The sequence below is a fragment of the Pseudonaja textilis genome, chromosome 2 (assembly GCF_049901715.1).
Source record: "Pseudonaja textilis isolate UNSWEBS1 chromosome 2, rPseTex1.2, whole genome shotgun sequence".
NCBI classification, from domain to species: Eukaryota; Metazoa; Chordata; class Lepidosauria; order Squamata; family Elapidae; genus Pseudonaja; species Pseudonaja textilis.
In genome coordinates this window covers 254,278,928-254,501,473 of record NC_141991.1, presented here as the reverse complement: position 1 = coordinate 254,501,473, position 222,546 = coordinate 254,278,928, and the positions used below count along the sequence as shown (strand labels likewise).

The 222,546-nt window shown below is 45.0% G+C and overlaps 5 protein-coding genes and 1 long non-coding RNA gene across 11 annotated transcripts in view; 4 read left to right on the top strand and 2 right to left on the bottom strand.

The window, feature by feature from the left end:
• The first annotated feature begins 25,458 nt into the window (after positions 1-25,458).
• On the top strand, positions 25,459-50,286 carry LOC113444929 (aquaporin-3). 2 transcript variants are annotated; one of them, XR_015742420.1, is made up of 7 exons: positions 25,463-25,826; positions 38,498-38,624; positions 41,454-41,591; positions 43,760-43,878; positions 45,952-46,169; positions 48,108-48,562; positions 48,881-50,286. XR_015742420.1 is itself a non-coding variant. In XM_087927580.1 (6 exons), the coding sequence occupies exons 1-6, from the start codon at positions 25,719-25,721 to the stop codon at positions 48,274-48,276; spliced, it is 879 nt and encodes a 292-aa protein (XP_087783706.1). In that variant the 5' UTR covers positions 25,459-25,718; the 3' UTR covers positions 48,277-50,286. The 2 variants fall into 2 exon arrangements, 1 of the variants encoding a protein (XP_087783706.1); XM_087927580.1 differs by having other exon boundaries at positions 25,459-25,826; positions 48,108-50,286.
• A 9,076-nt stretch (positions 50,287-59,362) lies between these two features.
• Positions 59,363-66,491, top strand: LOC148127458 (uncharacterized). Of its 3 annotated transcripts, none has more exons than XR_015742422.1 (4): positions 59,363-59,452; positions 61,320-61,394; positions 61,795-61,874; positions 63,629-66,491. It is a non-coding gene; the product is annotated as an uncharacterized LOC148127458 (long non-coding RNA). The 3 variants fall into 3 exon arrangements; XR_015742423.1 differs by having other exon boundaries at positions 61,795-61,849; positions 63,629-66,490; XR_015742421.1 differs by lacking the exon at positions 61,795-61,874 and having other exon boundaries at positions 63,629-66,488.
• A 14,263-nt stretch (positions 66,492-80,754) lies between these two features.
• On the bottom strand, positions 80,755-127,729 carry LOC113444953 (maestro heat-like repeat family member 5). The gene is made up of 26 exons (XM_087923227.1): positions 127,309-127,729; positions 126,148-126,284; positions 125,254-125,364; positions 124,948-125,064; positions 124,162-124,296; positions 122,997-123,137; positions 120,770-120,889; positions 118,982-119,061; positions 116,624-116,759; positions 114,114-114,209; positions 112,241-112,345; positions 109,936-110,071; positions 106,105-106,217; positions 105,601-105,750; positions 104,904-105,058; positions 95,243-95,414; positions 94,618-94,799; positions 93,416-93,553; positions 92,077-92,191; positions 89,811-89,954; positions 88,171-88,347; positions 84,855-85,004; positions 83,661-83,786; positions 81,677-81,779; positions 81,050-81,115; positions 80,755-80,930 (listed from the first exon to the last, which is right to left on the bottom strand). Exons 1-26 carry the CDS (start codon positions 127,727-127,729, stop codon positions 80,755-80,757), a joined length of 3,702 nt encoding a protein of 1,233 aa, XP_087779353.1.
• Positions 127,730-149,759: 22,030 nt separating this feature from the next.
• Positions 149,760-165,863, top strand: LOC113444925 (aquaporin-7-like). 2 transcript variants are annotated; one of them, XM_087927579.1, is made up of 7 exons: positions 149,760-149,972; positions 152,978-153,094; positions 155,857-155,983; positions 156,815-156,952; positions 161,926-162,044; positions 164,101-164,318; positions 165,386-165,863. In XM_087927579.1, the coding sequence occupies exons 2-7, from the start codon at positions 153,005-153,007 to the stop codon at positions 165,543-165,545; spliced, it is 852 nt and encodes a 283-aa protein (XP_087783705.1). In that variant the 5' UTR covers positions 149,760-149,972; positions 152,978-153,004; the 3' UTR covers positions 165,546-165,863. The 2 variants fall into 2 exon arrangements, with proteins under 2 accessions (XP_087783705.1, XP_087783704.1); XM_087927578.1 differs by lacking the exon at positions 149,760-149,972 and adding an exon at positions 152,536-152,865.
• A 3,500-nt stretch (positions 165,864-169,363) lies between these two features.
• TPGS2 (tubulin polyglutamylase complex subunit 2) lies at positions 169,364-185,845 on the bottom strand. Of its 2 annotated transcripts, XM_087927576.1 has the most exons (7): positions 185,691-185,845; positions 182,282-182,361; positions 175,797-175,884; positions 174,875-175,006; positions 173,374-173,487; positions 170,981-171,141; positions 169,388-169,762 (listed from the first exon to the last, which is right to left on the bottom strand). In XM_087927576.1, the coding sequence occupies exons 1-7, from the start codon at positions 185,761-185,763 to the stop codon at positions 169,517-169,519; spliced, it is 894 nt and encodes a 297-aa protein (XP_087783702.1). In that variant the 5' UTR covers positions 185,764-185,845; the 3' UTR covers positions 169,388-169,516. The 2 variants fall into 2 exon arrangements, with proteins under 2 accessions (XP_087783703.1, XP_087783702.1); XM_087927577.1 differs by lacking the exon at positions 170,981-171,141 and having other exon boundaries at positions 169,364-169,762.
• A 294-nt stretch (positions 185,846-186,139) lies between these two features.
• KIAA1328 (KIAA1328 ortholog) overlaps positions 186,140-222,546 on the top strand; it is a 178,122-nt gene continuing 141,715 nt past the window's right edge. The window contains exons 1-5 of the mRNA XM_087927555.1: positions 186,140-186,226; positions 192,339-192,374; positions 194,710-194,849; positions 199,887-199,981; positions 202,035-202,150. Coding sequence (XP_087783681.1) covers positions 186,169-186,226; positions 192,339-192,374; positions 194,710-194,849; positions 199,887-199,981; positions 202,035-202,150 — 445 coding nt within the window. The 5' untranslated portion in view covers positions 186,140-186,168. The remainder of the gene's footprint in view (positions 186,227-192,338; positions 192,375-194,709; positions 194,850-199,886; positions 199,982-202,034; positions 202,151-222,546) is intronic.

Below are 222,546 nucleotides of genomic sequence, written 5' to 3'. Positions count from 1 at the left end.
ATTGGTCCACACCGCTTTAATTCTGGATGTTGAAGTCCACACAGCTTCTGGAAGTTCACACAGGTTCAATTCTGGGCGTTAGTCCTCACATCTTCAGTTCAGTGTGTTGAAGTCTACACAGCTTCTGGGAGTTGGTTCACCACAACTCTGGGAGTTGAAATCCACATAGGTTCAATTCTGGGAGTCAGAAGTTCACACAACTTCAGTTCTGTGTGTTGAAGTCCACACAGTTTCTGGGAGTTAAAAGTCCACCACATCTCTGCAAGTTGAAGTCTACACAAATGGAAGTCTGTCCACACAGGTTCATTTCGGGGAGTTGAAGTCCACACAACTTCAGTTCTGTGTATTGAGGTCCACACAACTAAAGTTGAGAAACATTGTGTCAACTCATAAAACATTCTTTATGCCTGTTTTCGAGTTGCCATAAACAATGGGTGGGTGGGTGGAATATGAAGGCGCATTACAGCAGTTTTAAAACCAGAAGTACATTCCACCCTTATCTACAAAGATTGTAGCTAGGCTACCAGATCTTCTGCCCAAGAAAATCCTTCATTGGAGAACGTGATTGATGACACCCAGCCCAAACATGCTTCATTGGAGAATCTGATTTATGACACATTCAGGCTGGAGGGGGAAACGGGGTCCCAGGTAAATTACGTATACCACAGTTGGCTTCATTTAGGTTAATGCCCGCGTGTTGCTCCTAATAAATCTTGCATTTTTTTGAAGCTTGGCTCGAGGCTCATGATTTAACTAGGGCAATCGCCAGAACCCTGACAAATGGCTGTTGTAGACTCTAATCCGACATTCATGTAGACTCTGCGCTGCTATTCATTCCTGCCTCCCTTTTTGGCCCTCAGACCGGGTTCAGCGATCTCCTTCCAGAGCGAGTCTTCCATAAGCTTTACATAATACTCTCCTGCTCCAACAGCGGGCTCTGCCCTGCGCTTTCCATGCATGATTGAACAATCTCAATTATGCAATGACCAGAAAGGCTGTTCTTATGAGTATTTGGTGAACAGCTCTACGGTATTCAAGGGCCAAGATGAGTCACCGGCAGTAAGTAGTCAGGATGTTGAGATCGAGGGAGTCAAAAGAATGCAGCAAGAGGCCACTTTGGCTGGAGGTCCAGGTGAAAGAACAAATCTGGATCTGGGAAACATCTTGATGTTAGGTTAGAAGTTTGGTTCTTCTGGTCCAGGGCATCTAATCCATGTCCAAGGGACATCTTAAGATCCTTTGGGTGGAGAAGCTGGAAATCTTAAGACCAGGAACGTCTGCTTGACTGCTGACTTAACTGTCTGAGGTTGTATTTGCATAAGTGCTTATGCAAATATAATTGTAATAATGATTGCTTCCTGAACCCATTTTCTGAGCTGGTATGACACATCTGCACAATAAGCACGAACGGTGTGCAATTCTCTAGACCAGCGTTTCTCAACCTCAACGACTTGAAGATGCGTGGACATCAACTCCCGGAAAAGTTGGTTGACCCTCCCTTTATTCTTCTTACCTCTTGAGATGGAGACCCATTTCCTTGGCTGAGTTAATACAGAATGCAGAGTGGAAAATAACAAAGGAGGCCTGTACCATTTCAGACCAATGCCTGTCCAATCTCTTGAAAACGTCCATTGATGGAGCACCCACATCTCCTGAAAGCAAGATTTTCCACATTAGCAGAAAAACAAAAGGTTGGAAGGGACCTTGGAGGTCTTCTAGTCCAACCCCTTGCTCAAGCAGGCGGCCCTAGAAACAGTAGTTGCCAACCAGTGGTCCATGAGAAAATTTTGGTGGTCTGCGGAGAAATATCACCCCCGGAGCGCCTCCCAAAGCAATCCAGGCTGTGCGGGAACACAAGGCTGAGCCGGCCACATGGCCCGCGGGAATCCTCCCCGCCCACTCACCTGGCAAATGTGCCTGCTACATTGCTATTTTTCCTTTTTTTTTCTTTTTCCAACCATCAGTTGTTCTGCTGTGCCGGGAGATTTAGATTAGCTAGAACAGTGGTCACCAACCAGTGGATCGGGGGACCACTGGTGGTCTGCGAGAAAATGTTGGTGGTCCGCAGAGAAATGTCACTTCCAAAGCAATTAATCCAGGCTGCGCGGGAACACAAGGCTGCCTCACGCATATGGCCTGCGGGAACACAAGGCTTGCGTCGCTTGCATTGCGAACAACACGAGGTAGTGAGGGGAGGGGGAAAAGGGTGAAGGGGGGAACTTGTCCCACTCGCCCCACGTGCCTGGCTTGGCCACCGGGCTGCTTCTTTCCGCTTCTTTCTTCTTCTGCTTTTGGCAGCACGCAAGGAAAGCAGCCAAAGTCTTTCTTTCTCTCCCCCAAACTCTGCCAGAAGTGAGTCTTTGGGACCCTGCAAGGCCTCCTGCTCCAAGAGGCTGCGCCGGCATGACAGGTCTCAGAAAGACTCGTTTCTGGTGGAGTTTGGGGGAGAGAAAGACTTCTGCTGCTTCTGCTGCTTTCCTTGCATGAAGCCAAAAGTCTCTCTCTCTTTCTCTCTCTCCTCCTAAGAACAGAGCTGGAGACAGTATCCCATGATCCCAAATAAAGAATGATCAGTCGGTTGGAAAATGGAGTGAGGAATTTTCCTGCAGCCTTTTGGGGGGATTTTCCCAGGGTCTCTGGTCCGTGGGATTTAAAATGATGCGTTTGGTGGTCCCTGAGATCCAAAAGGTGGGTGACCCCTGACTAGATGACCTACAAGGTCCCTTCCAGCTCTGTTAATCTGTAATCTGTAAAAGTGGCTGCATTTGGAGTTCCCTGGAGTAGAGAGACAGAAATACCTGTGAAGTTGCATGTCTGTAATTATGGGGAAAATATATATATATCCAGTTCTAACAATCTTCATGGCATAAAGTCTCCCCTGGCTCTCAACCTTGATTCAGCAGTCTGCATTTTGTACATGCTCAGTGGCACTCTTGCCAAAGAGCAGGATTCGATCTGGCGTCGAGTGGCACCCAAACCTTCCCAAGTAAGGGTAGAAATATTTCCTTTGCGCTCCTGCAACGGGTTAATGCTGCCTGGGCCAGGTAAATCATGCCTCCAGGTAAAAGCTGCAGAATTTCATTTCCTGCACACCTGTACTCACCTGCTCCCGGGACGCTGGAGCTTGTAAAACCCACAACCGGGGGCGGGGGGGCAGGGTGGGGGGGGAGAACAGCAGGAGAAACTTGCAAACAGCCTCAGGGTGGGGTGTTCAGAGCGCAAGACTTTTGAATCGCCTTTTAATCCTACATAACTCCTGGGTATTTGCAGGACCGGTCCAAAGGCTGTTAGTTCTCACAGGTACAGCAAAAACCCACAGGGAGGGTTGTAACCTCTCCGTGGTTCACATCAGGACATTTTTCTGGCATATTTTGTAATACTTGGTGCAGGGGTAGCAAGCTGGCTGGATGACTGTACTCCAGCAAAGAATTGGAAACATTTCCTGAGCTCACGCTGCATTGCAAAATTATGTATTATCCATCAATCCCTTTTTTATGATATCGAATAGAATAACAGTTGGAAGGGACCTTGGAAGAGACGTCTTCTAGTCCAGCCTAGGCAGGAAACCCTATACCACTTCAGACAAATGGTTAGCCAATATATTTTTAAAAACTCCCAGTGTTGGAGCGTTTACAACTTCTGGAGGCAAGTTGTTCTACTGATTAATTGTTCTCACTGTTGAGAAATTCCTCCTTAGTTCTAGATTGCTTTCTTTTCTTGATCCGTTTCCACCCATTGTTTCTTGTCCTGCCTTCAGGTGCTTTGGAGAATAGCTTGACTCCCTCTTCTTTGGATCAGTTCCTGAGATATTGGAACACTCCTATCATGTCACCCCTAGTCCTTCTTTTCATCAGACTAGCCAGGCCCAGTTCCAGCAATCGTTCTTCATATGTTGGAGCCTCCAGTCCCCTAATCCTCTTTCTTCCTCTTCTCTGCACTCTTTCTTGAGTCTCAACATCTTGTTTGCATCGTGGCGACCAAAACTGAACGCAATATTCCAAGTGTGGCCTTACTCACTACCTCATGGCAGTCCTTCAATGACGACTGTTCGTTTAGTGACTCTTCGAACTTCCATGGGATTGGAAACAGTGATTTCCAGCTCGTCCTCACCCTTACAACAATTGCTAATATCTAAGCGGCTGCCACAAAGAACAGGTCAACCTCTTCCCCAAAGCACCTGAAGGCAGGAGAAGAAGCGACGGATGGAAACTCAACAAGGGGAGAAGCAACCTAGAACTAAGAAGGAATTTCCTGACAGTGACAACAATTAACCATTGGAACTGCTTGCCTCCAGAAGTTGTGGAAGCTCCATCACTGGAGGTTTTGAAGAAGAGACTGGACAGGCATTTGTCTGGAATGGTATAGGTTCTCCTGCTGGAGCAGGAGGCTGGACTGGAAGACCTCCAGGGTCCCTTCCAATGCTGTTATTCTGTTACTTAATATATGGAAACTCCTCAGAAGGAAATCCAGCCTAAAACTAAGGAGTCATTTCCTGACACTTGGAACAATTAACCAGTGGAACAACTTGCCTCCAGAAATCGTGGGTGCTCCAACGCTGGAGGCTTTCAAGAAGGAGCTGGACAGTCATTTGTCTGGAATGATCTAGGGTTTCCTGCCTGAGGGGGTGGGTGGGAGTTGAACTTACAAGACAGTAGGTATAAGTAAAAACATAGTTATGAATACATGGATACATATAAGAAAAATAAAAAATATATAAAAGAAACAATAGGACAGGGACGGTAAGCACGTTGGTGCGCTTATGCACGCCCCCGGAAAGGGGTGAGGTCAATAGTAGATAGTCTAAGATTAAAGTTTTGGGAGGTTGGAGAAGAAACCACAGAGTCAGGTAGAGGATTCCAGACATTGACCACTCTGTGGCTGAATTCGTATTTCCTGCAATCAAGTTTGGTGCGGTTAACCTTGAGTTTGTATCTATTGTGTGCTCTTGTGTTGTTATGGTTGAAGCTGAAGTATTCATTGACAGGTAAGTCATTGCAATGCATGATTTTATATACCATACTTAGATCGGACCAAAGGCGGCGTAGTTCTAGGTTTTCTTGGTCTAGAATTTCGAGTCTGGTGGCATAAGGTATTCTTCAACGAGTAGAGTGGACAACTCTTCTTGTGAAATATTTCTGCATTTTCTGAACTGTGTTAATATCAGATATGTGATATGGGTTCCAGACTGATGAGCTGTATTCGAGTATTGGTCTAGCAAATGGTTTGTATGCTCTAGTTAGTAGTGTGATATTACCAGAGAAAAAGCTACGTAGGATTAGGTTAACAACTCTTAACACCTTTTTGGCTATGTAGTTACAGTGGGCTCTAGCAATTGGTCATTAGAGATGAGTACTCCAAGGTCCTTTACAGAGCTTGGATTATCAACAAGATCTTGACTATTCAGCCTGTATTTTATTTTCTGATTTTTTTTGCCAATATATAAGACAGAGCATTTATTTGTTGAGATTTGAAGTTGCCATTTGTTTGACCATTCTGATACATAGTCGGTCTTTTTGAAGGGTAGCAGTATTGTCTGTGGTGTTGAATAGCTTTACATAATTGGCGAAGAAAACGCAGTTGCTCTTAATAAGATCACAGAGGTCATTTATGTAGAGTATGAAGAGAGTTGGTCCTAGAACACTGCCTTGGGGGACACCACTGTTGACAGGTACAGAATTTGATAGGACACTCCCAATTTTGACCATTTGTTGTCTGTTTGACAGGAATGCTTCTATCCAGTTATGCAGATATCCAGAGATACCGTAAGATTTTAGTTTTAGGAGTAGTTTGTCGTGTACCACTGAATCAAAGGCTTTAGAGAAGTCTATGTAAATTGCGTCTATTATTTTGTCCTGATCGAGTTGTGTAGTCCACATGTTTTTGCAGTGTAAGAGTTGCAGATTACAGGATAGTTTTTTTCTGAAACCAAATTGTTTATTAGAGAGTAGGTTGTTTGTTTCTAAGTGGAGGATAATGGATTGGTTAATAATTGATTCCGTGACTTTACAAGGTGATGCAGCATAAAGAAATTGGTCTGTAATTTTCAACTAGGCTGGGGTCTCCCTTTTGGAAGATGGGGATGACCGTGGCTTGTGACCATAGGTTAGGCAAGGAGCTGGTCCTGAAAGATTTTTCAAAGATTATGCTTAGAGGTTCGGCTATGGCAGTGGGTAGCTTTTTTATGAAGAAGGCACGTATTCCATCCGGTCCAATAGATAGAGATGGTTTTAGATTGCGTAGTGCTTTTTCAACATTGTCTTCTGTAAAATCGATATGTATTAGATCATTGTAGTTGTCTGTGGTTCGACTAGGAAATCCTGGGTATGATCCATTGCTGTTTACAAATACTGAGCCAAAGAATGAGTTAAAGAGGTTGGCTTTAACAGTGTCATCGTTGCAGTCTTTACCATTAGGTCCTTTCAGGGGTGGGATGGACCTTGAGCCTTTTAGTTTGTTGCTTACAAAATTGTAGAAAGCGCGAGTGGAATTGGTGCGTGGAAGATTTTCGTCTTGTTTAATGTGATCATTGGTGCATTCAGTTTTTATCTGGTGGCACAAATTTTTGTATCGGCTTTTGAAGTTGGCAAGGTGACCAGATTTGTTTTTCCGTCAAAGTGATTTCTTTTTGAATTGAAGCTTCCTTATTGTTATGGGTAATCTGTTTTTTGTTTTTGTTTTGGGAGTTGTTATTGGTACATATAGTTTGATGACTCTTTTGACTTCAAGTAAAAATGTGCTGTAATGGTCTTCTACAGTACTGTATAATGTATAATATATATTATGTATATTATGGATAATATAATATTATACAGTATTATATAATATTATATAATGTATAATAAAGTTCTGTTCTGTTCTGTCCTGTCCTGTCCTGTCCTATCCTATCCTATCCCGTTCCATCCCATTCTTCTCCAGAGCATGGGAAAACACTTCAAAGTAGACCTAAACAATATGTTTACTCATCACTCTGTCTCTCAGTTGCCCGGCACTGGCAAAGCAGGTTAGATCTGGAGCTGCCCCTGTCAATTCAATCATGATTCATGGATTCCCAACTTCCTCCCACCCCATCCGGCATGACCAGGCCTATCTCCAGACAGCCTTTCCGTCCTGTTGCACTGCCCTCCAAAAACCCAGATGGCCATTGGGAAGACAGCCCTTTTCATCCCGTCTGCCTCCACCCCTTGGGTCGAACGGTAAACCAGCTGCCAGAAATTGCAAGGCAGAGGAAAGTCGGAGGGTGTTGAAGGGTTGGGAAGGCGGCCAAGAGAATCCAGCTTCTCCAGTTCTGAAGCTTTGGGGAGAAGGATTGGGAAGAGAGAGAAGGGCAGGGACAAAAGAAAAAAACCTGCAAGGTGTTTCCCCCAGGGAGGGAGGGAGAGAAGCAGGAAGCGCACGCACACAAATTGCGCACCTCCTGCAGACTGATGGAAGAGGAAGTTTGTAGCTCAGGGTTGAACGGTGGGGCTCCTGGCCGCTCTCTGGGCTTGGTGGCTTTCTTGCAGATGTTGGATAACTTCATCAGTGCTTGAAGGGGGGAGGAGGAGGAGGGAGGAGGAGGAGAGAACGGTGGGGTCCTTGGTGCTCTCTGAGCTTGGTGGTTTACTTGCAGGCATTTTATTAGCAAAGCGTGTAACGTTTTCAGTGCTAGGGGGGACTGGGGTTTGCAGAGTGGGGAAGGAGGAGGAGGAGGGGATAGAGAAGAAGAAGAAGAGAGGAGGAGGAGGAGGAGGAGGAGGAGGAGGAGAGAGGAAAGAAGAAGAAGAAGAAGAGAGGAGGAGGAGGAGGAGGAGGAGGTGGTGGTGGTGGTGGAGGTGGTGGTGGTGAAGGAGGGAGAGGAAGAGGAAGAGGAGGAGGAGGAAGAAGAAGAAGAAGAAGAAGAAGAAGAAAGAAGAAGAAGAAGAAGAAGAAGAAGAAGAAGAAGAAGAAGAAGAAGAAGAAGAAGAAGAAGAAGAAGAAGAAGAAGAAGAAGAAGAAGAAGAAGAAGAAGAAGAAGAAGAAGAAGAAGAAGAAGAAGAAGAAGAAGACGACAACCATGGGGTCCTTGGTGCTTTCTGAGCTTGGTAGTTTTCTTGCAGATGTTTCATTACCAAACTAGGGAACATCATCAGTGCTGAAGTTACCTAGTTGGGTAATGAAACATCTGCAAGAAAACAGCCAGACTGAGAAAGCACCAAGGACCCCACAATCCTCCTCCTCCTTAGATCCAGGTTGCTTCTTTCAGTTTCCATCTCTTGCTTCTCGTCCTGCCTTCAGGTGATTTGGAGCATAGCTGGATTCCCTCTTCTTTGTTCCTTTAGGGAAGGAACAGATAGAGATTAATAGACTCAGAAAGGACCTTGTAGGTCATCTAGTCCAACCCCCCACCTAAGCAGGAGGCCCTACACCACTTTTGACAGATGGCAGTCCAGTCTCTTCTTGAAAGCCTCCAGGGATGAAGCTCCCACAACTTCTGAAGGCAACTTCTGTTCCATCGGTTGATTGTTCTCCCTGTCAGAAAGTTTCTCCTTATTTCCAGGTTGAATCTCTCCTTGGTCAGTTTCCATCCATGATTCCTTGTCTGGCCTTCAGGTGCCTTGGAGAATAGCTTGACCCCCTTCCTCCTCCTCTCTGGGGCAGCCCCTCAAATATTGGAAGACCGCTATCCTGTCTCCCCTGGTCCTTCTCTTCACTAGACTAGCCAGGCCCAGTTCCTGCAACCATTCAATGTATGTTTTAGTCTCCAGGCCTTTAATCCTCTTAGTTACTCTTCTCTGCACTTTTTCTAGAGTCTCAACCTCTTTTTTATAGTGTGGTGACCAAAACTGGATGCAGGACTCTAGGTGTGGCCTTAATAAGTCTTTATAGATTGGTATCAGTACTTGAATAACAGCAGCATGGGATTCTGCCAAAGGAAGTCTCCTTAATTTTGAGGAGAGGAAAAAAATGAGCTCTGAATTTGGTTCCTGGTTTGTTTGTTGTCTGAAAAAAAGCAGACAATGCTCAAATGAAAACAAATGAGGCATCTTGGTGGAGACGGGCTGTGGACAACCAGCTAAATAGGAGCCAGCTGTTTGCAGCAGCAGCCAAAAAAGCCAGTGCAATCCTAAATTGCATTAACAGAGGGATACAATCGAGATCAAGTGAGGTACTAACACCACTTAGTAAAGCCTTAGTAAGACCACACCTAGAGTACTGCATCCAGTTTTGGTCACCACATTATAAAAAAGATGTTGAGTCTCTAGAAAAAGTACAGAGAAGAGCAACCAGGATGATGAGGGGACTGGAGGCTAAAACATACAACGAACGGTTGCAAGACCTGGGCCTGGCTAGTCTAGTAAAGAGAAGGACCAGGGGAGACATGATAGTGGTCTTGCAATATTTGAGGGGCTGCCCCAGAGAGGAGGAGGAGGAAGGGGGTCAAGCTATTCTCCAAAGCACCTGAAGGTCAGACAAGGAATAATGGACGGAAACTGAACAAGGAGAGATTCAACCTGGAAATAAGGAGAAACTTTCTGACAGTGAGAACAAATCAACCGATGGAACAGAAGTTGCCTTCAGAAGTTGTAGGAGTGTCACCACTTGAGACTTTCAAGAAGAGATTGGACTCCCATCTGTCAGAAATGGTGTAGGGTCTCCCGCGTGGGTGGCAGGTTGGACTAGATGACCTACAAGGTCCCTTCCAACTCTGATTATCTGTTATCTGTCTTGCTGAGTCAACCTGTGGGCTCCAGAGGAGGTAAACGGAGCCACTCGTTTTGTGCATAAGAAAAATTACAGGTTTTAATTAGCCCTTTTCTGTTGACAGGTAAATTATCCTGGGATCCCTGCCTGGGTAAAGGATGTGGGCCAAAGAGATTGGCTCTGTGCCAGGTGCCATTCTGAGAAGGCAAACACCCCGCAGACATTGCAACGTTGTGCAACTGATGGGAAAACCCGATGACGAAGCTCCCCAAAGAGAGGCAGATCCAGGAAGGCCCAATGGAAGAACTGGGCTGAAATGACAGCTGGTCCCTGATTTACAGCTTAGGTCTTTAGTGATGGTTTGAAGTTACATGGGACAGGAAAAGGGGACTTTAAAATAGACTAGAAAATTCTTTTATTGGCCAAGTGGGATTGGACACACGAGGAATTTGTCTCTGGTGCAAATGCTCTCAGTGTACATAAAAGAAAAGATACATTCGTCAAGAGTCAAGTATCATCACTTAATGATAGTCATAGCAGGACCATGATCTGGATGACTGAGACACTTCACAGAGATTAAGGGATTTTCTCCTTAATTGCAGGTTGGCTCTTTCCTCCCCCCCTTCTCCCTCTCCCCGCTCCTCCTTCTCTGCTCCTCCTCCCCTCTCTCCTCCTATCCCTCCTCTGCCCCTCCCCCTCTTCTCTCCTCCTCTGCTTCTCTCCCTCCCCTTCCCCTCCTCTCTCCTCCTCCCCTTCCTCTCCCCTCTCCTCCTCCCCTTCCATTCCTTCTCCCTTCCTCTGCCTCCTCCCCTCCTCCTCCCCCTCCCCCTCCTCCTTCTTCTCCCCTCCCCCTCCTCTCCCTCCTTCTCCTTCTCCCCTCCTCCTCTCCCTCCTCCTTCTCCTTCTCCCTTCTCCCACTCCTCTTCTCCACAAAGGTCACTCCATTCTAAACCTGATGGTGTTACCTAGTTGGGTCCAGAGGTGGCATTCAGCAGGTTCTGGCCAGTTCTGGAGAACCGGTAGCGGAAATCTTTAGTACTTCAGAGAACCGGCAAATCCCACCTCTGACTGGAGATTCTACAGTATCCTTCCCCTGCCACGACCACAGAACCGGAAGTAGACGTTTTTGAATCTCACCACCGGTTGGGTCATGAAATGTCGGCAAGAATACAACCCAACTCAGGGAGCATCCAGGACCCAACAATCCTCCTCCTCCTCCACTCCACAAATCTTACCTTTGAAAGCTGACTGGATGACTTTGGGGCCAATCCCAAGGAGACTGTGAGTTCTGGCCCCACCTTAGGCATAAAAATTGCCGGGTGAATTTTTGAGCCAACCGCCAGGAGATGATGAGTTCTAGTCCTGTCTTTAGGCACGAAAGCTGGCTGGATCGCTTTGGACCAGTCGTCCTCTCTCAACCCAATCTACCTCACAGAATTGTTGTCGTGGGTAAAATAGGAGGAGGGAGGTGCGTTGTTGGTGTGTTTGCTACCTTGAGTTCCCTGTAAAGCATATCATAAAGGTGGGATAAATATGAGGAAAAAGCAAGAAAAAAGAAAGAAAGAAAAAGAGAGAGAGAGAGAAAGAAAGTGAAAAAAGAAAGAAGGAAGGAATGAAAGAAAGAAGAAAGGAAAGAAAAAAGGAAGGAAGAAGGAAGGGAGAAAGGAAAGAGAAGAAAGAAAGAGAGAGAATGAAATAAAGAGAAAAAAGAAGGAATTAAGGAAGGAAAGAAAGAAGGAAAGAAAGAGAAAGAGAGAAAAGGAAAGAAAGAAAGAAGGAAAGAAAAGAGAGAGAGAAAAGGAAAGAAAGAAAGAAGGAAAGAAAGAAAGAGAGAGAGAGAAAGAGACATGGCACCGCTTAACTTTTTGAAAAATAATTACTCTAATTATTCCAGATGTTGCTGAACATATATCTTAAAAGCCAAGAAAAGTGTGAACTCATTAAACCTGTGAAAAAGGAAAGTTACCATCTCAACTGAATCTTAAACTTTTATCTTTATTATCCCTTGGATCTCTTCAAGCAGCTTGTTTGGCCATTTAAGAACAGACAGAGGGTTGCAAAAAATACTAAGAAGGGAATTGTCCACGGATTCAGCCCTTATCTAGCAGGAGTTGGAAAGACGTCTGCCGAGTGCAGTTGTGACATCAACAACCTTAGTTGTGTGGGATTGTTATCTTTATGGAATGGGCTATCTCTCTGTGTCCTTCGGGGTGTTGACGGAGTAGATCAGTTGAGTACCAAACCCAGCAGCGAAGATGGTTGCCGAGAAGGTTATCTCCTTGTGTCATTGTGCATTGTGTGGATTGACCTTGCAGGGTGCAAAGGTTGCAAGACAACATAGAATAATAGAGTTGGAAAGGACCCTGGAGGTCTTCTAGTCTAACAAACTGGAACACTGGGCCGTATCGAATAAAATGAAATTCAGTGTAGAGAAATGTAAAGTCCTGCACTTAGGCAAGAAAAACCAAAATTACACAAATAGACTGGGTGAAACCAGGTTTAATAGCAGGAACTGTGAGAGGGATCTTGGAGTCTTAGTGGACAACCAGCTAAATAGGAGCCAGCTGTGAGCAGCAGCAGCCAAAAAAGCCAATGCAATCTTCAGTTTCATTAACAGAGGGATACAATCAAGATCAAGGGAGGTACTAATACCACTCTATAAAGCCTTAGTAAGGCCACACCTAGAGTCCTGCATCCAGGTTTGGTTACCACACTTTTAAAAAGATGTTGAGACTCTGGAAAGGGTGCAGAGAAGAGCAACCAGGATGATGAGGGGACTGGAGGCTAAAACATACAACGAACAGTTGCAGGACCTGGGCTTGGCTAGTCTAGTAAAGAGAAGGACCAGGGGAGACATGATAGTAGTCTTGCAATATTTGAGGGGCTGCCCCAGAGAGGAGGAGGAAGGGGTCAAGCTATTCTCCAAAGCACCCTTGAAGGCCAGACAAGAAATAATGGATGGAAACTGAACAAGGAGAGAGATTCAACCTGGAAATAAGGAGAAATTTTCTGACAGTGAGAACAAATCAACCCATGGAACAGAAGTTGCCTTCAAAAGCAAAGCCGCCGAGAGGATTATTAAGGGCTGGAACAAGACTAATATGCTCCCCGCCCCCACCTACACATGGACACCTAAATCAATAATGTCATAATCGTACATTTATTAATTACATCCAATTACATTACTTGCACCAATATATTAAAAAGAGGACAGGTCCTCCTGTAAAAGATAATAAAAAACAATAATATGCATTCGTACATAAACAACAATGAAACACGATATACCTAAGCAATGGATTTAATGCATAGATTGATTGCAACTTCAGAACAAGTAATATTAGAGTTGAGATGTCACGGCATTGATATTCTGCTAAACAAAGATGCTTTCCTAGCCTTTTTTTTTTTGCAGACCACATCATCAAAATCCATCGTTTTTTGCAAGATCAATGCCAAATTTAACAGTCGCTCCTGGTGACAACAGTCGATCTTAGATAATTTTTTTAAAAAATCATCTTTAGTTTGCTGCAGTGACAGGAATTGTTAACCGAATATGGAGGCAGCCACATAGATTTGGAAAGAGGCCTTGGAATTACATAACGCAAAAGAAATGTTGTTTGTTCAACATGGGATGAACCTGGCGTGGAATCAACAACAACAGCAAAGTACTTTGCAGTTTTTGTGTCCTGCATTGCTTTACAAGTGAGGAACATTCAGCAATTAATTCATTTTGGGAATCGTCACTGAAATAATGTACTTTAAGTCGTTTCCCCCTTTTCTTTCCTTCTTTCCTCCCTCCTTCCCTTCTCTCTCTCCCCTTTCTTTTTCTCCCTCTCTCCCTCCTTCCTACCCTCTTTCTTTCTTTCCTTTTTTTCTTCCTTCCTTCTCTCCCTCTTTCTTTCTCTTCTTTCTTCCTTCTTTCCTCCCTCCCTTCTCTCTCTCTCTCTCTCTTTTTTTCTTTCTTTTTCTCCCTCCCTCCCTCCCTCCCTCTTTCTTTCTTTTTCTTCCTTCCTTCTTCCTTCTTTCCTTTCTTCAGGGATGGGATGCTACCAGTTCAGCCCAGTTCTGCAAAACGCACTCTCACCAAACCGGTAGCAACGCTGATTGAATCCAACCCCTGCCTTCTTTCCTTCTCTTCTTTCTTTCTTTCTTTCTTTCTTTCTTTCTTTCTTTCTTTCTTTCTTTCTTTCTTTCTTTCTTTCTTTCTTTCTTTCTTTCCTTCCTTCCTTCCTTCCTTCCTTCCTTCCTTCCTCTTTCTTTCTTTCTTTCTTTCTTTCTTTCTTTCTTTCTTTCTTTCTTTCTTTCTTTCTTTCTTTCTTTCTTTCTTTCTTTCCTCCTTCTTTCCTCCTCGCGTTTTTTCATTTTTTCTTTCCTTCCATCCTCCCTCTTCCCTCTCCCTCTTTCCCTCCCTCCCTCTCTATCTCTGTCTCTCATCTCTCTCACTCCCCCCTCCCACTTTGTGTGTGTTTGTATTTATGCCTGTGTGTGTGTGTGTGTGTGTCTGTGTGTGTGTGTGTGTTCCTGTAATCCTAGGATAGCGTTGTTCTATCTGCACGCAGGCACCACTACGTTCTGCGTCTTTCCTTGAGTGATGCAACAAGTGCTCTGCTATCTATGAATGCCAGTGAGGCTGAATTGAGCAATGGGGTTTCAGTTTGTGAATTGTTTTGGTTTAATTGTGCAACTCACCACACAAACAATTCCACGTTTGCCTTAGAAGAGAAGCCACAAGAGCTGTCAATTTTGCAGGTCTCCCAAGATTGATCTATATCTGTCTTCTATTCTGTTCTATTCTAACCTATTCCTAATTCATATCCTATCCTACCCTATCCTATCCTATCCTATTCCTAATTCATATTCATATTCTAATCTATTCCTAATTCATATCCTATCCTATTCTATTCCTAATTCATATTCATATTCATATTCTATTCTATTCCTAATTCATATTCATATTCTATTCTATTCCTAATTCATATCCCATCCTATCCTATTCCTAATTCATATTCATATTCTATTCTATTCCTAATTCATATTCATATTCTATTCTATTCCTAATTCCTATCCTATCCTATCCTATCCTATCCTATTCTATTCCTAATTCATATTCATATTCTATTCTATTACTAATTCATATCCTATCCTATTCATAAATCATATTTATATTCTATTCTATTACTAATTCATATTCATATTCTATTCTATTACTAATTCATATCCTATCCTATCCTATTCATAATTCATATTCATATTCTATTCCTAATTGATATCCTATCCTATCCCCTCCTATCCTATCCTATTCTTAATTCATATTCATACTCATATTCTATCCTATCCTATTAACTGTCAGGAAATTTCTCCTTAGTTCTAAGTTGCTTCTCTCTTTGATCAGTTTCCACCTATTGCTTCTTGGCCTGCTCTCTGGTGCTTTGCAGAATAGCTTGACCCCTTCCTCCTCCTCTCTGGGGCAGCCCCTCAGATACTGGAAGGCTGCTCTCCTGTCTCCCCTGGTCCTTCTCTTCCCTAGACTAGCCAGGCCCAGTTCCTGCAACCGTCCATCATATGTTTCAGTCTCCAGTCCCCTAATCATCCCGGTTGCTCTTCTCTGCACTCTTTCTACAGTCTCAACATCTTTTACATCGTGGCAACCAAAACTGGATGTATTATTCCAATTTTTATGCTTTCAAACTCATCCCCCCTGAGGTGGTGGCTGTTTCCCTTTGCTTCAGGCTGTCACTCACACATTTGTTGTGACGTTACATTAATAATGGCTGAAGATGCATTCATTATGTGGCTTGGAAAGCTAAAAAATGCTGGGCTTAGGAGAAGTTATGCCCTGGATCTGAGAAATGATGGGTGTGAGATTTATAAACTATACCTTATAATTATCAACAGAAGGAGCCGTATTAAAGACATCTGCTTCCCTATTGCAACAGACAGGAATAACCTACATTCTTAGCTTAATCCCTGTTTAGATCAGAGCAAGGGAAAAAAATGACAGGCAGTCCTTGATTTATGACTCAGCTAGCATGAAAATTTCTATCCTGAGTCAGCCTGATTCTAACATGAGTCATCACACGTGAATGGAGCCAATTTTATGACCATTATTACCATGGTTGTTAAGTGAATCAGACAGTTATTAATTGAATCTGGGGACTTTGCTCATCGGAAGCCGGATGGGAAGTTTCATTTATTGTCATTGCCCCTTGTACAATGAAATAAAACTCCATCTTCAGTGTGTCAGGATTCCAGCAATTGCCCTAATCAAATCATGATTCTCAAACCAAACTTCAAAAAACTTCAAAGGGTTCATTAGAGGCGACCTACTGGCACTGCCCTGTAGGAAGCCAACTCTGGCCTATGTCATTTACAGTCCCCTGTGACCCTGTTTCCCCCCTGGGTGTGTCATAAACCAGATTCTCCAATTGAGCCCATTCACGGGCTGGGTGTCCTCATTCACGTTCTCCAATTAAATATATTTGAGGGCAAAAGCTCTGGTAGTTTAGTTACAATCTTTTGAAGAGAAGAGTTGGAATGTACTTCCACTTTCAAACTGCTGCATCTGCTCTTCCAGATTTCCTTCCTCCTCCTCCCCCTCCTTTTTTAAATGGCAGCTACTAAAACAGGCATAGGAATGGTTCATGAGTTGACATTCGGCTCCTCTCACTTCTTGAAGGTAACCTGTATTAAGCAAAAATGAATTGAGTGCAGATACAGAATTTAGGGTTGCGAACACCCCCACTAGGCTTGGTTGGATTTTCTGCATGGAATCTTGCTATAAGGCGATCGGCCTGGATATTCCTACTCTTTATCCACGATGCCTCTGATAATTGGTAGCCCTTCCACTTGATTTGCCGTCAGGATTCCAGCAATCACTCTAATTAAATCATGATTCTCGAGTCAAACTTCAAGAAACTTCAAAGGATTTATTAGAGGCGATATACTGGCACTGCCCTGTATGCAGCCAACTCTGGCCTACGTCAATTACAGTCCCCTGTGACCCTGTTCCCCCACCCCCGGGCGTGTCATCAATCAGATTCTCCAATTGAGCACATTCACAGGCTGGGTGTCATCATTCACGTTCTCCAAATAAATATATTCTCAGGCAAAAAAACTCTGGTATTTTAGTTACAATCTTTTAAAGATAAGAGTTGGAATGTACATTCGCTTTCAAACTGCTACATCTGCAGATTTTCTTCCCCACCCTTTTTTTTTTAATGGAAACTACTAAATCAAGCATAGGAATGTTTTACGAGTTGACACAGCGTTCATTATAACTATAAAAATAAAACACAAACATGCATCCTTCACATCAGTGGTGCGATTCCATTTTTTTTCTACCAGTTCTGTGGTGGGCATGGCAGGCGAAGGATACTGTAAAACTCTAGTCAGAGGTGGGATTTGCTGGTTCTCCGAACTACTCAGAATTTCCACTACCGATTCTCCAGAACTGGTCAGAACCTGCTGAGTCCCACCTCTGCTTCACCTTCTATACAATTGAATGGAAAACCAGACAGTGCATCAACATTGCACTCTGCAGTAGAATGTCATTCACATTCAGGCAGTGTCTCAGGATCAAATTGAAAAATAATTTTCCATGCAGTTCGGAGTTCAACCGTAGAATCAGCGGATTCAGCCAGTTCGCACGACTTCGGTAGAACCGGTTGTTAACTTTCTGAGCAGTTTGGTGAACTGGTTGTTGGTAGAAACCTTTAGGGCAGAAAACCAGTTGTTAAATTATTTGAATCCCACCATTGCGTGAAATCCATTCTCACTGGAGGCTGACAATGCAATCCAAGGTTGCGTGGACAGAGGGATAGAATCAAGAACATATGAAATGTGAATACCACTTTATAGTGCCTTGGTAAGGCGATACATGGAATATTGCATCCAGTTTGGGTCACTGCAATATAACACAATATAACAAAACAACACAACATAACACCGAATATGTTATATGACTACAGAATATGACTATAACCTTGTTGCTTGTGCCTTTACAATTTATCTTGTTTTATTTCGTTTCCTAGTATGGCTTTGATCGCTGATTTAGTATCCTATGACTATCACTAAGCATTGTATCTTAGGATTCTTGATGAATGTATTTTTTACGTACACTGAGAGCTTATGCGTCGAAGACAAATTCCTTGTGTGTCCGATCACACTTGGCCAATAAAGAATTCTATTCTATAAAAAAAGATGCTGAGACTCTAGAAAGAGTGCAGAGAAGAGCAACAAAGATGATTAAAGGGCTGGAGGCTAAAACCTATTTTAAAAAAAGGTTGCAGAAATTGGGTATGTCTACTTTAATGAACATGGGGTGACATGAGAGCAGTATTCTGGTATTTGAGGGGCTGCCACAAAGAGGAGGATGGGGTCAAGCTATTCTCCAAAGTGCCTAAAGGCAGGACAAGGAGCAATGGATGGAAACTAACCAAGGAGAGAAGCAACCTGGAATTACGGAGACATTTCCTGATTGTGAGAACAGTGGAATCAGTGGAAGGTTTTGCTTCCAACAGTTGGACTAGTCACTAAATGACCTACAAGGTCCCTTCCGACTCTGTTAATTTGCTAAAAGTTGTGTTCCATCACAAGAGGCTTGTAAGAAGAGATTGGACAACCATTTGTCTGGTCTGTGAGAAAATTTTGGTGGTCCGCAGAGAAATTTCACCCCCAAAGCACCCTCAAGCAATTAATGTGGAGTGTGAAGGATGTGTGTTTGTGTTTATTTTCATGGTCATGATGTGCACTGAAGATGGTGTCTGATTTCGTTGTATGAGGTGCAATGACAATAAAGTAAACCAACTAACTAATCCAGGCTATGCGGGCACACGAGGCTGTGCCGCCCACATGGCCTGCAGGAACACAAGGCTTGCGTTGCTTGCATTGTGAACAACACAAGGTAGTGAGGGGAGGGGGGAAAGGGAGGAGAGGGGGGACTCGCCCCACATGCCTGGCCTGCCCACTGGGCTGCTTCTTTCCACTTCTTTCTTCTTCTAGTTTTGGCTGCACGCAAGGAAAGCAGCCAAAGTCTTTCTTTCTCTCCCCCAGACTCCTCCAGAAATGAGTCTTTGGGACCCTGCAAGGCCTCCTGCTCCAAGAGACTGCGCCGGCAAAGACTCATTCCTGGCGGAGTTTGGGGGAGAGAAAGAAAGACTTCTGCAGCTTCTGCTGCTTTCCTTGCATGAAGCCCAAAGTCTCTCTCTCTCTCCCTCTCCCCCTGAGAACAGAGCTGGAGACGGTATCCTACCATCCCAAATAAAGAATGATCGATCGGTAGGATAACAGGGTGCGGAATTTTCTTGCAGGCTCTTTTGGGGATTTTCGCAGGGTCTCTGGTCCTCCAGATTTGAAATGATGAGTTTGGTGGTCCCTGAGGTCCAACAGGTTGGCGACCCTTGTCATAAAGGGTCTCCTGCTTGAGGAGGGGGTTAGACTAGAAGACTTCCAAGTTCCCTTCCAACTCTGTTATTCGGTTACCTGAAAGAAAGCTGAGACTGTCTGGGAAGCTAAGAAATTGATTTTGGAACGAGATGGTGATCAACCACTTTGCAAAACCAGAAGCCGGGGTGAACTTGTAGGACATGAGCTTTTGAGCGTTGGTGATGGGCGTGGGAAACGGCACTCAAAAGAGACCCTCCCCCCCAGCTCTGGGCCACTAATCCCAACAGCTAACTCTGATTAACTTCCAAGAATTGTGAGTTGTCTCTTTTCCCGTAAAGGAATTTTAGCAATGTGCAGGACAGTGCAGTCTCTTGGTGCTGGATTACTTCCGCCATTTTGCTTTGGGTTGATGTCAACATATATCTTCTTATTACCAAGGGCCTGGGTGTATGTAGACCCCCAGCAATGAGAGCCAGTTTGGACTACCTAGTGAGGAAGGCATTAAGCTGGAAGCCAGGAGACAGGGAATTCTACTTAAAACCAGTTGAGTGACTTTGGGCCAATCACTAGGAAAGGGTGAATTCTAGTCCTGCCAAAGGCCCGAAAAATAGATGGGTGACTAACAGGCCCATTTCCGGACTTCCAGAACTTTCGGGAGGGCCATTTTTTGCCTTCCCCAGAGTCTGGAGGTTTCCCTTGGGCCTCTGGGAGGACAAAAACGGCCTCCCACGGGCTCCGGAGGCCCTCCGGAAGCTGGAAACAGGCCTGTTTCCAGACTTCCGGATCTTCCGGTTCAGCCTGTTTTGGGCCCTCCCAGAGCCTCCGCGTGGACTCTGCACTTACCTGCATCCCAAATGGGCCCTGTGGAGATTCCTGGGAGGGGCAGGGTGAGGTGGATGGGGCCGGCTGGTCGGTTCAACTACCGGTTCACACGAACCAGGCCAAACCGGCTGAACCTTCCCCCTGCGTGATTCTCTTAACATCCTGTGTCAAGAAAGGTGGTACAATGTGGGCCAAACTCATTCCACCCCGTGGTCTGGCTTAGCAATAGGACCTTTGGGCTCCATTCTGGTCCTTAGTCGAGGACAACCTGTATTTGCAAAACATTCATGACCTCAAAACTGGACAAGTCTACCCGGACAGCAAAAATATCTCGAGATCATCGATTTCCTTTCTTAGCTTCATGATGAAGAAACATCTCCCGGATGATCCTCTTGGGATCTCGTTCCAGGGATGATGTGAAAGGCAGGAATGACGCTGTGAATAAGCAAGGAAGGTGGAGAAGATAAGAAGGATTCGAGATAAGCTCTTCCAGTACCTTCAAGCTTTTTTTTTTTTTTTTGGTTTTTGTTCAGAATTGGGAAATCTGAAACTCAGAAGCTCCTGGTCCTGGGGAAATGACTTCCTTCCTCCACCTACTGGACTATGATTAAGCATGACACCTTAAAGAGTGATCTTATCTTCTCGGCATAACTCACCTTCTGAAAGTTTTCCAGAAAGTGACGCTTTCCGGAGGAGATCCGGGAAAGAAGGACAACAACGAAGTAGGACACCAAAAATTCCAGTAGAATTCCACTCCCCCCCCCCTCTTATTGGATCAAAGGACAGAATCAGAATCAGAATAGAGCGGGAAGGGACCTTGGAGGTCTTCTAGTCCATCCCCTGCTCAAGCAGGAGACCCTAATATCATTTCAGACAAATGGTTATCCAATCTCTTCTTAAAAACTTCCAGTGTTGGAGCACCCACGACTTCTGGTGGCAAGCAGTTCCTCGGATTAATTTCCAGAATGACAGAGTTGGAAGGGGCCTTGGAGGTCTTCTAGTCCACCCCCTCCCCTTTTCAATCCAGGAGATCCTTTACCTTTCAGACAAGCGGTTCTCCAGTCTCTTCTTAAAAACCTCCAGGGTTGGAGGCCCACAACTTCTGGTGGCAAGCTCTTCCACTGGTTAATTTTTCTCATTGTAAGGAAGTGTCTCCTTAATTCTAGGCTGCTTATCTCCTTAATTAGTTTCCATCCGTTGTTTTTTTGTCTTGCCTTTTGGTGCTTTGGAAAAATAAGTTCACCCCCTCTTCTTTGTGGTAGCCCCTCAAATACTGGGATGCTGCTATCATGTCCCCCCTAGTCCTTCTTTTCCTTGGACTAGCCAAACCCAAATCCCGCAGACGTTCTTCGTATGTTTTAGTCTCCGGACCTTTGATCATCTTAGTTGCTCTTCTCTGCGCTTTATCCAAAGTCTCAACGTTCTTTTTGGGATGTGGTGACCACAACTGGATGCTGTATTTCAGGTGTGGCCTGACTAAGGCTTTATAAAGCAGTACTAACACTTCTTGGGTCCAGCAATTCTGTCGAATCTGGAAATGATTCTACAATACATACAAGTCATCCTCGGCTTCCAACTACAACGGAGCCCATTGCTAAGCGAGACGTTAAGTGAATTTGCCCCCATTTGATGACCTTCCTTGATGCAGCTGCGAAGTGAATCACTGCGATTGGTAAGTCAGTCACACGGTCGTTAAGCAAACCCGGTTTCCCCATTGACTTTGCTTGTCAGAAGGTTTTGAAAAAGGGATCGGCGTGACCTCGGGACACTGCAACCGTCGTAAAGCCAGTTGCCAAGCATCTGAATTTTGATTACATGACTGGGGGAGGGATGTGGCAACTCTCATGTGAAAACTGTCATCGGTCACTTTTGGTAACTTCAGATGGTTACTTAATTAAGGGTTGTAAGTCAAGGACTACTAGTTTCTGGCCTTAATCGTAAATAACAGCCTAGCTCCATTTAAGGTGAGATTCTAGCGTGCTGGAAATCCAAAAGGAACATATTCCTCTTTATAATTTCTTCACTATCATCTAGCACAGTGGTCGCCAACCGGTGGGCTGGGGACCACTGGTGGTCTGCGAGAAAACGTTGCTGGTCCACAGAGAAATGTCCCCCCCAAAGCAATTAATCCAGGCTGCGCGGGAACACAAGGCTGCCCCACCCACATGGCCTGCGGGAACACAAGGCTTGTGCCGCTTGCATTGCGAACAACATGAGGTAGTGAGGGGAGGGAGGAAAGGGTAGAGGGGGAAACTTGCCCCACTCACCCCACGCGCCTGGCCTGGCCACCGGGCTGCATCTTTCCGCTTCTTCCTTCTTCTGCTTTTGGCTGCATGCAAGGAAAGTAGCCAAAGTCTTTCTTTCTCTCCCCCAAACTCTGCCAGAAATGAGTCTTTGGGATCCTGCAAGGCCTCCTGCTCCGAGACGCTGCGCCGGCAAAGACTCCTTTCTGGCGGAGTTTGGGGGAGAGGAAGAAAGACTTCTGCTGCTTCTGCTGTTTTGCTTGCATGAAGCCAAAAGTCTCTCTCTCTCTCTCTCTCTCTCTCTCCCCCTGAGAATGGAGCTGGAGACGGTATCCTGCGATCCCAAATAAAGAACAATTGATCGGTAGGAAAACGGGGTGGGGGATTTTCCTGCAGACATTTTTGGGGATTTTCGCAAGCTCTCTGATCCGCGGGATTTAAAATTATGAGTTTGGTCGTCCCTGAGGTTCAAAAGGTTGGCGACCCCTGATCTAGCATGATTGAGAGCAAAAGAAGAAGGGGACGACAGAGAAAGAGGCGGCTGAATTGAGTCACTGAAGCAGTCGCAGGAGCTCAAATGGACTCTGGGGCTGTGGGATTCAATCGGTGTAAAAACCGATCTGCCGAGCGCGTACGCACAACGTTTCAAAAACCCCTTATTTTCAACTCTAAAACTTGCTTTCTGTAGCAGCCCCAGTGAGTAACATAGCTGAGGCATGCCAGTGCGCTGTGCCGCTCGAATCAGCTAAGCTGCAAAACATGGAAATATAGGACAGACTAGGGCAGGGGTGGGTGAACGGAGCCAACTAATCGCTGGAATTACGAGTTCGTCTGAACCAGTTCAAACCTGCTGAATCCTACTCCTGCTCCGGGGGATGGTAGAAGACAGGAAGGCCTGAAGGAACGTTGCCCATGGGGGTTGCGATGGGTGAGACACAACTTCACAACTAACAGCAGCAACAATCATCTACAAAAATATTCCTCACCTGTAGAAATATTTTCTGTGGCAGATGACCGATGAACCATTATAGCACTGATGGTGAACCTTTTTGTTGTGGTGTGCTGAAAGCGTGAGCGTGCCAGCACCCACAGTGCAATGCGCCTCCCTGCCCCTTACCTGTACTGCGCATGCGCATGCCTCCCAGCTGATTTTCAGCCCGTTTGAGGCGATTTTAATCCTTCCGGGAAGCCTCTGCGGCCTCGGCAGGCTGAAAAATGGGCCTTCTGGAAATACTGGAAGTGTCCGTTTTCAGCCTCTGGAGGACTTTTGGAGCCCAGTGGAAGCTGTGTTCACCCCCCCGCCAAAGGTTCGAGGGAAGCCTCTGCAGCCTCGGGAGGCCGAAAAACAGGCTCGTTTCAGCACTTCCGGTATTTCCAGAAGGCCCATTTTTCGGCTGCCTGAGGCTGCAGAGGCTCCCCTTGAGCCTCCGAGAGGGCGAAAACGGCCTCAAATGGGCCGAAAATCAGCTGAGAGGCGCACACATGCGCAGTGCAGTTAAGTTTGGCTGGGGGTCGTGTGCCGACACAAACGGCTCTGTGTGACCCCTGTGGCACGCGTGCCATAGGTTCGCCATCACGGCGTTGTGGCAAGGATATTTGTCAAAAAAAGGTTTCTCTGGTATGTTGATTGTGATTGTCATAGCCACTATCTGGAATTTTATGGACAGGTTGTGCTAAGGAATCCTTTAAAAAAAAAAAAAGGTGTAATGTAGGACAACCAGAACATTAAAGAAAATTATTTTCTCCTGAGCAAATGGTTGTTATCAACCACAAATTGCCAAGCAGATAAGAGGCACATCTCTTGCTGAGAAACAATGTTCCATTTCTGGGAAGTGTTGTCTTGCTAATTTGCTGGAGTTATTTAAAAGCACCACGAAATCTATCATCAGAGAGAACTTTCCAGGAGAAGGTCTTTAATTTCTAAAAGCTTTTGACTACACCCTTCACCAAAGTCCCTGGATACATTTTACAGTTATGGAAGAAATGAAAAATTCTAGCTGGATGAATGGACCCCAAATGTACTTTTTTTAAAAAATTCTTTAAATATATCTGTGCTTTGGAGAATAAGTTGACACACACCCTCTTCTTTGTAGTAGCCCCTCAAATATTACTATCATGTCGCCCCATGTCCTTCTTTTCATCAAACTAGACCTTCACAATTCCAGCGACCGTTCTTCACGTGTTTTAGCCTCCAGTCCCCTAATCCTCCTGGTTGCTCTTCTCTGCACTCTTTCTAGAGTCTCAACATCTTTTTTTATATTGTGGCCACCAAAACTGGATGCAGTATTCCAAGTATGGTCATACCAAGGCATTATAAAGTGGCCTTAACATTTCATATGATCTTGATTCTATCCCTCTATCCATGCAGCCTAGAATCGCACTGTCAGCCTCCAGTGAGAATGAATTTCACTATTAAACTCTGAATTACGTCCAGAAATATTTGTTGTTTCGATCTGGAGAAATTGCTTGAGTGAGAAAAACTTCACAGGCAGCTATCTCTCCATAGATGGAGCTAGTGTAGTATGCATTAACACTTCATGTGATCTTTAAAAAATATTATTATTATTATTCATTAAAAAATCAATGTCTGAATAAACAGTCTGCTGTCTGGATACAATTAACTTTGAGAAATAGTAATAATGACAAAAACAATACTATTCATAACATTAATAACGAACACATCGTAAGAATAGCGTTTGCTTATCCACTTTCGTAAACCTGCCTTACATAATTAGTCATTCTTTTATGCTTTCAAATTTCTAACTTCTGTTTCTGTTAGCCATTGATAAAACAAATCCCAGGTTAAGAAGTGTTCAGTTTCTTCCTTCTCCTTGATTTCAAGTGTTAATCTACCCATTTCTGCCCATTCTAATATTATTTTTTTAAATTACATTTTCATCTGTAGGGATCTCTTCGTTTTCCCACTGGTGTGCAAACTCAGTTCTAGCTGCCGTTAACCTGTGTAAAATTAAACATGTATTCCCTTTATTGTATTTTTGCCTGATAAAATACCCAACAAAATATATATATATATATTGCTGGTTGATTCTTCATTCTGTCCCTTTGTTAATGTGGGTTGACTTTTATCCTAGGCTATCCTAGGTTATCCTGGGTCCGAGACCAGGTGGAGCTCTCCCTTCACGATCAGGAGGCTGTGGAGTTCGATCCTAGGTAGAAGCAGGGGGTTGGACTAGATGAACTCCAAGGTCCCTTCCAACTCGGTTATTCTGTGACCTTCAACCGGCTTAGGAAGGTTGGGAATTAAATTTGGCAACCGTCCAAACGCCCTGCTTGAACCAGGCAGTGACTTCAGTGTGAGTGTGTGTGTGTGTGTGTGTGTGTGTGTGAGAGAGAGAGAGAGACGTTGCTGACAAGAAGAGGAGAAAAAGGAAGAGAAAACCACACATCACTCCGTACAAGGCTGTGCAGTGGGTGTGTCGGGGCGTGGGTGTGCACCAGCGGCAGCCACAGGGCAAAGGAGCACACGGGGGAGGGTGGATCCAGGACATCTCCACCTGCTTATAAGCTGGGGAAGGTCTGGATTCTGAACATGAGCCTCGGAGAGCTGTGGCTGAGAAGTTCAGAACCAGGCATCTGCGAACTCCAGGAGCCATGGGGAGGCAGAAGGAAGTGCTGTCAGTCATTGGATCGAGGCTGCGAATCAGAAATAAGTTGCTCCGGCAGGCCCTGGCTGAATGCCTGGGCACCCTGATCTTGGTGGTACGTAAATGGACGGGGGCTGGGTGGGGGAGAAAGAGGGGAGAAGGAGGGAGAGAAGCGAGAGGGAGAAAAAGAAGAGAGAAGGAGGAGGAAGGGAACTAGAAGGAGAAAAAGAAGAGAAAGGGAGGAAGAGAACTAGAAGGGAGAAAAACAAGAAGAGAAAAAGAAAGGGAGGAGGAGGAGGAGAAAAAGAAAGAGGAAGGGAGGAAGGGAACAAGAAGGAAGAAAAAGAGAAAGAGAGAAAGGGAGGAGGAGGAGGAGAAAAAGAAGAGAAAAGGGAAGAGGAGGAGGAGAAAAAAAGAGAAAGGGAGGAGGAAGGGAACAAGAAGGAGAAAAAGAAGAGAAAAGGGAGGAGGAGGAGAAAAAGAAGAGAAAGGGAGGAAGAGAACAAGAAGGAGAAAAAGAAGAGAAAAGGGAGGAGGAGGAGAAAAAGAAGAGAAGGGAGGAGGAGAACAAGGGAGAAAAGAAGAGGGAGAACAAGAAGGAGAAAAAGAAGAGAAAAGGGAGGAGGAGGAGAAATTATGATAGTAATGGAGAATGAGGAGGAGGAGGAGGATCAAGAGGAGAGGGGGAGAAAGAGAAGGAGAAGAAAGAAGGAAAGGAGAAGGTGAAGAGAGAAGGAGAAATGAGGGTTCGTGGTGGAGGTGGAAGAGGAGGAGGAAGAGGAGGAGAGGGAAAGGAGAAAGAGGAGAATAATGGGAGGGAAAAGAAGAGGGAGAAAGAGAAATGAGGGCAGCGGTGGCAGATGAGGAGGAGAAGAACCATGAAGAGGAGAAGGGGAAAAAGAGGGGAAGAAGGAGAGGAAAGGGAGAAGGAGGAGAAGAAAGAGAAGGAGAAAAATGAGAGAGAAAGGAGGAGGAGGAGAAAGAGAAGCGGAGAAATAATGGGTGTATTGGAGGTTTTACTCTCTGTGGCACAATGAAATGCCCTGATGGAGTATGGCAGAAACAACCTGGAATAATTCACTAAAGATCTCCTGCTCTGTTCACACAAGGCAAGATTCTTGGTTAGTGTTAATCTTGGTCTGTTTTTACTCTGGCTGAATATCTACCCTACTGACATCCAACCTGTTTGGTTAATTTTGGGTGGAAGGTACTGTTCTAACCTAGGAAATGGGCTTGCTTAAGAAGCAGGCTCGGACTGTTGTGTGAATGCAGCCAGCGACTGAAAATCACCGCTGAGGTTTTCTCACTAGTTGTGCCCATAGTGGATTTGCTTCCAGCAGCGATGAAGAGTTGAAAATCCTTTCAAAAATCGACTCTTTCGAACAGGCTAGCCTTGGGGTTTCACAGAGCTCAGTTAAGCACCGTTGAAAGGTTCTGTCTAATAAGAAAGTTTGCGCATTGGGTGTCAAAAAATTTGAATTTCTTGAAAGGGCTCTTCCAGCTTCTTCCAGAATTCAGATTGCTTCATATAGATCAGCGGTCGCCACCAGAGAGAGAGAGAGAGCGATGGAAAGAAAGAGAGAGAGAAAGGGAAGGAAGGGGAGAGAAAGGAAGGAAAAGGAGGAGAGAGAAAAGGGGAAAAGAGAGAGAGAAAGGGAAGGGAAGGAAGGAGAGAGAGCGCAAGGGAAGGAAGGGGAGAAAAGGGGAAAGAAGGAGAGAAGAGAGAGCAAGAGGGGAAGAAAGAGAGAGAAAGGAAAGGGAAAGAAGGAGAGAGAGAGAGCAAGGGAAGGAAGAGGAGAGAAAGGAAGGGAAATGAGGAGAGAGAGAAAGGGAAGGGAAAGAAAAAGAGAGAGAGAAAGGAAAGGGAAGAGAGGAAAGAGAGAGGAAGGAGAGAGAGAGAGAGGCAGGGAGCGGAAGGAAGGCAAGAGAAAGAAAGAGAAGAAAGGAAAGAAAAAGGGAGGGAAGGGAAGAAAGAGAGAAACACTGCTAACTTCGCAAGCTAATTCCTATGAATAAGTTGGGTCTCCTCCTGTTTAAGTTTTGTTTGAGAGCGATCACCTTAGTACCCCCACACATTCCCCAAACATCCCGTTTGTCACCGGTTGGCAACTTTGCGAGGTTTTGCACCTATTTATCAAGGACTACCTGTGGGCTTTGAGTCTCACTGGCCCAACTCCTTGGCCAAACTCAATCCATTGTCTCTAGCAAAGGATCTGGGAACCTTTGAGTATTTTAATCCCTCCCTGTAACATGAGTGGGGGATGAAATCTGAAGGGGTATAGGGTTTCCTGCCTAGGCAGGGGGGTGGACTAGAAGACCTCCAAGGTCCCTTTCAATTCTGTTATTCTATTCCATTCCATTCCATATTTTCTACTCTACTCTACTCTACTCTACTCTACTCTACTCTACTCTACTCTACCCTACCCTACCCTACCCTACCCTACCCTACCCTACCCTACTCCTACTCCTACTCCTATTCCTATTCCTATTCCTATTCTACTCTAGTCTAGTCTAGTCTAGTCTACTCTATTCCATTCCATTCTAAATTCCTAATTAATTCCTAATTCCTAATTCCTTTTCTATTCTATTCTACTCTATTCCTATTCTATTCTATTCTATTCTATTCTATTCTATTCTATTCTATTCTATTCTACTCTACTCTACTCTACTCTACTCTACCCTACTCTACTCCATTCCATTCTAAATTCCTAATTAATTCCCAATTCCTTTTCTATTCTACTCTACTCTATTCCTACTCCTATTCCTACTCCTACTCCTACTCTACTCTATTCTACTCTACTCCATTCCATTCCATTCCATTCCATTCCAAATTCCTAATTAATTCTTAATTTCTATTCTATTCTATTCTATTCTATTCTATTCTATTCTATTCTATTCTATTCTATTCTATTCTATTCTATTCTATTCTGAAGGAAGGGCGATTCTTTGTTTTCCTATTTTAAGTAAACTTTTCTGAGACCCTCGGAGAGAAGTGAACGATATTTGCAGACCACATTTGAGTCTGGGTTGCTTTTCCCACCCAGGGTTTGGGGTCTGAGCTTCCTCGCTCCATTGGAAGAAGGTGGGGAGGTGGGAGATCTATTCAAGGAATAGCTGAGATGTTTGCAAAAGCTGAAAACCAGCCACGCTGAAGAAATAGCAGGGCGTCGGGGCGTCGCGATCTCAGCCATGCCCCTGTGCACCGATGCACCCCACCGTTAACGCATTGTTTCTTTTCATCCTCCTGCTGCTCCCTTATGCAAAGCCATTCCTGGAAATTAATGGAGCCGAAGCCCATTATCGCAATCCTATTGGGTGCTGCCCAGATTCTGGGATAAGATGGGAATCTGTTTTGAATCTTGTAAATAAATCTACGTGAAGATTTGAATGGGGTGGTTGGCTTGCAGACGTTTCGTGGCCCGGCGGGGGAAAATCATCAGGGATAGAAAGGAGTGGGGTTTGCGAAGAGGAGGAGGAGGAGGAGGAGGACTGTAAGATTCTAGATACTCCATCCTAGGGCACGCAGGGAGGAGAGAGGATCAGGGTAAAACGTGGTCTGCTTGGGAGGAGAGGGCCATGATCGCCTTCGTGGGTTGCAGGTGGGAGATTTGCATAAGAGTGTGGACCTGCGTGCTAACAAACGCTGGAGACAAATTAGTGTTTTATTCCTAAAGAAGGTTTATCTTGGCTGGCGTTCTTCCAACGGACTGTCCCTGGTTATCTTCCTGAAGTTGGCAATTATCTATCCTGGTTTGTCATGGAACTTTTATTCAGTGCGGTTTGTTTTTATTTTTTGCTTCATCATCATCTCTTTGACTGTGAACAGTGTTTCTTTCCTTTGAAATGTTATTTTGAAAATAGTTTGCTCCTCCACTGTGAACAATTCAACAGTGAAGCCAAGTGGAAGGTATTAAAGGACTTTTAGTTACGTTTTGGGTTTTGTTATAATTCTGAGATACTCTGGGTCATTACAGGAACATCATCAGTGCTAGAATAGGTGAGTGGATGCTCTCTGTTTATATACTAGAGTTGGTGTGAATGTTCTTGATAATTTCTTGATTGGTAGCCAACTCAGAACAAAGAGCAAACCCCAATCCCTCTTCTATCACTGAGGGCATTGCTTAGTTAGACTATAAAATAAGAGAGTTGGAAAGGCCCCTCAGATATTGCATAATTATGACATAATAAGTAATCATTAATAAGTATTATTGTATAATAAATATAGTTGTAAAGTACAATATAGTATAGTATAATTGGCCCATAAAACATCTGCAAGGAAATAACTGCACACAGAAAGCACCAAGCCCTCCACAAATAAAGCAATAAATAAATTTGAATCCCACTTATTCCTAAAACCCGAAATGGGAATTGTCAGCATAAAATCTTGTCCCAAAGTAGAAAATGCTACTGCCTATGATTTTCGCAGACAGCTGCATTTTGCTTAGTAGAACTGAAGGCACATACATGCCTGATAACTGCCTTTCTCTAAGTGTGAGCTTCAACAAGGCTAAAAGTATGCATAAACCTGGGTGAAGCATTATTACAAAACGAGCTCCAAAAAACCCGCCACATTTTCCATTTCTGGATTTTTAAATCCAATTTTAAACTGTTTCAAGCAATGTCAGGGGAATTAAAGTTGAAAAGAAAGAAGGAAGGAAGGAAGGAAGGAAGGAAGGAAGGAAGGAAGGAAGGAAGGAAGGAAGGAAGGAAGGAAAGGGGAGGAAGGAAGAAGGAAAAGAAGGAAGGAAGCAAAAGAAAGAAAGAGAAAGGAAGGAAAGAAGGAAGGAAGGAAGGAAGGAAGAAAGGAAAAGAAAGAAAGAGAAAGGAAGGAAGAAGGAGAAAGAAAGAAAGAGAAAGGAAGGGAAAAAAGAAAGAGAAAGGAAGGAAGGAAGGAAGGAAGGAAGGAAGGAAGGAAGGAAGGAAGGAAGGAAGGAAAGAAAGAAGGAAGGAAAAGAAAGAAAGAGGAAGGAAGGAAGAAGGAGAAAGAAAGAAAGAGAAAGGAAGGGAAAAAAGAAAGAAAGAGAAAGGAAGGAAAGAAGAAAGGAAAGGAAGGAAGGAAAAGAGAGAAAGAAAGGAACTAAGAAAGAAAGAAAAAGAAAGAGAAAGGAAGGAAAGAAGGAAAGAAAGTAAGTTCAAAAACCAAAGTGTAAGTTTTAGAGGGTTGTGGGGCTTTTTGGGGCTGTGGGTGTTGTTTGTGGGAGACACTGCTCCGCAGGTTGAGACACTCTGCACATGGCCTGGAAAAATTCTCACCCAGCTCTGAGGAACATACTCTGGGAAAGCTCAGGGGAGAAAGAAGGCCCAGCCCTCTGGATATATGCTTCTGACATCACGCTCCAGTTGATTTGATGGATAACCATAGCTGTCCTCAGCTTTCACCCCGGATAATTAACTGGCAATCTGACAAAGAAAGAAATATTTGGTTAGCAACAGGGCGGCAATAAAATTATCTCCTATCTTTGGTAATAAAATTATCTCCTATCTTCCCCGAAGGCCAAATTCCTAAAGAGCCATAAGGATTGTTCCATGGGCTACAGCCAAACTGCTTAAGTAATTTCTTACGTCTCTGCAAACAGCAGTTTGATACCATGTCCTCTTGCTGAAGCCCTCAGCAAACTTTCTTTGTTTCTGGGTTTGCTCTAAACATTTTTTTAAAAAAAATATTTGATTGATTAAATTATTAAAACATTGGACATGGTGTGATCTTCCTGACATTCCTTTTTGCCATGCGTACTATAATTTATGGTACAGGTCTTACATACATTTCTACATTTTGTACAGTTAACTTATATCCATGATCTTATCAGTCATTTTCCACTCTACTTATTTATGTAGCCTCATTTACCCATTCTACAAATCCTACTCATTTTTTTATCCTGGGTCCTTCCTTTCTGTTCCCACCATTGATAAAAATTTATTCCATATCTTGTAATATTCTGTCTTATTTTTGTTTTTCAATTCCAGAGTCAATCTATCAATCAGTATTTTCTTTATCGTCTCTTTATTGGGATTTCTCTATCTTTCCGTTGAGCAAAACCCATTCTTGCTGCCGTGAAAATATGTACTATTAGAGAGGTCCCCTCTTTGCTATCATAATTCCTAGTAAAAATAGTTCCAGTTTGTATTCTATTTCCTGTCCTAAATATTTTTTTGAACCCCTTTTGGTCCTGAGTTAAGTCAGTTCTGCGGTCTTTACCGACCTCTGTAGATCTTGAAAGGTTAAAATGCCCATTAGGGGACTGGAGGCTAAAACATACGAAGAACGGTTGTTGGAATTGGGAATGTTTAGTAACTCGTTTAACAAAGAAGAGGTCTTGGGATGACATGATAGCATCTTCCAATATCTGAGAGGTTGCCACAAAAAAAAGAGGGGATCAAGCTATTCTCCAAAGCACCAGAAGGCAGGAGAAGAAGCAACGAGTGGAAACTAATCAAGGAGAGAATTAATCTAGAACTAAGAGAAATTTTCTAACAGTGAGGACAATTAACCAGTAGAACAGTTCTCTCCAGACGTTGTGGATGCTCCAACACTGGGAGTTTCAGTTTTATTTTCACAGCAGCACCAAGCAGCTTTAGTCCAGAACAGTTGAGCTAAGCCACGCCCAGGCTCCTTGCTGTCTCCTTGCTCACGCAGCAAATACTCTTTCAGTTTCCAAACAATCCCCAACTCTCTCACACACTGACAGGACATTAGCCAGATGAATGCTGATGGAGGCTGGTAGGCAGAGGCAGAAATTTTCCCCCTTATTTTCCTCCCCCAAAAGCTAAGTCCGATCACATAATTTCGTAGCGAAGCACAGGTATCGAGCTAGTATGAATATATCTGTTTGGAAAAAGAGTTCCAAAAGGATTGCAGTCTAAAAATTGCTTCTGAGTCTACTTAGAAGGCAAACTACACTGAATCCGCTAGGGCATTCTTTCTCAAGCTCTTTTAAGTTGTGTGTACTTCGACTCCCAGAATTCGGGAGTCGAAGTCCACGCAGCTTAAAACTGCTAAAGTTGAGAAATACTCAGTTCGGACTTAACGTTGCTGTAAGTTTGCACAATTATTATTATAATACTTTTGCAAAATCAGATTTCAAGGCCTCATTGTGCTTATTTGACATAAACCAAGCTTCTTTTCAGAGCCTCTAGGCACGGTGTTGTGTTGGAAAACACAACACCATGAAACTCCGGGTGAACGCCTGCTTCCTTGCCCAACCCTGGCACAATTATCCTGTCTCTAGAAAGATTTCCCTGGTGCCAAGTTTAATTAACGAAGATGCATATACGGGAAGATCCCTATCGCGTCCCCAGAAGAACAAAAGGAACTCTTGAAGGCTTGGAGGGGGAAAAGAAAAAAGAAAAAAAAAACCAGATTTTTATTTTTCAGGGTGCGCCTGATGCTAGGCTCAGAAAAGAACCGCTCCACCTCTTGGAGATGAAATCTATTAACAGCTTTTAATGAATTTGGGAGAACTGGAATACGGGAAGATTAATTTTGGAAGGAACCCACCTGGCTTCTTTGGCATTTTACGATCTATCCCAAGGCAGGGTTCCACAAACTGAATTCTGCAGGTGTTTTTGTCTGTGTTCCTCACTGCACCCCCTAGGCTAGGTGGGGCAGCTGTTGAAAGGGGAGATGGGGTGAGGGTGGGGGATAAAGAGGATTTAATGGCGGTGTTGCAAGCAGAGCTCCCAGGGTTCGTGTGGATACATGCTCCCCTCTTTCCTTGCCTCTTATTATTCTTATTTTGGGGAAGGGCGGTGTCACCCAGGATGAGTTCAACCTGGATCGAGACGAGGGGTGGGACCCAACGTTTGCTTTGTGACTGGCTTAGCCAACTCTTGGGTGACTCTTGATTTTGCTTCGTTTGGGCGCTTAACAGAACAACAGCAGCGGGATACCTAATGGGTGGAGAACGTGCTAGAGAATCCGAATTGGGCTGGGCTACAGCAAGGTTGGACAACCTTGGCAACTTTTTAAGACCTCTGGACTTTCAAGTCCACAGGTTGACATCTGGAGTTGAAACCCACCGGTCTTGAAAAGTTGCCCAAGGTTGGACACCCCTGAGCTAAAACCTTGAAGATGTTGGAAGAAATATCCATCTGGTTCAGTTCCAAACAGGGACAAAAGCCCCGGAGACAAAATGGAGGCTGGAAGACAAAATGGAGACAAAATGGAGGCTCTGATTGGAAAGATGGCTTAATGATGAAGCGGAAGCACATGGGTGATTCTGGGCAGCTGACCACGTAGAGTTGAGAGTGGCTGGGTTTTTATACCTTCTCTTGGGCTTTGCGCTTGAGCTTCCTGTTCCTGTGCAAGAACATGTATTCTCTGCGTCTGGCCTCTCGTGACTGTGGGGATGGTGCAATAGTCGTAAGTGTGAAAAATGGTCACAAGTCACTTTTTTCAGTGCCAGAGTAACTTTGAATGGTCACTCCAGACAAGCAAAGTACCAGCAAAGGAGTGGCGGGGGAACGGGACTCCAGAGACGTTTCTGTGAGACAGGAAATCTAGTCCTGCCAAGAATATAATAAGAGTTAACGGAGAGGCAGTTTCTGTAAGCAACACCAGAATGTTTCCTTCCTGCCTTCCTTACAGGATTAGGCCAGTAATTTCTTCTAACAACCGGTTCTCCAAACTGCTTAGAATGTTAACAACCGGTTCTAGCGAATAGGTGCAAATCTGTAGAATCCCACCCCTGGCTGTCTCAGGGATGGATACTATGAAAGTTTGCATCCTGGGAGACAAAGAAATTGGAGTCAAAAAAGGCACGAGCCGCTGAGGAGTGCAGAAATGACATTCTTTCCTAGCCTTTTCCAGGGAGCTGGGTAAATGGATATAGTATAACTTTGTTTGAACCCAGGATCGACTCGTTCTTTTAATTGGTCTCCAAGGACCACCTGAGCATAAAACTAACACGGAGTTGAGACCTGAAGAAGCAGGACTGATTTTTATTTTCCTGCCACAGGCCAACTTTTTTTTAAAAAACAAAAACCCTTTGGCCCAGTGGTGAGATTCAAAAATTTTTACTATCAGGGCGTGGCTTGGTGGGCGTGGTAGGGCAAGGTTACTGCAAAATCCCATTCCTTCCCCACTAACCTGCTTTCCAGCTCCATTCTCCTGTTCAGGGCAACTAAATACCCAGCCAATCAACTGGGACTCGGGAGGTGGAGAATAGATGGGGCGGGGCCAGTCAGAGACGGGATTTGCCGGTTCTCCGAACTACTCAAAATTTCCGCTACCGGTTCTTCAGAACTGGTCAGAACCTGCTGAATACCACCTCTGTTTTGGCCCATTTAACAATGCATAATCGGAGCGTTGAACGTAGCAATGGCTTCCCAAGGAGATTCTCTTTCTTACGTTGTAAAAAGGTCCTGAAAAGATTTCCAAGTGAAGATGGCACAGAAAAAGGGAAGAGACTAACTTCCCAGGCACTTGGGCAAAACCTACTCGCAGTGCGGGACTTGGTGCATTGATGTGCATTTTGTAAAGCAGCAGATCAAGAGGAAGGCAGTGAATTCATTAGGATAGGGAGGAATGAATTATAGGCCAAGATAGAACCTAGATAGAAGATAGATAGTAAGGCCACGCCTGGACAACTGCATCCAGTTTTGGTTACCATATTATAAAAAAAGAAGTTAAGACTTCGGAGGGGGGAAAAAGTGCAGAGAAGAGCAACTGAGATGATTAGAGGGCTGAAGGCTAAAATATATGAAGAACCGTTGCAAGATATGACTAGCCTAACAAAGAGAAAGATTAGGGGTGACATGATAGCAGTTTGCCGACATTTGAGGGCTGCCCCAAAGAAGAGGAAGGGGTCAACCTATTCTCCAAAGCGCCTGAAGGCAGGACAAGAAGACAGTAAATGGAAACTAATCAAGGAGAGAGAAGCAACCTAGAGCTGTGACAGTGAGGACAATCAACCAGTGGAACTGCTTGCCACCAGAAGTTGTGGGTGCTTCAACACCAGAGGTGATATTCAGCTGGTTCGGACTGGTTCTGGCATACTGGTAGAAGAAATTTTGGACCAGTTTGGAGAACCAGCAAAACCCACCTCTGACTGGCCCCACAGCCTCCCTTTCTCATCCTATATTCTATTGATTTTTTAGCTGAGTTGATTTGCCTCAGCGGAGCTAAAAAAACAGCTCCCCTCACGGAAGGCGATCTTTGAGTGCAGAACTGGTAGTGAATCCCACTACTGTTCAACAGTACAGATTTGAAAGAACAGATTGGACAGCCCTTTGTCTGAAATGATATAGGCCAGTGATGGCGAATCTTTTTGTTGCGGCGTGCCGAAAGTGTCTGTGCGCGTGATAGCGTGTGTGCGCATGCCGGCACTCACAATGCAATGTGTCCCGTTCCCCCCTGCGCGTGCACGCGCAATACCCTCTCCACACCCTCTTATCTGCACTGCGCAGGCGCATGCCTCCCAGCTGATCTTGGGCCTGTTCGAGGCCTTTTTTGTCCTCCCGGAGGCTCGAGGGAAGCCTCTGCAGCCTCAGGAGGCCGAAAAACGCCCCTGTTTTGACACTTCCAGTATTTCCAGAAGGCCCGTTTTTCGGCCTCCTGAGGCTGCAGAGGCTTCCCTCGAGCCTCCGGGAGGACAAAAACGGCCTCAAACGGGCCAAAAATTATCTGAGAAGCGCATGCATGTGATGTGCAGTTAAGTTTGGCTGGAGCTCACGTGCCCACACAAATGACTCTGCGTGCCACCTTGGTTCACCCTCACGGGTATAGGGTTTCCTGCCTGAGCATTGGGTTGGACTAGAAGACCTCCAAGGTCCCTTCCAGCTCTCGTTATTCAGCTCTGTACGATTTCAGTCTCGGCCCTTTTCCAGATTTCAAGTTTGCACCCACCTTTGATTTATTGCTCAATTGTGCACGCCATTCTTCTTTAGCCTTTCTCAGATTGCACAACCATTGTTTTTTGACAGCCTGATACACGACAGCTTTGATTAACTAAGCTTCTTTGGCAGTTTTCCGTCCAGCCCAACTGGGCCTTGTTGTCATCGCTGTTGCACCAAAGTCAAACGTATGGAAGGGCGCCCACGGGAAATCTTATCCTGTCCACGCCTTGTACAAGGAAGTCCTTTATCACATTCTTTTTGCTATGTATTATGTCAGACAATAATCTTATTTTCTTTCAAATAAGATTATCGTCTGACATAATAAACGGCAAAAAGAATATGATTCAAAGTCCTTTTTTTTTTTTGTTTAAAGCTCAAGGACAAACAGCTATTTTTTAAAATCCTCTGCTACAAGGAGTGAAATTTAATCTCCTGGTCAGGAGGAGGAGGAAGAAAGTAACCTGAGAGCAAACAAGACTTTGATTGCATAAGAACCTGAAATAAAATGGAAACTCCCCCCCACTTTCTTAGTTACTTAAAAACTCTCCGTAAATCCTTTGTGGGTAGACCTTTTGACTACAATGGAGCACAATAATTCTATGGCTAAGTGAGATGGTGGGTCAGTGAATTTGGCTCCATTGTATGACCCTTCCTGGACACCGTTGTTTAGTGAATCAATGCAGCTGTTCAATGAACCACACAGTTGTTACATGAATCCGGCGTACGCATCGAACTTGGCTCCTCAGACGGTCGTAAAAGGGGGATCCCGTGACCCAGGGGACACCGTCATAAACATGACTCAGTTGCCAAGTATCAGAAATGTTGATCGCGTGACCATGGGTATGCTGGAAATAGCATAAGGGCCAAAAAACCCGGTCATGAGTCACTTTTTCAGTGCCAATGTCAACTCATAAAATATTTCTATGGTTTTTTTTTTTTTTAAGACTTGCCAACAGAAAGGGAGTGGGGAGCAGTGCGGCAGCTTGGAAATCGAAAGTGCATTCCATAAATGTTTTCAAAGCTAGTAACTAGCGAGCAAAGTTTCTGCCGTGCAAAATTCTAACTGGAAAGCATGATTGATGACTCTGGGCTATGGACGTGTCCCATTGGAGAATATGAATTAGGATATACCCAGAGGGGTGGAGGGAAAACCAGGGTCGAGGGTGACAATGCATAATGTGTCTCAGAGTCGGCTACACCCAGGCAGTGCTGGACGTGTTAACTCCCAATAAATCCTTTGGAATTTGGCTCGAGACTCAGGATTTAAATGGGGGTAACTGCTGGAATCCTGGCAGCCATTGTATTTTTGAATGGTCACCGAATTAAGTGTTGTAAGTCAAGGACTATCTACATACATTCTATTGCTTGCTTTAAAATAAATATCAGATTCTAGCTCGATATCCGTGCTTCGCTACGAAACCAAGTGGTCGGACTTAGTTTTGGGGGAGGAAAATAAGGGGGTGCCTCTGCCTACCAGCATCCATTGGTATTTATTTGGCTAGCATCCTCTCAGTGTGTGAGAGAGTTGAGGGCTGTTTGGAAACTGAAAGAGTATTTGCTGTGTGAGCAAGAAGGAGACAGCAAGGAGCCTGGGCGTGGCTTAGCTCAACTGTTCTGGACTAAAGCTGGTTGCTGCTGTGAATTTGAAACTGAACCTCCTCGGTCACATGACCACGGGGAAGGCAGCTGTCATAACTTCGGATCATAAGTACTGTTGGAGGGGAGGTACTGTTGTAAGTTTGAATGGTCGCTGGGGGGAATTGGTCGTAACCCAAGGACCACCTGTAGGAACCTAGGTGTCACATTTTGCAATAAGAACTTGCCCCCAAATTACATTTTTATTTGGGCTAGTTAGGATTGCATAGAGCTGGGACCTTGGAGGTCTTCTAGTCTAGCCCCTGCTTTCCCGAGGCTTCAAATCTGGACATCACCGAGTTTCTTCCTTCTTTTCAGATGTTCGGCTGTGGTTCGGTGGCCCAACTCGTGCTCAGCAGAGGGACTCACGCCCGCTTCCTGACAGTCAACTTGGCCTTCGGGTTTGCCGTGACGCTTGGAATTCTGATTGCTGGACAAATCTCAGGTATGGCGCCCTGATGGATCTCACAGACACCTGTGGTCAGCCACTTTATGCACCACAAGACTGGCAGCAGTCAGACTGACATCCTCAGCAGTGCAGATTCTCCTTTTTCCCTTTCCTTCCCTTCTGTTTCCTTCCCTTCTTCCTTCTATCTTCCTTTCCTTTCCTTTCATTCACTTCCCTTCTCTTCCCCTTCTCTTCTCTCCCCTTCTTCCTTCTATCTTTCTTTCTTTTCTTTCCCTTCCTTTCTCTTCCCTGTCATCCCCTTCTTCCTTCTATCTTCCTTTCCTTCCCATCTCTTCCCTTCCATTTTTCCTTCTATCTTCCTTTCCTTTCCTTTCCTTTCCTTTCTTCCTTCCCTTCTCTTCCCTTCCTTCTCCTCTCCATTCCTTCTTCTCTTCCTTCCCTCCCTTCCCTTCCCTCCTCTCCTTCCCTTCTTCCCTTCTTTCCCTTCCTTTCCCTTCCCTTCCTTTCCTTTCTTCCTTTCCTTCCCTTCCCTCCTTCTTCCCTTCTTTCCTTCCCTTCCTTCCCTTCCCTTCCCTTCCTTTCCTCTCTCTCTCTCTTTCTTTCTTTCTTTCTTTCTTTCTTTCTTTCTTTCTTTCTTTCTTTCTTTCTTTCTTTCTTTTCTTTCTTTCTTCCTTCCCTCCCTTCCCTTCCCTTCCCTTCCCTTCCTTCCCTTCCCTTCCTTTCCTTTCCTTTCCTTACCCTTCTCTTCTCCACCCCTCTCCTCCCCTCTCCATCCTTTCCCTCCCTCTCTTCTTTCCTTCCATCATTTCTTGTTTCCTCTTCTTCCACAGGCAACGCAGAAAGGGCGCCTTGTTTAAAATGCAATGATTAAAAACGAGTGATGTACTAACTGCTCGTCCGTGCCTAATCCTTGTGAACCCCATTCTTAGCCTGGTTCGCAAGGGGAGGGTTCAGACAAACTTCTCCTTTTAGGCAGGCAGAGAAAGCGCGGTGTTGGCAAAGGGGAGGTTCGAGAGCATCCAGACAATGGGTTCATTCACTAACCCAGTTCAAGGAAAAATGAAGTTCCTTGTCGCCTGTTTTCCTTGGACGGCTCAATTGGGCCGTATCTTGGCATTCACGGCAAACCAGCCTGACACCAAAACACGCAGGCAAGGATTATGCAAAGGCCCGCGTTACACCCTTGTATCCCAGAGTCTCACCTGAGTTCAGTAGTCCTCAGATTATGACCTTAACGGAGTCTTTGCCCATTACGGTTGTAAGTCATGACAATTGCAAAGTGGCCTACCACGTGATCGACTTGATTTTATGATCCTTTAATGACCAAAAATTCAGCAAACACGGATGTCATAGAATGCATACTGTACTTGTTCACTGAACTTCACAGTCCGGAGCACTTTTAAAACCAGAAGTCAATGTCGTTTTCGGCAAAAATGTTGTAAATCAGGATTATGTGATTGTGGCACTCCATCAGACGAGGATGTAGTTCGGAAAATATTGGATTGTGCAGAGACGGATAGATTGACATTAAAAACAAAGGACAAAGAAGATACAGAATATTACTTAACACGGAATAGATTTTATGAGTGGTTAGAGATAAGAGGTGAAAATTAGATGAAGAAAGATGATTGCTATGTATGAACTAAATATAAAGAAGGTTTATAATTATAAATTATATATATCTATAAAAGTGAAATACCCCTCACGCATCATCACAAAATCTCCAGAACTGTAAAGCCTACAAACTTGAAATTTGGCACGTTATGTTCCTCTTGGCTTCTAGGTGCTCACTAAGAAAGGATTTTTCAAAATGACCATCAGAGCATTTAGAATATTTCCTATATTATTATTATTATTAACACGCTCTGATGCTAAGGAGTTCTACTCCCCCTCCCCACCTGAAAAGAAATCTCTTCCAAATGCAAAACACAAGCAGAGGAGAGGATTTTCAGTTTCAGTTTTGTTTTTACAGAACAGTTGAGCTAAGCCGTGCCCAGGCTCCTTACTGTCTCCTTCACGCTCACACAGCAAATACTGTTTCACTTTCCAAACAGCCCTCAACTCTCTCACACACTGACAGGACGCTACCCAGGTGAATACCAATGGATGCTGGTAGGCAGAGGCAGAATTTTCTTCCCCTTATTTTCCTCCTGCGAAAACTAAGCCCGACCACATAGTTTCGTGGCAAAGCACGGGTATCGAGCTAGTATGCCAATATAACCAGCAGAACTACAAATAAGCTAAGATAAAGAGAAATCTAGTTAAAACTATTCTGTTACACTATTACTATATGTTAATATTCCTTTTTGTTCTTTCTTTGCTTTGCTGTAAATGAGATGCCCTGACGATACGCTGTGTTAAAAAAAAAAAGGATTATGTGACTGTGGGTGCTGCCCGTGGTTTTACAGGCTACAATGGAGGCCACAATTTCCATTGCTAAGTGGAAGCTAATATTAATATTAATAATGATAAAGATAATAATAGCAATAATGATATACTGTTTACATATATAATAATAGTCAAAAATGTTTTATCTTTTAATTTCTACTTCTATTTTCTAACCACTGATCAAACAAATCCTATGTTGAGAAATATTCTGTGTCTTCCTCGTCCTTTATTTTTAGCATCAACCTATCCATCCCTGCACAGTCTAATTTCTTTTTGATTATGTTCTCATCTGTAGGAGTATCCTCCTTCTTTCAATATTGTGCAAGTACAATTCTCGCCGCTGTCAACACTATTAAATATGTATTCCCGTTGTTATAATTTTCTGGTGCTTATACCTAACAAAAAAACATTTCTGGTTTTAGATCTAAAACCACGTATATTTTACTTTTTGACATAACCGTGGGATATTTTTTATAGGTGGTCATTTGAACCCGGCGGTCACTTTTGCGATGTGCTTCATGGCTCGGGAACCTTGGATCAAACTTCCGATTTACGCCCTCGCGCAAACCATTGGAGCATTTCTCGGAGCGGGCATCGTGTTCGGCTTATATTTTGGTGAGTCAATTCAAGGACTTCTTTCTTTGTCGGTTCATGGGCCGGCCTTCTCCTTTGGCCTCCATCTTCTGCAAGGTGGCCCCAAGTTCCTTTCTTCCAAAGGTCTATAAAGATTCTCAAGTCTTGGTTGTCCCAAAGGTGCTTTTTTTCCCAAGAGGCGACTGGACTTTCTGGTTTTTCTTTGAAGACATTTCACTTCTCATCCCAGAAGCTTCTTCAGCTTCTCTGACTGGATGGTGAGAATGGAAGGATTTTATATTCCTTGCTGGTCATTTGCATCCTTTTTAGAGGGTCATTGAGGCCACTTGGTGGTTTATCTGTGTCCTCAGGGTCACCTGAGTGGTGCAAATGGGCGTGGAGTCTTCTTGGAACTGCTGAAAGGAGCTGCGTTGTGGACTCCACACTCATTTACACCACTCAGGTGACCCTGAGGACACAGATAAATCTCCAAGTGGCCTCAATGATTCTGTAAAAGGACACAAATGACCAGCTGTCTGCAAGGAATATATAGAGTCACCTGAATAGTGAAATGGTTCCTGAAGTCTGCAAATGTTTCCTCTGGAAATCCAGAGTGGATCAAAGAAAGAGACACAAATTATTTTTGTCCCAAAGGTGCTTTATTCCCCAAGAGGAAACTGGACTTTCTGGTTTTTCTCTAAAGACATTTCGCTTCTCATCCCAGAAGCTTCTCATCTTCAGCTCTGACTGGATGGTGGGGAAGGGAAGGATTTTATACTCCTTGCAGACATCTGGTCATTTGCATCCTTTTTAGAGGTTCGTTGAGGCCACTTGGAGGTTTATCTGTGTCCTCAGGGTCACCTGAGTGGTGCAAATGGTTTCTGTAGTCATTTCCAGAACCGATTTCCAGAAAGATTTCAGAGTACAGAAACCATTTGTAGGGTTAGGGTTAGGGTTAGGTAACCCTGAAATCACAGAGGAACCCTGAGGAACTTGCTTCCAAATTCCTGAAAACTATCTAGGTAGTTCATGTCATCACCCAAGGCTAGGAGGTCTATCTTAATGAGATACATCTCCCCATGCATAGAAATGGAGAGCTAGCATTCTGCAGCATGTCTGCAATAATCTTGAATTGATCCCCTGGGTTTCAGTCCCTTTCTCCTACTGGTGGGATCCACTGACAAATGACCATCAGATCCAGATGAGCTGAAAAAATTCAAATAAACAGAGAACAAATTCCACTCCCTTCGAGCACTGATGATGTTACCTAGTTGGGTCATGAAATGTCTGCAAGAAAACAACAAAGATTAGAGCGCACTAAAGACCCCACAATCCTCCTCCTCCTCTTCCTCCTCCTCCTTCTCCTCCTCTTCCTCTTCCACCTCCTCCACCTCCTCTCCATAAACCCCACTCCTTTCTAGCACTGATGATGTTCCCTAGTTGAGTCATAAAATGTCTGCAAGAAAACAACAAAGATTAGAGCGCACTAAAGACCCCACAATCCTCCTCCTCCTCTTCCTCCTCCTCCTCCTCCTCCTCCTCTTCCTCTTCCACCTCCTCCACCTCCTCTCCGTAAACCCCACTCCCTTCTAGCACTGATGATGTTCCCTAGTTGAGTCATAAAATGTCTGCAAGAAAACCACCAACCTCAGGGAGCACCAAGGACTCCACAGTTTAACCCTGAGCTACAAACATTTCTTTCTATTGAAACAAGAACCTTTTTGTTTTTCAAAGTCCCTATCTTATCTGCGTGGCGAAAGAAATGTTGAATTCATATTGGATTGCAAAGCATCTAAGCTGTTTGTGTCAACTCTCGTGGCCCTATCAGTTTTATTGATCCTTGTGGACATGAAAAGACGCCTTTGTTTAGCAGGGCAAGGTTCAAAACTTCTCATTGTGATAGGAAGAGTAAAAAAAAGCTGAATTATCTTCATGGGTATTCTCTGCGCAGGCGTGTCTGATAGTCAAAAAACATGAGGATTACATCTGCACGATCCAAGAGCTGTCTCATTTTTACCTGTGTTGCACACACGTAAAAAGACTTAGAATAACTTGATTGTCACTTTAAAATGTGCGTAAATTAAACTGAAAGTTCATCGCATATATCTCTCAAAAGGTCATAAAAAAGAAGCTTTGGATAAGCTTCTTTTGCAGTGATGGGTGAAGGAATTCTGGGTGGTTCAATTCTCTATTTTGATCCCTTTTTCCAGATGCCATCTGGGCATTCGGTGAAAACCAGCTCTTCGTTGTGGGCCCCAACGGGACAGCGGGCATCTTTGCCACCTATCCTTCAGAACACTTGAACTCCGTCAATGGATTTTTTGACCAGGTAAGGCACAAATGTCATATTTAGGGCCCATTAAGCAAAGCCTAGTTTAATGAAAAGAACAACTAGTGGGGTGACATGATAGGGGTGTTCCAATATCTAGGGGCTGCCCCAAAGAAGAGGGAGTCAAGCTATTCTCCAAAGCCCCTGAAGGCAGGACAAGAAGCAACGGATGGAAACTAACCAAGGAGAGAAGCAACCTAGAACTAAGGAGAAATTTCCTGTCGGTGGGAACAATTAACCCGTCACTGGAGGTCTTTTAAGATGAGGTTGGGCAACCATTTGTCTGGAATGGTAGAGGGTTTCTGGCTTTCCTTCAGAAGTTGTAGGTGCTCCAACACTGGATGGGTCAGGATTTCATGAGTTGACAAGTTGTTTTGACAGATTGGACACCCTTTGTCTAAAAGGTACAAGTGTGCAATGGTGTAGCTCGGGTGTAGGATGAGGGTAAAGGTTTGTTCTCTGAGCTTGTGGGTTGGTTTCCAAACCTTTCATTACCAGGCTAGGCAGGGGTGGGATTCAAATTTTTTAACAACCGGTTCTGTGGGCGTAGCTTAGGTGGTGGGTGTGGCTTAGGTGGTGGACGTGGCTTGGTGGCCATGTTATTGGCTGGGCGTGGCCAACTCAATATCACTCACATCGAGGCACACATCTCCTCGCCTGGCCTCTCATGACTGTGGGGATGCTGCAACAGTCGTAAGTGTGAAAAATGGTCATAAGTTACTTTTTTCAGTGCCGTTGTAACTTTGAATGGCCACTCCACACAAGCAAAGGACCAGCAAAGGAGGGAAAAATAACTCCAGAGAAGTTTCTGAGACAGGAAGTCTAGTCCTGCCAAGAACGTAATAAGGGTTAACGGAGAGACAGTTTCTGTAAGCAACACCAGAATGTTTCCTTCCTGCCTTCCTTACAGGATTAGGCCAGTAATTTCCTCTAACAACCGGTTCTCCGAACTGCTTAGAATGTTAACAACCGGTTCTAGTGAATAGGTGCGATAATCCCATCCCTGAAGCTAGGTAATATCTTCATCAGAGTTTAGGAGAAACTTAAACTCCCCTAAACTTAGCTGAAGATGTTCCCAACTTGGAAATGAAGCATTCAAAAACCAACCCACAAGCTCGGAGAATGAACCATCCTCATGGTATAAGATTTCCTGCCTGAGCAGGGAATTGGACTAGAAGACCTCCAAGGTCTCTTCCAACTCTGTCATTCTGTTAAGCCTCCTGAGATGACCGTAATGTTGGGACACTTAGAAAGTAAGAGTAGAAGACACACAGCATCATGGTGGATAGATGGCGTTAGATGGGACACCTGAAAAGGCAGGTTGGGGGCAGATCCTTCTGGAGAAGGTCTAAGTGTGTGGTTTAAGGTCTTCTGCCTTGGACAGTAGGTTGGACTAGAAAACCTTCAAGGTTCCTTCCAGGGGTGAGATTCAAAAATCCCAGCAACCGGTTCACTGCCTGGTTGTTGGGTGGACGTGGATATGGTGGGTATGGCCTACCAGAACTTCTAGGAAGGCCGTTTTTCACCTTCCTCAGAGTCTGGAGGCTTCCCTCAGGCCTCTGGGAGGGCTCTGGAGGCCCTCCAGAAGTCAGGAAACAGGCGTGTTTCCTGATTTCTGGTACTTCCGGAAGGCCTGTTTTCCCATGCTCCTAGAGCCTCCAGATGGACTCTGACTTATCTGCATTGAAAATAGGCCATGTGGAGACTCCTGGGAGAGGTGGGGTGGGGTGGGCGGGACCAGCCGGTCAGTTCAAATACCGGTTTGGTGAACCAGATGCAAATGTAACAACCAGTTCTCCCAAACCGGTCTGAACCGGTAGAATACCACCCCTGGTCCCTTCCAACCCTGTGATTCCATATCTCATCAGTAGCTTCCTGGGATGTGAAGTGAAACTCGGTCAGGTCTTTTCAGCAAATTTTGAGGGGAAATTCCAGGGCTGCAGGATAGACAGGTATGGGAATGGCAAACTGCTTTGGTGTCATTGTCAAGACACTCACAGGAGTTGTGAAGACACTCTCAGAAGAATTCCTACTTCCTTGAGGCACCCACTTTTTAATCTTCTTTCTTCTCAGTTCATTGGCACTGCGGCGTTGATCGTTTGCGTCCTGGCCATTGTGGACCCGTACAACAACCCTGTGCCTAGAGGTCTGGAGGCCTTCACAGTTGGCTTCGTCATCCTGGTCATTGGGACCTCCATGGGCTTCAACTCCGGTTATGCCGTCAACCCGGCCCGAGACTTTGGCCCCCGTCTCTTCACCGCCATTGCTGGCTGGGGTACCGAAGTTTTCACGTAAGTGCCTTTTGCGGCTGGACTGAACTTTGAGAAGGAGGTTGGACTAGAAGACCTCCAAGGTCCATTTTCAACTCTTCTATCCTTCTGTCCTTTCGTTAAACGATATGAAGAACCGTTGCAGGAGTTGGGCTTGGCGAACCTAATGAGTAGGAGGGACGTAAGAGCAGGGTTCCAGTTTTTGAGGGGCTGCCACAAAGAAGAGGGAGTCAAACTATTCTCCAAAGCACCAGAAGGCAAGAGAAAAAAAAAAAAACAATGGATGGAAACTACTCAAGGAGAGAAGCCATCTAGAACTAAGGAGGAACTTCCTGACAATCAACAATTAATTAGTGGGACAACTTGTCATCCAGAAGTTGTGGGTGCTCCATCACTGGAAGTTTTTCAGAAGAAACTGGACAGCCATTTGTCTGAAATGGTATAGCGCCATGATAGCGAACCTAGGGCACACGTGCCACAGGTGGCATGCCAGAGCCATTTGTGCCAGCACGCGAGCTGCGGGCAAACTTACCTTACTGCGCATGCGCATGCCTCACAACTGATTTTCAGCCAGTTTGAGGCCTTTTTTGGCTTCTCAGAAGCTTGAGGAAGGTTTCTGCAGGCTTCGCAGGCTGAAAACTAGGCCCGTTTCATCACTTCCTGTTTCTCCAAAAATACCAGAAGTGACTAAATGGGCTTAATTTTCGGTCTGCAAAGCCTGCAGAAGCCTGCAGAAGCCTTCCTCAAGCCTCTGGGAAGCTGAAAAGGGCCTCAAACCAGCCGAAAATCAGCTGTGAGGCCCAATGCAGGTAAGGGTGGGTGGGTGCGCACACATGCGTAGGGGGTGTACGGGGGCACGCATTGCCTTCTGGGTGCTGGCACGCAAGCGCGAGTGTGAAAGCGCGCGCACAGGAGACCAAAAAAAAGGTTAGGCCCAAAAAGGTATCAGGTATCCTGCTTGAGCAGGGGGCTGGACTAGAAGACCTCCAAGGTTCCTTCCAGTTCTATTCTGATGGATGGGTGTCAATTGATCAATGTTTGGTGTCAAGGAAAATCTCTAGAAGGCACAGGCGATGGAGACAGGGTGTGGAATCGAGGAACAATTCCATTGTTAATGATTGCCCAATCAATCATAGATGCTATTATTTTGCTGGATCCTGGCCAAAAGTGGATACGCAGGGATCCTAAAATTCACGTTTGGTTGTACAATTTGGTGGAAAGAGGAGATAGTTCAAAGTCTGTGGTGTGGGGGTGGGTGGGTGGGAAGGAAAACTGACCTCCTATGACTTTAAAAAGCACGAAGAGAAATAAGTCATTGAGGGAGGTGCGTAAAGAGGAGCTATAAATGTGAATTCCTTGGTACTCTCTGACCTTCGTGGTTATGGAAGGAGGAGGAGGAGGAAGAGGAGGGAAACTGTGGGGTCCTCGGTGCTCTCTGAGCTTGGTTGTTTGTTGGCAGAGGTTTCATGACCCAACTAGGTCACGTCTTCAGTGCTACTGATAGTAGTGCTGCTGATACTGGTAGCACTGATGATGTGACCTAGTTGGGTCATGAAATGTCTGCAGGAAAACAATCAAGCTCGGAGAGCACCAAGGATCTCACAGTCCTCCTCCTTCTCCCCTCCCTCCCTCCCTCTCCTCCTCCTTCCCACAAACCCCACTCCTTTCTAGCACTGATGATGTTACCTAGTTGGGTCATGAAATGTCTACAAACAAACAACCAAGCTCAGAGAGTACCAAGGACCCCACAATTCCCTCCCTCCTCCTCTCCACAAACTCCACTCCCTTCTAGCCCTGATGATGTTACCTAGTTGGGTAATGAAACATCTACAAAAAGGCCATCCAGCTCAGAGAGTACCCAGGACCTTACAGTTCAGCCCTGAGCTACCAATATTGTCTCCTCTTGACCCAGCCAACTGCATGTCCTCTCACCGTTTCTTCTGCTTGTATCTCTTACAGGACTTCTGGACACTGGTGGTGGATCCCTATAGTTGCTCCCTTCCTGGGTGCCATCGCAGGTGTCTTGGTCTACCAGCTGATGATAGGTTGCCATGATGAGCCCCCTCCCGAATCCAACGATGAGGAGAGCGTCAAGCTGTCCAATGTGAAGCAGAGGGACAACATCTGAAGTTACGCACTTGCTCCCTGGACAATTTTTTTTAAAAAAAAAAGATAAAAAAATTTAAAAAAAATGAAAAGAACCAAAGAAGAAAGTCAAATGTTCACCCAATAGGATTTTGGAGTCTTCTTCATGCTTACTTCTTTGTCTACCCTTGATGTGTGTTTTTTGTTGTTGTTAAGGCAGCTTTCTCCCATCAGGTTACCTTCAGGTGTTTTGGAACTAGAATTCCCAGGTTCCTCTTTCAACATGCTAGCTGGGAAGGATGGGGATTGGAGGCCCATCCAATCTGGAGGTCACCAGGTGGAGGGAGCTTCAGGGGAAAGTCCATGTCTACCTTTGTTAAGGCAGCTTTCTCCCACTCCAGTTCTTTCTGGAACTAGAATTCCCAGGTTCCTTTTTGATCATGTTGGCTGGGGAAAAATGGGAATTGCAGATCTGGAGGTTACCAGGTGAAGGGAGTTTGCCTGTGAATGTTGATGTTCTCTATTAAGGTAGCTTTCTCCCATCAAGTTCCCTTCAGATGTTTCAGAACTAGAATTTTCCAGGTTTCTCTTGGAGTTGACCATGTTGGCTGGGAAGAATGAGAATTGCAATCCCGGCAGACCTGGAGCTCACCGGGTGGAGGAAACTGCCTGTGAATATGCATATATCTTGTTGGGGGATTATGATCTATCTTGGCTTGTTTTGAAGGACCCACCTGACCAATAGTTCTGCTTCCAGGTGGGATATTTTGGCTACTTGGGGGCTCCTCTTTTACTACATCATTCCTAACAAGTTTGCTCTTTTGGTGCTCTCTGTCGCTTCTGCTGCTTTTGGCACGAGATGGGTTTGGAGGGTATGGGTTCATCTTTGTAAATACATTTTGGGCTGCGGTTTGAGAGAAGGATGGGGGGGAAAAGCTATTACAGCTGCTGTGAACAGCTAGATAGTCTCAATCCACTCATTGATAAGGGCTGGATTTTCTGCAAGACATTTTGGGTGAAAGTCAACGATACAGAATAAGACAGTTGGAAGAGACCTTGGGTTGGGTTGGGTTGGATCATTACCGTATGTCTTTCTAGACAACTAGAAATTTGTCTTGATTATTCTAGACAAATGACCTTCATCCCAGTTGTTTAGTCTTTTGCTCTCTGAGAAACCGTGTACATTTAATTCTTGCTTCAGCTTCTTTTTGTTCATTGTTTTAAACGTGCATTTAGGAAAAGATCTTCACATAATTACTGCTACCCTGTGTCGTTCACACCCAAGGGATTGAAGTCATAAGCAGACTATGGTGGGGCAAGATTGAGTGTTGAATTTGGGCCCAGGATATTTTTAATGCCCAATGGATAGCGCAATCAGAGCTGGGAAGAAAACCACGCACAGATTAGTAACATCATGCAATACCTCCAGTTATTTGAGAGCCAGTTTATTCTAGTGGTTAAGGCAACAGGCTAGAAACCAGGAGGTGGTGAATTCTAGTTCTGCCTTAGCTATGAAAGCCAGCTGGGTGACTCTGGGCCAATCACCAGGGGGCTGTGAGTTCTAGTTTCTACTTTAGGCCCAAAAGCTGGTTGAATGACCTTGGGCCAGTCATTCACAGGTTGGTTGTTGTGGGGAAAAGAGGAGGAGGAGGAGGAGATATATTCGCTAACTGGAATTATTTGTTAATATAATACAGGCAGAATACAAATGAAATCAATAAAAATTTATCTGGATCCATCCTTTCAAAAAAAGGCACTTCCACTGAAGCCATGTAAGACACACACACAGACACACGGAGAAAACTTTATATTGCCAGTGGGATACAAGCTTCCTTAAATTATGGATTTCCCAAACAATCTGTAAAGTTTAACATCTGTACTGTATTTCCAGGTATTTGTTTGTTTTTTTTAAAAAAATGAAATTAATACACCTCTTGTATATTGGCTGTCATTGTTTTGCAGTATTTGTAAACAGGGCTGTAATAAATAAGGCTGGCACTGCAAATGCCACTGTTTGATACGAATGAATTAAATGGAATCCTTTGTATTTCTATTTTTGTGGAGTCCTTTGTGCTCTCTGAACCTGGGGGTGTTTCTTGCAAACATTTCAATATCAAGCTAGGCAATATCATCAGTGTTAAAAGGAAGTGGGGTTTGTGGAGAAGAAGGAGAAGGAGAAGGGGAAGAAGAAGAGAAGGGGGAAGGGAGGGGAAGAGAAGGAGGAGGAGCAGGAGGAGGAGGAGAAGATGAGGGGTTATTAGGAAGAGAAGGAGAACTGTGGGTCCTTGTTGCTCTCCAAGGTTGGTGGTTTCCTTGCAAACATTTCATGAAAAAGCTAGGTAATATCATCAATGCTACAAGGAAGTGGGGTTTGTGGAGGAGGAGAAGGGGGAGGGGAAGAGGAGGGAGGAGGAGGAGGAGAAGAGGAAGAGGAGGAGAAGGGGGGAGAAGAAGGAGGAGGAGGAGGAGGAGGAGAAGGAGAAGGAGAAGAAGAAGAAGAAGAAGAAGAAGAAGAGGAGGAGGAGGAGGAGGAGGAGGAGGAGGAGGAGGAGGAAGAAGAAGAAGAAGAAGAAGAAGAAGAAGAAGAAGAAGAAGAAGAAGAAGAAGAAGAAGAAGAAGAAGAAGAAGAAGAAGAAGAAGAAGAAGAAGAAGAAGAAGAAGAAGAAGGGCTAATAATTTATGAGGAGGAGGAGGACTGTGGGGTCCTTGGTGCTTTCCAAGCTTGGGGGATTTCTTGCAAACATTTCATGAACCAGCTAGGTAATATCATCAGTGATAGAAGGGAGGGGCTTGTGAAGAAGATGAAGAAGGAGAAGGGGAAGAAGAAGAGAAGGAGGAGGAGAGACGAGGAAAGTGGAAGGAGGGAGGAGGAAGGGGAGGAGATGGAGGAGCAGGACGACTATGGGGCCCTTCGTGTTTTTTTCCTGCAGACATTTCATTACCCCACCAGGTAACTTTATCAGTGCACTAATCCAGCTATCCAGTTTAATAAGAAAAGGTCTGCAGGAAAACCACCAAGCTCAGTGAGCAACGAGGAGCCCATTTATTAAGCACAACTTTGCAACTCAACAGATGGGTGGCTGGCTTTGCTTTTCCCAAATTCTGAGTCAACAACGCTGGGCTGTTTTTCCACAGTATACTTGACCTGCTAAGGGAATTGACCTTTTCTCTGGGTGGAAACAAAACACCCACCCAGGAACATCAGCTAGCAGCCAGAAGCCATGATGAAACCTCTTCAATTTCACAACACAAGGACAGGGAACTGGGAAACTGTGAGCATCCTAGACCCAGCCAAGCCCAAACATGCCAGAGGATTCCTGGAAGCCTGGCACTCTGACAGATTGGCTATTGACAGGCAAATTGAGATATGCAACATCTACATGCCATTCGAAAAAGTCCATCCAAAAAGCTAAAAGATCTAAACACGTCCTCACCATCAAATAACAGCCAGATAAGCACCGATGAACACCACGATTCATTCTAGAGACAAACAATCCAGAAATAAATAAATAACAGCCCATTCAAAGAACTACCAAGACCATTCTCACCAACAATGAGAGGGCTATTTCTATATAAGCAGATGCAAACCTCACTTCCTTCCAGCACTGATAGCATTACATGGTTGGGTCATGAAACATCTGCAAGAAAATGACCACGTTTGGAGAGCACTAAGGATCCCACAGTCTTCTTCTTCTTCCTCCTCCTCCTCCTCCTCCTCCTCCTCCTCCTCCTCCTCCTCCCTCCCCTCCTCTTTTTCCTCCTCCATCCCAGAAACCCCTCTTCTTTCTAGCATTGATGAAGTTGCCTAGTTGGGTAACGAAACGTCTGCAAGAAAATAAGCTCTTCAAATCCTACTTCCTTCTTGTACTGAAGATGTTATCCGATTGGGTCATGAAATGTCTACACAAGGATTACACAGTCCTCCTCCTCTTTCCTCCTCCTCTTCCTCCTCCCATCTTCTCCACTCTGGAAACCTCACTCCTTTCTACCATTGAAGATGTTACCTACTTGGGTCACGAAATGTCTGCAAGAGAACAGCCCAGCTCAGAGAGCACCAAGGACTCCATAGTTCCTTCGTTCAGTCATACCGAAAGCAACCTTGAAGGTAACAATTCTTATTTCCCAACATGCATTTTAGTGCTGTCATTCCTAACTGTATCTACATCTCTACCTCCCTGCAGGCATTCATGAGCTCTGCTCCACGAGATCAGGCCACCCCATTTAATGATTTATTACATTCTTTTACACCTGTCACTCCTTTCCTTTTTTTCTTATCTACTTTTCTTTGTTTTTCCTTCCATGCCTTCCTTCACACCCTTCACCCTTTACACCTCTTAAATTCCAAGTTGCAGTTTTTAATTTGCTATGAAATATCACCAAATGAGGTCATTGGTACTGATCTCCACCCTGCCCATTCCGAATTTAATCAAGCAAAGCTTTCACACATACAGGTAGTTCTCAACTTATGACGCCCCATGGAGTTCAAAATTCCCATTGCTAAGTGAAACAATTCTTATGTGACTTTCACCCCATCCTACAATGAGGAGAGCACCTTTTAATCCTTCTGTCTTGGCCACTTTTTACAGAGGCACGATCAAGACCATTTTAACAAACAGCATCACTTTTTGGTGGCGGCAGTGCCTCAGATATAAAGTCCCTACAGAGAGTGGTGAGGACAGTGGAGAAGATTATAGGAAGCTTGCTTCCTGCTATTCAGGCCGCTTATAAGTGCTATGTGCTTAGAGCTCTAAGCCTTGTTAGAGGCTACACATACCCATTTCACGGTGCATTTCTGTTCCTTCCCCCTGGAGGAGGATTCGAAGCAGTGGTGGGTTTCAATTTTTTTTTACCACTGGTTCTGTGGGCATGCATGCGCAGAGGGCTTGCTACTCGCCTTCTCCCACAATCCTGCACTCTTTTCTCTCCTGGTCTATGGAGCGGAGAGTTGGTCTCTGACAGAAAGCCACTTGAAGAGCCTATAGAAGCATTTGAATGGTGGATTTACAGACAGCTGTTACGTAGAAGTTGGGTTGATATAATCAGAAACAAGGAGGTGATAAGCTGCCTGGGAAAGCCGAGGGAAATCATCAAAACCATTCAGAGGCGGATGTTAGAATATTTCAGACATGCGACACTCAGAAAAATACGGCATCCTTCACTGAATCCTCCAGGGAAAGATTGAAGGCAAGTGAGGTCCAGGCAGAAGAAGAACATACTTGCTCAAAAGATCATGGGTTGCCCTCTCCCGTCTTTGGAAGAGCTTCATAGCTCCGCTGCCTTAAGAAAGTTCAAAACATTCTCAAAAGATCCATCTCCTCCTGGGAACCCTTTTTTTTTTTAACTATTACCATCTGACAGACGGTACAGGATAATAAAAACAAGGACAAATAGGCTGAAAAACAGCTTCTATCCCAGGGCAGGAGCTCTTTTGAATTCTGCTGTAGAGTGCAATATTCATGCAATATCAGGGGTTTTCCATTCAGTTGTACAGAACGTGAAGGACGTGGGTTTGAGTTTTATTTTTATAGTTAGAATGTACACTGAAGATGGCATTTAATTTCATTGCACAAGTTGCAATGACAATAAACTAAACTAAACTAAAATAAACATCATGGCTTCAAAATCTAAGGGTTGGACTGGTTTGGACAAAACTCAGCAATCCTTTTTCGTGTGGCTGTCGATCAAAATAGCATCGCCAACATGATGCTAGGATCATCGTCTGATGACGGATATGGCACAAAAAGAAGAAGTTGTATAAGCAGAGGAATAGGATAGAGTTGGAAGGGACCTTGGAGGTCTTCTAGACTAATCCCCTTCTTAGGCAGGAAACCCTACACCACTTCAAGCAAATGGTTATCCAATATATACCCTGTGACTATCATTAAGTGTTGTACCTTTTGATTCCTGACTCTTGACGTATGTATCTTTTCTTTTATGTACACCGAGAGCATATGGACCAAAGACAAATTCCTTGTGTGTCCAATAATACGTGGCCAATAAAGAATTCTATTCTATTTTTAAAAACTTCCAGTGTTGGGGCATTCACAACTTTTGGAGGCAAGTTGTTCTGCTGATTAATTGTCCTCACTGTCAGGAAATTTCTCCTTAGTTTTAAGTTGTTCTTCTCCTTGGTTAGTTTTCATCTGTTGCTTCTTGTCCTTCTCTCAGGTGCTTTGGAGAATAGCTTAACTGTCTCTTCTGTTGTGGCAGCCCGTGAGAGGCATGGAATCAAAATCGCATCAAGTATTAGTACCGCTGGATAAAGCCTTAGTAAGGCCTCATCTGGAATACCGCACCAACTTTTGGTCACTGTGTTACAAAAAAAAGAGGTTGAGACTTTGGAAAATGTACTTTTCAATACCTTCATTAATGGCATAGCTGCAGGAATAGCTAATACCCAAGAAGATAGGTTCAAGATCCACATGGATCTTGACAGACTAGAACACGGGGCCGTGTCTAACAAAATGAAATTCAATGTAGAGAAAAGTAAAGTCCTACACTTAGGCAAGAAAAACCCAAAATACACATATAGACTGGGTGAAACCAGGCTCAATAGCAGTAAGTGGGAGAGGGATCTTGGAGTCTTAGTGGACAACCAGCTAAATAGCAGCCGGCACTGTGCAGCAGCAGTCAAAAAAAGCTAATGCAATCCTAAATTGCATTAATAGAGGGATACAATCAAGATCAAGGGAGCTACTAATACCTCTCTATAAAGCTTTAGTACCACCACACCTAGAGTACTGCATTCAGTTTTGGTCACCACAAGTAGTGGGATTCAAATTTTTTTACTACCAGTTCTGTGGGCATGGTTTGGTGGGCATGGCAGGGGGAGGATACTATAAAATCTCCAGTCAGAGGTGGTATTTGCCTGTTCTCCGAACGACTTAAAATTTCCACTACCGCTTCTCCAGAACTGGTCAGAAGCTGTTGGATACCACCTTTGGTCACCACACTATAAAAAAGATGTTGAGACTCTAGAAAATGTACAGAGAAGAGCAACCAAGAGGATTAGGGGACTGGAGACTAAAACATATGAAGAATGATTGCAGAACTGGGCATGGCTAGTCTAGGGAAGAGAAGGACCAGGGGAGACAGGATAACAGTCTTCCAATATTTGAGGGGCTGCCACAGAGAGGAGGAGGAAGGGGTCAAGCTATTCTCCAAGGCACCCGAAGGCCAGACAAGGAATAATGGTTGGAAACTGAACAAGGAGAGATTCAACCTGGAAATAAGGAGAAACTTTCTGACAGTGAGAACAGTCAACCCCTGGAACAGAAGTTGCCTTCGGAAGTTGTGGGAGCTTCATCCCTGGAGTCTTTCAAGAAGAGATTGGACTGCCATTTGTCAAAAATGGTGTAGGGTCTCCTGCTTGGGCAGGGGTGGTTGGACTAGATGACCTAGAAGGTCACTTCCAACTCTGATGATCTGTTATCTATTAAAAAGTCAATTGTTCAATTGCCCTGCAGCAAGTTGACCAGTGGTGAGTTGACGATGGCAAGAGCTGACCTGTTCTGACCCCGGACTAACCCAGTTCTTCCACTGTAGAGGTCTTGCCCTTGTGGGAAAATGCTGGAGAAGGAGTGTGTTGTAAACAACTCCCTGAGTTCCTATAATGATATAAATCAAAAGGCAGAAAAGAAACCAGCCACCTGGAACGTGCTCACCCTTCCATAGTTTTCGTAGCCAGCGGGGATGAACTGAACCTCTTTGGGTCAGGACAAGTTTATTTTTGCCAGCAGAGGTCAATTCTGCAGCTTCCTTTGATCCTGGACTCTCATGGGAAGGGAATGTCCAGCTATTGTGCTCCTGTGTGGTGGAGATCAGATGTCCTCAACCATGAGCAAAGAAATGGGCGAGGGGCCTTCAAGCTCAACGTGTCTCTCTCTCTCTCTCTCTCTCTCTCTGGCTCCCACTTGCCTCACACCTTCAGCCACGGGCTGGAGGGAAGGAGTGACCGGAACAGGAGGGGGCAAGAAGGAAGGAGGAAAGGAAGTAGAAACCACACCACAAAGAGATCCTAGACTGGGTGGTTTCCCTGTGTCGTATAATATATGTGGGTATATATATTTCTTTCTTTCTTCTTTCTTTCTTCTTTCTTTCTTTCTTTCTTTCTTTCTTTCTTTCTTTCTTTCTTTCTCATATTCATGTAGTGTATTGAGTGGTCTATTCATTCTATTCTTTCTTTCTTTCTTTCTTTCTTTCTTTCTTTCTTTCTTTCTTTCTTTCTTTCTTTCTTTCTTTCTTTCTTTCTTTCTTTCTTCCCTCCCCTCCTCTCCTCCTCCTCCTCCTTCCCTCTCTCCCCCTTTCTCCTTCCTTCTTCTCTTCTCCTTCCTTCCTGTCTTCCTTCCTGTCTTCCTTCCTGTCTTCCTTCCTTCCTTCCTTCCTTCCTTCCTTCCTTCCTTCCTTCCTTCCTTCCTTCCTTCCTTCCTTCTTATCTATCTATCTATCTATCTATCTATCTATCTATCTATCTATCTATCTATCTATCTATCTTTCATCATATTATTCATGTAGTGTATATTGGAGGTGGTCTATTCCTATTCTATTTTATTCTATCTCCCTCCTCCTTCCCTCCCTCCTTCCTTCCTCCTCTCCTCCCTCCCTCTTATCTTTCTCCCTCCTTTCCCTCCTCCCTCCCTCTCATCTTCCTCCCTTCTTCTATCCTTTCCTTCCTTCCTTCCTTCCTTCCTTCCTTCCTTCCTTCCTTCCTTCCTTCCTTCCTTCCTTCCTTCCTTCCTTCCTCCCTTCCTCCCTCCCCCCCTTTCTCCCTCTTGAGTGTTCCTGAACTGGAAACTTCCTACTAACAATGTTGAATTACAATTTTCAGGGTCCATTACTGGCAGTGATGGCCCCGGATGGAGAAAATTTATCCATCTGGAGGAAGACACCAACTTGTGGGGGCTGGATCCATACTTAGGCAACAGTTGTTAATATGAAAAATGGTCATAAGTCATTTTTTTTTCAAATCCATTGTAAATTTGAATGGTCATTAAATGAATGATTGTAAGATGAGGACTACCTGTATTAATATCTCGGCCCACAGGAGATAACGGCCTGTTCATATAGCCCAAGAAGTCAGCTTAATGATGGCTATCTAAGATGTACTACTGTTACCAGTAGTTAGTATCTGAACATCTTTTGCGTTAGACCAACAGAATTCTTCCAAAGCTGGGAAAGTGAATAACAGAATAACAGAGTTGGGAGGGACCTTGTAGGTCATCTAGTCCAACCCCCCGCCCAAGCAGGAGACCCTACATCATTTCTGACAGATGGCAGTCCAATCTGTTCTTGAAAGGCTCCAGGGATGAAGCTCCCACAACTTCCAAAGGCAACTTCTGTTCCATGGGTGGATTATTCTCAATTGTCAGAAAATTCCTCCTTATTTCCAGGTTGAATCTCTCCTTGTTCAGTTTCCATCTATTATTCCTTGTCTGGCCTTTGGGTGCTTTGGAGAATAGCTTGACCCCTTCCTCCTCCTCCTCTCTGTGGCAGCCCCTCAAATACGGGAAGGCTGCTCCCCTGTCTCCCCTGGTCCTTCCCTTCCCTAGACTATCCAAGTGCCTCCTTCTGCTCCTCCCTTGTCCAGTTGGCCTGACCTCGAGAGCAACCCGACAGCATGAACAATCATGTGGTGGAACAGCTCGTTCGTGGTCATCTCTCACACTCCCAGGAGGCGTTTTGCAAGATCCGGCTTGCTTGGAATCGGTTTGGAAATAGGGCAATCTGAACGTGATGGATGCTTTGAGGCCGGTAATCGCTGGACACTGCCCAGAGGCATGTACTGTGAGCTGGACGGCTCTATCCATTTGATTAATATGTAAAATAAATATATATATAGGCTGTCAAGAGGGGCGGAGGGCTAGGAGAGGAGATGTTGACCCCTTTTAAGATACCAACGTCAGCCTAATTATGGTCTTGGACCAGAACAGACTGTAGAAGGGTTGATTTATGTTTGAGGTACTAGAGCATTGTTTCTCAGCCTTATGTGTGTGGACCTGTGGACTTCAGCTCCCAGAATTCCCAGCCAGCATCCATGGACTTTGACTCCAGATTTCCCTAGCCAGTTTCCATGGACTCCCAGAAGTCCCCAGCCAACATCTATAGACCAACTCCCAGAATTCCCAAGCCAGCATCCATGAACTTTGACTCCCAGAATTCCCAGCCAGCATCCATGCACTTTGACTCCAGATTTCCATAGCCAGCATCCAAGGACTCCCAGAAGTCCCCAGCCAACATCTGTGGAATTCAGCTCCCAGAATTCCCCAGCCAGTATCTATGGACTAACTCCCAGAATTTCCAGCCAGCATCCATGAACTTTGACTCCCAGAATTCCCAGCCAGCATCCATGGACTTTGACTTCCAGAATTCCCAGCCAGCATCCATGGACTTTGACTCCCAGAATTCCCAGCCAGCATCCATGAATTCCCAGCCAGCATCCATAGACTTTGACTCCCAGAATTCCCAGCCAGCATCCATGGACTTTGACATCTGTGGAGTTCAGCTCCCAGAATTCCCCAGCCAGCATCTATGGACCAACTCCCAGAATTCCCCAGCCAGCATCCGTGGACTTCGACTCCCTAAATTCCCAAATTTGGGGACTCCCCAAATTTTGGGGAATTGAAGACCAGAGGACTTCAACTGCCCAAGGTTGAGGAAAACCGTACATTTAGGCAGAGCTATTGATAAATTAATTTCTACACCAGAGTCGAGATTGTAGCAGTAACCTCATTATCACAACTCTCACCCTTTTGCAGGGGTGACAGGACCACATCGGTAGTTGCCATCTTGACTTTTTTGACAGTTCTTTGTCCTGTAGGCAATTTCCTCAACCCCTCGCTCCTCGTTGCATCTCCGAACCTCTATCCCATGTAACTTTGCAAAATATCCATTTCATTCACCAACAACAGTTTTGTGTTTTCAGAATTTCAGCAGATTGAAAAAACAAGTGATGTGTTTGCTATACTGTTACACCAGCCTGCAAAAGGAACTCTCTCTCTCTGTGCGTTGTGCAATCCAGTAAACATATATTCTAGGTAGGACATGAAACCGTATAAAAGTAATTCAGATGAACTTGTTCAACTTGATTCTCCTGGAAGTCTTCCATGGATTCTTGGCAGTGTTACAACACGGTTTTCTTCCTTCTTCCTGAATAGCTTTATGCGTCCCTGCTAGGACAACGAGCCTGGGAGGTCCTGGTTATCTCCCAACCCAAGTTCCAGGTAGTTTCAATCCTGCTTAGCTTTATCCAAAATCTTTGGGGAGGGAGGGAGGGAGAGAGTGGGAGAGAGAGAGAGAGAGAGAGAGAGAGAGAGAGAGAGAGAGAGAGAGAGAGAGAATAGATAGATAGATAGATAGATAGATAGATAGATAGATAGATAGATAGATAGATAGATAGATAGATAGATAGATGAGGTATGCTTTCAGATTTGTGGGCTCCTTGGTGCTCTCTGATCTTGATTATTTGCTTGCAGACATTTCATGACCCAACTAGGTAACATCATCAGTGTTGGAAGGGAGTGGGATGTGTTGAATGGAGGAGGAGGAGGAGGAGGTGATAGTGAAGGACTGTGGGATCCTTGGTGCTCTCTGAGTTTGAAGATTGGTCAATACCCAAAAGGAAACATCAGCAGCGCTACAAGGGAGTAGGATTTGCAGAGGAGGAGGAGGAGAAAGAAGAGGAGGAGGAAAAGGAGGAGGAGGAGGACAGTGGGGTCCTGGGTGCTATCTGAGCTTGGTTGCTTCCTTGCAGACATTTCATGACCCAACTAGGTAACACCATCAGCACTACAAGGGCGTGGGGTTTGCACTCAATTTACATTGTAGTGCCTTGCCCTGTTAGTATTGGTGGGAGTGTGGCTTACTTCTTAGTAGTTCCTTGATTCAGCTGTTGCTGACCGTTTGTTTGTCTGTCTGAGTTGGTAGTTCTTTGACTGATTGTTAGGGATACACCCTAGCAGAATCTGCACGGCAGGTCAGGCAGGCAGGCAGGCAAAATATGTGAGATAAACGTTTTCGTAGCTTACACTCAGTAAAACAGATACACCGTGCTAGTTAAATAGTTTATTCCAGTAAGAGTTTTTAGCATAGTCAAACAGTCCATGTATCATTCACTAGTTCAGTCCGTCCAGGGATTATTCAGTTGCAAATTCCAGTGTCGAAAAAGAGAGGTCAGTAAACTTACAAATATCAGTCCAGGAATATATCTCCTCGCAGTAGAGATATGAAGAAGTCAAAACTCCTCTCTTCCTCCAGCAACTCAGCAGTAGGGGAAACACGCAGTTAACAAACCATCCATCCATCAAACCAGTCAGGAATCGTCAGCAATCAATCAGGTTCTCTTGCTCCCTCTTATGGTGGTTCACAACCGCACCCAAAATTACATGCTTTGCAGTTTAAAGTGACACACCCTTAAACTTACTGTCATAGTTTATATATATTATTTTACCCAAACTACGTTAGGTAACCTATGTTATTCCTAACACTGATCCCTCCATCAATCCCTCCCTCCATTAAACTCTGAATCCTAGGGATGGTTACTGGACAGGAGTTGTGCAATTGAGTTTCGCACCGCAGAAAAGAAAGAATTATTTACTTCTCGACGGTTGATCCAGTATTAAACTTGGTGTTTTATCTCTGCAAATCAGGGTTTATTTCAGTGATGGGGTTCAAATTTTTTTTTTTTTACTACCATTTCTGTGGGCGTGGCTTGGTGGGTGTGGGAGGGGAAGGTTACTGCAAAATCCCATTCCCTCCCACCCCACTAACCTGCTTTCCAGCTCCATTCTCCCATGCAGGGCAACCAAAGAAGACCCAGCCGATCAGCTGGGACTTGGGAGGTGGAGAAGAGATGGGGTTGGTGGGGCCAGTCAGAGGTGCGATTTGCCAGTTCTCGGAACTACTCTAAATTTCCGCTACCGGTTCTCCAGAACCAGTCAGAACCTGCTGAACACCACCTCTGGTTTATTTATTTATTTATTGGGCTGCTCATCTGCTCATTTGCTGCTGGCAAGGAGCTGTTTGGGTCTTTTTTTTTAAAAAAAAAATTCCCTTTTGCCTTTTTGATTATCTCTTTTGAATGGCATGTAGATGTTCTTTATCTCTCTATGCCTGTTGATGTTGGGACAAGACAGCCCCTGGGCTCAGCCCGATGGTCGAAGGAAGGTAGGGTTTTTTGTTTTTTGGTTTGCCTTGGGACAGCCAGGTGAGGTTTGGGTGCTTCCGTGAGTCAAGATACTTTTTGTAGATAAACAGAAAAATGTAACATAATAAAACGAAGGATTCGCTACATGCAAATGCACAACGGGATGGTTATTTGTCAGAAAGGGTGTAGGGTCTCCTGCTTGGATGGGTTGGTGGTGGGGTTAGATTAGATGACCTACAAGGTCCTTTCCAACTCTGTTAACTTGTTAAACGATCTCCCTGTGGATTTGGAAGGCTACTGACCAAATGTCCTCAATTAGAAGCAGAAGGTAGAACCGTTAAAGAGAGACCCAGTATAGAACTAAGGAAAAGTGTTCTGAAAGGGAAAACCATTAATCAGAGGAATGACTTGTCTCTATAGGTTGTGGGTGCTCCGTCACTAGAGGTTTTCAAGAAGAGACCACCTGTCCAAAATGGTGTATATAGATTCTCCTGCTTGAGGTTAGACTAGTTAATTAATCCGTGGATCACTTTGCCTCCAAGTTTGGACAACCGTTTGTTTGGGATGGGACGGACCAGAGGTCTCCAAACTTGGCAATTTTAAGACTTGTGGACTTCGACTGGAAGTCGAAGTCCACAAGTCTTAAAGTTGCCAAGTTTGGGGGCCCTTAGTATGGAGTTTCCTGCTTGGGCAAGGGGTTGGACTAGAAGACCTCCAAAGTCCCTTCCAGCTCTAGGACTCTCTGATTCTAAGAGATTTTCTGTGGTTGCAGTGAAATGGGAAATGCCTGTGCAAAGAATTAGAATCAGAATAGAATAAGCTGGAAGGGACCTTGGAGGTCTTCTAGTCCAGCCCCCTGCTCAATAACAGGAGACCCGATGCCCGTGATGGTGAACCTATGGCACGTGTGCCACAAGTGGCATGCAGGGCCATCTGTGCCGGCACACGAGCCACAGGTAAACTTACCTCACTGCACATGTGCGTGCCTCATAGCTGATTTTTCGGCTGGTTTGAGGCCTTTTTTGGCCTCCTAGAGGCTTGAAAAAAGCCTCTGCAAGGCTTTTCAGGGTGAATAATAGGCCTGTTTCATCACTTCCTATAATACTGGGGAAATGGGCCTATTATTCGCCCTGAAAAGCCTTGCAGAGTGCATGTGCGTGCATGCGTGCACAATTTTTGGCACAGGAGCCCAAAAAGGCTAGCCACCACTGCCCTATGTTATTTCAGACAAGAGACTGTCTAGTCCCATGATGGCGAACCTATGGCATGCGTGCCGGAAGTGGCACGCAGACTCATCTCTCCGGGCCTGCCAGCCATCGCCTGTTGTTCTTCCAGGAGCTTGTTAATACTGAACTTCCAGTTTCCGGTGTGCACATGTGTGCCAGCCAGCTGGTCTTTGTGCATGCACACCAGTAAGTGGAAAACCAGGTGACTGGTGTGCCTGTGTGCATGTGGGAACGCCAGAAACCAGCGTTGGTCACCTGGTTTTCTGGTTTCTGGCAGCCCATCTTCACACATGCGGGAGCACCAAAAATTGGAAGAACAGCTACCCCCGGTGTGCAAGCGCGTACCAGGAAGCTGAGCCAGAAACTGGAAGACCAGGTGGCTAGAGCGCATGCCGGAAACCGGAAGCTCGGCTTCCCAGCGCATGCATGTGGCCAGCCCCCCGCCGCTCTTCCAGTTTCTGGTGCTGCCATGTGCTGGGGAGCTACTTTTCCGGTTTCTAGTGCTGCCCCCCGCCCGCTCACCCTCTCCTGTTTTGGCACTCAGTGGCGAAAAGCTTTGCCAACACAGAGTTCCCCAGCCAGCATCCATGGACTCCCAGAATTCTCCAGCCAACATCTGTGGAGTTCAGCTCCCAAAATTCCCCAGCCAGCATCTATGGACCAACTCCCAGAATTCCCAGCCAGCATCCATAGACTTTGACTCCCAGAATTCTCCAGCCAACATCTGTGGAGTTCAACTCCCAGAATTCCCAGCCAGCATCCATAGACTTTGACTCCCAGAATTCTCCAGCCAACATCTGTGGAGTTCAACTCCTAGAATTCCCCAGCCAGCATCCGTGGACTTCGACTCCCCAAATTCCCAAATTTGGGGACTCCCCAAATTTTGGGGAATTGAAGACCAGAGGACTTCAACTGCCCAAGGTTGAAGAAAACTGTACATTTAGGCAGAGCTATTGATAAATTAATTTCTACACCAGAGTCGAGATTGTAGCAGTAACCTCATTATCACAACTCTCACCCTTTTGCAGGGGTGACAGGACCACATCGGTAGTTGCCATCTTGACTTTTTTTGACAGCTCTCTACCCTGTAGGCAATTTCCTCAACCCCTCGCTCCTCGTTGCATCTCCGAACCTCTATCCCGTGTAACTTTGCAAAAAAAAATCCATGTCATTCGCCAACAACAGATTTGTGTTTTAAGAATTTCAGCAGATTGAAAACGCAAGTGATGTGTTTGCTATACTTTTACGCCAGCCTGCAAAAGGAACTCTCTCTGTGTGCGTTGTGCAATCCAGTAAACATCTATTCTAGATAGGACATGAAACCGTATAAAAGTAATTCAAATGAACTTGTTTAACTTGACTCTCCGGGAAACCTTCCATGGATTCTTGGCCGTGTCTCATCCTTTCTTAAAGATACACAACTTTTTTCCACAGAACAGTTGTGTCAGAGAGTAGAGCTATAACAAGCACCAGCCCCTGGAAGGCAAAAGCATGTCAAGTTGTCCTCAGTGCACCCCTGGCCAGATGTTCACTCAACCTCTGCCTGTGTTTTCCTTCTGGACATAAACAGAGATGTTCTCTGTCTTACACCATCGCAAGCCCTCCAGTCCAGCCTATGCGTGGCGTGTCCATTCCTTCCAAGAACACAAGTTGTCAGTCACCACAACACGCTGTTACTCCCTCCGCCCTCCCAAGTCTGGGCCTAGGATTGCCACACCATCCACTGAACACAGGGAGTCCCCAACGTACGACGCTAAGGTACAGCGGCACTGACAAAAGGGACGGATGACCGTTTTTCACACTTATGACCGTCGCAGAATCCCCAGGGTTGCCTGATTTATGTTCAGATGCTTGACAAGTGGTTCCTGTTTATGACAGTTGAAGTGACCGTGTTACTGACGTGACAATTGCAGGGATTCACTTAGCAAATGTGAAAAGAAAGGTTGTAAAATATCATAAAAAGGTCATTTCCATCTCCTTCCTTTTCCCTCCCTCCCTCCCTATCTCCTTCCTCCCTTCTGTCATGCCCATTCCTTCCTCTTTTCCTTTTTCTTCCTCCCTCCCTTCCTCCCCACCTCCTTCTTCCTTCTCTCATTCCCATATCCTCCCTCCCTCCCTTCTCTCATCCTCATCTCTTTTCTTCCTTTTCTCATTCTCATATCTTTCCTTCCTCCTTCCCTCCCTCCCTTTCCTCCTTCTCTCATCCTCATCTCTTTCCTTCCTTCTCTCATTCCCATCTCCTCCCTCCTCCCTCCCTCCCTCCCTCCCTCCTGTCATCCTCATCTCTTTCCTTCCTTCTCTCATTCCCATCTCCTCTCTCCCTCCCTCCTGTCATCCTCATCTCTTTCCTTTCTTTTCTCATTCTCATATCTTTCCTCCCTCCCTCCCTTTCTTCCTTCTCTCATTCCCATCTCCTCTCTCCTCCCTCCCTCCTCCCTCCCTCCCTCCCTCCAATAAACCCCCAATCCTAGCTGCGAAGGGAAGGTTCCTGGACAGGAGTCGTGCAACTGGGTTTCCCGCTGCAGAAAAGGCAGAAAGTTGGGCTAGATTTCTCCTCAACCAACCGGTTTCCCAAGGGCAAGGAATTCTTAAAAAGCAACACTCGCCCTGACAGACCCCTTGAAGCCCTAAGGGAGCGGGGGAGGGGGGTTATACAGGAGTCTCCTCCCTCCCCAGTAGAAATGCCCCTCCTGCCTCTCCTCCTTGGCCTCCCCCCCCCTCCCTCGCCCTCTGGCCCACCGCCTGGCTACTTAAGGCCACCGGGCAAACTCATAAATGGGCAGGCGTGCCCATGTTGCCAGGGAGCTGCCCTTCTGGGAAAACACATTAAAATCCCGCAGCAAACAAAACCCGACATGGTTGCCCCAGCAACCTTCTCTGAGGACTATACTGGCTGAGGATGATGGGCCTAGAAGCTCAGCCCAGGAGGAGGAGCGTTCCTGGCTCTGAAAGTCTTCCAAGATGGAGGAAGTCAAATCTTCTCTCGTCTTTGCCTCCTTCCATCCCAGGGACTGGCCCCTCAGCCTCGTTTTGGCAGCATTTCTCACACTTTCCCCCGCGCCCCGCATCTGTTCTGCCTCTGACTTATGACGGACATTGTAACGGATTACACTCGTAAGCCGAGGATTATCTATCGAGTTCGTTTAGTGTCCATTCAAAGTTACAACAGCACTGAAAAGAGTGGCTTCTGACTGTTTTTCGCTCTTACGGCTGTTGCCTCCTCCCCATGGTCACATGATCAAAATTCGGACACCTGGCCACTGACTCATACTTATGACGGTCGCAGTGTCCTGGGGTTACGTGATCCCCTTTAGCAACCTTCCGACAAGCAAACTCAACGGGGAAAACAGATTCACTTAATGTCATGCCCCTGGTGGAGAGGAAGAGGAGGAACAGCCGACAAGGAGTAGAAGTGTGGCTCTGGAGGTGGTGGAGGAGGCTGGGGAAGGGCAGAGGCTGGCTGGGCAGTCAGAGGAGGACCCAGGCCCATCCCCTCTCCATCCTAGGGCACACAGGGAGGAGAGGATAAGGGAGAGACTGGTCTACGGTGGGAGGAGAGGGCCTTGATCCTCTTCATGGGCTGCAGCTGTGACAACTGGATAAGAGGACGGACATGCATACGGGCGAACGCTGGAAACAAAGCATGGAAATATCTTTAGTTTATGGTTCCTCTCTGAGTTTGGCGTCCTTCCCAGTGTGTTAACTGTGGACATCCACCAGCCCTTATCTTGCCTGATTTGTGTTGTTTTTTACTCTTTATAATTTAAATGGCATTTCCTCCTTCTTGTAACTGTTTGTGGGGGAGTTTTTTGTCTCCAGTCAAGGATATTTGGAGCTTGGAAGCAAAGTGAAGGAATAAAAGGGGCTTCAGCTGCTTTTTTGTGTTTATTTTGTATCCCACCCTGGGTCATCACACTTAACAATGGTGTGATCAACTTAACATCTGCAGTGATTGACTTACCTGTAGTAAGAAACGTCGTCAAATAGGACAAACCCCACTGTCAGCTTTGGAAGCCATATTCCACGCTGCCACTTAGCCTGGGAGAGTGGAAGGGGGGCGATTTCAATTGAGTAGCTCTAAGTAGACTAAATAAAATTCTTTTCTCAGTTCAAGGTCATGGAGTGTGGCGCAGGATGAAATAAGGATCTTACTTTTGGACGGATGGTGATTGGGCCATGCGATGCGATGACGGCCAAGGCCGGATGGATTTGTAGTTTGGGAAATTGTAGGAAGCCCGGAATCTTTCAGATTCTACCATAATAAAGGTACTTTTGAGATATGTTTGTCTCAGAGTTACTGATTGGTAACTCTGACACCCACTTAACAACTGTCTTGCTGAGTAACAGAAATGTTGGGCAAGTCCACTTGCCTTCAGAACAAGCACCTTTGGGACAACCATGACCTGGAGGACAGAGAATCTCTACCGCAGGGGTGTCAAACTCCAGGCCTGGGGACAGCAAAAATGGAACTCAATTTTCATTGGCAGAGGGCTGCAGGAAGACATCGCAGCAGAAAATGGCGCTCAGGAAGGCCGCGGGCAGCCCTGCCAAGCTCTGTTTCCGCTGATAGACGGTTTCAGGAAGCTGTCGGAGCTGAAAACAAAGCCCCGGAGCCTATTGTCACCGGCAGAGCACTAGGGCTGCCACAAGCACCGCCCACATGAATGATGTCGAGCTGGTCCTGCCCACCTTGGTCCCCAAGGTCAAACGCAACCCTGATGCGGCCCACAATTAAATCAAGTTTGACCAGGGATGGGATGCAAATTTTTTAACTACCGGTTGTCAACTCCTAAAATATTTCTCCGGTCTTTTTGGAGTTGCCAACAGAAAGAGAGTGGGGAAGCAGTGCGGCAGCTTGGAAATCGAAAGTGCATTCCATAAATAGTTTTTCAAAGATAGTAACTAGGAGACTGAAGTTTCTGCCCCACAAAGATCTAACTGGAGAGCCTGACTGATGGCTCTGGGCTATGGATGTGTCCCATTGGAGAATATGAATTACGATACTCCCAGGGGGTGGAGGAAAACTCGGGTCAAGGGTGACAATGGATGATGTGCCTCAGAGTCGGCTGCACCCAGGCAGTGCTGGCATGTTAACTCCCAATAAATCCTTTTGAAGTTTTGGAAGTCTGGCTCGAGATTCAGGATTTAAATGGAGGGAACTGCCGGAATCCTGACAACCCATTCTGTGGGTGTGGCTAGGTGGGCCTGGCCAGGTGGGCATGTGACTGGGTGGGTGTGGTTTTTTTGTTTTTTGTTTGCCTCAGGGAAGCCTCCTGGGTGCAAAAATGGGGCGTTGGGGGGCGTCACACATCAACCTCCCCCCTACCCCATTTTTTTAGACCACACCTAGAGGACTACATCCAGCTTTGGTCACCACATTATAAAAAAGATGTTGAGACTAGAAAAAGTACAGAGAAGATCAACCAGGACGATGAGGGGACTGGAGGCTAAAACATACAACGAACGGTTGCAGGAACTGGGCCTGGATGGTCTAGGGAAGAGAAGGACCAGGGGAGACATGATAGAGGTCTTCCAATATTTGAGGGGCTGCCACAGAGAGGGGGTGGTCTCAGGAGAAACTTTCTGACAGTAAGAACAGTCAAACGATGGAACAGAAGTTGCCTTCAGAAGTTGTGGGAGCTACATCACTTTCAAGAAGAGATTGGACTGCCATTTGTCAGAAATAGTGTAGGGTCTCCCACTTTGGGTGGGGGGTTGGACTAGATGACCTACAAGGTCCCTTCCAACTCTGATTATCTTTACCTGTATCTGTATCTTTCTTCTGTCTCCTGGGCCTCAGGGAAGCCTCCTGGGCAAAGCAGTACAACAGTGAAGGAGGGAGGGATCAGCTGTGCCGTGCGATTTAGATTAGTTAGAAAGCAAGAAATCCGACAATGTCCTGTTTTCTAGCTAATCTAAATCGTGCAGCACAGCTTATCTTCGGAAACAGCCGATCGGTGGGGGGGAAAAAGGAAATACCTTGATCTTCAGAGCGAACTGGTTCACTCCCAGCCGATCTTCGGAGCTACCGGTTCCCTCAAAACGGGCTGAATTGGTAGAATCCCATCCCTGAGTTTGACCCCCGGCTCTACAGACTTAAAGCATCCGATATGTCAGCTTTGAAAGCCATATTGAGATCAGATGCTTCCACGCTGCCACATTTGAGCCTGGGAAAATGGGAGGGGGCAATTTTTTGGAGTATAGCTACTTAGACACAATAACATTCTTTTTCTGATTCAAGGTCAGGTTGTTTTGCACCTAAGTGAGAGGAAGTCTTAACTTGGGATAGATGTGACATGATGATGGGTGTAGGGGATGGATTTTTGTAGTTTTTACTTATTGTAAGGAAGCCCAGGACTTTTCTATTCAGGATTCCCTCGTTGTGCCAGTTACTATCCAAATAAAAAGGAACCTTTGAGAAGATGTCTGTCTCGGAGTTATTGGGTGGAATGGAGGGTTGCTGGAACGCTGACATGATGACAATTCCAAAAATGACTTCAAACCCTTAAGGACGGTGGTGTGTGTCCATCTTTCCATTCTAAATCACACACCCCTGTCCTACTACTGTAGTATTTCTTCAATTGTGATTGCATTAACCTCCTTCAAGTCACAGAAACGTTGTCACTGTTGGGTGGCCCAAGGACTTGAGTGTCTTCCTGTTGACCAATGGCCAACTCCAGATTGGTTGTGAGGGATCTTTCCTGGAAAACCCCTTGCAGAAAAAGTTCACAGAATTTCTCAAAGAAAACCTTAGCTCCTTAGCTCATACTTAGGACGTGTGTTGCATATCATAGCACACATTATGCAAGGGCCACGTCTGGCTCACAAGATGATTTGGGTGCTATTTTTCTTTTCAGAGCAGAGCAGACACTCCACATGACTGGAGAATGAAACATACACACCGCCACATCAATGGTTGGATCCAATTTTTTTTTTTTACTACCGGTTCCGTGTCCGTGGCTTGGTGGGCGTGGCAGGGGAAGGTTACTGCAAAATCCCCCTTCCCTCTCCGCCCCACTAACCTGCTTTCCAGCTCCGTTCTCCTGGGCAGGGCAACCAAAGAAGACCCAGGTGATCAGCTGGGACTCAATGGGAGGCAGAGAATAGATGGGGACAGGGACAGTCAGAGATGGGATTTGCCGGTTCTCCGAACTAGTCAAAATTACCGCTACCGGTTCTCCAGAACTGGTCAGAACGTGCTGAATGCCACCTCTGAAACACACAGAAATGCACACTAGTCCTCAAGAACTATTTCTTAGGAGCCTGGAGGCTAAAACATATGAAGTATGGCTTCAGGAATTGGGTATGTCTAGTCCAATGGAAAGAAGGACCAGGGGTGATATGATGGCAGTCTTCCAATATTTGAAGGACTGCTACAAAGAAGAAGGGGGACAAGCGATTCTCCAAAGCTCCAGAAGGACAAGAAGCAATGGATGGAAACTAATCAAGGAGAGAAGCAACCTGGAACGAAGCTTCCTAAGAGTGAGGACAATTAACCAGTGGAACAGCTTGCCACCAGAAGTTGTGGGTGCTTCATCACTGGAGGTTCTCAAGAAAAAATTGGGCAACATTTGTTTGAAATAGTACAGGTTTTCCTGCCTCAGGAGGGAGTGGACTAGAAGACCTCCAAGGTTCCTTCCAACTCTGTTGTTCTATTAAGTGACTGGTGGTGACCCAGCTTGACCATGTTGGGGCACCTGGAATTTCCTTCTGTCAATCCTCCCCACCCAACTTCCTGGTCCTTCAGCAGCCTCTCATCTCAACTTGTTTCCGGCCATTTCCTACTTGGGACAGGGCAGGAAGAGGTCCAAGCAATGTCTCTTGGATTGCCAAATGATACTCAGCTTGGAAAGGTCAACTAGATTTTTGGCGCTGTCTCCATCGGGAGAGAATTGACTCATCAAAAGGTCTTAGCCTTTAACAGATTAACAGAGTTGGAAGGGATTTTCTAGGTCATCTAGTCCAACCCCAAGCCCAAGCAGGAGACCATAATCCATTGCTGACAGAGAGCAGTCCAGTTTCTTCTGGAAAGCCTTCAGTGATGCAGCAACTTCCAAGGACAACTTCTGTTCCATGGGTGGATAGCTCTCCCTGTCAGGAAATTCCTCCTTATTTTTAAATCGAATCTCTCCTTGATCAGTTTCCATCCATTATTCCTTGTCTGGCCTTCAGATGCCTTGGAAAATAGCTTCCTTTCTGTGACAACCCCTTCTCTCCATTGAAGTGTGAAGACAATAACTTGGTCCTCAACACCAATAAGACCAAGAAGCTGATAGTGGACTATAGAAGGATCAGATCAGACATCCAACCCTTGCTTATCAAGGGAGACCAAATGGAGCAAGCGGCCAATTTTAAGTTTCTGGGTGTTACCCTAAAAGAGGACCTGACCTGGGGGGCTCACATTGCAGCCCTGGTCAGAAGGGCCCAGCAGAGATTACACTACCTGAGGCTTCTCAGAAAACAACAACTACATGAAAAACTACTGGTGACCTTCTACCACTGCACCTTAGAGAGTATTTTAACTTTCTGCACCTCTGTAGGGTTTGCCAATTGCACAGTGGCAGATAGGACAGCACTCCAGAGGGTTAATGTCATTGCCCAGAAGATCATGGGTTGCCCTCTCCCCTCTTTGGAAGAGCTTCATAGCTCCCGCTGCCTTAAGAAAGTTCAAAACATCCTTTAAAGATCCATTTCATCCTGGGAACCCTTTTTTTTGAACTATTACCATCTGGCAGACCGATACAGGATAATAAAAACAAGGACGTATAGGCTGAAAAACAGCTTCTATCCCAGGACAGTAACTATATTGAATTCTACTTTGTAGTGCAATCTTAATGTAATATCGGATTTTCCGTTCAGTTGTACAGAATGTGAAGAATGTGTGCTTGTGTTTTATTTTCATGGTCAGGGTCATGATGTGCACTGAAGATGGTGTTTGATTTCATTGTACGAGGTGCAATGACAGTAAACTAAACTAAACTAAACTCAACCAAAGGGTAGAAGCCAACAGCACCCAACATAGGCGTGTTTCAGATGAGGCACTGGAAATGGGATTTTTGATTTTCATGACGTGGGGAGAGGAACTTCCAACGAGTCCCCTCCAGCAAAAAAATAAAAAAATAAAAAAATTGCAGGGAAGAAGGCAAGTGCAAAAAAAAAAAAAGCAAAAAAAGAAGTTTTGGATCCATCTGGTTGTTTCCCTAGAGGAACCCATAAATAACTCATCAACCAGTGAATTCTGGAATGCGCCCTGCAGCTGTTACTGGACGAGTTGCATCTTGCAGAGATGCTGTGACAAAACAGCACAACTTCTTTGGAAAAAGGGTGCAGCCGTTGCATCGGGACGATCGCACACACAGCGGGGGGAATGGGACAGAACACGAGGACTTGTGGCTGCATTCACACACATTCACATGGCTATGTTCACAGCCAGCAGTGTGCAGCGGCAGCCAAAAAAGCCAATGCAATCCTAAGCTGCATTCACAGAGATGCAATCTGCATTCACTAACCTGCAATCAAGACCAAGGGAGCTACTAATACCACTCTATAAAGCCTTAGTAAGGCCACACCTAGAGTCCTGCATCCAGTTTCGGTCACCACACTATAAAAAAGATGTTGAGACTCTAGAAAGAGTGCAGAGAAGAGCAACCAGGATGATGAGGGGACTGGAGACTAAAATATACAATGAACGGTTGCAGGACCTGGGCCTGGCTAGTCTACGGAAGAGAAGGACCAGGGGAGACATGATAGTGGTCTTCCAATATTTGAGGGGCTGCCCCAGAGAGGAGGAAGAGGGTCAAGCTATTTTCCAAAGCACTTGAAGGCCAGACAAGGAATAATGGATGGAAACTGAACAAGGAGAGATTTAACCTGGAAATAAGGAGAAACTTTCTGACAATAGATAGCTGGATGGATGGAAAGAAATAGATAGATTAGATAGATAGATAGATAGATAGATAGATAGATAGATAGATAGATAGATAGATAGATAGATAGATTAGCTAGATAGCTGGATGGATGGATAAATGATAGATAGGTAGGTAGATAGGTAGGTGGATAGATCATATGTATAGATAGCTAGATTAGTTAGATAGCTGGATGAATAGATAGAAGATAGATATAGCTAAGATAGATAGAGATAGATGCTGTATGTAAAGAGAAAGAGAGAGAGAGAGGACTAGAGAGATAGATGATGTGTATAGATTTAACAGATAACAGATAATCAGAATTGGAAAGGACCTTGTAGGTCATCTAGTCCAACCCCCTCACCCAAGCGGAAGACCCTACACCATTTCTGACAGATGGCAGTCCAATCTCTTCTTGAAAGTCTCAAGTGATGGCGCTCCCACAACTTCTGAGGACAAGATGTTTCATTGGTTGATTGTTCTCACTGTCAGAAAGTGATTTAAAATAGAATAGAATACTTTATTGGCCAAGTGTGATTGGACACACAAGGAATTTGTCTTGGTGTAAAGACTCAGTATACATAAAGAAAAGATACATTCATTAAGAATCAAGAATCATAACATACAACACTTAATGATAGTCTTAGGGCACAATCAACAATCAAATCATACTAGGAAACAATCAATATAAATCGTAAGGATACAAGCAACAAATTTACAGTCGTACAATCACAAGTGGGAGGGGATGGGTGATAAGGAGTGATGAGAAGATTAACAGTAATAGTAGTGTACACTTTGTAAATAGTTGAACAGTGTTGAGGGAATTGTTTGTTTAGTAGAGTGATGGTGTTTGGGAAAAAATTATCCTTGTGTTTAGTTGTTATGGTGTGCTGTGCTCTATAGCGTTGTTTTGAGGGAAGGAGTTGAAACAGTTTATGTCTGGGATGTGAAGGGTCTATAAATATTTTCACAGCCCTCTTTTTGACTCGTGCAGTTTACAGGTCCTCGATGGAAGGCAGGTTGGTAGTAATTGTTTTTTCTGCAGTCCTAATTATCCTCTGAAGCCTGTGTCTGTCCTGTTGGGTTGCAGAACCAAACCAGACCGTCATAGAGGTGCAGATGGCAGACTCAAAAATTCCTCTGTAGAACTGGATCAGCAGCTCTTTGGGCAGTTTGAGCTTTCTGAGTTGGCGCAGAAAGAACATTCTTTGTTGTTGTTCTATGGTTTTGAGTGTGTTCAGTTCCAGATTGTTCTGGTTATACCACGAGGCAAGTTGTATAACCTCCTGTCTATATGCGGATTCGTCGTTGTCTCGAATGAGACCAATCACTGTTGTGTCATCAGCAAACTTCAGTATTTTAACAAATGGATCGTTTGAGATGCAGTCATTGGTGTATAGGGAGAAGAGAAGTGGAGATAGCACACAGCCTTGGGGGCCCCCTGTGCTGATTGTACAGGTATCGCAGGTGATTCCGCCTAGCTTCACCTGCTGCTTCCTGTCTGTTAGGAAGCTTATGGTCCACTTACAAGGGTGTTCAGGTACCGCTAGTTTTATAGTCAGCCTCTTGCTCCCAACAATCTGGGTCCTCATTTTACCCACCTCGGAAGGAATACCGTATGCATCTGGAAATTCCACAATTGCAAAATCAAATTCTGATATATATATATATATATATATATATATATATATATATATATATATATATATACACTCACAAACAAAAAAATCTCCAAACCACAAGCCAACCTGGGCACAAACAGACTCCCCTGATACCTCCAACTCAAACACACCCCAACCAGGCACCCAGGTGAAACCTAGCTTCCTAACAAATGATAGCCATCCATTTACTCAGAGCCAAGCTGCACTAAAAGTCTCCAATACAGGAACACAATGTTGCCAGCCAATCAAGACACAAAAAAAGCCACAAAACAGACAGAAGATATTAGAAACACCAATCAAGCAGAACACAGCAAACTCCAAGACCAATAAACACAGACCAAGACTCCCAACCAATCAGGATGAAGAAAAAACCATTCTGGCACAGCGTAGGCTTGCCCCAAATTTAAAACAGAAATGGCTGTGAAAGTCTGACGAACACAATACAGAAGCCTGATGATGGCAGATGAGATTCTGCCGAAACATTGCTACAACTTTAAAAGCACAACTATAATGATGTGAGAAAATACCCAAATAAAGCTGAATACCATACATATGTACGTACATACGTACATACATCCATTCATACATACATATATATTTACAGAACTTTGTCTGAAGGAAAACTCGTAAGATTGGGTGCTGCTACCATCTGCTGGAAGAATTTGGAAAGACTTGACAGAAAGCGAAGAACGAAAAGAAAAGAAAACTCAGGCCAGCATGTAATAAGGTAGTCATTGACTTACACCATTTCATTGAGTGACCATTCAGACTTACAATGGCACTGAAAAAAGGGACTTAGGACCGATTTTCACAGCGTTCTCAGGGTCATGTGATCAAAATTCAAAGATTCGGCCACAGATTCACATTTACGACGATTGTAGTGTCTCCAGGTCCTACAATCAACTTTTGTGACTTTCTGACAAGCCAAGTCAATGGGGCAGCTGGATTTGCTTAATGACTGTGTGACTAATTTAACAACCGACTTATATAACTGTTTTTCACATTTACAACCGTTGCAGCATTCCCATAGTCACATAATCAAAATTTGGATGCTTGGTAACTGATTCATATTTATAATGGTTGCAGTGTCCCAATTCACTTAACGACTATGGCTGGAAAGGTCGTAAAATGAGGCAAAATTCACTTAACAAATGTGTCACTTAGTTGCAGAAATGCTGGGCTCCATTATGGTCGTAAGTGGGGGACTACCTGGATTAAATATCAGGTAGTCGTTGACTTACAACCATTCATTTAGTGATGCTTTGAAGTTAAAACAGTGAAAACAGTACCTTAAGACCTTTTTTCACACTTATGAAATATTCCCATGGTCAGGTGATCAAAACTCAGAGGCTTGGAAACTGGCATATTGTTGTGGTTTGCCGGCAGCAGAATCGGTCAGTGGGGAAGAAAGGGGACCGGTCCAGGAGTCTGGAGAGGACTCGGACGAGGGTCCTGCAACAGTTCCCCAATATACGTCCAAGGAATCTCTTGTCTCCCATTCTCATCCAATTCTCGATGTCGAGCTGTCACAAATGGGTCCTGCTGCTGCTCCTCCTGAATCCTCACTCAAAGGTCCACAGGTTCCTCAGTGGCCGCAAACCGCTCCAACGGAATCACCGTCCAGGGCAAGATTTTATCCTCCCTTTGGGTATACTCAGGCTTCTGAGATAGGGCGTCGGCATATTGATTCCCTCCACTCGGAAAATAGGTCACCCGAAAATCAAATCGAGCAAAGAATAAGGACCATCTCACCTGATGCTGGTTCAATCTTCGAGCTGTACGTAGGTGTTCCAAATTGCGATGATCCATCCGAACCTCGATTTGGTGACGAGCTCCCTCCAGGTGGTGCCGCCATGTCTCAAAGGCGACCTTAACCGCCAATAGCTCCTTGTCCCAAATCGTATAGTTGCGCTCTGGAGCCGGCAACTTCTGGGAATAATAAGCGCACAGGAACATGGTGCCTGCGGGAGCATACTCCTGGAGGAGCACTGCACCAACAGCCACATCGGAAGCATCTGTTTCCACCACAAATGGCTGGCTTGGATCAGGGTGTTTGAGGATAGGCTCACAAGCAAAGGCGGCTTTCAATGCCTCGAAAGCTGCCTGCTCCTCAGCACCCCAATGGAACTTCTCTTTCTTGAGCAGATTAGAAAGGGGAGCGGTCAAGACAGCAAAATGCGGAATAAATGTGCAGTAGTAGTTCGCAACCTCCAACAGTCGTTGCACATGCTTAACCCGCTGTGGAGGTTCCCACGCCTGCAATGATCGAATTTTTTCCAGATCCATTTCCACCCCGGCAGGTGAAATACGATGTCCCAAGAAGTCAATCGTGGTTTGTGCAAACTGACATTTCTCATGTTTAGCAAGTAGGTGGTTATCACGCAAACGTTGCAACACTAGCCGCACATGCTGCCAATGTTCCTGCAGGGAGTCTGAGTAAATCAAAATGTCATCTAAATAAATGACCACGAATTGATCCAACAAATCATGGAAAACATCGTGCATGAAATGCATGAACACAGCTGGGGCATTGGTTAATCCAAAAGGCATCACGGGATACTCAAAATGCCCGTACCTCGTCCAGAAAGCTGTTTTCCACTCGTCCCCTGCACGAATGTGAACCAGATTGTAGGCCCCATGCAAATCTAACTTCGTAAAGATCTTAGCTTGACAAAGCCACTCAATCAGTTCAGGGATGAGGGGAAGCGGGTCCCAATTCCTCACTGTGATTGCATTCAACTTGCGGTAATCACAACACAAATGTAGATCTCCGATTTCTTTTTCACAAAAAGCACCGGTGCAGCCAATGGGGAGGTAGAAGACCGGATAAACCCTTTCTGGAGGTTCTTGTTAATAAAATCCCGCAACGCGGCCAACTCCGGTTCTGACAGGGAATATATCTGACCCACTGGCAATTTTGCATCGGGCAACAAGTCGATTGGACAGTCATACGCCCAATGCGGAGGCAACTGATCTGCCTCCTTCTCCCCAAACACATCAGTAAAGTCCACCAAATCTGCAGGTAGATCCAGGTCCATGTGCGTAGCCACACTCCCTGCACAGGAGCGCAAGCAATGGTTGGCATACTTCTTATCAAGGAACTGCACAGCTCCAGATGACCAGACAATCTGTGGATCATGGGCCTGTAGCCACTCCAAACCCAGCACCACCGGAAAATGAGGCACTGCGGCAACGAAAAACACGATTTCCTCCACATGCTGCCCAATACGCATGCAAGGGGGGTTGGTTGCAGCAATCACAGGTCCCGAACGAAGGTGCTGACCATCAATCGTCTCCACCATTACTGGTGGGGATACCTGTTGCTGAGGAATGAACCACTGCTTGACAAAATGAGCATCCATGAAGCTGGCTGTGGCCCCTGAGTCGACCAAAGCTGGGATCTCCACCGCTCCCACACCAGGCATGAACACACTTGCTGGCAGCACAAGACGCTTCACCAATAGCGACTGCGGTGGAGATGTCAAAGATGTCAAAGGTGGTGAGGGTGGCAAGGCTGGTGAAGATGGCGGGCCTATGGACTTTACACCCCGACCTGCAGACCCCCGTAGGCCAAGCGATGCTCGTTTCCCGCCACCACAGGGATCGCTGCTGTGGATGTCTTAACAGGACACTTGGCCGCAAAATGGCCTTGATTGCCACAATAGAGGCATAAACCATCACGACAACGTCTATCCTTTTCTACTTGAGTCAGGCAGTGTTGAGGGCAGCCAGCCCCCAACCGCATGGGTTCCTCCAAAGGCACTTCCACCAAGGGCGCCATCTTGCTGGAAACAGATACGGTCTCTGTCCGTCATCGCACCCGTCACTGCTGAAGTCTAGCATCGATACGAAGACACAGATGCATGAGCTCCTGAAGGGTGCGAGGGCATTCAGTGCGCGCCAACTCATTCAGAAGCTCCGACGACAAACCCTCCTGGAACTGGTCTAATAGTGCTGCCTCATTCCATTGGTACATCCTGAGCAACCACCCAAAAACTAGCAATATAATCCATGAGTGAGCCACGTCCCTGCTTCAACTCTCTCAAATGTCTGTTTGCTGTTTGGCTTCGAACAGGGTCCTCAAACATGGCCCGAAACTGATGGCAAAACTCGGTGTAATTGTCCAACACCTGGTTGGGCTGGGTCAGCAGAGGCGTCGCCCAACGTGCTGCAGAGCCTGACAACAAACTAATCAAAAACCCACCTTATCCCGGTCAGTGGGAAAGTCCTCAGGCCGAAGGCTCATGTAAAGCTGGCACTGCCCAAAAAATGCTGGAAATTGGATCAGCGAACCATCAAATTTATCAGGCACTGCCACTGGGCATTTTCAACGTGGCCAGGCAGCTTGCATTTGTGCCACCTGTGCAGTCAAAAGAGCCACTTGCTGAGTTAACTGGGCAATCTCTGCTCTGAGCTGATCCATGGCTACCCCACAAAAAGCAAAAATAAGTAGAAGGGGTGGCTGGAGTCAAAATGTGATGGCCCGTAGTCTCTCAAAATAACCCCAAACCCAAAACATATATTAAAGTCCGGTAAAGCCTTCAACTTAACTTCACTGTTTTATTAGGCACAGTTTAAAGCCACAAAAGTAAATAATGAGGCAAACAGGAAACCAAAACAAACTGCATTGATGAGAGTTCCGAAGCAAGTCGAGATAACTAACTATAAACTCTAGGAAAATAACCGAGAAAAGTCCATGGGAAGAACGCCAGCAAAGATAAGCCTCTTTCAAGATGAACACTAATTGACTCCAGCAATTCTAACTGCGCAGTTGCAAACTTATATACATAGCTCCCACCTGCAAGCCACGAGGAGGATCATGGTAATCTCCTCCTGAGTAGACCTCGCTTTTCCCTGATCATCTCCTCCCTGCATGACCTAGGATGGATAGGGGATGGGCCTGGATCCTCCTCTGACTGCTCAGCTGGCCTCTGCCCTTCCCCAGCCTCCTCCACCACCTCCGGAGCCACACTCCCACTCCCTGTTGGCTGTTCCTCCTCTTCCTCAGAGTCAGTCTCCACCAGGGGCATGACACATACATATAAATATCCCGCGAAAAGAAAAAAAAAACACACACACGCGCACACACAGAGAGATGGACAGACAGAGATAGAGATAGAGATAGATAGAGATAGAGATAGTTATAGATAGAGATAGATATAGTTATAGATAGAGATAGATAGATATAGTTATAGATAGAGATAGAGATAGTTATAGATAGAGATAGAGATAGAGATAGAGATAGAGATAGATATAGTTATAGATAGAGATAGATATAGTTATAGATAGAGATAGAGATAGTTATAGATAGAGATAGAGATAGAGATAGAGATAGTTATAGATAGAGATAGATAGATATAGTTATAGATAGAGATAGAGATATAGTTATAGATAGAGATAGAGATAGAGATAGTTATAGATAGAGATAGATAGAGATAGTTATAGATAGAGATAGAGATAGTTATAGATAGAGATAGATAGATATAGTTATAGATAGAGATAGAGATAGTTATAGTTATAGATAGAGATAGAGATAGAGATAGAGATAGAGATAGTTATAGTTATAGATAGAGATAGTTATAGATAGAGATAGAGGATATAGTTATAGATAGAGATAGAGATATAGTTATAGATAGAGATAGAGATATAGTTATAGATAGAGATAGAGGATATAGTTATAGATAGAGATAGAGATAGTTATAGATAGAGATAGAGGATATAGTTATAGATAGAGATAGAGATAGTTATAGATAGAGATAGATAGATATAGTTATAGATAGAGATAGAGATATAGTTATAGATAGAGATAGAGATAGTTATAGATAGAGATAGATAGAGATAGTTATAGATAGAGATAGAGATAGTTATAGATAGAGATAGATAGATATAGTTATAGATAGAGATAGAGATAGAGATAGTTATAGTTATAGATAGAGATAGAGATAGAGATAGTTATAGTTATAGATAGAGATAGTTATAGATAGAGATAGAGGATATAGTTATAGATAGAGATAGAGATATAGTTATAGATAGAGATAGAGATATAGTTATAGATAGAGATAGAGGATATAGTTATAGATAGAGATAGAGATAGTTATAGATAGAGATAGAGGATATAGTTATAGATAGAGATAGTTATAGATAGAGATAGAGATATAGTTATAGATAGAGATAGATATAGTTATAGATAGAGAGAGATAGTTATAGATAGAGATAGATAGATATAGTTATAGTTATAGATAGAGATAGTTATAGATAGAGATAGAGATAGTTATAGTTATAGATAGAGATAGAGATAGTTATAGATAGAGATAGAGGATATAGTTATAGATAGAGATAGAGATAGCGATAGAGAGAGATAGAGAGATATAGAGATAGAGATAGAGATAGAGATAGAGATAGATATAGTTATAGATAGAGATAGATAGATAGAGATAGAGATAGAGATAGAGATAGAGATATAGAGATAGAGATAGAGATATGGATATAGATATAGATAGATATAGATATACACACTGAAGATGGCATTTAATTTCGTCGTATGAGGTGCAATGACAATAAAGTAAACCATTAAATTCTTTAAATGATTTATTGCGGGGTCTCAGAGGGCTGTATGGAGATGCTTCCAATGACTTTGGCTAGGAGTTGGCTACTAACTAGATCGGGGTTTACTCGGTGGCCACATTGTCGAAACAGTTCTTCTAATGATGCAGCTGCCACCTGAGCCACTGAGGGTTCACAATCGCCTTCCAGATTCCGGAGAGCTGAAACGAATCCAAAAAGAAAATTATTTCCCGGAACGACCTGGAGGACCAACCCTTATCAGCGACAGGGCTTCTGGAGAAAAAGTCACTGCTTCAAGCTAGGGTACTTTTAAACTCACCGAGGTAAACTGCTTCTAGTTGGCTGGAAGGAACCACATCCTGTGTTAAATACGGTGCGCAGCAGGCTAGACACATAAATAGAAAGCGTTGATGGAGTTAGCAGAGATGGCTAAATCGACTGCTTTGATTCTAGTGGTTTTTGAGGGCTGCATGCAATGAAATTTCATTTTAATGTATGCTGATTAGTCTACATTTAAAGGGACAATAAAGTCATTCCAAGTCTCTCTAGGTCTAACTTTTGGGTGTTCCTCAGTGGAGGCTTTTAAGAAGAGATCGGCCAGCCACTTGTCTGGAGTGGTATAGGGGCTCGTGCTTGAAGAGGAGGCTGGACTAGAAGACCTCTTAACAATTTATCCCTTTTTGATTAAATTGGGCCAATGGGGGCTGGGAAGGAGACAGGGAGTGGAAATCATAGCGAGGAAGAAGGCTGCTGAAACTCAAAAAAATTGTAGCGGTTACGGAGAAGCCGCACGGTGTAACAGCAACTTCCAGCCTGGTGCAATAGTCCTTAATTCTGCAGGGTGTGTTTGTGTGTGTGTGTGATAGTGATCAGCGTGCATGGATTTAAGCTGCCTGTCTCTCTTGCTTTTCTATCCCCTTCTTCCAGGTTTTGCATTTGTGCTTACCAATTAGTTGGGCAGCTGCCTCTCGATAAAGAGGCTTTCTGTTCCGCAGGAAATCCAGCATTTGGTCCAACATTTGGGAGATGTTTTGCTTGCATTTATTCATCTGGGGAAAAGAAGGCAAGAAAGAAGCCAATGAACTCTATATAGCTTCCTTTTTTCCACAAAGGGGTCTCTTTCTTGGTCAGGTTTCTAGTCCTCATGCCCTCAATAACAAAGTCTTCAATGACATATTATATTTCATTATATTGTATTGTCTCATACCGTACGCTACTAAACTATAATATTATTATACTATGCTATATTTTATTATACTAAATGGTATTATTTTACTATAATGGAATGTACTATCCTATTCTACAGTACAATGCAATGCAATACAATATAACATTATTACATTATATAGTATATATACAAACACATTTATGTTATTAAAGACAATAATAAATAGGTTGTAGGCCAATCTCTTTCCTCTTCTCATTGGAGAGACCAGGAGGGCCCGCAGGCTGGATCTGAGCATCTCCTGGGTCTCATTTGGTCCTTGGTCCTTATATTTCACACCCCTGGATCAGGGCAGCCTACCTTCCAGCCCGATCTACCCAAGGATAACAGGCAAGAGGGCCAGCCAGACATTGACGGTCTACCCAACGCAAAGATGAAACATGCACGCAGTTTGGGGAGTGGAGTTGAGCCGGCCACGCCCACCCAGTCGGCCATTCCTGAGGTCAACCCCAGCCCTGATGCAGCCTGCAATGGAATTGAGTTTGACACCCCTGCACTAGGAAAGGGAGAGTTCTGGTCTTGCCTCAGTCTTCATAGCCAGCTGGGTGATTTGGGAGTTCTAGTCCCCCCCCTTAGGCATGAAAGCTGGGTGGGTGATTTGGGGCCAATCACCAGGAGATGAAGAGTTCTAGTCCCTCCTTAGTCATCAGAGCCAGCTGGGTGACTTTGGTTGCGGTCCCTCTCTTTCAGTGCAACCCACCTCACAGGGTTGTTGTGAAGGAAATCGGAGGAGAAGAAGTTAAGATAAGATAAATTTATTGTCATTGTACTCAGAACCCTGAGAACAACGAAATAAGGTGCTCTTTCACAACATACAACTGAACAACACCAAAAGACATCTACAAATAACAATGTAAAACAAATTAAAACAAATAACAGTTAAAAAACTGTACAACCAGGATATACCGTATTTCCCCATGTATAAGCCACCCCTTTTTTCCAAAATTTTCAAGCCCAAAAAGTAGGGGGGTGGCATATACAAAGCAGGTACACTTTTTATACGTGAAAAATGCATAAAATAATAAAGTAGGAATAAACTGGTTTTCCAGCAGTATGCTATACTTTTTTGTAAAAATTGTACGTGATGATACGATTACGAGTGCGAGTACGCGATAGAAATGCATACGCTAGGCATCGGCCTGAATGCTTCGTTCCTACTCTCGTTCCGATGCGTAGATTGCTAGCGTCGCCCGCACCGCTTTTGGCGTCATGACCAAAGTTGTAGATCTAGACGTCGAATTTTGTTTCTTTGTAAATTTTCTTTCTTCATAACTTGTTTCTCTAATAAAATATTTTTTTCAAAACTTCACAGTCCAAAAATTGGGGGGGGTGGCTTATACAAAGGGGGTGCTTATACATGGGGAAATACGGTGTATCTGTTAAGACCACCAGATTCATAACTCTGCATTTAACCTGATCACAGCACTTGGGTAAAAGCTATGTTTAAATCGACTTGTCCTGGCTTTCAGCACTCTATATATCGTCTTCCTGATGGTAGGATCTCAAAAAAACGAGTGGCCTGGATGCGAAGGGTCTCTCAAGATCTTTCGTATCTTCCTTCTACATCCCATGTTATACAAAAGTATTAGGGATGTCCACCATCTTGACTTATTTATAAATAAGGGTGGGACAAAAATAAAATTAAATTAAGCGGTTAGCATACAGCCGTCTGGAACAAAACAAGCCAGCTTTGGCTCAAACTTACGATGATGGCGCAGATGTCCTTGTACATGCTATGGGGGCTGCTGTACATCTCATAGTTGAACAAGTCGCTGGGAACCTCCTTCCAGTCCATGAACGTGACGCAGGCACTGAGAGCGTTCCTGGAGACCTGGGCCAAGGGAGGGAAATGGCGTCAGGTAACCCGCTTCTGACTTTGTCCGCGTTCTGCAGAGAAAAAACCCAGCCTTCTCCTTCCTCGGGTGACGGGAAAGCGGAGAAGTTTTCCCGGGATTCAGAGATGGCCGGGCAAAAGGGGCAGGGATGACCACAGCGACTCCGTCCTGAAAGGAGACCCCTCCCAACATCTCCAACGGGGTGATGGACAAGCTAACCAGGTGCCCCACCTCTCTACAGGTAGTCCTCAACTTACACTTACAGCGGAGCTCCAAATGTCTATTATTAAGCGAGACAGTCGTTAAGTGAGTTTTGCCCCATTTTGCTATCTTTCTTCCCGCCATTGTTGAGGGAATCTCCGCAGGGGTTAAGCTAGTGGCAGGGTTGGTAGGGGAATCTGGCTCCCCTGGGATTTTGCTTGTCCGAAGGTCGCAAACGGGGCTCACTGTTTATACATAAGCGCCTACTCAGGGGAATAACTAACAGGCAGAAAACAACACTCCCACCAACACCGAAATGGCCAGCCACTTCTGCATAAACAGAGACCCCCCTCTTTCTTCTAGGACTGCTGATGTTATCTAGTTGGGTCATAAAATGTCTGCAGGAAAATAACCAAGCTCAGAGAGCACCAAGGATCCCACAGTCCTCCTCTTCTCCCTCCTCCTCCTCCTCCTCCTCCTCCTCCTCCTCCTCCTCCTCCTCCTCCTCCTCCTCCTCCTCCTCCTCCTCCTCCTCCTCCTCCTCCTCCTCCTCCACAAACCCCACTCCATGCTACCATTGATAATGTTTCCTAGTTGGGTAAGGAAAGGTCTACAAGAAAAATAACCAAGCTTAGAGAGCACCAAGGTTCCCACAGTCCTCCTCCTCCTCCTCCTCCTCCTCCTCCTCCTCCTCCTCCTCCTCCTCCTCCTCCTCCTCCTCCTCTTCTTCCTCCTCCTCCTCCTCCTCAAACCCCACTCCATGCTACCATTGATGATGTTTCCTAGTTGGGTAAAGAAAGGTCTATAAGAAAAATAACCAAGCTTAGAGACCCTGCACGGTTCTACCCAGCTTTTCAACCCACTTCTTTGGTCCGACTGTCTGAAAGTTGGATCAATAATGGTACGAGGCTCTGCATAATATTTTCTGCCACATTTCTGTCCTGGATCTCCTTCACCCCTTTCAAGAGCATGCCGAAAATAGAGATGGAATTAACCCGCAGCTCGGTGTCTTCCTGCGAAGGAAAAGAAACAGGGTGAGTCCCTCCAATAGCTGAAAACCGATGTAGCTCAGTGCTCAACTGTCGGGTTCTTGGTGTAGTTGGTGGCGGCCATTTTGCAGAAGGACATTTAAGTTTGCAGGAGGAGAACACACAAGTTCAGAGCACACCAAGGACCCAAGAGGTTTTGACTTTCTCCCTCTTGGTATCCTGGCAGTCCCTCAAATCCTGGAACGCTGCTATCATGTCTCCCCCTGGTCCTTCTTTTCTCTAGACAAGCCAAGCCCAAATCCTGCAACCATTTTTATTAGGATTGAGTCTCCAGGCCTTTAATCGTCTTAGTTGCTCTTCTTTGCATTTTTTCCAAAGCCCTAATCGCTTTTTTGTAATGTGGGGACCAAAACTGGATTCAGTATTCCAGGTGTGGCAGTGCTTAAGGTTTTACAAAGTGGTACTAATACCAACGCTGACGCTAACGCTAATATTAATATGTGATTTTGATTTGTTGCCTGTTTATACAATCAAGGAATATATTGGCTTTTTTGGCTGCTGCCACACTGGGCTGGCTCACGTTTGAGGGATCGTCCACTAGGATTCCAGGGTCCCTCTCCCAGTTACTGGTTTTGAGCCCTACCTAGGTTAAAACTTTGCCCTTCTCCACGTGAAATTTCATGATGTTGGAGAGGGCCCATTGTCCAAGTCTGTCAAGATCTCTTTGGATCCTGAGCTCGTCTTCTGGGGTTATTCCTGCCAGTTTAATGTCATTTATCAGTTGTCATTTGTCACAACTACTAAGTCATGGAATCAATTATTAACCAATCTATCATCCTCCACTTAGAGAAAAACAACCTACTCTCCAACAAACAATTTGGTTTCAGGAAAAAGCTATCCTGCAATCTGCAACTCTTACACTGTAAAAACATATGGACTGCACAACTCGATCAGGGCAAAGCAATAGAGGCAATCTACATAGACTTCTATAAAGCCTTTGATTCAGTGGTACACGACAAACTACTCCTAAAACTAAAATCTTATGGTATCTCTGGACACCTGCATAACTGGATAGAAGCATTCCTGTCAAACAGACAATAAATGGTCAAAATTGGGAGTGTCCCATCAAATTCTGTACCTGTCAATAGTGGTGTCCCCCAAGGCAGTGTTCTAGGACCAACTCTCTTCATACTCTACAGAAATGACCTCTGTGATCACATTAAGAGCAAGTGCATTCTCTTCGCTGATGATGTAAAGCTATTCAACACCACAGACAATACTGCTACCCTTCAAAAAGACCTCGACTATGTATCAGAATGGTCAAACAAATGGCAACTTCAAATCTCAACAAATAAATCCTCTGTCTTACATATTGGCAGAAAAAAAATCAGAAAATAAAATACAAGCTGAATAGTCAAGACCTTGTTGATGATCCAAACTCTGTCAAGCATCTTGAAGTACTCATTTCTAATGATCTAAGTGCAAGAGCCCACTATAACTACATAGCCAAAAAGGCATTAAGACTTGTTATCCTACGTAGGATAATGTGAAACCTACATAGCTTTTTCTCTGGTAATATCACACTACTAACTAGAGCATACAAAACATTTGCTAGACCAATACTCGAAGTACACATCTAGACTGGGTGAAACCAGGCTCAATAGCAGTAACTGTGAGAGGGATCTTGGAGTCTTAGTGGACAACCAGCTAAATAGGAGCCAGCAGTGAGCGTGCAGCAGCAGCCAAAAAAGCTAATGCAATCCTAAGTTGCATTACCAGAGGGATACAGTCAAGATCAAGGAAAGTACTAATACCACTCTACAAAGCCTTAGTAAGACCACACCTAGAGTACTGCATCTAGTTTTGGTCACCACATTATAAAAAAGATGCTGGGACTCTAGAAAAAAGTACAGAGAAGAGCAACCAGGATGATTAGGGGACTGGAGGCTAAAACGTACGAGGAACGGTGGCAGGAACTGGGCCTGGCTAGTCTAGGGAAGAGAAGGACCATGGGAGATAGGATAGCAGTCTTCCAATATTTGAGGGGCTGCCACAGAGAGGAGGAGGGGGTCAAGCTATTTTCTAAAGCGCCTGTAGGCCAGACAAGGAATAATGGAATGGAAACTGAACAAGGAGAGATTTAACCTGGAAACAAGGAGAAACTTTCTGACAGTGAGAACAATCAACCAATGGAACAGAAGTTGCCTTCAGAAGTTGTGGGAGCGCCATCAGTTGAGACTTTCAAGAAGAGATGGGACTGCCATTTGTCAGAAATGGTGTAGGGTCTCCCATTTGGGCAGAGGGGTTGGACTAGATGACCTACAAGGTCTGTTCTGTATCTGAATACAGCTCATCAGTCTGGAACCCACATTACGTATCTGATATTAACACAGTTGAGAAAGTCCAGAAATATTTCACAAGAAGAGTTCTCCACTCCTCTACTCGTTGCAGAATACCTTATGCCACCAGACTCGAAATTCTAGACCTAGAAAAACTAGAACTACGCCGCCTTCAGTCTGATCTAAGTACAGTATATAAAATCATACATTGCAATGTCCTACCTGTCAATGAACAACTTCAGCTTCAACCATAACAATATAAGAGCAAACAATAGATACAAGCTCAAGGTTAACCGCACCAAACTTGATTGCAGGAAATACGACTTCAGCAACAGAGTGGTCAATGTCTGGAATCCTCTATCTGACTCGGTGGTTTCTTCCCCAAACCCCCAAAACTTTAACCTTAGACTGTCTACTGTTGACCTCACCCCTTTCCTAAGAGGTCTGTAGGGGGCGTGCATAAGCGCACCAACGTGCCTACCATCCCTGTCCTATTGTTTCTTTTATTTTTCTTATAGGTATCCATGTATTCATAACTATGTTTTTACTTATACCTATTATCTTGTAAACAATTGTCAAAAATGAATAAATATATATATACATATACATATACACACACACACACACACACACACACACACACACATATATATATACCTCTCCAGCTGTCTCTAGAAGGGCTCAAGGATCACCTGCAAGCCTACACACTGTTTTATATCACCATAACACCGCTCTGGCTGAACTATTTCTAAGCATTTTCGATCAAGTTAGACTTCTGCAGGTGGTCCCCAGGCCATCTTGATGGGAGAACAAGAGCGAAAGAGAGAGGATAGTTGATTTGTCTGACTTACATTAGAAAAATACTTCACTAGGTGTGGGATCAGAGAGATGGCCTGGTATCCATATGTTTCCACATCCAGGTGTCGGAAGACAAATTGAAGCGTCCTCAGAGCTTCATTGGCTAAGCTCTTATCCGGATGGCTGGCACAGTTGACGAGAGGTGGTAGAAGCGGCTGCAAAATCCTGTTCTGGATGAAGCAGGGAGAGAAACGAGCATTTAAACAGGGTCCCTGGAATTTTCTAAGGCTAGCAGAGGTCATGACAAACACAAAGAAGCAGAGGTGGTCTTCAGCAGGTTCTGACCATTTCCGGAGAACCGGAAGCGGAAATTTTGAGTAGCTCAGAGAACTGGAAAATACCACCTCTGATTGGCCTTGCTGTCATCTCTCCTCTGACTCCCGAGTCCCAGCTGATCGGCTGGTTCTTCTTTGGTTGCCCTGAACAGGAGAATGGAGCTGGAAAGCAGGTTAGTGGGGTGGGGAGGGAAGGGGGATTTTGCAATATCCTTCCCCTGCCACGTCCACCGAGCCACACCCACAGAACTGGTAGTAAAAAAATTTGAATCCCACCACTACATAGAAGCCCACAGAACATAGAATCACAGGGTTTGGAGGAACTAGATGATGTTCTAGTCCAACCTGCTGCTGGTCAAGCAGGAGATCCTATATTACTCTGGACAAACGGCTGTCTAGTCTCTTCTTGAAAATCTCCCACGTTGTATCACCCACAACTTCTGGAGGAAGTCGTTCCAATGATTAATCATTCCCAGTGTCAGGAAATTTCTCCTTAGATCGGGGTCGTATTATGCCCCTGGTGGAGACTGACTCCGAGGGAGAGGAGGAACAGCCGACAGGGTAGTAGGAGTGTGGCTCCGGAGGTTGTGGAGGAGGCTGGGGAAGGGCAGAGGCCGACTGGGCAGTCAGAGGAGGACCCAGGCCCATCCCCTATCCATCCTAGGGCACACAGGGAGGAGAGAATAAGGGAGAAACGTGAATGGCTGGTCTACGGGGGAGGAAAGGGCCCTGATCCCCTTCATGGGCTGCAGGTGTGACAACTGAATAAGAGTTTGGACCTGCATACTGGCAAAAGCTGTTTTATTTTGGTCTGAAGTTATGTTGGTTGGCGTCTTTCCAACAGACTGTGCCTTGTTATCTCCTTGAATTTGGTAAATACTTCTCCTGTTCCGTTGTGGAAATGTCATCGCTGTAGTTTGTTTGGGTTTTTTTTTTTTATTTCACCTCTATCTGCTCATTAAGTTCGGGCCGTTTTGCTTTCTTTTGAAGACTATTTTTGAGTACGTTTTATCTCTAACTGAATATTATTGAACAGTGGGGCCAAGTTGGAGGCGTTAAAGGACATTTATTTACGTTTTGGATTTTGTGACCTTTGTGTTAACACTCCGGGTCATCACAGGTTGGTTCTCTCCTTGGTTCGTTCTCATCCCTTGCTTCTCGTCCTGCTTTCTGACGTTCTCCAAGAGGATCCGTCCTCAAGTGGATCCTTCAGATCTTGCAGGGTTGTCCCTTCCTTTTTCTGGCGGTTGTCTCCTTCTCCTTCTTCTATCCCTCCCAGCCTTGTGGACTTCCCAGAGAGTGAGGTCACACCTGCTACTCCCTGGAAAATCAGTCGCTTCCCGCGCCTCCTCTCTTACCTCCAAGGGGTGCTGAAGTAGGTACCCCAGTCCACGAACACTAAATATTTGTAGGAGAAGATACGATTGGCTCATCCATTTGTGAAGAACATCCAGAATGTCCTGCATCATAAAATGGTGTCCGATCTCCTGGTGGTACAGCAGCTGAGGAAGAAGAGCCGAGATACTGAGCATCAGCAAAGCAAAGGAAGGGACATTTCTTGAAAGCCTCTACTAGGAGATGACACCGTCAGCCATTAAGAGGAAGGAAGTAGAAAATGGTTCTCGTTTAGTGACCATTGAAAGTTGCAGCAGCACTGACAAAAGGGACACGCCCATTTTTCAGACTTATGAGCATTGTACCATCCACACCGTCATGCGACCAAAATTTGGGTACTTGCAGGTTAATATTTATGACAGTCACAAGGTCCCAGTGTCACAGGATCCCCTTTTGTGGTTTTCTGATGAGCAACGTGTCTCTCCCTCCCTTCCTCCCTCCCTCCCGCTCCTTCCTTCCTCCCTCTCTCTTCCTTCCCTCTGATCCTCCTTCTCCTTCCTTCCTTCCTTCTTTCCTTCCTTCCTTCCTTCTTTCTTTCCTTCCTCCCACTCTTCCTTCCCTCTGAACCTTCCCTCTCCTTCCTTCCTTCCTTCCTTCCTTCCTTCCTTCCTTCCTTCCTTCCTTCCTTTCCTCCCTCCCTCTCTTCCTTCCCTCGGACCCTTTCCTCTCCCTCCTTCCTTCCTTCCTTCCTTCCTTCCTTCCTTCCTTCCTTCCTTCCTTCCTTCCTTCCTTTCCTCCTCCTCTCTTCCTTCCCTCTGACCCTTTCCTCTCCTTCCTTCCTTCCTTCCTTCCTTCCTTCCTTCCTTCCTTCCTTCCTCCCTCCCTCCCTCCCTTCCTTGCATCCTTTCCTCTCCTTCCTTCCTCCCTCTCTCTTCCTTCCCTCTGATCCTTCCTTCCTTCCTTCCTTCCTTCCTTCCTTCCTTCCTTCCTTCCTTCCTTCCTTCCTTCCTTCCTTCCTTCCTTCCTTTCCTCCCTCCCTCTCTTCCTTCCCTGATTCTTTCCTCTCCTTCCTTCCTCCCTCCCTCCCTCTCTTCCTTCCCTCTGATCCTTCCCTCTCCCTCCTTCCTTCCTCCCTCTCTCTTCCTTCCCTCTAATCCTTCCCTCTCCTTCCTTCCTTCCTCCCTCTCTCCCCCTTTGTTCCCTTCCTTCCCCCTTCCTCCCCCTCCCCTGCTTTCATCTCTCCTTCCTTTCCTCCCTCCCTCCCTCCCTCCCTCCCACAACGTCTGGAGGCAAGCCATTCCACCAATTAACAGAATAACAGGAGACCTTGGAGGTCTTCTAGCCCAACCCCCGGCTCAAGCAAGAGACCCGCTACCCGGGGGTGGGATTCAGCCGGTTTCGGACCAGTTTGAGAGAACCGGATGTTAAATTGACCTCTAATTCGCCAAACCAGTACTTGAACCGATTGGCTGGCCCCGCCTTGCCCCTGCCCTCCCTTTTGGATGCGGGTAAGTGCAGGGTCCACGTGGAGGCTCGGGGACGGGGGAAAATGGACCAAACCAGAAGTTCTGGAAACGGGCCTGTTTCCGGCTTCCGGAGGGCCTCCGGACTCTGGGGGAGGCTGTTTTCGCCCTCCCCGAGGCGCAAGGGAAGCCTCCGGACTCTGGGGGAGGCTGTTTCGCCCTCCCCGAGGCGCAAGGGAAGCCTCCGGACTCTGGGGGAGGCTGTTTTCGCCCTCCCCGAGGCGCAAGGGAAGCCTCCGGACTCTGGGGGAGGCTGTTTTCGCCCTCCCCGAGGCGCAGGGAAGCCTCCGGACTCTGGGGAGGCTGTTTTCGCCCTCCCGAGCGCAAGGGAAGCCTCCGGACTCTGGGGAGGCTGTTTTCGCCTCCCGGCGCAAGGAAGCCTCCGGACTCTGGGGAGGCTGTTTCGCCCTCCCGAGGTGCAAGGAAGCCTCCGGACTCTGCGGGAGGCTGTTTTCGCCCTCCCCGAGGTGCAAGGGAAGCCTCTGGACTCTGGGGAAGGCAAAAGAAGCCCCTCCCAGGAGTTCTAGTCGGCCACGCCCACCATGGCCACACCCACCCAGCAACCAGGAAGTCAACCGGTTCCCGGGATTTTGGACTCCCACCCCTGCCTCTCCTATTCCAGACAAGCGGCTGCCCGGCTTCTCCTTCGAGGCCTCCACGGATGGAGCCCCCACAACTTCTAGTTTCTAGCCAGAAAGTTCTTGTGGACCCAGGGCAGCTTTCCTCGACCTCCAGGATGTTGGGGTGCATCCCGATGTCTTCTCACCTCTGAGAAGAAAACCATCCCGATGGTCTTCTCCCTTATGTCGGGGTGGCGCAGGTATATGTTGGCCTGTCTAAACATCGCCTTGAGTTCCACTTTAGAGAATGAGAACAAGTTCCTGAAAGATCAGAGGTGGGAAGGTCAGAACAGCCAAGCTACGGATACCGTGATCTGAACAAAGAGATGGAATGAAATACTCCGTCTACAGAATTCCTCCCCCTGCCTCTCTTTCTCTCTCTCCCCTTCCCTCCCTCTCCTCCCCTCTATCTCACCTTCCCTCCCTCACGCTTTTACCCTCTCTCCCTTTATCTCTCCCTCTCCGTCTTCTTTTCCTCTCCCTCCCTCTCTCTCTATCTCTCTACCCTTCCCTCCCTGTCCTCCCCTCTATCTCACCTTCCCTTTCTCTCTTTCCCACTCTGTTTCCCTCCCTCCCTGGGTTTCTCTCCCTCCCTCCCTCCCCCCCTCTCTTTTTCTCTCTTTCTGTCCCTCCCTCTCCCCCCTTCTGTTCCTCTCCTTCCCTCTCTCACCCACCCTCTTTCTTTCTATCCCTCTCCTCCCTCTCCTCCTCACTATCTCACCTTACCTCTCTCTTTCTGTCCCCCTCTGTTTCCCTCCCTGCCTTTCTTACTCTCTCCCCCTTTATCTTTCCCCTTCCTTTCCTCTTCCTCCCTCCCTCCCTCCCTGTTCCCATTTCTCTCTCCCTCTCCCCTTCCCTCCTCTCTTCTCTCTCTCACCCCCGTCCCTTTCTTTCTCTCTCCCTTTCTGCCTCTCCTCTTCCCTCCCTCTTCCCTCCCTCTCCCTTTCACCCTCCCTCTGCCTCTCTTTCTCTCTCTGCCTCTTCTTCCTCTACCTCTTCTTCTTCCTCTCCCTTCTTCCTCTCCCTTCTTCTTCCTCTCCCTCTTCTCCCTCTCCCCCTCCCTCTCCCCTCTCTCTCTGCCTCTCCCCCTCCTTCCCTCTTCCTCCCTCTCCCTCTCTTTCTCTCTCTCTCTTTCTCTCTGCCTCTCCCCTTCCCTCACTCTTCCTCCTCTCCCTTTCACCCTCCCTCTGCCTCTCTTTCTCTGCCTCTTCTTCCTCTCCCTCTTCTTCTTCTTCCTCTCCCTTCCTCTCCCTCTCCCTCTTCTCCCTCTCCCCCCCCTCTCCCCTTCCCTCCCTCTCCCTCTCCCCTTCCCTCCCTCTTCCTCTCTCTCTCTCTCTCTCTGCCTCTCCCCTTCCCTCACTCTTACTCCTCTCCCTTTCATTCTCCCTCCGCCTCTCTTTCCCTCTCTCTTTGTCCTCTTCCCTCCCCGCTCTCTCTCAACCACGGCAACTTGTAGCCGAGCTCTTTTGACTTTTAACTTCTTACCGGACCAGGTGGAAAATAGCTTCAAAAACACTGTCTGGGGTAAGTAGCATTTCCCAGCATCCCAGCGTCCCCAAAGTGTTGTACTCCTCCGTGTATCCAGCACGCATAATCAAGTTCTGGATCGCTTGCACGGCAGTGCTAAACAAACGAAGGAACAAGAGTCAGTGCCAATCATTCAGACAATCTCTTCGCCCCCAGCAAAGCCCAGGCTTCCCCCGGATGCCAATCTGTCCCCTGATAGCCACGATTGAACCAAGCCATGATGGTTGGCAGTGTCTATGGACCAACCAGGGGTGGATTGTGCCTGAACTTGATTACTATGACTTACAGCAGTTGGTTTAGTGACCATACAAAGTCACAACACCCCAGAAAAATGTGACCTATGACCGTTTTTCACCCCTTACGACCGTTGTAGCATCCCTATGGCCATGTGATCGGAATTCAGACAATCGACAACTGGCTCATATTTATGACGGTTCGTGAGTCACGCTTTATGAGTCACACCGTCCCCTTTTGCAACCTTCTGACAAGCCAAGTCGCTGGGGAAGCCAGATTCATTTAACAACCATGGGACTAGCTTAACCAGCACAATTGTGGCGAAAGATCAAGGGAGGTACGAATACCACTCTGTAAAGCCTTAGTAAGACCACACCTAGAGTCCTGCATCCAGTTTTGTTCACCACATTATAAAAAAGATGTTGAGACTCTAGAAAAAATACAGAGAAGAGCAACCAGGATGATGAGGGGATTGGAGGCTCAAACATACAACACACAGTTGCAGGAACTGGGCCTGGCTAGTCTAGGGAAGAGAAGGACCAGGGGAGACAAGATAGCAGACTTCTAATATTTGAGGGCTGCCACAGGGAGGAGGAAGGGGGTCAAGCTATTCTCTATAGCACCCGAAGGCCAGACAAGGAATAATGGATGGAAACTGAACAAGGAGAGATTCAACCTGGAAATAAGGAGGAATTTTCTGACAGGGAGGACAATCCACCCATGGAACAGAAGTTGCCTTCAGAAGTTGTGGGAACTTCATCCCTGGAAGCTTTCAAGAAGAGATTGGACTGCCATCTGTCAGAAATGGTGTAGGGTCTCCTGCTTGGGCAGGGGGTTGGACTAAATGACCTACAAGGTCCCTTCCAACTTTGATGAACTGTTATCTGTTATTCAAGTATCCCAATTGGGCCGTGGAGATTCCTTACCCCAAGAAGTTGATTGGTTGGGAATTATCCATTATTTGGCTTGATCGTCTTGACCCTCGTTTGCCGGCACCAAGGAGAAAATATATCTGCGTCACCAGCGCAATGAGCAGCTGAGGGAATTTGTTCTGGATAGCATCCGTTGCATCAGGTAACGAGAGGATGAAGGACAGGGCATTGGTGGCCTAGAAACGGGATGAAAGGAGAGTCACCTGGGGCTCACCAGGTAATTTAGATTCATCATCCCTTGAGGGGTGGAGTCTGAGCAACTGAAAGGAGTTGGATGTTTCCTGGCCAGATGCCCTTCCTGTCACCAATGCAGAGTCTTGTTCAGCAGATACATTACCGCGGTGCCCAGAGAGAAAAGTATCTGCCTCTCTTTAGGATCCAACACACAGCCTCCTGACTGTGGGGGGAACCGGATTACTTAGCTTACGGAGTCCAAAAGCGGAATTCCTTTGATGTGGGCCCACCAGGAGAAAACTTTGCTCCAATTTCAGCCCCCACCTCTTTGCCCACTCCCTCCCTCCAACCTGATCTTAATAGGGAGGCCCCTGAGGGGTGACTCTTTTCTTCAGCCCCTTCCCCTTTCCCTCAGGACTGCTCCACAGCTAGATAAAATGAAAACAGAGCCGCTGGTCGATGGCTTACCGCGAATGGGCATGATGGATTTGCTATTTCTCCTTCCGGTCATTTCTGTGGTGGGTTCTTCATCCTGGAGCCTTTTGAGGAGGGGTTTCATGACCCTCAGGTTGGCGTATGGATCTGCCACCAGAGCCCTCCATAGCTCTCTTGCGGGCCTGTGGAGGCGGAAAAATAGATTGGGGGAAAAATCAGCCTCTTTCCCCATTTTGGAAAAGTCTAGATATATTAACTGCCCCCACAATGGAAGAAAGAATTAGAAAACCGATGGTATGTATGTATGTATGTATATATATATATATATATATATATATATATATATATATATATATATATATATATATTTCATATTCTGAGGTTCTCATGGATTTTGTATGTGGATCTTTGGTTGTTGGGTTTTCTCACAGTAAGATTGAGTATCTAGGCAGCGTTTGATGAAGTCTCATTCATCATCTTCAGGCTTCTGTCTCCGGCTCTGTGCTTCTCAGAGTGATGTGCTGAGTGATGTGCTCTGAGAAGCACAGAGCCGGAGACAGAAGCCTGAAGATGATGAATGAGACTTCATCGAACGCTGCCTGATACTCGAATCTTACGCGAGAAACTAACAACCAAAGATCCATATATATATATATATATATACACACATTTTCTTAAGTTTTCATGGTACTTACATGTATGGCATTCGGCTTTGTTCGGGTATTTTCCCACGTCATTGTAGTTGTGCTTTTAAAGTTGTAGCAATGTTTGGCAGAATCTCATCTGCCATCATCAGGCTTCTGTATATACTGTGGTGGTATATACTTACAGAAGCCTGATGATGGCAGATGAGATTCTGCTGAAACGTCGCTACTACTTTAAAAGCACAACTACAATGGCGTGGAAAATACCCGAACAACTGAATGCCATATGTAAGTACCACAAAAAAAAATAAATAAATATATATATATATATATATATATATATATATATATATATATATATATATATATATGGCATTCAGCTTCGTTCGGGTATTTTCCCACGTCATTGTAGTTGCTACTGCCATCAGAGACAAGAAGCGTATTCTTAAGATAGTCAAGAATGCCAGCAAGGACCGTGATGTTGATGCTATTATACATCTTGGTACAAATGATCTGTCCCAGAAGGATGTACTTTCTGTTCAGAAAGACTTCCAGAGCTTGGGGTATGAACTTAGTAATATGGGCTGCAGGCTTATCTTTTCAGAGGTTCTACCAGTACACAAGGAACAAAAAGGGAAAGGACAGCGTGTAGCAGAGTTTAATTTGTGGCTAAAGGAGTGGTGTAAAAGGGAAGGCTTTGGTTTTATTAGTCATGATGTCTGCAGCTGGTCCAATGAAAATCTGTACAAAAGAGATGGTTTGCATCCATGAAAGAAAGGGACTGAGTTACTTGGCATTAAATTCACAGATTTCCTGGATAAACGTTTAAACTGAACAGCGGGGACAGAGAATTAATGGATTCAGAACATCTCTGTCCCCAGCAACCTAAAACTAATAAGTGCATGCCAGTGCATGCAAAATAGATGTTTGTGCAGGTAAGATTATCATCCTTGATGCCAACCAAAACCAAGCATTTAATAGTGAGTGCCATACCATGTGCACTAATCAAACAGGTGGCAAGAAAGTAGGGGCAGGCAGGCACAACACAGGTTATGTAGACAGTAAACACAGTGTCAGACGTATAGATCTCAAGTGCCTATATACAAATGCACAAAGTCTGGGGAGCAAACAGGGTGAACTCAAACTACGAATACATGAAGGTAAATATGATATAGTTAGAATAACAGAAATTTGGTGGGATGAAACCCATGACTGGAACATACTGGTAGAAGGATACAAACTATTCAAAAAAAAAAAAGAACTAGACCCCATAAAAGAGGAGGTGGAGTTGCACTGTATGTAAAGGACCACTATATTGCTACAGAAATGCATGAAACCAAAGATGAATTCAATTTAATTGAACAGTGTGATTAATGATTAGTGTAATTAATTGATTAGCGATTAGTGTAATTAATTGATTAGGCTGATTGTTGCTTAGGAAAATTATTTGACTAGAGAGATTACTGCAATTGATTGATTGGTGTGATATTGGCTATATTGATTACCCAAAATTGTTCCATTAATTAATTTAATCAACGTACCATTACATTAACAAACCTACCATGCCAAGAAAAAAAATCCAATGCCAAACCACAACCTAAAGAGAAATTAATCCCCATCAATGAACCACAAGACTCCTGCACATGCCTTAAATGCTACAAAACTCTAAAGGATAATGAAAACTCCATCAAATATTCTCTATGTAACAAATACGCTCATCATGACTGCTTGGGATTACCCGAGCAAATGATTCAATGCCTAGAATCATCCAATGAGTTTCCATATCTCTGCAAATCATGCAGACCCAAACTGGATCTGTTGGAAAGAGTTGATACCATAGAAACACAAATAACATCCCTTGACACCGTAGTAGCATCCCTGGATGCCTTAAAAGAAAGATTATCCAACCTTGAAAAAAAAAGACACAACGCAAAAACCTGAACATCCAATAGCTACAAACCACATCTCTACCCAACAACCACAACCCAATCCACAACCCAATCCACAACAAAACATAAGCCAGACAAATAATGATATCCCAATCCTCGTCAGAGAAGCTGTTGAGCGTGAACGGAAACGTCCAAACGCCATCTTATTTGTGTCTAGAGGACATCAATGATAATGATGACATCACAACTGTCTGAAACATCATCAGTGATTATCAAGTATCAGCCATCTCCCCGGATGAAATACTTGACATTTCCCGCATTGGCCGAGAGCTCAAAAACAGAGACGGCTCTGTGGCCCCACGCTTCTGCAGGGTCATTTGCAAAAATGAATCAAGCAAACGTAAATTCATTTACACTATAAATTCACTCGCCAAAACCAACACCAACCATAAGAACCTCCGTTGTCGCCCTGACCTAACCGTACAGCAACGTGCCCGCTCCCGTGTACTCCGCGCTGAACTCAAAAAATGTCTAGACAATGGAGAGAAGGACGTGTACTGTCAGCCTTCAAGATTTTCTCCCTTTGCTTTGCATCTTTCGACTGTCATAAGTAACGGGGGAGGAGGGGGCAATGGTTATGGGAAGTGAGCTGGAGGTGTTACAAACCAGAACTGTATAAGCTGGGGGGGGGGGTACATTCTTGGTTAGGTTTCTATCCTATGCTATGTGCAGCTACAACCCTTTATCAACCTACGTCAAGGTCAACGGACAGAAGCCTCATCAGCACCTGGAGATGCCCACATGATGATATACACAACTTTTAATTGGATGAGCCAATTGAACTATTGGGGCTGGGAACGTTGCCATCACTTTGTATATGTGATTTTACGCGCCCATTTTCTCAGATTCAGAATTCTTTTGTTGCTACCACTTGATTTCCAGTAAACGATATCTTTTCTCTGATTAAAAGGGTCTAAGTATTTCTTTCTTGGATTTTGAATGGAGCACCAGCTGACATGTACATTGACTACCATGCTGACTGTATCAAAAGGAAGTCACACAACCCACAACTCAGCTTTAACCTTCAACCACAACCATCCCTCAACCAATCCACCATCACCCAAGGCTAGGCACGCACGCCCCTAACTACTTCAATTCCAACTACTGCTGGCCTTAAATGCAAGCTACTCAATGCAAGAAGCCTTGCGAATAATTTCTGAATTTCTCCTCTTACTAAATATGGCTAAATTCGACATCATATTTGTGTGTGAAACATGGCTCAACGCATCTCTCCCTGACTCCATGACCTCAGTAAGAGACTATCATGTCTACTGATCTGATCATGAAATCCATAGAGGACGTGGTGTTGCTATCGTCTATAAAAAGTCCTTACATCTAAAAAACATCCAAGTTACCCAGGAGCTTGCTCTTCCTGAGACCATCATCTGTGAACTATCCTTAAATATCACATTTTGATTCTTACTATGTTACAGAGCACCTGATTATGACATCGAACATGTAAACAAGCTAAATACACTACTAACATGGGCAGCATCCTGCCCACACACTTTTATCTTTCTTGGTGACTTCAATCTACCTCATATTGATTGGACCCTGAATGAAGGTACAACTGAACCCATACATGCAACCTTCTACAATGCTGTTACAAATCTGGGACTGGAACAACTAGTAACAAACAACACTAGACTAAACAACTGCCTCGATCTCATCTTCTGGGGGATTCTTGGGGATTACCCAATTATAACTTCAAAAAAGGCAACTATGATCTTATAATCAACGATCTCTCATCCCTTGATTGGCAATCTCTATTCACTGGATGCAATACTGTTGAAGACCATTACAACATATTTTTACTTGAAGTCAAAAGAGTCATCAAACTATATGTACCAATAACAACTCCCCTCCCGCCAAAAAAAAAAGATTACCCATAACAATAAGGAAACTTCAATCCAAAAAGAGATCACTTTGGCGGAAAAACAAATCTGGTTACGTTGCCAATTTCAAAAGCCGATACAAAAATTTATGCCACCAGATAAAGACTGAATGCACCAATTATCACATTAAACAAGAGGAAAACCTTCTATGCACCAATTCCACCTGCGCTTTTTACAATTTTGTAAACAACAAACTAAAAGACTCAAGGTCCATCCCACCCCTGATAGGACCTAATGGTAAAGACTGCAACAACGACACCATTAAAGCCAACATCTTTAACACATTCTTTGGCTCAGTATTTGTAAACAGCAATGGATCATGCCCAGGATTTCCTAGCCGAACCACAGACAACTACAATGATCTAATACATATCGATTTTACAGAAGACAATGTTGAAAAAGCACTACACAATCTAAAACCATCTCTATCTATTGGACCGGACGGAATATGTGCCTACTTCTTTAAAAAACTATCCACTGCCATAGCCGAACCTCTAAGCATAATCTTTGAAAAATCTTTCAGGACCAGCTCCTTGCCAAAACTATGGTCACAAGCCACGGTCATCCCCATCTTCAAAAAGGGAGACCCCAGCCTAGTTGAAAATTACAGACCAATCTCCTTATGCTGCGTCACCTGTAAAGTCATGGAATTAATTATTAACCAATCCATTATCCTCGACTTAGAGACAAACAACCTACTCTCCAATAAACAATTTGGTTTCAGGAAAAAACTATCCTGTAAACTGCAACTCTTAAACTGCAAAAACATATGGACTGCACAACTCGATCAGGGCAAAGCAATAGACGCAATCTACATAGACTTCTGTAAAGCCTTTGATTCAGTGGTACATGACAAACTACTCCTAAAACTAAAATCTTCCGGTATCTCTGGACAACTACATAACTGGATAGAAGCATTCCTGTCAAACAGACAACAAATGGTCAAAATTGGGAGCGTCCTATCAAATTCGGTACCTGTCAATAGTGGTGTCCCCCAAGGCAGTGTTCTAGGACCAACTCTCTTCATACTCTACATAAATGACCTCTGTGATCATATTAAGAGCAACTGCGTTCTTTTCGCTGATGATGTAAAGCTGTTCAATGCCACAGACAATACTGCTACCTTTCAAAAAGATCTTGACTATGTATCAGAATGGTCAAACAAATGGCAACTTCAAATCTCAACAAATGAATGCTCTGTCTTACATATTGGCAATAAAATACAGGTTGAATAGTCAAGACCTTGTTGATGATCCAAACTCTGTAAAGGACCTTGGAGTACTCATCTCTAAAGACCTAAGTGCTAGAGCCCACTGTAACTACATAGCCAAAAAGGCATTAAGAGTTGTTATCCGACGTAGGATAACGTGAAACCTACATAGCTTTTTCTCTGGTAATATCACACTACTAACTAGAGCATACAAAACATTTGCTAGACCAATACTCGAATACAGCTCATCAGTCTGGAATCTACATTACGTATCTGATATTAACACAGTTGAGAATGTCCAGAAATATTTCACAAGAAGAGTTCTCCACTCCTCTACTCGTTGAAGAATATCTTATGCCACCAGACTTGAAATTCTAGACCTAGAAAACCTACAACTATGCCATCTTCAGTCTGATCTAAGTATGGTATATAAAATCATAGATTGCAATGTCCTACCTGTCAATGAATACTTCAGCTTCAACCATAACAACACAAGAGCACACAATAGATACAAACTCAAGGTTAATCACACCAAACTTGATTGCAGGAAATACGACTTCAGCAACAGAGTGGTCAGTGTCTGGAATCCTCTACCTGACTCTGTGGTTTCTTCCCCAAACCCCCAAAACTTTAACCTTAGACTGTCTACTATTGACCTCACCCCTTTCCTAAGAGGTCTGTAGGGGGAGTGCATAAGTGCACCAATGTGCTGACCGTCCCTGTCCTATTGTTTTATTTTTCTCATATGTACCCATTTCATGTACTTATAACTATGTATATACTTATACCTATTATTTTGTAAGCAATTGACAAATCAAATAAATAAATAAATAAATAAAATGAAAACCTCCTAGAATGCATATGGGTCAATATAAAAGAAAAAAAGAATGACATGGCCATAGGTGTATTTTATAGGCCACCCAATCAATTACTTGCCAGCCAAGTAACAAACATATGCAGGAAACACACAACAATAGTATTGGGAGACTTCAATTATCCTGATATTAATTGGAAAACTAATTCTGCACCACGTGAGAAATCAAATAAGTTCTTAACCAACCTAGCTGACAACTTTGTTGTCCAAAAGGTAGAGGGTGAAACTAGAGGGACAGCCATACTGGACTTAATTCTTACAAACAGAGAAGAAGTGGTAGAGGGAGTTGACACTGCACGAACCTTGGGTGAGAGTGACCATGTCATTCACATAACACAAACACACAATTCAACATAACACAAACACAAGCAACAGAACATAATGACACCAGAGTCTTGGATTTTAAAAGAGCTGATTTCAATAAACTCAGAGAGAACTTGGGAAAGATTCCATGGATGAAAATCCTAAAGGGGAAAACAACTCAAGAATCTTGGAAAACTCTAAAAGGTATGATCATAGAAGCCCAGATCAGACAATACCACTGAGAAAGAAAAACAAGAAATCCAAGAAGAAACCAGCATGGCTGCACAAAGATCTCTCTGGCAAATTGAAAGAAAAAAAGGACAAGTACAAAAAATGGAAAGAAGGATATACAACTAAGGCAGAATATCAGCAGATAGCCAGAATCTGCAAAGACAAAGTCAGGATAGCAAAGGCTCAGAACGAACAAAGACTTGCAACAAAAGTCAAAGATAAGAAAAAAAAGTTTCTTCCAACATAGAAATAACAAGAAAAAAATCAAAGAAACAGTCAGTCCACTAAAGAGAGAAGATGGCAAGGAAGCAACAGGCAACAGAGAGAAAACAGAACTGCTTAACTCATTCTTTGCATCTGTCTTCACGCAAAAAGAAACTATAGCTCAACCCACCAAAAACATAACTGTAAAAGACGGACCAGAAATAAAAGTTAAAATAAGCAAAAAACTAGTAAGAGAACACCTGTCTGATCTTGATGAAAACAAATCACTGGGGCCTGATGGATTTCATCCCAGAGTTTTAAAGGAGCTGGCAGAGGTCATCTCAGAACCACTGCACCATATCTTTCAAAAATCCTGGAGCACCGGAGAACTACCAGAGGACTGGAAAAGAGCGGCGGCAGCGGCGGGGGCAGAAGCGGCGGCAGCAGCGGGGGCAGAAGTGGCAGCAGCGGTGGGGGCAGAAGCAGCAGTGGCAGCGGGGGCAGAAGTGGCGGCCGCGGCAGGGGCAGAAGCAGCAGCGGTGGTGGGGGCAGAAGTAGCAATGGCGGCGGGGGCAGAAGTGGCGGCCGCGGCAGGGGCAGAAGCAGCAGCGGCGGTGGGGGAAGAGTAGCAGTGGTGGCGGCGGCAGCGGCGGTGGGGGCAGAAGCAACAGCGGGGGCAGTAGTAGCAGCGGCGGCAGCAGAAGCAGCAGTGGCGGCGGGGACAGAAGTAGCAGCGGCGGCAGGGGCAGAAGCAGGGGCGGCAGCGGCGGCAACAGCAGGAGGCGCCCGCCTTTTCTGTTGCTGCTTGGCGTGGCGCTCGCCCCGCCCCGCCTCGCGCCTGCCTCTCCTCCTCCTCCTCGCTGGCTCTGGCACGAAGGTTGGGGTGGGCACTGGGCGGCATTACAAGGTGACCTGGGCCGCATGCAGCCCGCGGGCCGCGGGTTGGACAAGCCTGCTATAGACCAATCAGCCTAACATCGATACCCGGGAAGATACTGGAAAAGATAATAAAAAAACAGATCGGCCAACATCTAGAAACAAATAAAGTAATAACGAGCAGTCAGCACAGGCTTGGTAAGAACAGATCGTGCCAAACCAATCTTATTTCATGCTTCAACAAAGTGACTAAATTAGTAGACCAGCAAAATACTGTGGACATAATATATTTAGATTTCAGCAAGGCATTCGACAAAGTAGACCGCAACCTACTTCTTAGTAAGCTAGAAAAAAGTGGAATAGATAGCACCACCACTAGATGGACTCGCAACTGGCCTAAGCTTCCGTCTTAGGCCCAGGACTCTTCAGTATCTTCATTAACAACTTAGATGAGGGAATAGAAGGGGAACTTAGCAAATTTGCAGATGATACTAAACTGGCAGGAATAGCTAACACCCAAGAAGATAGGCTCAGGATCCGGATGGATCTCGACAGACTAGAACACTGGGCCGTATCTAACAAAATGAAATTCAGTGTAGAGAAAAGTAAAGTCCTACACTTAGGCAAGAGAAACCAAAAGGACACATCTAGACTGGGTGAAACCAGGCTCAATAGCAGGAACTGTGAGAGGGATCTTGGAGTCTTAGTGGACAACCAGCTAAATAGGAGCCAGCAGTGAGCATGCAGCAGCAGCCAAAAAAGCTAATGCAATCCTAAATTGTATTAACAGAGGGATACAATCAAGATCAAGGGAAGTACTAATACCACTCTATAAAGCCTTAGTAAGACCACACCTAGAGTACTACATCCAGTTTTATTCACCACATTATAAAAAAGATGCTGAGACTCTAGAAAAAGTACAGAGAAGAGCAACCAGGATGATGAGGGGACTGGAGACTAAAACATACAGAATGGTTACAGGAACTGGGCCTGGCTAGTCTAAGTGAAGAGAAGGACTAGGAGAGACAGGATAGCAGTCTTCCAATATTTAAAGAGCTGTCATAGGGAGGAAGGGGTTAAGCTATTTTCTAAAGGGCCTATAAGCCAGACAAGGAATAATGGATGGAAACTGAACAAGGAGAGATTTAACCTGGAAATAAGGAGAAACTTTCTGACAAAGAGAACAATCAACCGATGGAACAGAAGTTGTCCTCGGAAGTTGTGGGAGCTTCATCACTTGAGACTTTCAAGAAGAGACTGGACTGCCATTTGTCAGAAACGGTATAGGGTCTCCTGCTTGGGCGGAGGGTTGGACTAGATGTCCTACAAGGTCCCTTCCAACTCTGATTATCCGTTAAATCTGTTAACCAACCTCCACCCTCATCCTCCACTCGAGCTACAGGTATTTTCCCCAATCACAAAGGATTCAGAATCTCCGTAGAGTACAGGAGAACAGGAGGCGCCTCTCCTTGAGGTTCTTCTCACCCATCACACTCCACCGAGACCTCCAGGATGGTATCCACCACTCGGTTTGGCCTTTTCGAAGCCAGGTGGCACACTGCTTTTATGACCTCTTCCTTGGTGGCAGAGTCCAAAATATTTGGGAGACACATGTACATTTCCCTTAGGATCATCGGTAGCTGCGGCAAAAACAGAGATTAGAAGGATGAGATCCACCATTGGTCTCCACTGGAGTTGCAGTAGAGGTGATAATTCCCACCCATTGGGGAAAAATTGGCTCCCACAATGTCAAAGTTTGCCTGACATTTTTTGAAAAACACCTGGTTTGTCCAGCCTTGTGTGATATGGACAGCACTGAACCGAATTTGCACTGGCCATGATAGATGGGCAGATACTCTCTATACATGGGGCCAAATATCCTCACCAAATTGTGACTGCCGGCCCCCAAAACACACTATCCAACCTATATAGGTAGTCCTCAACTTATGACCACCACTGAACCCAAAATGCCTCTTGCTAACCTCCTTTTGGAAGGCTTACCCGACTTTATGGACAGCCCTGAGGTCACTTGGTGGTCTGCCCTCTACCCCTAGCCTTCTTAAAACCCGTCAAAGTTGTGTCACCAAGTGGGACTCGAAACACGAGGTCTTGCCCATTCTCCTCCTTGTTTGCCACAAAATCTCCTACATCCCTTTCAGTCCAAACCCGGCGATGTTCTTACTTCCTCCATCTCCATTCCACATTCCTCCATCAAGGAATTCAAGAGCATCCCGGCAGCCTGCGAAAGGTTCTTGTTGACACTTTTGACAGCCTCGAGGGCTTTCAGGATCACGTCCGTTAACTGGGAGGGGGTGAGATGCTCACCAAAGGCCTGTCGGAAAGAAGAAAAGAAGACCATGCGGAGATGCATCGGGGTTTTGACTCCTTTCTCTCGACAAGCCAGAGGCTTTGACCCAGGTTTGGGGATAGCCCACCCTGTAGAGAGATAAGGCAGGGCCTTATTTCATGTCCTCCATCAGGTGAAATGAGGAGGTGGGTCAAAGAAGCCAACATGGCAGCTGCACTTGCCTGCTCCTGGAGATTGTGGGGGACGGGCATCCAAACTGCAGCCTTTGGACCATGCTGTCCTCACTGTTACGTTGACTTTTTTGAGTGTCTCCCCGTCATGAGGAGGACCGAAAGGAAGGTCAACAAGAAGCAAGGCAAAAGGCTGAACTAAACATACCTTCGCCATTTTGGAGATGTCATAAAATATTGCTGGGCCCGAAATGAAGTCCTCCCTCAGCCACTTCACGATGTTTCCCTTCTTGTTTTTTCTCTTCATGTCCATTTCTTTAGCTTGGTAGAGGAGGAAAAAGAACACAAGGTCAGATGTTGGCATTCTGAACTTCTGAACATCTTTCCTCCACCTGCTGGTTTAGTTAGTTCCAATAGAATAGAAGATTTGGGTTGACCGGAGGGGGTCTTTGGTGGTGTCTGAGCTTGGTGGTTTTCGTGCAAATGTTTCATTGCCCAACTAGGTAACATCATCAGTGATAATGACCACCAATAGGGCAAAAAACTTTGTATAGAAAGAGAGAAAAAAGCTCCCTCCCTTCTGGTGCTGATGATGTTATCTAGTTGGGTCATGAAAAGTCCTCAAGAAAACAACAAAGCTCAGAGAGCAACAAGGACTCCACATTCGTCTTCCTCCTCCTCCTCCTCCTCCTCCTCCTCCTCCACCTCCTCCTCCTCCTCCTCTCCCTCTTTCTCTCTCCCCCTCTCTATCCTCCTACTCCTTCTGATCCTCCTATCTATAAACCCCATGCCCTTCTAGCACTGATGTTACCTATTTATTTTATTTATTTTTTATTTATTTATTTGATTTGTCAATTGCTTACAAGATAATAGGTATAAGTATATACATAGCTATGAATACATGAAATGGGTACATATAAGAAAAATAAAAGAAACAATAGGACAGGGATGGTAGGCACATTGGTGCGCTTATGCATGCCCCCTACAGACCTCTTAGGAAAGGGGTGCAGTCAATAGTAGACAGTCTAAGGTTAAAGTTTTTGGGGTTTGGGGAAGAAACCACAGAGTCAGGTAGAGTATTCCAGACATTGACGACTCTGTTGCTGAAGTCATATTTTCTGCAATCAAGTTTGGTGCAATTAACTTTGAGTTTGTATCTATTGTTTGCTCTTGTCTTGTTATGGTTGAAGCTGAAGTATTCATTGACAGGTAGGACATTGCAATGTATGATTTTATATACTATACTTAGATCGGACCGAAGACGGTGTAGTTGTAGGTTTTCTAGGTCTAGAATTTCAAGTCTGGTGGCATAAGGTATTCTACAATGAGTAGAGGAGTGGAGAACTCTTCTTGTGAAATATTTCTGGACTTTCTCAACTGTGCTAATATCAGATACGTAATGTAGATTCCAGACTGATGAGCTGTATTCGAGTACTGGTCTAGCAAATGTTTTGAATGCTCTAGTTAGTAGTGTGATATTACCAGAGAAAAAGCTACATAGGATTAGCTTAACAGCTCTTAATGCCTTTTTGGCTATGTAGTTACAGTGGGCATTAGCACTTAGATCATTAGAGATGAGTATTCCAAGGTCCTTTGCAGAGTTTGGATCATCAACAAGGTCTTGACTATTCAGCTTGTATTTTATTTTCTGATTTTTTTTTGCCAATATGTAAGACAGAGCATTCACTTGTTGAGATTTGAAGTTGCCATCTGTTTGACCATTCTGATACACAGTCGAGGTCTTTTTGAAGGGTAGCAGTATTGTCTGTGGTGTTGAATAGCTTTACATCATCAGCAAAGAGAACGCAGTTGCTCTTAATATGATCACAGAGGTCATTTATGTAGAGTATTAAGAGAGTTGGTCCTAAAACACTGCCTTGGGGGACACCACTATTGGCAGGTACAGATACCTAGCTGGGTAATGAAACATCTGCAAGCAATCAACCAAGCTCAGAGAGCACTAAGAACCTCACCCAACTCCCATTACCTGGCACCATCTTAAGACCCAGTGGTGTGTGTGTGTGCACGCGCATGGTTCATGGGCATACCATGTTGATCTGATGGCTTTGCTAAAGGAACATTTGCAAAGGAAAAAATGGCAGGCTAAACTCAGCCTTGCTGTGAAGAGTGGCAAAAATGCTAAACCTGGCATGGTTTCTTTCTCTCCTTCCCTCTGCCTCTCTCTCTTTCTTTTTTCTCTTTCTTTCTCTCTCTTTCCCTCTTTCCCCTCTCTCTCTTTCTCTCCCTCCCTCTCTCTCTCTCTCTCTCTCTCCCCTTCACTCTCCCCTGTCTCTTTCTCATTATCTCTCTCTTTCTCTCTCTCCCTCCCCCTCTCTCTTTCTTTCTCTCTCTCTTCACTCCCTCTCTCTCTCTCTCACACACACACACAACACTTTACAAGGCATCAGGGCACTTACATTTAGGTAGGCCCACAAAGTATGCTTCTGTTTGGTGGCTACCACAGTGTGATGAATATCAAAAAAAATCAGGCAGAGCTCCAATGGCTCCATCACTACCGCCAACATAATTATTTTTATCATCCACTGCTATTCCTTTCCTTTCTCTAACTGATCAGGAATGAAACAGCAGCAATGACTACTTTAGTGGCCCAATTACTGGTAGTCCTCGAATTACGACCACAATCAAGCCCAAAATTCATGTTGCTAAGTGAGACACTTGTTAAGTGACTTTAGCCCCACGTCGCAATTTTTTTAATTGCCTCTGTGGTTAAGTAATTCATCGTAGTTGTTAAGTTAGCAACACGGTTGTTAATTGCGACTTTCATAAATATGAGTCAGTTGCTAAACACCCAAATGGTGATCACATGACCATGGGGATGCTGCAATGCTTGTAAGTGTGTAAAACAATCTTAAGTCACTTTTTTCCATGCTGTTGTAACATAGAACAGTCACTAAATGAATTGTTGTAAACCAAAGATTATCATAATCCCTTTTCTTGATTAACTCAATAGGTTGGACTTTAAATAGAAGAAAAAAATAGGGTTACATAAGAAACAAATTACATGAATGAATGAATGAATGAATGAATGAATGGATGGATGGATGAATGAATGAATGAATGAATCTAACCAGATTTAAACCAGACTACATTTGCCTGATGTGCAAATGAAGCACTGGGTTCGGAATTGATTCCATGCTGCCTGGGGAATACTGGGAGTTGAAATCCACGTGTCTTAAAGTTGCCACTGGGTAAAGCTTTCAACTAGCCGTATTTATCCTATCCTTGACTTTATGTGAAGCATTTATATAACTGCCCATCTTTCAACTGATTGTAGACGGCTCCCAATTAAAAATTAGAGGACACATAAAATGGGGTTGAAACTATGTCAGAATATTCATGAACTGGCAGAGACATGGTTAACAAGGTCAGCCAATGGGAGCTGAATTAGAAACTGAAACTTAAAGAGAGTGTCTGGCCGTGGCTTATCTCTACTCTCTGCTCTGAACTCGGAAGCTGCTCCTTGTGTTTTGCTTGTGTTACGTTGGAAGAATCTACTATTGGTATTGTAAACTTTACTTCAAATGTTATTATGTATATAAAGAAGTTAATGGATCCTGCCGAATCAGTCATTTGTGTGTGCTTTCTGGATTTGAATATCTGCTGCAAAATCTAACAAACTATAAAACGAACATATAATTTATGATAAGCACTCTTTAGCTCTTCCCTTAATACTGCCCAGACCACCAGTAACTATGTTAAGCCATTTTCTCACTTCCCGCAATACACCCAGCCATCCAATGACTACAATGTGGCTTTGCAAAACACGCTAAGAAACAATCAATGTCCCAAGACTGGATGATTGCAGATGCTTAGCCCTAACTGACCCACTTAACATGAGAAGTGACCCATGGCCCTGAAAGGTGCCAATATCAAACTGCAAATTCCAGGCATCTCTGCCCAGCTCAATGACCAGTGTCTTGGCCACACCACACAGGCTGTGCCACCAAATGCTCTCCTGGGCAGTGCACATCCCTGGGCTCCTTGCAGCATGTCTTCCCTTGGAGTCCCAATTTCTCACCCATTTTGCTCATGATGAGGTGGTGGAGGTGGTAGGCGGCCTCTGCAGACATCTGGCCAACTTCTTTGCTGCTGTCGCCAATGTGCAGGGCCAACAAAGCCACCAGCTGTCCCAGCAAAACAAAGTCAGCTGTGGTCTAATGAAAGGAGGAAAAAAGGAGGAGAAAGATTTTTTAAAAAGGATAATAAAAGGAGAAAGATAAGTGCTAGAGCCCACTGTAACTACATAGCCAAAAAGGCATTAAGAGCTGTTAACCTAATCCTACGTAGCTTTTTCTCTGGTAATATCACACTACTAACTAGAGCATTCAAAACATTTGCTAGACCAATACTCGAATACAGCTCATCAGTCTGGAATCTACATTATGTATCTGATATATTTCACAAGAAGAGTTCTCCACTCCTCTACTCGTTGCAGAATACCTTATGCCACCAGACTTGAAATTCTAGACCTAGAAAACCTTGAATTACGCCGTCTTTGGTCTGATCTAAGTATGATATATAAAATCATCCATTGCAATGACTTACCTGTCAATGAATACTTCAGCTTCAACCATAACAACACAAGAGCACACAACAGATACAAACTCAAGGTTAACCGCACCAAGCTTGATTGCAGGAAATACGACTTCAGCAACAGAGTGGTCAATGTCTGGAATACTCTACCTGACTCTGTGGTTTCTTCCCCAAACCCCCAAAACTTTAACCTTAGACTGTCTACTATTGACCTCACCCCTTTCCTAAGAGGTCTGTAGGGGGCGTGCATAAGCGCACCAACGTGCCTACCGTCCCTGTCCTATTGTTTCTTTCATTTTTCTTATATGTATCCATGTATTCATAACTATGTTTTTACTTATACCTATTATCTTGTAAGCAATTGACAAACCAAATAAAATAAATAAAAAAATAAAATAAAATTGGGAAGGGGCCCATGAACTTGTCAGCCAGCTGAAAACAGAGAATATGTACCATAGAACCATAAAATCTTAGAATCATATATTTTGGAATCATAGAATCATAGTATTATTGAATCTTTGAATCTTTGTATTATAGAATCTCTGAATAATAATCTTTGAATCATAGTCTTTGAATAATAGAATCACTGGATTTTGAATAACAAAATCTTTGAATAATAGAACCATAATCATAGCATCATAGTCATCTTAGAATAATAGAACCTTAGAATCATGATCAGAGAATCAGAGAATCCTTGAATAATAGAATATTTGAATCTTTGAATCTTCGGTTCTTCAAAGCACAGAATCATAGAATCATAGCATCACAGCATCTTTGAATCATAATCTTAGAATCTTAGAATCATAGAATCTCTGAATCCTAGAATCTTTGAATCTTTGAGGCATAGAAGTTTTGAATCGCAGAATCTTCGCATCTTTGAATCATAGAATCTTTCAATCATAGAATCTCAGAATCATAGCATCATAGTCATCTTAGAATAATAGAATCTTAGAATCATGATCATAGAATCAGAGAATCCTTGAATAATAGAATATTTGAATCTTTGAATCTTCGGTTCTTCAAAGCACAGAATCATAGAATCATAGCATCACAGCATCTTTGAATCATAATCTTAGAATCTTAGAATCATAGAATCTCTGAATCCTAGAATCTTTGAATCTTTGAGGCATAGAAGTTTTGAATCATAGAATCTTTACATCTTTGAATCATAGAATCTGAATCATAGAATCTTTCAATCATAGAATCTCAGAATCATAGCATCATAGTCATCTTAGAATAATAGAATCTTAGAATCATGATCATAGAATCAGAGAATCCTTGAATAATAGAATATTTGAATCTTTGAATCTTCGGTTCTTCAAAGCACAGAATCATAGAATCATAGCATCACAGCATCTTTGAATCATAATCTTAGAATCATAGAATCATAGAATCTCTGAATCCTAGAATCTTTGAGGCATAGAAGTTTTGAATCACAGAATCTTCGCATCTTTGAATCATAGAATCTGAATCATAGAATCTTTCAATCATAGAATCTTAGAATTACAGCATCATAGAACATGAGAATCCCAGAATGATAGAACTCAGAATCACAGAACCACAGTTGCTGCAAGCACCAGTGTGATCCTACCTTTTCCACTACTGGTTCGGTGGTCACGAGCCGTGTGCACGTGCACCAAACCCTCAAGCATCTAACACATGCACACCTAACACTCCTTATATCATCCTGGTCACATCCCAAAGGTGCATTTTCCAAAAGGCAACTGGACTTTCTCGGTTTCATTTTCCCTTTGAAAACATTTCACTTCTCATCCCAAACTGTGACTTACATCAAAATTTACGTTTTCAGAAGCAAACTTTAGGAGTTGCCTGGTGCACTGAAGGGCCCTCTCTCTCTCGTGAGTTTTGTAGGATTCAATCCAGGGGTTTGTGTCCTGCCAGGAAAAACAAAGGAGAAGGAGGAAAGGAAGAATTTGTGATTCCTAGTTTGAAGAGCCACAGAATTTCCCAGGACTGGGGAGAATATCTAAAGAACTAAAGAAATTTGTGACGTTTGTCAGTTTTGGTCTATTATAGAATCAAAACTAGAGTAGTAATGGAAGATTTCTGGAATACAAAGAATGTTATTTCTGAGCCAACTCAGAAAGCTCAAACTGCCCAAGGAGCTGCTGATCCAGTTCTACAGAGGAATAATTGAGTCTGTCATCTGCACCTCTATAACTGTCTGGTTTGGTTCTGCAACCCAACAGGACAGACACAGACTTCAGAGGATAATTAGGACTGCAGAAAAAACAATGGCTACTAACCCGCCTTTCATCAAGGACCTGTATCCTGCACGAGTCAAAAAGAGGGCTGTGAAAATATTTACAGACCCCCCACATCCCAGACATAAATTGTTTCAACTCCTTCCCTCAAAACGATGCTATATAGAGCCCTGCACAACAGAACAACTAGACACAAGGACAGTTTCTTCCCAAAAGCCATCACTCTGCTAAACAAATAATTCCCTCAACACTGTTCAACTATTTACAAAGTGTACACTACTATTACTGTTAATCTTCTCATCACTCCTTATCACCCATCCCCTCCCACTTGTGACTGTACGGCTGTAACTTTGTTGCTTGCATCCTTACGATTTATATAGACTGTTTCCTAGTATGATTTGATGGCTTATTGTTCTCTATGACTATCATTAGGTGTTGTATGATATGATTCTTGATTCTTAACGAATGTACCTTTTCTTTATGTATACTGAGAGTCTTTACACCAAGACAAATTCCTTGTGTGTACAATTGCACTTGGTCAATAAAGTATTCTATTCTATTCTATTCTATTCTATTCTATTCTATTCTATTCTATTCTACTCTACTCTACTCTACTCTGTACAGCTACTTTTTCAACAGTTCATTTAGAGCAGTGATGGCACAGTGGTTAGAATGCAGTATTGCAGGCAAATTCTGCTGACTGCCTGAGTTTGGCAGTTTGATTCTCACTGGCTCCAGGTTCATTCAGCCTTCCATCTTTACAAGGTCAGTAAAATCAGGATGAAACCAGATAGTTGGGGACAACAATCTGTATCCTCATGTAAAGAGTACTGCAAAGTACAGGGAAGCGGTATAATAAGTCTAAGTGACTGTTCAAGGTTATAATGGCCCTGAAAAAGGGACCTATGGCCATTCTTCACACTTATGACCATTGTAGCATCCCCATGCTCACGTGATCAGAATTTGAACACTTGGCAAATGACTCATCTTTATGATGGTTGCTGTATCCCAGGGTCGTGGGACCACTTTTTGCAACTTTCTAACAAGATGTTCAGCATCATTGTCACGAAATAAACAGCGGTAAGTTGAAGGCTGACTGTATAGCTAGTCCTCGACTTATGACCAGAATTTGTGGAGCTTAGCAAAGTGGATTTTAAGTGACTTGTACTTGGCCTCGTGACCTTTTTTCTGCCAGGGTTAAATGAATCCCTGCGGTCCTTAAATGAATAATGTGGTCATAATGCAAGTTGTCCGGTGGGGAGTTGGCCGTGACGAGTTATCGCATTTGGCCACTGCGATGATACCATTCCCACCAAACAGCAACATTTGCCTATCCCAGGTCCTTGGGAAGGACTTGACAGGTGGACAGAAGTGCCAAATCCAGCCTAAACATCCGGCTGACAGTACGACCAACCCCCCCAAAAGAATAAATCTTTACCCTCAAGATATCCTGCAAGGAATTCAAATTGGGATCCTCAGAGAGCAATCCGGTGAGCATGCCGTTGCAGGCTGTCACAGTCTGCTGATAAAAATCCTAAAAGAAGAAAAAAAATATCAGAAGGGAGAAGTGGCGTAAAGGAAGGAACGGGCTCTGAAAGAGGGAGAAAACCAGGGACGGGGAACGTTGGCCCTTTGATGACTTTGTGCTCAGTAACTCCCATAATTCCTGAGCCATCCGTGGAATTCTAGGAGTTGAAGTCCACAAGCCTGCAATGAACAGAGTGGCCAACCTTGCAGAGTTGGTTTGTCCTCCAGAGTTGGAAGAAATGCTTTCTCTGTTGAACACGAGGAACAAAAGGACTTCCTTCCTGTTATCGTTCAGAAAAGAATGACTAAGAAGTTGGATCTCTTCCTTAATATTCTGGGATATTCAAATATAGGCAGTCCTCACCTTATGACCACAACTGAGTCTGAAATGTCTGTCGCCAAGTGAGACATTAGTGAAGTGAATTTTGCCCCTATTTTGTTCAGACCTAGGCTTCCTTAGAAAGCATAGAACACAATCTTAATCTCAGCAAAACTTCCTTTATTTCCACAGCTGTGAATTATGTTCATTCACAGCTGGCCAGACTTCACAAACAGTCTTTAAGGGGAGTGTTTATAAACACCCACCTTATCACACTTGGAACGCAGCCAGAGAACTAATTGCCAGATGCAGGGCAAGGCCAAACTTGACATAGCGTCAAACAGAACTTTTCAAATTGACTAGACGAACTAATTGCTTCCTGCAAAAGCTCACGTCCCGTTCGCTCCTCTTTAATGCCCTATGGGAGGGGTCAGTCATCTCTGAGGTGTTGCCTTACTCCTGAGTCGACCCTGCTTTCTCAATTGTTCTTGTCGTCCACTAGCTCTGCGCACGCGCAGGCTGGGAAGCGGTTCCAGAAGCTCCACCGCATCACTGTTGTCCGAACCTTAAGGCAGCTGCTGCCTGCCAGCCTGCCCTGGCCCCATCTCTGCCTTTGATGCAGACCTCTCCTCAGGATCTTCCTCAGCCTCCAGACCCGGCCCAGGTTCCTCCTCAACCTCATCAATGCAGCCAGTTCTGCTGCCAGTTCTGTCAGCTGCTGGTGGTCCACAACACGTTTTATTACCTTTCTTGCCACAGTGATTAAGTGAATCACTGCCATTGTTAAGTTGGTAACATGTTAAGTTGGTCCCATTGACTGGTGCGACCATTGTGAATCTGAACTAGTTACTAAGCATCTGAATTTTGGGGGTTATCTGAGACTACCTAGAAATCATAGCTAGTGCATGCAGAACATGGTTATTCTGCACCATGGTTCAGAACTACCAACTACCAACTTGGGTAGTTGGTCTTGAGAACATAACCGCACCAACGTGCCTACCGTCCCTGTCCTATTGTTTCTTTTATTTTTCTTATATGAATCCATGTATTCATAACTATATTTTTACTTATTACCTATTATCTTGTAAGCAATTGACAAACAAAACCAAGTAAAATAAAATAAAATAAATAAATAAACATAAAAGAGAAGTGGAGGAAGAGAGAAAAGAGGGTGAGGAAAACCACACAGATATGTTTAACACTTAAAAATAGGTAGTCCTATTCAGAACTATTCAGAACTATATAGCCAAAAAGGCATTAAGAGTTGTTAGCCTAATCTTATGTAGCTTTTTCTCTGGTAATATCACACTACTAACTAGAGCATACAAAACATTTGCTGGACCAATACTCGAATACAGCTCATCAGTCTGGAACCCAGATTATGTATCTGATATTAGCACAGTTGAGAAAGTCTAGAAATATTTCACAAGAAGAGTTCTCCACTCCTCTACTCATTGCAGAATACCTTATGCCACCAGACTCGAAATTCTAGACCTAGAAAACCTAGAACTACGGTCTTATCTAGGTATAGTATATAAAATCATACATTGCAATGTCCTACCTGTCAATGAATACTTCAGCTTCAACCATAACAACACAAGAGCACACCATAGATACAAACTCAAGGTTAATCGCACCAAACGTGACTGAAGAAAATACGACTTCAGCAACAGAGTGGTCAAAGTTTGGAATACTCTACCTGACTTTGTGGTTTCTTCCCCCAACCTGAAAAACTTTAACCTTAGACTGTCTACTATTGGCCTCACCCCTTTCCTAAGAGGGTGTGCATAAGCGCACCAACGTGCTTATCATCCCTGTCCTATTGTTTCTTTTTATTTTTTTCTTATATGTATCCATTTCATGTACTCATAACAATGTTTATACTTATAATCGCTTGACAAATAAATAAATAAATAAATAAATAAAACGTACAATGAGAAGCGGAAGCATGCTTTCAAGGCCAAAGATGAAGGGACAGGCCAAGGTGTCCATTTGGCTCGACGGATGGATCTAAGAGCTTTTGAGGAGCTCTTTAATCATGTTTACCACATCCTTGTTTCCAGGTGGATCTTACATTTCTTTGCTTTACCTGGATTGCTCACCTGAGTTTGATTTGATTGGGATGGGCTATCTGCTTTCAGCGTGGTCATCTTAAGAGCTGGTAGCGAAAACACCTTCTGGATGCTTTTGCCCACCACGTTAAACCTCATCTCTGGATTCAGTGAGGGCTTCAAGCGTCTGACGAAAGACAAGAAAAGAGAAGGGGCATTGAGAAGATCAAAGACTCATAGGGCTAAGATCTTGGAGGTCTTCTACTCCAACCCTCGTTCGATGGCTCTTACACCATCCCAGTCATACGGATGTCCCCTTACTTCTGTAGGCAATTCATTCCACGGATTGATTGTTCTCGGTGCAAGGAAATTTCTCCTAGATTAGCTTCCATACAACACTTCTTATCTTGCTCTCGGATACTTTGCAGAGTAGGTTAGACCCCCTGTGACATCCCCTCAAATACTGGAAGACTACTATCATGCTACCCCTAGTCCTGCGGTGGGATTTAGCCGGTTGACATTTATTCGGTACAACCATTTGTTAACATTCTGAGCAGTCTGGAGAACCTGTTGTTAATTGTTTTAATTCTGCAAGGTGCTCGGGCACCCTGCCTGATTTGTAACTCCGGCGTGCAGGTATTGCTGATGGAAAGGAAGCTATTCACACAGAACGGTTTAGGTTTCCACGATGGCTGTGGCTGTCGTTGACCTTCAGTCTGTATTCCCCCGTTTCTTATCTAACGATTGGTATTTAGGGCAGCTTTTTGCAAACAAAGAAGCTTCTTGTATTCCTGTACAGGCAATCTTTGAGTTAAAAATAGCTCATTTAGTGACCAAATTTACAATGGCACTGACTTATGACCATTTTTCATACTTATGACCTTTGCCGCATCCTCATGATCACGAGAGGCTGGGTGAGGCGAAGGGCCCCTCAACGTGACTGGCATCGAGTGTTGGCCTTGCCCACCTAGTCACATGACTACCCAGCCATTCCTACCCAGCTGGTCATTAGGGAAGAGAACCGGTTGTTAAAATTATTTGAATCCCACCACTGCCCTAGTCCTTCCTTTATTAAAGTAGACATACCCAGTTCCTGCAACTGTTCTTCACATGTTTTTGCCTTCAGTCCCCTAATCATCTTTGTTGCTCTTCTCTGCCCTCTTTCCAGAGTCTATGTATTAATGGGTATCATCTGTCTGTCTGTCTGTCAATCCATCCACCTACCCACCTCTCTCTCTCTCTCTGTCTATCTTCATCCATCCATCCATCCATCCATCCATCCATTCACCGATCCACCTTTCTCTTTCTCTCTCTCTTCATCCATCCATCTATCCACCTACCCAATTCTATCTATTTATCATCTATCATCTCTATCTGTCTGTCTATTTATCTGTCTATCAATCAATCTATCTATCTACCTATCATCTATCTATCATCTTTCTATCTCTATTTCTATCTATCAACTATTTCTATCTATTGCTATCCCTCTCTCCCTCCGTCCATCCATCCATCCATCCATCCATCTATCCATCCATCTATATCTCTATCTATCATCTATTTCTATCTTGCTATCCCTATCTCTCTCCCCCCTCTCTATCAGTCTATCTATCTATCTATCTATCTATCTATCTATCTATCTATCTATCTATCTATCTATCTATCTATCTATCTATCTATCTATCTATCTATCTACTCTCTCTCCATCCATCCACCCCATCTATCTATCTATCTATCTATCTATCTATCTATCTATCTATCTATCTATCTATCTATCTATCTATCTATCTATCATCTATCTATCTATCTATCGTCTATCGTCTATCATCTATCTATCTAATCTATCCTACCAGACCAGACCACCAGAAACAATCCTACCTATCCTGACAACGTTAGGCACTAATAGTGTATTAAAAAAAAAAAAAGCAAACCCCACTTCCTTCTAGCACTGATGATGTTACCTAGTCGGCTCATGAAACGTCTGCAAGAAAATCACCATGCTGAGAGAAAACCAAGGACCCCTCACATCTAAATAAGCTTACTCACCTAGTTTGCCAGATCTGAACTGCCCAGATGGCCAGCGTGAAAATTCCTCCCCCTTCCAAATTCTGGGGCTGACCTGCTAACTAACTCAATGCATGCTCTGCAGCAGGGGTGTCCAATCAAGGCACGCGGGCCAAATCCAGCCTGCAGTGTGGTCGTGTCTGGCCCGTGGGGCTATTCTGGTCTACCCACCCTATTGGCCACACACACCCAGTCAGCCACACACACCTCCAAATCAACTACAGCCCTCAATGAAATTGAGTTGGATACCCCTAGGGCATGGGGACTTGGCCTGGAAATCCCATCCCTGGGTCCAACTCCAAGTTCCCACCTAGCTGGTGAGAAGATGAGGGCGGAGCAGGTACGTACGTCATGCAGGTGATGGTGATGATCGCTTGGTGGAGAATTACAACCGACAAGGAACTCATGGGCTCATCTTCAATGATTTCCTGAAAGGAGAAGGAAACAGATCTAAGAAAGCTCCTGAGATACGGCCACGATCCAGCTGGCACTATTCCCACCCCTACACTTGTTCTGGTTGATACAGGACTCCCTCAACTTACAACTAGTGGCTTAGCCACCATTTAAAGTCTGTGACAGATCTCGCCAGGACCACTTAAGGCCCAGATTTGAAGTTCCGTAAAGGCGTCCCTTCGTCAGCGATCATATGCTCATATTTTGGTCATTTGGCAAGCAGTCGGCCTTTATGGCACTCTGCAGAACCCTGTGAACATGGTTTAAGTCAGGGATGGGTAACTACGGTCTGTTTATGTCCTGTGGACTTCAACTCCCAGAATTCCTGAGGCAGCCATGCTGGCTGGAGAATTCTGGGAGTTGAATCCACAGCTCTTAAAGTTGACAAGGTTGGACAATTGTTGCTCTACACCATTCTGGACCTTGGCTGTGTAGTTTCGTCTTGAAAACCTCCAGTGATGGAGCAGCCACAGCACCTGGAATGAAGTGGTCCCACTGGAACCTCTCACTGTTTTTGAGTCGGACGAGTGCCCTGTTAAACAGAACACACAAATCTTTTCCAAAGCACCAGAGGGCAGGAGAAGAAACAATGGATGGAAACTCATCAAGGAGAGAAGCAACCTAGAATTAAGGAGAAACTTCCTAACAGTGAGAACAATTAACCAGTGGAACAACTTGCCTCCAGAAATTGTAGGTGCTCAGTCACTGGAGGTTTTTAAGAAGAGACTGGACAGTCACTTGTCTGAAATGGTATAGGGTCTCCTGGATGATCTATTTTTCTTTATATTTTATTATTAAACTAGCTCGATGCCCACGTTTCACTGCGAAACTATGTGGTCAGGCTTACTTTTTGGGGGAAGAAAATAAGGGAAAAAAATTCTGCCTCTGCCTACCAGCATCTATTGGTATTCATCAGGTTAGCGTCCTGTCAGTGTGTGAGAGAAGTGAGGGCTGTTTGGAAACTGAAATAGTATTGGCTGTGTGAGCAAGAAGGAGACGGCAAGGAGCCTGGGCGTGGCTTAGCTCAACTGTTCTGTACTAAAGCCGCTTGGTGCTGTGAAACTAAAACTGAAATGGAAACTCCTCTCCTCCGCTCGTGTTTTGCATTTGGATGAGATTTCTTTTCAGGTGGGGAGTGGGAGTCGAACTCCTTAGCATCAGAGCATGTTAATAATAATAATAATATAGGAAATATTCTAAATGCTCTGATGGTCATTTTGAAAAATCCTTTCGTAGTGAGCACCTAGAAGGCAAGGGGAACCTATGCGCTAAATATCAAGTTTGTAGGTTTTATGGTTCTGGAGATTTTGTGAGGATGCATGAGTTGTATTATGCTTTTAATTGGATGTCTGTCTGTCTGTCTGTCTGTCTATCTCTCCTTCAGATACACACACATCATCAATCTCTCTCTGTGTATGTGTGTGTGTGTGTGTGTGTGTGTATACTGTATATGTATATGTATACACATAAAATGAGGAAGCCAGATTCACTTAAAAACTGTGCAAATAATGTAACAAAACTGATTCAGCTAACAACGGTGGCAAGCCGGGTCGTACTATGGGGCAGGATTCACTTAACAGATGTCCCACTTAGCAACAAAAACATTTGGGGCTCCATTGAATAGTATTCAGTTCAAAAATAAAACACTGCCCAGGAGCACCTGCTCCTCCACCCACCACTTACAATGATGTTTATGACCAGTTCCGGTTTACGGGGTAAATGGACGCCTTGCCTCCTGCTGTGGGCAACAGCTTTGGTGATCATGATCACGGACCTCATGAAGGCTTTCTTTAGGACTTCGTCCTGGAAAACCCAAGTGAGAACAGGTGGGGTGAGAAGAAACCGGAAGGAAGAGGAAGCATTTATTTATTTAAACCTTTACGTAGTCGACCGTCTTCGGTTGAACTCCGGGGAGGCTCCCAATCAAAATATTTATTCATTGATTTGATTTGTCAATTGCTTACAAAATAATAGGTATAGGTATAAACATGAGTAAGAATACAGAAAATAGGTACGATTATATGGGGACAATAGGACAGGGACAGGAGGCAGGATATTGCACTTATGCACGCCCCTTGCAGACCTCTTAGGAATGGGTATTGTCTGCCTTCCTTTCCTTCCTTCCTTCCTTCCTTCCTTCCTTCCTTCCTTCCTTCCTTCCTTCCTTCCTTCCTTCCTTCCTTCCTTCTTTTGTTTTTTATTTTACTTATTGATTTGATTTGTCAGTTGCTTACAAGATGATAGGTGTAAGAATAATCATGTGTATGAATACAGGAAATAGGTACAAATAAATGGGGACAATAGAACACGGACGGGAGGCACGATGGTGCGCTTATGCACGCCCCTTACAGACCTCTTAGGAACGGGGTGAAGTCAACAGTGGATAGTTTGAGGTTAAAGGAGTGGGGGGTTTAGAGGATGTAACTACAGAGTCAGGTAGTGCATTCCAGACTCTGTTGCTGAAGTCGTACTTTCTGCAATCAAGTTTGGAGAGGTTTACATTGAGACTGTGTCTGGTGTGTGCTCTTGTACTGTTGTGGTTGAAGTTGAAGTAGTCATTGACTGGTAGGACATTGTGGCAGATAATTTTGTGTGCTACACTTAAGTCTAACCGTAGGCGGCGTAGTTCAAGGTTGTCCAAGCCCAAAATTTCAAGCCAGGTGATATAGGGTATTCTGTTGTGAGCAGAGGAGTGTAATACTCTTCTCGTGAAATACTTCTGGACTCGCTCAATTGTATTAATGTCTGATATACAGTGTTATATCACTGGACATTCTGGGTTCTAGTCCTGCCTTAGGCATGAAAGCCACCTCGGTGACTTTGGGCCAATCACCAGGAGACGGTGAGTTCTAGTTCCGCCTTAGGCATGAGAGGCAGCTGGGTGAGCTTGGGCCAGATCGTCTCTCTCAATGCAACACAAATCACAGGGTCGTTGTGTGGAAAAGAAGAATGAGTATAATGCATGTATGCTACAGTCAAGGTCAGAGAGCACCAAGGACCCCACAGTCCTCATCACATCCGCCTCCCTCCTCTTTCCTCCTCCCTTCCTCCTCTGATTCTCCTCCACTCTGTAAATCTACTCCCTTGTAGTACTGATGATGTTACCTAGTTGGGTCATGAAAGGTCTGTAAGAAAATAACCAAGCTCAGAGAGCGTAAAGCAGGGGTCCCCAACAACCAGGCCGCGGACTGGTACCGGTCTGTGGAACATTTCCTACCGGGCCGCCGGTTTGCTGGGCGCCACCATCTTGTTTGACGAGAAAGTGCTTCCGGGTGAGCTTTTCCGGTTGGAAAGCGGCGTTTGGGTCCTGAAGGAATCCTCGCGCCTTAGTTTCATCGAAGGGGGGGCGGGCTTCGAATGAAACTAAGGCGCGAGGATTCTTTCAGCACCCAAGGCAAGGCGAGCTGAGAGACCGTCCCGAAGCCGTCCCGAAGTGAAGCCCATCGACAAAGGTACAAAGGAGGAATTGAAGGTGGCGGGGAGAAGCGGGGGACGGATGGACGGCCGGTCGCTCGGCTCACGTTGCCTTGTCATGTGTGCTGATGCCGGTACCGGTCCGTGGATCATTTTGTGATGCCAGTACCGGGCTGCGGCACAGAAAAGGTTGGGGGCCACTGGCGTAAAGGGCTCCGCAGCCCTCCTCCTGCCCCTCCCCCTCCTGCCCCTTCTCCCCTCTCCTCCTCTCCCACAACATACCAGTCGTGAAATGTCTGCAAGAAAGCAGCCAAGCTAAGGACTCCGGATTGTCACTGTTCTCATAATTAAAAAGGGAGATTACGAAAGGCGATGCTGGGAAAAAAATCATCATTTTTTTTTTCATTTTAATTCAGAAGGGAGACCCGTGACTCCTCCCTTTCAGAGAAGAGGTGAACTCAGCGTTAAGAGGAACATAGGGCGGAAACCAGCTTACCTTATTCCTAGTCGAATACTGGACCAGAATCTCGGACACAATGTGTTCCATTAAAGGAATCATCTCCTCTGGTTGGGCTCCCATGGCCGCTTGGCCATAGCACAGGATCAAGACTGTGCGAATCTGTCTCTCCGAGAGGTTCTGCGAATCCTGTCAGTACAAAGACGAGAGGAGGGTCAAACTATTTCCCAAAGCACCAGAAGACCAGACAGGAAGCAATGGATGGAAACGGAGGGAGATTCTTGGCCATCCAGGTCATGGTTGTCCCAACGGTTGTTTTTCCTTGAAGACGTTTCGTTCCTCATCCAAAAGAAGCTTCTTCAGTTCTGGCTGAAGCTTCTTCGGGTCTGACTTTGGTCCAAACAGAAGAAGCTTCTTGGGCGAGAAGTGAAATGTCTTCAGGGAAAAACAAAGTCCAGTTGCCTCTGGAAAAAGCACCTTTGGGTCTGCTTGAGATGTTTGTTGGGGCAACTCGTTATCTTCTCTAGCATTATAAAATGCTTGTCCAGGAGATGGAGATGGAGAATTTCCAGCACTGCTACCCGAAATTCTAGACCTAGAAAACCTAGAATTACGTTGCCTTCGGTCTGATCTAAGTATAGTATATAAAATTATATACTGCAATGTCCTACCTGTCAATGAATACTTCAGCTTCAACCATAACAACACAAGAGCAAATAATAGATACAAACTCAAGGTTAACCGCACCAAACTTAATTGCAGGAAATACGACTTCAGCAACAGAGTGGTCAATGTCTGGAATCCTCTACCTGACTCTGTGGTTTCTTCCCCAAACCCCAAAAACTTTAACCTTAGACTGTCTACTATTGACCTCACCCCTTTCTGGGGGCATGCATAAGCGCACCAACGTGTCTACCGTCCCTGTCCTGTTGTTTCTTTTATTTATTTTTAATTTTTCTTATATGTATCCATGTATTCATAACTACATTTTTACTTATACCTATTATCTTGTAAGCGATTGATAAAAATAAATAAATAAAAAAAATAAAAAAATAAAAACCTACAATCTCAGTCTTGGGTCTTTGAGATCTATGACCAGTTGGAGGAGACCGGAGAGACCGGAACACAAGTCCTCCTAAACACCGTGGACGTTCCTTCCCAGAATCCCCCCGCCTTCTTCTGTCCTGAGTTTCTGCAACCCCACCCCTGGTCTCACCTGAAAGGGGGCTTCTAGCAGAGAAGGTCTCCTTGCGTGCATGAAGTGACCAACATCTCTCAGGACCACCAGGATTTCAGGGAGGTGGCAAAATGCAACCATGCCAATGGTTTCAGAGATTCCCTAGGCAAAGTGAAGCTTGTGAATTAGGACATTGGTACATTTTCTTTTTCTTACTCTTTCTCCTCCTCCTCCTCCTCCTCCTCCTCCTCCTCCTCCTCCTCCTCCTCCTCCTCCTCCTCCTCCTCCTCCTCCTGCAAACCCAGGCCCTTCTAGCTCTGATGAAATTACCTCTGGGTAAGAAATGTCTACAACAAAACAACCAAGCACAGAAGCAACAAGGACCCCACAGTCCTCCTCCTCCTCCTCCTCCTCCTCCTCTCTGCAAACCCCAGGCCCTTCTAGCACTGATGAAATTACCTATCTGGGTAATGAAATGTCTACAACAAAACAACCAAGCACAGAGAGCAACAAGGACCCCCACAGTCCTCCTCCTCTCTGCAACCCTCATACACTTCTAGCACGGCTGATGTTACCTACCTGGGTAATGAACCATCTACAAGAAAACAACCAAAGACCTCACAGTTGTCCTCCTTCCCATCGTCCTCTCCTCCCACCTCCTCCACTCTGTAAAACGTGTTCCCTTCTAGCACTGACGACATGACCTAGTTGGGTCTTGAAACATCTCTCAAGAAAACCGCCAAGCTCAGAGAGCACCGAGGACCCCACAAAGATGGAGGGCTCATTCCCTGCAGGGACCCCACTCCCACTCACCTCTCTGTCCGTTTCTTCTTCACAGGAAAAACCTAGAAGCACCTTCAGCTGTTCTTTGATCAGATCCTTCTGTCTCGAATTCCTCAGTTTCATCCCATAGTATTTGTAAAGGGAAATCTGAAGGTCGGAAGAAGAGTCTGTGAGTCCTAGGGAGCTCCACCAATTGTCCAGGAAAAGGAAATACGAGACAAATGGTGATTGTCGTAGCTTGTGGACAGTGGTAAGTTGGCCACGGCAAGTTGTCCTCTTCTGACATTGTGTCTAAGACAACTGCGGTCCTAAAAGTGTAAAACTGAGCATATTTACCTTCTCTTTAGACAAGGACTGGGAAATGCTTTCTTGTTTTGCAGGCTTATGGCTGGTGGACGGATATCCACTTATTTTGCTCCTGGGCGGTTTGTAGTCTGCAGGAATCTCCTTTGTCAACAAGAACAAGAACAAAAAAGATGTGACCCAGTGGAGGAGTAGAGGAAGGAACAGCTTTTAGGGGCTTTCCAAAGGGAGGATGGGTTTCCCTTCTGCCTCAGGATGCATATTGCAATTTGTTTGACTTTTCTAGCTGGGACAGACAGGAAGCACACAAGAAGGACCATCCAGATGGTATCAGCTGGGGCTGGGATAGCTTTGGAGATGAACGGTTGGAAAATCTCTGCCACGAATTGTGAGAAAGGTTGTCGAGAAGAAGAGCATGGATTTTCTTCCTCTGTCTGGAATGGCAAGTAAACAACCCATCTCCAGATGTTGGTAGTTCTTCACCGTCTATTATTGTGGCCTATCGGCCACCGGCCCCTCCAGCAGCCGAATCAGATGAGTAGGAAGTGTCGGAGTCAGGGTTTTAATCAAGTCAACCTGGAGCTGCGAGGGGGAGGGGGGGGAGGGAGGGAGGAAGAGGGGGAGATCCAGCCCTCAGGTCTGGAGGTGGCTGATGAAGAAGAGGAGGAAAAGCTCAGCCTGACATGCACAGAAAGCAGAAGAGAGGAGAGCAGTGGAACTCTATGAGCCAGTCCTTGGGATGGAAGAGTCACCGTTGCTAGCGAAGCCCCGTGAACATTCCACCAAGGCCCCCATAGCTCTGCAAATTCTCGATAAGCACATATGTCTACTTTGGGGATAACTTATCTCCACCAAGGCAGATCTTGATTCTGAAACTTCTCCACGATGGACCTCCAGGCCCACCGTGACACAAACCACCCTGCTTACCCGTAAAGGACGAAGGTGTTCCAACAGGGTGTCTAATACTTCTCTCTCGCCCATCAAGTCCAAGGTTTCTTTGACGGGTCTGCCTCTTAGCGGCTTCTTGCTCTCCCACAATTTTCGGAAGCATTCGTCGGAGAGTTCTGAGAAGAAGAGACAGACGGAGATGGATGGGCAATTCGATGGGACAAGCCTTCTCGAAGCGAAGGGAGAAAAGTTGTGTGCGATCAGGCTGAGCCCGAGGAAGGGGTCAAACGCGTCATAAGTCTTGAGTCCCTGATCCTCACGTTCTTCCACAACCAACTTGAGGACGAACTCTGAACTCCCTTGCAATCAACATATAAAACAGCATATAAAATTAGCCATTAAATATTAAGATTAATTTAGGATGAACTTTTTTTTTTTTAAAAACGATGAGATTAAAACATTGTGAAATTTCAAAGCAGTAAAAAAATATGCCAAGGGCTTTGAATAGGATAGAGCTAGAAGGGTCATTGAAGATCTTCTAATGGAATTTTTTTTTATTCCTTTGAAATTTCACAATGTTGTATTCTTATAATTTATACACCTCCTTTGAAAAAAGGCTAAGAGAGAGGGGTCTTTCCTCACCTCCGAGGGCCAGAAAGAAGATGCTTTTCCCAACTCCACCACTCAAAACTCGTTGACTGATGGGGTCTGCACCATAACTTCCCTGCCTGATGAAGGATGGCTGCAGGATTTGGGTTTGGTTAGTCTAGAGAAAAGAAGGACGGGATATGTGTGTGTGTGTGTGGGAGACCCGATAGCAGTCTTCCAGTATTTGAGGGGCTGCCACAAAGAGGAGGGGGTCAACTTCTTTTCCAAAGCGCCAGAGGGGAGGAAGAGAAGCAACCCATGGAAACTAATCAAGGAAAGAAGCAACCTGGAATGAAGGAGCCACTTCCTAACAGTGAGAACAATCAACCAGTGGAATGGCTTGTCTTCACAAGTCATGGGTTCTCCATCACTGGAGGCTTTTGAGAAGAGACTGGACAGCCACTTGTCTCTCGCTTGAGCAGGAGGTTGGACTAGAAGACCTCCAAGGTCCCTTCTGGCTCTGTTCTGATTGACTGATTGATAGTGTGGGGTGGGCTGATGTCATAGGACAAGGCTGGTTCCATAGGTAGCCCAGCCCTGTAGCGTGTATACCTGGATAAAAAGGCAGGATGGCGTCTGGAGAACGTTTTCTCGCCTGGGCTACGCTGCTCGTCTGAGCCCTTTCCCTCTCGGGCGCCCTTGGCAAGGGAGTGGTCTCTTTCAGGTCTTGCTTGATCTCCACCTGAGGAGCCCTTGGAGGGGTCCTGGAAAGTTTTCTCTGTGCCAAATCAGGAGGCACCAGCGCTGGAGGCTGAACCTTCTTCCTGACCTCCATCGGAGCTGGGGAAATCACAAGCGAAGGCAGGACCTGCGAGGCTCGCTGAGGGGGTGAGGAACTGGATGGCTGGGATCCAGAGAAGAGGGCTTCCTGGTTGACTGACCGCCGTGGGTCATTACTATTGATCTGTGGATTGGACTGTCCATTGCTGTCCTTCTTCTTTAGGAATGGCAGCTTTTTCAACATATTACTCATTGTGGTGTGAAGAGTGAGGGACCTCTAGAACTGGAAGGAGATCCTATCAATAAAGGAGAATGTTTGTAACTCCAGGTTGAAATGAGGGGTTCTTGGTGCTCCTATCTGTCTGTCTATATCTATCTATCTATCTATCTATCTATCTATCTATCTATCTATCTATCTATCTATCTATCTATGATCTATCTATCTATCTATCTATCTATCTATCTATCTATCTATCTATCTATCTATCTATCTATCTATCTACCTATCGTCTATCACAGGGGTCTTCAAACTTGACAGCTTTAAGACATGTGGACTTCAACTCCCAGAATTCCTTTTTCAGTCATGTCAGCTCAGGAATTCTGGGAGTTGAAATCCACAAGTCTTAAACTTTCCAAGTTTGAAGAGCCTTGGTTTATCATCTATCTATCTCATATCTATTTAACACATGTTCTTCCTGTGTCAACTCAGAAAGCTCAGGCTGCCCAAGGAGCTGCTGATCCAGTTCCACAGAGGAATTATTGAGTCTGTCATCTGTACCTCTATAACTTTCTGGTTTGGCACAGCAAACCAAACTAAAAATACACTAAAGAGAGAAGACGACAAGGAAGTAACAAGACAGCAGAGAGAAAGCAGAGCTGCTTAACTCATTCTTTCCACTGGTCTTCACGCAAAAAGAGACCATAGCCCAACCTAGCAAAAACATAACTGCAAAAGACAGACTAGAAATAAAAGTTAAAATAAGCAAGAAAAAAATGAACATCTGTCTGATGTTGAGGAATATAAAGCATTAGAACCTGACAGATTACGTCCCATAGTTTTAAAGGAGCTGGCAGATATTATCTCGGAACCACTGTACCATATCTTTCAAAAATCTTGGAGCATCGGGAAACTATGAGAGGATTGGAAAAGAGATGATCTGGTTCCCGTCTCCAAAAAAGGAAAACAAAAATCAGACTTAGGAAACTACAGACTAATCAGCCTAGCATCACTACCTGGGAAGATACTGGAAAAATTTTTAAAAAAACAGATCTACCAACATCTAGAAACAATAAAGTTATAGCTAGAAGCCAGCATGGATTTGTTAAAACCGATCAGACCAAACCAATCTTATTTCATTTTCCAACCTAGTGACTGTGGATATGGTTTACTTAGACTTCAGCAAGGCATTTGACAAAGTAGACCACAACCTACTTCTTAGTAAGCTAGAAACAACTGGGATAAATAGCATCACCACCAGATGGATTTGTAACTGGCTGACAAACCGTACTCAATGAATAGTCCTTAGTAGGACTGTGTGTACATGAACGGGAAATAAGCAGTGGGGTACCAGGAGGTTCTGTCTTAGGCCCAGTACTCTTCATAAATGTCTTAGACGAGGGAATAGAAGGGGAACTTATCAAATTTGCAGATGATACTAAGGTGACACAAATAGCCAACACCCTAGATGTTGGCTATTCTGGCCAATATAGGCTCAAGATCCAAGATGGATCTTGACAGACTTGAATACTGGGCCCTATCTAACAAAATGAAATTCAGTGTAGAGAAAAGTAAAGTCCTACACGTTGGCAAGAAGAACCAAAAGTACACATACAGATTGAGTGAAACCTGGATCAATAGCAATAACTGGAAGAGGGATCTTGGAGACTTAGTGGACAGTCATTTAAATACGAGCCAGGAGTGTGCGGCAGCAGCCAATGCAATCTTAGATTGCATTAACAGAGGGATACAATCAAGATCACGTGAGATACTACTACCACTCTATAAAACCTTAGTAAGGCCACACTTGGAATCCTACACCCAGTTTTCGTTGAGACTCTAGAAAGAATGCAGAGAAGAGCAACCAGGATGATTATTGGACTAGAGATTAAAACATATGAAGAACAGTTGCAGGAACTAGACATGGCTATTCTATTCTATTCTATTCTATTCTATTCTATTCTATTCTATTCTATTCTATTCTATTCTATTCTATTCTATTCTATTCTGTTCTATTCCATTGCTATTCTATTCTATTCTATTCTATTCTATTCTATTCTATTCTATTCTATTCTATTCCATTCCATTCCATTCCATTCTATTCCATTGCTATTCTATTCTATTCTATTCTATTCTATTCTATTCTATTCTATTCTATTCTATTCTATTCTATTCTATTCTATTCTATTCTATTCTATTCTATTCTATTCTATTCTATTCCATTCCATTCCATTCTATTCTAATTTATTATTCTGTTCTATCCCATCCCATTCTGCAGAATCAAGGTGCAGTCTTACCTGATATTCTAATATTCCAAACTTTGCAAGCATCTACTCTTCGCTCGTTGGATTTCCATACTCATAAAAAAGATCCTCCTCTTCTCCACTCCACTCCGTTCTGCTCTGATCCATTCCACTCCACTCTACTCCATTCTCCTAAGCTATTCTCCACTCCCCTCTCCTCTCTTCTACTCCACTTCACTCTATTTTGCTCCGTTCTACTCCACTCTCCTCCATTCCATTCCACTCCACTCTACTCCACTCAACGTAACTCTCCGCAACTCTCCTCTCCTCAGTTTTGTCTTTATATCTCTGCCCCAGGGGCCATGACACCACAGCATTGTTTATGCCAGGGGTCTTCAAACTTGACAGCTTTAAGACTTGTGGACTTCAACTCCCAGAATTCCTCCTCCAGCCATGTTAGCTCAGGAATTCTGGGAGCCTTGGTTTATGTTCTCATGGGGGACAGACAGCTGATGTCATGACCCAAGGGACCTCTTACTTCCCAAGATAATGGGGACAGGATGTGGAGGGGGGCAGGGGTCTCCTATTGAGCTTGTCTTGTTTTTAATTTATTTTATCATCACATCATATCATTAATTATATTATAATAAATTTAAAATAGTCCCTTTGAATAATTTAAACAATACAGTCAAAAGACAAATAGAGGCAGATGCAAGCATTTGATATTGACTCATCAGTACCTATTTAATTAAACCTATAATATATGCAGGAAAGCAACCAATGGCAAGCCTTACACCCATGGCATAGATTGACAGAAAGCCATTTCTGCAACCACCAGGTGGGCTTCAAAGGGTTAATGCCAACTGCCTCAGCAAACGGCAGGGAACCAGAGTTCCAGAGATCCGTTGGCATAGCAGAACTTTAAATGCAGAAGTTTGATCCACCTGGTGACCCACAAGTGTCTTGCCGAAGAAGGCATTTTATGGCCATGATTTGGTGGTGACTCGACACTTAAACACCTTAATTTTTTTGTGCTGTACCTGCTTACAGGGCAAGACTTAAAAGCATGAAACCAACAATTAAATCGGCGAAGACTTGGACTGAGGAGGCAAAGCTAAAGCTACAGGCTTGCCTTGACTGCACTGATTGGGATGTTTTCAAACATACCTCTGCAGACTTGGATGAACTCACAGACACTGTAACATCATGTGTCACTTTTTGTGAAGACCAGAAACCTGAGAATACACAGTGACAACAAACCTTGGTTCACAGCTCAACTTAGGCAGCTACGTCGTACCAAAGAGGAAGCCTACAGAAAAGGTGATAAAATCCTGTACAATCAGGCCAGAAACATTATTAACAAGGGAGATCAGAGCAGCAAAAAGAAGCTCCTCTGAAAAGCTAAGGAATCAGTTCTCAACAAATGAACTAGCAAACATATGGAAAATTCTTAAAAATATCACCGGTTACAAGCAAAACCTCCTTCCCATGCTGAAGGAAATCTACAACTGGCAGATGACCTGAATGTGTTTTACTATAGATTTGAGAGAAAACTATTGCCACACATCTTCACAATCCCCATCTCAGACACACGGACAACAGCCAAGCCTCCAACAATTTACCCAATCCCATTGGGCCCACCACATCTGCTCATTACAGAGAATGAGGGGCAAGGTCTATTTCGCAGACAACAGCCAGGAAAAGCACCAGGCCCAGACAAGATAACTCTTGCTTTAAAATCTTGTGTCCTCATCTTCAGCCGCATCTTTAGTAAATCACTAGAGATGTGCAGAGCGACTGGGGTTTTTCTCTCTTAGATAGGTTGCCTGGTGTTCTAGATTTTCTAGCCTGGCACATGGTTTGGTGAAGCTGAAGAGAGTGGCAACCTTCATTCTCCTCCACTCATCTGGAACTTATCCAGCTGTCTCTAGCGGGGCTCAAGGATCACCTGCAAGCTTACACACTGTTTTATATCATCATAACCTGTTGTGGCTGAACTATTTCTAAGCATTTTTGACCAAGTTAGACTTCTGCAGGTGGTACCCAGGCCATCTTGATGGGAGAACAAGAGCAGTTCGTCGTGATTTAGTTGACTTACATCAGGAAAATACTTCACTAGGTGTGGGATCAGTCAGATGGCCTGGTATCCATACGTTTCCACATCCAGGTGTCGGAAGACAAATTGAAGCGTCCTCAGAGCTTCGCTGGCAAAACTCTTATCCGGATGGCTGTCACAGTTGACGACAGGTTGTATAATCCCCCGCAAAACCTTAGTCTGGATGAAGCAGGAAGAGAAATGAGCAATTAAACAGGGTCTCTGCCCTTCTCTGAGTCTAGCAGAGGTCACGACAGAGAAGCCCACAGAACATGGAATCCCAGGGTTGAAAAGGAACCGGGCGATCTTCCAGTCCAACTGCTGCTGCTCAAGCAGGAGACTCGACACCCCTGATGGAGAGAACCTACGCCACGCGTGGCAGATGTGCCACGCAGAGCCCTCTCAGTGGGCACGCATGCCACTGCCAGCTGCTTTCCTGGTTTCTGGCACACCGGCCAGCTGGTCTTTGCGGGTGCCAGAGTGCTGGGAAACGGCTCCAAAAAAGCAGCCAAAAAACAGGCCATTTTTTTCAGGCTTTTGGGGGGGGGCTGTTTTCAGGCCATTTTTGAACCTTTTTCTGGTTCATTTTCAGGCTGTTTTCAGGCCATATTTGGGCCTTCTTCTGGGCATTTTCAGACCTTTTGGGGGGCTGTTTTCCAGGCCATTTTCAGTGCCATTTTTGGGCCTTCTTCTGGGCCATTTTCAGGCCTTTTGGGGGCTGTTTTCCAGACCACTTTTGGGCCTTCTTCTGCACCATTTTCAGGCCTTTTGGGGGCTGTTTTCAGGCCGTTTTCCAGACCATTTTTGGACCTTCTTCTGCCCCATTTTCAGGCCTTTTGGGGCTTTTTCCAGACCATTTTTGGGCCTTCTTCTGCGCCATTTTCAGGCCTTTTGGGGGCTGTTTTCCAGGATGTTTTCAGGCCATATTTGGGCCTTCTTCTGTGCCATTTTCAGTCCTTTGGGTGGCTATTTTCCAGACCACTTTTGGGCCTTCTTCTGCACCATTTTCAGGCCTTTTGGGGGGCTGTTTTTCAGGCCGTTTTCCAGACCATTTTTGGACCTTCTTCTGCCCCATTTTCAGGCCTTTTGGGGCTTTTTCCAGACCATTTTTGGGCCTTCTTCTGCGCCATTTTCAGGCCTTTTGGGGGCTGTTTTCCAGGCTGTTTTTCAAACCATTTTTGGGCCTTCTTCTGCGCCATTTTCAGTCCTTTGGGTGGCTATTTTCCAGGCCATTTTCGGGTCTTCTGTGCCATTTTCAGGCCTTTTGGGGGCTATTTTCCAGGCTATTTTCCAGACCATTTTGGGGCCTTCTTCTGGGCAATTTTGAGGCCTTTTTCAGGCTGTTTTCAGGCCATATTTGGGCCTTCTTCTGGGCCATTTTCAGGCCTTTTGGGGGCTCTTTTCCAGGCCATTTTCAGTGCCATTTTGGGCCTTCTTCTGGGCCATTTTCATGCCTTTTGGGGCTGTTTTCCGGGCCGTTTTCCAGACCATTTTTGGGCCTTCTTCTGCACCATTTTCAGGCCTTTTGGGGGCTGTTTTCAGGCCATTTTGAGGCCTTCTTCTGCGCCATTTTCAGGCCTTTTGGGGGCTGTTTTCCAGGCCGTTTTTCAGACCATTTTGGGCCTTCTGGGGCATTTTCAGGCCTTTTGGGGTCTGTTTTCCAAGCCATTTTCGGGCCTTCTTGGCCATTTTCAAGACTTTTGGGGGGCTGTTTTCCAGGCCATTTTCCAGATCATTTTGGGCCTTCTGGGGCATTTTCAGGCCTTTTGGGGGGCTGTTTTCCAAACCATTTTTGGGCCTTCTTGGTCATTTTCAAGACTTTGGGGGGGGCTGTTTTCCAGGCCATTTTCCAGATCATTTTGGGCCTTCTGGGGCATTTTCAGGCCTTCTGGGGGGCTATTTTCCAGGCCATTTTCCAGACCATTTTGAGGCCTTCTTCTGGGTCATTTTCAGGCCTTTTTGGGGGCTGTTTTCCAGACCATTTACTGGCCATCATTTTCTGGATGAAGCGGGGACAGAAATGAGCAATTAATTCTGGTGATCACAGAAAAAGAAGTGCAAGATCTATTTATTACACAGACCAAACCCAGGGAAAGCCCCAGGGTCAGACAAGATAACTCCTTCTTGCTTAAAAGTCTGTCCTGACCAATTGGCCCCTATCTTCACCCGAATCTTTAATCAATCACTAGAAATGTGCTATGTTCTTTCTTGCTTCAAATGCTCTACTATCATCCCAGTGCTGAAGAAACCTTTCACCAAGGAACTGAATGACTTCAGACCAGTTGCTCTAACATCTGTAGTTATGAAGACCTTTGAAAGGCTTGTACTGTCCCACCTGAAAACCATCACGGATCCGCCGTTAGACTCCTTGCAATTTGCCTACCGAGCAAATAGATTGACAGATGATGCTCTTAATATGACTCTGCACTACATCCTACACAATCTTGAATCTCCTAAGAGCTATGCAAGGATCCTCTTCATTCAATACCATCATTCCAGATATTCTTCTCACTAAACTAAATCAGCTGGCTGTACCCAACCACGCTTGTAAATGGCTCATAAGCTTCCTAACAGACAGGAAGCAGCAGGTGAAGCTAGGCAAAATCACATCAGATACCTGCACAATTAGCACAGGAGCCCCCACAGGGCTGTGTGCTCTCTCCACTTCTCTCTAGATACCAATGACTGCATCTCAAAAGATCCCTCTGATAAAATACTGAAGTTTGCAGATGATACAAGAGCGATTGGTCTCATTTGAGGCAACAGTGAATCTGCATGCAGACAGGAGGTTGAACAACTAGCCTTGTGCTACAATCAGAACAATCTTGAACTAAATACACTAAAAAAAACGGTAGTAGATTTTAGGAGAAACCCTCCTATATTAGACAACACGGTATCAACAGTAGAGACCTTTAAGTTTCTAGGTTCTATCATATGTCAAGACTTTAAAAATGGACACCTAACATCAAAAATGTCATCAAAAAAGCACAACAAAGAATGGTCTGTATATAATGTTTATATAACGTTCTTTCTGTGCCAAGTCAGAAAGCTCAAACTGCCCAAAGAGCTGCTGGTTCAGTTCTACAGAGGAGTTATGGAGTCTGTCATCTGCACCTCTATAACTATCTGGTTTGGCTCTGCAACCAAACAGGACAGACACAGACTTCAGAGGATAATTAGGACTGCAGACAAAACAATTGCTGCCAACCTGCCTTTTTTGGGGAATCTGTATGCAGCACAAGTCAAAAAGAGGGCTGTGAAAATATTTACAGACCCCTCACATCCTGGACATAAACTGTTTCAACTCCTGCCCTCAAAATGACACTATAGAGCCCTGCACACCAGAACAACTAGACACGAGGAGAGTTTTTTCCCGAATGCCATCACTCTGCTAAACAAAAAAATTCCCTCAACACTGTCATACTATTTAGTAAGACTGTATTATTATTCTTCTTCTCATGCTTCCTAGTACCTATCTCTTCCCACTTATGACTATTACCATGTTGCTTGTATCTTCACAATTTATATTGTTTTATTTGTTTCCTAGTATGGCTTGATTGCTTATTAGTAACCTATGACTATCACTAAATGTTATTTCTCATGAGTCTTGATAAATGTATTTTACTTTTTCTTTATGCATACTGAGAGCTTATGCACCAAAGACAAATTCCTTGTGTGTCCAATCACACCTGGCCAATAAAGAATTATATTCTATTCTATTACTCAGGGCTGTTTGGACCCATTTCTGAAGATGCTCCTTTATTCTGCGAGCCAAACACCTATCGATTCTGCCCATGTAATTGTCTCCACAATTACAAATAAATTGGTAAACACAATAAGTTTTGGTGCTGATAGGTTGTGCTTCATGAATGAATGAATGAATGAATGAATGAATTCTTTATTGGCCAAGTGTGATTAGACACATAAGGAAATTGTCTTGGTGCATATGATCTCAGTGTACATAAAAAGAAAAGATACATTTATCAAGAACCATAAGGTACAACACTTAATATAGTCTTAGGGTACAAATAAGCAATCAAATCATAGTAGGAAACAGTCTGTCAGCTTTGGAAGCCATATTCCAAGTTGCCATATAGCCTGAGAAAGTGGGAGGGGGGTGATTTCAATTGAGAAGTTCTAATAGAATAGAATAGAATTCTTTTTATTGGCCAAGTGTGATTGGACACACAAGGAATTTGTCTTGGTGCAAATACTCTCAGTGTACATAAAAGAAAAGATACATTCATCAAGAGTCAAGAATCATCAGGTACAACACTTAATGATAAGTAGACAAAATGAAATTCTTTTGTTAGTTCAAGGTTATTAAGTGTGGCACAGGATGGAAAAAGGATCTTACTCTGGGACGGATCGTGATTGGTCCATGTGATGTGACGATGGTAAAAAGAGGGTAGATTGTAGTTTGGGACATTGTGGGAAGCCTGGGAAACTTTTAGTTTTGAGATTTCACAGATGTGCCAGGTGCTATTCTAATAAAGGTATTTTTGAGTTGGAGTTACTGATTGGAATGGAGGTTTGCTGGAATGCTAACGTTATCTTGAAACTTCCTTAGACCAGACCAGATGGCTTTTAAAGCAAATTTTGACAGATCCCTGGTTTGCTGAGCATCAAGCCAATTTGACAATGAACAAGGGATTAGCTTGGAAAGGGGCAAAAATTTATGTACCCAATACTTTAAGACTAATAGTACTGAAGGGTAGCCATGGTTGGCGATGGCGGGGGAACACTTTGGGTTCTTAAAAACCCTGCATTTAGTCAGGAGGCAGTTCTGGTGGCCAAAAATGAAACCTGACGTTGAAGACTATGTGAAAAGCTGCTCAATTTGTGCCACAGAACTGGAAAAACCCCTGACTTCCTTCAACAAGTAGCTGAACCAATGAAGCCGTGGGAAGAAATCGCGATGGACTTTATAGTAGAGTTACCTGATAGTGGAGGGAATACAGTGATTTTGACTGTTATCAACTTATTCTCTAAGGAAGCCCACTTTACAGCCTGTAACAGACTACCTTCGGACTACCTTCGGCTAAAAAACTTGTAAAACTGTTCATGAAGCATATCTATAGGCTCCACGAAGTGCTTCGTACAGTAATCTCAGACCAAGGTTTACCTCTAAGTTCTGGAGGGAGTTTTTAAAGTCCATTAGCTAATTGATGGAATGGCTTCCCTCCAGATGTTATGGGAGGGAGGGAAGAAGGAAGGAAGGAAGGAAGGAAGGAAGGAGAGGGAAGAAACAGAGGGAAGGAAGAAAGAGGAGGAAAGAGAGATGAAGGCAGGGAGGAGGGAGGGAGATGGGAAGGAAGGAAGCAAAGGGAGAGAGGGAGGGAGGAAGGAAGGAAATGAAGGAAAGGGAGGGAGGGAAAGATTGGAGTGTCCCTTTTGTCAGTGCCATTGCAACATTCAATGGTCACTAAATGAGAACTATTTTCTATTTCCTTCCTCTTAATGGCTGACTGTGTCATCTCCTAGTAGAGGCTTTTAAGAAATGTCCCTTCCTTTGCTTTGCTAATGCTCAGTATCTCGACTCTTCTTCCTCAGCTGCTGTACCACCAGGAGATTGGACACCATTTTACATTGCGACACATTCTGGTTGCTCTTAACAAATGGATGACCCAGCCATACCTTATCCTACAAATATTTAGCATCCAAGAACTGAGATACCTACTTTAGCACCCCTTGGAGGTAAGAGATGGGGTGCAGGAAGCAACTGACTTTCCAGGGAGTAGCAAGGGTGACCTCACTCTCTGGGAAGTCCACAAGGCTGGGAGGGATAGAAGAAGGAGAAGGAGACAACCGCCAGAAAGAGGAAGGGACAACCCTGGAAGATCTGAAGGATCCACTTGAGGACAGATCCTCTTGGAGAACGCCAGAAAGCAGGACGAGAAGCAAGGGATGGGAACGAAGCAAGGAGAGAACCAACCCAGATCTAAGGAGAAATGTCCTGACACTGGGAACGATTAATCATTGGAACGACTTCCTCAGAAGTTGTGGGTGCTCCAACACTGAACGTTTTTAAGAAGAGTCTGGATAGCCATTCATCTGGGATTGCATAGCATATCCTGTTTGAGCAGGGGGTGGGACTAGAAGACCTCTGAGGTCCCTTCCAACTCAGCTCTTCTGTTAATCAGTGGAACCGCATGCCTCCAGAAGTTGTGGGTGATCCAACATGGGAGATTGTCAAGAAGAGACAAGACAGCTGTTTATCCAGAAGAATATAGGGCAGCAATGGAGAACCTTTTGGGCACCCAAACTGGAAGACCCGCACATGTGCGTGCATGAACGCATGCTGAAGAGCCAGAAAACCAAAGACCAGCTGGTTGCTATGCACGTGCCTGTTTGGGGGGTATTTTTCAGACCATTTTCAGGGGTGTTTTCCCTTAAAAACAGACTGAAAATGGCCTGAAAATGCTCCAGAAAATGCCCCCCAAATGCCCTGAAAAATACCCTGAAAGAAGCTGGAAAAATGGCCTGAAAACAGCCTGGAAATCTGCCCCCCAAAGGGGCTGAAAATGGCCTGAAAATGGTTTGAAAAACCGCCTGGAAAACAGCCCCCCAAAGCCTGAAAATGCCCAGAAGAAGGCTCAAAAACAGCATGGAAAACAGCCTGAAAATGGACCAGAAAAAGGTTCAAAAATGGCCTGAAAACAGCTCCCCTCCCCCCAAAAGCCTGAAAAAATGGCCTGTTTTTTGGCTGCTTTTTTGGAGCCGTTTCCCAGCACTCTGGCACCCGCAAAGACCAGCTGGCCGGTGTGCCAGAAACCAGGAAAGCAGCTGGCAGTGGCATGCGTGCCCACTGAGAGGGCTCTGCGTGGCACATCTGGCACGCGTGGCGTAGGTTCGCTCCATCAGGGGTGTCGAGTCTCCTGCTTGAGCAGCAGCAGTTGGACTGGAAGATCGCCCAGTTCCTTTTCAACCCTGGGATTCCATGTTCTGTGGGCTTCTCTGTCATGACCTCTGCTAGACTCAGAGAAGTGCAGTGACCCTGTTTAATTGCTCATTTCTCTCCCTGCTTCATCCAGACTAAGGTTTTGCGGGGGATTATACAACCTGTCGTCAACTGTGACAGCCATCCAGATAAGAGTTTTGCCAGCGAAGCTCTGAGGACGCTTCAATTTGTCTTCTGACACCTGGATGTGGAAACGTATGGATACCAGGCCATCTGACTGATCCCACACCTAGTGAAGTATTTTCCTAATGTAAGTCAGCCAAATCAACTATCCTCTCTCTTTCACTCTTTTTCTTCCATTAAGATGGCCTGGGTACCACCTGCATAAGTCTAACTTGATCAAAAATGCTTTGAAATAGTTCAGCCACAGCACTGTTAGGATGATATAAAACAGTGTGTAGGCTTGCAGATTATCTCTGCACTTCTATAACTGTCTGGTTTGGTTCTACAACCCAACAGGACAGACACAGACTTCAGAGGATAATTAGGACTGCAGAAAAAACAATAACTACCCACCTGCCTTCAATCGGACTTGTATACTGCCCGAGTCAAAAAGAGGGCTGTGAATATATTTACAGACCCCTCACATCCTGGACATAAACTGTTTCAACTCCTTCCCTCAAGACAACGCTATAGTGCACTGCACACCAGAACAAGTAGACACAAGGACAGTTTTTTCCCAAACGCCATCACTCTGCTAAACAAATAATTCCCTCAACACTGTTCAACTATTTACAAAGTGTACACTACTATTACTGTTAATCTTCTCATCACTCCTTATCACCCATCCCCTCCCACTTGTGACTGTATGACTGTAACTTTGTCACTTGTATCCTTAAGATTTATATTGACTATTTCCTATGATGATTTGATTGCTGATTGTACCCTATGACTATCATTAAGTGTTGTACGTTATGATTCTTGATTCTTGATTCTTAATTAATGTATCTTTTCTTTTATGTATACTGAGAATATTTACACCAAGACAAATTTCTTGTGTGTCCAATCACACTTGATCCATAAAGTATTCTATTCTATTCTATTCTATTCTATTCTATTCTATTCTATTCTATTCTATTCTATTCTATTCTATTCTATTCTATTCTATTCTATCCTCGAGTCCCGCTAGAGAGCTGGAGAGGTTCCAGATGAGTGGAGGAGAATGAAGGTTGCCACTCTATTCAACTTCCCCAAACCATGTGCCAGGCTAGAAAATCTAGTACACTAGGCACCCTATCTAGAAATAAACCCCCTCCCACCGCTCTCTATATCTAGACAAAATCTAGATAGGTGTTGCTTGGTCCCAGGCCCTTTAAGATGTGTGGTCTGTGTTATGTTGCGGGAATGAGACTCAGGACACCAGCTTGACTGTCAATTGTTTTATTTCCTTCTGGGACTGAGCACCGGAGAAACCACGGCAGCCCTTTTTATAGTTGGGCTGCTCGCGGCTGTGGCCAGTGATGGCTCTTCAAATTTCCCACCACCACGGACCAACCAATTACAGGTAAGTATGTTAATACAGTGGTCCCCAACCTTTTATGTGCCACGGCCCGGTAGCAGCATCACAAAATGATCCGCGGCCCGGTACCTGCATCAGCACGCATGACAAGGCAAGGCGAGCCAAGCGACCGGCCAGCCAGCAGTCCCCCACTTCTCCCCGCCACCTTCAACTCCTCCTTTGTACCTTTGTCGATGGGCTTCGCTTCGGGACGGCTTCGGAACGGTCACTCGGTTCGCCTTGCCTTGGGTGCTGAAAGAATCCTCGCGCCTTAGTTTTGTTTGAAGCCCCACCTTCAATGAAACTAAGGCACGAGGATTCCTTCAGGACCCAAACGCCACTTTCCAACCGGAAAAGCTCACCCGGAAGCACTTTCTCATCAAACAAGATGGCGGTGCCCAGCAAACTGGTGGCCCGGTAGGAAACGTTCCACGGACCGGTACCGGTCCACGGCCCGGTGGTTGGGTACCCTTGTGTTAATACATAACACCCCTCCCCACCTGGTCTGGTCCAACCAATCTGAGCCTCACCTACCGTATGTAATCAAATAGGTAGGCGGGGCTTTTATGGTTTCTATTGAACCTGGGCAACTCAGTCGTGGGTTGGCCTTGGACTATTCGAACGGGTCTGTTGTTCCTCCCGTCCATCTTCTTGGAACCTCCTGGAAGGCTGAGTCAGCCATGCCGCTCCCACCAGGAATTTCTTGGCTGGTTGAGTTAGTGCAGCCGCTCCCGCCAGGGATTGCTTTCCTGCTATCCTTCTGGACCTGTTCCTGTCTGCCCAACCTGCCTTCTCCCCCAGTCTCAGGTACATGTTTGCATTTCCTGACTGGGGCTAGTGTTAGTATTGGTTGTTGTGTAGTTGTCAGGGTTTGTTCTGTTATTTCTCTTGTTTGTGGAAGGTCTCCCCCTCCCTTTCTACTTGTGTTTTGTCTGTTTGAGGGGTCTCTCCCCTCTTCTCTGGTTGTGTTTTGTTTGTTTGAGGGGGTCTCCCCTCTCTTCCGTGGGTCTGTTTGGGTCTCCCTTTGTGGCTCTAGATCTGAGCTACTCTATGTGCCTCCTCCAGCTCCTCCTGTCCTCGGTGTCTACCCTGTATGAACAGGGCCCAGTTATCTGGATCACTTTTGCTGGTATCCACAAAGGTTCCTCTGTAAGGTTTTTTGCATATACTGGGTCCCCTGTTTGAAATGTGCAGCAATTACTGGAGGAGTCTGCTGGTTTTTCTGGGCTATATGTGGGGTGTAGTCTTATCTAGGTGTGATTTTAGTTTCTTCCCCATTAGTAACTCTGCCGGACTTTTGTTTGTTGTAGCACTGGGTGTCATGTGCTGAATGCTTAGTAGCTTATCTATCTTTTCTTGTGTGTCCCCAGGTGCTAGCTTTTGTAATATTTCCTTTGTGTAATGTACCATGCACTCTACCCATCCATTCGTGGCTGGGTGTCCCAGTGCTGTCAGTGCATGCCTTATCCCATGTTGTGCTAGAAACCCTTTGAATGTTGTTGCCGTGAACTGTGGCCTGTTGTCAAAGTCCAGTTGCCTTTTTTAAAAGTATCTTTGGGGCAGCCATGACCTACATGATGGACCATCTCCATGGACATTGAACTGGGATGAGGTGACCCTGAGAATATCTATGTCTCTGGAGATTCTCCATCATTCCGGTCCTTTTCCCAAAAGACACCTGGACTTTCTTAGTGTTTTCTTTGAAAACTTTTCTCCTCTCATCCAAGAAGCTTGGATGAAGTTCTGAATGGAAGAAGCCTCTTGGGTGAGAAGCAAAACATTTTCAAAGGAAAAAAGAAAACCAGAACATCCCCTTGCTTTTTGGGAAAAGCACCTTTGAGGTAACCACGATGTGGATGTTTGAGAATTTAACCAAGAGTTTGAGAATTTAACCAAGAGTTTGAGAATTTAACCAAGGGGATATGATCATATTTTGTAAATACCTGAAGGATGTCATTTGAGCCATGCTCTCCTCAATGTGTAGGACACAAGATAGTAGAGTTTATAGGATGCTAGAAAAGAAAGTAAGGTCAGGGGTGTCTCTTTAGGAAAGTTCACAGCTGTTGGGTGGCCTCAAAGATCTCCCCAAATTTGCTTGGACAAGTACGTTCCACATGAGCTTCGAGCCATGAGAACTTTCACTTGAGGAGTCCATGTTTGTCCCATTTTCAGTTAAAGACACTTTGATGCCCTTTGGTTCTGGAGGATACAGTCCATCCAGCCTAGGACATCAAAGGATGTTGCAGTCCCACCTACCTGGAAGATGGCTTAGAGGAGGGAATAGAAGGGGAACTCATCAAATTTGCAGATGACACTAAACTGGCAGGAATAACCAACACCCCAGAAGACGAGCTCAGGATCCAAAGAGATCTTGATAGACTATTCAAAATTTCCACTACTGGTTCTCCAGAACTGGTCAGAACCTGCTGAAGACCACCTCTGTTCTTGTCCTGCTGCAAGGATCGCCTCTCCTTCTAATGTAAGAAAGTGAAGACTCTTGAAACGAAGTATTTCAAAAGGAAGCTTTTATTAAGCAGAAGTGAAAGCACGCCATTCAAAACAATGTCTGACTATCCTTAATCAAGACAAGTAGAATTCAGCAGTAGAGACCCTTGCCTTTATCCAGATGTGGATTCAACCAATCCACAGGTGTGAAGATGTTATTATACCGGCTGCACTGAGAAACAGATAAGCATACGTTACCATGGCCATCTTCCGCTGGCTATTAAAGTGAAACAACCCCAATGGCCCTCCCTCCTATATATACCCTCCAAGAGGTGAGAAAATCTCAGGGCATGTGATGACCCAGGGTGGGATACAAAACAAACACAGTCACAGAAAACAGGTGAAGCCCCTTTTATTCTTTCACTTTGCTTCCAAGCTCTGAATATTCTTGATGGAAGCTAAAAAAACTCCCACACAAACAGTTACAAGAAGAAGGGAAAAAGCAACACCAACCAGGCACGATAAGGGCTGGAGGACGTCCACAGATAACACACACTGGGAAGGACACTAAACTCAGAGAGGAACCATAAACCAGAGATATTTCCACACTTTATTTCCGGTGCTCGCCCGTACACATGTCCGTCCTCTTATTCAATTGTCACAGCTGCAGCCCATGAAGAGGATCAAGGCCCTCTCCTCCCCCATAGACCACGTCTCTCCTTTATCCTCTCCTCCCTGCATGCCCTAGGATGGATAGGGGATGGGCCTGGGTCCTCCTCTGACTGCCCAGCCAGCCTCTGCCCTTCCCCAGCCTCCTCCACAACCTCCGGAGCCAGACTTCCACTCCCTGTCGGCTGTTCCTCTTCTCCCTCAGAGTCAGTCTCCACCATGGGCTACAAGTTATAAAATATCAGTTGTCACAAGCAATATTAATGAATCGAATCCAAGTCCTCCCAAATGAATGGCAGTATCATTTTTAGGGATCTGACACCTACCTTCAGGGACTTTGGAGAACAGGCTGACCTCCTCTCCAGCCCACCTTACAGGGTTGTTGTTGTAGGGAAATAGGAGGAGGAAAGAGTATTAAGCACGTTTGCCACCTTGAATTACGGTACCTAGAAAGTATGTCATATAGGTTAGTCTTCGATTTACAGCCACAATTGAAGCCAACCTTTCTCTCCTCAAGCGAGCCATTTGTCAAGCGAGTTTTGTCCCACTTTAAGATTATTCTGGCCACTGTTGTTAAGTGATCCCTGAAGTCGTTAAGTGAATATGGCTTCCCCATTGACGAAGGGAATCTCATGATCCTGGGACGCAACAAGTGTCGTAAATAGGAGTCCTTTGCTTAGCATCTGAATTTTGATCATGTAACCATGGGAATGCTTCAAAGGTTGAAACTGTGGAAACGGTCCTAAGCGGGGTGGGATTCTACTGGTTTGGAATGGTTTGTGAGAACCGGTTGTTCCGGTGAGTGTTTGGCCCTGCCCACCGGCCCCTGCTCTTCCTGTACTTTATTTCCTGGTTTTTTTTTTTTTAGCATAGCCGCTCCTCAGCTGTTTCAGCCACCAGCACTGCAGTAGAAGGCAAGTAATTCAGTTGAAAACGGGCTTTTAAAAATGTAGAGGATGCATCACGCACTCACCGAACCAGTTGTTGCACCGGTGGGTGCTAAGCAGTGGCGCGTTTCAAAAATTTTTTACCACTGCTTCAGTGGGCATGGCTTGGTGGGCGTACTTTGCGTGCGCGCGCACACTTTGCATGGACACGCGTGCCAAGTGTGCACTTTGCACAGGCACAGAGGCATTTCGACTCACCTCCTGCAATCCTGCCCTCTCCCTGTTGCGTCAGCAGCTGCCACGCAGCAATCAGTTGTGCCTCACAATGTAGCTGTGCTTCAAAAGCAGAACCGGTTCAGTCTCCGCTGCTCATCGGCGCTACTGGCTCGGCAAAACTGGGCCGAATTGGTAGAATACCACCGCTGGTCCAAAGTCATTTTTTCAGTGCCATTGTAACTTTCAACGGTCACTAAATGAATTGTTGCAAGTCGAGGACTGCTGGCAAAGCTGGGATAACAATCTAATAAATGAAGAATGTCCAACGGACCATTTCTAGACCTGCTGCCCAAAATGCAGCTCAGTGTTTTTTCAACTTTGTCGCCTTTAAGAGAGGTGGACTTCAACTCCCAGCATTCCTAAGTTAGCCATGCTGGCTGGGGAATGCTGGGAGTTGAAGTCCATCCCTCTTAAAGGGACCAGGTTGAAAAAAAAACACCAATTTAGATTAACAGCCAGGTTCAACTGATGCACGATTCTACCCAGGAGAAACCCTAATTCCTTCATATCTCACTTTGCCTGGTTGTAAAAGTTAATGTTTCATGGGCAGAGATGGAGCGGAGCTGTGTGTGACCCTTGTTAGTCTGATGAAAAAGATGACAAGCAAAGCGACCTTTGCAATGCTGCTTGCTGAAGCAAGGATAAAATGCACGCCGGACTAAAACCCAAGATTATTATCCGGCGCTATTTGCAGGTAAGCTTGGAAATCCTGACTGAAAAGGCAAACAAGGGGTCGTTCTCGACTTATGACCATAATGGACACTACAGTTGTTGAGTTGTGAGGGCCCTGGAGAGGCCCAGGGTTTGTTTGTTTTTCCAAAGTTTTTTGCGGTGGTCATTAAATGAACATGGTGGGTAAGTAAAGCAACGGTTTGCGACGGGCCTGTTTTGCAGAAAACTGAAAATAAATGCTGATTTTGGGAACGTGCGTCAAAAACCGGGGTCATGTGACCACGGAAAGCCGCCAACGGTCGTAAACTGAAATACATGCTAAATACCTTTGAGCGGTCTGCAATAACTTTGAAAGGTCACTAAACAAGGACAAGCTGTATGAGGAGAGTCTGAGTATGAACCTGAGTATGAAGACTACCAGGATGAAGACCGTCACTCTGGGATGTATGTTTCGTATGGAGGCTTTGTTTCTTTTTCTCTGAAATCCAGAACCTTCTAGATGGTTGAGAACTTCGAGTGGAATCTCTTAACGCAACAGTTCTCAATCTTGGTCGTTCGCCCTGTTAATGGAATGGTTGTGGGTGGTCTATCGCTGGAGATTTTTAAGAAGAGATTGGACATCCATCTAAATAACAGAATAACAGGGTTGGAAGGGACCTTGAAGGTCTTCTAGTCCAACCCCCTGCTCAGGCAGGAAAAACTATACCATCCCACACAAACGGTTGTTCCATCTACATTTGAAAAGCTCCAGCAAGGGAGCGGCCGCAACTTCTGGAGGCAAGTTGTTCCGCGGATTAATTGCTCTCATTGTTAGGAAGTTTGCGTTTTCATTCCAGATTGCTTCTCTCCTGGATTGGTTTCCATCCATCGCTTCTTGTCCTGTGTTGTTGAGGTGCTTTGGAGAGTAGTTTGGCCCCCCCCTGCTTCTTTGTGGGAGCCCCTGAGATATTCTTTTCATTAAACTAGACACACCCAATTCCTGCAACCTTCCTTTTGTTATAGTTTTACCTTCCGGTCTCCTAATCAGGGATGGGATTCAGACGGTTTGGGACGGTTCGAGCGAACTAGGTGTTAAATTTACATCTGGTTGGCTGAACCGGTAGTTGAACCCACTAGCTGGCCCTGCCTACTCCACCTCTCCCAGTAGTCTCCACGGGGCCATTTTGGGTGCAGGTAAGTGCAGGGTCCATGCAGAGGCTCCAGAAGAGTGAAAAATGTCCATCCTGGAATTTCCAGAAGTCAGGAAATGGGCCTGTTTCCAGCTTCCGGAGGGCCTTCGGAGCGCGGTAGAGGCCATTTTCACCCTCCCAGAGGCCCAAGGGAAGCCTCCAAACTCTGGGGAAGATGAAAAATGGCCCTCCCGGAAGTTCTGGTAAGCCACGCCTACCATGGCCACGCCCACCCAGCAACCGGGCAGAAAACCGGTTGCTGGGATTTTTGAATGCCACCCCTGTCCCAATGATCTTTATTGCTCTTCTCTGCCCTCTTTCTAGAGTCTCGACATCTTCTTTTACATCGTGGCGACCAAAACTGGACGCAATATTTTAAGTGTGATCTTTCCATTTGTCTGAAATGGTATAGAGTCGTGATGGCGAACCTATGGCACATGTGCCAGAAGTGGCACACCGAGCCAACTCCACCGGCATGCGAACCGTTGCCCCAGAGCAGGTCCACTGCGCATGCGCGTGTGCCACCCGCCCACCCGCTGATCATCAGGTAGCTGCTGCACATGTGTGGGGACAGGGCGCATGCAGGAGATGTGCGCACATGCGCAGAGATGCACAGGGGTCATGTGTAGAGGTGCAGAGGCGCACGGCGTGCAAAAAAGAAGGTTGTGCATGCATGCACATGGGGTGTGTGGGGCGTGCTGGCATGGGTGCGTGCACATGCATGAGGACAGAAAGGTTAGCCATGATTGGTATAGAGTTTCCTGCTTGAGATGGAAGATGGACTCGAACAGCGGTCGCCAACCGGTGGGCCATGAGAAAATTTTGGTGGGCCGCAGAGAAATCTCATCCCCAGAGCACCCCCACAAAGCAATTAAACGAGGCTGCACAGAAACACAAGGCTGCGCCATCCACATGGCCTGTGGGAACCCTCCCCATCCACTCACTCTTTACCTGGCAAACTTGCCTGCTAAATTTCTATTTTTCTGACCATCAGCTGTTCTGCTTTGTCGGGAGATTTAGATTAGCTAGGAAGCAAGAAATGGTTGGATTTCTTGCTTTCTAGCTAGTCTTTAGATCTTCGGCTCCGCTTTTAAGCACAGCCGAACCTCCCTTTGGACTGAAGGTTCTATTATTCAGTGCAGACTCACGGCAAGCAAATTTGAGAGACTGAGCTAGCTGATGGCAGATAGATAGATCACTGAATGATTCTGTGAGCAACTCAATCTGCCTGCCTGCTTTGCCTGATTTTGGGTAAAAGTTGCTCTTTTTAAAAAAATAAAAAATTCAATATTTACATACATGGTGTGCTGAGAGTTAATTTTATGAGTTTGCTTAGAAGCAAATTTTATGTGACAGACGATGGTAGATAGATAGATCTCTGAATGAATCTGTGAGCAACTCAATCTGCCTGCCTGCCTGCTTTGCCTGATTTTGGGTAAAAGTTGCTCTTTTTTAATAAAAAAAATATCAATATTTATACAAATATTTATAATATTTACATACAAGCCATGCCCAGCCAGTCACATCACCACCAAGCCACACCCACAAATTAGGCCACACCCACAGAACCGGTTAGTGGTCCCTGGGATCTAAAATGATGAGTTTGGTGGTCCCTGAGGTCCAAAAGGTTGGCGATTCCTGGACTAGAAGCCTTTCCTGCTCTGTTATTCTGTTACTCCTGAAAGTGAGTACAATTAACCAGTGGAACAGCTTCCCTCTAGAAGTTCTGGGTGTTCCAGCACTGGAGGTTTTTAAGACGAGATTGGACAGCCACTGGTCTGGAATGTTATAAGGTCTCCTGCCTGAGTAGGGGGTTGGACTAGAAGACCTCCAAGGTCCCTCCCAACTCTTGTTATTCGGCTATTCTAGTTAATATAATAACCGCTTAGGTCCGTGGGGTGAATCCAGCCAGTATCAATGTCTTCAAGGGGTTAATCATGTACATGAAAAAGGAGAGGGGAGGGGAGATAAGAGACAAACTGTGAGATTCATATTTATGACCTTTAAGCCACGTGGATGATGGAACGGGTCCAACTAGAACTGGCAGCACTTTCCACGCGTTCTTTTGACCCATGGCCATGACGTCTGGCTCCTGGTGCTTGTTCAGCCTCAGAGTTCATCCGGAAGGCTTTTTGAATCACAATTTTTGTGCAAATGTGCTTTCCCCCTCTCTTAAGAATACCACTCCTCTTGTTTTATATGGTTTTTTTTTTTTTATTCATAAACATTTTGAATACAGTATATTGTCAGGGCATGTCGTTTACAGAAAAGCAAAGAAAGAACGAACGGTAATGTTAACACGTATACTAATAACAATAATAATAGTGTAACAGAATAGTTTTAGCTAGGTGTAGGGTCTGCTTGAGTGGGGGGGGGGTTGGACTAGATGACCTACAAGGTCCCTTCCAACTCTGTTAATCTATATCTAACTAAGGAGATTTCTTTTTGTATTAGCTTATTCCTAATTCTGTTGGTTATATTGGCTTATTTATAATTATAAACCGTCTTTATATTAAGTTCATACATAGCAATAATCTTCCTTCAGCTAATTTCCACCTTTTATCTCTAATCACTTGTAAAATCTATTCCATAAGTAATATCCTGTGTCTTCTTTGTCCTTTATTTTTAATGTCTATCCATCTTGGCACAGTCTAATGTTTTCCGAATGACATCCTCATCGGACGGAGTGTTCTCATTTTTCCAGTGTTGTGCAAATACAATCCTCGCTGCTGCCAGTACATGCAAAACTAGACATATAGTCCCTTTATCATAGTTCTCCGGCATTATATTGAACAAAAAACACTTCTGGTTTCAGATCTATTTGTTGCTTGATCCTCTTTTCCAACCATGTCTCTGTTTTCATCCAATATTTTCTTGCTTTCATACCAAGTCCACCACATATGATAATATTAAAGAATGCAGCTCCTAATCAGGAGCCACATACCTCTCATGAATTCTGGGGACATATCTGTGGATCCTCTAACCTCTTTAGGCTCCCATGCGGAAAATTGCATTCGTGTGCCAGCACCCAGGAGGCAATATGCCCTGCCCCCCATGCATGCACCTGCCACACCCCACCACACCCCCTTAGCTGCACTGAGTATGCCAGAACTGCCGAAACGGGTCCATTTTTCGGCCTCCAAAGGCTGTATTGGCTTCTCTCGAGTCCCTGGGAAGGCGAAAATGGCCTCCTGCGGGCTCCGCGGGCCCTTCGGAGGCTGAAAATGGGCCCTTCCGGTATTTCCAGAAGGCCCGTTTTTCGGCCTCCCGAGGCTGCAGAGGCTTCCCTCGAGACTCAGAGAAGCCGAAAAAGGCCTCAAATGGGCTGAAAATCAGCTGGGAGGCACGCGCATGCGCAGTGCAGGTAAGTTTGGGTGGGGTTCGCGTGCCCACACAAATCGTTCACGCATGCCATAAGTCCGCCATCGCAGCCCTAGTCCAGTGGTGGTATGCTACTGGTTCACACCAGTTCGGCTAAACTGGTAGTAAAAAAAAAATCACCAAATCGGTAGTGAAACAGGTAGGATCCCACTGCTGCCCTAGTCAGCCTCTTCCTGTTTATCCTCTTAAAAATATTGACAAATCCATGTATTGATCCATGATAAGAATATAGGGGAAGCTGATCTGAAATATGAATGTATCTAAAAATATTTAAAACGCAGAACATAGAATCCTAGGGCTGGAAGGGCTGGCTTGGAGTTCCTCTAGTTGAACCCCTCTAGGAAACCCTATACCCAGGATGGTGAACCTATGGCACGTGTGCCTGAAGTGGTACGCAGAACCATGTTGGCTGGCATGCACAACGTCGCCCAATCCTCTTCTGGGTTTCTGGCGTGCATACGCGCATGATGATCAGCTGTTTTTTTTGTGCGTGCGGCAGTGCTGGAAACTGGAAGAGTTTTTTCCATTGTGCGCATGCATGCCAACCAGCTGATCATTGTGTGTGCATGTGTGCCAGTAACCGGAAGACAAACAAGCCAGGATGCATGCGCGCTCTGGAAGCCGGAAGTTCATTTCCTGGCGCATGCATGCCCACTGGACAGCTTCTCTTCCGAGGCGCATCCCTGACGTGTGCACGCGCCTTCCCTTTTCGGCACTCGGTGCCGAAAAGGTTCGCCATCACAGCCCTATACCATCCTGGTCAAATGACTGTCCAGTCTCTTAAAAAATCCCCAGTGATGGAACATCCATAACTTGGAGGTGGAATGGAAGTGAGCCATTCTGTTCATTAATTAACAGAATAACAGAATTGGAAGGGATCTTGGAGGTCTTCTAGTCCAACCCCCTGCTCAAGACTTTATACCATTAAGGTGACCAACTGTCTTCCTTTAGGGAGGACGGTCCTCCTTTTGTAAGTTCTGTCCTCCCTCGAAAAGCGTCCTCCTACATGTCCTCCTTTTTGATAGTTGAAGACTAATCTGTAAATCCCCGAATTTGATCGATGCTGATCCGATCCGTTGTGTGTGATGTGACCTATTTGTATTTGACGTGATGATTCGTCAGCGCTTGGTACAGTGCGGCGAGACGCGATTATGAGACGCACGCGCTCCACACAGGAGAATTGTTTTGAGAGGGTGTACCGCGCGCAAGTGGCTTTGCTTTTTTCCTTCAATTTATTTGTGTCCTCCTTTTCATTGTAAAAAAATTGGTCATGGATTGACAACACATGGCTGTCCAGTCTATTTTGAAACCCTCCAGTATTGGAGCATTCACATATTCTGGAGGCAAGCTGTTCCACTGGTTAATTGTTCTCACTGTCAGGAAGTTTCTCCTTAGTTCTAGGTTGCTTCTCTCCTTCATTAGTTTCCCTCCGTTGCTTCCTCTCCTGCCTTCAGGTGCTTCAGAGAACAGGTTGTCCTCTTCTTCTTTGGGGCAACACCTCAAGTACTGGAAGATTCTCGTGTCACCCCTAGTCCTTCTCTTCATTAGACTAGACCAGTGGTGGCTAATCGTTTGGGGCTCCTGTGCTAAAAATTGTGCGTGCGCTTGCACGCGTGCGCTCATGTGCCAGCACCCAGAAGGCAATGTGCGCTCCCCCACGTCCCCTACACATCTGTGTGCAATCCCCACCCACCCATCTCCGCAGCCCCTTTACCTGCACTGCGCCTCGCAGCTGTGGGTTGAGGCCTTTTTCAGCCTCCCCGAGGCTTGAGGAAGGCTTCTGCAGGCTTTGCAGGTCGAAAACTAGGCCCGTTTCATCACTTCCGGTATTTTCGGACAAACAGGAAGTAATGAAATGGGCCTAGTTTTCATCCTGCAAAGCCTGCAGAAGCCTGCAGAAGCCTCCCTCAAGCCTCTGGGAGGCCGAAAAAGGCCTCAAACTGGCTGAAAATCAGCTGTGAGGCGCGCACATGCGCAGTGAGGTAAGTTTGCCTGCAGCTTGTGTGCCAGCACAAATGGTTCTGCGTGCCACCTGTGGCACGCGTGCCATAGTTTTGCCATCACGGGACTAGACATACCTAGTTCCCTCAACTGTTCATCATAGGGTTTAGCCTTCAGATCCTCTGTTATATTTTGTTGAATATATTCCTTGTTTACATTCCGCTTGAACGGAGTTCTTATTTCTGGTCTTGGCTTCCAAGTGGGATAATTTTGCAAATTGTTAGGTTATTAATACCGGTCTAACTCACCCTAAAATTACAGTATGTTCTACTGTTTGAAGATGAAAAGATGAAGGTCACGGCCCAGCATTGAATAACTCAGCCAGTTATTGCTCTCTGATGTTCCTTTGTTATAGTTTTCACGTGTACAATTTCCTCGTGGAAGTATATATAATTATGCCGTTTATTGCGCCCGCTCTTCTGACATGACTTTTGACATCATTTTTCCAGGAAACCAAGATCACAAATTCTCCTGGGCTACAAGGAGAGTTTGATACGATCTCTTGATGTCATCATGTCTATAGTTAGCCTGTGAACAGAGATGCCAGATGGATATTTCCATTCATTGCTCTGAGACAATGAGGGAGAGGGGGTGGGGGCCGAAAATTTAATTTCCACCCTTCATTACCGTCTCTCCCCTTGCCAATCTCAGGTTTCATTTTGGATTCTGCAAGAATAATTCCTGGAAGCAGGCCTGGTTTTTTTTTTTTTTTTCTCTTCCTCACAATGGGTTTGAGGTCACAATGCTGGAAGGCTGGAAGCTCCTTGGCATCGTGGTGGCCCAAGAGTTGGTGACAGGAACGAGGCGGGGTGGTGGAAAACGGCTATGTAAGGACAGCGGATGCTCAGTTTGACCGGTTAGACTTTAACCCGATGGTAGGAACTATCTGCTAACGCACTCTGGAGGAGATGAAAAGAACACAGTTGTGTTGGAAGCCACGGCAAACTAAGTCCAGGCTCTTTAGAATGACGTCTTCCTTTCCAACAGAAGTCGCATCTGGAGGCCAGTGATGAGATGTTGGAAAAATTGGTCAACCTGGTGACGATCCGGAATGAAACAATCCGTCAGGGTCTGGCAGAACTTCTCGGCACCTTCCTGATGATGGTGAGAGAGAACATCCGGGACGTGTGGGGGAGAGAAGGAGAAGGTGGCGTTAGGACAGCGTTTTTCAACCTTCGGCCACTTGAATTTGGGCGGGCTTCGACTCCCAGAATCCCCCAGCCAGCAAGGCAAGCCCACCCATCTTCTAGTTGGTTGAGTTTGAGAAAGAAATTAAGTTAGACAATGGGGGTGGGCATGGGAGGAAGACTTTGCCAGCATGCTTTTTCCTGGTTTGTAGAGTTTTTGGTGAGAGAGAAAAAAAATAAAATTTTGATTAGTGGGTTTGAAGATTAGAAAGTGTAGCTTGAGGGAAAGAAGGAAGTTGTGATGTAACTTTAGAGAACGTAGGAAAAATACTCTATACATGTACCCAGAGCCACTCTCAAGAAGATTGGTAGCTATTTTTTTCCTTCCTTCCTTCCTTCCTTCCCTCTCTCTCTCTCTCTTTTTCTCTTTCTTTCTTTCTTTCTTTCTTTCTTTCTTTCTTTCTTTCTTTCTTTCTTTCTTTCTTTCTTTCCTTTTTGTTTTTCTTTTCTCTTTCTTTCTTTTCTTCCCTCCCTCCCTCATTCCTTCCTCTCTTCTCCTTCTTCCCTCCCTTCTCCTCCTTCCCTTCTTTCCCTTCTTCACTCCTTTCCACTCTTCCTCTCCTCTCCTTTCCTTCCTTCCCTTCTTCCTATCTATCATCCATCCTCTCTCTCTCTCTCTCTCCTCTATCTACAATCTATCTTTTCCTCCCTCTCTCCCCCCCATCTATCTATCTACAATCTATCTATCTTTTCCTCCCTCTCTCCCTCTTTTCCTTCCCCTTTTCTATTTCTTTTCCTTTACTATTTATTGTTTTTCTTTATTCCCTATTTTTCCTCTCCTGTTTTTTTGTTTAAAATATTGTCAACAAAAATGGTAAGACACCAAACAACAAAACAAAACAAACAAAAAATCTGAGGTCTGGCTCAAGCAGCCTCTGAGCAGGAGATCTTTCACAACCTTGCTGTCCTGTCTGCTTGGACTCAGACGTGCAAAAAACAAAAACCTGAAAGAAAAAATCCATATTTCGGAGTCCTCCAAGCTAAACGCCAGCGAAGGACTATATCCCTGGCCAAACAGGTGAAGAGAATGATTCTGTCACAATAAAAACAAAACGTTACGGATGAACAGACTTTGCAAGTGGAGGAGGTCAAGCAATGCAAATCGGTTGAGGGAATTCGACCGATCTTTTTTCCCTATCGTGATATTTTAGTCTGAATTAGATTATAGCTCAGTCTATTTCTCTCTCTTCAAACGGCTGCAGCCTTCTAGGTTCCAAGAGGAAATCAGAGGGTATAGTATTTGTATTTTTGGCATACAAAATATCTCCTGGCCAGTGGTGGGATTGAACATTTTTTTTACTACCGGTTCTGTGGGCGTGGCTTGGTGGGCGTGGCAGGGAAAGGTTACTGCAAAATCCCCTCCCCCACCCCACTAACCTGCTTTCCAGCTCCATTCTCCTGTGCAAAGCAACCAAAGGAGACCCAGCCGATCATCGGGGTCTCAATGGGAGGCAGAGAAGAGATGGGGTTGGCGGGGCCAGTCAGAGGTGGCATTTGCCGGTTTTCCGAACTACTCAAAATTTCCGCTTCCGGTTCTCCAGAACTGGTCAGAACCTGCTCAATAACTTTCCTGTATCTTTTCTTTTATGTATACCGAGAGTATTTGCACCAAGACAAATTCCTTTTGTGTCCAATCACCCTTGGCCAATAAAGAATTCTATTCTATTCTATTCTATTCTATTCTATTCTATTCTATTCTATTCTATTCTATTCTATTCTATTCCATTCCCACCTATTCTATTCTGTTCTGTTCTTGTTCCGTTCGTTCGTTCCATTCCATTCCATTCCATTCCATTCTATTCCACCTATTCTATTCTATTCTATTCTATTCTATTCTATTCTATTCTGTTCTGTTCTGTTCCGTTCGTTCCGTTCCGTTCCGTCCGTTCCATTCCATTCCCACCTGTTCTATTCTATTCTATTCTATTCTATTCTATTCTATTCTATTCTATTCTATTCTATTCTATTCCATTCCATTCCCACCTATTCTATTCTGTTCTGTTCTGTTCCGTTCGTTCGTTCCATTCCATTCCATTCCATTCCATTCCATTCCATTCCCACCTGTTCTATTCTATTCTATTCTATTCTATTCTATTCTATTCTATTCTATTCTATTCCATTCCATTCCCACCTATTCTATTCTGTTCTGTTCTGTTCTGTTCTGTTCCATTCTGTTCCGTTCCGTTCCGTTCTGTTCCATTCCATTCCATTCCATTCCCACCTGTTCTATTCTGTTCTATTCTATTCTATTCTATTCTATTCTATTCTATTCTATTCTATTCTATTCTATTCTATTCTATTCTATTCTATTCCATTCCATTCCATTCCATTCCCACCTCTGCTCCTGGCCCTGACTTTTTGAACTCTCTCCAGGACATTTTCCAGACAATATCAGAGAATGGACAACAGTGTTTTCCTTCCTCTTTCTAAATGTCTGTTATTCTGCTTTTCCAGCTTATCTTTCTTCCTGGACTAGATTCTGTACAGGCTAAAAATGGTCCCCTATCTCAGGGATCTCCAAACTTGGCAACTTGTGGACTTCAACTCCCAGAATTCCCCAGCCAGCATGGGACTTGGAGTCCACAAGTCTTCAACTTGCTAGCTTCGGAGACCCCCCATCCCTGCCCTGCCCTGCCTGAAATGGCAGTTTCTGAGAGACCTTCTCTTTTCTTCTGACAGACCTTTGGCCTTGGCTCCGTGGCACAAGTTGTGTTGGGAAAGCACAATTTTGGAGAGTACTTGAGCATCAATCTTGGATTTGGGTTCGGTGTTATGTTGGGGGTCCATGCTGCCGGCGGAATCTCAGGTGAGTCCAGCAGGGGAAGGAGGGGCTGGATTACTAAACTAGGTAACATCAAGCACCTAGTCTAGCACTGAGGGTGTTAGCTAGGTCGGTAATGAAATGTCTGGAAGAAAGCAGCTAAGTTCAGAGAGCACCAAGAACCTCCTCCTCCCCCTCCCCTCCTTCCCTCCTCTCCCTTCCCCTCTTTCTTCTTCTCCTTCTCCTTCTTCTCCTCCTCCTCTTCCTCCTCCTCCTCCTCCTCTTCTTCTTCTTCCTCTTCCTCCTCTTCCTTCTCCTCTCCTCCTCCTCTTCTTCTTCTTCTTCTTTTTTCTTTTTCTTCTTCCTCTTCCTCTTCCTCCTCCCCCTCCTCCTCCTCCTCCTCTTCATCCTCCTCCTCCTCCTCCTCCTCCTCCTCCTCCTCCTCCTCCTCCCTCTCCTCTTCCTCTTCCTCTTCCTTCTTCTCTTCTTCTTCTTCTTCTTCTTCTTCTTCTTCTTCTTCTTCTTCTTCTTCTTCTTCTTCTTCTTCTTCTTCTTCTTCTTCTTCTTCTTCTTCTTCCTTCTCCTTCTCCTTCTCCTTCTCCTTCTTCTCCCTCCCTGAGCCTCCGTGCAAACCCTGCACTTACCTGGGATCCAAAATGAGCCAGTGAGGACTCCCAGGAGGGGCCGGGCGGAGTGAGAAGGGCCAGCCAGTCATCGTAAGTACTGATTCGGAAAAACAGACGTAAAATTAGCATTCGGTTCACCCAAACCGGTGTGAACCGGTAGCAGCCCACCCCTGGTTCTATCGAACCATTTGATTGCCATTCCTGTTCCTACTGTCATCCTAAAGAATCTGTTGTCTTTGTCACCCCCAAGGTGCCCATATGAACGCGTCCATCACTTTCACCAATTGTGTGGTAGGAAATTTACTCTGGCGCAAACTCCCAGCGTACGTGATCGGCCAGTTCTTTGGATCGTTTGCTGCCGCGGCTGTTATTTTTGTTTTATATTATGGTAGGTACGAATCCTCCCTGGTTTGCAGGAAGGAGAAAATATATCTATATCTATATCTATATCTATATCTATATCTATATCTATATCTATATCTATATCTATATCTATATCTATATCTATATCTATCTATCTATCTATCTATCTATCTATCTATCTATCTATCTATCTATCTATCTATCTATCGGTTGTCCTTGACTTATGAACACAATTAAGCCCAACATTTCGGTTGTTAGGTGAGACACTGGTTCAGTGAGTTTTGCTCTGTTTTATGACCACTTTTGCTGCAGTGGTTAAATGAATCATGGCAGTTGCTGAGTTAGTCACCCGGTTGTTAAGTGAATCTTGTGGGTGTAGCATCACTGTAGATGTTTCAAGAAGAGACTGGACAGCCCTTTGCCTGGGATATAGGGTAAGGTTTCGTGTCCAAGCAAGGGTTGGACTAGAAGACCTCCAATGTCTGTTCCGGCCCTACGATTTTATGAACGTGAGGAACATGCTGATCAGAACAGAATAACAGAGTTGGAAGGGACCTTGGAGGTCTTCTAGTCCAACCCCTGCTCAAGAAGGAGACCCCAGGCCATCTCAGATAGGTGGCTCTCCAGACTTTTCTTAAAAACCTCCAGTGATGAACCCTCTGCAACTTCTGAAAGCAAGTCATTCCACTGATTCATTGTTCTCACTGTCGGGAAATTTCTCCTGAATTCTAGATTTCCCGGCAAAATTCTCTTGCAACCTGGCTCCCTAAGAGGTTCTCATCTAGATGTACTTGGAACAGAAAGACTCACTTTAAGTTTCCTTTCCTTCTACCTGCTTCTAAAACAAGCCAGCCACCATTCTTGCCTTTCTCCATTTAAAAATTCCAGAAAATTGGTTGTCCAACCTCTTCTTAAAAGCCTTCAGTGATGTGGCACCCACAACTTCTGGTGGCAAGCCGTTCCACTGGTTAATTGTTCTCCCTGTTAGGAATTTTTTTCCTTATTTCTAGATTGCTTCTCCCCTTGGTTAATTTCCATCCATTGTTTCTTTCCCTGCCTTCTTTTTTTTAAATAGTAGAATTCTTTATTAGAATTCTTTTATTGGCCAAGTGTGATTGGACACACAAGGAATTTGTCTTGGTGCAAATGTTCTCAGGGTACATAAAAGAAAAGATACATTCGTCAAGAGTCAAGAATCATCAGGTACAACGCTTAATGATAGTCATAGGATACAATAAGCAATCAAATCAGATAGATGTAGATAGATGATAGATAGAAAGGAAGAAAGAAAGGAAGAGAGAGAAAGAGAGAGAGAGAGAGAGAAAGAAAGAAAGAAAGAAAGAAAGAAAGAAAGAAAGAAAGAAAGAAAGAAAGAAAGAATTAGAATTAGAATTAGAATTAGAATTATTGTATTGGCCAAGTGTGATTGGACACACAAGGAATCTGTTGTGGTGCAAATGCTCTCAGTGTATATAAAAGAAAAGATACACTCGTCAAGAGTCAAGAATCATCAGGTACAACACTTAATGATAGTCATAGGATACAATAAGCAATCAAATCAGATAGATGTAGATAGATGATAGATAGATAGAAAGGAAGAAAGAAAGGAAGAGAGAGAAAGAGAGAGAGAGAGAGAGAGAAAGAAAGAAAGAAAGAGAGAGAAAGAGAGAGAGAGAGAGAGAGAAAGAAAGAAAGAAAGAAAGAATTAGAATTAGAATTAGAATTAGAATTAGAATTAGAATTAGAATTAGAATTAGAATTAGAATTAGAATTAGAATTAGAATTAGAATTAGAATTAGAATTAGAATTGGAATTAGAATTATTGTATTGGCCAAGTGTGATTGGACACACAAGGAATCTGTTGTGGTGCAAATGCTCTCAGTGTATATAAAAGAAAAGATACATTCATCAAGAGTCGAGAATCATAAGGCACAACACTTAATGATAGCCATAGGGTACAATAAGCAATTGAATCCTACTAGGAAACAGTCAATATAAATCATAAGGATACAAGCGACAAAGTTACAGTCATACAGTCACAAATGGGAAGGATGAGTGATAAGGAATGATGAGAAGATTAATAGTAATAGTAGTGCAGACTTTGTAAATACTTGGCAAGTGTTGAAGGAATTATTTGTTTAACAGAGGGATGGTGTTGGGTAAAAAAACTGTCCTTGTGTCTAGTTGTTCTGGTGTGCAGGGCTCTATCGCGTCGTTTTGAGGGAAAGAGTTGAAACAGTTTATGTCCGGGATGTGAGGAGTCTGTAAATATTTTCACAGCCCTCTTTTTGAGGCTTTGGAAAGTGAGGAGCTACCACAAAGAAGAGGGAAATATTGGAAGGGCGGAGCTGACGTTATGACGGTACGGCTTGCAATTTCGGAGGTCTGAGATCGCAGCCGATATCTCTGCCTCTGGATGGTCCAAACAGACCAAAACTGTCCCGAAGAGACAGCGATAGTGAAGAGCTCATCCTGTAGATCCCAGGGGTACCACAAAGTCCCTGGTTGATCCAGGAGAAGCTCTTCTTGCCGGCGGCAGAAGGGCAGCCATTAAAGCTGGTGAAGTTGGGACAACTCCGAGACGGAAGAGATCAGAAAGTGTGCCGGTTTGGTGAGAACTTTTTTTAAAAAAAACTAGTTTAAGACCTAAAAGGACACCCTAATGGAAAAGAAGAATCTGTAAAAGTTTTTGACTGAACTGAATAAGCGGCGGCTTTAAATGGAAGTGTCAAAGTAAGGCTTTGGTTTTTTTTCCCCTTATTGCTGGACTTCTATCGTGATTTTACATTTGCTAACTGGACTGGTTTTTTTCTATTTACATTTATTTTTCTTCTCTTTTTTCATTTTGCAAAGGTTAGAGGCTCCCTTTAGGTTTTTTTTTAATATATATATGATGGATGTTTGGTTATTCGGGTTTTCTCGCGTAAGATTGGAAGTATCTAGCACGTTTCGATGAAGTCTCATTCATCATCTTCAGGCTTGTGTCTTCGGCTCTGTGCTTCTCAGAGTGATCCATATATTCTCAGAGTGAGCACAGAGCCGAAGACACAAGCCTGAAGATGATGAATGAGACTTCATCGAAACGTTGCCTAGATACTTCCAATCTTACGCGGGAGAAAACCCGAATAACCAAAGATCCATATATATACTTTCTCCTTTTTTTACGTTTTGTCTGGGAAAGGAGGGGGAAAGTGAGAGAAAGAAACTTTATAACACTGCCAACTAGAGGCTTGAAAATGTTTTAGACGAAACTGAGAAAGCTGAGAAGGAAAGAAAGATCTGAGACTCCCTTTCACTGCCCTCTTTTTGAGGCTTTGGAAAGTGAGGAGCTACCACAAAGAAGAGGGAAATATTGGAAGGCTGCTAGGATGTCTCCCCTGGTCCTTCTTTTCATGAAACTAGACAGGTCCAATTCCTGCAACCGTTCTTCGTAGGTTTTAGCCTCCATCCAAGCCATCACCTTGAAGAAAACAAAACAAACCCATTAAGCTACTAAAACCGCATTTTCCACATTTCTGAAATGACATCACACCCACTGGGTGCCCTCTGTGCCAGTCTTCTATTTATATTTTCCTGGCATGACTACTGAGGCAATTTCTACTGGGTTTGAAGCAGGAGATTTAAAAACAAAATGGAAAGAAAAAGTAAGGATCATCTCAGACCCTTCTTTAATGAGCCCCCAAATAGGGGGCAGTGAAGGTGGCTTAGATTTGAAGGTGGTTTGGATAAAAGTCAGTTTGGACATGAGTAACAAGGATGGTGAGGGGACTGGAGGCTAAAACATATGAAGAACGGTTACAGGGGCCTGGCTAGTCGAGGGAAGAGAAGGACTAGGGGAGACAGGAGAGCAGTGGTCCAATATTTGAGGGGCTGCCCCAGAGAGGAGGAAGGGGGGGTCAAGCTATTCTCCAAGGCACCTGAAGGCCAGACAAGGAATAATGGATGGAATCTGAACAAGGAGAGATTCAACCTGGAAATAAGGAGGAGTTTTCTGACAGTGAGAACCATCAACCAATGGAACAGAAGTTGCCCTCGGAAGTTGTGTGAGCATCATCACTTGAGACTTTCAAGAAGAGATTGGACTGCCATCGGTCAGAAATGGTGTAGGGCAGTGGTGCAAACCTTTGCTGTGCCAAAAATTGTGTGCACATTTGAATGCTCACGCTCGCGTGCCAGCACCCAGAAGGCAATGCGCACCCCCCACGCCCCCTACGTATGTGCGTGCAATCCCCACCCACCCACTCCGCCACCCCCTTACTTGCACTGTGCCTCACAACTGATTTGGGGCTGGTTTGAGGCCTTTTTCAGCCTCCCAGAGGCGTGAGGAAGGCTTCTGCAGGCTTTGTAGGCTGAAAACTAGGCCCATTTTGTCACTTCCAGTATTTCCGGAAAAACAGGAAGTGATGAAACGGGGCTAGTTTTCGGCCTGCAAAGCCTGCAGAAGCCTTCCTCAAGCCTCTGGGAGGCCGAAAAAGGCCTCAAACTGCCCGAAAATCAGCCGTGAGGCGCGTGCATGCGCAGTGAGGTAAGTTTGTCTGCAGCTTGCGTGCCGGCACAAATGGCTCTGCATGCCACTTGTGGCACACATGCCATAGGTTCGCCGACACAGATATAGAGACACACCTAGGCTGCTTCTTGTTTCAGTTTCCAAACTGTCCTCATTGGCTGATTTAGCTGCTATACTCTGACACTATATCATTCTGATATTATTCCTAGGAGAAAAAATTCTGTTTAAATGGAGTACATTTCCCCACCATTTGTTCTCATGTCTGAAAATCTCCAATGTATATTTTTTGCAGCTTTGTAAGTCCACTACATGTGAAAAAATGTGCCTGATACATCTTTGCACTTCCAACAATTTGGAGATTTATCTTTTTTTGAACATTTTAGAAAGCCTTGCCGGTGGAAGATGCCACCTGTAAACCATCTTATAAAGATTTTTTTTTAATGGTTTTTATGTTTGCTCTCCCAAAACTGTCTTTCTTCTTCCCTTTTTAGAAGCCCTACAGGATTACACAGGAGGCAACCTGACTGTGACTGGACCAACGGCCACTGCAGGAATCTTTGCCACCTACCCTGCCCCTTACGTGTCTCTCTGGAATGGCTTTCTCCAGGAGGTTGGTGACCTGGAAACTATGGCTAGAAGCAAGGGCCAGTCGTCTAGTGCAGGGGTGTCCAACTCAAGGCCTGCGGGCCAGATCTGGCCTGCAGGGTGCTTAGATCTGGCCAGCAGGGACACCCTGTGTGATGATCCGGGATATGGCACAAAGGCAACACAGTCAGATAATCAGTAGGAGTTCCTTTATTAGCTCCAACTTTGCCCTCAATGTCCTGGTTACCTTCTGGGCTGGAGAAAAACTCTCCCAGGAACAGCCTTTGACTGCAGAAAATTAAGTCCAAAACATGATCAACACAAATTGTAACTTCAAGTCCAATCCAGGCAAAATGAGATAATTACTCTGGCAGGGCAGGAGCAAGAATTCCAGATATGAAGGCACGGTAATAACTCAACATGGTTGGGAGGATGCCAGAAATGCAGATAACCAAAGTCAACACAAGATAAACTCATGTTTGCTCCCAGCAGCTGCCGTACTCAGCATGCATCTCTTTTAAACTCTCATTCCCAGCTGTGGCTAATGAAGGGAATCAGGGCCCTTTCCTCCCCCGTAAGCCACGCAACCCATGTTACTCTCTCCTCCGTTCCTCCCTGCGTGCCCTAGGATGAAGAGGGGGTGGGCCTGGGTCTTCCTCTGAACTCCCTCTCCCTTGTTCTACCTCTCTGTTGTGGTTAGCCGGCAGCAGGTGCGGACGGCTGAGGAGAGCGAGGACTCAGGTGAGGGGCCAGGACCATTAGGGAGGACTGCTGCCTTCAGAGATGGTGGGGGCTGGCAGCAGTGATGAGGAGGTTCCCGAGGAGCCTGTGCCAAGTGAACGCGTGCGTGCAGGACTGCTCGCAGGAAAGAGCAGCTGCAGCAGCACGGGTGACTCGGGAGTAAGGCTGCAAGGTAATGCCCCCTCTTTCAAGAAGATAAAATCCAGCTGTGAGAGGAACGTTCTTTGCAGAAGGCAAAGACGTTTTGAAACTCCGGCCTCGTGGACATTCCGGTATCCTGAGTTTGTATTTGAAGATTCTTGTATTGCAAATTATTTCTTGTCTGTTATCGTTTGGCGAGTCTCGCTCAGTTTGGCAAGGCTTGTGCTTATCACAGCTGATCATTTTGCAAAAGCATTACAAGGTTTCTGTTCTTTTTGAATTGTGTTTGATTTGTCGGAAAAGGGCGTGAGTCAGAACACTCTCCCCTGCTCTGCCCAGCTGGACTTTGCCCTTCCCTCCACAGCCCACGGAGCCACATTCCCCTCCCTGTCAGCTGTTCCTCTTCCTCCTTGGATTCAGACTCTGACAGGGGCATGACCACCCCCCCTGGAAACAGCAAGGGGACAGCCCAGGGTGCCTCTGCCAGCATAAGCACAGCTTCAACCGGTCCAGCTTTGATCGATACTGTTGGAAGATCTGTAGCGAAGGAGAAGTCACCGATTCGTGTGACAATTCAATCCAGAGGTTTGATGGCTTGTACAAGTCAGGAAGATCTTCTTGATATCTGCCAGGCAGACTCTTCCAATCCATTGATCCTTATCTTGGCTTCTTGGGCAAGAGAGAAGGAGCCCATTTCCTTTGGTGTACAACAGCACTTCATTTCTTCCTTAAACCTTCACTTCTGCAGGCTAAACACACCCGATATATAGGGTCCTTGTTGCTCTCTGAGCTTGGTTGTTTTCTTGCAGACATTTCGCGACCCAACTAGGTAACGTAATCAGTGCTGGGAGGTAGGGAAGGAGGAGGACTTCTGGGGTCCTTGGTGCTCTCTGAGCTTGGTTTTTTTTTTTTCTTGCAGATGTTTCATGACCCAACTAGGTAATATTATCAGTGCTGGAAGGGAGTGGGGTTTTATGCTCTGTTTATATACAATAATAGGCTAACGTGTACATGCAGGAAGTCCCTTTTAACACTGTTGATGCTACCTAGTTGGGTCATAACATGTCTGCAAGGAAACCACCCAGCTCAGAGAGCACCAAGGATGCCACAGCTTAACCCCGAGCTGCAAATAGTCTTGTTGGTTCACACCATACTCTGGGATGATCGGGAGCCTTCACGCTCATCTTTTTCTTCCACAGCTTATTGCAAGCAGCATGCTTATGATTGGCATCCTGGCCATCCACGATAGGAAGAACGCCGGGGCCTTGCCGGGCACCAACGCCTTCATCACTGGGCTGTTGGTCGTGCTGATTGGCATGTCTATGGGAATGAACACCGGCTACGCCATCAACCCTTCCAGGGATTTGCCCCCCCGGATATTCACGGCCCTCGCTGGATGGGGGCTGGAGGTGTTTCAGTGAGTTGGTGGGACTGATTTGGTTTACCGATGAGACGGATTATCACACCGACTTCAAGGTCGACACACGTGTGGACTTTAACTCCCAGAATCCCCCAGTTAGCCATGCTGGTAGGAGAATTCTGGGAGTTGAAGTCCAGATATCTTCAAGTGGCCAAGATTGAGACATGTGTGGACTTCAACTCCCAGAATCCCCCAGTTAGCCATGCTGGTGGGAGAATTCTGGGAGTTGAAGTCCAGATATCTTCAAGTGGCCAAGATTGAGACATGTGTGGACTTCAACTCCCAGAATCCCCCAGTTAGCCATGTTGGTTGTGGAATTCTGGGAGTTGAAGTCCAGACATCTTGAAGTGGCCAAGATTCAGACATACGTGTGAATTTCAAGGTTGAGATAAATCTGTGGCCTTTAACTCCCAGAATTCCCCAGTTAGCCATGTTGATTGTGGAATTCTGGGAGTTGGAAGTCCAGACATCTTCAAGTGGCCATGGTTGAGATACATGTGTGGACTTCAACTCCCAGAATCCCCCAGTTAGCCATGCTGGTTGGGGAATTCTGGGAGTTTGAAGTCCAGACATCTTCAAGTGGCCATGGTTGAGATACATGTGTGGACTTCAGCTCCCAGAATCCCCCAGTTAGCCATGTTGGTTGTGGAATTCTGGGAGTTGGAAGTCCAGATATCTTCAAGTGGCCAAGATTGAGATACATGTGTGGACTTCAACTCCCAGAATTCCCCAGTTAGCCATGCTGGTTGGGGAATTCTGGGAGTTGGAAGTCTACATATCTTCAAATGGCCAAGATTGAGACAGGTGTGGACTTCAAGGTCAAGAAACATATGAGATTTCAACTCTCAGAATTCCCCAGCTAGCCAAACTGCCTGGGGAATTCTGGGAGTTGAAGCCCACACATCGAATGGCCAAGGTACATGTGTGGGACTTCAACTCCCAGAATTCTCCAGTTAGCCTTGCTAGCTGGGGAATTCTGGGAGTTGAAGCCCACCCAAGTGGCCAAGGTTGAGATATGCTGGTTTAGGGTCAACTGCTAATCTGGCTAATCTTTCTTCCTTCAGAGCAGGGAACTGCTGGTGGTGGGTGCCGTTGTTGGCCCCAACACTAGGATGCCTCGTTGGGTTCTTCATCTACAACATCCTGATCGACTTCCACAATCGCTCCCCGTCAGATCCAGAACCTTCGAAGCAAGATCCGGAGGCCGAGATGTCTCCCATGTGATCAGAGAGGGATGCTTGGAGAGGATTATGGGTTGTTGTTGCTGTTTTTTTGGGGGATATCTGAACCCGCTTTCCTTTCTAGTCCTCGCAAGAGAATACAGGAGACCCTTTGGGGAGGACTGGGAGAAGAAAGATGGGAGTCCATCAGCTCCTACGGGGGCTGCACTAGGGAACAGTCACCTTGCTCAACGTGGAGACATCCGTCCACCTAGAAGACCTGGAAATTGGACACTAGAGAAAGAGACTTGGAAAAAAGTAAATAAATCTACCTGCTAAAATTAGTGGTGGCGGAGAAATGGGAGTCACGTTCCAAGGAGAATCCATCTTGTGTCCATTTCTGGTCAGAAACCAGCGGAGATCTGCCTAAATGCATCGCCGTTTCTTTGGAACCCAGGGTGGTTTTGGGACCAGAAGGGTGAGACCATCCAGATGAGGCCAACGCCACAACTTTCCCCTGACCCCAGAGGAGGTGGCTTTCCTCGACTCCTGGCACCATCTTCCACAGCCTGCTGCCACCTCAGTAACTTCTCACCCTGTCTGGTTGAACCAACAACCTTCAGAGTTGAAGTGAACGGCTTGGGAGGGCGCCAGGTTGGGGAATGATGCCCTGCGAGCTGAGCAGGGATGTATTGGAAGGAAGGGAGGGAGGGAAGGAAAGGGAGGATGAAAGGAAAGAATGGAAGGAGGGAGGGAGAGAAGGGAAAAGGAATGAAGTCGAGTGAGAAAGAGAAGGTGGAGGGAAGGGAGAGGGAGGAAGGAAGGAAAGAGGGAGGCTGGAAAGGAGGAGGAACAGAAGGGAGGAGGAAAGAAACGAAGGAAGGAGGAGGGAATGAAGGAAGTTGAAGAACGGGTGGGTGGGAGGGAGAAAGGAAGGAAAGAAAGGGAGAGAGGGAGGCTGGAAGGAAGGGAGAAATCTGGAAGAATGGAAGAGGAAAAAAATATGAGTGAACGGGGGAAGGAAAGGCTTTTGTCATCCTAAACCTACTTGAGGAGGGGACTTGTCATATCTAGAGATCCCCAAAAAAGATGGCAAAGATTTTGCAGAAAACTTTAGGGTGGGGGGGGGGGAAGAGGAGGGGTCTTCTCCTGGATTCTGTACCTTTTTGCCTGGAAATAAGGAGGAATTTTCTGACAGGGAGAACAATCCACCCATTGAACAGAAGTTGCCCTCGGAAGTTGTGGGAGCTTCATCCCTGGAGGCCTTCAAGAAGAGACAGGACTGCCATCGGTCAGAAATGGGAGTAAGGTTGGACTAGATGACCTACAAGGTCCCTTCCAACTCTGATTACCCGTTAGCTTTCCTAAGTAGTCCACAAGGGCATCTTGAACCCTAGATCCGCTTCGGGGGCAAGCGTGCCATAAAATACAGAAAACTGGACGTCCGTGTGTGCGTTAATAAGAATAAAGGACTTCGTGTCCCCATTTGCAAGTACAGAGTCCTCAACTTACAAACGCAACGGAGCCCCAAATTTATGTTGGTTGCTAAACAAGGAATTTGTTCAGAGGATTCTGCCCCGTTCTACGACTTTTCTTTGCCATGGTTGTTAAGTGAATCCTTGCCGTTAGGTTAGCACAGTCCTCGAACTTGCAGCAGTTCACTTAGTGAGCAAAGTTGGAAGGCCGCTGAAAAAAAAAAGGGACCGATGACCGTTGTTCACACTTAATGACCGTTTTTCCACCATGGTGGCCATTGCAGCATCCCTGGGGGTGTCATGTGATTTAAACTTTCACAGGCTTGGCAACTGACTTGCACTTATGACGGTGGCAGAGTCCCGGGGTGGGGGGGTCATGTGATTCCCCTTTTGCGATCTTCTGACAAGCCAAGTCCACAGGGAAGCCGGATTTGCTTAAGGACCATGTGACCGAGCTAACAACCAGTGACTCACTTAACAACCGTGGTGAGGAAGGTCATAAAATGGAGCAAAAGCCATTTCTCATTTAGCCACATAAGTCTTGTGCTCCACTGTGGTCGTAAGTCAAGGACTCCCCCAAACACAGTTGTTAAGTGAATCTGGCTTCCCCCTTGACTGCTTCACTGGAACCTGTACCTGTCATAACTCTGAGTCAGTTGCCAAGTGCCTGAAATTTAATCACATGATCCTGGGGAATGCCATGACGGTCATAAGTATGGAAAACAGTCATAGATCACTTTTTCCAGGGCTTCTTCCAGTGACCGATGGTCATTCAGCGCGGCAAAACAATCACGAGTCCCTTTTCTTCAGGGCCGTTGTCACTTCCAAAGATTGCTAAGTGAGCTGTTGCAAGCCAAGGACTCGCACTAACTTAACAACTGCGGGGATTCACTTAGCGACTGTGGCAGAAAGGTTCATAACACGGGAGAAACCCCCCTCCCCTTTGTCAAATTTCTTGGCAGTGAACATCAATTAGCCTTGTTGTGGTCCTCCAGCCACATGTAAGAATGTATGTAATTATCTGTCTCTAATCTAATCTAATCTAATCTAATCTAATCTAATCTAATCTATCTATCTATCTAATCTCTCATAGCTGTTTATCTATCTAGCTTTCTATATCTCATCTCTATCAATTATCTATCTATCTATCTATCTATCTATCTATCTATCTATCTATCTATCTATCTATAATCTCATAGCTGTTTATCTATCTATCTATCTATCTATCTATCTATCTATCTATCTATCTATCTATCTATCTATCTATCTATCTATCTATCTATCTATCCTCTAGTTATATCTAGCTATTTAGCTATCTATCTTTCCATCTATCTCACCTATATCGCTCTCTCATCTCTATCAATATCTCTATCTCTTGTCTCTAGTTATATTTAGCTATTAAGCTATCTAGCTATCTCATCTATCACTATCGCTCTATCTCATATCTATCTATCTATCTATCTATCTATCTATCTATCTATCTATCTATCTATCTATCTATCTATCTATCTATCTATCCCATCCATCTCTCTCTCTCTCTCTCATCCATCCATATCTATCTAATCTATCTATATTACACACACACGAAAGAACCCTTCGGCCTATCGCAGTAACCCAAGAAAATCCCTTCTCCACCCACTTTACGACACCCAGGGAAACTACCAGGAGTTGAGTTCAGGGCTGCCTGGTTTAATAAACACCTGCTAATCTTGTTGTGGAGCTGGCGATAGACTCGGTGAGTGAGGAGGTTGGGGAGGAACCTGGGCCAGTCCTGGAGTCTGGGGAAGGTTCTGATGAGGGCTCTGCCTCAGAGGCGGAGATGGGTTCAGGGCTGTCCGACAGTTAATCAGCTGCCTTTGGAGTCGGAGATCAGTGGGGAAGAAGAACAGCTGGAGCCTGTTCCCAGTGTGCGCATGCACAGAGCTGCCAGGAGAAGGGAAGACTTAAGGAACAAGGGTCAACTCGGGAGTAAAGGCTCAGTTGGACGGTGAATGGCCCCTCCCATAGGGAATAAAGATGAGCGAAAGGGGAGTGGGGTTTTGCGGGAGACAATTAGTTCGTTTAATTGGGGTGAAGATTTGCTTGTGACTTCTTGCCAAGTAATTGCTGCTACAGCGTGGCGTTTGGAAGCTCTCGGCCTGGCAACTCTCCAAGCCTGATAAAGGTCTGACATTGTTGAAATCTCACGAAAGACTGTTTGCTGGAGAGGAAACCCCTTTAACCTAAGTAAAAGGGATTTTATCAGGACAAGGAGTCGGTTTCGTGATCTTGGGAAGCCTCATGATGGGGAGTTGGAACAAATCCGTGCAAATCCAGGATGGGGGAACAAAGCCCCTTAAAAAGCCCCCTTAATCCTCCCCCCTTTTGTTGAGTTGCAGGCATGACCTCCCCCCCACCGCCCCCCCCCCCAAAAAACCAGCCAGAGGTTCAAGTCTCCGTCAATAAATAATTCAGCAATAAATACGAAGTCCTGCAAAAGCGGAAAGGAACCACTGGGAGCTGGAAGGGTTAGTGGGTGGGCTAGGATGGGAGGGGGGGCGTTTAGGGGTCCAGGGGGAGCTCAAGGCTGCGTTTCTCGTCTTTTTGACAAGCTCCCGGCCTGCGACGGGGTCCGGGGTGACCCCCCTGCCGCCTGACTCTTCTGAGCGCCGGCCGCTTGGGACGGGGGCCTCTTCTTCACCAGGGAGGCCTTGGTTTTGCTGCGGAAAACCTTGTTGGGGTCCAGCTTGTTGACGAAGGAGGCCTCGGCCGCTTCCCACAGCTGCTCCGTGTTGACCGTGATGGGTTTGTACATGTTGAACCATTGCTGGAAGAGGGAGGGAGAGGGGAGAGAGAGAGAGAGAGAGGTCAGCAGGGCAGGGGTCTGGGGAGGAGGGAGGGGCAGGGGAAGCAGGGGGGGGGGGAGAGAAAGGGACCCGCAGGAATCCCAGCGGATTTGTCTCCCTCGGGGCTCTCTTGAGCTTGGGTGTTTTTCCTGCAGACGTTTCATGACCCAACTAGGTAACCTCATCAGGGCTGGAAGGGAGTGGGGTTTGTAGAGGGGAGGATGGGAGGAGGAGGAGGAGGAGGAGGAAGGACGGACTATGGGGTCCTCGGTGCTCTCTGAGCTTGGTTGTTTCCTTGCAGACATTTCATAAGCCAAGTAGGGAACATCATCAGTGGTAGAAGGGAATGAGGTGGGAGGAGGAGGAGGAGGAGGAGGAGGAGGGAGAATGAATATGGGGTCCTTGGTGCTCTCTGAGCTTGGATGGAGGATGACCCAACTGGGTAATGTCATCAGTGCTAGAAGAGAGAGGAGAAAGAGGAGGAGGAGGAGGAGGAGGAGGAGGAGGAGGAGGAGGAGGAGGAGGAGGAGGAGGAGGAGGAGAAGAATGAATGTGGGGTCCTTGGTGCTCTCTGAGCTTGGGTGTTTTGCAGACGTTTCTGGAGTGCTAGAAGGGAGAAGGGTTTGGGAGGAGGAGGAGGAGGAGGAGGAGGGGAGGAGGAGGAGGAGGGAGGAGGAGGAGGAGGAGAATGAATGTGGGGTCATTGGTGCTCTCTGAGCTTGGATGTTTTCCTTCAGGCGTTTCATGACCCAACTAGGTAACCTCATCAGGGCTGAAAGGGAGTGGAGTTTATGGAGGGAGGAAGGGAGATGAAAGGAGGGGAGGAGGAGGGGAGGACAACAACTGTGGGTCCTTGGTGCTCTCTGAGCTTGGGTGAAAACAGACCAAGTCTCCCCTGACAGGAATTACGGAGAAGCTTCCTAACAGGGAGGACAATGAACCAGTGGAACAGCTGGCCACCAGAAGCTGTGGGCGCCTCATCCCTGGAAGGTCTTCAAGAAGAGACCAGTCAGCCACTTTGTTTGAAAGGGCGAAGGGTCTCCTGCTTGAGCAAGGGGCTGAAGACCCCCCAAGGTCCCTTCCGGCTCTATCCCGATCGATTCACCTCCGGGGGTCCCTTCCAAACTCTTGTCCTTCTGTACCGGGCAGCTCCGTCTAGGTGCAAGAAAAATGGCTTCCGAGGGAGGGGCAGCTCTCACCTTGGCCTGGGGGCTCAGGCCGTAGCCCGTGAAGGTGTACTGCCACTGGGGGAGCCCCAGGTGGGTGATCATGAGCCGGTAGTAAGCTGTGAAGGATTCGGTGAGGAAGTGCCAGTAAAGGGCTCGGTCCAGGAACCAGATTTCCGATTCGGGGCTGACAACTAAGCGGGGGAGACAGAGAGTTAGGAAAACGGGTCGAAAAACCTTTTTTCACCCCCCCGCAGCAAAATTTAACTGCCTGCATTCAGACACACTGTCCTCATTTTCATTGCCAGCGCATCAGTGCAAACCCAGAATATGTGGCTGAGTAAACTGAGGCTCAGTTCGTTGGTGTGTGTGTGTGTGTGTGTGTGTGTGTGTGTGTGAATGATCTCCCTAGGAGACGGTGAGTTCTAGTTCCTTCTTAGACATGAAATCCAGATGGGTGACTTTGGGCCAAATATTAGGAGACAGTGAGTTCTAGTTCCATGTTAGGCATGAAATCTGGATGGGTGACTTTGGGCCAAATACCAGGAGACAGTGAGTTCTAGTTCTAACTTAGGTATGAAATCTGGATGGGTGACTTTGGGCCAAATACCAGGAGACAGTGAGTTCTAGTTCCAACTTAGGCATGAAATCTGGATGGGTGACTTTGGGCCAAATACCAGGAGACAGTGAGTTCTAGTTCCAATTTAGGCATAAAATCTGGATGGGTGACTTGAGCCAAATACCAGGAGACAGTGAGTTCTAGTTCCAATTTAGGCATAAAATCTGGATGAGTGACTTGGGCCAAATACCAGGAGACAGTGAGTTCTAGTTCCAATTTAGGCATAAAATCTGGATGGGTGACTTTGGGCCAAATACCAGGAGACAGTGAGTTATAGTTCCAATTTAGGCATAAAATCTGGATGAGTGACTTGGGCCAAACACCAGGAGACAGTGAGTTCTAGTTCCAATTTAGGCATAAAATCTGGATGGGTGACTTGGGCCAAACACTAGGAGACAGTGAGTTCTAGTCCCGCCTTAGGCGTGAAATCCGGATGAGTGACTTGGGCCAAAAACCAGGAGACAATGAGTTATAGTTCCAACTTAGGCATGAAATCTGGATGGGTGACTTTGGGCCAAATATCAGGAGACAGTGAGTTATAGTTCTAACTTACGTATGAAATCTGGATGGGTGACTTGGGCGAAACACCAGGAGACAGTGAGTTATAGTCCTACCTTAGATGGGGAAGCTGGTTAGGTAGCCTTAGGCCAGTCATATTCTCAGTCCAACCTACCTCACAGGGTTGTTGTCATGGGGAGCAGAGGAAGATATGTTGGATATATTCGACATCTTGAGTTATTTATAAAAACAATAAAGGCAGGAGATAACTAACTAACCAATTAACTAACTAACTTCGGTAACTAAAGGCATGTCCACCTTCTCCAAAACTGGCCAGCCAATCAGCTCCCTAGAATTTCTCACCTCATCCCTCTCAACTTCTGTAAATGTCTTGGCTTCCCCATTGTTTCGGAACCCTCTTTCTTGTCAAGGGGGCCCAAGGATGGTCGAAATAAACTATGGTTCTTCTCACTGCTCTGCCGTTTCTGACTTTTCTACAACTGCCAAGTCGTTGACTGGGTTCTGACCGAGCCTTAACCATGATTTGTGGCTTAGGTTAGCAATGGTTGGGTTCATCCTACCCTTAAAACCCAGTGTTGTGGTCCACCGGCAGCCTGCGGAGCTGGCAGCAGAGTCAGACAGTGGGAAGGAACAGGGGCCAGTCTGTGGCGGGCTCGGACGAGGGATCTGTGTCCGACACAGAGATGGGGCCAGGGACATCTGGAGTTATGTGGCGACTCTGGAGCCTCCAGAATCTGACATCAGTGAGGCAGAGGAGCAGGGGGAGCCTGTTTCCAGTGTGCACATGAGCAGAGCTGCCAGAAGGCAAGGACAGTTAAGACAAAACGGGTGACTCGGGAGTAAGGCTTGGAGGTGATTGGCACCTCCCATAAGACATAAAGGAGGAGCAAAGGGACAGGAGCCTTTGCAGGAAGCAACTTTGTTGGTACTGGTCGGTTTGAAACCTGAAGCTCGGTGTTGAATTTATGTTCCGTTTTGGCTTCGGATAACTAATTGGACATTTAGTCCTTGGCAGCATTTCAAGGAAGATAAAGGTGCGTGCTTATCAGACTTATCCTGAAGGCCTTTGCCAGACTTCCGTGGGGCTATTTACAAACTGTGTGAGACTCATTACGGGCTGTGAATGACTAAAATTCCCAGCTGTTGAAATAAAGAAAAAACGCATTGGGGACTAACCTGTGTTTGTTAGTGTCTCCATAAGCCTTGGTCAGAACACCCAGAAACCATGGTCTACAAACCATGATGACTATCCTCACACCACAGATTTAGATTCTGGTTAGTGACATACCCGGCTTGGTGTTCTTGTAGACGAGGCAAACTTTCCCGTTGCCTGCACAGGAGTCTAATTCGAATATCAGACACCTGGTGTCCAGGTGAGGCCTTTTCGGTTGTTCCTTGTTACCTGTGGGAGAAAACAGCCAAGAAAACAGACAAAGCTTTCTCAAAGAAACTTCCTAACCGGGAGAACAATTAACCAGTGGAACTGCTTGCCACCAGAAGTAACTGGGTTTTTTTTTTTAAAGAAGAGACTGGACAGACATTTGTCTGAAATGGGATGGGGTCTCCTGCTTGAGCGGGGGGGCTGGACTAGAAGACCTCCAAGGTCCCTTCCAGCTCTATTCTGATTGAGTGGCAGCCCTGGAGGGTTGACAGACAAAAGATGAGAAAACTTGGAACTTGGCAAGATCCAGAACTCCGTCTTGGTGAGGTCGTGGTAGTAAAAAGATGACAGAGGACGCTAACCGCTGTGGTGGTAGGAAAGAATACAGGATAGGAGAGTGGAAAGGGAACTTGGAGGTCATGTAGCCCAACCCCCCTGCTCAAGCAAGGAGCTGCTATACCATTTCAGACAAGTGGTTGTCCAATCTCTTCTTAAAAACCTCCAGTGTTGGAGCATCCACAACTTCTGGTGGCAAGTTGTTCCACTGATTAATTGTCGTCACTGTCAGGAAATTTCTTTAGTTCCAGATTGCTTCTCTCCTTGATTAGTTTCCATCGATTATTTCTTACTTTGCTTTCAAGTGCTTTTATATAAAAACTAGCTTGATACCCGTGTGCTTCGCTATGAAACGATGTGGCCGGGCTTAGTTTTGGGGGGAGGAAAATAAGGGGAAAAAAAAAATCTGCCTCTGCCTCCCAGGATCCATCAGTATTCGTCTGGCTAGCGTCCTGTCAGTGTGTGAGAGAGTTGAGGGCTGTTTGGAAAGTGAAACAGTATTTGCTGTGTGAGCATGAAGGAGACAGTAAGGAGCCTGGGCGTGGCTTAGCTCAACTGTTCTGGACTAAAGCTGCTTGGTGCTGTAAAAACAAAACTGAAACTAAAATTCCTCTCCTCTGCTCGTGTTTTGCATTTGGAAGAGATTTCTTTCCAGGTGGGGAGAGGGAGTTGAACTCCTTAGCATCAGAGCGTGTTAATAATAATAATAATATAGGAAATACTCTAAATGCTCTGATGGTCATTTAGAAAAATCCTTTCTTAGGGAGCCCCTAGAAGCCAAGAGGAACATAACGTGCCAAATTTCAAGTTTGTAGGCTTTACAGTTCTGGAGTTGTTTTGATGATGCGTGAGTGGTCTTTCGCTTTTATTTGTATAGATAATAATAAAAAAAGTGGGATTAAAAATCTAATCTAATGATAATAAACTCTGTCCTACACAGCTTTCGATCTTCGTGTCAACGAAGCAAAGAGGGAGGGGGAGAGGATTTAAGTCTCTCTCTCTCTCTCTCTTTCTCCCTCCCTCCCTGTGTGTGTGTGTGTGTGTGTGTGTGTGTGTGTGTGTGTGTGTATACCTTCCTCCTCATCGGAGTCTTCCAGATCAGCCAGAGTTGGTGCACTGGGCAAAGTGTACACTGGTGAGACATTGAGACGGTTCAGCTTGGAGATGCTGTTAATCGTCATGCAGCCTAGAGAAACTGGGTTATCTAAGAAAGAGAAAAAGAACCTGATTTGCGCAATGCGCGATGCCCAAACCTTCAACCCCAGTGTCGTTAGAGACCCCATGCGCCCACTCCACGGCCTATTTCTTCTATTAAAAGGCTGGTTTCCCTTGTCCATTGGTTAATTCCATAAGGGAGGGAGAGTAACTTCCCCTTTTCATCGCTTTTCTTCGCCGCTGAAAACATCAATCGGGAACATTGTAGCGTCCAGAAAAAAGCCAATACTTTCCCAGGTGTTAAATATGTCCTTAAGGTCCCAGTTCGACCAAGAAAAAAACTTTCGTTTTAAAACTCCTTCTTCTTCCTCCTGCACATTCTTTATCCAGTTGCCGGCTTCTTTATGGCGGCCATAAAGACCGCCGCTCCACCGTCTTGAGAGAAGGGGGTTATTGCCGGCTGGGGAGGGGGTTTGCGATACCCCTCAACCCCTGTCCGGATCCCCCCTTTCTTCAGCTGCCCCAACAGGGCAGCCTTAGCCTCCAAATCCATCAGGATCGGAGGCACCAAGGCGGCTAGCACAGCAGGGATCGCGGAGAAAAGCGAATCCCTGCTGTCACCGAAGCCGACAAACTGGAAGTGTCCTCCACGGCCTGAGGTTTCCAAGCATTTCTAGCAGGACTACCCGATTCTATAAGGGCTTTGTTCCCTGTGCCATCCGCCGGGCAAACTCACAAGATTCCTTTTTCTCGCCATGTTGTACGTATCCCAACTAGACTGTGTTGTAGATCAATGGCCTGGGGTCAAGAAAGGGAGGGGGCGGGGCGGAGACCCTTACCATCAAACTTGACGTTCCAGGTCATCCGGAAACCGTCGGTCATGAGGTAGAAATTCTTCAGATCGTCTGGTAGGACGCAGGCATTTTTCTGCAAGCGAAGACCGGCGGGGGAAGCGGGGGGCGGAAACAAAAACGGAAAGCTGTTAGGAGTAAGAAGTGGGACTTGTTAGTAAAGCTGTTAGGAGTAAGAAGTGGGACGTGTTGCATCCTGGGATATACATCTCAGTGGTGGTATGCTACTGGTTTGGACCGGTTCAATCGAGCCGGTAGTAAACTACCTGTACCATCAAACTGGTTCCTCCGTCGATCAGCTGAGAGGATAGAAGAAGCCACAAGTGCATGAGTGGGTGGGAGGATCATGCCTAGCTTTCTGTTTCCCCCTCTCAGCTGATTGGCACGTTAAGTGGGGGGCGCGCGCATTTTAGGGGGCGCACGGGAATGCCCATGAGGAGGTGCGCATGCACAGTCACCCCTCCAATCGGCAGCAAGCAAGGTAGGAACCCGCTACTGACACAGCCTGTGAGAAAGGTGGCTGTGGACAACCCCGAAGAAGGAATGCAAAGCCTACGGAACAGGAGCTCAGCCCAGGAAAACGGGACGGTGTGAGAAGGAACATCCAGGATGATTCCTTCATCCTTGATTCTCTTTGGTATAAGACAAAAGGATGGAGAAACACTGCCGGGCTTTCAAGGTTGGGTTGTGATTATATTGCAACGTAGTATTTCTTGTCAAATACAGATGTGTCAACATCCAGCTTGAGAATTCATAGATCAAACTCCAGGGTCATTCAATTTCTGGAAAAACAAAACACCCCTTACTGTTTGTTGAATACCACTGCATGACAATGTCGAAGTAAAACTAACTCTGAGGTTCCCAAAAATTTGGCCGGAAAATAAACCATGATAAAAAAAAACGTGATAAAAAAACTGTGATAAAAAATAAATAATTTTTAATAAATAATTAATAATAAAAACATCTCACTAACTTCATTTCCAAATAAATTTAATATGTTAACTATGTTTTCTATGGGTTTTTTTTGGATGATCAGGTATTGTTACTGTTATTTTATTTTATCTGCGGCCCAAACCAAATTTTCATCTTCTAATGTGGCCCAGGGAAGGTGAAAGGTTGGACACCCCTGTTCTAAGTAGTCCATGTAAACAAGATAGGATAGGTCATTTTTTTTTAACTCCAAGCACACCAGCCCGCATTAAAAATGAAATTCTGTTGCTTGGTCTCAAGAGGGTGTATATCTACCCAAACATTTACATAACACATATAGACACATACTATACAGAGTACATACGGTACATAAATATGTACCTGCACCATACATATATATGCATTTACACACACACACGCTTCACTGTATTGAATGTGGAAAGAGGGGGCTTGAGAGTTCACAAAGTTGATGCTAAAAACTTCATGCTACAAGCATCGTTTTACAGCATCAAGTTCGCTTCGTTCAGGGAACTGCCTGCTTCGATTCTGCACTTCTTCGGTTGTCCCTGAGAAGGTTCCAGCCTCTCCTGGTCTTCTGCAAAATCCTCCAGGTTTCATTCCTCCACCTTGATTCTAACCCGCCCGAAAGCGACACCTTCCCTCCCCCTTATTCAAACGGCAAGCGGAAGAGGCACAGAGCTTGCAGCGTCTCATCCTTTGACAGGGGGAAGGTTTTATAGGTGGCCTACGCCTCACAAGCAGGAGGCTTTGGAGTTCGATCCTACGTGGCGGAAGAGATTTCTCTCTCTCCGGGCACAAAGAGAAAAATATCCGCTGTGAACTTTGGGGTAGTCATCAGGGAGGGCATCTGGCCAGGAAACGCTCAACTCCATTTGGTCGCCCCGACTGTACCCCCGAATTAAGGGATTGCAGGATTGTAAAAGGGGTCTGCGCTGTGAAAGTTTCTAACCAAAAGCAGCATTTCTGCAAAGCCCCCTCTTGATCATTTGGGGCAATTTTAACCATTTCCTCTTGTTATGCTTATGTTATTATGTTTATTATTATGTTGTTATTGTTATGTAGTTGTTATGTTACGATTAGGGGGCTGGAGGCTAAAATATTTGAAGAACTGTTGCAGGAATTGAGGATGGCCAGTCTAGAGAAAAGAAAGACTGGGTGGGGTGGCGGGGACATGAGAGCAGGATTCCAATATTTGGGGAGGCTTGCCACAAAGTAAAAGAGGTCCAGTTATTCTCCAAAGCCCCAGAGGGCAGGACAAGAAGCAACGGATGGAAACTAATCCAGGAGAGAAGCAACCTGGAATTAAGGAGAAACTTCCCCACAGGGAGGACAATTAACCAGTGGAACAGCTCGCCACCAGAAGTTGTGGGTGCTGTATCACTGGAGGTTTTTAAGAAGAGATTGGACAGCTCCTTGTCTGAAATGATATATAGGGTCTCCTGCTTGAGTAGGGGGTTGGACTAGAAGACCTCCAAGGTCCTCTTCCAACTCTTATTATTTTGCTTGGTTTAGGCCCCGACATTCTTGAAAGTTTCATCTTGAAATAGCCAAGGGTTGTGTTTGCCACGGCTATATTTTCTCTCAGCTGACCCTTTGACATTCTTAAAGACTGGAGTGAATGCTGACCCCTTTGAACTGGCAGGCCTTTTATCTTAGAGGCCGTTCGGCTATCTTTGACCAGTTATCAGCTGTCCGGACAACTGCCTATTGTCCATTCTCGACTGGATTCTCCTGGCCATTCTACATTGACATGTCCTTCCAATTCTACGACAGACTGCAGAGATGGTTGTTGTAAAAGCCCAAGAGGAAAGAAATTGGCCTGAGATACAGTCTTCTGGAGTGAGAGAAAGAGAGAGAGAGAGAGAGCAATCCAAGAACAGGTAAGAAGGTTGGAATAGAATAGAATAGAATAGAATAGAATAGAATAGAATAGAATAGAATAGAATAGAATAGAAGAAAGAGAATAGGATAGATTATAAAATAGAATATAGAATAGAATAATGGAATGAAGAATAGAATAGAATAGAATAGAATAGAATAAAGAGAATAGAATAGATTATAAAATAGAATATAGAATAGAATAATGGAATGAAGAATAGAATAGAATAGAATAGAATAGAATAGAATAAAGAGAATAGAATAGATTATAAAATAGAATATAGAATAGAATAATGGAATGAAGAATAGAATAGAATAGAATAGAATAGAATAGAATTCTTTATTGGCCAAGTGTGGTTAGACACACAAGGAAAAAATATTTATCAAAAGATACAACTTTTAGTGATAGTCATAGGTTACCAATAAGCAATCAAATCATACTAGGAAACAAATAAAACAATATAAATTGTAAAGCAACACGGTTATAGTCATACGTGGGAAGAGATACCGTGTTCCTCATATAATAAGGCCATGTCTTATTTTTTTTTTTTGAGCCCCGAAAAAACGGCTAGGCCGTCTTTTCGGGGGTGACTTAATTCCCCCCCCCTTGCATCTTAGGGCGGACGGCGAGGGCTTGGATGTTGACCTCGGCGTTGGTGGGGCACTTCGTATCGGGGTCAATGCAGGTAGCACCATATCTGGGTGTGCCACAAAAGTACTTCCTAACGGCAAGCCCCCCCCCGCCATGTTCCCCCCATTTCACATGTTTTAATACAGGCCTTAATTTGGGGGGAGGGGCTTAATTTCATCTCATGCCTATAAAACATGCTGGGACTTCCTATTGGGGGAGGCCGTATTGTTGGAGAAACAGGGTAGGTACTGGAAAGGATGAGAAGAGTAGCAGTAATACAATAGTAGTAGCCAGTTTCGGTCAAATGCTGCAAAGTTTAATTCAGGGGCCCCCAAACTTGGCAACTTTAAGACTTACGGACTTCAACTCCCAGAATTCTGAGAGTTGAAGTCCACAAGTCTTAAAGTTGCCAAGTTTGGAGGCCTCTGGTTTAAATTAATGCAGGACGAGCAATATTGCTAGGAAGGAATGGTTCTGCACCGTGAGTTTCCGTTTTAAAATATCTTGACTGCTACGGGACATTTTACGCGAAGGGACTGTTGAAAGGAGACAACAGTCTGCACCGTTTCAAGAGCAAAATAAGTCCAATTCCAACCCGCCCTCCACCCCAAAAAAGAATCAGTTTTGTCGAGCGGATAAGGCACTCGGTTAGAAAGTGGGAGAGCGCAAGTTCGAGTCCTGCCTTAGCTATGGAAACAGGCTGGGTGACTGGGAACCACTATAAATTCTAGTCCTGCGTTAAGCATGAAAGCCAAATGGATGAGTTTGGGCCAATCACTAGGAGGCTGGGAGTTCTAGTCCTGCTTTAGACATGAAAGCTGGCTGGGTGACTTTGGGCCAATCACTAGGAGGAGGTGAGTTCTAGTCCCTCCCCAGGCCTGAAAGGCAGGTGCGTGAGACGTTGAGCCAATGCCCGGACATTGTAAATTTTTGTCCTCTCTTAGGCATAAAAGTCGACTTGATGAGTTTGGGCCGATCAGTGGAATAACTTGCCCCCAGAAGTTGTAAATGCTCCAACATTGGAAGTTTTTAAAAAGATGTTGGACCGCCATTTGTCTGAAGTGGTGTAGGGTTTCCTGCCTAGGCAGGGGGTTGGACTAGAGGACCTCCAAGGTCCCTTCCAACTCTGTTATTCTATTCTATTCTGTACTTTTTTTCACTTGTTCATTTGTTCGTACACAGCGAGCATTTTCAAAATTAGCAATTTAATCTTGCACCAGAAGCCTCATCCACACCTTTCATAAGTCTCTTCCTCTCCAAGGGATGCCTTCACCTGTTGAATACTCGAATACAGCTCATCAGTCTGGAATCTACATGACGTATCTGATATCAGCACAGTTGAGAGAGTGCAGAAATATTTCACAAGAAGAGTTCTCCATTCCTCTACTCATTGCAGAAGACCTTACGCCACCAGACTCAAAATTCTAGACCTAGAAAACCTACAACTACACCGCCTTCGGTCCGATCTAAGTATAGTATATAAAATCATACATTGCAATGTCCTACCTGTCAATGAATACTTCAGCTTCAACCATAACACCACAAGAGCACACAATAGATACAAACTCAAAAGTTAACCGCACCAAACTTGATTGCAGGAAATACGACTTCAGCCACAGAGTGGTCAATGTCTGGAATCCTCTACCTGACTCTGTGGTTTCTTCCCCAAACTCCAAAAACTTTAACCTTAGACTGTCTACTATTGACCTCACCCCTTTCCTAAGAGGCTTGTAGGGGGCGTGCATAAGCGCACTAACGTGCTTATCATCCCTATCCTATTTTTTCTTTTTCTTATATGTACCCATTTCATGTATTGATAATTATGCATATACTTATACCTTAATCTTGTAAGCAATTGACAAATCAAATAAATCAATAAAAAATAAATTGACTGCAGGCAGCTGAGAAACTTAAGGGAAATACTGACCTCTAGTGGCAAAAAGTGGGGAAAAAAGTAATGGTTTCTAGAGGAGTCTGACACCAGGCGCAATTTATTTATCTGTATCCCACCTATATTATTTTTAAATATTAATTCAAGGTGGTGAGGATATCCAACCACACCTTCCTCTTCCTATTTTCTCCATAACAACAGCCCTGTGAGGTGGGTTGGACTGTTGAGGGACTGGCTGAAAATCACTCAGCCGGGTTTCTTGCCTAAAAAGGGACTAGAACTCCCTGTCTCCTGGTGACTGACCCAAAGTCGCCCTGCTGGCTTTTGTGTCTAAGGCAGGACTAGAACTCATTATTTCCTGGTAATCGGACCAAAGTCACCCAGCTGGCTTTCATGCTCATGGCGGGACTAGAACTCACCACCTCCTGGTGATTGACCCAAAGTCACCCAGCTGGCTTTCATGACTAAAAAGGGACTAGAACTCACCGTCTCCTAGTGATTGACCCAAAGGTGCCCAGATGGCTTTCATGACTAAGGGAGGACTAGAACTCCCAGTCTTTTGGTGATTGGCCCAAAGTCACCCAGCTGACTTTCATGCCTAAGGCGGGACCAGAACTCCCAGTCTCCTAGTGACTGACCCAAAGTCATCAAGCCAGTTTTCATGCCCATGGCAGGACTAGAACTCACCATCTCCTGGTGATTGGCCCAAAGTCACCCAGTTGGCTTTCATGCCTAAGATGGGACTAGAACTCACCGTCTCCTGGTGATTGGCCCAAAGTCACCCAGCTGACTTTCATGCCTAAGGCGGGACCAGAACTCCCAGTCTCCTAGTGACTGACCCAAAGTCATCAAGCCAGTTTTCATGCCCACGGCAGGACTAGAACTCACCGTCTCCTGGTGATTGGCCCAAAGTCACCCAGTTGGCTTTCATGCCTAAGATGGGACTAGAACTCACCGTCTCCTGGTGATTGGCCCAAAGTCACCCACCTGGCTTTTGTGCCTAAGGCAGGACTAGAACTCACCATGTCCTCCTGGGTTTTAGCTTGATGCTTTAACCACTAGTCCACACTGACTCTCAGTTACACAAGAGAGCAGACTGAATGCAAACGGAGGTTGCAGTACCTGTTCCCAGGAGATGATTGTGTGTCGCTCAGCCGGTTCTTTTTCTACAAACATGACTTCCGTAACTCCTGGAGAGGTTTCTACAACAACAGACAACACAGAAACGCCAGGCGTTCAGTTGCTCAAAAACGGTACGAAATATAAGGAGAACTAGGGGGGGAAAAAAACCCTGGGAAAATTTTCACACTTTTTGAAAACAAACAAACAACGAAACTTAATTTCTCTTTTCACTGTTGCAAATATATTATTCTTGTAAGAAAAAAAACTGATTTTTGGGAGGGAATGATTTGGTAAAGAATCTGCATTTTACAAGAATTCAGTTTGTCATTTTTTCAGGGGGTTGGACTAGAAGACCTCCAAGGTCCCTTCCAACTGTGATATTCTATTCTATTCTATTCTATTCTATTCTATTCTATTCTATTCTATTCTATTCTATTCTATTCCATTCCATTCCATTCCATTTTTTATTCTATTCTATTTTCTATTCTATTTTCTATTCTGTTTTATTCTATTCTATATTTTATTCTATTCTATTTTCTATTCTTTTCTTTTCTATACTATACTATACTATTTCATGCCCATGGCAGGACTAGAACTCACCGTCTCCTGGTGATTCTATACTATACTATACTATCTATACTATTCCATTCCATTTTTTTTCTATTCTATTTTCTATTCTGTTTCTATTCTATATTTTATTCTATTCTATTTTCTATTCTTTTCTATTCCATTCTATTTTCTATTCTATTCTATTTTCTATTCTGTTCTATTCTATATTTTATTCTATTCTATTTTCTATTCTTTTCTATTCCATTCTATTTTCTATTCTATTCTATTTTCTGTTCTATTCTATATTCTATTCTATTTTCTATTCTTTTCTATTTTGTTCTATGTTATTCTATTCTATTCTATTCTATTCTATTCTATTCTATTCTATTCTATTCTATTCTATTTTCATATAATAGAAGATACTTTTTTCAGCCCAACTCATCACACAGGGCGGTTGTTATGGGAGAATTTCTACTGACACAAGAACCACCCTGCGAGATAGGCCAGGCTAAGCGAAAAGTACGGGTTCAAAAATCCCCCCCCCCCCAGATAGCAGAGAGAGGACTAGAATATAGGCCACCCACCCCAATTAGGGCTTTAATCCCTACATCACAGTGGCCCTATGGATTCACAGAGGCAGGTATGGGGATAATGGGAGATGTAGTCCAAACCCAGAGAGCCTCTGGATAGGGAAGGTTGATAGAAATGATTAGAGAGATTCCATTTCCTGATTAAAGGTAGTCCTTGACTTACGACCGCAATTGCGAACCTAATTTGCATTGCAAAGCAAGGGGTGAGGGGAATCTTAAAGGAGTCCTAAACAGGATTTTATGACCGTTTTTGCCATAGTTGTTTTGCGAATCACAGAGCCGATTAGCAAATCTGGCTTCCTTCACTGACTTCGCTGGACGGAAGCCAGCTGGGAAGGTCACAGATTGTGACCATGGGACACTGCAACCGCGGTAAATACACGCCTACATTTTAACCTCTGATACAGTGACGGGTCGTAAGCGCGAGGACCAGTTAAGTCATTTTTTCTCTCTCCCAGCGCCGCCACAACTTCAAACAGTTGCTAAACGAATGGCTCCAATAAAGGAGATTATTTGTCCTCTGAAATGAAGGGTAGTCCTCCACTTCCGACCACAATTTATGTTGCTGAGTGAGAAATTTGTTAAGTGAGTTTTCCCCCCTCTCCTGTTTTACGACTTTTCTTGCCTCCATCGTTAAGTGAATTGCTGTGGTTGTTAAGTTAGTAACCCGGTTCACCAAGGGGAGGCGGCCATGGTCATAAGTGTGAAAAAGGGTCCTCCTAAGCCACTTTTCCCAGCGCCGTCGTAACTTTGAACCGTCACTAAGAAAACCGTTGGAAGTTGAGGACTACCTGCGTTGCGTGAAGGCTTAGTGCTGGCTAACATGGACTGAATATTATAACAAAAAAAACACCTTCCTAAAAGTGGTTGGGTGACCCAGAAGGAGGGTGGACTCTTCACTGGAGGCGTTGAAGGCAAGTTTTGGAAAACTGCTGTCTTTGAGAACCTTGGATCTGGATCCCTGCCCTGAGCAGGGGGTGGACTGGATGATCTCAAGGGTTCCTTCCAACTCTAGGATTCCTGACCTCCTGCTATAGCATAATGCAATTTAGGTTTGCGGTGGGGGGATGTCCCCAAGAGGACAGCCATCTCCCCACCCAGTAGGCACAGCTGCCCGCATTTGTCTAACCCAGGCGGATTCAACAAGCCATAGTTAAACAAACCATAGTTTAGCAGAAACCACGAAAGCAGGGGATGCGATGTAATACAGCTTTCCTTTTAAAAATGATGGGAAATTTTCTCTGGTGTGAAAGAAGGAGAAGTAAGACCTTCCCGTGGCAGGAAAATATATACATATACATATACATATACATATACATATACATATACATATACATATACATATATATATATATATATATATATATATATATATATATAATAAATATTAAATCAAAAACAAAAACAAAGTAGAAAAATAAAAGAGGATAAAAATAAAAAAGCCAAAAATGTAAAATAAAAACTAAAACAATAAAGAACTAAAAATAAAAGATAAAAATAAAACAGAAAAACCAAAAATAAAATAAAAGGATAAAAATAAGGATAAAAAAGTAAAATAAAAATATGACAAAATAAAAATAAAGCAAAAACTAAAAATAAATAAGATCAAAATAAAATGATAAAAATAATGAATAAAAATCAGACAAAAGTAAAATAAAAAATTAGAAATAAAAATGAAGTAAAAAAAAAACAAAAACAAAATAAAGGGATAAAAATAACAAAGACAAAAGTAAAAAAAATAATGAAACAAAAATAAAGTAAAAACTAAAAATAAATAAGATCAAAATAAAATAATAAATAAAATGATAAATGAAAATAAGACAAAAAGTAAAATAACAAATAATAAAATGATAAAAATAAAGTGAAAACTAAAAATAAGTCAGGTAAAAGTAAAACCAAAAAATAAATAAATGAATTAATTTATATAAAACGATGTGGAAAAGAATCAAGGTCTCCATTTGGATATCACAGCTGGAATCTTCGGATCAGGAATTTGAAATCAAATTATTTTTCCATGAGGGTGGACAGGAGACCACCAGGAGATCCTCAGGCGGTAGGCAAACCCCCCATGGGAAAATAAAAATCCCAGCATCGGGAGGGGCAGTTGGGGGGACAGTTGGGGAGCCTGAAGCCCCCCACATCGCCTCCCCGGGAAAAGCGGGGTTCTCTCTTGTTGCTGCCCGCGGAACTCCCTGCCACTTGATAACTGGCAGGACCGGCCGGACCGTCACCCTGGCAACGCGAAGGGGCGGGGCCCAGCTGCCACTCACCCAGGAGGCGGGTCACCCCGAGGGTGAGCTTCTCCAGGTAGGGCTTCACGCCTTGCAAACCCCGGTCCTCCATCTCCCCGCAAAGCCACCAGGCGGAAGTCTTTTGTCCCTTCTCGCCACCCTTATCCCCCTTCACTCTCACTCACACACCCGCCGCCGCATAGCATCATACACAATCCGTTCGTTGACTCGCGCGATGCTTGACGGGAACGGTAGTCCCACTCGGGTACCGATTTCCTGGGAGAGAAGGAAAGTAAAAAGAAGAAAAAAACTACACCTCCCACAAAGTCCCGCGGTGGGTTTTTTTATTTTTTTTCCCCTTGCCTTCTGCGGGAGATAACCATTGGCTGTTGGCAAGACTCCGCGTTGCCGGGGCCGTATCTGGGCAAAGCTTGGGCCGGCTAGCCAATGAGGAGCGAGGATAGGCGTGCGGGGCGGGGTGGGGCGGAGGGACGCTGGGAGTGGCGGTTGTTTCAAGATGGCGGATGTAGCCGAGGGGTTGAAGCCGGAAGGAGCCGCTTACTGGAGCCGGGACCGTATCCTTTATTCGGGGGCGAGATGGGCGGCTGGTCATGGGGTGAGGCGGCTGACAGAAGGGAGCTTGGCGGGCTTGTCCTGAGGGGAGGCCGTGGCCTGGCAGCGGGGACACGGAGAACCATTGCTGGGTAGCCTCTGAACATGTACAGAGTGCCGGCTTTTTTTTCTTTCAGTAGGAGTTTTCTCTCCTATAAGGTTGTGGCCTTGTGTGTGGCTCGGAAAGATAAAGCAGTCTTGGTTGTCTTTTAGACTACAACACCCATTCTCCACAGTCTGCGGAGCTTTTGCTCTTTTGCTCTTCCATCAGGGAGGGACTCCAGTTCCCATCCTCCTCAGCCAGCTGTGTGGCAGGGAAGGGAGGCGCAACCCAGTTGTCTTTTCAACGGCCTTCGGTTGGGTTGTAAGGAATGGGCTTTGGAGTGGACGGAATTTGGGGCCTGCCATTGGCGGGAATGCTCTGATGGAGAGGATGGGCTTTGTAGTCCATGATGTGTCCCAGAAAGATAAAGCAGTCTTCCTCAGCCTGGTTGTCTTTTAGACTATAACACCCATCCTCCACAGTCTGCGGAGCTTTTGCTCTTCCATCAGGGAGGGACTCCAGTTCCCATCCTCCTCAGCCAGCTGTGTGGCAGGGAAGGGAGGCGCAACCCAGTTGCCTTTTCAGCAGCCTTCGGTTGGGTTGTAAGGAATGGGCTTTGGAGTGGACGGAATTTGGGGCCTGCCATTGGCGGGAATGCTCTGATGGAGAGGATGGGCTTTGTAATCCATGATGGTGCTGCCAAAGGGCTTGAATTGGGATTGTTTCCTTGGGGGGCGGCGGGACGGAATTGCTCGATGGAATGGCTTTGAAGACCCATATTTATTATGTATTACATTTATATACAGTAGGTAACAATTGAGCCCAAAATTTCTGTTGCTAAGTGAGACAGTTAAGTGAACTTTGCCCCCTTTTACGACCTTTCTCGCCACTGTCATTAAGTGAATCGCTGCAGTTGTTAGTCATACGGTTGTTAAATGAATCTGGCTTCCCCATTGACTTTGCCTGTCAGAAGGTCGTAAAAGGGGATCACATGATCCCGAGAACACTACAACTGTCATAAATATGAGTCAGTTGCCAAGCGCCTGAATTTTGATGCTGGAATGATCATAAGCGTGGAAAACAGTCATAGATCTCTTTTTTCAGTTCTGTTGTAACTTTAAGCAGTCACTAATGGGACTGTTGTAAGTCGAGGACTGACTGTAGGCCGCCTATCTCATTAGGCAGAGTGGGTGACTTCATTGCGCCATAGAACTTACATAATGAATTTGAGGAGCGGGCAAGGAGGGGAGGTCCTTCCAGTGGCAATTTGCCCCAAGAGATCCCATTGCTGGCCAAGCATATTGGGTAGCCTTCATCCACAATAAAGCAACATGTAGTTTTGTGCTTGAGTGAAACCAACAATAACTAAAGCTGACAATGATGGGTTGTTGTTTCCCATTTGCAGACTAAGCCCTTGAACTTGGTTAAAGACGGGTCTAAAGTTTATTTAATGCACCAAACCATATAGTAAACTGAAAAGCAAGCTCAGCTCTTCAAGTCTAACATAAACCACTCTCACGTGATGCATGAGTATATGTACTTAATATATATTAAGCATATAATAGAGTATATAATTAAAATGTATTTTATGTACATATACTTCATGAACATAAAGTATAAAGTATATGTACATAAAATAGATGTAAAGTATATGTGAAATATATTAAAAAGTATAAAGTACTTAAAATATGTACATAAAGTAATACATGAGAGCTGTTTACAAATACAGGTAGTCTTTGACTTTCGACCACAATTGAGCCCAAAATTTATGTTATTAAGTGAGACAATTGTTAAGTGAGTTTTGCCTCCATTTTACGACCTTTCTAGCCTCGGTTGAAAGTGAACCACAAGTTGATAAAGTTAGTAACCAGTTGTTATTCGGATGCTAACTGATTACAGGCAGTCCTTGACTTATGCTTGCAGTTGAGCCCAAAATTTATGTTGATTAAGTGAATTTTGCCTATTTTATGACCTTCCTTGCCTCAGTTGTTAAGTGAATCACTGCAGTTGATAAGTTAGTAACCTAGTTGTTAAGTGAATCTGGCTTCCCTATTGACTTTGCTTGTCAGAAAGTCGCAAAAGTTTATCCATGACCTCAGGACACAGCAATGGTCATAAATAGGAGTCAATTGCCAAGCGACTGAATTTTGATCACATGATCATGGTGCTGGAAAAGGTGTAACTGTGAAAAATGGTCCTAAGCCACTTTTTTATTGTAGTTGTAAGTCTGAACGATCACTAAATGAACTGTTGTAGATCAAGGACTACCTGCTTGTGATAACTGGAGGTTATAACAGCATATACATTTATTAGCTAACACAGATGTGTTTCCATCTCCCACAATTCCTTGCTTGAAGGGTTTTGGAAATCTGTAGTTTTGAAGGAGGATTCCCTCACCGTGAAATCATGTAAATTTATTAAATAAAAGAAATAGATGTGTCTCCTTCTCCCACAATCCCCTGCTTGAAAAGTTTTGAAAGTCTCTTGATTTCGGTGGACAATTCCTCCGCCGTATTTGTCCCTTCAGCATTTTATCCCCAACTGGCTAGAATTTGACCCCGAAAAGGACTTTGGAGTTGGGCTTTTTTTTATGATCCTTGGTCATTTTGGGTGTGCAAATCTTTTGGATTTTCATTGTTTCCTTCACCTGATTAAGCTTAGAATTGACTCATAAAATACCTGCAGCTGATTGAAAAGCCTTTATGAACGTGATAAATCAGGTTTTTTCAGCTTTTAAAGATGTGTGTGTGGAATTCAACCTAGGGAATGGAATTCCACATATCTTTTAAGTTGCCGTGTTTTTTATTTTCTTGACAAGTTTAGTTAGATTTCCACAGCTTATCTCTTACTACAGGTAGCCCACAACATATGACCACAATTGTGCCCAAAATTTCTGTTGCTAAGTGAAACATTTGTTAAGTGAGTTTTGTCCCATTTCACGACTTTCTTTGCCGCAGTTTTTAAGCAGATCACTGCAGTTGTTCAGTTAGTGACATGGCTGTTAAGTGAATCTGGTTTTTCCCATTGTGTCATGCCCCTGGTGAAGACTGACTCTGAAGGAGAGGAGGAACAGCTGACAGGGAGTGGAAGTGTGGCTCTGGAGGTTGTGGAGGAGGCTGGGGAAGGGCAGAGGCCGGCTGGGCAGTCAGAGGAAAAACCAGGCCCATCCTCTCTGCATCCTAGGACACACAGGAAGGAAAGGAGAAGGAAACAACTTGGCTTATGAGAGAAGAAGTGGCCATGATCCCCCTCATTGGTTGCAGCTGGGGAGACTAGCATATAAGAGAGACGATTCCAACACAGCGTTGACAGAAGCAAAGCTTGTTTTATTTTGGTCTGAAGTTATCTTGGTTGGCGTCCTTCCAACAGACTGTACCTTGTTATCTCCTTGAGTTTGGTAATTACTTATCCTGGTCAGTTGTGGAAATTTCATCATTGTAGTTTGTTTGGTTTTTCATTTCACCTCTATCTGCTCATTAAGTTTGGACTGTATTGCTTTCTTTTGAAGACTATTTTTGAATAAGTTTTATCTCCAACTGAGAATTATTGAACAGTGGCGCCAAGTTAGAGGCATTTAAGGACATTTTGTGTTACACTCCGGGTCATCACACATTGGCTTTGTCTGTTAGTCGCAAAATGGGATCACATGACCCTGGGACAGTGCAACTGTCATAATATGAGTCAGTTGTCAAGCATCCAAATGTAAATCACAAAACCCTGGGGATGCTGCAATGGTCATAAGTATGAAAAATGGTTGTAAGTCACTTTATTTGGTCCTGTTGTCGAACGGTTACTAAACTATTGTAAATCACAGACTACCTGAGTCTGATTAAAAAATTTTTTTTGCTCACTATTGTTCAGTCTTTTTGTGCAATTTGCCTAAGGGCTGATGGCCCTGAAAGGGAATATGATGAAGAAATTTTTGCACAATTGAGGCCAATTCCTGAAACTTGTGGGTATGAATTTCTGTTATTTTGGAGCACGTGAATTTGGTAACATAAACCCCAAAGTGGGTTAAATATAGGTTTAAAAAAAAAAGACCTCAGAAGACATACATGAGAAAAATTCCCACCTGCTTTTGAGTGATTTGTGTGACCATTATTCACTTTTTTTCTCTTAGTGCAGTAAGTCCTCAATTTACAACCATAACTGTATCCAAGATTTCTGTTGCTAAGTGAAACATCTGCTAAATGAGTTTTGTCCCATGGGGATGCTGCAGCAGTCATAAGTGTAAAACCTGGTCATAAGTCACATTTTTCAGTGCTCTTGCAACTTCGAACAGTTGCTTAGCGTGGACTAAAAGTTGCCCCTAAAATTCCAGAAAGTTGGTGGAAAAACCCTAGTTGGAGACAGTAGCAAACCCTCTGTGTGTGTGTGTGTGTGTGTGTGTGTGTGTTTGCCACAATAGCTGCACAACTGAGCCTTTGAAGTGACGAGAAGTTGAGGGCAAGTTGAAGGAAACGCTGACTTGATATTCTTTCAGATTTTTAGAGCTGGATGAAAGTGGGTGCGTGAAACGCCGTTTGAAGTGTCCTCTTTTCTTAAGTCACCTGTGTTGCCATGGTCACACCTGCCCAGTGCGCAGCGTAGTGTTTGCCCACATGTATTGTTTGGTGTTTACCCAAGAAAGGAGAAGTGGACGAGAAATAGGGAACTTTTTGATTAAACAAGCTTTTGAAATGAGGTTTCTGGAACTTAAGTCTAAAACCTCTCCCTGCTTTTCCCGCCTGTTCAGAAGACCTTCTGGCAGGACTCGTTCTGTCAGGGTTCACGAATGGAGGCTGAGTCAGCTAGCCATGCAAGGAAACCAGGTTTGTTCCTTGGAAGTTCAGATTGTTGGCGTTGAATGAGAGCAGTGAGGTGGGACTGAACCTGTTTTCTCTGATAATGCAGTCTCAAATAGTTGGGATAATTTACATGTATGTATGTGCAACATTTATTTATGTTCCGCCTTTATTATTTTACAAATAACTCCCAAGTTGTCAGCATACCTAACACTCCTTCTTCCTCCTATCCTCCCCACAACAGCAACCCTGTGAGGTGGGTTGGGCTGAGAGATCATCCAGTTGGTTTCCATGGCTAAAGCAGGACTAGAACTCACCATCTCCTAGTGATTGTCCAAAGTCACCCAGACAGCTTTGATGCCTAAGGCAGGACTAGAACTCACAGTCTCCTGGTAATTGGCTGGTGGTTTATTGTTTGAGTGTCTGAATTGATTGTTCCTTCATTGGGGTATGTTTTACTTCTTGGTTGTTAATCTGGTATTAATTGAGATTAATAGATTAATCTATTTATCTGGGCGTTGATTGCTGGCAAAAAGGTGCTTGTATTGTTTTGGGTTCCTTTTTTTAGTTTTTTGAGTGCCTCTTTTGAACGTTATGCAGGCGTTGCTTATCTCTACGAGCCTGTGGATGGCTGGTTTGTCTGAGTGCCATACTTCCTTTGGCAAGAACACTTTTATTGACCCTGGAGGTGTTCTGTCTCCCTTCTAGCACTGATGATGATGTTACCTAGTTAGGTAATGAAATGCCTATAATAAGAAAACAGGCAAGCTCACAGAGCACCAAGGACCCCTCATTTCAACCCTGAACTGCAAATATTCTTTTCTATAGACCGGTGTGTTCCTCTGAAATAGAGAACTTAGTGTGAGAAACCAGGCCTCTCTGCGGTTCTCCCCAGATTTCCTTCCTGAAAAATAGAATCCCAGACATAGAAATGATTGACCCCCCTGACTATTCATGGAGTTTCAGAAACCTTCAATCATTGGAAAGCCTCACAAAGTTCCTTTTATAATCAGAGCTCAGAAGGGGAAGCAAAATTCCCCTGCCACTTGCCTCATCCTGTAATCACAGACAATGGTTTAATTCAGGTTTGGCTATTTTAACGAGTCAAAAGAAAAAGAAATGTCTGCTTCAGTCTGCTTATGATTTGCTGATCTTTGGGTGGAAGAAAGCTTTCCCTGACCTGCGTCTAAAACCCTGGAATGCAATCAATTCTTTTCTTGCTTGCTTTCCTTGAACAATATATCACAGTTTCAGATGAAGACCGACAACCTGTGTATGTCCCAGGTACGTTGTATGAACCGATGTTTGGACGGTGAATCTGCTCCAAATCTAATTTTAGAATATAATGGAATTGAATGGAATAGAGAATGGAATGAGAATAGAATAACAGAACAGAATAGAATATGGGATTGGATGGAATGGAATAGAAATAGAATAGAGTAGAAATAGAATAGAGTAGAAATAAAGGTAAAGGTTTCTGTTCACATACATGTTAGTTGTTTCCAGCTCTAGGTAGAAATAGAATAGAATAAAAACTTTATTGTCACTTTAAATGTACACTCATCAGCATACATTAAAATGAAGTTTGCTTTGAGCTCTAAGCCCATGGCGCTTATAAGGAGCATCCTGAATCATCTCCACTGTCCTCACCACTCTCTGTAGGGACTTTCTATCTAAAGCGCTGCTGCCACCAAACCAAACAGGGATGCAGTTTATTAAGACACTCTCAGTTGTGTCTCTGTAAAAAATGGTCAGGACAGAAGGAGAAATTATGGCCCATTATGGTTGCAGGTGGTGATGGCCACTAAGCAAGAGTGTGATGTGTTAAGCGGAGCATGGAATGGGGGAATCCCTTGGGCCATCCTGTGCTTTGCTCCCTGCCACTTGGAGTCCATGAAGACCCCTCCCTTCCTGCCCTTCCTCCCCACCCCCCGCTCCTCCCCGTCTTCTCTCCCCACAAGTTCCTCCTGTCTTGTCCTTCCCAGTCCATCCCAGTTCATCCCGTCCCATCCCCTGATACGTGGCTCACCTGAAAAGATTCTACACGATGTTCCTTTTTAAAACTGGTGGAAGCGACGGTAGCAACTAAACCCAGCGTTAGCGCATAACGTCGTGACATTGATTAAACAACTCTGAGGCGAGTAATTAAAAATGTGTGAGATTGGTCCATAAATTAATCGAACTCACCTTTACGAAGGAAAGTATTGAAAAGTGCCAGGTGCGATAACAGTCAAAAGCCAATAAATCCAAAGAGTAAGTTTTACAACGTTGCCTTTTATGGCAATCTTGAAGATAGACGAAAAGCCTAAATGTGTGATAAATGGTGTGTGTGGGGGGGAGAGAAGGAGAAGAGGAGAGACAAGGGGAGGAAGAATAGAATAGAATAGAATAGAATAGAATAGAATTATGAATATGAATTAGAATAGAATAGAATATGAATATGAATTAGGAATAGAATAGCAAATAGAATGGCATGGAATAGAATGCAGAATATGGCGTGGAATAGAAATTAGAATAGGAATGGAATAGAATATGAATTAGGAATAGAATAGAATAGAATAGAATATGAATTAGGAATAGAATAGAATAGAATAGGAAATGGAATGGCATGGAATAGAATGCAGAATATGGTGTGGAACAGAAATTAGAATAGGAATGGAATAGAATATGAATTAGGAATAGAATAGAATAGAATAGATTAGGAAATGGAATGGCATGGAATGGAATGCAGAATATAATGGTGTGGAATAGAAATTAGAATAGGAATGGAATAGAATATGAATTAGGAATAGAATAGAATAGAATAAGAATTAGGAATATCGAATAGAATAGAAAAGGGAATGGCATGGAATAGAATGCAGAATATGGTGTGGAACAGAAATTAGAATAGGAATGGAATAGAATATGAATTAGGAATAGAATAGATTAGGAAATGGAATGGCATGGAATAGAATGCAGAATATAATGGTGTGGAATAGAAATTAGAATAGGAATGGAATAGAATATGAATTAGGAATAGAATATAGAATATGAATTAGAATAGAATAAGAATAGAATAGGAATAGAATAGAATAGAATAGAATAGAATAGGGAATGGAATGGCATGGAATAGAATGCAGAATATAATGGCGTGGAATAGAAATTAGAACAGGAATGGAATAGAATATGAATTAGGAATAGAATAGAATAGAATATGAATTAGGAATAGAATAGAATAGAACAGGGAAGGGAATGGAATGGAATGGAAGGAAATAGAAATGGAATGAAACGGAATGGAATAGAATGCAGAATATAATGGCATGGAATAGAACTTGGAATTGGAATAGAACAGAACAGAACTTAGGATAGGAATAGAATAGGACAGGACAAGACGACAGAATATGGAGGAATGGGGAGGAGAACAGAACAGGAGGGGGAGGGGAGGAAGAATAGAATGCAGAATAGAATGGAATAGAAAATGAATAGGAGGAGGAGGAGAGATGAGATGAGGTGAGTTTTCTGGTGTACTTTTTAATGTTTTTTTTTGTAGTTCCTTCTTTTCACTGGAAAAGTTGAAGTGGGGGCAGGGCTTTGTAAGAACAAGTGGGGAATTTCCAGGTCTCGTCTGTTGCATTTGCAGGGGTTTCTGATGGGAGGCCTTTGAGACCCAGGCAACCGCGGAAAGGGCAGAAGACGGAAGCGAAGGCCAAAGGAGTTGCGGCTTCGACTCCCGCCCCCATGGAGGTCCTGGAGAGGATCGGAGAAGAGGCTGGGCAGCAGGTAGGTTTGCCTTCTCCTCTTAGAGCAAGCAGCAGCAAGGTACCGAGGGTCACGTTCGCACAACTCGCTGTGCCTGTGCACAGCTGAACACTCGACGCGTACATAGGAGGGGACCACCTGTCCCCCGTCACGTCTACCTGTCCCGTTAGGTCTGCCAGGGGAGGCGTTCCTCTAAACAGATTGCCATCTCGGAGGGAAGGAGGGCAAGAAGAGGAGCTGGCCCTTTGGAAGACCATTTCCCCGGAGATTAGATTGATCAAGATTAGGGATTAGGGTGCTCAGATTAGGAGGTTTAGCTCAGCGGCTAGGACGCTGAGCTTGTCAATCAGGTCGGCAGTTTCGAGGTTTGAATCCCTAGCGCCGTGGAACGGAGTGAGCTCCCGCTCCTTGTCCCAGCCGCTTCTGCCAACCGAGCAGTCTGCCTTCTGACAGCGCTGTCTCTTCTTTGGCTTTGTAACGGAGATGAGCATTGGCCCCTAGAGCCGGAAACCACTAGCACGGATGTGCCAGGAGAACCTATACCTGTTAGGGATTAGGGGTGACCTGATAGCAGTCCTCCAATATCTGAGGGGCTGCCCCAGAGAGGAAAGGATCAACTTATTTCCCAAAGGACCAAAAGGCAAGGCAAAAACAATTAATCAAGGAGAAAAGCAAGCTGGAATTAAGGACACATTTCCTCATTGTGAGAACAATTAACCAAGGGAACAATTTGAAGTTGTGGGTGTTCCCATCTCTGGAGGCTTTTAAGAAGAGGTTGGACAACCCCCTGTCCGAAATGGTGTGAGGTCTCCTGCTTGGGCAGGGGGGTTGGACTAGATAGAAGACCTCCAGGGTCTATTCCATCTCTGCGACTCTGTTAACAGGCTTTGTGCAAGGCCTTTCAGGTGTGGCTTCGTTCCTGGGCCTGGGGCCCAATAATATGACGGAGCTCTTGCAGCGGCCACATTGATTTTTGTTACTGGTTCTTTTCTCATTTCACTTCTATCGATTATTTGTGTGCTGTTTTTTGTTTTTAAATAGTCCTCTGAAATATTAATACGGTAGAAGTAAATATATATATATATATATATATATATATATATATATATATATATATATATATATATATATATATATATTCTACCGTATTAATATTTCAGCTTGCATATATACACACACACACACATGTAACCAACAGTAGGAATCCCAAAGGCGTTTTTCAAGAGGCAACCGGACTTTCTGGTTTTTTTCTGTGAAGCTGTTTTGGTTGTCATCCAAGAAGCTGCTTCAAGGAATTAACCAGAAAGTCCAGTTGCCTCCTGTAAAAGCACCTCTGGGACAACCGTGATCTGGGATGACTGAGAATCTCCATAGATGCCCAAGCTCAGAGAGTACCAAGGACCCCGCAGTAGATCCCTGTGCTACAAATACTCTCCTCTGTTGCTATTTATTTGTTTATCTATCCATTTATATCTGACAATTCTGACTCTGGCTGGAGCTTAGAAAGCCTGAAGAACAGAAGCAATCTGTCAGGACACCAAGACTAGCAACACAATATTACCCGATCGGCTCCCTAGGACAGCCCTTAAACTTAAACCATCCTGAGAAGAAAAAAATAATAATAATCACATCAACAGTCTCAGTCAACCTCTAGACCTCATACTCCAGGGATCATCCAGGCTTCAGGGATATCCAAAATTCCCAGAGGCTTGTGGCCAAGTGAATCTCAGCAGCTGTGGTACTTATCTCATCCGGCAGACCGTGTTTTGCTGCCCTCAGGTGTGCCGAGGGGGTTGCGTTAGAAACCCAACACTTCCCGGGTTCTAAAAATGCAGTTTTTTTTTTCTTTTTGGTTTGGAAACTCAGTCACCAAGAAAGAGACCCTGACGTGATCATTCACCTGGGGCAATTGTGCGTCAAAATTCTCGGACTCACAAGCGCAAAGGGAGATGCAGATGCCTTCTGTAATAGAGGAACACCGTGTTACGGTGTGCACGTGCCAAAACGACTTTTGTCTTTTTGGGGAAAAAAAAAAAATCCCAGGGAGAATTTTAGCAGACAAAACCCCACAGAGCTCTTAACGGAAAAGGCTGCTGTAGATTTTTAAAAAATGGGTTTTTTTTTGAGTCTTAGTGGACAAATCCCTTAAACATGAGCCATCCAGTGCGTAGCGGCAGCCCAAAAAGTATTAGTACCACTTTATAAAGCCTTAGTAAGGCCACAGCCAGAATACTGCGTCAGGTTTTGGTCACTGCATTACGAAAAAGATGTCGAGACTTTGGAGAAAGTGCAGAGAAGAGCAACTAAGATGATCAAAGCCATGGAGACTAAAACATACGAAGAACAACGGCTGCAGGATTTGGGTTTGGCTAGTCTAGAGAACAGAAGGACTCAGGGGGACATCGTAGCAGTATTCCAGTATTTGAGGGGCTGCCTCAAAGAAGCGGGGCGTCAACTTATTTTTGAAAGCCCCAGAAGGCAGGACAAGAAACCATGGTTTGAAATTAATCCAGGAGAGAAGCAATCTGAAATTAAGGACGAGCTTCCTAACAGTGAAGACAACCGGGGAGCTGCTTACCTCCAGAAGTTGTGGGTGCTTCATTCCTGGAGGTTTTTTTAAGAAAGAGACTGGACAGGCACTTGTCTGAAATGGTACAGGGTCTCCTGCTTGAGTGGGGGGCTGGACTAGGTGACCTCCAAAGGTCCCTTCCAGCTCTGTTCTGATTCTGACTTGACTAAAACTCCGCCACCGCCGCCCTGGGAAACTTCACTCTGTGCAAGTTGATCGCTAGTATCTATTCTGAAGTTGGCTTGCAATAGTAAAGTTGGTTATCTTTTGAAGTCTCTGAAAGAAATAGAAGCCAGAAAGATGCGGTTCCTTGGTGTAGTCTAGTCACAGCTCCCACTCGTGGTGGAAGCACGTATGACGGAGAATTGATGGGAACCTCTTTCTTGGGGTGCGATCCATTCTTAAAGAAATGGAGAGTTTCTCAGAGAAGGAGACGGGTGCTTTTCATCGAAATCTTTTAAGATGGCTGGACTACAACTCCCAGAATTCCCCAGCCAGCATTGTCAGTTGGTGTATTCTTGAAATTGAAGTTCACCCGTGAAAATTATGGAAGTTTGAAAAACAGCAGAAAGAGCAGGCAATCCACTTAACAACTGTGGGGGAAAGGTCCTAAAATGGGGTGTGACTCATTTAACAACTGCCTTGCTTAACCAGTGGAAATTTTGGGCTCAATTGGGCTCATAAGTCGAGGACTACCTGTATTCTAACACAGTGGTTGCCAAGCAGTGGGCCGGGGACCACTGGTGGTCTGCGAGAAAATGTTGGTGGTCTGCAGAGAAATGTCCCCCACAAAGCAATTAATCCAGGCTGCGTGGGAACACAAGGCTGTGCCGCCCACATGGCCCAAGGGAACACAAAGCTTGCATCACTTGCATTGCGAACAACACGAGGTAGTGAGGGGAGGGGGGGAAAGGGGGGAGGGGGGGAGCTTGCTCCACTCTCCCCACAAGCCTGGCCTGGCCACCGGGCTGCTTCTTTCCGCTTCTTCCTTCTTCTGCTTTTGGCTGCACGCAAGGAAAGCAGCTGAAGTCTTTCTTTCTCTCCCCAAACTCCGCCAGAAGTGAGTCTTTGGGACCCTGCAAGGCCTCCTGCTCCAGAGGCTGCGCCAGCAAAGACTCATTCCTGGCGGAGTTTGGGGGAGAGAAAGAAAGACTTCTGCTGCTTCTGCTGTTTTCCTTGCATGAAGCCAAAAGTCTCTCCCTCTTTCTCTCTCTCCCTGAGAACAGAGCTGGAGACGGTATCCTGCAATCCCAAATAAAGAATGACCGATCGGTGGGAAAACGGGGTGGGGAATTTTCCTGCAGACTTTTTGGGGGGATTTTCCCAGGGTCTCTGGTCCACAGGATTTAAAATTATTGGTTTGATGGTCCCTGAGGTCCAAAAGGTTGGCGATCCCTGTTCTTTAACAGTTTCACTCACCTATCTGGTTTCCTGAACTGTTCAGTCTTACGCTCGGTGGGCATGCAGAAATTTTCTGAACAATGTGGTGCCCTCTGGTGGTGAAAGGGTGCAAATACACCTCTTAACAAAATAAAATAAAATAATAATGCTATACCGGTACTATCCCATCATTGTTACTCTGGCTTTTTAATGCTCTAGCAATTTGGTGGCCCATGAAGCCTTAGAGACTCACCCGGTAGCCAATTGGACATTGCAGGAAGGCGATGTCGCGTGTTTTGGGATTTGCAGCTAGAGTTATGGGATGAAACTTGAGTTGACAATTTGCACGGTTTTTACTGTGCAATCAAATGCTGTCTGGAGAGTCATTTGGGGATTTAGATTTAGAGATAACAGAACACAACAGAATAACAGAGTTGGAAGGGACCTCGGAGGTCTTCTAGTCCAACCCCCTGCTCAGGCAGGAAACCCTATACCATTTCAGAAAACCGGCTACCTAATCTCTTAAAAACCTTCAGCTGCTCCACTGATTCTCACTATCAGGAAATGTCTCCTTAGTTCTGCTAATAGATTTTGAATAATTCATTTTTTTTTTTTTTGGTTGGTACATTTCCAAAATGTACTTTCACCCTTTTTTCCGGTGTAATTAACATTTGAAAAAAAGACTTGCAATACTTCAGATCTTATGAAGTTTTACGTAGCAATTGTTGCTTCTTGCAAAATGTTGTATCAGGTACAGATGATAAGTTCCCAAAGGTTAAGAATAGGACTTCGTCCTCTTGTTCAAACCCCCATTTCTGAGGCCCTTACAAAATTGCAATCCTTCTCTTTCTCCTCCTTCCAGCCCTTGGAGAAGCTCATTTGTAGAAGCATAAGCCAACAACGGTTCTTCCAATGCAACATTTGGGAAATTATCTCCGTAGTCGTTTATAAAAATATGTCTCTTTCTTTCCTGGTCCATTCAAGTATGGCTGAATTTTCAGCTGTGTCTGCAGCTGTTTGTGTTTGAAATATATTTGTAGTAAATCCGGAAAGGCTTCTTTCCACATTTAATGAAGTTCTTTTGCTAAATGTGGGTTTTAATTTTTTAGGGGCCTGACAAAGGAGAAACAAAGAGTGCTTCTTTAAAGGATTTATGCCCCGAAGACAAGAGGCGCATCGCGAACTTAATTAAGGAGCTTGCAAGGTGAGGATAAATGCGGTCTGATAATTTAGAAGGCTGAGAATTTCCTTCCCAGTTGTGGTTTTGTGAATTGGAGGAATTTCTCCTTATTCCAAGTGTTCTTACCACATTGTCTCTGAGAGATTTCAGAGCTGACTAAAGATCTCCCTTGCTGCAAATTTATTTATTTGGTTGTTTATTTTACTTCTACCCCATATTTATTTATAAACAACTCAAGGTGGCGAACATAACCCAATACTCCTTCCTCCTCTTACTTTCCTTACAATAGCAACAATGGGAGATGAATTGTGTTGAGAGAGAATGACTGGCACAAGGGCACCCAGCCGGCTTTTATGCCTAAGATGAGACTAGAACTCACTGTCTCCCAGTGATCGGCCCAAAGTTACTAGGGCAGCTTTCATGCTTAAAGTGAGACTAGAATTCACCATCTCCTGGTGATTGGCTGAGAATCACCAGCTGGCTTTCCTGCCTAAGGCAAGACTACAACTCACCATCAGTCCTAGGCTGCCTCAACAGAGGGATAGCTCCTGGAAACTGTAGTCCCAGCCGTCGTCATGTACCTTGCTATCAATATAGAAGGTGCTGGTTTGGGAAGGTCAGCTTTCTAAGCCTGGTTTGGAGCATTAAAATGTATTGTGCTCCATTATGTAAAGCAAGATATATGATGGCATTTGAGCTCGTGAGAGGCAGGCTCTTCCTTAGCTTTTCTAAGAAACACTCATTTGTCAGAGCGTTTCAAGCGTGACTACTATTATGACACAACCCAGGAGCAAAACACAGCACACAGAGACTTAGACATTTAACATTGTTTTATATATAAGACATATACAGAAATGTACGTGGTAGGCAAATACCTGACAAGCAATCAATCTTAACTCTACACGGAGAACTCTGCAATGGATACCGGACAGAAGGACAGAGAACATGCCCTCTAATAGCTGCCTTTATATAGACACCTCTTAAAGAGGTAAACCTTCTGTGGATCCATTCTTCGTCTTAAAAGGGCAATACCCATGCTCTGCGGATTCATCCGTCTTGCATCAGCCTTACATTGCATCAGCTTTACATCTGGTCAGCTCTTAAATCCCTATACCTTAACATCATCACAGTGACATTAATTTTGAGAATTAAAACCTGCCCGACCCGCCTCTCATACCCAATTCTCTTTTTTATATTTTTAAAGACTCATGAGCTCAGAGAGCACCAAGGGCCCCACAGTTCAAACCCGAGCTACAGTTACTATCTTCTATCCATCTATTTATTTATTAAGCAAATTTACCTGGCCGCCCAACTCACACATAAGTTTCTTAGGGTGACAACATTAAAAATACAAACCATAGCCTGCCTGCCTCTCTCTCTCTCTCTCTCTCTCTCTCTCTCTCTCTCTCTCCTCCCTCCCTCCCTCCCTCCTCCCTCCTCCTCTGCCTCTCTCTCTCTGCCTCTTTCTCTCTGTCTCTGTCTATCTCCCTCTCTCTCTCTGACTTTCTCTGTCTCCCAGTCTCTCCCTCTCTCTCTGTCTCTCTCCCTCCTCCCCTCCCTCCCTCCCCCCCTCCCTCCTCTGCCTCTCTCTCTCTGCCTCTTTCTATCTCTGTCTATCTCCCTCTCTCTCGTGACTTTCTCTGTCTCTCAGTCTCTCCCTCTCTCTCTCTCTGCCTCTTTCTGTCTATCTCCCTCTCTCTCTCTCTGACTTTCTCTGTCTCTCAGTCTCTCCCTCTCTCTCTCTCTGCCTCTTTCTATCTCTGTCTATCTCCCTCTCTCTCTCTGACTTTCTCTGTCTCTCAAGTCTCTCCCTCTCTTTCTGTCTCTCTCCCTCCCTCTGTCCCTCTCTCTTTCTCTTTCCCTCCATGATAGCAGCAGCACAATCACTACTTGATCGGCCCCCTTCTATGTATGACAAGTAGAAGCAAGAGGAATCGGGAAAACGTGAGGGGTGGGTGGTTGAGGCAGAGGGCTGCTTCCGGCTAGTCCGGATCGAAATCCGTCTTCTAGTGGCACCTGGTATTGCTCTGATGGCATGTGTGTGTGTTGTTGTTGTTTGTTGTGTCGATCTTTTCAGAGTGAGTGAGGAAAAAGAGGTGACGGAGGAGCGCCTGAAAGCCGAGCAGGAGGCCTTTGAGAGGAAGATCCGGCAACTGGAGGACCAGAACGTCCTCATCATCAGAGAGAGGGAAGATATCCTTTATTTAAAAAAAAAATTAGCTTAAAATGGGGGAGTGGGTGGGAGCGGGGAGTTGACTGCACGCCAACCGGGGGGAGAAATAATTGCCCCGATCGATAGCCGGGCACCTATCGCGGCATGCGGCCGTTCCAGAAGCAGCCCGAGGGGGGCTCCTTCGAGTGGGGGCGACGGCCACCCAGCTGCTCCGGGGATGTTGCTCTGCTGTGTAAGAGGGGTTGGTGGTCGTGGCAAGGAGGAAGGGAACAGAAATCTCCACGTTAGCGAAAGCGGCCTGCTCCCTCCTAACTTTCTTGCTGAAATGGCTGGCCTGCCTTTGGGTTCACCTTAGGAGAGCTGCCCCCCCCCTCTGCCCCCCCACGCTCTTCTGCGGCCCTGCCCGACTGTGAGAGGCGGCAGATGGTAGAGGGGATCAAGTGTTTCGATGGGCCCTGAACTCCTTCCCTTCCTTTCCTTTCCCTTCCCTTCCCTTCCCTTCCTTCCCTTCCCTTCCCTTCCCTTCCTTCCTTCCTTCCTTCCTTCCTTCCTTCCTTCCTTCCTTCCTTCCTTCCTCTCCCTCCCTTTCCTCCCTCCCTTTTCTTCCATCCTCCCTTCTTCCCAAGTTCCTCTCCCATCCCTTCTCTCCTTCCCTCTCTCCCTTCCTTCCCTTTTCCTCCCTTCCTTCCTCTCCCTCCCTTTCCTCCCTCCCTCCCTCCCTCCCTCCCTTCCTTCCTTCCTTCCTTCCTTCCTTCCTTCCTTCCTCTCCCTCCCTTTCCTCCCTCCCTTTTCTTCCATCCTCCCTTCTTCCCAAGTTCCTCTCCCATCCCTTCTCTCCTTCCCTCTCTCCTTCCTTCCCTTTTCCTCCCTTCCTTCCTCTCCCTCCCTTCCTCCTCCCTCCCTCCTCCCTCCCTTCCTTCCTTCCTTCCTTCCGTCCTTCCATCCTTCCAATCTTTCCTCCCTCCCTCCCTCCCTCCCTTTTCTTCCATACTCCCTTCTTCCCAAGTTCCTCTCCCATCCTCCCCCCTCCTTCCCTTCCTTCTTTTTCCCCTTCCTTCCTTCCTTCCTTCCTTCCTTCCTTCCTTCCTTCCTTCCTTCCTTCCTTCCAATCTTTCCTCCCTCCCTCCCTTTTCTTCCATACTCCCTTCTTCCCTAGTTCCTCTCCCATCCCTTCTCTCCTTCCCTCTCTCCCTTTCTTCCCTTTTCCTCCCTTCCTTCCTTCCTCTCCCTCCCTTTCCTCCTTCCCTTCCTTCCTTCCTTCCTTCCTTCCTTCCTTCCTTCCTCCCTCCCTCCCTCCCTCCCTCCCTCCCTCCCTCCCTCCCTTTTCTTCCATACTCCCTTCTTCCCAAGTTCCTCTCCCATCCTTCCCCCTCCTTTCCTTCCTTTTCTTGTCCTTCCTTCCTTCCTTCCTTCCTTCCTTCCTTCCTTCCTTCCTTCCTTCCTTCCTTCCATCCATCCATCCACCCTCCCTTTTTACCTACCTAGCTCCTCTCCCCTCTCTCTCTCCTTCCTTCCTTCCTTCCTTCCTTCCCTCCCTCCCTTATCTTTTTCTCCCTCCCTCCCTCCTTGGTTTCACCTCAAAGGTCAAATGCAACATTTCCGAAGTCCACATCCCTTCTGTATGCCTCCAACCACACTGGCGAGCTGTTGAATTGACCTGGCTGGTCGCCCGGTGGACGGGCTGAAAAGCAAGCCGGGGTGTAGCGTTGGCAGTTGATAGCTTTCATCCTGGCTGCAGCTGGTCTCACTTCTTCCCATCCAACCAGATAGGATTTTTTTTTTAAACAAAGCTAAGCTTTTGTCCATCCGAAGTAGGTGTATTGAATTCGTACCACAGGTAGTCCTTGCTTTATGAGCCCAAGATTTCCATTGCTAGCAAGGTGGTTGTTAAATGTGTTTCCCTCCCATTTTACAATCCCTCGCGCCACAGTTGTGAAGTCCATCCCTGCAGCTGTTAATCTGTTTGTCAGGATTACCCCAATTAAATCACGAGTCTCGAGCCAAACTTCCAACACTTCCAAAAGATTTATTGGGAGTTAACATGCCGGCACTGCCTGGGTGCAGCTGACTCTGAGGCACATCATTCACTGTCACCCTTGACCCTGGTTTCCCCCCACCCCCCTGGGTGTATCCTAATTCATATTCTCCAATGGGACACCTCCATAGCCCAGAGTCCTCAATCAGGCTCTCCAGTTAGAATTTTGCCCGGCTGAAACTTCAGCCACCTAGTTACTATCTTTGAAAACATTTATGGAATGCACTTTTGATTTCCAAGCTGCCGCACTGCTCCTCGCTCCCTCTCTGTTGGCAACTCTAAAAAGACCAGAGAAATATTTTACGAGTTGACACTAGTAACACAGCCATTAAACGAATCCAACTTTCTCCCTTTCGCCAAAGGGAATCACATGACCCTGGGACACTGCAACCGTCATAAACACGAGTCAGTGGCCAAGCACTTGAATTTTGTTCGTGTGAATCCTGGGGACGCGGTGACGAACCTCAGTGTGAAAAACGGTCCTCCGTCACTTTTCCCAGGGGGCTTCCGTCACTTCCAACAGTCACTAAACGGAAGCCTGATGATGGCAGATGAGATTCTGCCGAAACGTTGCTACAACTTTAAAAGCACAACTACAATGACGTGGGAAAATACCCGAACAAAGCTGAATGCTGTGTGTGTGTGTGTGTGTGTGTGTGTGTGTGTGGATAGATAGATAGATAGATAGATAGATAGATAGATAGATAGATCGATCGATCTTTGGTTATTTGGGTTTTCTCCTGCGTAAGATTGGAAGTATCTAGGCAACGTTTCGATGAAGTCTCATTCATCATCTTCAGGCTTGTGTCTTTGGCTCTGTGCTTCTGTGCTTCACTCTGAGAAGCACAGAGCCGAAGACAGAAGCCTGAAGATGATGAATGAGACTTCATCAAACGCTTGCCTAGATACTTCCAATCTTATGCAGGAGAAAACCGAATAACCAAAGATCCACATACAAATACCTGCGAGAACCTCAGAAAACATATATATATATATATAGAGAGAGAGAGAGAAAGAGAGAGAGAGAGAGAGAGACAGAGACACACACATACACACATTTTAAATAGTGTATTGTCAGGACGTATCATTTACATGAAAAGCAAAGAACAAAGGATATTAACATAAATATTAATAACAATAGTAATAGAGTAACAGAATAGTTTTGCCTAGATTTTTCTTTATATTAGCTGATTTGTAGTTCTGTTGATTATATTGGCATATTTATAACTATAAACCTTCTTTATATTTAGTTCATCCATAGCAATAATCTTTCTTTATCTAATTTCCACCTCTTATCTCTAACCACTCGTGAAATCTATTCCATGTTAAGTAATATTCTGAGTCTTCTTCGTCTTTTGTTTTTAATGTCAATCTATCCATCTTGGCACAGTCTAATAGTTTCCGAATTACATCCTCATCTGGTGGAGCGTTCTCATTTTTCTAGTATTGTGCAAATACAATCCTCGCTGCTGCCAATACATGCAAAAATAGGTATATAGTCCTTTTATCATATCCTTCCGGCATTATACCCATCAAAAATATTTCTGGTTTCAGATCTGTTTATTGCTTGATCATCTTCTCCAACCATGTATTTTCATCCAATATTCGGATGTTCATTTCCTGCATGACAACATCAGCACTAGGATGTCCTGAAGGCTGTATTCTCTCCTGTATCATAAATATAGACAGGGGATCCAAAGTTGGACACTTAGCAGCTGACTCGCACTTATGACGGTTGCAGCGTCCCGGGGTGTGTGTCATGCGATTCCCCCTTTTGCAACTTTCTGCTGAGCCATTGGAGAAGCCAGGTTCACCGAACGACCCTGTTGCTAACTTAACAGCCGCAGCAATCCCCTTAACAACGGTGGCCAGAAAGTTCGTCAAACGGGACGTAACTCAGCTAACAACTGTCTTGTTCAGCAAACAGAAATGTTGGGCTCAACTCCGGTCGTACGTCGAGGACTATCTGTCGTGAGGCAACATAGCAGGACTTGCAAAACGGGGTGAGGGGAGAAGCTCGTGTTTAAGACTTGGTAAACGTTGCGCGAGGACTTGCTGTCATGTCCCCGTCGGAGTCGGAGTCTGCAGAGGAAGACAAGCTGGAGCTGGAGTCGAGGGAGACCAAGGGGGCAGTTTCATTGGCTTTGGAGGTATGTGGGGAAGAGGCAGGCTAGTGCCCCCCAGGAGTGGGACGGCTTGTAAGCGGAGAGGAATGGGGGAAGGATGACCGAGAGAGGGCAAGCGGTGGAAAGGAAGACAGGCGGAGCTCAGGCGATGAGCAAGGACCGCCCCCTCCTGATCTGTGAGCACGGAGAGTGGAAAGAAGGCAGGAACAGCGCAGGCTAACCCGAATACTTGGGAGGAGAGCGCCCCGCCCCTCTTCACAAGGCACACCTGGGGGCTGAACTTTAAGGAGACGCTGTTGGGAGGGGCGTTTGTCCGGCACAAACAGTAAATTCATGGAGTGTTGTGTGCCGTTGCCGGCGTTTGGAGATTCCTGGACTTCTTGCGATTTTATTTCTTGCTTCCTGAAATCGCTGCCTTGTTCCTTTGCTTCCTGGACTCATTGACTTACTTCCTTGCCCCGCGGGATTTACTTACTTTGCAGTCGTTTTGCTGGACTGCTTGTAGCCAGAGGCTGCTGGAGGTTTTGTGTGTGTGTGTGTGTGAGAGAGAGAAAGAGAGAGAGAGAATGAGAGAGAGAGAGAGAGAGAGCACTTTGCTCTGGGACTTGCCATAACATGGGAGCGTTCGGGGGAAATTTGGAGCAATAAAGGGGACGATTTGAATTATCAGCTGACTGTGTTGCCTCTGTGCCTTTGCCCCAGGTCATCACGCTTGCTTGAAGCCTTCCGCCAAAAGGGGGAAAGGGGTTCTGCCTTCCCCTCCCCAGTTTTCAAAAATGAAACCACGAGGAACGTGGCACGTCACGGTAGGATTGAATGACTGGCGTTCCGCTTTCCTGCCAACCCCCGAGTTTGCTTTATCTGCGGTGTGTTTAAATCACAGCCTTATAAGTGGCTGGGTTGGTTTGGAAGCCATAAATTGTGATTTATTTATTTTTTTACCCCATTGCGATGGCGTAACTTACTGAGCCAAGCCCCGAAACCTGCTGTGTTATTTGTCAGCGGAGTGTGTTAATTTAGGCCCGTAAGTGGGTTGTGGGTATCGGGATGAGGACCGTGAATAAATGCGCAATCGGGCGTGGACGGAAGGCTCGGTGATAAACTGGCTGAGCTCCTCGTGCGGGTTGAATCTCTGAATGCTAATTGGGAATATTTGAATGGCCAGAGGGCCACTGAGCGTTAGCAAATGCGGGTCGGCTGTTAGGTATTTGTACGTGGAACATGAAGAACGTCTATGCAGATTCTCCATCATCCAACCCAGATCAGGGTTGTCCCAAAGTTGTTTTTTCAAGAAACTTTCTCCTTTTTTCTTTGAAGGTGTTTCTCTTCTCATCTGAGAAGCTTCTCCAGCTCTGCCCGGATGGTGGGGGAATGGATTTTATATTCCTTAGAGAGAGCTGGTCATTTGCAGTCTTTTTAGAGATTCGTTGAGGCCGCTTGGAGGTTTTTAATCTGTGTCCTCGGGGTCACCTGAGTGGTGCAAATGGTTCCTGTAGTCTGCCATTTTGGGGGAAATCCATTCCTACTCCCACACCATTCAAGGGAGTTCATCCCAAAGTGCACGGCTAAAAATCTGTGCGGATTCTCCGTCATCTAGGTCATGGTTGTCCCAACGGTGCTTTTTTCAAGAGGCAACTTGACTTTCTCCTTTTTTTCTCTGAAGACGTTTCACTTCTCGTCCAAGAAGCTTCTTCAGCTCTGACTGGTTGTTGGGGAAGAGAAGGATTTATACTCCTTGTAGACGTATGAAGAAGAATTTAAGAGGAAGAAGGCCACTCGTTTAAAGACAGCAAAGTCCACATTTTGGACAGAGAGGACCTTTGGTTTGAAAGAGGGGGTCAATGGAGAGCGAGGGATACATCATCATCATCTATCTCCAGTCGACAACACTGTCCTTTCAGCAGGCTCCACACCTGTTTGGCACTACTCAGGTCACCCTGAGGACACGGACAAACCCCCAAGTGCCCTCAACGATCCTCTGGAAGGATTCGAATGACCAGCTGTCTGCAAGGAATATAAATCCTTCCATTCCCCACCATCCACTCAGAGCTGAAGAAGCTTCTGGGATGAGAAGCGAAACCCCTTCAAGGAAAAACCAGAAAGTCCAGTGGGGGGAAAAAAACTTCGGAACAATCATGACCTGGATGACTGAGAACCTCCATAGACACACGAAGAACGGTGGCTGGAATTGGTACGTCTGGTCTAATGAAAAGAAGGACTGGGGGTGACATGATGGCAGCATTCCAGTATTTGAGGGGCTGTCCCAAAGAAGAGGGAGTCAAGCTATTCTTTGAAGCCCCTCAAGGCAGGACAAGAAGCCAAGCATGGAAACTTAACTGAGGAGAGAAGCAACCTAGAACTAAGGAGGAATTTCCTGACCGTGAGGACAATTAAATCTGTGCAAGGGCTTGCTTTCGAAAGTTATGGGTGTTAGTCGGTCAGATTCTCGTGCGTAGGTTGCATGGAATAAATTTGCAGCACTTTTGAACGCCATCCCGGCTCTTGATTGGCTGTGCCCTGACCGTTGAATTTTATTTAAAAACCTTTCTTTGCAACCTTTTGGAACCAGTCATGTCGTCGGCCAAGGCAGAGCTTTCTAAGTTTGGGAGTTTTATCTCTGGGTCAAAGAGTCGGGATGTACATTCCAGGGGATCATCTCATCTTTTGGCACGTTTTTAACCTCGACAACTTTCCATTAACGATCCTAAATTTGGCCGAGCTCTTGAGACAGAAATATCTCCCCATCAGCTGAGTTTTTTTTTTTTTCCCACCTTGCTGTGAGGACAGATTGTCGGAGCATTCCTGCTACTTTCCGGAGGAGTTTAGCAAAAATGGCAGCAGGTTAATATACCTGCAATTTTACACCACATAAAAAGGGTCAGAAAGTTGATACACGTAGAACAAGGACGTAATTTAGAACAATATAAATTTAACGACAGACTCTGTTACTCTTCTTGCATGAACGCTTCAAGATCTTGTTCTTTCCTCCGATTGCTTAATGTCGAAGTGTTTGGAGTCTCTTCCGTAGCCGAAGAAACGGTATCAGCGACTTCTTTAAAAAAATGGAATAAAAACGCTTAGCCTTTTCTGGGGATAAAAGGAGGGGTAGGTATTTGGGTCTCTGTTGGGATGTAGGAAAATACCGTCGGGGACAGGTTCAAATCAAAAATAGGACACTTATTTTCATGATCCCGCATGGTTGGAATTCTCAAACTCCTTGATCGTCCTCTGTGTTACTATTTTGGAAGGAGGAGCAGGTTTCCACAATTTGTTTCATGGTTACTTAACGCTTTTGCTTTTGGAGACCTCTCAAAACAGAAGAGAATATTTGTAGCTCAGGGTTGAAACGTGCAGTCCTTGGTGCTCTCTGAGCTGGGTGGCTTTCTTGCAGACGTTTCATGACCCAACTAGGTAACATCATCAGTGCTAGAAGGGAGAGGAGGAGGAGGAACGTGGGGGAAGGAGACGGGAGAAAGAGGAGGAGGACTGTGGGGTCCTTGGTGCTCTCTGAGCTTGGTGGCTTTGTTGCAGACGTTTCTTGATCCAACTAGGTAACATCGTCAGTGCTAGAAGAGAGTTTGGGTTCGCATACTATGGGTAGTCCTCAACGTATGTCTGCAGTTGAGCTCAAATTTTCTGTGAGGCGTTTGTTAAGTGATTTTTTTTACATTTTACAACTTTTCTTGCCGCAATTGTCAGGAGAGTCACTGCAAATCAATAAGTTAGTCACTCAGTTGTTAAGTGAATCGGTCTTTGCTTGTCAGAAGGTCACAAAAGGGGATCACGTGACCTCCGGGGACACTGCAATGGTCATAAATACGAACCAGCTACCGATCATCTGAATTTTTATCAGACGGTCATGGGGATGCCGCAAAGGCCACAACTGTGAAAAACGGCTCTCGCTATTTTCAGTGCTGTTGTAACTTTGGATGGTCAACTCAATGAACTGTTGTAAGCCAAGGATGACCTGTAGTGACTTACCCTTTCAGTGTTGATAATAACAGATAATAGAATAATAGAATTCTTTTATTGGCCCAGTGTGATTGGGCACACAAGGAATTTGTCTTGGTGCAAATGCTCTCAGTGTCCATAAAAGAATAGATAACATTCATCAAGAGTCAAGAATCATCAGGTACAACACTTAATGATAGTCATAGGATACAATAAGCAATCAAATCGTACTAGGAAACAGTCTTGATGGGATTGGTCTTGGTGGTTCCTAGATTGAAGTATTAAATACAGCTTGGGTGGATGGATGGATGGGTAGGTTAGATGTTGAAGGTTCTCCAACACTGAAGGTTTTCAAGAAGAGACTGGACAGCCACGTGTCTGGGATGGTCTAAGTTCCATAAAGATCCCATAAAGGGACAAACTAGATTACAGAGGGTGCAATGGATGGAAACTAATCCAGGAGAGAGGCAACCTGGAATTCAGGAGAAACTTCCCAACAGTGAGGACAATTAACCGCTGGAGTGGAAGTTGCCTCCAGAAGTTGTGGGTACTCCACCCCTGGAGGTTTTTAAAAAGAGATTGGACAGCCACGTGTCTGAAATAGTATATGGCCATAGTGGCTAACTTTTTTGGGCTCCTGTGCCAAAAATTGTGTGCGCGCTTGAACACTCTCACGCCGCGTGCCAGCACCTAGAAGGCAATGGACGCCCCCAGCCCCTATGCAATTCCCCCGCACACCCCCTTACCTGCACTGTACCTCACAGCTGATTTTTGGTGGGTTTGAGGCCTTTTAGGCCTCCCAAAGGCTTGAGGAAGAAGGCTTCTGCAGGCTTTGCAGGCCGAAAACTAGCCCCATTTCGTCACTTCCGGTATTTCCAAAAACAGGAAGTGATGTAACGGGCCTAGTTTTCAGCCTGCAAAGCCTGCAGAAGCCTTCTTCCTCAAGCCTTTGGGAGGCCTAAAAGGCCTCAAACCCACCGAAAATCAGCTGTGAGGCGCCTAGATGCGCAATGAGGTAAGTTTGCCTGCGGCTTGCGTGCCAACACAAATGGCTCTGCATGCCACTTGTGGCATGTGTGCTACAGGTTCGCCATCACGGGTATAGGGTCTCTTGCTTGTTGAGCAGGGGGTTGGACTAGAAGATCTCCGAGGTCCCTTCCACCTCTGTTATCCTGTCACAGCCTGGTCTACAGAGCTAATAGGGGGCAGGGTAGCCAAGACAGCAAGACGGGGGCTACACCGCAGTGTAGAGGAGGCTCTTCAAGATGGACACCAGACGCCTCTACAGGGAGCCCTTTGAGGTTTAATCCACCACAGCCAACATTCAGGGCTAGGAGCCATCCTATAAATGTGCCCCACTAATCCTGCTATCCACAGCCTCCGTCCCAACAGTTCAATTTTTGTTCTCCAAAGCGCTCTGATGTTCCAAGGGACAGTCTCAGGCCACAAATTTCCCCCGAAGGAGGGGGAAAAAAAATAGTTTTTCAAACACATCTCTGGATTTTGATGCATTTTAAATACTCGGCGTGACTTTAATGCCGGGTTTCCTTGATGTTTAAGAGTTCAGCCAATTTTCAAGGCATGCCCGATTAACCCAACGGCCAGCAATTGAGTCTTCCACAGTTAACAAGTTCATTAAATGCAAAGATTACTTAACTGATGTTGCCATTAGGGGGTGAGCAGATAAATATTCACTGACTTTTTAATAAGTTTGCACATTTTGATCTGTTTATTACGCTATTGTGGCCTGCATTGAAGAACTTAACCAAGGGTATCCACAGCTTCTCATGATAGACACTCCTGCCCCAAACTCCAGTATCTGCCTCCTTTGGAAATTGTTTCGCTTGCCTTACTCTCTGGGAAAAATATCATTTATTCTTTTTATTTAATTAGATTTTTTCCCTGCCTTTATTACTCCATAAGTAACTCAAGGCAGGGAACATGTCTAATACTCCTTCCTCCACCTATTTTTCCTAAGGCGGGACTAGAACTCACCTTTGCCTGGTGATTGGCCTAAAGTTACCCACATGGCTTTCATGCCTAAGGCGGGACTAGAACTCACAGTCTCCTGGTGATTGGCTCAAAGTCACCCAGGTGGCTTTTGTTCCTAAGACGGGACTAGAACTCACCGTTGCCTGGTGATTGGCCTAAAGTTACCCACATGGCTTTCATGCGTAAGGCCGGGACTAGAACTCACAGTCTCCTGATGATTGGCCCAAAGTCACCCAGTTGGCTTTTGTGCCTAAGGCGGGACTAGAACTCACCGTTGCCTGGTGATTGGCCTAAAGTTACCCACATGGCTTTCGTGCCTAAGGAGGGACTAGAACTCACAGTCTCCTGGTGATTGGCCCAAAGTCACCCAGCTGGCTTGTGTGCTTAAGGCGGGACTAGAACTCTCACTCTCCTGGTGATTGGCCCAAAGTCACCCAGGTGGCTTTCATGCCTAAGGCGGGACTAGAACTCTCACTCTCCTGGTGATTGGCCCAAAGTCACCCAGCTGGCTTTTGTGCCTAAGGCGGGACTAGAACTCTCACTCTTCTGGTGATTGGCCCAAAGTCACCCAGGTGGCTTTCATGCCTAAGGCGGGACTAGAACTCAGTCTCCTGGTGATTGGCCCAAAGTCACCCAGCTGGCTTTTGTGCCTAAGGCGGGACTAGAACTCTCACTCTTCTGGTGATTGGCCCAAAGTCACCCAGGTGGCTTTCATGCCTAAGGCGGGACTAGAACTCACAGTCTCCTGTTGATTGGCCCAAAGTCACCCAGCTGGCTTTTGTGCCTAAAGTGGGACTAGAACTCACAGTCCCCTCGTTTTCAGCATGGTGCCTGAAACCACTACCCCAAACTGGCTCTCGTCTTGAGATTGAGGTGGGAGTTAGATAGGACTAGAATTCACAGTCTCCTAGTTTATAGGCCAGCAGTTTCACCACTACATCAAATTGGCTCTTGGAGTAATAATAATTACCAAAAAATAAAAATATACCTTTTGTGCATCTTGCAGCAAGCAGAACCAAAATTTAGAGGCATCCTCATCCACAGGTATTTCAAGATCTCCCTGAGGCTTAAAGTTTAAATTCCCGAGACTTTTATTAACAAAGGAACGGCTTATTTCCTATGATCCAAAAACTATTGGGAAAAAAAACACCCTAAAACTAAATAAAAGAGTTCCATTATTTCCCCCTGGCAATGTCCCATTTTGTTCTTCAGATATTCTAAGGTTGGGAAAACAGAAGTGTGGGGCAGCCCAGCATAGTTCTGGTGAAGTACGATTCTTTTTAACAATGGTTTGCCATCTAGATTGTTCCTTTTATTTATTAACTCATTCCATATTTTTTTTTAATGCCGCCCTCTCCCAAGATTCGCGGTAGGGTACAAAATCGTAAAATAACCACAAAGCGCAACGATCGATCCCTTAAACATAAAACAGGAGAGAAAATCCGTAGCTGGGGAAACGTATTGCTAAAGGTCACCCCAGGAAAATGGCTGGGTATTAAATGCTTTTTTAAAAACAAGTAGATTTTCTTTTTTTTTTAATCTAGCAGGGCAAGGCATGCCAAGGGTTTTAGACTATCGTGGAGGTGGCCTGGTCTGTCTTGGTCTTCCTTCAAGCAGTAAACAATCCTTGAAATTAGGAACTATCAACTCAGACAAACAATCAAAACAGTAAAAAAATAATAATAATAGCCGAATCTAGGAACCACTAAGAATATTCCCATCAACACTTGTATATAAACAAGAGAGTAAATTCTAGCACTGATGATGTTATCTGGTTGGATAATGACACATCTGTAAGAAAAGCTCACAGAGCACCAGTCGTCCTCCTCCTCCTCCTCCTCCTCCTCCTCCTCCTCCTCTCACCAAGTAAATTCTTCTTACAATGATGAAGTTACCTAGTTGGGTCATGAAATGTCTGTAAGAAAACTACCAATCTCAGACAGCACCAAGGATCCCACAGTTCAATCCTAAGATACAAATATTCTCTTGATATCGGTCTGTCTGTCTTATCTAATCCATCCATCCGTCCATCCATCCATCCGTCCGTCCATCCATCCATTCATTAACCCAAGCTACAAATACTCTCTCTCTCTCTTCTTTATCAATCTATATCAGTCCATCTATCCATCCATCCATCTTTCTGGAGGCAAGTTAATTGTCCTTACTGTCAGGAAATTTCTCCTTAGTTCCAGGTTGCTTCTGTCCTTGATGAGTTTCCACCCGTTGCTTCTTCTCCTGCCTTCAGGTGCTTTGGAGAAGAGGTCGACCCTCCCTTCTTTGTGGCAATCCCCCAAACACTGAAAGGTTGCTATCGGTTCTCTCCTACTTCTTCTTTTCCTTAATCTAGACCCCATTCCTACAACCGTTCTTCCTATGTTCTAGCCTCCAGTCCCCTAATCCTCTTTCTTCCTCTTCTCTGCACTCTTTTTTAGAGTTCTCAACATCTTGTTTACATCACGGCGACCAAAACTGGATGCAGTATTCCAAGTGCGGCTTTACCAGAGCCTTATAAAGCCGGTATTATCATTTCACGTGATCTCGATTCTATCCCTCTGTTAATGCAGCCTAGAACTATGTTGGCTTTTTTTTTGGCTGCTGCTGCACATGGCTGGCTCATATTTAAGTGGTTGTCCACTATGACTCCAAGATCCCTCTCACAGTTACTGCTATTTAGGCAGAACTGAAGATTACCCAAAGCCCTGGTTAGGAGTCCATAACTTCCATCCGCTTGGTGTCTGTCTCTCTCTCTCTCTCTCTCTCTCTCTCTCTCTCTCTCTCTCTCTCTCTCTCTCTCTCTCTCTGTGTGTGTGTGTGTGTGTGTGTCCCACTGGATCTTCCTGTGGCATGCCGAGGGCTGTGTCACTAAATATAAGCAGGCCAGGATCTGCTTTAGTGGCCAGGTTTGAAGAGCTTGATTGGATGGGTCCTATCAACATCTCCAAGCTTCAGGGGTTGCCTTTGTTCCTCGGATGCTCCCGTTCCCCAAAATTCTCCATCCATCCTTCCGTTGTGGGGTGATATTTTTCCACCTCTGTTTTAGGCAAAGGGCAGCTCCTTCTCCTGATCCCTGAGAACTATTGCCTGATTGGTGGTCCTTCTGGTAAACCCTGTTGAATTCCTTTTGAAGTGCACCCACAGCAGGACATAGATAGATAGATAGATAGATAGATAGATAGATGATAGATAGATAGATAGATAGATAGATAGATAGATAGATAGATAGATAGATAGATAGATAGATTTATTGTCATTGTACTCAGAACCCTGAGAACAACGAAATAAGGTGCTCTTCCACAACATACAATTGAACAACACCAAAAGACATATACAAATAACAATATAAAACAAATTAAAACAAATAACAGTTAAAAAACTGTACAACCAGGATATATATATCTGTTAAGACCACCAGATTCATAACTCTGCATTTAACCTGATCACAGCACTTGGGTAAAAGCTATGTTTAAATCTACTTGTCCTGGCTTTCAGCACTCTATATATCGTCTTCCTGATGGTAGGATCTCAAACAACGAGTGGCCTGGATGGGAAGGGTCTCTCAAGATCTTTTGTATCTTCCTTCTACACCCCATGTTATACAAATCCTCCAATGAGGGAAGAGGACATCCGCTGATCTTTTGTGCCCTTTTTATCACTCTTTGGAGTGCCCTTTTCTCCGCCTCTGTACAACTCCTAAACCACACACAGAGGCAATAAGATAAAATGTTCTCTATAGAGCTTCGATAAAAGGCAACCAACAGACTCTCTGGCAGTTGCTGTGATCTTAAAAGTCTTTAAAAAATACAGTCGTTGATGAGCCTTTTTTCCTAGGGCTAAAGTATTTGCCCCCCATGTTGACATCTTGGCCTATACATTTGCCAGAGGGAGAGAATGGAACTCTTGACTTGGTGATTCTGATGACGGTTGTTATTTCCTCTAAGGTATATCTGCAGTTCGATAGAAGATAATATTTGTAACTCTGGGTTCCCCGAGGCTCTCTGAGCTTGGTGGTTCTCTCGCAGACGTTTCATGACCCAACTAGGGAACATCATCAATGCTAGCGAGTGTGGGGTTTGATCTCTATTTACTGTATATATAAGTGGTTTGGATGAAATATTTGTAGCTTGAGGTGGAAATGAGGATCCTTGGTGCTCTGAGCTTGACTGTTTTCTTAAAGACTTTTTTTGCCCACCTAGGTAACATCATCAGTGCTAAAGGGAGTGGGGTTTGCTCTGTTTATTGACAAGTGGGTTGCCCTGTAACTGTTGGTGGGAGTGCTCTTATTGGTACTTCTTTTATTAAGCTTGTTTTTGGGCTCCTGTGCCAAAAATTGTGCACGTGCTTGCACGCTCGTGCTCGCGTGCCACCACCCAGAAGGCAATGAGCTCCCCCACATCCCCTACACATGCGTGCAAAATCTCCCCCCCCCCCATACAAGCACTGTACCTCACACCTGATTTTTGGCCTGTTTGAGGCCTTTTTCAGCCTCCCAGAGACTTGAGGAAGGCTTCTGCAGGCTTTGCAAGCCAAAAAACTAGGCCCGTTTAGTCACTTCCGGTATTTTTGGAAAAAGAGGAAGTGATGAAACAGGCCTAGTTTTCAGCCTGCAAAGCCTGCAGAAGCCTTCCTCAAGCCTCTGGGAAGCCAAAAAAGGCCTCAAACTGGTCGAAAATCAGCTGTGAGGCGCACGCATGGCCCCATTGTACGAAACTTTCTTGTCTCAGTGGTTAAGTGAATCACCGCAGTGGTTAAGTTAGTCACCTGGTTGTTAAGGGAAACTGGCTTCCCCTTTGACTTTGCTTGTCAGAAGTTCGCAAAAGGGGATCGCGTCACTCTGGGCCACCGTGACCGTCATAAAGGTGAACCAGTTGGCTAGTGCCTGAATTTTGAGGACGCAAACCTGGGGTTGACGCAACGGTGATTGGCGTGAAAAACAGCTGTAAGTCATTTTTTTTCCCTCAGTGACGTCGTAGCTTCAAATGGTCACTAAATGAACTGTGGTAAGTCGAGGACTGCCTGTATTTAATGCTCCTGCCTAAATGGATTTCCTGCTCTCTCTCCCTTCATGGCAGCAGGGAACAGGTCAGAGCAGCTCTTGAGTAAGCGTTGCGGGATTCCCGGACTGTTTTCCTTACTTTTGAAAACATTTCTCTCGCATGATGGACCGTGCTTTCGACAAATCAATCTCCTCATAATTGTTGTTCCGAAGATTTCATTACTCAGTTTTTTGTCTTTTAAATTACTGTTCTCCTTTAAAGGATTTTCCTGATGTCCTAATGGCTTCGGCGAAATCCATTTGCCATACTCTGGCTTGTAATTATTTTAGATTTGCAGGCTAAAATGAATGGCTTTCTTATTAATCCGCAGCAAATTTTTGTCTTCCTGTTTTTAACCTCAAAATGGCCTTCACTTGTATAATGACTCCACACAAGGACTCACATTCCTCCTCCTCTTCAATGCCACACCTTCTAGCACGGATAATAGCAATAGCACTTAGACTTATATACCGCTTTATAGTGCTTTACAGCCACCTCTAAGCGCTTTACAGAGTCAGCATGTTGCCCCCAACAATTTTGGGTCCTCATTTTACCCACCTCGGAAGAATGGAAGGCTGAATCGACCTTGAGCCTGGGGGGATTTGAATTGCCAAACTGTAGGCCAGGGGTGTCCAACCTTGGCAACTTTAAGACTTGTGGACTTCAACTCCCAGAATTCCTCAGCCAGCTTTGGGAGTTGAATTCTGGGAGTTGAAGTCCACAAGTCTTAAAGTTGCCAAGGTTGGACACCCCTGCTGTAGGCAGCTGGCTGCAGAGGTAGCTTGCAGTATTGCACTCTAACCACTGCGCCACAGAGGCTCTTATAACTCATAATGTTACCTAGCTGGGTCATGAAACATCTGAAAGAAAGCCACAAAACTCAGAGAGCACAAAGGACCCTACAGTCATTGTTCTCGTCCTCCTCCCCCCCCTCCCCCTCCTCCTCCTCTCTACTATCCCTGCTCCCTTCTAACACTGATGATGTTACCTAGTTGTGTAATGAAAGGTCTGCAAAAAAGCCTTCAGGACCCCCAAAATGGAACGCTTTTCTAGAAAAAAAAACACCCCTGTGTCTCCAATGTAGGAAAGGCTGGCAGTAGCCATAAAAATCGTGTGGCTGAGAAGTTCTCTTCAAAGCCCACATGCCAGTTATCCTTCTGCCATGCCCCTGTTGGAATCTGATTCTGAGGGGGAGGTCGAACAGCTGACAGGGAGTGGGAGCGTGGCTCCGGTGGCTGTGGAGGGAACTGGGGAAGGGCACAGTCCAGCCCTTCAGAGTTCAGAGGAAGAGTTCAGAGGAAGACCCAGGCCCACCCCCTCTTCATCCTAGGGCATGCAGGGAGGAATGGAGAAGGGAGCAACATGGGTTATGGGGAAAAAAAGGGCCCTGATTCCCTTCATTAGCTGCAGCTGGGAAAACAGGATTTTAAAAGGGTGTTTGCTCACAGCACCTTGCTGGAAGCAAAGCGTGAATTATCTTTGTTTGTCAAGTCTTATCTGGGTTCCGGCGTCCTCCCAACTCTGTGTGTTTCGTTATCTTTTGAAGTCTGCAATTCCTTATCCTGTTCTGTCCAGTTAATCGCTGCAGCGTGGTTTAATGTTGGTTCTTATTTATAATTTAGGTGTACTTTTGGTTCGGACTGAATTTTCTCCCTTTAAAAACTGTTCTTGGGAGAGTTTTTTTTTTTCCTCCAGCCGATGATAACTGGACATTGGGGGCCAAGTTGGAGGTATTAAAAGGGACGTTACCTACTTTTGTGACTTTGTTGCTTTTGTGCCACGCCCCTTTGGGTCATCACACCTTCTATATTTTGTGTTCAAGGAGAACAGCTGAGACCCAAAACAGCCCCCCGCCCCCCACCCAACGATATTTGTCTAGGTGTCCCATTTTCGTTAATGTCAAATAATGGACGGAGTTGCAGTGACTTTGTAACAGCTGAAGAGCTCTGAACATAAGAAGAAGGGGCTCTTTTCCTCGTAACCAAGGGCTGCTGGGCTTTTTAAAAGCGTACTAAATCAGTTGCTTTAGTGTGAATTTATTAGGTGTTATTTTTCCCTTTCTCTCTCTCTCTCTCTCTCTCTCTCACAGCATTAGCTTTAATAGTAGTTATTTACATAAGCGTACATCCCATTAACCGCCATCAGGGCTGGGAAAAAAAACATGCTGAACTGTTCATATTTTCCTATAATTATTGAGCATAATGGTTTTCATTTGCATTTCCAAACCACGACGTTTCCATCAGAGCGGCTTTGGAAAGAGTGCCTTCGCGCAGTTCCTATTTCATATCCACTTATTTGACATCGTTAAATTTTATGCTAATGGGCTTCCTTCCGACGGCAGCGCCGGGACAGATGTTGGCGCTTTAATATACAACTCAGAGCGGCTTTGCCTTCCCCAAGTCTCCCCCGAAGTGCAAAAGGGAAATTTTTATTTTTTATTTAAAAAAAAAAGACATTTTAGTGGTGTGTTTTTTGATACGTTCGGTACATTCTGTCTCTCTCGGAATTCTGGGATTCAGTAAAAAAAAAATGTCCAAATTTCAATCCTTGGTTTGAAAGGTCCCAATATTTCCCTTCCTGCAAACCAAGTGAGGAAGCTTTCCATCCTACGGAGAGTCTCTAGAGCAGTGGTCGCCAACCAGTAGGCCGGGGACCACTGGTGGTCTGCAAGAAAAGTTTGGTGGTCCGCAGAGAAATGTTCCCCCCCGCCCCACAAAGCAATGAATCCAGGCTGCGTGGGAACACAAGGCTTGCGTCGAATTGCGAACAACACGAGGTAGAGGGGGCGGGAAGGGCAGAGAGCGGGATCTTGCCCCACGCGCCTCACCTGGCCGCCACCTTTCCACTTCTTTGTTCTTCTGCTTTTGGCTGCACTCAAGGAAAGCAGCAAAAGAAAGCAGCAGAAATCTTTCTTTCTCCTCTCCCCCAAACTCCGCCAGAAATGAGTCTTTGTGAGACTTGTCGTGCCGGCGCAGCCTCTTGGAGAAGGAGGCCCCAAAGACTCATTTCTGGCAGAGTTTGGGGGAGAGAAAGAAAGACTTTGGCTGCTTTCCTTGCGTGCAGCCAAAAGCAGAAGAAGAAAGAAGCGGAAAGAAGCAGCCCGGTGGGCAGGCCAGGCCCGTGGGGTGAGTGGGATAAATTCCCCCCCTCCGCCCTTTCCCGCCTCCCCTCACTACCTCGTGGTGTTCGCAATGCAAGCGACGCAATCCTTGTGTTCCCGTGGGCCGTGTGGGTGGCGCAGCCTTGTGTTCCCACGCAGCCTGGATTAATTGCTTTGGGGGGGACATTTCTCTGCGGACCAACAAAATTTTCTCGCGGGCCACCAGTGGTCCCCGGCCCATTGGTTGGCGACCACTGGTTTAGATGATTCTATAAAAGTTTTAGGTTTTGTTCACGTCATCTGGAAACTGCTAAGATTTATGTACTGGGGGAAGGTTGCTCAAGTCAGAAATAGTCTGTATTTTTATTTTCCACTTAGTATGCCTCGATAATTTTCCGTATGTTAGAATGGTTTATTTCGTAGCAGATTTTCACTGCTTTTCTAAAGGTTTGATGCCATTTGCCGCGTACTTTAATACATTTTAAACTGATTTTCATTTTGGCTTGGGTTTTCTTTAACTGTCATCTTTCCCATGGTCACACTAGAGCAAATTGTAATAATAAGAATAAAAAAAAATGGGCTTTTCCGACCGTATAAAATCTCTAAGCAATTGGGTGGATTAAAAATACAATACATCTAACACTAGCTGTTAGACTTAACGATTAGGTGATAGATTATTGGCAACTCCAATTTCTTTTAATCATTTATTTTCATTTAAATTTTTGGCAGCCTTGTGTTCCTGAACTTAAAAAAAAAAGGCATTTTTGAATTTTGCCATATGCTGGTCTGGCAGGAATATCGCTTAAACTAAAAGTCCTCGAGCATGTGTTTCCATAATGCAAAATAATCCCTTTATAAAAAGCACATTTTGATAAGTGTTGTTGGTGAAACGTGAGGTTGAGAATTCCAACTTTTCTCTAAAAAGCAGCGGGCAAAAACCTGACTAAGTACTTCGTTGCAACTTGGAAAAAAAAATACAGAACGACAGAGTTGGAAGGGGCCTTAGAGGTCTTCTAGTTGAACCCCTTGCTCAGACAAGAAACCCTCTACCATTTCAGAAAAATGGCTGTCCAATCTCTTCTTAAAAATCTCCAGTGATGGAGCACCCACAGCTTCTGGTGACAAGCGGTTCCTCTGGTTAATTGTTGTAATTATCAGGAAATTTCTCCTTAATTCTAGGTTGCTTCTCTTCTTGGTTAGTTTCCATCCTTTGCTTCTTGCCTTGTTTTCTGATGGCTTGGAGAATAGAATTTATTCCATGTAACCTACGCCCAAGAACCTGATCTACTAATACCCTTAACTTTTGAAAGCAGGCCGTTCCACCGATTACCTGTCACGCCAGGAAATTCCTCCTTAGTTCTAGGTTGCTTCTCTCTTTGGTTAGTTTCTATCCTTTGCTTCTTGTCCTGCCTTTAAGGGGCTTTGGAGAATAAGTCAACCCTCCCTTTTCTTTGGGGCAGCCCCTCAAATACCTGAATGCTACTATCCTGTCATCCCGAGGCCTTCTTTTCACTAGACTGGACAGAACCCAATTCCTGCAACCGTTCATCGTATGTTTTAGCCTCCAGTCCCCTAATCAGGCCTGGGCTGCTGGGGGATTCGCAGGGGCTCCGGAGAGCCCCTAGATAAGATTCTGTGCAATTCAGAGAACCCTCAAATCTCACTCCTGGCTGGCCCTCCCCCCCCAGGAGTCCCCACGTGGCCCATTTTGGATGCAGGTGAGCATGTGAGCTCAGGGAGGCCCCAAAAAGTGGGTAACCTGGACATTTGGAAAGGCTGGAAACTGGCCCATTTCCGGCCTCCAGGGAGCTTCCGGAGCCTGGAGAGGCTGTTTTCGCCCTCCCAGAGGCTGTTTTCGCAAAAACGCCTCCCCCGGCCATGGTGCAGGAGGCTGACTAGGTCACACCCAACATGGCCACGCCCACCCAGCAAACGGGTAGAGCACCCTTTGCTAAAATTTTTGAAGCCCACCTCTGCCCCTAACCATCTCGGTTGCTCTCTTTTTAGCATCTCAACATCTTTTTTTATTATTATTTTTTATGGCAACCCAAACTGGATGCTGTCATGCCCTTGTTGGAGTCTGATTCTGAGGGGGCGATTGGCTGTGGAGGAAACGAGGGAAGGGCACAGTCTGGCGGGGCATTCAGAAGAAGACCCAGGGCCATCCCCTCTTCCCCCT

Excerpts from the sequence above, each read along its gene's own strand:
- LOC113444929 (XM_087927580.1), top strand. The coding sequence starts at position 25,719 with ATGGGGAGGCAGAAGGAAGTGCTGTCAGTCATTGGATCGAGGCTGCGA. Across the intron at positions 41,592-43,759 it reads CGTGTTCGGCTTATATTTTG|ATGCCATCTGGGCATTCGGT; the intron begins GTGAGTCAATTC and ends CCCTTTTTCCAG. Across the intron at positions 46,170-48,107 it reads TGGGGTACCGAAGTTTTCAC|GACTTCTGGACACTGGTGGT; the intron begins GTAAGTGCCTTT and ends TATCTCTTACAG.
- LOC113444925 (XM_087927578.1), top strand. Across the intron at positions 155,984-156,814 it reads TGCTGCCGGCGGAATCTCAG|GTGCCCATATGAACGCGTCC; the intron begins GTGAGTCCAGCA and ends GTCACCCCCAAG. Across the intron at positions 162,045-164,100 it reads GGAATGGCTTTCTCCAGGAG|CTTATTGCAAGCAGCATGCT; the intron begins GTTGGTGACCTG and ends TTTCTTCCACAG.
- LOC113444953 (XM_087923227.1), bottom strand. The coding sequence starts at position 127,729 with ATGAGTAATATGTTGAAAAAGCTGCCATTCCTAAAGAAGAAGGACAGC. Across the intron at positions 105,751-106,104 it reads ACATCTCCAAAATGGCGAAG|GCCTTTGGTGAGCATCTCAC; the intron begins GTATGTTTAGTT and ends TCTTTCCGACAG. Across the intron at positions 80,931-81,049 it reads ACTAGAAGCAGTTTACCTCG|CTCTCCGGAATCTGGAAGGC; the intron begins GTGAGTTTAAAA and ends GATTCGTTTCAG.
- TPGS2 (XM_087927576.1), bottom strand. The coding sequence starts at position 185,763 with ATGGAGGACCGGGGTTTGCAAGGCGTGAAGCCCTACCTGGAGAAGCTC. Across the intron at positions 182,362-185,690 it reads CGGGGTGACCCGCCTCCTGG|AAACCTCTCCAGGAGTTACG; the intron begins GTGAGTGGCAGC and ends CTGTTGTTGTAG. Across the intron at positions 173,488-174,874 it reads AGACTCCGATGAGGAGGAAG|GTAACAAGGAACAACCGAAA; the intron begins GTATACACACAC and ends TTTCTCCCACAG.